Source organism: Cetorhinus maximus, chromosome 1, assembly GCF_964194155.1.
Source record: "Cetorhinus maximus chromosome 1, sCetMax3.hap1.1, whole genome shotgun sequence".
Lineage (NCBI taxonomy): Eukaryota > Metazoa > Chordata > Chondrichthyes > Lamniformes > Cetorhinidae > Cetorhinus > Cetorhinus maximus.
The window spans coordinates 117,739,554-118,027,911 of NC_135879.1; the positions used below are offsets into that span (position 1 = coordinate 117,739,554).

Genomic DNA, 288,358 nt, shown 5'->3' on the forward strand with positions numbered 1-288,358 from the left:
CAGGGTCATCCAGACCAGCTGCCCTTTTACTGGCCATACACCAGGTCCCAGTGAAGGGATACAGAGGGGAGAGTTCTGTGGAAGTGGAAGCCACCGGCTGGATAGGGGAGAGCATAAGTGATCACCCAGAAACTCTGCACCTTTCATAATGATAACCTCACAAGGGGTGGTTGGAAACTTAGGCCCGAATTTTCACGGAGTCAGAAGGGCTCTGCACCATAGCCAAATGGATGGATGGAGCATGGGGAGCGTATGGAGGTGAGGGTTGAGGGTTTGAGGGCTGTTTTTAGTTTTTTTTGACAGCTGGGATGAGGTCTTGGATTAGGGGAGTGGGCCTTTTAAACAGCCAACGTTGGCAGCTGGCTGCTCCTATGACTGCCTCTGAACTCTTTCCCAGGGTGGCAAGTCCGACTCTCATTAATACCTGCCCTGGCAAAATGAAAATCCAAAGACCTGAGGCACTTTCTCCCAAGTCAGGTTTGCGGAGTCAGGAATTTTCCTGACTCTGTGCTCTTGGCTTGGGAGCACAAATTCAGCCCTCAGCCACCTAGAGACCATCCCATATACTCAGGCAGTTAGCAGAAGGAGGTCATTCAGTCCATTGTGTTGGAGCCAGCTCTCTGGAAGAGCAACTCCCCTACTCTCATTCTTTGTCCCTTCCTCACAGCCCTGAAGTTTTTCCCCTTCAGGTGTTTAATCAATTCCCTATTAAAAGCCAGGATTAATTCTGCCTTCACCACACTCTGAAAGCTAGTATGCAGGTACTGCAGGTAATAAGGAAGGCAAATGGAATTTTGGCATTTATTGCTAAAGGAATAGAATATAAAAATAGGGAAGTGTTGTTGCAACTGTACAAGGCATTTGTGAGACCGCACCTGGAGCACTGTGCAGTTTTGGCCCCCTTACTTGAGGAAGGATGTAGTTGCACTGGAGGCGGTACAGAGGAGGTTCACTAGATTGATTCCAGAGATGTGGGGCTTGTCTTATGAGGAGAGATTGAGCAGTTTAGGCCTTTACTCGCTAGAGTTTAGAAGGATGAGAGGAGATCTAATTGAGGTACATAAGATGGTAAAAGGGATAGACAAAGTAGACGTGGAGCGGACGTTTCCCCTTGTGGGGCATTCTAGAACAAGAGGCCATAGTTTTAGGCTAAGGGTGGTAGATTTAAATCAGAGATGAGGAGGAATTACTTTTCTCAAAGGCTCGTGAATCTGTGGAATTCACTACCTCAGGGTGCAGTGGATGCTGGGACGCTGAATAAATTTAAGGAGGAGATAGACAGATTTTTAATTAGTAACGGGTTGAAAGGTTATGGGGAGAGGGCAGGAAATTGGAGTTGAGGCCGAAATTAGATCAGCCATGATCGTACTGAATGACAGGGCAGGCTCAAGGGGCTGAATTGCCTACTCCTGCTCCTAGTTCTTATGTTCTTATGTTCTCTCAGGCAGTGCATTCCAGGTTCTAACTACTCATTGCACAAAAATATAATTCCTTATTATACTATTGGTTCTTTTATCATTCACCTTAAAAGGTGTCCTCTGGTTCTTGGCCCTCTTGCTGATGAGAAGGTTCTACCTACCTAATCTTTCTAGTCCCCTCATGATTTTGAACACCTTGGTGAAATCTCCTCTTCTCTACAGATAACAACCCCAGTTTCTCCAACCTACATGTACAACTGAAGTTCTTCATTCCTGGAACCAGTCTCATAAATCTTTTTTGTGCCATCTCTAATTCTTCACAGTCTTCACATTCTTCCTAAAATATGGGTCCAGAATTGGACACATTAGCTGGATTTCTGCTTAATTCTGGTTATTCTGATGGATTCCCCCTGAGGTTATAGCAGGAACGCACCTGAATGGCTACAGATACTCTGATCCCTTGTATTTAGCTGAACTCAGGTGAGGAAATGGGTTCAATTGCTCCTAGAGGAAGCCTTGCACTTTGGTAGCAATGTGAGATGTTCTTCGCTTTGGTGGCAATCGGAAAGTCCTGCACTTTGGTAACAATGGGAACAGTCTTGAACTTTGATTACAATGCAATAAATCTTGTGTTTTGGTTGCAAAGTAGGCAGAGCTGTGCTTTGGTTCTAATATGATAAGTCCTACACATTGTTTGCAATGGGAGTAGACTTGCAATTTCAATGCAATGGGAGAAATCTTCTGCTTTGGTACAATGGGAGAAGTCTCGGATTTTGGTAGGACTCAAGGATGGCCATGAATTTTGGTAGTCAAAGTTCTGGGGAGAAATATCAACGATGAATTTCTTCTGGAGATTGTCCCAATTGTCTGTTGTAGCTGCAATGAAAAAGTCACAGACACTCCAGAAAATCTTCATAAATGCCATTACAACAGACAAGTGAGAATCCCTGAGGAAGTAACTTGCCATCAAGTCGATGTCCAGGCTTTTGTGAGAGGCTGAGGCTTTCAAGTAAAAGTTTTAATGAAGTAGGGGAGGGGTCATGTGATGGGAAAGGAGTAAGATGTGGCTGAAGACAGCTCCCACGATTTCTGTAATATATCCCTATAAAAGTTACTCATATTGGGTTAAAAGGTTCAGCTTTTTTGACTATCAGTGTTTTGTGACACTAACAGTGTTCAGTGACACTCAACATACACTTGAAATATCGAAACACAGAGACAAATGTAATCAGAATGAAACCAGGCCTGTTGCTTTATCCGCTATGGTGTCTGATACTACATCTGGTAACAACATGGTGGTTTCCTGCACCGAACTTAATTCTGTCAGCACACTTGTTGACTTACAGAGCACTATTCTAGCTGAATTTGCTGGACTCCATTCGGTACTGCGTTCCCCTGTTGCTAATCTCCAAGCCTCTGTTGCCTCCTTCAATCGAAGGCTGCGGGATGTTGAACAATCAGCTACTGGCTTGAGTGACAGAACTGCAGCTCTGGAGACCTGCTGTACCCATCTGGAAGCCCAGAATATGAAATTGCTGATGAAGGTGGGCGACCTGGAGAATCGCAGTCAAAGACAAAATTTAAGGATTTTCTCAGTGCCTGAGTGTGTGGAACAGGGATACTCTACAATTCTTACTGAGGCAATTCTTTTGGAGGTTTTCAGCAAGGAGAGTTTCGATTCGCCGCTGGTAGTGGATCGAGCCCATTGCTCTTTGGCGTCACGTCCGCAGCATGGTGAGCCCCCAAGGCCGTTAATACTAAGACTGCACCACTATAGAGTGAAGGAGCAAATTGTTCGTCTGTCTAGAGAAAAGGGTCAACTATACTTTCATGGAAGCAAGATATTCATCTACCCTGACCTCAGCGTGGATCTAGCCTGGCGTCATGAAGAATACAAACCTGTTAAAGCCCAACTTCATGAAGCCGGACTGAAATATGGCCTTCGCCACCTTGCTTCCCTGTATGTAACTTTTAACAGCGTGAATAAGATTTTCAACACACCACTAGAACCTTCAGCCTTTTTCAAGGGCACAATTATATCTTCTCTTAGTAAGTTATATCGTGACTTCACCCAAGACAAAACGGTACACAGTGCTTAATTAGATAACTATGTGTGATGGTTCTGTTACACGATAAGTTTTGTCAATTATACCAATCTCTTTGTACCTTATGTCCAAACTGCATTAATCGTGGAAAGTTTTACATAAACCCTATGAGTGTTTATTTTTTACCTTTTACCACATTTGCAATTGAATTCTTTGAGAGTTGTATCTCTCTTTATATTCTCCCTCTCTTGTGTATTGTATTACAAAACTGTTGCTTTTGGACAGATTCTGCACCTTGTTAGCATATGCTGAGCTTTACAATACTTTTGTTCGGGATATTTGATTGTATATTGCTTTCATGTGGGCTGTTTATTCAAGACACACTGGTAAGATAGGTATGTATAGTACTTTAGGTGTGAGGGGTAGTGTTCACCTCATTTGGGGAGGTGATGTAAGCTTTTCTTTCCTTCTTCCCCTTCTTCTACTTTTTCTCCCTTCTCTTCATTTCTCCCTTTTTGTTGTTCTTTTCCAAATATACATACGTGCTTTCCTCTTGGTCAGTTTTTAACATTCTTCAGATGGATGAACTCTGTTTCAAAAATATTTAATCCTTTATTTCTAATGGTCAACCTATGGGGACCATATGCTTTGATACACTTTTATTATCATAATGTCCACTAATTTTAAGGCCTCACAGGGTGGTTGTCCAATGCATTTTATCACCTGGAATGTGAAAGGTCTAAATCGCCCAGTTAAAAGAAATGAAGTTCTCTCTCATTGACATCATTTGAAAGTGGACATTGCATTCCAGCAGGAAACTCACTTACGTACATCTGACCACTTTCGAATGCGGAAGGGATGGATTGGGCAGATGTTTCATTCTAATTTTCATAGTAAAGTGAGAGGTGATGAATTCTAATCCATAAAGGCATTCCCTTTGTTCACTCTCAGGTTATAGCTAATGGCCGCTATGTTATAGTAAAAGGCCGACTTTTTAACTGCCCATTGATCCTAGCTAATGTATATGCACCAAACTGGGATGATCACCGTTTCATTTCAAATTTCTTATTTTCCATACCTGATTAGACTCACATCACTTACTTCTTGGAGGAGACTTTAACTGTGTTCTTAACCCAAATTTAGATCTACAAAATCTGTTCCAATACCAAAATCAGCCTCAGCCATCAGGTCTTTTCTGGATACACATGGATTGGTAGATTCATGGCGTTTCCTACACCCATCAGCAAGACAATACTCCTTTTTCTCTCCAGTTCACCACACCTATTCATGTATTGACTATTTTTTCCTTGACAAGAGCCTGCTCCCATTTATTCAATCCTGTGCAGACAATAGTTTTGTGATCTCTGGTCATGCCCCCTTACTTTTAGCAATACCATTCCATGACCAGCCTGTTTCCCATCCACCTTGATTCTCTTCTTCTGGCGGACCTGGATTTTCCTAAATTAATTTCCTTGCAAACAGATACTTTTATAGAGCCTAATACTACTCCAGGTATTTCCTTTACTACTGTTTGGGAGAGTATGAAGGATAAATAGCTCCATATACTGCTCAACTTAAACACAATACCTCAAAAATTGTCCCAATTGATTGACCAAATTCTCTTAATGGACCAACAGTATGCTATTGCACCCACCCCAGTATTATACAAACAGTGTCTGGCTCTACAGGCTGCATTTGACCTTCTTTCTGCTAAACAAACAGAAATGCTTATACTTAGATCAGATGTACATTTTATGAGCATGGTGAAAGAACTAGTAGGCTCCTGGCTCACCAGCTTCACCAGTCTGCTTCCTCTCAACTAATTACTGAAATCACCATTCAAACAGGGCCAGCCACCACCGATCATCAAGAGATCAGTGATCAATTCAAACTTTTTTATTCCACTCTTTATACCTCAGACTCCTTTTCAGATCCTAGTTTATTTCACAATTTTTTGGATAATATTGACATGCCATCTCTAATGTCTGACTCTATGAATGCGTTAGAAGTGCCCCTTTCCCAAGATGAACTATTAAATGCAATTAAATCCTTGCAAAGTAACAAGGCACCAGGGCCTGATGGATTTCCAATAGAATTTTATAAAAAATTCTTATCACAACTTTCTCCACTATTACTGTCTCTGTGCATGAGGCATCTTTGTCTATTCTTTTAAAGAGGGATAAGGATCCTCTGCATTGCAGTTCATACCAGCCCATTTCCCTTTTAAATGTGAATGTCAAGATACTAGCTAAAGTCTTAGCCCACCGCCTTGAACCTGTCCCTCCATCTATTATCTTTTCTGGCCATACAGGCAAGCAGTCCTTCTACAATTTAAGGCATCTTTTCAATATTATTTATACACATTCAACTACTCCTCTCCCCGAGGTTCTTATAACTATGGATGCAGAAAAGGCTTTTGATGGAGTGGAATGGAACTATCTTTTTTCACTCTTCAAAAATTTGGATTTGGACCCATTTCTATAAAATGGATAAAATTGTTGTATTCCTCACTTCAGTACGGACAAATAATATCCACTCTAAACTCTTTGACCTCCATCAAGGTACCTGATGGGCTGTTCCCTGTCTCCCCAGCTTTTTGTTATTGCTATTGAGCCCCTGGCAATTTCACTGCGGACCTGTGGAATATATGGGGTGTTATATGGGGTGGAGTTGAGCAGAAACTCTCCCTATATGCTGATGACCTGCTTTTTTACATTTCTGATCCTGCCTCATCTCTCCCACATATTTTTTCTATTCTTGAGCAATTTGCTCATATTTCAGGTTTTAAAATTAATTTGCAAAAGAATGAAATTATTGATTCTACTGCAAAGAGTTACCTTCTTCCCTCCCCTTCAAGATCTCAATAAACAGCTTTAAATATTTAGGAATTTTAATTACTCGATCCCTTGGAGACCTGTTTAAGCTCAACTTTGACCCTTTGTTGGAACGCACAAAGCACATTTGTCTAGCTTACCCCTTTCTTTAGTTGGTCATATAAATTCTGTAAAGATGAATATTTTGCCAAAATTTCTATACTTATGCCAGTGCACTCCATTGTTTATCCCCAAGCGTTTTTTTGTTACAATAGACCAACTAATTTCTTAGTTTATTTGAAATAAGAAAATACCCAGAATTCATAAAGTTTTTATACAAAGACCCAGGCACTTAGGTGGTTTGGCACTGCCAATTTTTTAGTTTTATTATTGGTTTGCTAATATTTGTAATATTTCTTTTTGGCTTCATTTGGACTCAGCTAGTTCAGTGTGGGTGCAATCGGAGGCAGCCTCCTGACAATCCACATCTCTGCCTGTTCTGTTGTGCTCCTCCATTCCTTTCTCAATCAGACACTTTTCTTCAAACTCTATCGTTAGACAGTCACTTAAGATTTGGACCCAGTTTAGAACACACTTTGGGCTGCAATCTCTCTCTTTATGCAGCCCTATTGTTGCAAACCATTTATTTCCGCCTTCATTAGGAGATTCTACCTTTCAAGTCTGGCAACGAGAGGCATCAAAACCCTTGTTAACTTATGCATTGATAATATTTTGCTTCTTTTGATGCTCTCTCTAAGAAATATGATCTGCCCCACACACACTTCTTTCGCTACTTACAAATTAGAGATTTTGCACGCAAAAACATCACTCAGTTTACTTTATCGTCCCCTAAATTACCGATAGATATTAAATTAGAGTTAAATCCTTTTGTTAGGGAGTTCATTTCCAAATTGTATTCTCTAATTTTCTCACTACACTGCCCTTCGCTTTCTACCTTAATAACTCTTTGGGAGCAAGATTTTGACTCAGACTTATCAGAAGATAACTGGAAGTCTATTCTCTCTCATTCTTCATCTGCATGTGCAAGTCATGGGTTACATACGTGAGAACATACATATGAATTAGGAGCAGGAGTAGGCCACTTGGCCCCTCAAACCTGCTCTGCCATTCAATAAGGTCATGGCTGACCTGAACGTAACCTCAACCCTACATTCCTGCTTACCCTGATAACCTTTCGCCCCCTTGTTAAATCAAGAATCTATCTAACTCTGCCTTAAAAATATTCAAAGGTTTATGAGGAAGAGAGATCCAAAGACTCACAACCCTCTGAGAGAAAAAAATTCTCCTCATCTCTGTCTTGAATGATTGACCCCTTATTTTTAAACAGTGACCCCTAGTTCTAGATTCTCCCACAAGAGGAAACATCCTCTCCACATCCACCTTATCAAGACCCCTCAGGATCTTAAAGGTTTCAATCAAGTCACCTCTTACTCTTCTAAATTCCAGTGGATACAAGCCTAACCTATCCAGCCTTTCCTCATGAGACAACACACCCATTCCTGGTATTAGTCTAGTAAACCTTCTCTGAACTGCTTCTAACACATTTACGCCTTTCTTTAGATAAGTAGACCAGTACTGTACACAATACTCCAGATGGGGTCTCACCAATACCCTGTACAACTGAAGCATAACCTCCCTACTTTTGTAATCAATTTCCCTCATAATAAATAATAACATTCTATTAGCTTTCCTCATTGCCTGCTGTACCTGCGTACTAACCTTTTGTGATTCATGCACTAGGACACCCAGATTTAAAGTTTACAATTTAAAATCTTACATCGTAGCCATCTATCCAAAGTGAAATTATCTAAGATTTATTCAAATTTTGATCCAGCCTGTGATAAATGTCATACTGCCCCAGCCTCTCTAATTCTTATGTACAGGTTGTGTCCTAAATTGGCTTTGTGGTTTTGGGCGTAAATTTTTACATCACTGTCACATATTTTTAGTAGCAACATTAAACCTTCTCCTATTACAGCACTCTTTGGAGTGGAGCCAAATGGCCTCCCTCTTACAAAAATTCAGACTGATGCACTCACCTTTTCAGCATTATTGACTAGGCACATTATTCTATTAAATTGGAAAGAGTTTGCCCCGCCCTCTTTTACTAATTGGATATGTGATCTTATGCAGAATCTTAGGCTTGAGAAAATGAAGTATACTATCAGAGGCTCCACTGGTGGATTTTATGTAGTTTAGCAACCTTTCTTTGATTATTTTGAGGAACTATAGCTCTCTGGTTTCATATAACTGACCCTAATTAGGTTGTATGTGTGAAACTATATCTGACCTATGATTGTTGTTGATTTTCTTATTATTAATTTTTGGGGGCTGGGGAGGGTTTTGTTTTTCTTTGCTCTCTGTTTTACTTCCTCCTATTTCTCTTTTCCTTTCCCTTTTCTTTCTCTTTCTATTCCAAATGTAAGTGTATTAAATTATTGCTGTGCTGTAAGCTTTTTTTTTGCACTGTTACTCATTATGATTGTTGTTAAAACTTAATAACAGAAATAAAAAATAAATTAATGAAGTGGTTTAAAGACTAAAAGGCTTGGGGGACTACGGCGAGAGCTTGGGGCAGCAGAGAGAGCAGGCCAGTGGTGGACAGGGCGGTTCCCCAAACTGCCTGTAACGAGGGGCAGAGTGACCAGCATGCCAGGGAGAGCAGCTGAGCAAGCGACGTCACCAACTGGTTTGCAGGTGCAAACCAGCACTGGCACTGGCTGACGGGCACAAAGCTATGATGTCAGCAGTGGGAGAAACTGTGCATGTGTCGGCGGAACATTGTGAGTCGAGTGTACATGCGCGATTGTTCCTGGTGCCTGTCAGGTATTACAGTGAAAAGACAATCCAGTGGATAAATTACATCATGTGCTTGAGAAATATGTAATTTTTTGATTTAAAATGGTTTAAATTTATTATTTTAGGCATTAGAAATTTAAGTCACTGAGGCAAAATAAAGCATAAAAAGTATTTTTATAAAGGATGTTGAGTGTTATGTAGCAGCCCAGTGGCCAGATCATGGTTTGTACTCCAATGTGGGTTTAAAAAGATCCCACGGCTCTTGTTGAAAAAAGCAGGGAGTTCTTTTGGTATCCAGTCCACCATTTACACTTCAACCAATGTCACTAAAACTGGTTATCTGGTCATTTATCTCATTGCTATTTGTAGGACCTTGCTGTGTGCAAACCATGTTTCCCTACATTACAATAATGATCACAAAAGTACTTTGTTGCCTATGAAGTGCTTTGGGCATTCTGAGGTCATGAAAGGTACAACAACAAAATGTTTTTTAAGTTGTTGTTACGAAAGCTTCTATTTAAATACATGCATTGTTTCTTTTCTTAAATGTACCCATCAATTTGGATTTGTATCTTTTAATGCTTTTATTAACATTTTTATTTTAAGGCCTTAACCTGAGTCTCTTCTAAACAATTCAGTTTGGGCTTGATATTTTGCGCAGAGCTGTGGCTCTGTTAATTGAAGCCAGACCCTGAACATTTAGCACATGCAGTTGTCACAGTTCCCAGAATATATCAGTACCACATAGTTAGTGTCAGTACGAGAATATTTTAGAAAATTAAAGCATTAGAGCACAATTTTGAAATGACTTATTCAGTTATATTGAGACCCTTCTAAAAAAAAGTAATGATATCTGTTTGAGGAAGGGAAAACAGAAAAACAAACAAGCAGAAACCATGGCCTGAATTTTTCTCGTTTCGGGCGGGCTGGGTGGGAGCGGGCGGGGGCAGGGGCAGTCATGGAGCCGCCCGCCACCCGCGATCAGCTCTGGACCACCATTTTATGCGGGCAGGCCACTTAAGGCCCACCCCGCGTAATACATGAGCGGTAGCGCTCAGCACTACCTGTGCGGGCGGGGAGAGGAGGGAGAGTTGGGGCCAGCGCTCTTTGCACGCTTCAATTTCCCTGAGGCACAGAGCTTTTGAAATAAATAAATAAAATCAATAAAAATTTAATGAAACATGTCCCGTCATGTGACTGTGTCACATGAGATGAGACATGTTTTTATTTTTAAGAAAAACTTTTCATTTAATTCATAAAAGCTTTAGGAAACCTCATCCCACTTGTGGATGAGTTTTCTTAAAAAACATAAAGGTAGCTTGGCCTTTTCGCCTGCCCGCCAACTATTAGGTTGGACAGGCAGCGTAAATTTGAAATTAATTACTTCCTTAATGGCCTTAATAGGCCTTCTAAATATTGGTGGGCACACAGCCAACCCCGGCGTGCGCCCACCGAACTAAACATTACAAGACAGCGCAATGATGTCAGGACGCACGCCTGACGTCATCGCACATCATTTTATGCGCCAGCATGTCGGGCCCACCCCCACATGCTGACTGAAAAATCCTGGCCCATGAATATGCCAAACAGTTCATTATGCACTTCAAAATGGAAATTTCCAATGAGATTATCTATATTATGAATGCTTTAATATTCATGATGTTTCCATTGAAGCTTTTAGTCCAAGTTTGTAATTTTCAATGTAATGTTTCGAGATATAATGAAAGTACATATGAAACTGCAGGAGATTTGCTATCCTTTACTAACAGAATTGGAATGTAGTATATGTTAGCATTCAGTGTAAGTATGCCACTAAACATCATTAAAGGCTTCCTTCTGTTATTACCAGGTCAAATGCACTAGCCAATACCATGTAAAATTCAAGGTCAGAAATGATTCATTTTGGTAGTGAAGCAATTTAGCTTTGACAATTAACATTGTTTGGACCATGTAGTTATCAAAGTGCAGTGGTGATAAATTAATCACCATGCCCATGACTACTTTATAATTGACTATCACCATTGGCTGGAAAAGGGATGTCACCAGCTTGTGAAAGAAAGATTTGACAAGGCAAAAATATATGAAGATCTAACGTAACAAGCTATGTCTATTTCATGATACAAGTACAACGTTGGAAAGTCTTTGTTTTTCCGGAGTACTGTAAAAATCATGTTAACTTCTTTATCTGTATATTAAGTGAATTCATAGTGTTCTGTGTGTTTCAAGTGGTAATAAAATATGCTCTTTAATGTTCAGAGTAACTCACAATTGAAAAAATATTTGATTTACAATCAGGGAAATAGAAATTTGAAACATTGTTAGGGTTATTTTGTTTGTATTCCCAATTTCAGCTGCAGGCATGTATACAGCCAAACAATAATGCATGAGGATATTGAAAATCATCTAAAAGCATTTTAATGCAATAAAGCCAGCATTCATTTTTATTATCTGAGACAAATTGGATGTCTCTGCAGTTTGCAATTTAATGCAAATGAAAAATCCAATGTTGTGGTAATACGCATCACGTCCAGGGTAGAAACTGGATTGAGCAACTCATGTTTTTCAAACAAGGGAAGGGCACTGTAGGTCAGAAGCTGCTGCGCAAAAGGACCATGTGAGATTCATCCTCTTGTATCATCAGGAGGCAACCAATGCACTGAGGACACCAGTCACACTCCAGAAGGTAGTGCAATCATGAAAGGAATGAAATTCGGTTGGCAGTGTCACCGGCACTTGGCTCAAGTAAGGGAGGAGCGGGGTAGATTGGGAGGATGGGGAGTGGTGGCTGGCAGTGGCTGGCAGTTTCAATATGCCCATCCTGGCACCACATGCACTTTTATGGCAGCTTCACTTTAAGGCTACTGTTTAGTAGTTTTAGGCCCAAGAAATGGCACATATGGTTCAGGGCAATCTAATAAGGGAAAGGGATCTGAAGCCCATGTTGGGCCCTGGATTTACTTAGGGAAGAGTTTTCCGGTCGGAGAGCAGGGGTGGGGCACGGTCGCCGATGTGTTAAATGACGTGTGGTGACGTCGGGTGGGTGTCCCGACGTCACCACCACGCGACATTTAGATTCTCAGTTCAGCAGGCGCGCAGCCGAGTGGGCTGCGCGCCCGCCGAACTGCCAAAAGCGTATTAAGGCCTCTTAAAAACTAATTAAAACAGTTAAATGAGTTGCCCATCCAACCTTAAGGTTGGCGGGTGGATGAATAGGCCAGGTGACCTTTGCATTTTTCATGAAACTTCATCCATGGGCGGGATGAGGTTTCATGAAGTGTTTTAAAATTCAATAAAAATTATTTTAAAAATTCATTGACATGCCCCAGCTCATGTGACACTGTCACGTGAGGGGACACATTTTAAAAGTTTTTTTTGTCCTTTATTTAAATTTTAAAACCATTTCTGTGCTGTTTCGCACGCATGCGCAAAAGAGCACAGGCCCCGACTCAGGGAATCCCCCCGCCAACCGCACAGGGAGCGCTCAGCACTTCCAGGTGTGCGTCACACTGGGTGGGCCTTAATTGGCTCGCCCACATAAAATGGCGGTGCAGACCCGATTGGGGGTGCCGATCGTGTTCGCTCTTACTCCCACCCGCCCCCGCACAACCCCCCTGATGGGGGGAAAATTCAGCCCTTAGGAAATAAGCCTAATGCTAGTTTCATGAATGCAATCCAGGCACCCAAACCAATTTTGCTCGAGGCACACTCCTGGCATGGATAATGGACTCCTCTAAACCTGTTTCTCACCTGTAAAACAGGTGTTGCACAGTCCAATTTTCAAATTCCTACATTGAAATATAAGCTAGGAAATTTAACATCAACCTCAGATGGAAGCAAATTTGGTAGATAAATCTCTCTGACCTTCAGTTCATGGTAGTCTGTGGCCCAAAGCAAACATTTTTGTGGTAACAGCAAGCTGCAGATACCAAATAGCTGTCAGGGCACTAACTTAAACCAACTTTTATATTAAGTCAAAAGCAAAATACTGCAGATGCTGTAAATCTGAAATATAAACAGAAGCACTCAGCAGGCCAGGCAGTGAGATGAGAGAAATAGAATTTAATAAGAGGCAAACGAGCTGAAGCATTGGGCAGGATGTTACGTCTGTCGAGCGGGCACGCACCCAACCTGATCGGGTGTAAAATCTTGTGCAATGACGTCAGGCGAGCGTCCCGACATCATCGCGCACTCTCGCGATCTTTCAGTCGGCGTGCACCCGCGAGAGTCGGCAGCATACCTGCCGACAATTAAAAGAGCTAGTCAGGCCCTTAAAATATTAATTAAGTTGTATTTTTCACTGCCCGCTCAACTGTTCGGTTGGCGGGCGGGCGAATCGGCCAGGCGGCCTTCGCATATTTTACGAAACCTCATCCACGGGCGGGATGAGATTTCCAACGGTAAGTAAAAAACTCAAAAAAAAAATTTCCACTTCATTTTAAACATGTTCTTCTTCATGTGACTGAGTCACACATGGGGACATGTTTATATCAGTTATTAAAGTTTTATTTTCCTTTGTCCAAATCTTCAGCTCCGAGTCAGCTCTGTGCCCTCAGGGAGCTGTCAGCGCGTGCTCCCCCGTGCATGCGCAAACTCCAGTGCTCGCACTCCACCCACCCCCACCCCGGCAGCGCTGAGCCTTTCAGCGCACATTTCACACTGCCTGGCTACTAACTGGCCATCCAGAGTGAAATCGCGTTCAGGGCCTGACTGCGGGCGGTGGTCTGTTTCATGGCCACTCCTGGGCCCGCCTGCCGTGCAGCCTGATGAAGGGAAAATCCTGCCCTTTAACTCTGTTCCCTCACCATGGATGCTATCTGATCCACTGAGCACTTACAGCATTTTCTGTTTTTATTTGTGATACTGAACCACAGGAAGGTAGGGTGGGGAGTGGTGGAGGGGTCCTTTGGAGGGCCTCTAACTAATTGGCAGTGGACCAGAGTGTGTTTTGTAGAGGATTCCTGCTTCCCCTGAACCCCCCAAAAAATAAAAGCTCAAAAATTTCTGGGTCAGCAGCAGTCCTTAAAGTAGTGAAGATCATTTATTATGTAAAGGAGCACAAAATAAAATAATTCAATACAGAAAAGCAGAATGAGGCTTCCTGGAAACAGCTCAGGTGAGGGTCAGCCTAACTGTTTCGAACTATTGCATATAAAGCCATTCCAATGCATGTTAAGGTAAATCATTATAATTCCAGGGACCACAGGCTTGACCGAATTCATGGTGAAAGTGTTGGGTTGCACCTTCTAGGAACCTCTGTTGCCGACTTCAGTGGAGTTTCAATGGTGGGTCCTAGGCTGTACACAGGGCCGCCACAATAGTAGGGGACTTAGAAAGTATGGTGCTGCTGTAAACTCTGGCACAGAAATTCTTTACACATGGTCTGTCAGCTATTTTTGTAAGGGGTGGTCAAGATTAACAAACTAAAATTCAGAGTTCCAGGTCAAAAGCCAGATGTGGACCACAAATTGGCCCCAACTCTGAAGATGCTCCTCATTTATATGGCTGCTCCCAGCCTGAGAATCTTCTTTCCCTAAGCATGCCTCCTATGCTACCAGGAACACATTTTTGAGGTAGACAAAGATTTGACCTCAAAGAATACCCTTGAAAACATGCTGCTGAGAATGGACCTACTATATTTCTGCTCTGACCAAAGTCAGCAGAGCTTACATAGCACTCTGTATAGTTTTCTGTTGGGTGTGAGCCTGTTAGGTCTACACAAACTTTGGGCTCTGCTGCATATGAAAATCAGTTGAATAAATATTTTGTAACAGATTTTAAAGTAAATACCTCATAAATTAAGGAATTTCAGATAAAGAAACGGTCATCCAACCCACAAAGCCTGCCCCATTCAGAATCATTGTATGCCAATTCTATCATGGAATCCTCCCACCACATCTATCGCTATTTGTTTTATAAAAGAATAAGGGTATCATTTGAACCTAAACTGCTGTGCAAGAAATTAATGTTTTCAGGTTGGTCACTCATACCCCCCCCACACCCCCCTCCTCCATTCTTGAAACCTCTGAGTTTTCTAACTGTTGGCACAATCTAGGTTCTCTCTCAAATTTCGTTTGTGTTTTCAATAAACTGTTATTTCTATAGCCAGGACCACATTTCTTATGATCTGAAATTTATACCATAATGTGTGCCATCGAAACAGTCTACCACAGGATTATAAATGACCCTTTCACAATTGTGTGGAGTGCCAACCATACATTCCTGTCTACTTCAATAGTTAGAAAGCAGCATGGTGTCAGAGCATATTATTCAGGCTATAATTTGTGTTCAATTTATTTACCAGGTCTATGATCACACAGACACAAAAAGAATACAGAAAGCAATCAGCCCAATAATGCCCAACTTACAGGATATTTGGAATGGTTCCAAATATCTTTCAGCTGAATTTGATGAATATAGAATGGATACTTCTTCACTCCATACTGTTATATTTCAATGCAGGTTCAAGTAGGGGAATTCCAGAAAGAGGAAAGCCAGGAATTCATGTAGTCTTCCAAACAGACTTTGACACTCCAAATCCGAGCAGCTACCTACATTAGGTATCTTATTAATTAAATTTAACTATCAGACGGAATGTTAGGGTTGATTGATTTTGATATGTGAAGTATATATATATTGTTAGGACAGATAGACTTTATAAGATGGGTATGTTTTAAACTGCCTCTTTTAATTTAAGTAGAACAGAATGCCCTGGAATGTGGGATGGCGTGAAGTTATCCTGAAATCTGCTCGGGGATAGGCTCATGTGATTGGGTTCCCCTAGGGGACAGGGGATCCATGTCAAGTCCTTTTAAAAGTCAGGTGCGAGTTTCAACACCAGAACAAAAAGGAGAAGGCAGCTGTTCTGCTTGCAGACTTGGAGACTCACAGAGGCAGTCAGATTGAAGCTAGTTTCTGCTATGCCAGGCAGAAGAAAAGTCTGTTTTTGGGTTAATTACCAAGGGAATGCTGGTGAGGACAGAATCCTTGTTTGAAGGAATGAGTTTGTTACAGCGAGTGGAAGACTAAAGCATCACCAGCCTTGCTGCTGGCAGTCCATTCAAGTATGCTCAGAAGATTGAGTGAAAGGGATTGTTTAAAAAGATACTGGAAGATTCACCCTGGCAGGGCAGGGAGAGGACAGCCTGAATTGCCAAGAGACATTTGAGACTTTAAATACAAGATTGTGTATCTGCTGACAATTTAAAAAATATATATTATTCATTCATGTGATATGGGCTTCTCTGGCTGGGCCAGCATTTATTGCCCATCCCTAGTTGCCCTTGAGAAGGTGGTGGTGATCTGCCTTCTTGAACTGCTGCAGTCCAGGTAGTGTAGGTACACCCACAGTGCTGTTAGGGAGGGAGTTTCAGGATTTTGACCCAGCAACATTGAAGGAACTATTATATATTTCCAAGTCAGGATGGTGAGTGGCTTGGAGGGGAACTTCCAGGTGGTGGTGTTCCCATCTATCTGCTGCCCTTGTTCTTCTAGGTGGGTGGTGGTCGTGGGTTTGGAAGGTACTGTCGAAGGAGCCTTGGTGAATTCCTGCAGTGCATCTTTGTAGATGGTACATATTGCTGCTACTGTGCGTCAGTGGTGGAGGGAGTGAATGTTTGTGGATGTGCTGCCAATCAAGCAGGCTGCTTTGTCCTGGATGGTGTCAAGCTTCATGAGTGTTGTGGGAGCCGCACTCATCCAGGCAAGTGGGGAGTATTCCATCACACGTCTGACTCCGGACGGGCTTTGAGGAGTCAGGAGAAGGTTACTTGTCACACTATTCCTAGTTTCTAACTAGGAATAGTCAGAAAATGTGCTGCAACTTATAAACTAGGCATGGGGTTTTAGTTATGTTAAGAAGTCACTAGAAAATACCTTTTCTGTAGTTTAGTACATTATTGCCTGCTAAATAATGCTTATACAATGTTGATTTTAGATTTTTTTACAGAAAAAGTCTTAAATGTGAAATCTTGTGTGATTCTTTGAATTGGTCACTGGGAAATTCATATCTCTTCTATTGTTGATATACTAAATAATAGAAAGAGATATAATATAGAGACTTTATAGTTTGAAGTCATACAGCATTCCCCTTCCATTCCACTCAATGGGCGGAATCGTCCCAGATTTACACTAAGTAGAGTAGTGGGCGGGTAAAATTATGTTTTACCTGCCGGCTGCAACGGTGGGTTTTCATGCTGTATCGTCCCAAACCCACCACATTATTTATGCATTCCTGGGAAACATGCCATTTCCATGGCGGGCAGGCTCCGATTCTTCTGCTACGCCTTCACCTCACCACTTCATCACACCAGGCACCACATTTAAAGTACAGCCACGCTCAGTGCTTCCAGCCCAGGACTGCAGTAAAGAAGAAAGGCAAGAAGACTGCAGCCCTCAAGCGCCTTTTGGATGCTGGCTGTGATGTCCCCTACCCCCACTCTGGCCGCAGGAGGGGCAGCAACATTAACACTACAGTTTTGTAGGCAATGGTAGTGGTGATCAGTGCCAATGCTGCACAGAAGAGGTTGGCCATCCAATGCAGATAGAGGGTGAATGATCTCATCCGTGCTGCCAGGGTAAGACAACCATCTCATCACTCTAAACTCACACACTGAAGCCCATCAAACATTCACTGGCATCTCACTCACTGCCAGCTCAAGGGACATCATCACTCACTCTCTCACACCCTCACATCTCCATCTGGCCTCATCTCCTCTGGAAACTGCCTCCTCAGCCCTCAGCATCTTGAGGCCACTTGCGCAGATGAACATAAGCCCCCCAAACACACCCAGGGATACCCTCCTTCCCCAGTACAGCCCTCGTCCTGCAGCCTCTTCCCTTGCATGAGGCCACTTCTCCCCCTTCGCCAAGCAAGCCCTAGCCCTGCAGCCATTGAAATGTCACCCACACATGGCTGGTCTGGGAGGTAGAGACCTGCCCTGAGCCCCTTTAAAAGTGATGTGGTGCTGTCTGTGAAGCCTGGTGTTGTTGACTGCGAGTGCTGACTGAAGCAAGGTAGGCAAACAGAACTTGAAGTCCCGGGTGAAGTGCAGCTCGCCAGGTGCATGTCGCTTATGTGCTGTTATGAAACATGTCAGCATATTTTCTTGCCAATGTGGGTGGACAATCCAGCAGGGGGGAGGGGGATGATTCCGGCAGGCTGGCCTAATAATGATATGCTGATATTACAGTGAAGTTCCTGACATCTGATGGCAGAGAACATGGCCCACCATTGGCGGGCTGAGTGGACGATCGCAAACTGGTTTCATGCATCGCAAAACTGATCGCACCATATTGTCTGCTCACGCCAACGAACATGCCCAACGCTGGTGGGCACAGAAAATCCTGACCAATGTCATTTAGGCCTATGGTCACTTTATGAAAAGCTTGCTTTCTTCAATCTTACTTGTACCTTGTTATTTTAATGACTTGCACTATGTCTCTCCTCACTCTTCTTTGCTTCAGAGAAATAAGTTTACTCCCTTCATATCATAGTCCCACAAAGCCTATAGGATAGCAAAAAATAATTCTACCACCTTAGTATAAAATATGATGCCAAAATGAGTTTACAAAAGCAGCAACTTTGGAAGCTGCAAAGTTATAAGCTAAAACTGGATTAATGAACTATTGGTTATATCCTGAATTATAAGAAGGGGACTGGGGTGTAGTGGGGAGTTTTGAGAGCTTTGGAATTCCCTCCCTAAACCTCCCTGCCTCTCTACCTCACTTTCCTCACTTTCCACTCTTTAAAACCTACCTCTTCGATCAAGCTTTTTGGTCATCTGCTCTAAGATCTCCTTATGTGGCTCAGTATCATATTTTGTTTTATAATACCCCATGAAGAGTTGAGTTATTGTATCACATTAAAGGCAGTGTATAAATCCAAGTTGTTGTTGTTGTTGTTGAAGTATTTAAGATACATTCAATGCTTTCCAAAACATCATCTTGTGTCCAAAACAAAACACAATGTTATCTTTAATGACAATAATATATCATTGCATCATTGAATGATGATTATTTCTTTAAATGTTTTTACAAAGCTTAATCAAAACTTTAAATAAAAACATAAAAATATTGTTACAGCAGAATTCTTCCACAAACACCTACGTGGGGTGCATTGAATGAAACTTGTCAAATGAGGTATTTTAGATATTGACCCTTAAAAATATTCCAATATAGGCCTTTTATTTTCAACAGGGAGAAAAAGCAGAACAAAAATATCTACCTAAAATTACACTTAGAGGTGCTCATTCCCAGAATAATTTACTAATGGATACTGTGACTGATTTAGCAGTTTTAATATTGCAATAAACACCTCAAGGTAAGAAAAGCACTCTGATCAGACAGTTGCTTTCTTTTCATCCATTCTTTATTCTGGGCTAAAATCCTCTGCATCACTGACAATAGCTTTTGCAGTCGGTATTGACCTTTAGCTTTTTTGTCCAGTATTACTCTTTAACTTCCTAGCTCTTAATGATACTGTTTTTGTAAGAACTCTTATCATGTTATTTCCCTTGCTTTGGTGTTGTTTGCCTTTCAATGTTTACCTTGCTAAATATGGTTCAGTGCATTTCAAAAACAGTGCTTACCCATGTCAAATGCAATGGGTTCCTCAGAATCAGATTGCAAAATTCTGAAGCTTTTTAACTGGCACAGGTTCAATAATATGCCATACAGGCAGAATTTCATCTTGAAGAGAGACCCAAGAAAAATAATAATAGATGTATGTCTTCAATTATTTTATGTAAAATAGAACATCAAACTTTTCCATTAATATGAATGTTTCATTTATTTTTAGTTTTCATTTGCTTGGAGACAAAAATGAGTCAAATAGCCTATTATACACCACTGAACAAGTCATTGTTGAAATGAAAGCCGAATGTGGTGTATCCAATCCCTTACCAGAAGCAGACATTGCCTGAGTTTTATTGGTGTTGACAAGACTAAAAGAGGTCATATTGGAGCCTATTTCAGTCTAATATTAGATTATATAAAAAACGTTAAGGGCAGAATTTTGTCTTTGGTGGGCGAGTGGGCCCCACCGGCTCGGCGGCGGGCGGGCAGCCGACCCTCGCCGCCGAAACAGGGCCCGTCACCATTTTGAGTAGGCGGGCCAATTAAGGGCCCAGCGGCCTGCCCAACAGGAAGTGCTTCCTGTGTTGGGAGGAGGGAATCCCCAGCTGTCAAAGCGCGCGAAAGAGCGCACTACTCCCTGAGACTAAGTGCTGTCTCAGGGAGATTAGTGACAGGTTAAAAAACTCTAAAAATAGAAAAATAAAAACATAATTAACATGTCCTCCTCATGTGACAATGTCATACGAGATGGGACATGTTAATAAGAAACACTGAAACTTTATTAAAGTTTTTAAACATGAACCTGAAACCTCATCCCGCCAGTGGATGAGGTTTCATGTATTAACAGAAGCCCGCCGGGGCTCCTGGCCTGCCCGCCAGCCTTAAGGTTGGACGGGCAGGGTCTTTAATGATCTTTATTATCCTGTCAATGGCCTCAATTGGCCATTGGCAGGTCGGCGGGCGGACAGCTGATTTCAGTGTCCGCCCACCTTTCTAAAAATTTAAATGGACCGGGATGACGTTGGGGGTTCCTCCTGACTTCATCCCGCGTCATTTTCCCGTCAGCGAGCGGGACCCGCCCCCAAATCGCCGACGGGAAAATTCTGGCCTATGTTCTCTCTCTTTCTCTCCTCCCCTTCCTCGCTATACACATGACAAAACAAATGATAGTATCAAAGAATTATATAAAATCTAGACCACAGACACAGGCTTTCATATCTGAGTCAGGAAGTTATGGGTTCAAGTCCCACTCCAGGACCTGAACACAAAAATAAAGGCTGGCACTTTAGTGCAGGACTGAGAAAATGCTGCACTGTTGAAGATGAAACATTAAACTGAGGTCTTGTCTGCCCTCCCAGGTGGACATTAAAGAATCAATGGTCCTATTTTAAAGAAGAGCTATCCTTGGTATCTTCGCAGATATTTACCCCTCAATCAATATCACAAAACGGATTATCTGGTCTTTATCACATTGCTGATTGTTGGAACTTGCTGCATACAGATTGGCAGCCGTGTTTCCTACATTACAATAGTGACTACATTTCAGAAATATTTCATTGGCTGTAAAGCACTTTAGGGCATCTTGACATCATGAAAGACACTATATACATTCACATTTATACTTTCACTCATTCCAACTTGTCTACATTGGTGTTTATATTCCAAAATAACCTTTTCCCACTTTAATTACACCTCATCACCTGCCCACACATTCCTCCATTTCGTTCTTGCTCATGTATGCACCAAGTCTTCCCTTAAATATGTCAATGTAATCTGCCTCAATCGATCCCTGTACATAAATTATGATTCTCACCACTTTCTGCAACTAGTTTAATCCTGTCCATACTGAAAAAAGTTTGTTATATTTTGTTATTCCTCACATCATTTCTTTTATGATTATCATAATTATCATATGGCTGATGCTGATTAGTAAATAGCAATCAATAAGAAAATACCCTGAGCCTGTCCCTTAAAAGATACTGGACAGATATTTTTGACTAAAACAGCTAACCATGCAATTACTTCCCTAAACTGTACAAGCATTTATAATTGTCAACATAGTTGTCACATAGCTGTCACAGAGTGTTTGCTGTGCTGTGGTGCCCATGATGACTTCTGTCTAGTGATCATCAGTATAAAATGCAATAGTGCTGTGTCTGTTTCTGAAGCATACGCTGGGGACCTAAGTGTCCAACATGATGGGTGGTGCTTGTGCTTCACTCCCACACCAGAAGTGCCAGCTACCATTTTGGAATGGGATAGTGTAGTGTTCCAGGACACGCATTGTTATATTGCAGAAAACCAGGTGGTGAAGGATAGAGCTGGAGCCCATCTTATACACTTTTATAATCATTTATTTACAGAGTTCCACATTACAAATATGCAGCTCTTCACCCAGCTATTTATAGAAACAGTTAATTCCCACCAATTAAATAAAATTAATATACAATGAAAAGATTACCTTCTCTCTTTCAATAAAAATTAGAGTTTAGATGTACAATCCAAAATTTCAAAGCAACTTGAGGACCTCCACATTCTGCACAAAATATTACATTGTGAGATGTCCCTCCTCTAGGACCCCTAACAATTTCATTTAGCAAGAATTTCTTTTTTTAAACAAACAGACAGTTCATGACTTGCATCCACCTATTTAATTTTAGAGATTTTGGGCTTGACTTTCATGCCTCTGTCCATGTCTGAATGGAGGTGAGTGGGCTTTAAAAATAGCCTGCAGGACCCAGTTTTAATATTCCCATCCCCATTCCCATTGCTGGCAATTTTTAGCGGCGTGGGAAAGAGGACGGATCACGAGTCCGTACATAGCACGCCCATCCTTGCCGGCTCCATTGCGGGATAGGTATTTCAGGCCCCCTGCTATTTTGATGGAGTCAGGCTGACTTCTGAAGGAGACATGATTCACGCCATCTCAGAGAAATTGTGAACCATGGGGGAACCCTAGTCTGGAACCTGTTGGCAAGTAGGTTCAAAAGATATTGACAACTTCATATGTCATAATGTAAAGCTGTGTGATAAGTTATAATATGTTTTTAATACAATGATTAAAAGGTAAGTGACTATAAATTGATCAGCAATCTGAAAGTGGAAAAGTTTTTAGATGCATTAGAACTCATTATCCAATATGTAAAGTGCTCTTCTGCCTTGAACAGTATTGATTTTCAGATTTGACTTTGCCAATGGTGCCCAATGATTTAATCTTTAATTTGAATGTAGCTCAGACAGCTGTTCCCCTGCTTTTAAGTTTGAAAAGATTGTTGAGGTCAAAGGTTTTATTGTACTCAGCTCTCGGATTTGTTTATACAGCTGTGCAATGGAATCCTATTATGAATGCTTGGCTAAAATTCAAACCCCACTAATGTGTTCAGCTCAGCAGGGGTTGTTGATACAGTCATTCAATAGAATCTTCTTATGCATGTGTAGCTGTGCTCCAAACCCTACTAATGGATCCAGCTCCCTAAAGATTGTTCATACAGCTGTCAAGGGGACTGTAAGTTTGTTTATTTTGACAGTTTTATATCACTTAATAGCATTACGTTTTCTTCAAGTTGTTTTTGAATGAGTGTTTATCTTGACAGTTTCAGAGCATCTCAAAGGCTTCCCATGTACTGAATTGGACCAATATCCTAATGGGTCTTTTAACCTGCCCATCTCAGCCTCTGTCTCTGCCTCAGGCTTGCTTCCAGAGGTGACGACCCCAACTCTAGCCCACCCCTGCCACCCCACAATGAAAATAGCATGGCAGGCATTGTTAAGCAGGAGATAGGGTTTCAGCATCAGGAAATGGCCTGACTTGTGATTCCAGTCTCAAGGATCTAAATCTGGGTCTTCATTTCCCGCCAGCATTTGTTTCAAGCCAGCAAGATCAATTTTGCTTTGAGTCCAAAGACAGCAGTGCTTTCTCAGTGAGAGTCTTTACTGAACTGATCTAAAATGGCAGCCTACAGAGTGAATGCCTCATGGCAGAGGTCACATGACTACAGCAAGCCAGCTATGACATGTAGTACTGTTGCATTTCAAAACCCAAACATTCCCATTTTCATAACAAACAAAAACCCAAACAAATCCATAACCTTTTCTCACTCATACTTTTCATAGAGTGTATATTAGAGTGTATAAAGGGATGGTAGCATAATGGTAATGTTATCGGACTTGTAATCCAGAGGGTCTGGCAGCATTTGTGGAAACAGGGACAGAGTAAACCTTTCAAATCCATATGAGAGTCATACGGACTTGAAATGTTAACTCTATTCCTTTTTCCACAGATGTTGCGAGACTTGCTGAGTTCTTCCAGCATTTTCTGGTTTTATTTCAGATTTCCAGCATCTGCACTATTTTAATTTTATTATAGTAATCCAGAGGCCTGGACTAATTCTAAGGGGACATGAGTTCAAATTGCACCATGACAGCTGAGGTAAGTTAAATTTGATGAACTAATAAATATGGCATAAATGCTAGTCTCATTAATAATGACCATGAAACTACCAGATATTCATAAAAAAACATCTGGTTCACCATGATCCTTCAGGGCAGGAAATCTACCGCCCTCATCCACTGCAATAGGGTTGATTCTTAACTGTTCTCTGAAATGAACTAGCAGGTCACTCAGTTGTATCAAATCACTACAGGGAAAAAAACAATTGTGGGTGTATTTAAACCACATGGACTACAGCGGTTCAAGAAGGTGCCACCACCTTCTGAAAGTCAATTATGGATGAGCAGTAAATACTGCCCTTGCAAGCACATTCACATCACAGGAAAAAAATAACAAAAACCCACAACAAACCATTATTAACACGTCAGTCAGCAGGTATGTTCTGCCGAAGGGCCATGAAGGCTCGAAACGTTAACTGATTTCTTCTCCGCCGATGCTGCCAGACCTGCTGAGTTTTTCCAGGTAATTCTGTTTTTGTTTTGGATTTCCAGCATCCGCGGTAGCTTTTACCTTTTTGTTTTTATGCTATCTTTTGTATTGTACAGAATTGCATTTAAAATATTTGGCAATTAGAATACTATTTCCCGTGCCTCCACAAGAGCAAGCGTTTCAGCAGCCAAAGTACTTTTAACAGACCTTTTTATTTTCTTAGATTCCCAAGCTAAGGGACAATGTTATTGTGAAACTAGTTACACTAGAATAAGGGAGGCAGTGGCATAATGGTATTGTCATTGGGCTAGTGTTCCAGAGACCCAGGGTATTGCTGGAGGTCCCAGGTTCAAATCCCACCAAAGCAGATTGTGAAAGTTGAATTCAATAAAAAATCTGGAATTAAAAGTCTGATGATGGCCATGAAACCATTGCTAATTCTCATAAAAAAATCATCTAGTTTTCTAATGTCCTTTAGGGGAGGAAATCTGCCATCCTTACCTGGCCTGGCCTACATGTGACCCCAGACCAACAGCAATATGATTGATTCTTAAATGCCCTCTGAACAAGGGCAATTAGGGATGGGCAATAAATGCTGGCCTAGACATCATGCCTACACCTCATGAATGAAAAAAGAATAACCATCAGGAGGAATAACATGGGAAGAAGCTTTGTTAAAAATGACTAGCTTTGGGTCATCTGAGGTTGGTAATTTGAGTACACGTTTATTCATTTGGATTTCTAGACCACCATCTTAGACTCTTGTTTTATTTTGCATAATGGTGGCTATTGCATTAAACTAATGCAAGCTCTCAGCAAGAACTTGTTGGATACTTGGTGAAAATTGGAAGACCAAAATCTAAGCCAGCTATTTCTCTACTCTCATTCAGCTTTGTCTCTCGCTATAGATGAATTAGTAATGCTTCAATTACAACTGCTGGGGAATTGAAAATACAGTATGAAGCTTCAAAAATATCCCTCCATTTCTTAGAGCATAATTACAGTGACACTGCTAAACTAAGGCACAGTTTTCTTACTGATTAAAAAGAAAAAAAAAGTTGATAAAATTACGGTTTTTCTGAATCCAGATATGACTAGTAGTTTCACAAATGCTCTATAATAAAGTATTCTTAAAACATAAGAGGAACATGTCATGGTAATAGAAAATAATTGCATACTTAATCTGCATTTATTAGCACAAAATGCAAGGAAGGATTTTCCGCTATTAGTATGATTCAGGACTTTTTTACCTTACCAGAGCTAAAGCAGAGCAGTGAACTGACTGCCTGAATTGCAAGCATTATTTATAACTGCATATGCAGCTTTAGCCTGGGGCAGGAAGTGACCCTAATGCAAGACATGGAAAGTTTCGCTAGTGAGTCCATTCAATAAAGTTTCGTCATGGCCTGAATTTTCAACTTGGGGGGCAGGCACGATCAGCGGGCCAGGGAGCGGCAGGGAAACAGACCGCCGACCGCGATCAGCCCCTGACCGTGATATCACAGAGGAATGCGTGCATTGAAGTCAGCGCGGGCACAGGGGAGCATCGAATAAAAGCACCCTGAAGGCAGAGAGCTGCCTCAGGGAGCTGAAGAATTTCAACACAAAAAATAAAGATTTGAAAAACCGGGAAAAAAATGCCCATGGGCAGAATTTTCCCATTGGCGTGCGGGGGCGGGCCCCGCAAATCCGCACATAAAATGATGCGCAGTGATGTTGGGCGAGCGTCCCAATGTCACTGCGTGCCATCGCAATATTTCGCTGGGCGCCTGTGCAATGAACTCCGCTGCCACCTGCCATTAATTAACGGCCACCTAAGGCCCTTGACTCACCAATCGATGCCAATTTTTCGGCGCTCATGCAATCTTTGGGTCGGCGCATGGGCACAATGGGCAGGCGGGTGGGACACATTTGTATAAGCCTCATCCACGGGTGGGATATGACGGCTCACTGAGGTTGCGAGTGTGCTCTCTCAAGTATTGAATTTTCAAAGTTACTGAAACTTGCCTGTGTGATCTGCAATACTTCAAAACGCATCTCAGCTTGTTGTCTGGACTCACAACCTTCAGGTCAGCACTCTGCAGTAAGGAATCTTTTTTGGCCCTGCCGGTTTCTGGAAGCCTTTACATATTCTGGGAATGGGAGCTGAACTCTCCACTGAAGGCACCTCCTCTGAGGAGGAAGGGAGGGCTAGAAGGGGGAGGAGGCCAGGAGCACATTCAGCCTCCAGGGGAGCCACCTTTTGGAGCACAAGAGCAGGCATAGGGGGCGCAGAGCCAAGAGGTAGTCCAGGGAGGAAGGGGCCGCAGAAGATGCCACCATCCTGCTGCCAGGGTATACAGGCGGCGAAGCAGCTACCTTAATATGAATGAGGTGCAGTGTCGGAGGAGGTTCCGTCTCTCAAGGGAGATAGTCAACTATATTTATCAGATGATAGGGCCTGAGATCTCCGCGAACTGTGTGGGTGGACACCCCATGCTAGTAGCTCTGAATGTCACAGCTGCCCTCAACTTCTATGCCTCTGGCTCCTTCCAGGGTCGGTGTGTGATCTTTGCGGTGTCTCCCAATCAGCTGTCCACACTTGTGTCAAGCAGGTTACAGATGCTCTGTTCAGATGGGCATTGACCTTCATCCACTTCCGCTGGGACCAAGCAAGCCAGACACAGCGAGCCAGAGGCTTCGCGGCCATTGCTGGCTTGCCCCACGTCCAGGGTGCAATAGACTGTACACATGTGGCCATCAAGGCGCCAGCAAGTGAGCCCGTTGCCTTCGAGGCCAGCACAGGCTCCACGGGCCAGAGGACGACCACCAAGGTCATCGAGGTCAACAGGACAGCAGGGTCAGCAGGCTGTCTCAGATGCCATCCCCAACAAGGGGGCAGCACCAAGATGTAACACCTGGAAATGTAAACATAAGGCACCTTAGGCACACCAGGTTTATCATTGGTGCTTTTGTGCTGGCCCGCAATGAGGTCTTTATGAGTTGGTGTGATTTTTAACACCTTTGTCATTTTGTTTTCTTAAGCTCCTTTGGTTGTAATATTAAATTCAGACATGTCACCGTGGCTGAGGGTGCCTCTTTTCTTCTGCATGTGTATGGCTTCCAAAAATGTTATGAGTGATTTGCGGGACATTCAGCTTTATTAACAAGGCCCTTAGTTAATGTTCCTAACCTAGCAGATTTTGCACTTAGGTATCGATTATGGAGCCTACAGCCCAGGCTTGTCCTGGAGGTCCATCTGTGGTGTGCTAGCTGGAGGTTTGTTGAATTAAAGCATCCTGGGTGTCCCTGCCTCCCTGCAGTATGCCCGGGTCAGCGTCTACCCCCTCAGAATTTCCCTGTGCATGTCCATCCTCGGACTCACTGCTGGACGCATCGTGTGCAGCCGCAGCCACTGTGTCAACGTCTTCATCATCCACAGCGTCCCCCCTTTCCAGCGCAAGATTGTGGAGAGCACAGCATGCAACCACTATCACCGATACACCATCTGGGGGGGGTACTGGAGTGCTCCACCTGAACAGTCCAGCATCTGAATTGCATCTTGAGAAGACCGATGGCTCTCTCCACCACTGCCCTTGTGGAGGCGTAGCTCCTATTGCACCTCTGCTCAGCTTCTGCCCTTGGGTGGCGGAGAGGCATCATGATCCACCTTCTGAGGGGATAGCCCTTGTCACCCAGCAGCCACTCATCCAGCCGGGCTGGAGCACTGAAGAGCCCTGGCATCTGGGATTGACTGAGGATGTAGGCATTGTGGGAGCTGCCTGGGTACCTTGCACAGACTTGTAAAATCAGCATCCTGTGATCACACACGATCTCCATGTTCATGGAGTGGAAGCCCTTCCTGTTGACAAAGGCACCGGACTCACCTGCTGGTGCCTTGATGGCCACATGTGTGCAGTCTATTGCACCCTGGACACGGGGGAAGCCAGCAATGGCCGCAAAGCCTTTGTCTCGCTGTGTCTGGCTTGTCTGGTCCCAGCGGAAGTGGATGAAGGTCAATGCATGCCTGAACAGAGCATCTGTAACCTGCTTGACACAAGTATGGACAGCTGATTGGGAGACTCCGCAAAGATCACACACCGACCCTGGAAGGAGCCAGAGGCATAGAAGTTGAGGGCAGCTGTGCTCTTTAGAGCCACTGGCATGGGGTGTCCACCCACACAGTTCGCGGAGATCTCAGGCCCAATCATCTGACAGATATAGTTGACTATCTCCCTTGAGAGATGGAACCTCCTTCGGCACTGCACCTCAGACATATTGAGGTAGCTGCTTCACCGCCTGTATACCCTGGCAGCAGGATAATGGCATCTTATGCGGCCCCTTCCGCCTTGGACCACCTCTTGGCCCTACACCCTTTGTGCCTGTGCCTGTCCTCCCATAGGTCGCTCCCCTGGAGGCTGAATGTGCACTCCTGGCCTCCTCCCCCTTCTAGTCCTCCCTCCTCCTCAGAGGAGGTGCCTCCAGTGGACAATTCAGCCCCCATTCCCAGGCTAAGGGAAGGCTTCCTGGCACCTGCAGGCCCAAAAAAGATTCCTCACTGCAGAGTGCTGACCTGAAGGCTGTGAGTCCAGACCAAGCAGCTGGTCTGCGTTTTGAACTATTGCAGATCACACAGGCAAGTTTCAGTAACTTTGAAAAAACAATATTTGACAGAGCACACTCACGACCCCACTAACCCCTCTTATCCTGCCCGTGGATGAGGTTTATACAAATGTATCCTACCCGTCTGCCCGTGGAGCCCGTTCGCCAACCTGAAGATTGTACAGGTACCAAAAGATTGCCGTCAATTGGCACCTCAAGGGCCTTATGTGGCCCGTTAATTAATGGCGGGTGCGCATTGGAGATCAATGCGCGCCCGCCCAACGAAATATTGCGAAGGCGCACAGTGACATTGGGACACTCGCCCAACATCACCGAGCGTCATTTTATGCAAGGCTGTGTGGGGCCCGCCCCCACACGCCAACGGAAAAATTATGGCCCTGTTGTGTAAACAACAGGGGAGGAGATAAGGGATTGTCTTTGACCTTGTAGTTTATACAGCTCAGAAGATTATAAGACCAAGAGAAAGAGGTACGAAAGACCAGGCGATCCAGCTGTTAACTGAACCCATGCTTGAGGCCCAGGTTTATGATAGTGTGACTGGGATACTATAAAAAAGGACAACATCGAAGCGTGGTTACTGCAGCCAGATAAAGAAGGAGAGGGACTGGTCACCTCCAGATTCAGGCCTACAATCAACACTGGTAATGGCCAGCCGTGTGGGTGATTGTAATTATCAGTCGAACCCTAAAGGGGTTTGTACTGAGGATTTGTTGGTTTAATAAACTAACTAGTTTAAGATTGAGCCAAAATCTGTTTGTCATGTATATTTTGTCCTCATAATTCTGCGATCCAAGAATCACTGTAAGGAGGAAAGGAACAGAACCCGTTACAGGGAAAAAGAAAAATAAGGATATGTTGATAAGTTTAGGGGTGGGGGGGAGGCAACTTCATGAAGATGCGGATGCTGAGAAGGATGTGTAGAATGATGAGAATGTACAAGATCAGGAACCAGTACTGTTGTGAATGGTGGCCGGGTTGGTACTATTGATAGCATTGATCAGCAGACACTTCTTAGGTGGAAACTTTTAGTTTATTTACAAAGGCACTAAGCAGCAACTAAACATGTGCTTTCACTTCAAATCCTATCTCTACACTAGTAACTTCTAACTACAGAGGTAGCCCACGCTACTCTCCTATTGGGTACTAAAGATCATGGGATCTTCCTTAACAAGCATTATTCTTAAAGGTATATTACACAGTAAATAAAACCATAATTACCAAATCCCTCCCCCTTCCCCCTTTACTCAGATATACATTTTATATTTACAAATACAATTTTCTCAAGACAACAAAATATTTACACTGGTAAGTAATTTACAAGTTCAGCTTTTCAGGTGGTTTCCTAATGCGTGTAGAACATCTCAGCTCTATAACTTCAGATGCTTTGTCAGGAACCTCCTTTTCAGTAGTTGCCTGAATATCAGGTGCTTTGGTGGGCATCTGCATCCTCAACTCTTCCAGGAACATCATTCTTGTCTGTACTGGGTTGAATACTCTCAACAGGAAACACAGACCCAGTCGTGAACACTGGTGGGATCAACTCTTGGTGATTTGCTTCTCTCTTCCTTAGATGATCCACATGTCCCTGTATGACTCAGCCTTCCACCTCTACGTGGTAAAATAGAGGTCCAGACACTGCACTTATTTCACCCGGTAACTACTTTGGTCCTTCTCCAAAGTTCTTCACGTATACCGTCTCTCCCACAGTAAATTTCCTTTCATGACTATGCCAGTTGTGTGTAGTTTTCTGGCTTCCCTGACTCCTTTCCACCATCCCCTGTAAATTTGGCAATATTAAGCTCAATCTCATCCTGAGACGGCGTTTATTCAATAATAAAGCAGGTGTGACACCTGTTGTTATGTGAGGGGTGGTCCTGTAATGAAAAGAACGGGTGCCAGCTTGGGTGCTAAGGAATCTCCAGTTAGCTTCTTCATGCCTGCCTTGAATGTTTGAAATGCCCTTTCGGCCATTTGAGGAAGGTGGTACGGCAAAGTTTTTACATGAGTGATACTATTGAGGCTAATAAACTGTTGAAACTCAGCACTCATAAATGCCTTGCCATCATTGGAAATGACTACTTCTGGTAGTCCGTTAATGGCAAAGCTTTGGCATAGCTTCTCAATTGTAGCAGAAGACGTTGGTGACTTCACCTCATATATGTCCATCCATTTTGAGTGGGCATTGACAATGAGCAGAAATGTTGTCCCATGAGAGGTCCCACATAGTCAATGTGTAACTACACCCATGGTCTTCCTGGCCACTCCCAGAGGTGTAATGGAGCTGTGGAAGGCAACTTATGCAGTTGCTGAAATTGCATACAATTCTTCACTAAACTCTCTATTTCACCATCTATATAGTCTTCATTCGGGAATTTCCTGGATGTGCGCTGTATAGGTCAAATATTGGTTCTGTCTTTCCAACTTTTAGATTAAACAACAAGTAAATATCTGAATTTGTTGTTTCAGGCTCTTCTATATTGTAGATCTCAATGGGTTTTTTCTTCTGTTTAAAAGTCTGCTTGAATCTTTCCTTGCACTGTCTCATCATATGTCTGTTTCAGTGACAATAATAACATTTAATTTTTTTAAACTGCCAATCATTAAAAGACTGCTTATTTCCACCCCTATTAAAATTATTCTTTGTTTTCGCTGCTAAGTCATTTTTTTTTTTCATTTTCTAGCTAGCGGGGGCTTTTTTCCGCCTTGCGGTACAGCCTTGCATTTTTGTGTCCTTTTTGGCTGGTGTTTCCCACCCAATGTGGAGGACAGCACCGTTTTGCATGCCATGTATGGCTCTTGAATCTCTTACTGCGTTTTCCATGGCCAGTGTTATCTCTAGCACCTTCTAGAAATCCACATTCACTCTGGACAATAATCTCTTCTGAAATGTGTCCTCATTCACACTGCACATTAAACAATCTCTGAGCATGTCATTTAAAGATGTAACAAATGCCCAATGTTCCATTAACTTCTTCAAACTTGCCACATGGCATGCAACTGCCTCCCCTGGGGCTCTATTTCTTGAGTTAAACTTAAACCTTTGCACTGTTAATGAGGACTTTGGTTGATAATGTCCTTCGCGAGGTTCACCAACTCATCAAAATGTTTTGAATCTGGGGAACTGGGTGCCGTCAAACTTCAACTCAAGCCATAGGTTTTATTCCCACATGTACTTAAGAGAATCGCTTGCCTCTTCTCTTCCCCGTAATCTCGTTTGCTTGGAAAAATAAGGCAATGAGACCAATCATCTGTGGCTGGATTGAAAGGATCAATTCTTCCGAATTTCAGCATTCTGAGAGGGAATTACTTCTTTGATTCGAACGGAATTCTGCTTACAATTATTGGGTGAGGTACAGTGCCGATTTCATTTCACTTTATTTCTTCTGTTAAACTTGTTTTATCCTCATCGTCAGTTTATTGTGAGTGGTGACTGAGTTGGTACTGTTGATAGAGTTGATCAGCAGACACTTCTTAGGTGGAAACTTTTAATTTATTTACAAGGGTGCTCAGCAGCAACTACAAGTGTGCTTTCACTTCAAACTCTATCTGTACACTACTAACTTCTAACTACAGAAGTAGTCCACATTACTCTCCTATTGGGTTCTAAAGATCATGATATCTTCCTTAACAAGCATTATTCTTAAAGGTATATTACACACTAAATAAAATCATAATTACCACAAGTACATCATGGGGCCAACTGAAGGTTGTGGAAACATCGAAGGAAGTAGCTGAGAAGAGATTGAAATAGTTTGGTCATATGTTGTGGGGAGAGAATGAACATGTGAGGCGAGTAATGGTGATAGGACTGCCAGGAAGAAGGAGAAAAGGAAGGCCTAAGACAAGGTGGAAGGATGTGGTAATAAGAGAGTTAAACACAGTGGGATTGAAAGAGGAATGAGTTACTGACAAAAGGAGATGGAGAAGGGTGATAAAACAACATTGCCGTGATCCCAAGTAAAATGGGAGAAGCTATTGTGACACTTTCTTTTAATTATCTCCATTCCCATAAATTTGACTCCCAGACAATTTCTGCTCCCATCACTGGAATGCTTGCTACACCTGTCTGAATCTGCATCATTTACTATGTCAATGAATTGTACCTCAGAAAATTAGGTGTCAACAGTCTGCTTTCCTTTCAGTTTGCCTAAAACAATTATTCTGGAAATAACATCAATGTTGGAAAATCGAGGTTCATAGAGTATGAGAGGTGCACACCTGAGGTATGCAGTGAGGTGAGCATGCTGTGATGAAAGCAGTAAGACAGAGCATGTGAAAGCAAGTTCTATGAATTTCAAAAGGCTGCCCAATCTGCTGTTTTCATGAGAAACCCTGTATGGGATGACTTATCACTCTCAAGGATGACTTAAATATGCAATTACAAAAAGAAAACAGACCACAGGTGCTATGTTAAATGCTTAGGTTGAACCTGGAAGATATAAATCACACAAATAGGTTTTATTGCAAGGTCACGGAAGCTATTTAATTTCATAAACCAGAAGACTTGGAAATTCCTGAACAGGAATTGGAGGAGGTGGTGCTGTAGTGGTACTGTCACTACACTAGTAATCCAGAGACCCTGGGTAATGTTCTGGGAAGCTGGGTTCAAATCCCAGATGGCAGATGGTGGAATTTGAATTCAATAAAAATCTGGAATTAACGGTCAAATGATGACCATGAAACCATTGCTAATTGTTGTAAAAACCCATTTGGTTCACTAATGTCTTTTAGGGACGGGTATCTGCTGTCCTCACTTGGTCTAGCCTACATGTGATTCCAGACCCACAGCAATGTGGCTGACTCTTAAAAATGCCCCCTGAACAAGGGCAATTAGGGATGGGCGATAAATGCTGGCCCAGCCAGCAATGCCCACATCCCATGAATGAATTAAAAAAATAGTCACTGCAAAGGATCCAAAGATGCTCAGAAATCTGCTGATCAATTTCATGAATGTAAGACTTGCTCTTTTGAAATAATAAGCAATCCAAATGGACAGGGGTTTATACATCCTATTACTATTACTCACTATTAATCTCTAATGCTAAGTTAGCTGTGTGTTGACTGGACTGGAGGAGTTGACACCTTTGCATGTTGAAGTAACAGGATTGGATGATAAATGACAACTTTTTCTTATTTAGTTTGTACTTTGATGAGTGATTTTCTGCTTCTGTAGGTGCTGTGTCAACGCAAACACATGCCATCTGTCACTGAGGCGTTTTTTCACAACGAAAATTTCTAGGTTACCACTGACAGCAAAGAGCGTTATATCAACATAATTTTATGCCTTCCACTAAAAACATTAATGCACGCAATGTTGGAGCCAAGATAACATGCTTCAGCAAAATCACCCACTTATCATCAATGGTGGAATCTCATTCTCGAATTCAGTAGAAGAGAAAACATCACTGGGACATAATTTATCCAATCAAAACAATATCCAGTAAAATCACTGTTCATTGGCTGAAACAAATGCTACAAAATTAGGACTGTAGCCAATTAATATATTTTGTATGCTCTCAACTATGGACAGTTGTTATGACGTGGCAGGTGATGTGCGCCAGGTGGACCAAATCCACAAGGGAAACTTGGCCACATTATCATAACTGTTTTGCAATTTATTATGAGAAAATTTGTGCACTGAATTCAGAAGTAATGAGTCCACTAACATCTTCAGAGATTTTAAAAACTAAATTAAAACATTTATTATCAAAAGAAAAGATTTCAAACACATATATAAGATTACAGTTACTTAATACTATAACAACTTCCAAAATTCCTAATTAACCTGACTCCCAAATGCACACCCCTCTTTAAGGCAACAGTCCAAAATAGATTTTAAATTTAAAAAGCAAGCCAGCAAGTTAACCACAGCACCCACTCAACAGCGGAATTCCAAAGGCTTTCCTCCACCTTTTGTTACTGGATACAAAAGACTTCTGCTGAAGTGGCTGGAGGCTTCCCCAAGGCTGTTTTCTATGGTCCTTTCAGATCTTAGATGGCCTCACAACATCACCTTCCTTCCGTCTTTATATATGTTTCTCTCTCTTTAATTTGTAAATTCCATTGTTCTATATGTGTTTGGAAATGTATTTTTCCCATAAAATTAAAATCTTTCATGTTGCCAATATGGTCAGTCCCTTTTGGGAAAAATAAACTTAATAGCCTTGCCCTCCCCCTCCCACGGCACCTTCCCATGCAACCGCAGAAGGTGCAACACCTGCCCCATTACTTCCCCCCTCCTCACCGTTCAAGGGCCCAAACACTCCTTTCTAGTGAAGCAGCACTTCACTTACACTTCCCTCAATTTAGTCTACTGCATTCGCTGCTCTCAATGCAGTCCCCTCTACATTGGAGAGACCAAACGCAGACTGGGTGACCGCTTTGCGGAACACCTTCGGTCTGTCCGCAAGCATGACCCAGACCTCCCTGTCACTTGCCATTTCAACACACCACTCTGCTCTCATGCCCACATGTCCATCCTTAGCCTGCTGCAATGTTCCAGTGAAGCTCAACACAAACTGGAGGAACAGCACCTCATCTTCCGACTAGGCACTTTACAGCCTGCCGGACTTAATATTGAGTTCAACAATTTCAGGTCATGAACTCTCTCCTCCATCCCCACCCCCTTTCTGATCCCCCTTTTTCCAGTAATTTATAATTTAAAAAAAAACATTTTTCTTTCCCCACCTATTTTAAAATTTATTTCGATCTATCGTTTTATCTCCATCTTTTAGCCCATTTCGATCCCTTCCCCCCACCCCACCCATACTAGGGCCATCTGCCACTTGCTTGTCCTGCTTGCTACCCTTAATGTCCCCATTAGCACATTCCTTAGATAATATCACCACCGTCAACACCCCCTTGTCCTTTTGTCTATGACATCTTTGGCAATCTCTTCTTTGACTCCAGCTATCACTGGCCCTCTATCCAGCTCTACCTGTCCCACCCCCTCTACCAGTTTATATTTCACCTCATTTCTCTATTTCCTTAGTTCTGATGAAGAGTCATACGGACTCGAAATGTTAACTGTGTTCCTCTCCGGAGATGCTGTCAGACCTGCTGAGTTTTTCCAGCTATTTCTGTTGTTGCCCTATTAATTGTTAGATGTAAACATCCTACCATCCCTTTGAAACCCAAACAAATCCTTCACTTGTCTAAAAATGCAAATTTCCTTCACACTCTACATGCTAAGACCTCATCCCTGTTTACTCATTAGCATTTCAAATGGCTTTTACCCCTAACCTCTTTTGATAATCTCAAACTTGCAGCCTACTGGACTCTAATTTAAATCACACAGACAGAACCACCTACACTCACACTCATAAACCTACTTCACAATAAACCACAATAATTTTATGAAACTTATTATAGTTTCATGACACAGTCAGTTGATGGATGAACAATAGAAATTCTCACTACGTGTACAAGAGGGACAGAAAGAGAACAACTGACAGAAAAAAGGTGATTTTTGTGGAAACAGATCATAACATTTTAAAGAACTGTAGTTCGGTTGTGAAACTTGGTTAATGCATATCTTGTTAAAAGCAATCCTTGCTTTTCTGGCAAGGATGTGTTCAGTAAGTGGAAGGCATTCAAAGGCAAAATTTTGAGAGTGCAGAGTTTGCATGTTCCTGTCAGGATTAAAGGCAAAGTTAACAGGCATAGGGAACCTTGGTTTTCAAGGGATATTGGCAATCTGGTTAAAAAGAAGAGAGAGGTGTATAGCAGGTATAGGCAACAAGAAGCAAATGAGGTACTTGTAGAGTATAGAAAATGTAAGAAAATACTAAAAAAGGAAATCAGGAAGGCAAAAAGAAGACATGAGGTTGCTTTGGCAGATAATGTGAAGGTAAACCCGAAGGGTTTCTACAAGTATATTAAGAGTAAAAGTATAGTAAGGGACACAATTGGTCCCCTTGAAGATCAAAGTGGCCGTCTATGTGTGGAACCTCACGAGATGGGGGAGATCTTAAACAGTTTTTTTGCATCAGTATTTACTCAGGAAATTGGCATAGTGTATTAGGAAGGGAAACAAGCAGTAGTTTCATGGAACATATAGAGATTAAAGAGGAGGAGGTGCTTGCTGCCTTACAGCGAATAAAGGTAGATAAATCCCCCGGGCCTGACATGATATTCCCCGGACCTTGAGGGAGACTAGTGTAGAAATTGCAGGGGCCCTGGCAGAAATATTTAAAATGTCCTTAGCCACGGGTGAGGTGCCGGAGGATTGGAGGGTAGCTCATGTTGTTCCGTTGTTTAAAAAAGGCTCCAAAAGTAAACCAGGTAATTACAGGCCAGTGAGCCTGACGTCAGTAGTAGGTAAATTATTGGAAGGTGTTCTGAGAGATCGGCTATATAATTATTTGGACAGCCAAGGGCTGATTAAGGATAGTCAGCATGGCTTTGTGCGTGGTAGGTCGTGTTTAACGAACCTTGTAGAGTTTTTCGAGGAGGTTACCAAGAAAGTTGATGAAGGAAAGGCTGTGGATGTTGTCTACATGGACTTTAGTAAGGCCTTTGACAAGGTCCCACATGGGAGGTTAATTCAGAAGGTTCAGACACTTGGTATCCATGGAGAGGTTGTAAACTGGATTCGAAATTGGCTGTGTGAGAGAAGACAGAGAGTGGTAGTGGATGATTGCTTCTCAGACTGGAGGTCTGTGACTAGTGGTGTGCCTCAGGGATCTGTACTGGGACCATTGTTGTTTGTTGTCTATATCAATGATTTGGATGATAATGTAGTGAATTGGATCAGCAAGTTTGCTGATGACACTAAGATTGGAGGCGTTGTGGACAGCGACGAAGGCTTTCAAAGCTTGCGGAGAGATCTGGACCAACTGGAAAAATGGGCCAGAAAATGGCAGATGGAATTTAATGCGGAAAAGTGTGAGGTGTTACATTTTGGAAGGTCAAACCAAGGTAGGACATACACAGTAAATGGTAGGGCACTGAGGAGTGCGGAGGAACAAAGGGATCTGGGAGTTCAGATACATAATTCCCTGAAAGTGGCGTCACAGGTAGACAAGGTTGTAAAGAAAGCTTTTGGCATACTGGCCTTCATAAATCAAAGTATTGAGTATAGGAGTTGGGATGTTATGGTGAGGTTGTATAAGACATTGGTGAGGCCAACTTTGGAGTATTGTGTGCAGTTCTGGTCGCCTAACTACAGGAAGGATATCAGTAAGATTGAGAGAGTGCAGAGAAGATTTACTAGGATGTTGCCGGGTCTTAAGGAGTTGAGTTACAGGGAAAGATTAAACAGGTTAGGACTTTATTCCTTGGAGCGTAGAAGAATGAGGGGAGATTTGATAGAAGTTTACAAAATTGTGAGGGGTATAGACAGAGTAAATGCGAGTAGGCTCTTTCCACTTAGATTAGGAGAAATAAACACGAGAGGACATGGCTTTTGGGTGAAAGGGGAAAGGTTTAGGGGGAACATTAGGGGGAACTTCTTCACTCAGAAAGTGGTGAGAGTGTGGAACGAGCTACCATCTGACGTGGTAAATGCGGGCTCACTCTTAAGTTTTAAGAATTAATTAGATAGATACATGGATGGGAGAGGTCTGGAGGGTTATGGACTAGGTGCAGGTCAATGGGACTAGCGGAATAATATTTCGGCACAGACTAGAAGTGCCAAATGGCCTGTTTTCTGTGCTGTAGTGTTCTATGATTCTATGGTTCTATATGAAACGTATTTTATTAATATATCAGCAATTAGTTTAATCTCGACATTCAGGTGAATAATTATTCTATATAAATAATTCCTGTTCTTCACTTAAATGAAGTGTAAAATTAAAACAAGATCCATCCCAAGGTCTACAAAATATTCTAGAGATGCAGACACCCTAAGACATAGTAACCCCTTAAATATTATCATCTATGATTGCACACACATGTGATTCAGCTACTGGAGTTAACAATCAAAGGAGTCAAATGGAGATTGTTTCTAGGCTATAACAAGGAAAATCTTGCATAACTGTTTTGTGAAGAAATAACTATAGGGAAAATCAATGCAGGAGAAATTGGGCTGTGTTGCATCAGGTGCACCGGGGACAGATTTGAGCATTTGGCATTTAAAACTCATTCTTTTACTGAAGTTTTGGCAGCCACATTATTGTCAGGGCATTTTTAGGATGGCCACTTGAATGGAGTGCTGAGCCATTTGAAATCGAGAAGAGTCCTTACCTGTAGGATGACCGCATTTGAAAATTCACAGGTTCCTAGGTTTGCCTGGTGATTTGTGGTGACAGACAGGCAGGCTATATCAGTGATATTTAAAGAGATCCTCAGCTGCACTCAGTCTCTCATTAGCTGTATTAGGCCGCTAGTGGGCTTGGAGAACTTATTTTTGGGTTCCATGTTTGAGGTATTTATGTGGGAAAATCCTGAAAGTGACGTCGTCACTTTGTATAGGGACTTCAGTGGATTACTGAGGTAAAATGGATGTGTTGCTGGGCTTGCCTTTGGAACTAGAGAATGAGTAGCAGGAAGCAACTGCTGGCACAAAAGGCCAAAGGAGGACAGGGCCTAGGAGGCGTTACAGCACATTTCCACAACAGGATCTCCTACCTTAACCGTGAGTGGGGTGCAATATGTTTGTCACCTCTGCTTTAGCAGGAAGGCTATGAATGAGTTCTCTTGTTGCCACAACATTTGCAATGCAGCAGCACAGCACACACCACACTGCCTGTAGCTGTTAAAGTGACTATGGCCCTCAATTTCTATAAGACAGATCATTTCAGGCTGCAACTGGCAACATCAGAAGTGCACTGCAGCATAAGACAGGTGTACTCTTCCGCGACAGGAACAATTTCAGTATCTTCCCCATGGAGACTGCTGAGTAACAGGAAAGAGTTTTGCAATGCGCCTGAATTGCTGACTTCTCAAAAGTCAAGAGAATAATTGGTTGCACAGACTGGATAATACAAGGCTGTGCTCTGTTTACTGGCAGTTGTCAAGACATCTTTGTCCTGCTCCAGTACTCAATTTCTCCTCTCTCTTCGACCCATACAAATGGTTCAGAGGCTGATTACTTCGGATGGTGGTTACTTCCTGAACACCTAGCTTATGACATTGCCAGAAACCAAGAACAAATGCAGAACAATTCGACAATCAAAGAGACACAGCTACAAGCACTCTCTTGGAGCAAACCCACTGGTGTTCTGAAACAGAGATTTGGCTGCCTGGGAGGTCTTGGGTGGTCCACTAGTACTTTCCCAACAGGATTTGAGAGTCAACCTGGTCTTCTGCATTCCTCATAACTTCACCCAAATGAGGGAGCAGTCCTTGGAGCCACTTCATGAAGAAATGGAGCAACAAAATAAAGAGAAAGACCAGGCAGGCGAGGAATAGAGAAGAGAAAAGGTCAGCAATACTGCTGGCTGCTACAGCTCTGCGTCAACACTAACTGATTTTTAAAATTCATTCATGGGTGTGGGCTTCTCTGGCTAGACCAGCATTTATTGCCCATCCTTAATTGCCCTTGAGAAGGTGGTGGTGAGCTGCCTTCTTGAACTGCTGCAGTCCATGTGGTGTAGGTACACCCACAGTGCTGTTAGGGAGGGAGTTCCAGGATCTTGACCCAAATGAATGGTTCTGTTGAATCATCCCACTACCACCATCTCCCCTCCCCCGCAACGCAATAATATTTGCTCCAATCTTCACAACGAATTCTTTATACCCAATTGATTCATGCCCCAATCATGAACTTGAACATCATTGCAAAGAAAGTGTAACGCAGCAGCAAACTGGTTGATTGTGGTTTATTTGAAACTGATTACAGTGATACTTGAGAACAGAAATCATGCCTGTGCAAATGCCTAGTTCCTGTCTTCTGTGCTTGGTTGCCTAATCTGGTACTCCTCCAGAGTCTTTCCATAGTGGCAATGACATGGGATTTGGAAAACTGCTGAACTTCCATTGACTGCACCTCAGATGAGCATGCATGGTGACCCTGTGGAGCTCTAGCCAATGGTGCAAATGCCACTGTCACGGGGTTATGTCTCAGCTCACACATGTGCTCTAATGTTGCATGGTGTACCTGTTGCTCATGTCATTGTGTACAGATTTTCAACATATTACCGATTTTGTGCTGTGATCACTTCCTTGTACTGCATTTATTTAGTAAGTGAATTTGCACTGCAATTGAATAATAACTAGAATGAATGATGCATTATTGTACACAGTCAACTATTCATTCACACTTGTTCAATCAAATTATTTGAATTATGAAATTGATTTTCACATTGTTGTCATTTATCTTCCTTATTTGAAATTATTTGATAATTCATTGTTTAGGTGCAAAAATGACATTATCAGGTTTAGACTGTTTTAATACAGTGCTGTTTACTGTCTTTTATTAATTGCATACAAAATCACAGGAGGTAGCCATTGGGGGAACATTATCAAAATACTTCTATTGCAAAGTTAAGTTGCTTCAGGGCACTTATCTGCTACAAAAATGCTTTCTTTAAATAATACTGTAAACATTGATAAACTATTGTGATTGATGCAGATCTTCTCTTCACATAAGACACAATTATAAAAACTTAAGTTCTAACTTAGAATTATGAGCAATAGGTCCACCAAAATTGTCATTCTACTATTAATTATCTGCAAATAAAAATAATGATCAGTTTTGCCAAAATTATTTCAAGATGTTAATTAAAAGTGGAATAGTATTTTTTAGTGCAATGTATAATGGAGTATAATGTGGGAAAATGTGAAGTTGTTCACTTTGGCAGGAAGAATAAAAAGGCAGAGTATTACTTAAATGGAGAATGATTGCAGAATTCCGAGGTGCAGAGGAATCTAGGTGTTTTTGTTCATGAGTCACAAAAAGTTAGTATGCAAATACAGCATGTAATCAAGAAGGCTAATGGAATGCTATCCTTTATTACAAGGGGAATTGAACAGAAAAGTAATGATACTATGCTTCAGTTATACAAGGCATTGGTGAGACCACATCTCGAATACTGTGCGCAGTTTTGGTCTCCTTATTTAAAGAAGGATGTAAATGCATTGGAGGCGGTTCAGAGGAGGTTTACTAGATTGATACCTGGAATGAGCGGGTTGTCTTGTGAGTACAGGTTGGACAGGCTGGGCTTGTTTTCACTGGAGTTTAGAAGAGTGAGGGGTGACTTGATTGAAGTATATAAGATCCTGAATGGCCTTGACAAGGTGGACATGGAAAGGATGTCTCTTCTTATGGGTGAGTCCAGAACGAGGGGGCACTGTTTTTAAATTAGAGCTCACCTTTATAGGACAGAGATTAGGTGAAATTTTCTCTCTCAGAGGGTTGTGCAACTTTGGAACTCACTGCCTCAGAAGGCGGTGGATGCGGGGTCATTGAATATTTTTAAGGAAGATGTAGATAGATTCTTGTTAGGCAAGGGAATCAAAGGTTATCTGGGATAGATGGGAATGTGGAACTTGAAACACAGACAGATCAGCCATGATCTTATTGAATGGCAGGGAAGGCTCTAGGGGCCGAATGGCCTACTTCTGTTCTTATTTCGAATGTTCATATGTAAAAGCTCCTATTTTTAATGTTTTAAAATTGATGAATTAACCTGCCTCTTATTTTGGTATCATTTTCAAACTTGGGGACATTGCTTATAACATCTTTATCCAAAGCATTAATATATATTGAAATAGTAAGGTTTCCAAAACTGATCCTGTGGTAGCCCACTCATAACCTTTTGCTTTCTGAAAAATTTTCATTTCCTCAGCTTCCTGTTCCCAAATCTTCTTTCTATCTAACACCATGGGCTGGATTTCCCTGTTAGCTTCGGGAGACAAATGTTGGGACTGGTGGCACAATCTTCTGGAAGGCAACCTGCTGGTTGGCCGCTCTGTGTTTCTCATCCTATTAAGGAAGGTGGGCTGGCTCCCAATGCTGCACATCCAATCAGAAGGCCAGAGGCTCTGGAGCCTCAGCAATCCCACCAAGAGAAATGGGTGCTGCTCAGGCAGGTCAAGACACCTCTCCTCAGGGGCACCTCACCATGGTGGCACTCTTGCTGGCCAACACAGAAGGACTGCACTGATGATGCCTGAAGATGGTAGGGACATCAGAATGGAGGGGAAACCCCTCTGCAGGTCTATTCAAGTACAGGACAAGGGACATTCAACTCCAACTCAGTTGAACCTCCGGCCTCAGCACATAGATATATTGGGGTTCTTTGAAGGAGTAACTTGCACCACGGACAAATGGGAGCCTGTAGACGCACTGTACTTGGATTTCCAAAAGGCATTTGATAAGGTGCCACGTCAAAGGTTATTGCAGAAAATAAAAGCTCATGGTGTAGGGGGTAACATACTAACATGGATAGAAGATTGGCTGGCAGCAAACAGAGAGTATGCATAAATGGGTCATTTTCTGATTGGCAGAATGTAATGAGTGGAGTGCCGAAGGGGTCTGTGCTGGGGCCTCAATTATTACAATTTGTATCAATGACTTAGCTGAGGGGAGCGAAGGCATGGTGGCTAAATTTGGAGATTACACAAAGATAGGTAGGAAAAGATAGGTATGTTGTGAAGAGAACATAAGAATTAGCAGATGGATATAGGTAGGTTGAGTGAGTGGGCAAAAATCTGGCAAATGAAGTATAATGTGGGAAAATGTGAAGTTGTTCACTTTGGCAGGAAGACTAAAAAAGCAGAGTATTACTTAAATGGAGAACAACTGCAGAATTCTGAGGTGCAGAGGGATCTAGGTGTTCCAGTGCATGAATCACAAAAAGTTAGTATGCAGGTGCAAAAAGTAATTAAGAAGGCGAATGGAATGCTATCCTTTATTATGAGGAATTGAACAGATAAGTAAGGATGTATGTTTCAGTTATACAGTGCATTGGTAAGACAACATCTCAAATACTGTGCAGTTTTGGTCTCCTTATTTACGGAAGGATGTAAAGGCTTTGGAGGCGGATCAAAGGAGGTTTACTAGATTGATACCTGGAATGAGTGAGTTGTCTTATGAGAAAAGGTTGGACAGGCTGAAATTGTTTCCACTGGAGCTTAGAAGAGTGAGAGGTGATTTGATTGAAGTATACAAGGTCCTGAATGGTCTTGACAAGGTGGACGTGGAGATGATGTTTCCTCTTCTGGGTGAGTCCCGAACTAGGGGGCAATATTTTAAAGTTAGAGGGTACCCTTTTCAGATAGAGATGAGGAGAAATTTTTCTCTCAAAGAACTCTCTGCCTCAGAAGGCGGTGGAGGCGGGGTCATTGAATATTTTTAAGGTATTTGAGGTAGATGGATTCTTGTTAGACAAGGGAATCAAAGATTATTGGGGTTAAATGGGAATGTGGAGTTAGAAATACAAACAGATCAGCCATGATCTTATTGAATGGTGGAGCAGGCTGGAGGGGCTGAATGGCCTACTGCTGCTCCTATTTCATATGTTCCTATGTTTGTACGGTGGGGGTGTGATGATTGTGCCGACATCAGTAAAATACTGGTGCTGGCTCAAAATGGCCCCTAAGTGGGTTCTTCTTTGGACTAATTGCCTGCCTGCCTCCATGCAACAGGCAGCTAATCTGATTCCCAGCCTGCCCCAGGAAAGTACCCAGGAGGTGGGAATGCATTGGGAAGCTATCTTGACAGCAATCGGGGTAAACCAGCTCCATAATTCACACCCTATTGTGTGACTCCTAACCTGAGACTTTCGTTGCAGATATGATATAATTTTATAAACTTTCTGAAAATCCAATATAATATTTACTTCTGCGTCAGCTTTGGCTCAGTTGGTAGCACTCTCACACCTGAGTCAGAAGTTTGTGGGTTCAAGACCTGTTCAAGGATGTAAGCACAAAAATCAAGGGTGACATTCCAGTGCAATACTAAGAGAGTGCTGCACTGTTGGAGATGCCATTTTTTGGATGAGATGTTATTCTCTGTGCCCTCTCACAGTGGTCATAAAAGAACCCATGGTACACTTTTGATGATGAGCAGGAGAGTTATCTCTGTATCCTGGCCAATATTTATCCCTCAAACAACATTACTAAAACAGATTATCTGGCCATTATCAGGTTGCTGTTGGTGGGAGTTGCTGCACACTAATTGGCTGCTATGTTATCTTTGTTTTATGTGAGTATCACTGCCAAGGCCAGCATTTGCTCTTGAGAAAACAGTGAATACACTTCAAAAGTACCTCATTGGCTGTAAAGACCTTTGAGATACCCGGTTGTCATTACATGTGCTATATAAATGCAAGCCTTTCTTTTTGTCTTTTTTTTGCCCATACTGTCAGTAATGTGTTCAAGAAACTCCAGAAAATTAGGAAAACATGGCCTCCCTCTTATGAATCGGTACAAATGCCCCTTTATGTATTTCAGAGTGCTTACAAGGCCTTTATATTATCATTTCAAACTTTCCTATAAAATAATGTTAAACTTAGAATCATAGAAAGTTTACGGCACAGAAAGAGGCCACTCGGCCCATCATGTCTGCACCAGCCAAAAAACGAGCCACCAAGCTTAATCCCACTTTCCAGCATTTGATCTGTAGCCCTGCAGGTTATGGCACTTGAGGTGCATATCCAGACACCTTTTAAATGAGTTGAGAGGTTCTGCCTCCATTCTCCTTTCAGGCAGTGAGTTCCAGACCCTCGCAACCCTCTGGGTGAAAACATTTTTCCTCATCTCCCCTCTAACTTTCTACAAATCACTTTAAATCTACGCCCTCTAGTCATTGACCTCTCTGTTAAAGTATACAGGCCCCTCGGAATTTTGTACACCTCAAACAAATCTCCCCTCAGTCCCCCTGTGTTCCAAAGAGAACAACCCCAGCCTATCCATTCTTTCCTCATAGCTGCAAGTTTCCAGTCCTGGCAATATCCTCATTAATCTCCTCTGTAGCCTCTCTAATGCAATTACATCTTTTCCGTAATGAGGTGACCAGTATTGCACACAGTACTTAAGTTGTGGCCTAACTAATGTTTTATACAGTTCCAGCATAACCTCCCTGCTCTTATATTTTATGCCTCGGCTAATAAATGAAAGGATTCTATATGCCTTGTTAACTGCCTAATCAACTTGTTCTGCTACCTTCATGGATCTGTGGACATTCACTCTAAGGTCTCTCACTTCCTCTACACCTCCCATTTATTGTGTAATCCTTTGCCTTGTATGACATCCCCAAAAACATCACCTCATACTTCTCTGGGTTGAATTCCATTTGCTACTTTTTTTCCCACCTGACCAGTCCATTGATATCTTGTTGCAGCCTACAGCAATCCTCATCGCCATCTACTACACGGCCAATTTTATATTGTCTTAGACTTAGTGTCTATTTTTCACATATAATCTTTTGTAAATTATGGAATTATGTTAGCCATTATCCTGGCCTCTAGAACCCATCATTTTAAGAATATACACAAAAATAAACAGCTCAATTTGGTTAAATTGAATTTGCAGTGTGACCCTTAAAATACATTTGACGTTACACCTCCAGCCAGAGCTCATTTAAAGAAAATAGGATTACTTTGTCTAAATTTTTAGGATGTAGATTGTTTTAATGGGCCACTCAGTTTATGTTTCACTAGTGACTGATTTTATTTTGCTTACAGCAAATTTCTTGTCTGTTAAACAAAATTGTAAAATGAATCATGAAGCTTTAACTTCAGTCCAGATTGGATTGTTACAAACAATGTTACAAGCAAATAAAATAATATTCCCTGCAATTGCTAATGGATAAACAAAAAATAAAAATCTAATTACTGTCTCTCTGACAATCTGTCATTCTCTTCCAGTTTTGGGGTGGAATTTTCCGTGCCCGCTGGGATTAGGCGTCATGGTAGGCGTGAGCGGACAATATGATGTTAGGCCCAAAAATCGGCTTCACAGCGTCAAGAAGTTAGTTTGCAATCGTCCGCTCCACCCGCCAATGGCGGGCTGCGGTTCCCGTCGTTGGACATCGGGAACTTCATTGTAATACATATGCATATCATTATAAGCCCAGCTTGCCGGAATCATCCCCCCATGTCGGATCATCCGAGCATGTCAGCGTCATTGCATGCTGATGTGTTTCACAACAGCATTTATAAGGTGTGCACTTGGTGAGCTGCACTTTGAGGGGAACTTGGAGGTAAATGCAATTGTGCAGCGCTCGTGAGGGTTGCCTGTTGGACCTGAAGGTTGAGGTGCCATGCATTCAAGCGAGGACACAGGCAAGTTGCATTTTCTTGGCTGGCTGACTGTGCGGTGCTTGGGCAAGGGGCAAGAGCTGTACTGTGGTTGAGATGAGTTGGGTTGTGGGGAGGAAAGGGCTAGACTGCTAGAAGGTAGTGCACAAGCATGTGTGAGGTGGGGGGAGGGAAGCAGCCATGCATTAGGGAAACCTTGTATAAAGTGACCATTTCTCCGCAGCTGAGACAGTTCAGGCAATGCCACATTGACATGCTTGGAGTTGGGCCACTAGCTTACCTGCCCACTCAATCAATGCAGAGGCATGAAAGTGCCACCAAATGCTCCAGAGCTTTTCAGCCCTGCAAACTAATGAGCATTTTAGTGGACTGCAGAACAATTGGATGACTGGGCATGTTATAAAATCTCCTTGCTAAAGCTGGCCATGGAGTAGTCACTGGTGGAGTCACTCACAGCCCTTTGCAATGTCATCATCCCGGTTTGGACCAGTCTCCCCCATGGTTCAACTAACAATGCAGGCTTGCAGTGCGGGTTAGGAGAATGTCTGCGCCTGAGCTGAGAGCACAGTATGCAGCCCAATGAGCAAATCTGCCGCCAATCGGTCAGGTGGAGTGGGGCAGAGGTGGGTGGAGTTTCGGGCAGCTATGCAGCACACTAATCTCTGGCCATCCAAGTGGTGGCCAGCACTCTCACGGGAAGCATTAAGGGGCCGTCAGACTTAACCAAGAGAAGTTCTTAATACACTCAAGCTAACCCATGCATCTCTCTCTTTCATCCTGCAGGAGGAGTACATCAGGAGCTTGGAGCCTGGTGAACTAGCTGTATGCCTCATGGCTTACTGAGAATGGAGAAGAAAGCGATGGAGGTGCAGCACCCTAAGGAAGAAGGGGCAGCTGGGGCTCCCATACATAGCACTGAAGAGCCACAGCTGGTCAGTGCCTAGCTAGACCCAGGGTTTATAGATGGTGCTTGTCATTCCTGCAGATGACCGGGAACCAGTGTCATTGAAGACTGCGCACGTCCAGGGAACTGGTCAGTCAGATATGCCACCTGCTGTAGGATTTGGCGCCACGAGGACATGGAGGGCATCCACTGCTAGTGGCCATTAAAGTGACTGTGGTGCTCAATTTTTATGCCAGTGGTTCCTTTCAGGGCTCCACAGGTGACATCTATGGGATATCACAAGCTTCCACCCAGAGATGGGCATCCATGAGGTCACAGACGCCATCTTCACAAAGCCACGCAACCTCGTGCATTTCACCAGGGAGCAGGAAATCCAGGATGCAAGAGCACTGGGATTTGTGCAGGTCTCAGGTTTTCTACAGGTGCATGGTGACATCGATGGCACTCACGTGGCATTCAGATCTCTGTGGCAACAGTCAACTACAACAACCACAAGGGCATTTTTTTTTCTATTCATGGGATTTGGCCACTGCTGCTGCTTAGGGCCAGCAGCATTTATTGCCCTCGTTCAGAGGGCATTTTAAGGGTCACATGTAGGCCAGACCAGGCAAGAATGGCAGATTTCCTTCCTAAAATCTCCCTAAAGGGACATTAGTGAAGCAGATTTGTACAACAATTGGCAATGCTTTCATGGCCATCATCAGACTTTTAATTCCATATTTTTTTTTTACTGAATTCAAATTTCATCATCTGCCATGGTGGGATTTGAACCTGGGTCCCCAGAGCATTACCATGGGTCTCAGGACTACTAGTCCAGTGACAATACCACTACACCACCACCTCTACTCACTGAATGTGTAGCTGGTGTGCAACCACCACTAGCGCATCCTAGTCTGCAGGTCTGCGCATGGTTCCCAGGGACTGTCCACAACTCCTACTTTCTCAGTTGGTCACAGATCCCTGCAGCCTTCCAGGGTCCACAGAGGCTGAAGGATTGGCTCCTCGGGGACAAGGGCTACCCACAGAGAACGTGGCTGATGACACCCATGCGGCAGTCTTAGAGTGCAGCAGAGAGAAGGTACAATGAAGCTCATGTTGCAACTCGCACCTTTTGGTAGAGCAAACCATCCGGATGTTGAAAATGTGGTTCCGATGCCTGGACCAGTCTGGTGGAGCCCTGCAATACAGTCCACAGAGGGTGTTACATATCATCATCGCCTGCTATGCCCTTCACAGCCTGGCGCTGCAATGGCAGAGGTTGGGGGAGCTGGTTGATTAGGGGATGGAGGAGCTGTACAGCTCTTCTGATGAGGAGGACGTTGATGAGGATGACGCTGAGGAAGCCCTCAAAGGCAAGGATGATGGCAATGAGGCCATTGCACTGGCCAGATGAGCAGGCGTTCTTGGGAGGCCCTCATAGCTGCTAGTCTGGTGGAGGATAATGACAACATGCAGTGAGGAGACACCATAGATCCTCACATTCTATCTGTGAATGTTTGACTCCTGTCTGGCTGTTGGCAGAGCACATACCCTCTGTGATAAGGCTTCTGTCATGGAGATGCAACAGATGCCCGTAGTCCCTATGTTCCAGGAGGATAATGATGACATGCAGTGGAGACACTACATAGATCCTCACGTAACTTATGTGAATGTCTGACTCCTGTCTGGCTGATGGCACCTCGCTTGTGCTCTGTGAACAGGGTCATCTCATGAAGATCCACTGGGGAAACTTCAACTTCTCCTGATCCTATGGCATCCTTTGTGAACTGAGCCCTTCAGGACCACACTGTCACTGGACACAGATACTGATGGGATGGATGGGCCAGCCGCACCTCAAAGGTGCTGGGAGTGCACAGAGAGAATGACGGAACTCTGTGTCGCTAGCCCAGGACATCCTGGCAGCAACGATAAGCCCCATCAAAGTTCAGGCATGACTGATATGACCAGTGTCAGTGAAGGCGCACCATCAGTGTGCTGGGAAGGTTTCACAAAGCACAGGGAAGAGGCCCTGGACTGAGGCACCTGCCTTTATCTTTTGCAGGGACCGAGGTTTCACATCTGAGTGACATGAACACTGCTCATCAGAACAAGGAGTCATAGGCTGGGAGACAATCTTGGGAGTTTATTAAAAAAGTGAACATTATGGACAAGCGATTAACTCCAGTGCCCAGGCTGTGCAACCACGTCTTCTTAACGTGCTGCTACATCTTGGTGCTTCCCCGACATCCACAGCGGAGGTGGAGGCAGCCTGCTGACTGCTACACCCTGTCTGTGATTAACTTGATGGGTGTCCTCTGGAGGGCCAAGACCTGGAGCGCCCTGGCCTGCTTTTGAGGTCCTGCTGTGTGGCAGTGACACCCTCCTTGGCCTATGGAGCTGGATTTGCTGGGGTCACAGGAAGAGGGGATTCGGATGGGCTGGACACTCTCTGAGTCACCTGGGTGGATAATCCTGGGGTGTGCACCTGCTGATCCTCCTACCTATGGGTGCCCGAGGGCCCTTGGCTAACTTCTTGAGGAGTAAGGGAAGCTGGACTGAGATCATACTGCCCCACACCCCTCTCACGTTGAAACTATTGGGGGCCAACTACGGCATCAGTGATGGTATTCAGCCTGCGCAGCAATTCAGGACTGATGTCCTGGACCAAGGTCTCCGTGGAACCATCCTACCAGTGTTGATCTCGGTGCGTTGGCATGCCGGCGCTATCACCTCAGACTGAAGGAGGACAGACTCCTCCATCGTCCCTTGCAATCTGAGGAGTGCAGCGGACATCCCTTCCTGATGTTCCCGAGCTTGCCTTCGCAGCTCCAGCAACTGAGGTATAACTGAGTCCAGAGGCTTCTCATCTGACTCGGACTCAGCAGATTTCTGCTTTCCAGCAGTCCTCCGAGTGCTGGAAATCTGGGATGCCCCTGCCTCTGCCTGCTGTGAATCAGACAGTGCAATGCGCTCAATGTGCTCACCAGATTGTGGCCCCAAGGTTACGTTAAAGCTTGGTCCCTCCAAGGTGTGTGTCTCTACGCCGATGGAGGGTGTGGGTGAGCGCTGTGGCAGGTCATCATTGAAGGTTTCAGCAGATTCCTCTTCTGAGCTGCTAGGTTGTGGACTCCCTCAGCTGTTTCCCAGATATGCCTGCAAAAGCAAGGAGAGATAATTAGTGCATGGCAGTGTTCTATGAAACAGGACACATCACTCACAGGATGGTTGTCTGATGGATACACTGCTAGATGCTCACTTGGTTGAACACTGCTGACCTCACTGTCAACACAGGAACGGTCCAGATCCTCACCAGCCAGCTGATGACTCTATTTTCAAAGTTCATGAGGACCTTGATTTCAGGCATTCCTCCACCGGTCTGCGATATCTCCCTTTTGTTTTGTGTCAGATGTCCTGCATGAATACAGATGAAGACGCCTGCCAGGCCAGATGATAAGTATGCCTGGCACGTGTGGGTGGTGAGTGGTGCCATGGACGGAATGAGGACAATGAAGGTGTGTGTATGAGAGAGTGAATGTTGATGTCCCTTTAACTGGCAGTAAGTGAGTTCCCTGTGGATGTGTGATGGGTTTGTGAGTGTGTGAGTTGAGAATGATGAGAAAAGTGACTTTCCCTGGCGGAATGAAGGAGATCGTACATCCTCTTTCGATGCAGGGTGGCTGTCCTCTTTTGCTGGGCATTGGTGCTGACCACCACTGCCACCACCTCCCAAGCTGGATTGGTGATGTTGTTGCCCATCCTGCAGCCACATGGGGGTCAGAGGACATCACAGCGGGCCTCCACGGCATCCAAAACGCATTCCAGGGACGCATCACTGATTCGGGGGGAGGGTGCTGCAGTACCCTTGCCTCTCAGGGCCATGCCTTCTGTGCAGCAGCACTGAACTGGAAGCACTGAGAGGTGTGCATGCGGCTGCACTTTAAATATGGTGCCCGGCATGTAGAAATGGTGAGGTGATGGCTTGGCGGGTAAATCGGAGGCCACCTACCAGCGAAATGGCGTGATTAATGAGGCGAGATTGGGACGATACGACGTGAAAAGCCATCAATCTGACAATAACATAATAAATATTTATCATTAATTTCTCCTCCACATACTCCATGTTTTGGCTATTTAGTTCAATGTCTTTGTTGATTTCTGGTCTACATTGATTGAATGTTTGATGTTGAATCTGTTAAGGCTCTTAGGTCTCTTTCAGCTTCAACATTAGTAATTTCTCTGCTACCTCTTTTGATTGCGTTCAGAGGTAACTGAATATGACAGCTGAGAAGTGGGGTGATGGTTGTGAGGATCTTCCTAGATGGATGAATCAAGAGGGACCAAATGTCTAAATTGTATTTATGTTGCGAAAATTGTAGGGGAGGGTTGGGGTGTCAGTTATACATTTCGTGTAGTGCTCCTGGGGATGCAGCGGTGAGTAACTTTGAGGGTGGGGTTGAGGGGGAGCTGTACAGCATAGGTTGGTGCTGCAATGAATACATTGGGAGGTTAGTGTTTTCACATTTTTTTTATTCCATGGGATGTGGGTGTCACTGCTAGATCAGCATTTATTGCCCATCCCTAATTGCCCTTGTTTAGAGGCAGTTAAGTGTCAACCACATTGCTGTGGGTCTGGAGTCATATGTAGGCCAGACCAGGTAAGGAAGCCAGATTTCCTTCCCTAAAGGGCATTAATGAACCAGATGTGTTTTTACAACAATCAGCAATGGTTTCATGGTCATCATTAGACTTTTAATTGCAGATATTTCTTGAATTCAAATTTCACCATGTGCCAAGGTGGTATTTGAACCTGGGATCAAACCCAGGTCCTAAGACCCTGGATCTCTGGAATACCAGTCCAGTGACAATAGCACTTGCCACCACCTCCTCAGGCATTTTTAAAATTTATTTGTTCATAGGAAGTGGGCATCACTGGCTAGGCCAGCATTTATCGCCCATCCCAAATTTCCCTTGGTGTCCTGTGGTGAGCTGTCTTCTTGAACTGCTGCAGTCCATGTGGTGTAGGTACATCCACAGTGCTGTTAGGAAGGGGGTTCCAGGATTTTGACCCAGCAACAGTGAAGGAACAGTAATATATTTCCAAGTCAGGATGGTGTGTGGCTTGAAGTGGAACTTGCAGGTGGTGGTGCATGTGTCTGCTGCCCTTGTCTTTCTAGCTGGTAGAGGTCGCGGGTTTATAAGATGCTGTTGAAGGAGACTCGGTGAATTGCTATAGTGCATCTTGTAGGTTGAAAGAACAACAATTAAAGTCACAGATTAAACTACAAGAACAACATAATTTAATCTGTCATGCTGGCTAACTCCTTAATGTGTGATATCTGACCTTCCAACATCCCAGGTCGGGTGACCCCATATGTAGTACAGAGTGTACCTTACAGTATCTTATCCGAGTACCGTATCTAGTATCTAACACTCAAGCCCACACACACAATCAGCTATCATCATGACATCCCTCCTTTATCAAATCAAAACATGTCCATGATTTTTTTCTGCTTGGTGTATGTAGCTTAAACTCCATTCCATACTAAGCATACTGCAATAAATTTTGCAAACAAACTTAACAAACCAGCTCTGAAGAAGAGTCACACACATTTGAAATGTTAACTTTATTTCTCTTGCCACAGATGCTGTCAGACCTGGTGAGTTTTTCCAGCATTTTCTTTTTTTATTTAACAAATCATTATTGCTCTGAAGGAGGGTCATATGGACTCAAAATGTTAACTCTGTTTCTCTTTCCACAAATGCTGGTAGGCCTGTTGAGTTTTTCCAGCATTTTCTGTTTTTGTTTCATTATTTATCTACTCACAGCAAATGAATTTACGAATGCATCACAATGCAATACGGTTTAAGTCTTTTGTTCAGTATTTCACTTTCTGAAACTGTTATTTCTCCTTCATTATTTAACTGTGGCATCCCTTACAATAAACATCAGTATGTAATTTGATGCTCCTCAATGATCCAATCCAAATGCTTTCTCATGAATTACAAACATCACAAACAAGAACTTCAAAACCACAAGTGCAGTGTTCGGCCCTTGGCAGGGCAGGAGGCATCTTTTCCATATTGCCTCAAGTTGTCACATCTGAAACACTCTCTCGCAGACTTTTGCTGTTTACATTTACACGTATCTGGATTCCGTTGTGCCGCTCAGTTAACCTCAACTTTTGTTGTGCCAGTGGCAGATGTGGGACCAAGTTTCATGCTGTGAAATAGTCCATCCACTGCTTCTAATGCAGCCACTATTTTCAAAGTGCCACCCAACATTAAATCACCTCCTCTTTCCAGCAGCTTAAGCCTCAACTTATCTAACTTGCAATGTTGGACCACCTGATCCATTATCTGGTTATTCAGATCTGTCACAATGGATCACAATGTCACAACTGCATCCATCCAACACCTGCCTCCCATTGAGCCACAAATTGGATGACTGTTTCCCCTTTTTGTCTCATCTGATGGAAAACATGCCTTTGGAATGTGGCATTTGGTGTCACCACATAATGGTCCTTCAAAACTTTCACTGCATGTTCATAATCTGCCTTTTTTCCCAGTCAGATAAACTCTTGAAAGTCTCCCTCACCGAAGCACCCACATTGAACAACATTAAGGCCCTTCACTCTGCTCTCTGCGCCACTGTCACCCTGTCCAAAAACAGACCACGAATGTCAGCTTACGCTTCAAACTCCTCCAGTCTGGTTCTCCATTTCACGCTGATGGTACTGGCATCATTGTGGATTGGCACCCCTTCCACAAACATTCACTCCCTCCACCACCGCGCATATTGTCGGCAGTGTGTGCCATCTCCAAGATGCACTGCAGGAACTCACTAAGACTCCTTAGACAGCACCTTCAAACCCATGACTACTACCATCTAGAAGGACAAGGGCAGCAGATTCATGGGAACACCGTCACCCCCCAAGTCACACACCATCCTGACTTGAAAATATATCACAGTTCTTTCACTGTCACTGGGTCAAAGTCCTGGAGCTCCCTCATAAACAACACTGTGGGTGTACCTACACCACATGGACTGCAGCGGTTCAAGAAGGCAGCTCACCATCACTTTCTCAAGGGCAATTAGGGATGGGCAATAAATGTTGGCCTCGGCAGCAATGCCCACATCCCATGAATGAATAAAAAAAAACCCGTTGGATCAAACGGCTCGGTTCCCCAGACTGCAGACATATCAGCTCTGACAAATGTCATGACACAATCCTAAATATCTCCATATTTATCCTCATTGCCAATGTCATATCTCAGGCTGACAGAACAACGCTCAAAGTCATAGATTTAACTGCAAGAACAACATCATTTAATCTGTCATGTTGGTTAACTCCCTAACATGTGCTTTCTGATCTTCAACCCACCCCACCAACTAGGTTAGGTGACCCCATATGTAGAACAGAGTGTACCTTACAGTATCTTATCCAAGAACCGTATAGTATCTAATACAGCCAATTCCCGCTATTCACAAGGGTTCTGTTCCCGTGAGATCTCTCAAAGGGTGAAATCACGAACAGAGAACACAGTTTATGATGGGACTAAATTAGATATGTTCCAGCCATTCCCAAATTTCACATATTTACAATAATGGATTCAATAAAACTGTACTTTTTCTGTTAAATTGAAGACAATTTTACTGAAGAAATTGTCAACACAAGAAAACAAAAGCAATTTAAAACTCTTCAGTTACAGAATACAGTAATACAATTTACAAATCACAATAGTACATTACTGTACAATACATTGGAGACAATTTTACTGAAGAACTTGTTTGTCAACACAAGAAAACAGGAACAATTTAAAACTTGTCAATTACAGAATACAGTACGTACCTGTAGTACAATTTACAAATCACAGTACTGTACATTACTGTACTGTGTAGTACTGTACTGTACAGGTACCGTACTTTACTTGAGAGTGGATGTAGATAGAGTGGGTGACATGGCGGATGAAGGTGTTGATGTGGATGATTTGAATGAGAAGAACAATGTTATTGTTGACTGTTTCGCCTTTGGTTTTTCAATTTTGTAAAGCTCTCTGTAAGGAGCAATAGCTGTGCCAATCACTGTAGAAAAGGCGATGCTTCTTTCCATGCTTGTATCATAGCCTGTTTGTTCAAATCTTTGGCTGACCTTATGAGATCTGCTATCATCTTGGTTGTGAACTGAGCCTTTTTAGGTTCTTCTTCCTGCTCCTGCTCCTGCTTAGGCTCATTTAATCTGATCAGTTCAACCAATTCCCCCATTGAGAGTTCCTCTTGATGAGATTGAAGCAACTCATCCACTTCAGCTGTGGTCATGTCTTCAAATTCCTCCCCTCCAGCTTGTTTTGCCAAGTCGACAATCCTGGCCACTTTAGTATCCACATTGGGGAAATCTGTGAAATCGCTCACAGCCTCAGGCCAAACTTCTTTCCAGTAGGTATTTATGATTGAAGCTGTAACTTCATCCCGTGTGTCCTTAATTATGCCTGCTGCTAAGAGGATATTGAATTCCTTCCAGTAATCACGGACTGTGGTTGAAGGGTCTGCTTCCGGAAGATGAAAGATGTGGCTGAAACTTCGTCGGGTGTAGTAAGCCTCGAATGAGGCCATGACCCCCTGGTCCATTGGTTAGATAAGTGGGGTCGTATTTGGGGGTAAATATGAAATGTCAACATCTGGATGGTTCTTGGCATGTGAATGTGGATGCCCAGGTGCATTATTGAGGATTCGTAGGACTTTGAAAGACAAGATTTTTTCCCACAGATAAATGTGGACCTCTGGCAGAAAGCAATTGGTAAACCAGTCTTCAAAGACTGCTGCTGTAACCCAGGCATTGCTGTTAGCCTTCCAAAAGACTGGCAGATGACATTTATTTTTCCCTTAGAAAGCTCAAGGGTTTTCTGGCCTATAAACCAGCATTGGTTTGCATTTAAAGCCAGTGACATTGGTTTGCATTTAAAGCCAGTGACATTGGCACATTGCTGCCTTAAACCCAGGAGCTGTCTTTTCTTCTTTTGAAATGTAAGTCCTACTTGGCATCTTCTTCCAGAACAGGCCAGTTTTGACTGCATTGAAGACCTGCTCTGCCTGGTAGCCTCTCTCCTCAATATATCCCTGCAGCACCTTTGGAAACTCTCCTGCAGCTGGATGGTCAGCAGAAGCAGCCTCCCCCACCAACTTCACATTATGCAGCCTGAAACTATTTTTAAAACGAGTGAACCATCCTGTGTTGGCTTACATTTCTTTGGAAATAGAAGGAGAGGCACCTTCTGCATCACCTTCATCGTCACCAGCACTATCCTCTTTACTACTTTCTATGTTCTAGTACAATTCGAGGGCTTTGTTTCAAATGATTGGGTCATTAGCTGGAGTCCTCCTATGATCCTGGTGCTCTCTTCACTCATTGAATAACTCCTCCATTTCCTCTAAATGTGGATCTCTCCTACTCACAGACGTTAACTTGGCAGTATGACTATCAGAAACACTAACACTGGCCCTTACTTTTTGTTCAGACTGCCTAATGTACCTGATTGTAGATTAATTCACAGAACATTCCTTGGCCAGCATGGAAGCACTTGCACCATTTTGCTATCTAGGATTGTGACTTTTTGTTCAAGTGTTGTCACCTTCCTGGAACGTTTTCTGCTTGGCTCTGACTCACACATTTTTAGTAAAGTGCTGTACTGTCTTTTAACTGTAACTTGTAACCCACGTGCATGGGGAGACTGCACATGCGCAGTGAAGGGATGTTTGCAGTGCACACTTTCTTCCAGGAAAAGAGGACAAACAGCATTTTTTTATGGTTTCTGAAGAATTTTATAAAGTAAGTTCTTTATTAACCTTTCAGGATCATGTGCAGAAACTTGAAATGTTCGCTTTTGTCAGAAGCATATCTTTTAAGATTGAATTTTTCTCTTAAAAACTGGAAGAACATGACCTGAACTGGACAGGCGGACACTAGCCTGGGATCTAGTTTCACTTTTGAAATGGAGACAGCAAGTCTAAGGCTATACCTGGTTTTTAAAAGGAGTTTTGTGACTGGAAGAGTCGTTTGCATTAATTCATGGAAAGTTGTACAACCAGGCAGTCACATGGGAGAGAGGGAAAAAACCTGGACTGTTGCCTGGTTGCTTGAGGTCAGAGAGAGAGAACACATAGTAATTATGGTTTTATTTAGTGTGTAATGTACCTTTAAGAATAATACGTGTTAAGGAAGATCGCATGATCTGTAGTAACCTATAGTAGAGTAGCGTGGGCTATCTCAGCAGTCATTGTAGAGTCAGAATTAGAGTTGAAAGTACATGTATAGTTGGTGCTGAGTATGGTGTAAATATACTTAATGTTTCCACCCAAGAAGTTCTGCAGATCAGGTCTATCACTCATAACACAACTCAGCTACAACAAACTGGTGACAAGGATAAAATAGGATTGAACAGAAGAAATCAACTTAGAAAGAAATTGGCACTGTACCACACCCAGTGATTGTAAGTAGCAAGCTCTGTTAGAATTGAAGAAGTTACCTCCTCTCAAAATGCCACAATTTGGGAGAATTGATCCTTTTGAACCTGCCACAGATGACTAGTCTCATATAGAACGCCTCATATTCTTTTTTCAAGTGAACGAGATTACGGGAGAAGAGAAGAGGCGAACAATCCTCTTGTGTGCTTGTGGAAGCAAAACCTACAGCTTGATTCGAAGTCTGATGGCACCCAGTGCCCCAGATTCAAAGAATTTTGATGAATTGGTAGACCTCATGAAGGGTCACTTTAAACCAAAGCCCTCAGTCACAATGCAGAGGTTCAGGATTAATTCGCAAAATAGAGCCACGGGTGAGACAATTGCATGCTACATGGCAAATTTGAAGCAGTTAACGGAACATTGTGAGTTTGGCACAACTCTGAATGACATGCTCAGAGGTTGTTTAGTGTGTGGTGTGAAAGAGGACACTATTCAGAAAAGATTATTGTTTGAAGTGAGTCTGGATTTCAAGAAGGCGCTGGAGATAGCGCTGGCCATGGAAAGTGCATTAAGAGATTCAAAAGCAATATAGGGTGTGCAAAATGGTGCCATCCTCCACAGCAGGCAGGAAACCTCAGGCGCGAAAAAGTGAGACTGCTAAGAAATGGGAAAGAGTCCCCATTAGCCGAAGAATAAAGAAAAATAACTTAGCAGCGAAATCGAATAATAATTTTAATAGAGGTGGAAATAAGCAGTCTTTTAGCGATTGACAGTTTAAAAAAATCGAATGCTACTATTGTCATAGAAATGGACATGTGATGCGGCATGGCAAGGAAAGATCCCAGCAAGCTTGTAAACAAAAGAAGAAGCCCAGTGAAATCTACAATGTAGAAGAGCCTGAAACAACAAATTCAGACATTAACTCATTGTTTAATCTGAAAGTTGGAAAGATAGAACCAATAATTGTCACAGTGAAAGTAAATGGCAAACCTGTTAGAATGGAAGTGGACACGGGAGCTTCCACTACAGCAATTGGGGAACATACCTTCAGATATTTGAATATAGGTGAACACTAATTAAGTTTAGAAGAAACAGACGCCAAGCTAAGAACATATACGGGTGAAGACATTCAAGTAAAAAGCATAAGCAGAGTAGCTGTCCATTATGGAAGCCAATCAGCAAAACTACCCTTGATGGTGGTAGCAGATGAAGGGCCAAGCCTCCTGGGATGAAACTGGTTAATAGAGTTTAAGTTAGAATGGTCTGAAATTTTCCAGTTGAGAGCAAGTGGGCTACCAGAGCTACTTAGAAAGCATGCCTCCATCTTCAAGGATGAATTGGGGAAAATCCAGGGCCTGCAGGCCAAGGTTCATGTGGATCCGGAAGCAACCCCTCGCTTCATGAAGGCGAGACCGGTGCCATATGCCCTGCGAGAGAAAGGTGACATTGATCTGAAAAGACTAGAGAAATTGGGCATTATACAACCTGTTCAGTTCTCTGAATGGGCAGCACCCATAGTCCCCGTCTGAATTTGTGGAGACTACAAACTGATGGTTCATAAAGTAACTAAGCTACACAGGCACCCCATTCCAAAAATTGAAAAGGCCTGTATGCCAAGCTGGCAGGAGGGACAATGTACACAAAGTTTGACATGAGTCAGTAGAGTTGGAAAATGCCTCCCAGGAATTTGTCACAATTAATACTCACAAAGGGTTGTACCAATATACCTCCACTTGTGCCATCTTTCAGAGAACAATGGAAAGCTTACTACAGGGACTGCCCAAGGTTGTAGTCAATCTAGACGATGTATTGGTGACAGGATTCACTGAGAAAGAGTATTTGGCAAACTTAGAAGAAGTCTTAAAATGTTTCTTGCAAGCTGGAGTGTGTTTAAAAAAAGAAAAGTGCACATTCCAAGTGAGAGAGGTAATCTATTTGGGTCACTGGGTAGATTCACAGGGCCTCCACCCGGTTGAGGAGAAAGTGAGAGCCATTAGAGAGGCACCTGCGCCAAAGAATGCCTCAGAGCTCAAATCATTCCTAGGAATGATCAACTATTATGGGCGGTTCTTACTCAATTTGTCTACAGTGCTGGCCCCCTGCATTCTCTACTCAAAAAGAGCCAATGTTGGTCCTGGGAGGTGCCCCAGAAAGGAGCTTTCATAAAGGTGAAACAATTGTTGCACTTATCCAACCTATTAGTGCATTATGACCAGATGAAAGAATTGGTGCTGATATGTGGCGCATCTCCCTACGGAGTGGGAGCAGTGCTCTCTCATTGGATGGACAACGACACATAACAGCCATTAGGTTATGTTTCAAGAACGCTCACCACAGAGGAAAAGGGATACTCGCAGATAGAAAAAGAAGGCTTGTCCATCATCTTTGGTGTCAAGAAATTTCACCAGTACGTACACGGCTGCCATTTTACAATTGTTTCAGGCCACAAACCATTGCTAGGATTGTTTAGTGAGGACAAGGCTATACCACCCATAGCCTCAGCAAGAATACAATGATGGGCTTTAATTCTGGCAGCATACGAATACACTTTCATACATAGGCCTGGCAATCAAATAACAAATGCCGATGCCCTTTGTTGTTTGCCTTTACAAGAAAATAAGCAGCACGTCCCAGTTCCACAGGAACTTGTTTTACTGTTAAATTTCTTAGATTCCTCGCTGGTATGTGCTTGACAGATCAGAGACAGGACAAGTCAGGACCCAGCCCTATCTCAGATACGAGAACAAGTGCTACATGGTTGGTGACAAAATGAAACCGTACTTCAACAGAAGACATGAAATAACCAGCCAGGATGGCATCTTATTGGGGGGAGCATGAGTGATAGTTCCTCCAAAGGGAAGGGAGCCACTTTTAATTGAATTACACAGTGCCCATCCAGAAATTTCCCTAATAAAGACCATAGCACACAGTTATCTATGGTGGCCTGGGATGGACAGAGAAATAGAGAGTTTAGTAAAGCACCGTGTGCAATGTCAGCAATTGCAAAAGTTGCCAGTGACAGCTCCATTACACCCATGGGAGTGATCAGGTAGACCCTGGGTCTACACATTGACTATGTCGGACCTTTCCTGGGAACCATGTTTCTACTCATTGTCAATGCCCATTCAAAATGGTTGGACGTATATGAGGTGAAGTCACCAACGTCGACCACTACAATTGAGTGAATTGCCATTTGTGGAGTACCCGAAGTAGTAATTTCCAATAATGTCAGGGTATTTCATGGTGCTGAGTTTCAATGGTTTATCAGTCTCACCTGAAAACTGAACTGTACCACCCTTCCTCAAATGGACTGGCCAAAAGGATGGTTCAAATGTTCAGGCCAGTCATGAAAAAGCTAACTGGTGAGTCCTTGGCAACCAAGCTATCATGCTTTCTTTTTCATTACAGGACTACCCCTCACACAACAACAGGTGTCACACCTGTGGAGTTATTTGAAACGTCGTCTTAGGACGGGATTGAGCTTAATAATGCCAAGTTTAGAGGGGAAGGTGGGAAGAAGCCAGCGAAGCCAGAAAACCAGACACAACTGGCATAGTCATGAGAGGAAATTTACCGTGGGAGAGATAGTATACATAAAGAACTTTGAAGAAGGACCAAAGTGGTTACCGGGTGAAATAAGTGTGGTGACTGGACCTCTATCTTACCATATAGAGGTAGAAGACCAGATTATCTGTAAACGTGTGGACCATTTAAGGAAGAGAAAGACAAATCATCAAGATATGGTTCCACCAGTGATCCTGACCCGGTCTGCGTTTCCTGTTGAGGATACTCAACCCAGGACAGGCATGTCTGATGTTCCTGTAAGAGTTGAGGATATAGAACTGCAAATGCACACCGAAGCACCGGATATTCAGGCAACTCCGGAAAAGGAGGTTCCTGACAAAGAGTCTGCAGTTGTGGAGCTGCGATATTCCACATGTACCAGGAAACCATCTGAAAGACTTGAACTTGTAAGTTCCTTACCCAGTGTAAATATTATGTGTCTTGAAAAATATGTACTTGTAAATATAATATTTATAGCTGAGTCAAAGGGGGAGGAATGTAGTAATTATGATTGTATTTAGTGTGTAATGTACCTTTAAGAATAATACTTGTTAAGGGAGATCACATGATCTGTAGTAACTAATAGGAGAGTAGCGCGGGCTACCTCAGCAGTCAGTGTAGAGTTAGAGTTGGGGTTGAAAGCACACGTGTAGTCGCTGCTGAGTATGTTACAAATAAACTTAATGTTTCCTCCCAAGAGTGTTTGCAGATCAACTCTATCACTAATAACACAACTCGGCCACCCTACAACAGAACAGTAGTTTGATTTGGAAGCTGTTGTGGGCAGTTTGGTTGGAGATTGCAGAGATAGCAGATCAAACTGAAGCTGAAGGCTCCCTCTCTCTCCTCCTTTGCTTAAAGTGTGTATAGCTATCAACTGTAGCCAGGACCCGCCTGAGTGCAACTAGTCTGCAATTGGACACTGCTGAACAAGGCTAGTGAGAACTCCTAGGCGTCCACCAGGACCAGTGGCTCGTCATCACATGACAGAACTCCAAGTCGACAGTGTTGAGACCCTATGGCCTTTATCCTTTATTTTTAAAACATCCTTAAAAGCCAACTCTGCAGAGAGACATTATCTACTTGTCCTTTGTTTGTCTGTGTGCATGTTTTGGGGAACTATTTAGGAAGAAATCAATAGTTACACTGTAATTGTTTGTTAAGTAGTGCTTCCAACTTCTTAAAATAACTTTTGTTTTCAGAATAAATTAATCATTCTCCATTTTTGAAAGAAGCCTAGTCATAGCCTCTTCTTCAAGGTACTAGTAATATGGATACCCAATTGGCCACTTCGGGATAAAATTAAACTTAAAAATTAATGGTAAGGTCTGCGGAGTATTGGGGCTTGATAACTCATGCACTCCTCCCATTCCGGTCGTAGCACTTCTGTAAATGCTGTTTAGTTTGTGCTACAGTATTCCAAGGGTTGGAGGACAGGGGAGGAGCGAATCTTTGAGTTTCAATGTTTCTCTGTGTGCAGTGACATCTGTGCTTTAGGAGGGTTCCAAGTCACGGGATTTCCCACCCGTTATGCGGGTGTGTACTGTTTAATTGTCACTGTGAATTTGTGGCTTTGACAGGCTGCACTAGCTTGAAGACCTGCAAAAAGAGGCAAGTTTGTGTCTCTCAAGTGCCTGTAATAGTTGCATGTGTTTTTGTTTTTTGATTTGACTTTTTAAATTGATAGCATCTGCATTGTTGCATTTTTAATTGCAGATGAGCGAAGTTTTGGATGGCGAACCGCGGTTGGATATGCTGTTACGAAAGTATAATAATTTTAAGAATATTTTTCTGGTTTGTTGTGAAGTAGGTTTATGCGTGTGAGTGTAGATTGTTCTGTCTGTGTGATTTAATTTCGTTTGGAGTCAGGTAGACTGCAAGCTTGAAATTATCAAAAGAATCTAGGAAATGTACTTGAAATGTTCATGAGTAAACATGGCTGGGATCTTAGCATGTAAGCTATGAAGGGAATTTGCATTTTCAGACATGTGAAGGGATTGTTTGGATTTCAAAGGGATCTTAGTCTGTTTACAACCAGCTAGACAAGTAAAGCTAAGGAGTGTGTTTATTTTTCCCAAAGGTTACTGACAATATTGACATGAAGGTTTTTATATTATGGGAAAGGTACAGTTCCAAAGACATATGGAACAATGGAATTTACATATTAAAGAGAGAGAAGCATATAAAAAGGAGAATGAAAGGCTATGTTGAGGACCATGTAACATCTAGCAGGAGTGTGTGAAACAGCCTTCGGGAAGCCTCCATCCATTTATGCATTAGTCTGCTATTTCCAGTAACTAAAGTTGGAGAAATGTATTTGGAATTCCACTGTCAAGTGGGTACTGTGTTAACTTGCTGTTTTAAAAAAAAATCTAAAATCTTTTTTTGGAGTGTTGCCTTAAAGGGGGTGTGTAACTGGGAGTCAGGTTAATTCAGAATTTTAGGATTTGTTGTAGCAAGTAACTGTAGTCTTGTGTATGTGTTTGAAATCTTTTAATTTAATATTTTAAATCCCTAAAAGTCTTAGTGGACTCATTACTTCTGAATTCAGTGCACACATCTTCTTGTAATAAATACAAATTGCAAAACAGTTGTGTCATCGTGACCAAGTTTCCCCTGTGGAGTTGGTCCACCTGGCACACATCATCTGCCACATCACAACATACATAAATAGATTTGCGTGGGTAAACAAAATCATAATGGAAGGGAATGCAAATGGCGGGAGTTGACTGTACTTAAGTCCAGACACACAATCAGCTATTATCATGACATGTGCAATCCCTGGGCTATGCATCTGTGAATATATGGCTGGGGGAAAGGTGTACATGATGTTCTTTTACCTGGGAGGTACAGCAGTCATTAGGTTTGGGGGTTTGGAGCACCTTGGGGGGGAAAGCAGCAGTAAATTGTGGGTGTCAGTGTGCAGGGTTTGTACGGCATCAGGGAGGTTTGCAGTGCCCCCGAGTGGGGTTGGGGTGGTTGGAAATTTGGGGATGTCAGTCTGCAGGGGTTGCAGTGTCTTGGTGGGTGGTATGGGGGGCACAATGCAGTACCTGAGGTTGTTGGGGGGGGGGGGATGGGTGCGGGTGGTTTGCAGTTCTCCGGGGTGGGGATAGGGACTTTACAGTGCTGTGGTTAGGGGGTTTTGCTGTGCTGAGGGGGTGGGGTTTGCAATGCTGGGGTAGGTATGGGACTTACAGTGCTCTGGAGGTTTTGGGGGTGGGGGGTGTATTGCAGCGCTGGGTGCGTAGGGGGTTTGCAATGCTCTGGGGTGAGGGTAGAGGTTTTGCAGTACTGGGGCAGGAGTAGGGGTTTTGAGTGCTGTCGGGGGTGGGGTAGAGGTTTTGCAGTACCATGGGGGGTAGGGGGTTTTCAGTGTTGGGGGATGGGGTAGGGGGTTTGCAGTGCTCTGTGGGGGTGGGGGTAGAGTGTTTGCAGCTTTGTGGGGAGTGGGAGATGGGTTAGGGGGTTTACAGAGCTGGCGGAGGGGTCTGTAGTGCCCTGGAGGTAGGAGCCGCTTCAGTGTCCGCGGCGTCAGCTCGCTCTCTCTGCGCTTTGGAACGTTGCGGGGGCGGCTCGCGCGCTCTGACGGTTGGTTGCCACGGTAACGGAACAGGCGGCGGAAGATGGAGCCGGATTCGCTGCACCGGCAGCTCTCGGTCACCATCGCTCACATCGTGCAGCGGCTCCGCGGCTCTAAGCTGCACTCAGAGTTGGAGCGGGAAGCTAGGGTGAGTCCGGGCCCGGCGGGGAGGGGGACCGGTTGGGGGGAGGGGGACCGGTTGGGGGGAGGGGAACCGGTTGGGGGGAGGGGAACCGGTTGGGGGCGGGGGTCGGGGAATCGACATTGAGGAACCTGATCCGCGGCCGAGCCCCAGTCCAGGCCTGGGCTGTCCTGGCTCTGGGTGCACTCGTGATGGAAAGAGAAATAAATGGCAAATCGATGAGCTGCACATTGTAACTGGAGCACAATTTCACTGCAGGGAGGGCAGGAGCTGCACAGCAACAGCCAGCACCCACAGGTCGAGGTTTGGGTTGATGCTGGGAAACCCTCATTCCCCCATCCACTCTGCTCTCCTTCACTACCTGATACACCTGCTGTCTGCTTCCAGCATAACCTGCAATAGTCGTGGTTTGCTCACCCAGGACCAGAGAGGGTTTTGGAGAAGGGCCTGTGTTTGCTTCTGATGGAGAAACAACCGACTTTGGTGACTGCTTTCTCTCTCTCTCCAGCTACCATGCCCTAAGAAGGTGTTGGTGACCATGGACCTCCATGTTAATGTTATTTTGGAGGTGTGGATTATCTTCGTTGGTGGTACATTCATCCAGTTTGCAACACCCCTTAGAAAAATCATTCTTTGTCTACCTCGATCTCTTTTCCCATAGATCCCATCAGCATCAGACTTTCTAAATCATGATTTCTTGCTTCATGCCCAAGAAATTCCAACTGTCCCTTTCTGATCTTGGTCAGCAGAGTTCTTTTGTGATTTTATCAGCACCTCTTAATTGGCAGTGTGACTTGTCCAAGATATGGTGACTGCTTTACATTTTTAAAATCCTCTGGTCGCTTCACTTACAGGCTTGGATGGCTGGTGACCTCTCAGTAAACTGCTTTTGTTTTGGGTTAAATGATGGCCCCATTCCTGCCAGTTTGTTTTCATTGTTTGTTTAGGCTTTTTGAGTCTGAAGCTTTACAAAGGGTGGTTTCAAATGCTTTTGATTTATTGCTGAACCAAACCAAAATCAGAACACCAACTTCTGTTAGCATCAAAAATCTGATATTTTTTTCAAATTAAATTAAAGGGCACATAGATTTAAATTTGACGTGCTTCCTCCCACCCAGAGCCTCACCGTCCAACAAAAAGCTTTGGACACCCTCTACTTTAGTGCTGTGCTGGTGTCACCTGCATGTGAATTGCAACTCTTTGCATAATCGATTAATTTCAAGTAAATTTGTTGGATTAACTAAAAAGGCTGCTAGAAATATATTTTTAAAACTGAGTCTTTGTACTACATGGCATTTGCAAATCTGGCAAGTTTACTTTGTGTTGATGTCTGCTGTGGCAGACTTGTGTTTTGTAAGGGACAACACCAGGACTGATGTCAGGTCATATAAGGACAGCTATAGAAAGCAATACAAGTCAATAGGTTTATGTGAAGATCAAAGTACTGTGATTGTTTTAAGTGATTGTATCTCTAAACTATATGATATCTGTTTTTTATAATGTATATATTTATAGTTCGTTTAATTTTTCGCCAAGTTTTCCACCAAATTTTGATTGAGCTGTGATTTTGGAGATGTTTGCTTCTTGTCCTCTGCTTTCTCTTTTACAAATACTACCTTTCCCATGCAGAAACCTGTAATTTCAAATTTTCAATCAGTGACAGGAGATGTCAGTAGGTTCTTCAAACCCTAGTATTGGCCTGCATGCTGTTCAAGAATTGACCATGTTAGACAATGGCACTGCCAGAAATCCCAGATTTGAAGGCTCATGTAGACAATTACTTCATTTCAAATGCTGGATACTCTGGTGTTAGCATGTTGCACCATTGACGAAAGGGCATTTGCGCAGGACATGTTGAATAGCTTGACTGAAAATTCCCGGCTTGGCTTGCCTGCCTTGGGAGAAAGTGCCTGCAAAGGCAGGATCTTCAGTACTGGGGACTAGTGCGGGCTGGAGTCGGGCCAGCAGACCCAGGAAGAAGTGCAGAGGCAGCCATAGGGGCTGCCAGGTGCTGTTTAAAAGGCCCGCCTTGGTGCCATGAGATATTGTCCCAGTGAAAATAAAAACACAAAAACCCTCAATCCTTCACCGCTTACATCCCTTCACTCTCCAAACACTCCCCATACCCCATCCATGCCACTTCGTGTCCCCCACCCACCCTCTTTTTTTCTTCCTCATGCCCCCTGCCCTTCCATCCATCCCTACATTCCCTCATGCCCCCTATGCCAAGCTCTGCCCTTCCACCCATCCCTATGTCACCTCATGCCCCCTATGCCCCTCTACCCACCACCTGTGACCCCTCATGCCAAGCAATGGCACTTCCATGCCTATTGATCCACTGTACACTTCCTAGGAACAATGAACCCCATAGTGTATAATGGAATGTGTAGAATAAAAGCTTTTGAAAAAAGTTATTGTTGATAACTTTGTCTTATGTTTGAAAAAAGATCTGGACTGCAAGCTAATAGAAGTGTCAATCATCCAGGCCCTTTGAAGTTTCAAAAACTACAAACCTTTGAAACTAATTAACTTGTGTCAACAAACATTGTAAAATTGACTGCAGAGATCAAAGAACTGAGCTGTCAATCAAACAATGTTTCATCTGGGGCGCAGGTGTTCTGTTAGTCTAATAGATGCCTGGGCTCTCGGCTGAGTGTACATAATGAAGCTGATATCTCATTCTTTGGCTTGGTGTCAAAAGTTGACTGATATTGTTCTTCCTTGGATTATTTTACTACATTATAGACGTTTTATAAAAACACATTGTTGTAATATCTGGTTCCTAAATAACATAATCTTGGAGATTTTATGACTTGCAAACTTTGGGATACAACTAATTCACGTCTAAGTGATACTTCTGTGGTATTAGGTTTGCTAGAATGTGATTATTTTGGTGTAATTTGTAAAAATAGGAGCCAGAAGAATTTGTGAGCTATTTTTTCTGTATTGAATACTTGAAGTAAAATGATTTATTTGCTGTCAGAAATTGAATTTATACTGCACACTTTGGGATTTGAAACCAGTGTAAGACCAGCTCTTGGAGGAACCTTGAACCACAAGGCTTTAATGCACTTAAATAATGGTTGAGATTTACATTGATGCTTATCCAAAGTACTTGCATCAGTTCAAGAGTGGCAGCATGAATGCCACCTACATCTTGATTTCCACTTTTGCAAATTCTGCTCTGCCGTAATGATTGGAGAAATTTTCTAAAAACTAACTTCAAAGGAAGGTATTGTGCTGTCATATATATATTTTAAATTATTGCTGCATTTGTATAGCTCTAAATGAAATTCATTTTTTTGCATATGGCTGAAGGCCAGAGACGGAATTATTTAATGGCTGTTTTGTGTTGAGTGGCACACACTTGAAAAATTGGGGTGAAATAGTTCCAGTTAAGATTTAGTTTTGTCACACATTGCATGAGTGTTATTTCTTAATTCATGTGAACAACAATACGTGTATCAAATTAGCATTCATTTTCCAGTTCTTCTCCCCCAAATTGTTTGTAGTTTGATCTCCTCTTTTAAAATCACATGTGTATGGTCTCATATATATCTAGTTGTTGACAGATTTTTCAGAGAAGTCCAGGAGGTTTACATTTGAAAACATTGCTTTCAATGTATGCAAATTTTGATAACCTTAGGGAGGATCTCTATGGAGTTCCTCAGTAAGTGATTGAAATATTGGCATTTATGCTTTCTCAAACACTGCCAAGGCTGAGTTAACAGTGATCTGATGATAACTGAGTGACTTCAGACTTGTGATTTATGGAATCGCAAGAACTTTTCAATAATGTTCCAGCATACAGGGCTAATGTTATTTGGAGTAAAGAATACTCCTTAATGTTAACAAAATGAAGCATGTTTCACTCACTTTCCCCAGCAGGGAAAACTACCCAACATTTCTCCATACTGTAACTGCTTATTTTGACTTATTTTATTGCAGTACTGCATGTTTTTATTTTACAATTAATTGTCAGGCTTTGCTGTTCTTAGTGCACATTCTAGATTAATGTACCGTTATCCATTCATTACCAGAGGATTTTCATGAGTATGAAACACCATTAGTGTGTAAGCCATGGCTCAGTTGGTAGCACTCTTGCCTCTGTGTAAGAAGATTGTGTGTTCAAGTCCTCCTCCAAAAGCTTGGGCTGGGATTTTCTGCTCCCTCCTGCGGTGAGCGGTAGCGGAAAATATCGCAAGAAGGCCAAAAATCAGTTTTACATCATTGTAAAACCAGCTTGTGATTGGCGCTGCAGCCTTCAATGGCAGGACACGTTTCCTGCTGTGACACATTGGGAATGTAATTCCAATAGATTTGCGCCTCATCATAAGGACTGCTCGCTGGAATCAACCCCCCACACTGGATCATCAAGGAATGCCGGCGTGCAATTAGAATGGCGTGTTTCACAGCGATATATAAGTGACGTGCACCTGGCAACCTGCACTTCACGTGTGACTTGGAGGTTCGTTCGCCTACCTTGCATCGCGCAACACTCACAGTAATCAGCGCCAGGCTCGTAGGTAGCAGCACATCGCTTTCAGGGGGGTTATCACAGGCAACTCTCTACCTACCAGACCAGTGGTAAGGCAGGGGTAAAAACAAAAAGCTAAAAGCTACTGCGGATGCTGGAAATCCAAAACAAAAACAGAATTACCTGGAAAAACTCAGCAGGTAAGGCAGGGGTGTCTTTCAATGGGTTGCAGGGTTAGGGCTGCACTGGGGAAAGGGGGAAACTGGCCCTAGGCATGTGAATGTGCTGTAGGGGAAGGGCTCTACTGGGGGTGGGGTGAGGAAGAGTTAGTGCCCTCAGTGCCAGGATGGGGAGAGAGTATGTTACAGAATGACATAAGCCACTTGAGGCCTGAATGGGAGATGCGCTGAGTGAGGAAGCGCTTCAGTTTATATTGTTGAGCTGGTAAACACTGTCCTTGTCCCAGTCCAGGGATGGGGAGGGCATGTTAGTCCAGTCTCAGTTGTGCCTTGCATGTTATGGGCAGGGTGTTGTCGTAAAATCACGTGCCTGGGTCTGTGAGGTTTCTGGCATCATACTGGGCCGCAGATGGCATGCTCAGTCAGGGCAGGCAACTGCAGCCTACAGAAGGGGAGAAGGTATTGTGAGGGCATCCGAAGGTGAAGGTCGGGTATATGTTTAACTGTGCAAATGGCCTCAAGATGGATAGGGGCGAGGTCCACACGGGGCATAGACACATCCACCTCAAAGTGTTCAGGGGCTAACAAATGGATATCCACCACAGTCACGTTGGGATCAAGGAATACAGTGGGAGGATTGAGAGATCTTGGACGGAGGGAAACTTGAACATTAAGCTCCTCTGGGACGATGGGAGGGGTTTCCACACTCTCACAGGGAGGGTCCAAGCTGGTCTGGCAGTGAGAGCTCAGCACCACCATCTTCTAACCTGCAGCGATGTTGCAGTACAAAATTAAAATGAGGAGAAAGCCTGCTGGTGAGGGCTCTGAGGGTCGATTGGAGGGCAGCTTCATACACTGGGGGCCCGATTAGAGGGGCACCCAACTGAACTGTGCATTCCCAAATGAGGAGAGAGGCACAACTGAGACATGTTAGGAGTATTTCAATGAAAATGCAGAGAATCAGGAAAGTGAAGCAATGAAGCACATCCATGCAAGACTAATCCAGATAGGTGGCACTAATCGATCTCCTTGTACTGACCTCTTGTTCGCAGTGTGGAAATTCCCCAGAGCAGTAACGAACTCCACAACAATTGGGCGACTGGATGAACTTCAGATGCGTGTTAGAATTGTGGTGCTGGCTGGCTCACATAAGAGAAGCCTCAGGCCTCCCTCATATAATCTCATTCCCTTGATAAACATTTTCCCTCATGTTTATTCCAAAGAGTGTAGTATTAGAGTGCAGTGAATGAAGATCCCATTGCCTTGGCTGAAAGCAGGCCACCCAAATGCCTGGCCAAAGCAATCTCATAGCAGTCGGTCATGTAAAGGGTGGAGTGGGGGGTGGTGGAAGGAGCACCTTGAAATGCACCCTGTGTTGGCTAGGATTTCAGGGGAGAATAGTTGCCAAAACTGGAACAAAGCCCTTGAACCCACATTCATTGACAAATCATTGACAGAAATAAGACCTTCGGAGGCTAATGCTGACTTATGTCACAATAAGTTAGTATGCAGGTACAGTAAGTAATTAAGAAGGCTAATGGAATGCTATCCTTTGTTACAAGAGGGATTGAACATAAAATTAAGGATGTTATGCTTCAGTTATACAGGGCATTGGTGAGATCGCACCTCGAATACTCCGTGCAGTTTTGGTCTCCTTATTTAAGCAAGGATGTAAATGCATTGGAGGCAATTCAAAGGAGGTTTTCTAGATACCTGGAATGAGTGTGTTGTCTTATGAGGAAAGGTTGGACAGACTGGGCTTGCTTCCACTGGAGTTTAGAAAAGTAAAGGGCGATTTGATTGAAGTACACAAGATCCTGAATGGGTGAGTCCGGAACTAGGGGGGCCACTGTTTTAAAATTAGGGGTTGCCCTTTTAGGACAGAAATGAGGAGAATTTTTTTCTGAGGATTGTGCAACTTTGGAATTGTCTGCCTCAGAAGGTGGTGGAGGCAGGGACATTGAATATTTTTAAAGCAGAGGTAGATAGATTCTTGTTCGACAAGGGAATCAAAGGTTATCAGAGTTGGATGAGAATGTGGAAATCAAAACACAAGAAGATCAGCCTTGAGCTTATTGAATGGTGGAGCAGGCTTGAGGGGCCAAATGGTCTACTCCTGTTCCTATTTCTTATGCCTGGTTTTCATTGATGCTGCAGAGAGGAGACCATCAGGAAGATGGAGCCTGGTGTTATTGCTACCTGCATAATCGCATACAGGCAGGAGAGAAGAAGGAGAAGATTGCGACAGAGGCACCTGGCTCGCCAAAGGGAGGAGCAAAACCCTCAAGACCAAGGGGCAGCAGGGCACCCACTGGACGCAGAGGATGAGGCTCACAGAAACGTGCATTGGAGGCTTGCAAGACCAAGGGTCTACACAACTTGCAGTTTTAATCCGCAGATGAGCGAGCAACAGGATTGTTGATGCCTCCGCATGTCCAGGGATCTGGTGACACATTTGCCACATTCTGCAGGAATTGGCGCCATAGGAACTGGGAGGGCATCCATTGCCAGCGGCCCTGAAAGTAACAGCTGTACTATGCCACTGGCTTCTTCCAGGGCTCCACTAGGGAGCTCAGCAGGATCTGTCAAGCGTCCACGCACAAATCCATACATGAGGTAACAGATGCCCTTTTTGCCGATAATTACTTAAACTTTGACAGAGATCAAGCAAGCCAGATGTCAAACCACTGGTCTTTGCTGAGATTTCTGGGTTCCCACAGATGTAGGGTGTCATCAACTGCACTCGTGTGACTGTAAAAGCTCCCTGGCAGCAGGCACTCCATTACATAAACCAGAAAGACTATCACTCGCTCAATGTACAGCTGCTCTGCAACCATAAGAAAGTGATCATGCAGGTTTGCACCAGATAACCAGGAAACGTCCACCATTCCTACATCTTGAGTAGATCGCAGATCCTAGACGTCTTTGAGGGACTACACAGGATACAGGCTGGCTCCTCGGTGACAAAAGGTACCCTCAAAGGACGTTTTGCAGGTATGCATCTATTCAGAGATGACTGAATCATAAGAACATAAGAACTAGGAGCAGGAGTAGGCAATTCAGCCCCTCGAGCCTGCCCCGCCATTCAGTACGATCATGGCTGATCTAATTTCGGCCTCAACTCCAATTTCCTGCCCTCTCCCCATAACCTTTCAACCCATTACTAATTAAAAATCTGTCTATCTACTCCTTAAATTTATTCAGCATCCCGGCATCCACTGCTCTCTGAGGTAGTGAATTCCACAGATTCACGACCCGTTGAGAAAAGTAATTCCTCCTCATCTCTGATTTAAATCTACCATCCCTTAGCCTAAAACTATGGCCTCTCATTCTAGAATGTCCCACAAGGGGAATCATCCGCTCCACGTCTACTTTGTCTAACCCCTTTAGCATCTTATATACCTCAATTAGATCTCCTCTCATCCTTCTAAACTCTAGCGAGTATAGGCCTAAACTGCTCAATCTCTCCTCATAAGACAAGCCCCGCATCTCTGGAATCAATCTAGTGAACCTCCTCTGAACCGCCTCCAGTGCAACTACATCCTTCCTCAAGTAAGGGGGCCAAAACTGCACAGTGCTCCAGGTGCGGTCGCACCAATGCCTTGTACAGTTGCAACAACACTTCCCTATTTTTATACTCTAATTCCTTTAGCAATAAATGCCAAAATTCCATTTGCCTTCCTTATTACCTGCTGTACCTGCATACTAGCTTTCAGCGATTCATGCACGAGGACATCCAGATCCCTCTGCACTGAAGCATTCTGAAGTTTCTCTCCATTTAAATAAATCGCCTTTTTATTCTTCTGACCAAAACGGATAACCTCACACTTTTCCACGTTAAACCCCATCTGCCAAATTTTGGCCCATTCACCTAACCTCTGTGACACCTTCTTCTCTATCACATTAAGATCTGGCACCCTCAGTTAGGGATGCTGGCCTGCTTTTATCCTCACCTTACCATGCATTTAGACTGTCATGAAGCTGTTAATGTATATAATATTATTGGAAAATATTTTTCTTTTAAAATAGAGGTTTAGCCTGTGGGTGTGTCTTAATTGGATTAAAGTCAGCTAGTCTGGGTGCTTTGATGAGTACTAGTTTTGATATGTAAGTGAGATAGTGTGCACTTGCATTTTTTGAAAAGGACATTCAAGAAGTGCGGTGAAAAATGACACCCTATCTAGTAGCTGTCAAGCAATATGTTTATATTACTAATTTATAGTACCAATTTTAAGGGGTTTCATTGTTAAAAGGTGGAGTTCAAAGAGGCTGGTGATACAATGAGAATTTACATTCAATCAGTGGTAGGTATAACTTCAGTTGTGTGTGTGCAGGGCAGAGGCAATGAGAGATGAAAAGGCAGCTGTAAGCATCCAACTGGCTCCACAGGAACCAAAGTGATAAGAACCTTGTTTTGAATTCGTAAGGTGAAAATACTTTGACTGGTGTCTGGCTAAGTCTATGGGCTGCTGTTGCCTTAACGGAGATTAGTTTGGGAATTTGTTAAAAGTTATGATAGTAGTAATCTGTAGCCAGGTGTTTTTATATTTTAACCTGTGTAAATTAATAAAATGTTTAATTTAGTTTAATGTAAAACCTTGAGAACCGGTGGTCTGATTCCTGAATTTAGAGTTGCATCTCAAACATAACACTTAAAATTATAGATTATGACAGTTGTTTAAAGTTTCCCACTGAGATTTTTAAATAACTCAGCTTTACCAACTGCATTGGTCATAACTTAGACCACCTGAGGATGACGACGTTCAACCACTTGCATGCCAGACATTGAAATGCCTCATCTTTAAGACACACATTGTACCCTCATGGCCAGCCCTGGCCCTTGCGAACTTATAAATGCTGAGACACCATGAAGCCCTTAGGTGACGAGTCATTGCTAATAAAGAGCACACTTCAGCTTCGGTATATCCTTGCTACTATCCCATTACTCCCCTCACCAAGGTTCTATACAACTCCAACATGACCTCCCTACTTTTGTAATCTATGCCTCGATTGATAAAGGCAAGTGTCCCATATGCCTTTTTCACCACCCCACTAACATGCCCCTCTGCCTTCAGAGATCTATGGACACACACGCCAAGGTCCCTTTGTTCCTCAGAACTTCCTAGTGCTATGCCGTTCATTGAATACTTCCTTGTCAACTTACTCCTTCTAAAGTGTATCACCTCACACTTTTCAGGGTTAAATTCCATCTGCCACTTATCTGCCCATTTGACCATCCTTCTATATCTTCCTGTAGCCCAAGACACTCAATCTCACTGTTTACCACCCGGCCAATCTTTGTGTCATCTGCTTACTTACTAATCCTACCCCCCACATAGTCATCTATGTCATTTATATAAATGACAAATAATAGGGGACCGAGCATAGATCCCTGTGGTACGCCACTAGACACTGGCTTCCAGTCACTAAAGCATCCTTCTGTCATCACCCTCTGTCTCCTACAACTCAGCCAATTTTGAATCCACCTTATCAAATTACCCTGTATCCCATGTGCATTTGCCTTCTTTATAAGTCTCCCATGTGGGACCTTGTCAAAGGCTTTGCTGAAAGCCATATAAACTACATCACCTCACTACCCTCAGCTACACAGCTGGTGACCTCCTCAAAAAATTCAATCAAATTTGTTAGGCATGACCTCCCTCTGACAAAGCCATGCTGACTATCCCTGATCAAATCTTGCCTCTCCAAGTGGAGATAGATACTCTCCTTCAGAACTTTCTCCAATAGTTTCCCTACCACTGACGTGAGACTCACTGGCCTGTAGTTCCCTGGCTTATCTCTACAACCCTTCTTAAATAGCGGAACCACGTTAGCTGTTCTCCAGTCCTCTGGCACCTCCCCCGTGGCCAGAGAGGAATTAAAAATTTGGATCAGAGCCCCTGCGATCTCCTCCCTTGCCTCCCTCAGCAGTCTGGGACACAAATCATCTGGACCTGGAGATTTGTCCACTTTTAAGCCTGCCAACACCACCTATACCTTGTCACTCCCTATATCAATTTGCTTAAGAACCTCGCAGTCTCTCTCCCAGAGTTTGATACCTTCATCCTCATTCTCTTGGGTGAAGACGGATGTGAATTATTCATTCAACACTCTAGCGATGTCCTCTGGCTCCACCCATAGATTTCCCCCTTGGTCCCTTATGGGCCCTACTCTTTCCCTGGTTATCCTCTTCCCATTGATATACTTATGGAATATCTTGGGATTTTCCCTACTTTTACCAGCCAGAGCTTTCTCATATCCCCTCTTTGCTCTCCTAATTGCTTTCTTAAGCTCCACCCTGCACTTTCTGTACTCCACTAATGTCTCTGCTGATTTGCTTCCCTTGTACCTGCTAAAAGCCCCTCTTTTCCTACTCATCGTAACCTGAATATCTCTGGTCATCCATGGTTCTCTGGGCTTGTTACACCTTCCTATCACCCGAGAGGGAACATGTTGAGCCTGTACCCTCCCCATTTCCTTTTTGAACACCCCCCACTGCTCCTCTGTAGATTTCCCCACAAGTAGCTGTTCCCAGTCTACCTTGGCCAGATCCTGCCTTATTTTACTAAAATCCACTTTCCCCCAATCCAAAACATTTTTTTGCAACTTGTCTATCTCTTTGTCCATAACAAACTTAAACTGTATCATGTTGTGGTCACTATCGCTAAAATGCTTGCCCAGCACCACCTCAGCCACCATTCCCCAGAATTAGGTCCAGCACTGTGCCGTCCCTTGTTGGACCCTCTTCATATTGACCTAAAAAGTTCTCCTGTACACATTTCAAGAAATCCACTCCATCCAAGCCCTTAACACTGTGTCTATCCCAATTAATGTTTGGAAAGTTGAAATCACCTAATATAATTACCCTATTGTTATTGTTTTTACATACCTCCACAAATTGTGCACATATTTGCTCCTCAATTTCCCGCTGACTATCTGGGGGTCAAAAATAAACACCTAATAATGTGGTTGCCCCTTTTTTATTCCTAAACTCTACTCACAAAGCTTCATTCGATGTCCCCTCCAAGATATCATCTCTTCTTACTGCAGTAACTGACTCCTTAACTAATAATGCAACGCCTCCTCCTCTTTTACCCCCTCCCCTGTCTTGCCTGAAGATTCTATATCCCGGAATGTTGTGCTGCCAATCCTGCCCTTCCCTCAACCACATCTCAGTGGTGGCTACTATATCACAATTCCATGTGTCAATCCTCATCCTTAACTCATCCGTTTTACCTGGAAAACTCCTGGCATTAAAGTAGAGGCCATCCAGCCTTGCCTTACTCCCTTGAAACTTAATGCAGCTGTACTCCCTCTGACTTGATTGTTTTACTGTATTATGATGTGTCCCTATTCTGCTAACATTCTGTGTCCCCTCCCCCTGCCAAATTAGTTTAAACTCCTCCCAACAGTACTAGCAAACCCACCCGCATGGATGTTAGTCCCGCTCTGGTTCAGATGTAGACCGTCCCACTTGTACAGGTCCCACCTTCCCCAGAAACGGTCCCAGTGATCCAGGAATCTAAAACCCTCCTGCACCAACTCTTAAGCCATGTATTCATCTGCGCTATTCTCCTATTTCTGAGCTCGCTAGCACGTGGCACTGGAAGTAATCCAGATATTACAACCAGAGAGGTCTTGCTTTTTAGTCTACTGCCTAACTCCCTGAACTCTTGATGCAAGACCTCATCCCTCTTTCTACCTATGTCATTGGTATCAACGTGTACCATGACCTCTGCCTTATCACCCTCCCCCTTCAGGATGCCCTGCAGCCGTTCAGTGATATCTCGGACCCTGGGATCAGGGAGGCAACATACCATCCTGGAGGCACGTTGACGGCCTCAGTAGTCCCTCTGTTCGCCTGACTATATAATCCCCTATTACCATTGCTCTTCCTCCCCTCCTGTACAGACAGGCTGCTTGTGGTGCCAGAAGCTTGGCTCTGTCCGCACTACCTGGAGGAACCAGCGCCCTCATCAACCTCCAAAATGGAATACCGATTTGCGAGCAGGACCCCAAGGGACTTCTGAACTACCTGCCTGTTTCTCTTGGACTGCCTGGTGGTCACCCATTCCCTTCCTTCCTCAAGTCCCTTCATCTTCGGTGTGACCACCTTTCTAAACATGCTATCCACAATGCTCTCAGACTCGCGGATGCTCCACAATGTCCCCAGCTGCCGTTCCAGCTCTGAAACCCAAGCTTCCAGGAGCTGCAGCTGGACACACTTCCAGCACACATGCTGGTCCCGGGCACTGGAAATGTCCCCAGCCTCCCATGTGGAGCACGAGGAGCACACCATGGCTTTGAGCGCTCCTACCATGACTTATCATTTTAAATGAAACCTTTTAAGTCAATTACTCTAGGGCCTTTCTTTCCTGATCCTCGTTACTGTAGAATATACAAACTATAAACCACAAAAAGACCTTAAACTATAAGCAGTTAAAGTAGTAAATACCTTTCCCACTACTTACCAGTGATTCCTTTCCCTTGTAGCCCCTACTGCTGCAGCAGGGCAAGACCCACACTCTGAAGATTGAAGAAGTTGGATAGCAAGGAAAAAATGCAAAGAGCACCTCGTCCCCTATGCACCGAATTCCCACTTTGCACCAAATTGCCAATACCCACTCTGGCTGTGCCCCACTCAGGATGTGCTCTCTTCCCTGTTCGTGTGCAAGCCAGACTGTAGTGTGCTTCTAGATTGTCCCTTTCTTAAATAGAGCTGAGTGGCTCAGTTCATAGCACCCTCGCCTTTGAATCAGAGGGTTGTGGGTTCGTGTCCCACTCCCGGAAACCAAGAACTGTGATTGTACTCGATAGAGTTGCAATCTGTGACTGTTGATAACTCGAAAGAATTTTTTCAGGCCGTAATCAGGCTTCAGGTGATTGACAGTTAACTGTCACATAGTCAGCTGAGTCAGCTACCTTACCAACCTTTTACCTAGACTACTGAACTTACAAAAATTAAAGAGAAATTAAAGAGAAAGACTTACCAGTTCAATTCCCACTTTGCACCAAATTACGAATATGCACTCTGGATGTGCCCCACTCAGGATGTGCTCTCTCCCCTGTTTGTGTGCAAGCACACTGTAGATGTACACTCGGAAAGTCGGAAATGCAGTTGGCAGACAGGAGCGTGCACGAGCTCTGAGTATGGGCTCATAGCATGAAAACCCTGCCGGATGACAGGGAGGATATGGAGTTGCACGATATATGATCCTTGTCCATACATAAACACACCTCTCCTTGTACACTACACCTTCACTTTTCAAGAATGCAGACGAGCTAGAACACTTCTGCCTCAATCTTACACAGCCAAGAATAAACATGACATGATCCTGCAAATCATGTGAATGAGGTTCCTTCCACAAGCAAACCTTAAGACATCACTGATGTTGAGAATGATCTGAAGAAGGGGTATGCACAGTGGTGATATGGAAGTATACTACTTAGATGAGAGGCCCGTGGTAGCGACAACTGCGATAAGTGGGGGAGGAGTCATGGTATCACACCTGATTGACAGCAATACAGCTCATCATAAAAAGGAGACATACATTAGAGGAGATGTGAAATGGGTGCGATTCTATTTACATTTGTGCACATTAGATACATATTATGAACACCCATGACACCGTTGTGCTCCTAAATTTTTTTAATTTTCCTTGCCTGGGTGCTTTCCTGACATCCACTGTGGAGGTGGAGGCAGCCTTGTTGTCTGTAACAACTGTGGCGGGTGTCCTCTGGAGGGCCAAGACCTGGAGGGCTGTGGCTTGCTTTGGGTGTCCTGTTGTGTGGCAGGTGCACTGTCCTTGGCCTGTGGAGCTGAATGTGATAGGGACACAGTAATACTGGATAGGGATTGGCCGGACAGTCCCAGAGTCACATGGGTAATGGCCCCGGGGTGTCCAGCTGCTGGTCTGCCTCCCTATGCGTCCCCAACGGCCCCTGGCCGACTCCTTGAGGAGAAGGGGCAGCTGGAGTGAGATCTAGGTGCCCAGCCCGCTTCTTGCGTAGCCACTGATGGATTCCACCGATGGAGTGCTGCTTCTGCAACAGTGCAGGAAGCTACAGACCAGTTAGCTTAACATCTGTCATAGGGAAAGTATTAGAAGCTATTATTAAAGATGTTATAGCAGGGTACTTAGAAAAATTCAAGATAATCAGCCACTGTCAATATGGTTTTGTGAAAGGGAAATAATGTTTGACCAATTCTTTGGAGTTCTTTGAAGGAGTCACATGTGCTGTGGATAATGGGGAACCGGTGGATGTACTTAGATTTCCAGAAGGCATTTGATAAGGTGCCACATCAAAGGTTATTGCGGAAAATAAAAGCTCATGGCGTAGGGGGTAACATATTAGCATGGGCAGAAGATTAGCTAGCTAACAGGAAGCAGAGGGTAGCCATAAATGGGTCTTTTTCTGGTTGGCAGGATGTAACGAGTAGCGTGCTATAGGGATCAGTGGTGGGGCCTCAAATTTTTGCAATTTATATAAATGACTTGGAGATAGACACCAAAGGAATGGTTGCTAAATTTGCTGATGACACAAAGATAAGTAGGAAAGTAAGTTGTGAAGAGGATGTAAGGAGGCTATAAAGTGACATAGGTTAAGTGAGTGGGCAAAGATTTGGCAAATGGAGTATAATGTGGGCAAATGTGAAATCATTCATTTTGGCCGGAAGAATAACAAAGAAGCATATTACTTAAATCGTGAGAGGTTGCAGAACTCTGAGATTCAGAGGGATCCAGGTGTCTTGATGCAAGTAATTAGGAAAGTTAATAGAATGTTATCATTTATTTTGAGAGGAATTGATTACAGAAGTAGAGAGGTTATGCTTCAGCTATACGGGGCACTGGTGCGATCACATCTGGAGTACACTGTACGTATTGATTTTCTTGTTTAAGGAAGGATGTAAATGCGTTAGAAGCAGTTCAGAGAACTTTTACGAGACTGATACCAGGAATAGTTGCCTTATGAGGAAAGGTTGGACAGGTTAGGCTTGCATCCACTGGAATTTAGAAGAGTAGGAGGTGACTTGAATGAAACCTTTATGATCCTGAGGGTTCTTGACAGGGTGGATATGGAGAGGATGTTTCCTCTTGTGGGAAAATCTAGAACTAGGAGTCACTGTTTAAAAATAAGGGGTCACCCATTTAAGACAGAGATGAAAATATTTTTTTTTCTCTAAGGGTAATGAGTCTTTGGAGTTCCCTTCCACAAAAGGAAGCAGAGTCTTTGTTTTCAAGGCAGAGGTAGATAGATTCTTGATAAACAAGGGGGTGAAAAGTTATAGGGGGTAGGCAGGAATGTGGAGTGGAGGTTGCAATCAGATCAGCTATGATCTTACAGAATGGGGAGCAGGCTTGAGGGGCCAAGTGGCCTACTTCTCCTAATTTGTATGTTTATATGTATGTTCGTATGTCCTGGACCAAGGTCTCCATGATGGCTGCCATCCTACCAGTGTTGACCTCGATGCATTGGCATGCCGGTGCTATCACCTCAGACTGAAGTCGGACAGACTTCTCCATCATCCATTGCAATCTGAGCAATGCAGCTGACATCCATTGCAATCTGAGCAATGCAGCTGACATCCCTTCCTGATGGCCCTGTGATTGTTGCTGCAGTTCCAGCAACTGATTTAGGACCGAGTTCGGAGGCTTGTCATCTGACTCAGACTCCGCAGGTTCCTGCCTCCTACAGTCCTCCAAGTGTTGGTGATGTCAGGTGTCCCTGCCTCTGCCTGCTGTGGACCAGATTGTGTGCTATGCTTACTAGATTGTGACCCCAAGGCTGCTCTAGCACTAGGTCCCACCGAGGTGTGTTCTTCTGCGCTTCTAGAGGGTTTGGGTGAGTGCTGTGACGGGTCTTCAACAGTGCTGTACTCGGGTCCCCCATCAGAAGTGTCATCGGGGCTCGAGCTAAGGGCCTGGCTGGTTGAGGGCCTTGGGCGCTTGGCGGAGATGCCTATGAAAGAAAGTAGAGATAATTAGTGCATGGCAGGTGACTCTAAAACAGTATCGTTGTCTGAGGGATGAGCTGCTGCAAGATCCTCATGTGGGTGTTTGCCGCCGACCTCACTGTCACCACAGGCACAGTCCATGTCCTCTCCAGCCAGCTCGATGGCTCTGTTCTCAAAGGTAGTGAGGACCATGTGTTCTAGCGTTAAACCCCCTTCCAGGACCTCTCCCTGCGATTACGTGCGAGCTTATCCTGCATAAAGACAGATGGATAGTGTGAGCAGAGCGCACACCAGGGCAGATGATAAGGATGCCTGGCATGTGTGGGTGGTGAGTAGAGCTGCGGACAAGATGAGGACGCGAACTGCAGAGGATGTGAAGCCAGATCGAGATCTGAAGGTGTGTGTGAGAGTGAGTGGTGACGTCCCTTGAGCTGGCAGTGTGTGAGATCCCTGTGAATGTCTGATGGGCTTGAGTATGTGAGCTGAGAGTGATGAGATGATTGACTTACCCTGGTGGCACAGATGAGATCATTCATCCTCTTTCTGCGCTGACCTCTTCTGTGCTGCATTGGCACTGACCACCGCTGCCACCACTGCCTCCCAAGCCGGAGTGGTGAGGTTGGTAGACCTCTTCCAGCCATCATGGGAGTAGAGAACATTGTGGTGGGCTTTAACTGTATCCAGCAGGAGTTCCAGTGAGGTGTAACTGAATTTTGGAGCAGCATGCTTCTTCCCTTTGGGAGCAATGTCTTCCATGGAGCAGACCTGGGCTTCAGATGTTGAAAAAGTTGTGCATGGGTATCATTTAATTATGGCGCCTGGACTGAAGAGGCGGTGAGTTTAAGGCGGGGCGGGTGAATCAGAGGCCGCTTGCCACAATCTGGCGTGTTTCCCATGTGTGCATAATTAATGCGGCGGGAAGTGGATGATATGACGTGAAAACCTGCCATTGCGGCCGGCAGGTAAAGTGCTGTTTCACTCCTGCCATCTTACTTAGTGCACCAAGGGGAAAACCTTGCCCTTGAGGTCAAACTTTAGGCTGACACTTTAGAGTTGTACTGATGGATGCTGCACTTTTGAACTGCAAGAACAACTTGCATTTATATTACACCTTTAATGCAGAAAAAAAGCTCTAATGTGCTTCACAGGTGTAATCAGAAACGTACTGGATGGTGACTCAAAGAAAGGGAGGGGTATCAGGATGACAGACCAAAATCTTGATCGAAGAGATGCGTTTTTAAAGAGACTTAAAGAAGGTGAGGAGGGAGAGGAACTTAGCCAGGAAATTGCAGATTGAGGGCTGAGATGGCAAAAGTGCTTGAGTGTTGATGGTTAAGGTCAGCAGAGAAATATGATGTATTGCTCAACCTTGGCAAGCAGTGATTTGGTGAGCTACTTAATGGAGCTGCAGACAGGCAAATGTGACTAATGTAGTAGCCTTGAAGAAGCTAATAGATACTAATGAGTAATGTCAGAAGTGAGGATGTTCACTGATGATTGCGCAATGTTCAGCATCGTTTGCGACTCCTCAGATACCGAAGCAGTCCATATCCAAATGCTGCAAGATCTGGACAATATCCAGGCTTGGGCTGACAAGTGGCAAGTAACATCGTGCTACACAAGTGCCTGGCAATGACCATCTCCAACATGAGGGAATCTAACCCCATCGCCCCTTGACACTCAATGGCATTACCTTTGCCAAATTCCCCACTATCAACATCCTAGGGATTACCATTGACCAGAAACCTAACTGGACTAGCCATATGAATACTGTGGCTAAAGAGCAGGTCAGAGGCTAGGAATTCTGCGATGAGTAACTCACCTCCTGACTCCCCTAAGCCTGTCCACCATCTACAAGGCACAAGTCAGGAGGGTGATGGAATACTCTCCTCTTCCCTGGATGAGTGCAGCTCCAACAACATTCAAGAAGCTTGACACTATCCAGGACAAAGCAGCCTGCTTGATTGGCATCCCTTCCACAAACATTCACTCCCCCAACCACCGACAAATAGTGTGTACCATGTACAAGATGCACTGCAGACACTCACCAAGGCTCCTTAGGCAGCACCTTCCAAACCCACAACCACTACCATCTAAAAGGACAAGGGCAGGAGATACGTGGGAACACCACCACCCGGAAGTTCCCCTCCAAGTCACTCACCATCCTGACTTGGGAATATGTCGCTGGACCTCCCTCCCTAACAGCACTGTGGGTACACCTACACCATATGGACTGCGGTAGTTCAAGAAGGCAGCTCACCTCCACCTTCTCAAGGGCAATTAGGGATGGGCAATAAATGCTGATCTAGCCAGCGAAGCCTACAACCCGTAAATGAATTTTAAAAAAATGTGGTATATGAATTTCAGTGCCAGTTTGATGCTAGGTATGTAGGCCGTACATCCCAAATACTGGCGGATCGTATTAAACAACATGTCCCAGCCACTCTTTGCAACGGGCAAGGTACAGACCGTACCCAACCAGCCTGTGCTTGCAAAACTCAAAACACAGTGTTCAAAATGAGATGTGATTCTGCGATTGGACAATATTTGCGAAATAATCTTCAATGTCAGTCGGGCTTGCGGTGTGGTGCATTTGCGTGTACTGGAAGCTACATATATTAATACACAGGGCCCTGTTCTTTGCAAACAGAAAGAGCATGTACACACGTTGCGCCTGTTTCAGCTAAACAAAATAAGTGACAGCCATTCCTTGGTTCATTCCCCAGGGCAATAGGGCCAATCAGAGTCAAGCTGCCTGGTTTAAATTTTAAACAATGCTTGGCAGTTAACTGTTAGTGACCATCAACTGGTGCATTCCCCATGACAACACCTATACCAATCAGAGTCTACTTGCCAACCAATCAGCACTGTCTCCTCATACAGTATAAATTTGCTGTTTCCTCTGACATTGGCATTTTCTTGCGAATTGTCCTGGTAAGTGCAAGACGAAAAACTTCAACTAAAATGTTTCTTTTTTAAGCAATTTACAATTATTATTGGAGATTTTAAAGCATTTTTTACTTTTCCTTTCGGTCTCTTTTCTTGCGCTGCCTTCACGCTATCTTTATTTCCCTCTTTATTTTGCCTTTTGTACCTGATTTGACATTGAATTTATTATTTTAACTTCCTGGTTCAGAATCTGCATTGCCCACTAACAATTTTTAAATCTAGTTGTAGAGATATGCAGTTGCCCTGAATACACAGATCCTAGATGCCTTGTAGAGGGCACTGCATTACTTTACTGTCCTGCTGATAGCAACTTACCTTGCAAAACCCCGCTCACAGCAAAATCTTGCCCTTTGTTTTGGAAAAGTGTATATCAACATTCAGAGCCTGTGAAATGAGTCACTTATGGGATTAGTAAGCCAGACAAAGCAGTTTACATAATTTTCCTGCTGGTCTTAGTTACATTCAGTGCAATTCTGGCTTAAATAATACAACTTTTGGGACAGCAGGTTTTTGCCTCATTATTGTCCTGTCATTTGCATGCATCCACAACTTTGGGCAATGGGTGTAACTTTTGTTGGCAGTCCCTTCCATTTGAATTTAGCATGTATATTTGAATTGGTGTAACTCTGGTCTGTCTGATTTGCACCCCAAAAGTCACCCCTATGCATGAAACACAGTGGCATCGTAGTAATAAGAATATAAGAACATAAGAAATCAGAGCAGGAGTAAGCCATTCGGCCCCTCAAGCCTGCCCCGCCATTCAATAAGATTGTGGCTGATCTGCCCAAGGCCTCAACTCCTCTTTCGTGCCAGCTACTCCTAGCCCTCAACTCCCCGATATTTCAAAAATCTATCTACCTCTTCTTTAAATACTTTCAGTGATCTAGCCTCCACAACTCTCTGGGGTAGAGAATTCCAGACATTTACTATTCTTTGAGAGGAGAAATTGCTTTGCATCTCAGTTTTAAATGAGTGTCCCCTTATTCTGTAACTATGTCCCCAGTTCGAGATTCCCCTAATAGTGGAAACATCTTCTCAACATCTACCCTGTCAAGCCCCCTGAGAATCTTGTACATTTCAATAAGATCACCCCTCATTCTTCTAAACTCTAATGAATAAAGGCCTAACCTGTTTAGCCGTTCTTGATAAGCCAACCCCTTCAACCCAGGAATCAGCCTCGTGAATCTCTTTTGAACTGCCTCCAATGCCAGTATATCGTTTCTTAAATACGGGGACGAAAATTGTACACAGTGTTCCAGGTGCGGCCTCACCAACACTCTGTACAGTTGTAACACGACTTCCCTATTTTTAAACTCCAACCCCCTAGTAATACAGGCCAAAATTCAATTTGCCTTCTTAATTACTTGCTGCACCTGCATGATAACTTTTTGTGTTTCATGTACAAGAACACCTAGATCCCTCTGTGCTGTACTTCTTTGGAGCCTCTCTCCATTTAAATAATAGTCTATCTTTTGATTCTTCCTACCAAAATGCATGATCTCATACTTTCCTACATTAAACTCCGTCTGCCAAGTTTTTGCCCACTCACTCCTCTTGCAGATTCCTTATGTCCACATCACTACATGCCTTCCCACCTATTTATATATTGTCAGAAAATTTGGATACGTTGCACTCTGCCCCCTCCTCCAAGTCATTAATATAAATAGCCCTAGGACTGGTCCTTGTGGCACTCCACCAGTTACATCTTTCCAACCTGAAAAAGACTCATTAATCCCGACTCCCTCTCTTCTGTGTGTTAACCAATTCTCAATCCATGCTAATACATTCGCCCCAATACCGTGAGCTCCCATCTTGTGCAATAACCATCTTATCGAATGCCTTCTGGAAGTCCAAATACAGTACATCTACTGGTTCCCCTTTATAAACTCTGCTTGTTACATCCTCAAAAGAACTCGAGCAAATTTGTCATACATGATTTCCCTTTCACAAAACCATGTTGGCTCTGATTGTGTTAATCTTTTCCAAATGTCCTATTTCTTCCTTAATAATGGATTCTAGCATTTTCCCAATGACAGATGTTAGATTGACTGGCCTATAGTTTCCTGCTTTTTATCCCCCTTCCTCCTTGAACAGGGGTGTCACATCAGCGGTTTTCCAATCCGCTGGGACCCTCCCAGAATCCAGTGAATTCTGGAATATTTCAATCAATGCCTCCACTACCCCTGCAGCGACTTCCTTTAAAACCCTTGGATGCAGGCCATCAGGCCCTGGCGACTTGTCTGCTTTTAGTCCCATTAGTTTGTCAAATACTTTGCCCCTCGTGATAGAGACTGTTACAAGATCTTTCCTCCCATTCACTCCTTGCTTCTCTGATATCTTTGGGATGTTTATAGTCTCCTTCACCATGAAGACTGATGCAAAATATTGGTTTAAATTATCTGCCATTTCCCTGTTTCCCATTATCAATTCTCCAGTTGCATCATCCAAGGGTCTCATGCTCATTTTAGCCTCTCTCTTTCTTGTCATATACCAATAGAGGCTCTTGCTGTTTGTTTTATATCTTTTGCCAATTTACTTTCATAATCAATTTTCTCCCTCTTTATTAGCTTTTTAGTCATCCGCTGCTGGTTCCTAAAAAATACCCAATCCTCTGGCCTACTATTAGTTTTATCCGCTTTAATGTTAGTTGTTGATTGGATACTCTCCTTGACCACCTTTGCTAACCACGGGTGGTTCATCCTTCTCATTGAGTCCTTCTTTTTGACCGGGATAAATTTGTGCTGAGCGTTACGAAATATCTGCTTAAATGTTTGCCATGTCACTGGACTCGTGTTCCAGAGCCCAGGCTGATGCTCTAAGGGGTTCAAATCCCATCATGGCAGCTGATGGAATTTAAATTCAATTAATTAATAAACCTGGAATTAAAAGCTAATCGCAGTAATAGTGACCATGAAACCACAGTCGATTACCGTAAAAACCCATCTGGTCACTAATGCCCTTTAGGGAAGGAAACCTGGCTTAGATGTGACTCCAGACCCACAGCAATGTGGTTTGACTTTTTGCACACATGCAACAGTGTGTATTGCAACAACTCATTTAGGCTCCATCGACACTTCCAAACCTGTGACCTCTACCACCTAGAACGACGGGGCAGCAGATACATGGGAACACTTGTAAGTTCCCCTCCCCCCCAAGCAACATACCATCCTGACTTGGAACTATATCACCGTTCCTTCACTGTCTCTAGGTCAAAATCCTGGAATTCCCTCCCTAACAGCACTGTGGGTGTTCCTACACCACATGGACTGCAGAGGTTCAAGGAGGTGGCTCACCACCACCTTCTGAAAGGCAATTAGGGACGGGCAAAAAATGCTGGCCTGGCCAGCGATGCCGACATCCCATGAAAGAATAAAACAAAATTGCCCCAAATATATTGTAGAATTGGTAGCCCTGTATTTTTATATTTAAGTGTACCTATGTTTAATTTGCAGACATTAGTTTTAATTGCTTCACCTTTGGTAGCCATGCCTTCAGCTGCCTTGCCCCTAAGCTCTGAAATTCTCTCCCTAAACCTCTCCACCAATCTTAATCTAAGACGTTCCTTAAAATTTACCTCTTTGACCAAGTTTTTGTTGTAATAGCTGCTCCTGTGTCTCAGTGCCAAATTTTGTTTGTCAACGCTCCTGTGAAGTGTCTTGGAACGTTTTAGCACTTTATAGGAACTATATAATTACAAGTTGTTGTGAGCCCATTAGACCCAGTAACTGCACCAAACCTGTTTCTTTACGATACCAGTATTCGTTGTAGGGAGAAACACCATGAAAATTGCCAATAAATTTTTCATAATTCTTTGAAACAAGAAGGTAGAGGTTAGGAGAAGATTTTTTATGTAGTGTTTGCCCTTTCAGAAATGGTCATAGAAGCCAAACTTGTAATAGCTTTTTAAAAAAAAAGTTGATTGTTGTTAGAAAAAGTCAAATGTAACATGGTATTGGTTGGGCGGAGGCAGGGTGTTGGCAGGGAACGACAACAGAATGGGATTGCTCTCTCCGAGAGTCAGCACAGGTGCATTGGACTAATTGACCACCTTCTGTCCGGTGTAAAATTCTATGACTGTATGATGATGCTTAAGTTTTAAAGAATATTTTCCAGTTAAATTTGCTAAATGCCAATTTATAGCACATAACAGTGGAGCTGGAGCTTAACATTGCATTTGTCACGTTGGACATTCTGAATGTTATTCGTAACCATGGAAGAGTCAAAGTGAAAAATGCGGTATGCTGTATATTAAGGAGAGGGGCACTTATTTCCTCCAAGTCTCGTGGTTATACTTCCTTAACCATGACTGAGCTACAAATAGAAGGACTGTCTGGTTTGTTAATTTATATTTTGCTTCAAACTTTTTCACACTCTGTCTCTGTCTTCTTTGCAGACCTGCCTTCATAAATCAGAGGTTCGGATTGAATCTTTGAAGGAGGACCTGAAGGACTTCTTGCGAAAATCAGGTTAAAAAAATTCCACCTTCGCTTTTTGCCTTGCAAATCAAAACTCGTATTAAAGCCTAAACCGATATTTAATAAAATAAGAGTAGAAAAAAATAACATTATAAAGGAAATGTAATTACTGAACTTTATATGGACCTTTTGGTATATAGTTTGTAGTGCTTATCATTATAAGTATAGATGATAGTTTTGAAGTTGCATGTAGGGTTTTGCTGCTGTTCTTCATATTATTAACTGTATTGTTATAATTTGTGATAAGCCACCCTGCTGGTACAGTACTGCCATTTTCTTTGAAGTCTAGGTAGGCTCTGAAATATGCCTCAAAATTTACAAAAATATGTCCTCTCCTCTTAATTACAACAGTTCTCAGTCTCTTGGTTCCACTGCAATGTTGTGTTTTCTGGAGTTATAAAAAAAATTCTGCTTTGTATTCTTGTCTTGCTCAGTTTGTAAAGGGACCACTCAAGATGATGAGATATTTTTCTAGAGTTTATCAAGCCATCTATAAAATACAAATCATATACTTAGGCCTGTATTTCTGTCTCAGGCTCACGAACCGCAAGTTAGACCCTTTTGCGATTTCCGAAACACGAGCCCGCCTCCCAACCCAATTCCTGCTATACTTTTGTCTCTGAGAGATGCGGGCAGATGGTTTGGGTTTTGTGAGCCGTCATGCAGTGCAGGAGGAATGTGGGTGCAGAGGCAGGCTGGTTAGAAGGCCTGCCTTGGTCCTTGGGGACAGCAGTTCAGCTCCCAACTTCATTATTATGCCCTCTAAACCTCACCCCTTAGTCCCTCACACCCTCATGCCCACTCCATGCCACCTCATACTCCCAGTCCCCTCAAAGCCCCCTTATATATCCATGCCTCCCATTTATCCGCCAAAGCCACTGAGCCAGTAACCACTATGGGTAGAACTCAGGCTGCTTTGAAGTGAGTATAAATAAATTTCTAACAATCTCATAAAGCTGTCATTCAACATATTTCATACTGAAAAAAACTTTTAATTCATAAATCCGTTCAGAAAAAATATAGATCTGCTCAAGTTGTCAGTCTTTTGTAAAACCAAACATCTATTTCACTTACCACATCAAAGACAGATTATCCTTTAGTAACTTCTTAAAACTGTCAATCAATCTGTAAACATAGCCCGTTGCTGAGATAAGTGTTCATTAGCTTTTGAAACACAATCAAGCATTCTTAATGGGCTCAGCTGTCAAATAAATCTTGGGAAATGTAAACAATGAAGTCCATTGATTTGGAAACTAGATGGCCTTTTTCCCCCTAAGCCTATACTAGATACCTTGTCAATCAAAGCAGTCCCAAGAGCAGGTAGCTGTTTTTTCTCTAATTAAAAGCTGCTCTAGGTTTTTAGTCAATTTAAAAGGCGTCTGGGCATTTACATCACTTAAGATTGTTACATGAGAGATCTCAAGCGGTGTTTTCTGCAGTTTTGTTTGTGTAGGCGCACGTTTCCTAGTGAGAAAGGTACTCTAATGCATCTCAAAGCTAAACAATGCTCGCCAACGTAATGGACAACTTATCTCTTCAGGAAACAGTCCTATGATGAATCACTACAGTTAAAACATATCTACATTATAATATATCATCTAATAGTGACATCTGAGTGGGTCAAAAAATTTAACACTTAACTGTCAAAGCATTCCTGATTCTTCAGCAGACTTCTCGCCAGCAGTCACAAACTCTCCAATAAGGCAGGTTTTTTTGGGTTTCCAAAACCTGTGCCAGCACATGAAAATAGTGGGAGTGGAGTGCATGGGGGGTGCAGGAAGTGGTTTGGGGTGTTCGAAATTCAAAGTTCCTATAGGGCTCACAGGAGGGCGTTTTTCACAATGGCAACCTCAACCTCAGAAGACTTGTGTCACAATCCAAGGCCCTCCGATTAAAATTGCCACATAAAAATACTGCAGAGACAGAAAGGCACTGCAAGTTTGAAATCAATGCAAAAATTTCTAAGCTTTTCTCATTTCCCACCCCATTCCTGTCTCCACCTCCAGTAAAAAATCCGGCCCATAGTGTCTTAAGTTATATAATTTCAAATATGTAATGCTTCAAGTCATCACATAAATCTTGGACAAGCTGACAATAGACATAAAGTATTCATTTGCTGTATAATGAACCTTTTCTTTTAAAATTATCGATGGAAAGACTTAAGCAGCTGACCTACTCCACTGCGTTGAGCTTTGGTTGAGGCCATTGCCACCAATAATAGGACAAAAGAAGATGGAGAAGAATGTACAAAAGGTTAAAGTTGGAGGAATGAAGATTCAGTTGTCGGATTTGAAGGGGTTACAGAAAGGGAGGGGCTAAAGGATTTAAACATGAGGATGGGAATTTTAAATCTGAGGCATTGAAGCCAGGAACCAAGATAAGCAAGGGTAATTGGTGAGATGTACAATGCGCTAGATTTTACGCTCCCCCAAATACAGGATTAGAAGGTGGCGAGCTTGTTAAATCCAGTGGGCAACCTCCCCGCCGCCTCCTCGTCCGTTCCTGCCCCATTGCAGTTATACCAGTGGCAGGGGTGCTTCAGGTGGCCTGCCCAGCAGTGGGCCAATTGAGGCGCTTAAGTGGGAAATTGATGCCCACTTAAGGGAATCATTTTGCTACTGCTGGGATAGAACCTGCAGCAGGAGAAGCCCAAACCAAACAGCCAGCTCGGCAGGTTTCCTTGCGTGGGTTGGTGGTGGTTGGAGGTGGATTCCACCTTGACAAGCACCCTAGGTCCATCGCACCCGCCCCCCCAAGTTTTGAACCCCCCCCCCCCCCCCGCAACCCCAAGGTTGCTCCTGCCTCTCTGCCGATGTCCTCTCAAACTTCAGCTGCTTGGCACCTGGTGAGACCCCCAAAAATATACACAAATCTGATTCAACGCTGCATGCCCCTGTCCCGAAGTGCTGGAGAGCTGATGACCTCTGATTGGCAAGTGTCTAAGGTGGGGAAAGGCAGTCGTCTTGCCTCCAGCCTAGTGGCTGCGGGGTAGCAGGTGTTCCCCTCTGCGGGCTCATCCCTCCCACCCTTCTAACTTTTTACTTGGGGGTGTGGGAACCTGGTGCCTTTGTGCAGTTCAGCTCATTATGAGAGTGGGGTATGAGCCACAAAGTTTTGGATAAGCTGAATTTATTAAGCGTAGAGGATGGTAGGTTAACCAGTTAAATTTGGAGATGATTGGCTAAGTTGCGACAGTGGCGGTGTTTTTACGGAAGTGGAAGTAGGTGATCTTTTTAATAGAAAGACAGCTTGGGGCTAGATAGGAAGCTAAGGAACAAACTGTCTGGTTCAGTGTGAGACAGTACCAGGGAGGGGGATGGATTTGGTGGTGAGGATACTTAGTTGTGATAGGGCCAAAGACAATGGGCTAAATTTTTGCCCCCCCCCCCCCCCCCCCTGCCCCCAGCCCCCCCAGGGCTGGGTGTGGAGGGAGGCTGGGGGTAAAAATAGCTCCCTTGGCCAGGGTGGCAATTCCCCGGCTCCATCCTACCTCTGGGCCATTTTTGTGGTGGGTAACCAATCCGGCTTTATAAGAACCACTTGTGTCCAATTAAAGGAGACTGACTAGAATTTTTTAGTCGGCCTCCAGGTTCCCGCAGGCAGAGGGGGCAGTTTAAGTGTCTGGTGATGGCCTAGAGCCCCACGTGTCTGCCTGGGTGAAGAAGCAGCCTCAGGCAACCCTGTAGATGGGTTCCACCAAATTACAATGGTGCCTGACTGCAAAAAACAATTTTCAATGTAGATTTGAAAAGATTGAAGAGAGGGCACCTCCACCTTGAAGCACCCGTTCTCTTTCTTGCCATCCATCATAGCCTGCTGTACTTTTCAGGCTGTAGTGCCTCTGGCCTTCCAGCTTTGAGAGCCCACTCACCATCTTTAGTTGGACGGCAAGCTTGTCTCCAGGCTAGTTAAGGGGTGCCGCCATGAAAATCACAATGAGTGTCTGCTTTTTCCGGAGGTTAGAGTTCGGTACCTGGAAACAGTCCTGACCTCTATGGCAAAGGATCTCTCGCAATAGCCTCTCTTCCTTCCCGTACATCATTACCTCTGGAGTCCCTCACAAATATACTCCTGGCCCCCTCCTCTTCCTCATTTACACGCTACCCTTTGACAACACAATCTGCAGAAACCAGATTTGCTTCCATCTGTTTGCTGATGAAGTCTGGCTCTTTTTCCCTATTACCTCTCTCAACTCCTCCATTGCTTTTGTTCATGCTTCTCAATCTTTTAAACGAGTGAGCCTTTAACTTAGTGGTTTGGATTCCCACTCCTGAGTTAGAAGACCCTGACAACTTTCAGTGAGCTCCAGGTTCTGAATTGGGTTAATACCCAGTGGGAAACTTGAGTCCATCCACTACTTCATGTTATTCAGGTACTAAAACAACCATCACGTTTTAAATACTCAAACACTTTTTTTAAAAGAAAAAGTTCATTTCTTTGAGTTTCCTTTTGTAACTTTAATTTTCCTTTTGTAACTTTTGAGACTTTAATCTTAGAGCCTAATAGTTCTTATCTAGATTTTACATGTATTAATATCCTTTTGAAGGTAGAAAGGGAAAACTTGTTACTTCTAAATTATTTCAGATTGGTTTTACCAACACAATTTGTTTGTTTTACAGGTTGGGAAAAGAAGTTGCAGAATGCTGTCTACCGTGAGCTCAATGTGTAGGTGTTTTAAAGATGTGCATTTCTATAACAAGTGTGGGAAAGCTTTGCATATGTAAGCTTTCCTCCTTTTATTCTTGTATGCTTTAAATGTTTTGCAAAGAAATTTTGAACAAAAATAACACTTTTAAATTTCTAGTTTGTGGGTTTAATTTTCAATTTGCAGTGCAGCCCTGGTATCCATGGTCAAAAGAGCAGGTGGGAATCAGCTCCAAAGTTTACAAAACACTACATTTGAGTTGGGAGATGTGTGAAACTAACCTTGGCATGACATGTTATTGATATTTTATCTTTCCCTTCAAGGAGGCCCCTGGTGTTGATTCAACATTGCGCCTCAGCAAAGTATTTGAAAACTGAGACTCAGCTGAGTGGCAAATCCAGCCTTTTTAAAAAAAAACTTGGCTGGTGTATGTTTGGATTGTTCTACAGTGCTGTTAAAATGAATAAACTTAAAACTAAAACATTACAGAAACACTTGGAACTATTTCAAATAATATTTTTGCACAATAAATTATGGCAATGAAATTAATTGCTTTTTGTAGCATTAGAAACGATAGCAATTCTGGATTAAGTATCTTCTGCACACTGCAGTATAGCCTAAATTTGATTTGTTCTAAACAAACTATGCTTGTATGCACATGACGATGTTGGTAGCAGAGCAATTAGGAGATGCAACACATGGTCTCAAACCCCTGTGTGATATAAAGTCTGGATCTGTGGTATTATGCCAATTTTTTGTTGTTTTTCCAAGCAATTTGAAGCACCTGCACTGTTGGTTAGTTAGTCTAATTTGCAGATGACACAAAACTTGGAAATGTTGTGAACCATGAGGAGGATACTAATAGACTTCAAGAGGACATAGATAGGCTGGTGGAATGGGTGGACACATGGCAGATGAATTTTAGTGTAGAGAAATGTGAAGTGATACATTTTGGTAGGAAGAATCAAGAAAGGCAATATAAAATAAAGGGCACAATTCTAAAGGGAAATTAAGAACCTGGGGGGGCCTATGTGCACAAATCGTTGAAGACGACAGGGCAAGCTGAGAAAGTAGTCAAAAAGGCATACAAGATCTTGGGCTTTATAAATACAGCCAGAGTACAAAAACAAGGAAGTTATGATGAACCTTAATGAAAAAACTGGTTTGGCCTGAACTGAAGTATTGTGTGCAATTCTGGGCACCACACTTCATGAAGAATGTGAAGGCTTTAGAGAGGTGCAGAAAAGATTTATGAAAACACTACCAGGATGAGGGACTTTAGTTATCTGGATAGATTGTAGAAGCTGTGGTTGTTCTCCTTACAGAAGAGAATATTGAGAGGTATTGAACATCATGAGAAAAAGATTAAAACATGGATTATTTGGAAAAATCACAACATATTCACCTAGCATTACTGTTTAGATAGGCTTACTGCACATGATGTCATCTTTGGCAAGCCTGTTCTGGTGGTTGTTGTTACAGATCACCTGGATTGGCCTTCAGCCCCCTAATTTTATTATTGTACATTATTCTCCTACAGTGTGGAAAGATGCTTAATGAAGAAGAAAGACAGATTACCTGTTTTGTAGGGCTTTCATACTTCTTGCAACTTCCACACACAATCTTACTCATCTATCCCATCAGACCCTGTAGCTGTATAAAGTTTGGGATTAAAGTCTTCCCAGGTCTGGCATAGTGTATAAGGAAGGAAGGGAAACAAGCAGTAGTGTCATGGAACATATAGAGATTAAAGAGGTGGAGGTGCTTGCTGCCTTACAGCGAATAAAGGTAGATAAATCCCCTGGGCCTGACATGATATTCCCTCGGACCTTGAGGGAGACTAGTGTAGAAATTGCAGGGGCCCTGGCAGAAATATTTAAAATGTCCTTAGCCACGGGTGAGGTGCCGGAGGATTGGAGGGTAGCTCATGTTGTTCCGTTGTTTAAAAAAGGCTCCAAAAGTAAACCAGGTAATTACAGGCCAGTGAGCCTGACGTCAGTAGTTGATAAATTATTGGAAGGTGTTCTGAGAGATCGGATATACAATTATTTGGACAGCCAAGGGCTGATTAAGGATAGTCAGCATAGCTTTGTGCGTGGTAGGTCATGTTTAACGAACCTTGTAGAGTTTTTCGAGGAGGTTACCAAGAAAGTAGATGAAGGAAAGGCTGTGGATGTTGTCTACATGGACTTTAGTAAGGCCTTTGACAAGGTCCTACATGGGAGGTTAGTTCAGAAGGTTCAGACACTTGGTATCCATGGAGAAGTTGTAAACTGGATTCGAAATTGGCTGTGTGGGAGAAGACAGAGAGTAGTAGTGGATGATTGCTTCTCAGACTGGAGGTCTGTGACTAGTGGTGTGCCTCAGGGATCTGTGCTGGGACCATTGTTGTTTGTTGTCTATATCAATGATTTGGATGATAATGTGGTAAATTGGATCAGCAAGTTTGCTGATGACACTAAGATTGGAGGCGTTGTGGACAGCGAGGAAGGCTTTCAAAGCTTGCAGAGGGATCTGGACCAACTGGAAAATGGGCCAGAAAATGGCAGATGGAATTTAATGCAGAAAAGTGTGAGGTGTTGCATTTTGGAAGGACAAACCAAGGTAGGACATACACAGTAAATGGTAGGGCACTGAGGAGTGCGGAGGAACAAAGGGATCTGGGAGTTCAGATACATAATTCCCTGAAAGTGGCGTCACAGGTAGACAAGGTTGTAAAGAAAGCTTTTGGCATACTGGCCTTCATAAATCAAAGTATTGAGTATAGGAGTTGGGATGTTATGGTGAGGTTGTATAAGACATTGGTGAGGCCAACTTTGAAGTATTGTGTGCAGTTCTGGTCGCCTAACTACAGGAAGGATATCAGTAAGATTGAGAGAGTGCAGAGAAGATTTACTAGGATGTTGCCGGGTCTTAAGGAGTTGAGTTACAGGGAAAGATTAAACAGGTTAGGACTTTATTCCTTGGAGCGTAGAAGGATGAGGGGAGATTTGATAGAAGTTTACAAAATTATGAGGGGTATAGACAGAGTAAATGCGAGTAGGCTCTACTTAGATTAGGAGAGATAAACACGAGAGGACATGGCTTTAGGGTGAAAGGGGAAAGGTTTAGGGGGAACATTAGGGGGAACTTCTTCACTCAGAGAGTGGTGAGAGTGTGGAACGAGCTGCCATCTGACGTGGGAAATGCGGGCCCACTCTTAAGTTTTAAGAATAAATTGGATAGATACATGGATGGTAGAGGTCTGGAGGGTTATGGACTGGGTGCAGGTCAATGGGATTAGCGGAATAATATTTCGGCGCAGACTAGAAGGGCCGAATGGCCTGTTTTCTGTGCTGTAGTGTTCTATGGTTCTATGGTTCTAAAGGATTAATAGCTTTCAGTCAAAACAAGCTGGCGTAGTGATACAACTTCTAGAACTTTATACAACATAGGTACAGATCATATTCAACATCACCCATTTGCAATATCATGGTTAAAATTTGCTGTGCATGCTAAACATGTAGTTTCCGAAAATCAACAGACTTTACTCCTGTGGTGTATGGAGGATGCACACCATTTGAAGAATGGTACAAGGTAGTCAACATTTGAATATTTACTTTGTAGCTTTCTACTATTTTGGCCTTTTAACCTATTCCACTTATTTATGTATGAAATTCTCTGCCATGGACAGTTTTATGCAATTTTTGTTAGCCTGTATCCTAAATTGAAACATTGTAGGGGATTATTTACAAAAATGTAATTTGAACTTTTGCTTTTAATTAATTTTTCTGTCTACTTAAGTTATTTTCTTTGTTAGGGCTAAGTACAGTGTCATTTTCATGTAGCTGACAATATAACTGTTGAACCGATCACAAAAAATCAAGGCTGAACAGCATGTGTGGTTTTATTCATTGCTCCCTTCTTCATCAGCTTTTTGGAGGCAACTTTCCCTTGATTGGCTGGCTGAGATAGAAACTTGCAACATGCTGACTAATGAGGTTGAAGATAGTCGAGCGTAGGGTGACATTGTGATAATACATGGATTTGTAGCAGTATTCTCCATAGCCATCTCCATTTATTGTTTTAATTATGTTTGTAACTCCTGAGACTGTCATTGCGTAATTGCTTCAATTGTTGAGACTGACTCTTACCCTAATTGCAAATCATTTCCATGTGCAGCCTTCCCCAACCTGGTCATCCAGCTGCCCCACCTGAGCACACCAAGGAGGGATTGATGTACATGAGACGTGCACAGGTTGGTACAAACTAGGTAGTTGCTATTTGACATCAGCTTAGTGCACTATCTTCTAGGTTTTACTATACTCTAGAAATTAATTGAGGTGGATAACTTCAAAATTGTAGATTTTCTAAGCTACCGATTTAGAAATGAGCATACTTAATAAAAAAAACCTGTCTTCTATGCTCAGGGACCACCTGAGCATACTTACACGTTTTTCACCACTGTACACCCAAACCAATTTTACTTGTACTTTGCAATGCCATATTGCATCAGATTGAAATTCAGCATATGAAAGCATCTGTTTTTCCCCATATGTTTAGTGTGGTTTGTTCATCATAAAGCAAGGCATTTTCTTGTGTGACTCCCTCAAAGATGGTAACATTTAAAATAAAAAAATTCCTAGCCATGACAACAGTTTGTTACTCCAAAAAGTATACATTTTGATACTTCTGAAAGCAGAGGGTAGGGTAACACTCATTGCATTAACATGTGATGATTCTAAAACCATGTTCGCTGACTTTGCTTTTTTCCTCTGTCTAATTTCTACCCATCTACTATTATGACACAGCTGATGGTGAATGCTGAGTTGTTCAAATCCCAGAAGGAAACTTGAAACAACTGTCATAACCAATTCTTGCAATTTGTATGTTTGGAGATGCAGGCTTTGAATTCATTTTTAATAAGACCACCGAGTCTCAAGAGGTTTTTATAAAACTAAATTAAATATTTATTAATTAAAAGGTTGTAAGCACATACAGATGTCTACAAATTACTACGATAATAACTTCTGGAAAAAAAAACCCCCAAATTAATCTGACTCTCAGTTACACCTCTATTAAGGCAACATAGATTTAAACAGATCCCTGGCAAAGCACACCCTGGACAGCCGCATTCAAAATGCATTTCTTTCAGCTCTGGGTCCTTGCAGACAGCCGCTTGAGGCTTACAGGTTGTAAGCTTTAGATCTTAGAATCCCTCTTCCTTTACCAACAACCTTCTCTTCCTTTATACATATTTTCCCCTTTGAATGCAAATTCTCATTGTATCACTAGGTTTTTTGAACTTTATCTCTTCTAACAATAAAACCCTTTCATAACACCAATTTTTTTAGTAAGGTTTGGAAAAAGTAAACACATTGTTTGGCTTCTTCTGGCTAGGTGTAATATATCATATTCTTTTGAATGGTTTATTTAAAAAAACAAATTGCCCCCTTTACATTTCACCTTGTAACTTCCATATGTTTAGCTAATTAACATTTCAAACCTACTTCTCTTCTATACATCAAAGCCTTTAGACCATCTGGCTTTAATCCAATTAAGGCACACACATACACACACACATAGACACAGACACCACTAGAAATCTATTTTAAAATAATTTCCAATAACATTATAGACATTATTTTATCTTGTGGACACTACAATATTCTTTGTTGTTTGTTCCTCTTGGTTTTCTATGTACCTTATCTCTTCTCTCTGCTGCTATGTCCTGGTGCCCTTGCCATGTGAAATTAGGTAAGCAGTCCCCAGTCCCCCCATAGTACTCATTAATGTCCCTATGAGGACATTGGTCCCAGCCCAGATCAGGTGCAGCCCATCTGGCTTGTACAGGTCGCTCCTGCCCCAGAACTGGCTCCAGTGTCTAAGGAATCTGAAGCTCTCTCTTCTGCACCACTTCTCTAGCCGCACATTCATCTGTGCTAGTCCATGTTTCTGTGCTTACTAGCATGTGACATTAGGACTAAGATGAGATTACCACCTTTAAGACTCCGTTCCTTAAACTTTTTCCTAGCACCCAACATGCTGTCTGTAAGACTTCAACTGTTTTCCTACCTGTGTCATTGGTTTCAACATGGCCCATGACTTTTGGCTGTTCCCTTCCTCCTTGCAGGATGTCCTGTACCTGTTCAGTGATATCCTTACCTTGTCACCAGATAGGCACACATCATTTGTGACTCAGGTCTGTGGCTGCAGAAACAAATGTCTATACTCCTGACTATTGAATCCCCTATTACAACAACATTTCACACTTTTTTATACCCCCCTGTGTGGCCGGGCCTCCCATGATACTGTGGATTTGCTTTTGACTGCAGTCCCCTAAGGCGTCAACACCCTCACTGATATTCAACACTGAATATCCTTGGGTTGCAAGTGCTGCACTCCTGGGCGGTTCTTGCAGTGTCTGCCTGGTGGTCCCCCCTCTCCAGAACTCTCTGTAGCTGCAGGGTGACCACTTCCCAAAATATGCTATCCATGAAACTGTCAGCTTCTTGTAAACTTTCCTACTTTTATATTCCAATCCCTTTGCAATAAACGGCAGCATTCCATTTGCCTTCCAGATCATTTTCTGTACCTGCATACTAATTTATTGTGATTCATGCACCAGGACACCTAGATCCCTCTGTACACCTGGATCCCTCTGTACACCGAGTTCTGCAATCTCTCTCCCTTTAAATTGTATACTGCTTTTCGATTCTCCCTGCGAAAGTGGACAAAGTTCAGATTTTCCCACATTATACTCCATATGTCAAATTTTTGCCCACTCACTTAACTGGTCTGTATCCTTTTGCAGATTCTGTACCTCCCCTTCACAGCTTACTTTCTTCCCTATCTTGGAGTCATCGACAAATTTAGCAACCATACATTTGGTCCCTTCATCCAAATGATTGATATAAATTGCAAATAGTTGAGGCCCCAGCACTGATCCTTGTGGCACTCCACTTGTTACAGCTTGCCAACCTGAAACAGACCCATTTATCCCTGCTCTCTGCTTCTTGGTAGCACTCACTGTACCTCCCAAAGTTGTCCTTTTTGTTAAAAAAACACCTCTGATCATGAGGGTTGCAGGTATGGCCAGCATTTGTTTCCCATTCCTAATTTCACTGAGAAGGTGTGTTTGATCTTTTTGATTTGCTGCGTTGTAGCAGTTTTATACAACTGAGTGGCTTGCTAAGGCAGTTTAGTGTTATTCAAGTTGGCGTGGGACTGGAGTCACATACAGTTTAGACTGGGTTAAATCAACAGATTTCCTTCCCTAAAGGACATTGAAAAAAACAAACTACATTTTTGTGATGACTTTCACAATCTCAGGACATCCAAAGTGCTTCATAGCCAATGAGGTATCATTTGAAGTGTAGTCACTATTGTAATGTAGGGAATTGTAACAGACAACTTGTGTATAGCAATATCCCCTAAGCAGCAATAAGGTAATTGACCAGCAAAACTGTTTTAGCTGAGTTGGCGAGAGAGAAATGTTGGCAAAAGCAGCATATCCTCAATACTGCACTGGAGTGTTTGTTGGTATTATGCGCTGAAGTCTGTGGAGTGAGGCTTGAACGCACAACTTACTGACTCAGATAGGAGTGCTATCACTATTAGTAAACGTTTGATTTTTTTATGACATTCAGAGTTTTATGATTGCTTTTATTGACACCAACTTTTTATTTCTGGATTAAAAAAAAACATAATTGGATTTTTCCCAGATAGACGTTGAGTACTTTTGAAGATGGGCATTGTTTAATGAAATCAATGAAAGAGGGCTTAGGAGCGAAAATTAAGCAAACAGGAAATGAGAGGGGAGTAAGAGGTTTCATGGCTATGATGTGTTTGGTGAGGACTGTAAAGGAGATGAATGAGAACTGAAGTGTGGAGGGGCTTAATTGCAAGGAGTGAGAAGACCTCTGGATGCCACAGAGAGGCAAGAGAACTAAGCAGATTGCTCCAGTTTTAATACAGAATCCACCAGTTACTCTCAATCTTATCCAGATAAGGATGTCATGGAAGGAGATCAGGGGGAGTAGTTGATGAAGAGAGTTGGAGTTGTTCATGCTCTCTGGGATGATTTTGGAGCCCAGTGTAAAAGTAGACAGCTATTGTACAAAAATGCAGCATTCAAAGTTAACTTAAAAAGCATTCGATTCTTTAGAAGTATTATTTGGGATCCATTTAGAAGAAAGTTGCATACATAAATGGTGTGCAGTCTCAGTTTAAAAAAAAGCCTTGAAGTGCCAACTCTGAGATGGAGGTACTCAAAACAAGGTGAGAAAAAGATTGCCTCATTTTTTGATTGATGAGCAATGAGTTATGTCTTTATAAAAGAGCAGGAAGCTTTTCTTTAACAATTACCATTGTAACACTGATGCTATGTTGCTGAATTGTTTTGAAGATTAGTTTAATAGCTATACAACCCAATTATAGTAAAATCTTTGTTAGTTGGCATTCTCTGGGAATGGGTGGCGCTATTTAATCAAAATGCCGGTTAATGGAGCGTTACATTACTCTGAACACAGAAAAGTTGTGATCTATCTTTGAGAGTTTGAGAAGAGAGGGGAAGCAGCTGGGCCATCAAGGGCCCTAGCGGAGCAGGGCATCACAGTAAAGCCACAACTGAAGTCCAAGCTGACACCACAACTGATAGCATAACCTTCAGACTGGCTTTTAAAACAAAATTGATCTGTCAGTTTTACTGACAGTTGCTCTTAGTGGTAACTGCTGCTTCCAGTTTTCAGGCAGCTTTGTGGGTTTCTGGCGGCTTTTAAAAAAAATCAGAACCAAACAGGTCACCACCATGACTGAAGACCAAGCTGACAGCACAACTGAAGACCTACCCCAATATTGGGGTTTCGGAAACTTCTGATCCCGCCAGCAGTGGGCTACGCTTGGTGGTCGGGGAACTTAATTTGGCATGAAGCCAAAAATCAGTTTCCGGATGGCGGGATGAATTTTAGCAATTATTTCTTCGGACTGTAAAGGCGAGCTGAACTTCCCAACGAGCAATGTCGGAAAGCCTATTTGCGTGCATTAGCATGTCATGCATGCTCATTAAAGGGCCAGCTTGCTAGAATTAAGTTCTCCCGCTAAATTAAGTTCCCTGTCAGCGGGGAATTAGGACGTTCACTTCTATGACTGCTCATAAGTGGTGTGCACCTGGTGAGGTAGACTTCTTCCATTATCACTGGTGAGTTGCGCTGCATTGTCCTCCTGGGGAGCATCTGTAAATGCCAGGCTATGTTTGAGACCGGGTGGTAGCAGTGCAAGTTGCGTGGAGGATGACCAGGGGAGGGAGAAAGGGTTAGCGGGGAAGAGTGGAGCAGTGGCCAGGTAAAGGTGGAAGGTATAGTGCAGGCAGTCCATGTGCCCTTTAAATATGGCCCCCAGATCTTCGACCCCATGAGGTAACGATGGGGACAACTTCCTGCTTGCCCCCACCGCGAGAATTGGTGAGCTTGGTGCAGCTACACATTTAATGAGCTGAACAGCGCAAGATCACGTGTGGTCAGCAGTCCCACCACCACCACCCACAATGGAAATCACTCATACTTCCGCATCACCTCCAAACTTAGACTCCGGAATGGAAGATTCTGGCCTTAGTTTCCAGACTGTCTTTTAAAAAAAAATTGAGCTGTCAGAAATTAAGGATAATAGAGCATTTTGGTTGGTACAGTGCCGGATAACACACAGTTTACTGTAGTTCCCTAGATTATCCTCCCTCACTGCCTAAATAAAGGCCTTGAAGCAGGTTAGTTCAGTTATTATAATAGTATGTTATATGTAATGGTTTATTTTTTTTCTTGAAGATGCAAAAAGTAACATTCCATAGTTTTGCTTTTGGATTAGTGTCCCATAATAGCTATTTTATTTATTATCTCTAACCAATTAAGAGAAAACAAATTATAAAGATGTGCAATAATACTGATGTTAACAATGAAGTATTATATTAAATGATAAATAAGGAAATATTTATAGGGATTCATAAAGCTGTATGTAGTGTATGCATATGCATGTAATATTCATGAGCATGTCTCCTGAGATCTTAACCTCCTTTTTTGCAGGTGAACTGGGAAAAGCGTGTTCTGAAAAGTTTAAATAGTATGTGTGCAGAGCTGGCTATCCCTTTAGCAAAAAAGGTATAGAAGAACCAGATTGCTTTCCTCTTTAAAATGAACCTTTTATGGTTAATTGAAATATGGGGCAGAATTTTGCTGTCGGCGTGTGGGGGGTGGACCCGACATGCCGAGGCGTAAAATGACATGCGATGACGTCGGGCGTGTGTCCTGATGTCACCGCGTGGCATCACGATATTTCGGAGGGTGCGTGCTATGACTTCTGAGGTGCGCCCGCCATTAATTAACGTGTGCTACGGGCAGGCGGGTAGGACACATTTTAAAAAACCTCATCCACAGGCATGATAAGAGGGGTGAGTGGGCTCGCGAATGCAAGCTGTTAGCACTTTACTTTTTAAACTTACTGCTACTTGCTTGAGTGAACAGGACAACTTCAATTCTCTTCAGAGCTGCTTTGACAGAAAAAACAGGCTTCAGTTCAGGACTCTGGAGGAAACACAGAAACACAGGGGTCTTGCAGATTTCAGGGAGCCCCCCCTTACCCTGGGAATGGGGATTGCGCTCTCCACTGGATGCACCTCTGAGGAGGAAGAGAGGGCCAGAAGGGGGAGGAGGCCAGGAGTCCATATTCAGCCGCCAGGGGAGCCACCTTTGGGAGGACAGGCACAGGGCCAACAGGAAGTGCAAGGCAGAAGGGGCCACAGAAGACGCCACTATCCTGCTGCCAGGGTTTACAGGCAGCGATGCAGCTACCTCAATATGTCTGAGGTGCAGTGCCGAAGGAGGCCCCATCTCTCAAGGGAGACAGTGACCTCCATCTGTCAGATGATCGGCCCTGAGGTCAGCTCCAACTGGGTGGGTGCACACCCCATGCCAGTGGCTCTGAAGGTCACGGTTGCCCTCAACTTCTATGCCTCCGGCTCTTTCCAGGGGTCAGTGGGTGACCTTTGTGGAGTTTCCCAGTCAGCTGTCCACAGTTGCATCAACCTGGTGACAGACCAACGTGCATTGACTTTCATTCACTACCACTCGGACGAGGCCAGCCAGGTGGAGCCAGAGGCTTTGCAGCCATTGCTGGGATCCCCCGTGTCCAGGGTGCAATCGACTGCACACGTGGCCAACAAGGCGCCGGCGGGTGAGCCGGGTGCCTTCGTCAGCAGAAAGGGCTTCCACTCCATGAATGTGCAGATAATCTGTGACTCTGTAAGTCTGTGCAAGGTACCCAGGCAGCTCCCGTGATGCCTACATCCTAAGACACTCCCAGGTGCCGAGGCTCTTCAGTGCTCCAGCCTGACTGGATGGATGGCTGCTGGGTGACAAGGGCTATCTCCTCAGAAGGTGGCTCATGACGCCCCTCTGCCATCCAAGAATAGAGGCCAAGCAGTGGTACAATAGGAGCCATGCCTTCACAAGGAACGTGGTATAGAGAACCATCCGTCTTCTCAAAATGCGCTTCCAATGCCCGGACTGTTCAGGGGGCGCACTCCAATACCCCCCAGACCATCTGTCACTGATGGTGGTTGCGTGTTGCACTCTCCACAATTTGGCGCTGGAAAGGGGGGATGCAGTGGGGGAAGAAGGTGTAGGCACAGATGCTCTGGTTGCAGACGACGAGTCCAGTAGTGAGGATGAGCATGCTCAGGAGAACACTGAGGGGATAGACGCTGACCCGGGCAACCTCCAGGGAGGCAGGGACATCTGGGAGGCTTTGATCCAACACTCCTTCAGCTGGCCTACCAAAGATGAACCTCCAACACATGCCAGGGCTGCAGGCTCCATACTCGATACCTGAGAGCAACATTTGCCTGGTTAGGAACATTAACTATGTGCCTTGTCAGTAAAGTTCAATGATAAACAAGTCACTCATAACATCTTGGGTTCCCCTTCACCTGCAGAACTAATGAAGCACCCAGAGGCTTGTTGAGAACCAAAACATTTAATGATTAGATACTTGCATACAGAAATGAAAGTCCATTAAAAGGTGTTGAGCAGCACACCTACTGAAAAACAACTGAAACAGAGGGCAAAAGAAAACCACCAGTGATAAACCAATTATGTGCCTAAGGTGATTTACGTTTATGTTTGCAGGTGCGACGTCTAGGTGCTCCCCCCTCATTGGCACTGGCATTTGAGACAGCCTGCTCACTCTGCTGCCCTGTTGGCCTTTATGACCTCGGCGGGCGTCCTCTGGCCCCGACTGGGAGGGAGCAACCAGTGGCATGGCTAGCATCTCCCCAGTTGCCGCACCCTCATCAGATGCCGGGGCAGAGGGGCTGCTGCTCTCATCCGGAGTGCCCTGAGAAGAGCCCGCAGAGATGACAGGCAGCTCGTGTGCCAACGTGAGGTTTGGACCTCCCTGGTCACCATTGCTAGATGGACTCCTAGCTGGGATACTGGGTGCCCAATGCATCTCCCACACTGACACCTGAGGTCAATGCTGCTGTGAGGGCTTGCATGTCCGAGCGCATCCCCTGGAAGCCCTGATTGTTTTCCTGGAGGAGACTCTCCATGAGAGTCGCCTCTCCTCTCCTTGGAGGAGACATTGTGCTCGGCCATGAGGGACATTGCACTGCTCATTTTCTGCATGGACTCCTCCATCACGGAGACCATGGCATGCGTTCTCTCATGTATCTCCACCAGATCCTCCTGCACACCCTGCTGGACTTCCAGCATCTGCTGCCTCAGGAACGACTCCAGAGGCACATCATCAGCCTCCAACTGAGCACGTTCCTGGTCCCCAGCAGTCCTCTGACTGCTGGCGCTCTGGACACTCTCTGCCTTCGCCTGCACCTTAAGTGAATGCGAAGTGCCCTCACCACTGTGCACCGAGACACTAGCTGACGATCTTAGCCCCACTGAGATGCTGGTATCTGCGCTGGTGCTTGCCTGGCTGAAAGGGTGTGACGCTGGTTATATTTTTTGGGCCCTCAGGGGTCAGTGGCGGTCCCTCTGCCTCCTGAGTGTGGGCGTGCTCCGGAGAGGCTGAAAGGAAAAACAAGGACATTTGATTAGTAGAAGTCGTTACAATGTTAAAGTGCATGCCTGGCACCCGGATCAGGATGCGCTCTTCCTCCCATTATCAATGGACAACCCATGTTGGCTGCTAAAATCAATATACAGTCAACAGTGGAATGTTTGCATTGACAGACATTGTGACCTCAGTGCACGGCACTCTTACGTCCCAGTGGCACCCCAACCTCACTGCGGCCAGTTGACCTGGGCGCATGGCGCCTCTCCAGTTCAAGAGCTTCCTGCTCGTATCTAGTCAGTATGAGAAGGTGCGCCTGTCCTCGGCCAGTCCGCAACTGTTCGGCATTATTGTGTGCGGCCTTCCCCTGAAAGGAGAGAGGAGCATGGATTAGTCCACCCTGTACCTGCATTGCCATTTTAGCTTTGCCACCCCCAACTGAGCGAAACATTGCAGGGGTCATCCGATTCGTGACCCTGGAGCCGTCATACTCTCATTCCAAGCAGCCAGGGTTGACCCCCTTGCCCAGATTCTGCCTCCATCACATTTGTCACTCACACTCTAAGACTCTCCAAATCCACGAGTATTACTACCTAGAAGGACAAGGGCAGCAGATAGATGGGTACATCGCCACCTGGAAGTTCCCCTCCAAGTCACTCAGCATCCTGACTTTGAAATGCTTCGCAGCTCCACCACTGTGCCTTGGTCCAAATCCTGGCACTCACCCCCAAACAGCACTGTGGGTGTACCTGCACCACATGCAGCAGATACTGAAGGCAGCTCACCACCATCCTCTTAGAGGCAACTAGGGATGGGCAATAAATGCTCATCCACCCAGCGAAGGCCACATGCCGTGAATGAATGAATGCAAAAACAAAATTCTGAGTTGTGGGGAGGGGGCAACCTAACTGCTGTGCTAAGTGACCCATGCCAACACGGTACTCACCCTTCCCGATCGCAAGAGGTCATTAAACCGCTTGCAGCACTGCACCCAGGTGCATCTAACCACATCTGGCTGACCCTTTCTGCCACCTCCTCCTAGGCACGTTTTGTCATCTGGGGTGGCCACCTCCTCCTGTCCCTTGGCACAAGGATGTTGCGGCGTGCTGCCAGCTCCTCAAGGAGGGCAGCGAGGCACTCATCTGAAAATTTCGGGGCACACTGCTCTGCCGACCTGCCCTCACGCCTGGCCTGCTCCCCGAGAACGCTCAGACAACCTTCTGTGCGACATCGGTGGCAGCCTTTGGAAGGCTGCCTGCGCCATTTTTGAATAGGCCGCCGGGTCACCATTGGGCCCGGCGGACATTGGACTCCCGCCGCTGCCTGCCCGTTCCTGCTGTTCTTGGGAGCTGTGATTCATGCTGGGCAGGCCTTAATTGATCCGCCTGGGTAAAATGACGGTGGGGAGCCAATCGTGGACCGTGTTGGGCTCCGCGCCTGCTCCCAACCAGCCCGCTTGCAATAAGTAAAATCCTGGTCATGGAAACATAAAGCTTGAAGCCACTGAATAATAATCTATTCAATCATATTCTTTCCCCATACAGCGGTCAGCAGATGAGCAGAAGGAGCTTTTGAACAAATGGAATGAAATGGGGACCGATGAACCAGGTATATAATAACAAATATTTGAATGACATGAAGCATTTAAGGACTATTGCGACATAGGAACTGGTTCACCTGACATTTTGCCATATTCTGAATTGACAAGTGTGCTTACAGCTGCTTCGTCCACTGAGACTGCTGGTTAATGGATGCATTTTATATGATTTAATTTTGATTTTGTAGTTAAATGATTTCTTCAGATTTGAAATTTTTGTGTATTGGGGGCAAGGTGGCAATATGGTTTTTCAGCTTCAGAACCAGTCTAACATGACCAAATTTCAAGATGTCATAAATACATGTTGAGTCCTGTGTAACTGATGCAAAGTTAAATTGTTTCTTTCCTTTACATGCTGTGTGTAGTGTGAACACTGCTATCAAAGCTGTTATCCTTAAATATTCTGTAGAGGTGGCTATATTAGCAGGACTATAATTTAAATACTGTTGTCTGAGGGAACTACTCATACTGTTGTTACCTCTCAGTAGGAGTGTCCTGATGTTAGGCCTCTTCCCAATTAATTGATTTGTAGTGACCTTATTCACTGAAGTGTATGTTGCTTTTTCGTCTGTGCTAATTATTGAAACCACTGGATCAAAATTCTTGGGCATCGTTTTTTCCTAGATTTGAGCCACTTTCGACCTGTCTATGCCCCTAAAGATTTTCTAGAGGTAAGATTTCCTACCTGATCAGACAATTATCCACAGTTAAAAATTCAGAATTGTGAATTTGTTTGCTATTTTGAGTATGATATCATTAACTTCTGCATTATTGCTTTTTCAATGTTTGATCTAAAACTTTAGCAAATAATATTGGTGTTAAAAACTGAGAGTAAACAAGTTTAGTTTTCAGGGTAGAAATTTCACTATTTGCTTTTTGACATCTCTTTGTTAAATTGTCAGCCATCTGTGGTAGTGAATAAATAGAAAACACTCATGTGCAACACTCAGAGGCTGAAAATTTGCAGCATTTCTAATGCTGTCCAGCAGCGGGAGGTTTTGGAAAATGGATGCTGGGCGGCAGATGCACAATAGTTACATCGGTGGTGCGGGAAAATGTGCATGTGCCTGAGGACGGAGTGGAAACTGAGTTCCTGTTCCTGTTTAAAGGCAGGAGTTACAGTGATCTAAATGTGTTTCCCCATCAGATAGGGTGGCCCTCGCACTGGCTAGACGAGGCAGGTGTGCTCGGGAGGCCATCATGGCTGCTAGATTTGTGGAGGATGATGACGACGTGCATTGAGGTGACCCCATAGTTCCTCACATCACATTTGTGAACGCTTGACTCCAGTCTGGCTTATGACAGCGCGAACCTGCTCTGTGAAAATGCTCCTGTCATGCAGACATGGTAGAGGCCGTAATAGTTGCTTGATTGCAGGAGAAAGATGACGACATGCAGTGAGGACACTCCATAAATCTTCAGCCTCTGAGAATGCCTGATTCCTGTCTTGCCAAGGGCAGCTCGTTTGCGCTCTGTGATCAGGGTCATGTCATAGAGACGCAGTCATGAAACTTTAGAAGCATCTGCTGCTTTGTCTGCCCTCAGCACCTGAGCCCTTCAGGAGCTGGAGCACAGTATCAGTGGTCACAGATGCTGAAGGTTTGGGGGCCAGTCCCTTCCTAAAGGTGCTGAGATCACACCGAGAGAATGAGAGAACTCTGTAGCACCGGCCCACTACATTCTGGCAGCAATGACGAGCACCACCGAGGTGCAGGCATCAGTAATGTCTCCAGGGAGTGTGAGGCCAGACCATCACTTTGGTCAGAAGGCTGCACAGAGCACAGAAAAGAGGCCCTGGATTGAGACACCTGCCTTTATCTTGTGCAGAAAGGTTTCACATCTGAGTGACAAGAACACTGCTCATTAGAACAAGGAGCCATAGGCAGGGAGACATTCTTGGAAGTTTATTGACAATCGTGAACATTATGTACAAGTGATTAGCACCCGTGCCCATACTGTGCAACTAATTCTTCTTAATTTTCCTAATCCTGCCACTGCTACGTCTTGGTGCTCTCCGGACATCCACAGCGGAGGTGGAGGCAGCCTGCTGACTGCGACGCCCTGTCTGTGATGATTTTGGCGGCCGTCCTCTGGAGGGCCGAGACTTGGAGGGCCCCGGCTTGCATTCAGAGTCTTGCTGTGTGGCAGTGGCACCCTCCGCAGCCTGTGGAGCTAGACCTGCTGAGGTCACAGGAAGAGGGGAGTCGGATGGGCTGGACATTCTCGGAGTCACCTGGATGGATGGGCCCAGAGTGCGCACCTGCGAATCCTTCTCCCTATGGGTGCCTGAGGGCCCTAGGCTGACTCCTTGAGGAGCAGGGGTAGCTAACTTGACTTCAAGCTGCCTGGCACACTTCTCGCGTACACACTGTTCGAGGCCAACAATGGCATCAGTGATGGAGTTGATCCCGTGCTGCAGTGCAGAAGCGAAGTCCTGGACCAAGGTCTCCATGGCAGTCCCCATCCTACCAGCGTTGACCTCAGTGCATTGGCATGCCAGCACTATCACCTCCGACTGAAGGCGGATAGACTCCTCCATTGTGCCGTGCAATCTGAGGAGTGCAGCGGACATCTCTTCCTGATGTTCCCAAGCTTACCTTTGCAGCTCCAGTAGCTGTGACATGACCGAGTCCAGAGGCTTGTCATCTGACTTGGACTCAGCAATGTTCTGGCTTCTAGCAGTCTTCCGCATTCCAGAAACCTGGGAAGTCCCTACTGGAAGTGGATCAGACAGTGCAATGTGCTCACCAGATTGTGATCCCTAGGCTACTCTAAAGCTAGGTCCCATCAAGGTGTGTGTCTCTGCGCTGGTGGGGGGTTTGGGTGAGCGCTGTGACGGGACTTCAGGGAGGATGCCTCCAGATTCCTCTGCAGATGTTTCTTTGTGGCTTGATTGGAGGCCCTGGGTCATGGACTCTGTTGGCTGTTTGGCAGATGTGCCTGCGAAAGCAAGGAGAGATAATTAGTGCATGGCAGTTGTCTGTGAAAGAGAACACATCACTCACGGCATGGTTGCCTGATCCATGTTGCACTGCTGGATCCTCACTTGGTAGAACAGTGCCAACCTCACCGTCAGCGCAGAACCGGTCTAGAGCCTCGCTGGCCAGCTGGATGATCCTGTTTTCAAAGTCCCTGAGGACCTTAATTCTGGAATTCTGCCACTGGTCTGCGACCTCACTCTCTTGCTGTGTGCCGGCTTGTCCTGCATGGATAGAAATGGAGAATGTGTAAGTAGGATGCCTGCCAGGCCAGATGACAAGTATGCCTGGCCTGTGTGGGTGTTGAGTGGTCCCATGGACAGGATGAGGACAATGACAGTGAGTGTGAGAGAGTGAATGGTGATGCCCCTTGAACCGGCGGGCCCTTGTGAGCGTGTGAGTTGAGTGATGAGATGAGTGACTTACCCTGGCGGAATGGAGGAGACCATTCAACATATTGCGGCACTGGGTGGCTGTCCTCTTTTGCAGGGCGTTGGCACTGACCATTGCTGCCACTGCCTCCCAAGCTGGGTTACTGCTGTTGCTGCCCATCCTGCGGCCAGAGCGGTAGTAGAGGACATCCTGGCGGGCCTCCACAGCATCCAAAAGTCACTCGAGAGACACATCGCTGAACCTGGGGGCTGCAGTCTTCTTCAGTTTCAGGGCCATGTCTTCTGTGCAGCAGTGGTGAGCTCGAGGCACTGAGATGTGTGCTTGCAGCTGGACTTTAAACATGGTGCCCGGCATGATGCAGCGGCAGAGTGATGGCAGGTGGGGGGGTGGGGGGTGGGGTGGGGGGGGTGGGGGGGTGGGTGGGGTGGTGGGGGGGTGGGGGGGTGGGTGGGGGGGCCGGGGGGGGGGGGGGGGGGGGGCCGGGGAGGGGGGGGCCCGCCCACCCACCTTTTGAGGCCCTTAATGGCCCATTAATGGCCATTTAACTGCCTCATCTTGCCCCTGCAGCTATTTTACACATTGCAGGGGGAGGCCCATGCCAGGTGGGTAGCCTGGCAGCTTTTACTGGGCGAGCTTGTGTCAGGCAAGGGGTAGGAGACCTCCTTTGGGGGACCCTGTGCCCATCGGTGGCACCTTCCCCGCAAGGTCATGGCCTCCCCTTTAACCCTCCCCCCCGAGGTTCTCAAACCTGGCCCCCTCACCCCCCTTCGCTGTAGCCTGCCAGCTAGGCCCTGCCAATACCCCAGACTTATCTATAGTGCGGCCTCTATTAGCTCTTCTTCAGGGACTGCCTATACTCCCAGCAGTGGTCACTGCTCGAACCCGGCACTGCTGGGACTAGAGGGCTGCTGGCCATTCTGATTAGCCAGCACCTTTCTAAGGCAGGACTTCCTCCCCAGATGGGGGCAGGTGTTTAGCCTTTGGCCAAGTAGCACCCCACTGAGCATTAAATGGATGCGGGACAGCCGGTGTCGGTGAGATAGCATTCCCCGTCGACTCTTCGGATGGAGGGGGCGGGAAACTCCACCATCCGAAAAATCTTCCCCATGAGCTTTGATGACTGGCAATTGCAATATGTCAGCCCTACAAATTTGTATCCCTTCTAGATTTACATACAGCTCCAGAAGAATTATTTAGAAGTACTATGTGATATTTCTGTGCTTCCAAACAAACTTTGTTTTCTTCAAATATACTATTAAATCTGCCGTGGCATTACTCAGTGACTTGCAGTTAATTTCCTGGAAGAGGGGGTGGTTCTTGGGTTTAGAGGTGGTGGAACAATGAGTATTTACAGTAAAATAATTCGAAAAGTAAGAGATCTCTCAAGAAGATAGTGAAGTGTGTTTTTTGATTACTTTTTGGAAGAAATATTTTTCTTACCATCTAGATAGATAAATGTGTATTTTTGGATAAGCAAATAAATTTCTGCATTTCGTAAGAAAAATCAACTTTTTCATCTTTATCGTCCATCTATTTAGCATGTAGTTATTTGTGGTAAAGACCAAAAAATACGGAAAACATCATTTTACACTTTTCTTTCTTCATTAAAAAAAGGAAAGTCTAAATATCTCTTCGATGTATTTAGTCAACCTTTCTATAAACAATTTTTAGTTGAGCTCCCTCTGAACTTGAATAATTGTGATTAGTAGGCAATTTTCACGTTAATTGCTCACTCTTCCACTTTAGTGCAGCAAGAAGCAGTTATTGGAAGAAAATAAATGCAAGGATTGAATATGTATGTAAAAATATATAAAAACAATGATATTTTTTATCCTTAAGACATTATTGGTCTTTCAGGTACTAATTAATCTTCGCAATCCAAATTATGACGGTGGTGATCCAACTGGTCTGCGCGGCAGCTGGGGTTTAATCAACATTCCTTTGCCAATAAAAGACCTTTCTGAGCTGGTAAGTGGAATTCTACCTAGAAAAACTAACTGGTGAACTAGTCGGCAATTTCTGCTTTGCCAGTACGGAAAGAAAATAGAAAAATAGTCTGCTGCCAGTTTTGGTCCACCAATGAATAAACCACAGTTCAAGACGATGGAAGTGGAAAATACTCTTATGCTAAGAAGTTTTGCAATAAGTCACGATCTTTCCCACTCTTCCCTCCTCCTCAGCCCACCCCCAAATTTGCAGTATTTGTTAGATTATTTCTTCAGTTCACTTTATCCTCTTCCAGTAGTAAAATTCTGATATATTACTGATGTATTAAACAAAAATGACGAAAGAGGCACCAGACCCTAATGTTGCACATCCTAGAATGCTGTGGGTAGTCAGATAGGAGATAGTTGCAATATCTTGAATACCGATTTATATGAAATCTGTGTGAGAAGACTAGCAGGTTGCCAATGTAACCAGTCTTTTCAAAAATGGATAAAACAGCTAAACAGAACTGGCTTGGAATTATAAAAGACCAGCTGTGTCTAACCAATACAGTTTCTTGAGGAAGCAATATTGTATTGATTAAGGAAATGGAATAGATGTTTTGTATATGGATTTTCAAAAGGCATTTGATAATGTGCTGCATGGAAGGCTTGTTAATAAATTAAGGCACATGTTATTACAGAGACTGGGTCAGTATGGGTAAGACGTTGATTTAAAGGACTGCACACAGAGGGTAGGGGTAAATAAATTTTTATTTTGAATTGAAGTGATGTAAATAGTGGTGACTCTTGGGTCAGTGTTAGAGTTATTGCTGTTAAATAATTAATTAGTTGCATTGGCTGTAGGGACGCTATTAAATTTTGCAGATGGCACAAAAAGTAGGGAGCATGATTAGCTGTGACCTCAGGAGGGCAAAGGCTGGCAGATTTATAAGGGCCCTTAAAGCAGTTTTTTCTTGCAGATTTTAAAAACTAGTGTTAGATTTTATATTTGTCTCTGCTCCTAATATTGAGTCAATCTGGACAGAATTGGCAAACTCAGTGTAAAAGATTGGCGGGATTTTAAATAGACGTGAATTACACATGAAACCACATGTATGTTTTCTGTGATCTTTTACATTGGTTAATGATTCAACTAATTTGGATCAGGCCCTGCCCGCAAAACTGGTCATGGTCCCCTATCCCCCAAGTCGAATTGCAAGATGCTGGTTCGAGAAGGTTCTTCAAATGATGCACATTTCTTAGGCACAGAGGCACTGTGTGAGATGTTTTCATATCAAAAAATATTTCTTTACTAAGAAACTGACTTGTGTACATCAATGAAACTGTTAAATGGTTCAGCATTTTTTTTAGTAATTTTCAGTGATTTTACATCAGGTTATTCACAGGTGGAGGACTGGACACCTTAGTAGAAATGCTAATTTTTGCTGAATAAACCCTTTTTCAGTTGTATTTATAAAATTGCACCAGGTTACCACTATTCAACACATAAAGGAATGCATTTTAATGGAAATGGGGAAAAAGCCTGTTCGGCTTGTAGGAGATCCTAGGTTTGTGATTATTGAAATGTGTATTACTGGAAACAAACTATAACATAACGAGTGCAATTTTGAACGCATTTCCCTACAATTTCCTGATTACATCCAAAGTGGAAACTGTACCCCTGAAGTTGTTCAGTTGGTTTTCATTTATCCTTGCCATCAAAAATTAGGAGGAAAATTAGAGCCTGGAAGCCAGTGAGAAGTTTGGGGGGAAAAAAAATCAGTTTTTATTTCTAACATCATTCAACTGCAAGAATATAGGAATATAAGTGAGAATAACAAGGTATAATTCAGCTAAATGATAACTCATGATTATTTACACAGTTCAGACACTCCTTTTTTGGTCCCAATGGCAGTTCCAGAAGTAATATAAGTTTTCTGATCACAAAATACTATCAGGCTAGTATTTCAAACTGTTCACTGCTAAAATTAACGTTTAAAATAGAACATCATCACCATAGTATTGTGAAGTACAAATATTTTTAAAAATCTGACAGAAATAGTTGTTAAAACGTAAATTTGCATTATGTGCAAAGAATTATTTATTGAGATTATCGTATGCCGTGTTTCCATCTGTACTAACATAGCTTTAGTAATTACCAAGACACCAAAATACATTCTAAAATTATGGATGTAACCTGCATACATCCCTGGACTTGATTTTTGCTGAGGGAAAAAATGCAAGTTTTAGGAAATTGTTTTTTTTCCAATTCACCACCCCAACAGATTCTGGAATTTATTAGTAGAAATTAGAAGGAACTGATTGTAACAGTAATAGAATAGGGAGTGAAGTAGGGAAGGGTGATGCAGCTAATGATTTACAGAATGGATCCCTTGTACAAGTGGCTGGGCAAATGGCAAACTAATTTAATATTTGCAATTGAAATTTATTACAGACTGATGTAAAATATTTTGGGTGAAATTATGAGTGGCTTAAATATACAGTGGAAGGAGTAGAATTAACAAAGGTACAGTTATGAAGGGACCTGAGATCGATTAAAAGCAGAATTGGGGAAAGGTCTTGAAAAGAAATGATAGAGTGGAAAAGGGGAATTCTTTAAAATGAATCCTATTCTATTAAACTAAATTAATGTGACGTTTTGTAATGTTGCTTTTGGACAATTAGATTTTACAGCTTCAAAATTGGTAGTTACCATAATTATTGGCCCTCTTGCTAGTGGAATTATTATTCGTCAAATTTTTGTTATTCAGCTTTCTTATTATTTGAACAACACACTTGTTTTGGATCTGTTCAGCAAGTGTTAATGTGTTTTGGTTTGGTGATGCTTTTCTCTAGTGTACCTCTTATGTTTATCCTGTTTATCTTGTTCCTGTGTGCATCATTTCCCAGCAAGAGAGAAGGCAGGTGACCTGTTCCTTGGCCTATTCCTGGCCTGAATTTTTGCTTTCACATCAGGGAAAACTCATGGCTCCACAAACACAACTCCTGAAAAACTGCCCCAAATGTTAAGATTTTGGTTCCTGGTTGGTGGGTGGGGGGCGCTAGGGATGGTGTTAACAGAAGTCAGATCCGCTGCCCCCGGAAACAGTGCGGAGGCAGCCACAGGGGTTGCCGGGTGCAGGAGTGAGCAGTGTGAAAGGCCTGCCTCAGTGCTGTGGGACTTGGAAGGAAATGAATAAAATAAAAAACAGCTCTCTAGTCCTGAACCTCCCCACTACCCTCATGCCCCCCACCCACCCCATGTCCATTTATAGCTCCCATGACAACTTAGTGTCAACTAATGGCAACCCATGCATGCCCACCCACCACCCTTTTCCCCTCGCATCCTCCATGCCAACTCACCCAATGTCCACCATGGGCAGAACTCAGGACCAATGCTAAGATGGGGAGGCGATGGTATAGTGGTATTATCGCTGGACTAGTAATTCAGAGACCCAGGGTAATGCTTTGGGGACCCGGGTTCAAATCCCGCCACGGCAGATGATGGAATTTCAATTGAAATTGAATTCAATAAAAATCTGGAATTAAAATGATGACCATGGAACCATTGTCAATTGTTGTAAAAACCTATCTGATTCACTAACGTCCTTTTGGGGAAGGAAATCTGTTGTCCTTACCCGGTCTGGCCTACATGTGACTCCAGACCCACAGCAATGTGGTTGATTCTTAAATGCCCTCTGAAATGGCTTAGTTGCAACAAAAGTGACCAAAAAAGAATGAAACTGGACAGACCACCTGGCATTGACCTAGGCACCAGAAACGACAAAGGCAATCTCAGCTCTGTCGACCCTGCAGAGTCCTCCCTACAAACATCTGGGGGCTAGTGCCAAAATTGGGAGAGCTGTCTCACAAGCACAAGCAACAGCATGACATAGTATCCCTCACGGAATCATACCTTACAGATAATGTCCCAAACACCACTATCACCATCTCTGGATACGTCCTGCCCACTGGCAGGACAGACCCAGCAGAAGTGGCGGCACAGTGTTATACAATCAGGAGGGAGTTGCCCTGGGAGTCCTCAACATCGACTCCGGACCCCATGAAGTCTCATGGCAGCAGGACAAACATGGGCAAGGAAGCCTCCTGCTGATTACCATGTATCACCCTGCCTCAGCTGACGAATCAGTGCTCCTCCATGTTAAACACCACTTGGAGGAAGCACTGAGGGTGGCAAGGGCGCAGAATGTTCCCTGGGTGGGGGACTTCAATGTCCATCACCAAGAGTGGCTCGGTAGCACCACTACTGACCAAGCTGGCCGAGTCCTAAATGATACGGCTGCTAGACTGGGTCTGCGGCAAGTGGTGAAGGAACCAACAAGAGGAAAAACATAGTTGACCTCGTCCTCACCAACCTGCATGCCATAGATGCATCCGTCCATGACAGTATCTGTAAGAGTGACCCGCACAGTCATTGTGGAGATGAAGTCCCGCCTTCACTTTGAGGATGCCCTCTATCGTGTTGTGTGGCACTACCACTGTGCTAAATGGGATAGATTTTGAACAGATCTAGCAACTCGAGGTGCTGTGGGCAGCAGCTGATTGTACTCGATCACAATCTGTAACCTCAGGGCCTGGCATTTCCCCCTTTTCCACCATTACCACCAAGCCAGGGGATCAACCCTGGTTCAATGAAGAGTGCAGGAGGGCATGCCAGGAGTAGCACCAGGCACACCTAAAAATGAGATGTCAGCCTGGTGAAGCTATAATACAGGACTACTTGCATGCCAAACAGCATAAGGAGCAAGTGATAAACAGGGCTAAGTGATCCGACAACCAACGGATCAGATCTAAGCTCTGCAGCCCTGCTGCATGCCACCTTGAATGGTGGTGGTCAATTAAACAACTCACTGGAGGAGGAAGCTCCACAAATATCCTCATCAATGATGGAGGAGCCCAGCACATCAGTGCAAAAGATAAGGCTGAAGCATTTGCAACAATTTTCAGTCAGAAGTGCTGTGTGGATAATCCATTTTGGCCTCCTCTGGAGGTGCCCAGCAACCTAGATGCCAGTCTTCAGCCAATTCGATTCACTCCACATGATATCAAGAAATGGCTGAAGGCATTGGACACTGCAAAAGCTATGGGTCCTGACAATATTCCGGCAATAGTACTGAAGACTTGTGCTCCATAACTTGCCGCTCCGGTAGCCAAGCTATTCCAGTGCAGCTGCAACACTGGCATCTACCCGGCTATGTGGAAAAATACCCAGGTATGTCTTGTAAACAAACAGCAAGACAAATCCAACCAGCCAATTACCGCCCTATCAGTCTACTTGCGATCATCAGTAAAGTAATGAAGGGGTATCAACAGTGCTATCAAGTGGCACTTGCTTAGCAATAACCTGCTCACTGACGCCCAGTTTGGGTTCTGCCAAGGCCACTTAGCTCCTGATCTGATTACAGCCTTGGTTCAAACATGGACAAAAGAGCTGCACTCCCAAGGTGAGGTGAGAGTGACTGCCCTTGACATCAAGGCAGCATTTGACCGAGTGTGGCATCAAGGAGCCCTAGCAAAACTGGAGTCATTGGGAATCAGGGGTAAACTCTCTGCTGGTTGAAGTCATACCTAGCACAAAGGAAGATGTTTGTGGTTGTTGGAGGTCAGTCATCTCAGCTCCAGGACATCACTACAGGAGTTCCTCAGGGTAGTGTCCTCGGTCCAACCATCTTCAACTGCTTCATCAATGACCTTCCTTCCATCATAAGATCAGAAGTGGGGATGCTCGCTGATGATTGCACCATGTTTAGCACCATTCACAACTCCTCAGATACTGAAGCAGTCCACGTCCAAATGCAGCAAGACCTGGACAATATCCGGGCTCGAGCTGACAAGTGGCAAGTAACATTTGCGCTACACAAGTATCAGGCAATGATCATCTCCAACAAGAGAGAATCCAACCAATTAAGCCCCTTAATGTTCAATGGCATTACCGTCACTGAATCCTCCACTATCAACATCCTGGGGGTTATCATTGACCAGAAACTTAACTGGACTAGCCATATAAATACTGTGGCCACAAGAGCAGGTCAGAGGCTAGGAATCCTGCGATAGGTAACTCACCTGCTGACTCCCCAAAGCCTGTCCACCATCTACAAGGCAAAGGTCAGGAGTGTGATGGAATACTTCCCATTTGCCTGGATGAGTGCAGCTCCTACAACACTCAGGAAGCTTGACACCATCCAGGACAAAGCAGCCCACTTGATTGGCACCACATCCACAAACATTCACTCCCTCCACCACCGACGCACAGTAGCAGCAGTGTATATCATCTACAAGATGCACTGCAGGAATTCACCAAAGCTCCTTCAACAGCATCTTCCAAACCCATGACCACGACCATCTAGAAGGACAAGGCCATCAGATAGATAGGAACACCGCCACCTGGAAGTTCCTCTCCAAGTCACTCACTACCCTGACTTGGAAATGTATCGTCGTTCTTTCATTGTCGCTGGGTCAAAACCCTGGAACTCCCTTCCCAACAGCACTGTGGGTGAATCTACACCACATGGACTGCAGCGGTTCAAGAAGGCAGCTCACTGCCACCTTCTCAAGGGCAACTAGGGATGGGCAATAAATGCTGGCCCAGCCAGCGAAGCCCACACCCCGTGAATGAATTTAAAGCAAAGTGTCTATTGATGACTTCACTGCTTAAAAAACACTCTAATTGATAGAGAACCCATTTATTCAAACATTTAACTCATATTTAAATTCAATCAAGTACTTAATCCCTTGTAAAACAAGCATTTTTATTCATAGCCCCCCCCCATCAAAGACTTTATAACCATTTGGAACTGTCAACGAAACTGAATTGACAAACACCCCACTGTGATAATGAATAGGTTGTGAAATCAGCCATGCAACCAGAATTCTATACTGATAACCCTCAGGCCTATGTGAACAGACAGAGTAAAATAGCAAACACTGACTTTTTTCAAACTTTTGTTTAAATTTAAAGCGAACAAGATTTAAATTCATTGATAGCTTAACAGTTCCAAGGGAATTTAATTACTTCACAGCTTGATAGTTACAATAAGTTTATCCACATTGTATATACATTCATGTCCATTTGTAACAATCCCACAGGGGATTTGACCGCTCCCAAAGGGTATCCTACCTCTCCTAAGATCTCTGGTAAGATTAGACTTTCTCCCGAAAAGTGTAAGCCCACAAGTCATGTTTTGGACATCCCACTGATGAAAGTTGGATCTTTTTGAATGCAGCTGCACTTCTACATTTGCAGCTGCCTCCGTGAACCATGGATGTGTAAACAACAACCCACCCCTGTTTTCCCCCTGGCAAAAATTCGGGGATGGGATTTCTGGAATCGGGGTTCCTGTGCCAGTTTGGCTAACCCGGATGCACACTCTGTCCCCGCGAAAATTCAGGCCCCAGTGTAGCTCTTGAATTGTTGTGAGCTAACTTAGAATCTTATTCATCCACCCATTCCTCTGTTAACTTGCTTTCCCTTGGATCTTCTTTTGGCATGTTTGATGTCAGGAATTTGTTGTTTGTGGAGTTCTGGAACAGAACTGTGTCCAACCACTCTGTGATGCAGTATGTTGGAGCATAAAAACACTGTGATGCCTTAAATTTGCTTCTTAACGCACTTGATACCATTATGTTCTGGAAAGCTTTTTATTGAAACAAAGTCTTCTTCAATGCATACAAACTTTTTGATTAAATTTTCCTCTTTTATTATGCAAAGAGAGATCTGTTTACTGAACTCGGTTTAAACTATGAACAACTTGGTGTTGATGACTCGATGCAGATCCCGAATGGTGAGCACTTTTTAATGTTTAATGTTTTTAGAGCAATAAGGAATTCTTTATATTTGGACGTTTTTTCACAAAAGAATTTATAGCTGGGATAACTGACCATTCAAACCAACCTTATTTTCTCCTGTAAAATACATATTCTATGGCTACAATCACTAAATAGTTTTATTTGCATTGTCAAGATTAGGAACTAATTTTGTAGGGAATCCTATGCACAAAGCCATGCCATAATAGCTTGTGAAATAGTGTTGTGTAGCGCCAAAATAAATGTCCATTGCATAAACAGAAAAAATACTTTTTAAATGGTGCAATATTTTTCATAGATTTTTACATGTCTGTTATCAACTGATTTCTCCCTCCTTCCCATATAATTTTCTGGAGTGAGGCCGACGGTGTAAGGTCTCACGAGTTAGTGCTACAACATTGCAATCCTGGTTATATGGTTGGCACTTGCTGCTTTGTGCAAAATTTATGCCCTTTTTATTGTTTACTTTATCAACGCCATCACCTGCAAGTTCCCCTCCCAAGCCATGCAACATCCTGACTTGGAACTATGTCGCCAGCCTTTCACTGTTGCTGGGTCAAAATCCTGGAGCTCCTTTCCTAACAGCACTGTGGATGTACCTACACCATGGGGACAGCAGCATTTCAAGAAGGCGGCTCACCTCCAAATTCTCAGGTCAATTAGGGATGGGCAATAAATGCTGGTGTAGCCAGTGATGCCCACATCCTGTGAACAAATAAATAAAAAGTAATTTTGTTAAATGCCACAGTATTCTAGTGCTGATCTGCTGATTTTTTTTGACTTTGATGGAATTATGTAATATAATATAAATGCAATTGAGTCCATCACAATCTTTAAAAAAAACTCCTTTACTTCAAATATTGAACTGCTGTTTGTTTCTTGCAGCAATTATGGTTTTAGAAATAGGCATGGAGTAAATGATAAATTTGTATAAAACGTTGGCAAGGATACAATTAGAGCATTGTGTGCAGTTTTTTGGTGCACCATTTTAGAGAAGGTATTATAGCCATAAGGTGTGTACAGAATTGATTCAGTAAGACAATGGGAGGGATTTTCTGGCCTTGCCCACCGCAGGGATCATCCAGTCCTGCCAAAAGTCAGTGGACTTTGGTTGCCCCGCTGCATCCCCTGCGGCACATCCTGCATGGTGGGGCCAGAAAATCCCGGCCAATGACTTGGGTGGAAAACTCTAGCCATGAGTAAGACCTTGGGCAGAATTTTACCATTGGCGAGCAGGGGGCGTGGCCCACTCACTGACACGGGATGACGTCAGGCGGAACCCCCGACGTCACCCCACCCCATTTAAATTTTCAGGAAGGTGGGGGCGCAACAAAATCAGCTGCGAACCTGCCGACCTGTCAATGGCCACTTGAGTTTGGCGGGTCGGCCAGGAGCCCCAGCGGCAACTAGAAAAAACATGAAACCTCATCCAGCGGCGGGATGAGGTTTCATGTCGGGTTTTAAAAATTGTAATAAAGTTATTCTGTAAATTATGAACATGTCCCAACTCATGTGACATTGTCACGTGAGGGGACATGCAAGGGATTTTTCTTTTCTCTATTTTTAATATTTTTAAAAGTCGAGGCAATCTCCCTGAGGTTGCACTTAGCCTCAGGGAGATGAGTGCGCTCTTTCGTGCGCATGCACGAAAGAGCGCACTCTCGATTTTAGGGATTCCCCCCGCCCTCACAAGGAGCGCATAGCACTTCCTGGCGGATGTCATGCTGGGCAGGCCTTAATTGGCCCCCCCCATGTAAAATGGTGGTGTGGCCCCGATTGCTGGCAACGATTGGCTCCGTGCCCGCCTGACAAATGGGAAATTCTGCCCCTTGAGCTATTGGATCCATTGTAGAATGGAGATTTAATTGAAGTGTTTTTTCCCAAATGAAGGATGAATAGGAAAAAAACTAATTTCTATAGTGGGGACTCAGTAATGAGGGGCCATCAATTTAAGATTAGTACCAAGAACAGCAGTAGGAGAGATTTATTTGCATAGACGGCTTTTGGAGCATGGCATACTTTAGAAAGAAGAGCAGTGGGATGGATTTTGGATTGCACTAGCAAAGAGGTGGCACAGACATGATGGACTAAATGTTCTCCTATGTTGTAAACTTCTATCATTCCAAATGCAGTAATTTCTGTCAGCGTTTCCTGATTTGTAAAATTTTGCTAAATGGCCTGGAGGCTTTATAGAAAATGTGGAATTATTTTCTGTTTCTGAATATTACAATACTTTAATTGCACATTGTCTCTTACAGAGCTGTTTGAAAGCGAGTATATACGTCATGGACAAAGAGGTAAGAACCTACTGGAATCAAACCAGAAGTGCACAGTTGACCTGATTTTCTTTTTTATATGCTGAGTCCCTGGTGCTAATAGGGTTTTCAAGAGATGTGAGCAGCTCTGTTGATTGCCTTGAAAAGGAGTGACATAGGTGGCTTTTAGTTATCCGGGCTCATACTTGAGCCGATTACAGGACCCTGGGCAAAAGTCTGGGAGCAGATACTTTGTCCTCTCATTTAGATAATTAATTATGTATGGTGTAAGGAGGCTTAATCAAGAGTAAGTAGTAAAATGGTGCATATAAAAAAGATTTGACTCTAGGGAATACCAAAGTTTCTTGAAGCACTCAATGGGCTGGATTTTAAGCTCCCCCGCTGGTGGGTTTTAAGGCAGTGGCGGGGGGCAGTGGGTTCGTAAAATCCAGTGGGTAGCCTTCCCGTGGCCTACCTGCTCGCCCCCACCTGAAATTTTACAGGTGGGCGGGGGAGGCACCAGATAATGGCCACTTAAGGGCCTCATCCTTACCGGCAGGGGAAGGCCCACGCGATGCTGGAAGCCCGGCAGCTTTAGCTGAGTGGGCTAATGTTGGGCAAGTGGGGGTGATTTCCTTTGTGGGTCGCCTGGACTCATCGGAGGCAATGCCTCTACCCCCAGATCATTCTTTCCCCTTTACCCTCCCCCCATGCCTCTCGAACCAGACCCCCACCCCCTTCAGCCCCCCTCGCTGGGGCCTGCCAGCCTGGCCCTGGCGATACCCCGGATTTACCTCCGAGTCTGGGCTCCTGTTCGTTGGGACTGCCTGTAGTCTCAGCAGTAGCCACCTCTCCTGCCTGGCACCATTGAGACTACAGAGCTCTAGCTATTCGATGGGCTGCAGTTCTTTAAAGTGAGACTTCCTTCCGAGATAGGGTTGGAAGTCTTTCCTTAAAGCAATTAACGCTGCTGTCAGCATTAAATTGATGCAGGGCATCATTTTTTAGCCGAGTTGGGGTGACGGAGACTGAAGAGCCCTGTAATATCCAGCCCGATGTTATTTACAGTGAAGAAGTTGCTAGTGGACTATTTTCTTCCCAGCTGGGGTGTAGGGAGCTAGAGGCACGTTACTTATTTGTGGTGTTTGAGGCTTTTCACACATTTCCACAACACATTTTCATTTCATCAGTAGGTCCTGTTAATGTCAACCAAATTTATCTGCATTCAGTAATATGGTTTCTTCGAGTTCTCGCCATCTGATGTTGCTCTTGGGGGAAAATAATCTCCATTAATCTTATCTTTCCATTGGTGGCCTAGGTCACCGCTCCCGTGCTTGTTAGCCACTTGTGCTGTTCATTGTTACTGGAGTTACTGGGTAATGGTTAAGGCATTATACTGCCCTACTTTTCTATTCCTCTCATTTCTTTATTTGTTATCATGTATGCAGTGGAAGCTGTGGCTCAATTGGTAGATGTCTTGCCTCTGAGTCATAAGATTTTGGGTTCAAGTCCTGTTCCACGGAATTGAGCACAAAAGTCAAGGAGTGCCGCCCTTTCAGAGGTGCTGTCTTCCTCTTGGGTGAATGTAAAACATGCCATGATGTTATTTCAAAAAAGAGCAGGAGAATTATCTCCTGTGTCCTAGAAAATATTCATCCTTGAATCAATATCATTAAAACAGACTATCTGGCCATTATCACATTGCTGTTCATGAGAGTTTGCTGTGCACAACACTTCAAAAGTACTCTATTGGCTGTAAAACACTTTGAGACATCCTGTAGTTGTGTAAAACACTATATAAGTTCTTACTTTTAATATCTTATTACTTATGCATATTATGTCAAGATTTTTATTTGAAAACTGGTGTAACAACCCAATGAATGTTAAATTGAGAGTCTTTAATGTGAGCTTGTCATGTGAAATTACATTGGTAATTGCAACCTATTGGCGCAGCACTCTTAATGATGCAAATATGCAACCTTTTATAATATATAAACTATTTAGCTTTTGGGAGAGGGAGATGAGAAAAATAATTTTCCCCAAATCACATGCACTGAATTATCTAAAGGCAGAAGCAGCATGCACTAAACCTGCTCTTTGTAACTTTTGATGACTTCTGTATCACCCATTCATTACCAAGTAGTGTGGAATTGACTCCTTATTTAAGCTAAGGTGCCTCATTTTCTCATTATAAATGCATCAGATATAGCTACTTGTCTATAATACATGATATTAATTCTAATTATATTTCTGTTGAATAAAATTAAATACTGTATGATTACAGATCATTTTCTGTTTTGCATATAACCTGTATCTTCAGTTTTTGACAAAACCTAATGTTGAAATGTTGTAAACCTGTTTGGCAGGTTGTAAGGGAAAAACATACTTTTGCTCTTGGACTCAATCTCAAACCACTCACATCAGTGGATTTCCTGCAATAGTTAATTCTCTGTGACGCTGGAGAGATGTGACTGAACTACCACAAGGTCATAACCGCAGCATCATATGAAGCATTGCTACCATTGAAGTCCGAGCTTTATGTTTGCACCAGAAACATATGTGCTGCAATTTCACTTTGAAATTTTTGTATTGAAGTCTACACAAAATGTTATTTTTGGGAGAGGGAGATGAGAAAAATAATTTTCACTAGCATTTTCTGATTTTATTTCACTAGCCAATCCCCTTGTTTCTGAATGCTACCTCTTTAAACTATGTCCTTTACCAGCATGCATCCAATTTGAGTTCCTGAATCAGGGTTGCTAGAGTGTGCATTTGTCTGTGGGAGATATTGACATGAATGTCGGAATGCCACCATCAGCCAGTAGAGTCAAATCTTGAGAGGCACCTATCCTTGTTACAGTTCCTTCTGGCTGCAATCAATATTTCCAAAAGATGTGAAAAATAAACAGCCTGCATGGAGTAGGACATATTAGAGTAACAACATTTTTTGTTGGTATAAAGACAAAAAGTAGAATATAAATGTACTCCTCGGGGGTGTTTTAAAAAAAATTATATGTAACTCTTAAAATAAATTTTAACATCTGTTTGCTTTGCCTGTAGACCAATTATTACATAAAACGTGTATATATTACCTTCAAGAGTTGTATAAAGGAGAAAGTGGTTGTCTAAACTAATAAAAACATACAATATAAATGTTTACAGATATTATTTGAAGGATAATGCACATAGAACAACCAACATATATTCCATTCTAACTATACTGTGAGTATAGAAGTTGTCTTTCAAGCAAATGTGGTCACAGCCAGCCTTGTTCCAATTCCTTATTTTGTATTTCCTTTGCGCTTCCCTTCATTAGAAAATATTCTTAATACCCTCAACATGACTTTTGATGTTAGTTCAGTTTGTCATGCATAACTAATTTTTTGTTTGCCTGTAGTTTTGTCTGAACAAGATAGTGCTGCAGCTCAGCAGTACATTCGACAGGGTTGCCCCACAGGACTGCGTGCGGATATGTGGGCTCTTATTCTGAATATTGACAATCAACTGGAGGTAACAAAGCACTAATTATGCTTACTTTTATGAATCTATGTTATTAATTCATACAGACAGACAAGCTTTTGTTCCGGCATGAATTTGATATTTGCATGACATTGCTTGGTGCCATTGCACTTTGAAATCATGCCTTTCAGCTTACATCTCAAGATGCACTGGAAAATTTTGCAGTTATATTGACATTTTGTAAAATCATAATTTAGATTGTCACAGCATAGAAACAGGGTCTTCACCCCATAAAGTCTGCACTGGTGTTTTGCGCTACATGATCCACTTACTCCAAACACACTTGTCATTTCATGTTCCTCTTTTTGAAGCAACTGATTTCCTTTTAAAATAATTTATGGACCGCGCTTCAACATGTTTTTATGGACCCTGTTTCAAATAAAGACATTTAAGGTGGGACTTCCTTCTGAGATGGGGTGGAAGTCTTGTCTTAAAGCAATTAACGCAGCCCCCAGTGTTCAATTGCTGCAGGGTAGCTGTTGGGATTTTGAGTGACATTTTAGCCAGGGGGGGCGCGGGTGGTGGGTGGGGGGGGGGGGGTTGGTGGTGTTGTTGTGGGGGTTGTGGTGGAGAGAATCAAGGCACTCTGAGAAATCCAGCCATAGGAGAGAACAGAAAAAAAATCAATTAGGAGGACAAAGAGAAACTATGGAATTAAATTATCAAGGAACGTAAAACAAAATAATAAAATATTTATAGGCACATCAATTAAAAAGGAAGGAAGGCTGTGACGGGAGTAGGACCATTAATAGACAGGGTAATACCATAATTAACATGGAGAAATGGCAGAAACATTGAATAATTTCTTTGTATTTATGAGATCCAAAAAACAGGTAGAGATAACATTGAATGATGAGAGAAGTGCATTAAAAATTTAAAAAAGGGGATGCACTGAATAAACTAAACTGAAAAAAGATAAAACAGTTGGTCTTAATTCTTTGTATGATAGAATTTAAATGTCATCCCTCTTTTTACTGATCAGTGGAAACAATCATTATTTATCTCATCATAACCCTTCAGAATCTTGAAGACCTCTACCAGATTAACCCATAATTTCCTACGGTCTAGTTTAACAAAAAAATGTAATTTCAAATCTGCCTTCGTAACAATAATCGCTTTCCCCTGGTAATGTCCTCGTATATCCACCCCATATATTTTCTCTGGTTTTCTATTCGTCATGTAATGGGGTGTCCAAAACTGTATGCAATACTTCAAATCCAGCCTTACACAGATCTTATGCAATATTAACATCTTACTTTTGTATTCTGTGCCTCTAAATGCAAAGTGAAGGACTGCATTTGCTGTTTTTAATGATCTGTTTACTGCTACTGCCACTTTTTTAATGACCTGCGTCTATACATCAAGATGGTGGTGTGATGGTAATGTTGTTGGACAGAAGACCTGAATCTCGGACATGAGTTCTAATCCCACTGCGGAAGTAGGTGGAATTTGAATTCAATTAATAAATCTGGAATATAAAGCTAGTCTCAGTAATGGCGACCATGCAGCTGTCATCAATTGTTGTAAAAACTCATCAGGTTCACTGTATTTTCGAGAAGGAAATCTGTTGTCCTTGCCTGGTCTGGCCTACATGTGACTCCAGGCCCACAGCAATGTGGTTGATTCTTAATTGCCCTTTGAAATGGCTTAGTAAGCCACTCAGTTCAAGGGCAATCAGGAATGGGCAACAAATACTGGCCAAGCCAGTGGCACCCACATGAAAGATTAAAGAAAAGTCTATTAGTACTTGAAGAGAGGTCCCAAGATTCTAGGAACAGTGGAAAAGAAAGCTACTGGAACACAAGGATAGGCTTGGGACTTAGAATCAATGAGAGGGGTGTATCTGGGAGCATTTAGAAGGGTGGCTGGAGTCCTTGGGCATTTGTGGTGGCTCTGGGATCAGGGTGTGCCAGAAGCATTGTCCAGAGATTTGTGAGCACTGGTAAAGGGGGTGTGGGAGGGGAACGGTGATCCCTGCATCCCTTACCCAAGAAAGCGGTCATAGGATTCTGCAGGAATGGGAAGAGGACTTTGAAACATTGTGAAGGCTGCTGTCTGGTATTGAAGCTTATTGCGAACTGGCCATATAAGGGTGAGGATAAGGGACCAGCAGCGTGTTGGAGAAAGAGGGCTGAGGAGATTAGGTACCAAATTGTCACTCCCTTGTTTCAAACCCTCTAACACATAACCCCACCGCACCTATCACCACCATGTTCCCATCTAACTACTGTAAGACCATAAGATGTAGAAGAAGAAGTATGCATTTTGGCCCTTCAAGTTTGCTCTGCCGTTCAATGAGATCATGGCTGGTCTGGTAATCCTCAACTCCACTTTCCTGCCTTTTCCCCATAACCCTTGATTCCCATACTGATTAAAAATCTGTCTATCTCCATCTTGAATATACTTAACACCCCAGCCTCTACAGCCCTCTGTGGCAAAGAATTCCACAGATTCACCACCCCCTGAGAGAAGAAATTCCTCCTCATCTCTGTCTTAAATGGGTGACCGTTTACTCCGAGATTATGCCCTCCAGTCCTAGACTCTCCCACAAGGAGAAACAACCTCTCAGCATCTACTGTCAAGCCCCCTAAGAACCTGATATGTTTCAATAAGGTTGCCTCTCATTCTTCTAAACTCCAATGAGCACATGCCCAACCTACTTAACCTCTCCTCATAAGAAAATCCCTTCATACCTGGGATCAACCTAATGAACCTTCTCTGAACTGCTTCCAATGCCAGATGCACTGCAGGAATTCACCAAGGCTCCTTGGACAGCACCTTTCAAACCCACGACCACTACCGTCTAGAAGGACAAGGGCAGCGGATAGATGGGAACATCACCACCTGGAAGTTCCCCTCCAAGCCAACACCCATCCTGACTTGGAAATATATCACCGTTCCTTCATTGTTGCTGGATCAAAATCCTGGAACTCCCTCCCTAACAGCACTGTGTACCTACACCATATGAACTGCAGTGGTTCAAGAAATCAGCTCAGCAGCACCTTCTCAAGGGCAAATAGGGATGGGCAATAAATGCTGGCCCTGCCAGCGAAGCCCACATCCCATGAATTAATTTTTAAAAAGTATATCTTTCCTTAGATAAGGGGACCAAAACTGTTCATAGTATTCTAGGTGTGGCCTAAATAGTGTCTTGTATAGTTTTAGCAGGACTTCCCTATTTTTATAATCCATTCCCTTTGAAATAAAGGCCAACATTCCATTTGCCTTCCCTATTGCCTGCTGAACTTTTATGCTAGCTTTGTGTGATTCATGCATGAGGACACCCAAATCCCTCTGTGCTGCAGCTTTTTGCAGTCTTTCTCCATTTAAATAATATTCAGCTCCTGTATTCTTCCTGCCGAAGTGCAGAACCTCACACTTTCCCACATTATACTCCATCTGCCAAGTTTTCGCCCACTCACTTAACATGTCTATATCCCTCTGTAGACTCTGTGTCATCCTTACTGTTTGCCTTCCCACCTATTTTTGTATCATCCACATTCACTTCCCTCATCCAAGTCATTAATATATATTGTAAATAATTGTGGCCCCAGTACTGATCCCTGTGGCACTCCACTAGTTACAGGTTGCCATCCTGAAAATGCCCTGCTTATCTGTCTGTTTTCTATTAGTTAGCCAATCCTCTATCCATGCTAATATACCACCCCCAACACCATGGGCTCTTATCTTATTAAGTAGCCTTATGTGCGGTACCTTATTGAACACTTTTTGGAAATCCAAATATGTTACATTTACTGGTTCCCCTTTATCTATCCTGCTTATTCTAATAAATTTGTCAGGCATGATTTGCCCTTCATGAAGCCATGCTAATTCTGCTTGATTATGTTATGCATTCCTAAATGCTCTGCTATTGCATCCTTTATAATAGACTCTAACATTTTCCCAATGACGGATGTTAAGCTAATTGCCTATTTACTAAACTAACCTGTGTTTTGTCTCCCTCCCTCCCTTTTTGAATAAGGGTGTTATATTGGCAGTTTTCCAATCCTCTGGAACTTTTTCAGAATCTAAAGATTCTTGGAAGATTACTACCAGTGCATGCACTATCTCTGTAGCTACTTCCTTTAATATCCTAGGATGCAACCCATCAGGTCCAGGTGACTTATTGGCCTTTAGCTCCATTATTTCCCCTAGTACTTTTTCTCTAGTGATAGTTATTTATTTCCTCCACTGCACCCTTTTGGCCCTTGGTCATTTAGTATCTTTGGAATGCCGTGAAGACTGATGCAAAGTATTTATTCAACTCCTCTGCCATTTCCTGGTTCCCCATTATTATTTCCCCAGCCTCATTCTCTAAGGGGCCTATGTTCACTTTGGCCTCTCTCTTTATATATTTAAAGAAGCTGTTACTGTCTGTTTTTTATATTACTTGCTAGCTTACCCTCAAAGTTTATTTCCTCCCTCTTTACTTTGTTTTGGTCATCTTTTGTAGGTTTTTCAAAACTTTCCCAATCCTCTGGCTTACCACTAATCTTTGCTGCATTGTTTGCTTTTTTCTTTCAGTTTGATACTATCCTTAACTTCTTTGGTTAACCATGGTTGGTTTATACCCTTTCTAGAATCCTTTTTCCTCAATGGGATGTATCTTTGTTGTGAGTCATGAACTATTTTCTTAAATGTCCACCATTGTTCACCAACCGTCTTTTCTGCTGAATTCCTTTCTCAGTCCACTCCAGCCAGCACTGCCCTCATTCTTTTGTAATTACCCTTATTTAAGTTTAGCACAGTTGTTTCCGACCAAAGTTTCTCAGTCTCAAACTGAATGCTAAATTCGACCCTGTTATGATCACTGTTTCCTAGGGGATCTTTTACACTGAGATCATTTATTAAACCTGCCTCATTACAAATTACCAGATCTAAAATAGCCTGATCCCTCATTGGATCCACAGCATATTGTTCGAGGAAACTGTCCCGAAAACGCTGTATGAATTCTTGCTCGTGGCTACCACTTCCAATTTGACTTTCCCAATCTACATGAAGATTAAAGTCAACCATGATTAATGTACTGCCTTTTTAACATACCCTCATTGTCTCCTGATTTATCCTTTGTGCTATAGTATAGTTACTGTTAGGGGGCCTATAGACTACTCCCACCCGTGTCATCTTCCCCTTGTTATTTCTTACCTCCACCCATGTGGATTCTACATCTTCCGATCCAGGATAATTTCTTGCTATCGTACTTATTCCATCTCATACTAAAAAAGCTACCCTACCACACTTTCCTTCCTCCCTGTCCTTTCGAAAAGTCACATACCCCTGAATATTTTTATGATTTCTTACCCCCTTTGACCCGCTTTGCTGCAGGTTTTTTGTTTGTACACTCTGTCCCTTCCTGTTACACTCTGCATATCAATCCTTAAATAGCCACCCTGCAATGCTGCCATATCCTTTTGCTTTGTAAGCCTACGTATCCCCTCTCCAGAACACCCCCCCGCCCCATTTAGTTTAAAGCTCTCTCTACAGCCCTAGCTATTCGATTCCCCAGGACATTGGTCCCAGCACAGTTCAAGTGAAGCTCGTCCCACCAGAACAGCTCCCTTTTACCCCAGTATGGGTGCCAGTGCCCCATGAACTGAAACCTATTCCTCCCACACCAATATTTGAGCCACACATTGAATTCCTTGACTTTATTTACCCTATGCCAGTTTGCCCGTGGTTTAGGTAGTAATCTGGAGGTTATTACCTTGGAGGTTCTGCTTTTTAATTTAGCCCCTAACTGTTCAAATTCTTTCAGGAGAACCTCCTTTCTAGTCCTATCAATGTCATTGGTACCAAGGTGGACAAAGACAACTGGATCCCTCCCCTCCCACTCCAATTTCCTCTCCAGCCCTGAGGAGATGTCCTTAACCCTAACACTGGGGAAGCAACACAGCCTTCAGGACTCATGCTCACGGCTGCAGAGGACAGTATCTATCCCTCTAATTAGACTGTCCACTACCACTAGTACATTCCCATTTTCTCCCCCCTCTTGAATGGCTTCCTATACCATGGTGCCATGGTCAGCTCGCTCATCGTCACTGCAGTCTCCGATCTCGTCCGTACAGCTTACAAGACCCCCGTAACTGTTGGACAGTTGCAGGGGCTGCGGCTCCTCGAATGCTACCCCTGGGTCCCCACATCTGCCTCACCTGCAGTCACATCCTCATAGACCACATCTGAATTACCTAATCTGAGGGGTGTGACCACCTACTGGAGCAAAGTGGCCAGCTAACTTCCTCTCTCCCTGATATAGCACAGTGTCTGCAGCTCGGACTCTAGCTCCTCAACTCGGATCCGAAGTTTCTCGAGCTGCAAACACTTGATACAGATGTGTTTGCTCTGGATCACCTTGGTGTCCAACAGCCCTCACATGGTGCAGCAACAACATGTCACCCCTCCTGCCATCACAATCATATTTTATTTAATTAAGTACTCTAGTATCCCTGCTCTTTACACTTGAAGAATCCCTGCTCTTTATGCTTTATTGTAATTACTTTTTTTATACCAGTGTCGATCTTTTACTTCACAAGCTATTTTTAAGAAAAAGAGAGAAAAAAAGATTAGAGACCTAAATACAAACTAAAGACCTTTCTTTTAATTGAAAGACTAGAAATACTCGCCAATCCTACTCACCAATCAGCTTCTTTCCCTGCACTCGTGTCACGCTGTGGTTTGTGACGCCACTCCGCTGCTGGTCTCACATGAACCCTCTTGCTCTTTTTAAAATGAACTCTCTGTGCTTTTTTCAAAATGAACTCTCCGCACCCTTCCCGCTCTTTTTAAAATGAACTCTCTGTGCTCTTTTAAAACGAACTCTCTGCGCTCTTTTTAAAACGAACTCTTCCCGCTCTTTTTAAAATGAACTCTCTGCGCTCTTTTTAAAATGAACTCTCCCCGCTCTTTTTTAAAATCAAGTCTCCTTGTGGGGTAGGATTAGTAAGTTTGTGGATGACACAAAGGTTGGCTGGGTGGTTAATAGTGAGGTTCAGTGTCTTGGGCTACAGGAACATATAGACGGGATGGTCAAATGGGCAGATAAGTGGCAGATGGAATTTAACCCTGAAAAGTGTGAGGTGATACACTTTGGAAGGAGTAATTTGACAAGGAAGTATTCAATGAACGGCATGACACTAGGAAGTTCTGAGGAACAAAGGGACCTTGGCATCTGTGTCCATAGATCTCTGAAGGCGGAGGGGCATGTTAGCGGGGTGGTGAAAAAGGCATACGGGACACTTGCCTTTATCAATTGAGGCATAGATTACAAAAGTAGGGAGGTCAGGTTGGAGTTGTATAGAACCTTGGTGAGGCCACAGCTGGAGTACTGTGTGTAGTTCTGGTCGCCACATTATAGGAAGGATGTGATTGCACTGGAGGGGGTGCAGAGGAGATTCACCAGGATGTTGCCTGGGATGAAACATTTAAGTTATGAAGAGAGGTTGGATAGACTTGGGTTGTTTTCATTGGAGCAGAGAAGACTGAGGGGTGAACTGATCGCGGTGTACAAGATTATGAGGGGCGTGGATAGGGAGCAACTGTTCCCCTTAGTTGAAGGGTCAGTCATAAGGGGGCATAAGATCAAGGTGAGGGGCAGGAGGCTTGTGAGGGATGTGAGGAAAAACTTTTTTACCCAGAGGATGGTGATGGTCTGGAATGCACTGCTTGGGAGGGTGGTGGAGGCGGGTTGCCTCACATCCTTTAAAAAGTACCTGGATGAGCACTTGGCACGTCATAACCTTCAAGGCTATGGGCCAAGTGCTGGTAAATGGATTAGGTAGGTAGGTCAGGTTTTCTCACGTGTCGGTGCAGACTCGATGGGCTGAAGGGCCTCTTCTGCACTGTGTGATTCTGTGATTCTCCTCACCCTCCCTGCTCTTTTTTAAAATGAAGTTTCCTTGCTGTCCCCGCTGTTTTTAAAATGAAGACTCACTCTCCCCGCTCTTAAAATGAAGTCTCCTCACTGTCCCCACTCTTTTTAAAATGAAATCACCTCGCTCTCCCCGCTGTTTTTTAAAATTAAGTCTCCTCGCTGCCCCTGCTCTTCTTTAAATGAAGTCTCCTTGCTCTTTTTGAAATGAAGTCTTCTCACTCTCCCCACTCTTTTTTTATAATGAAGCCTCCTCGCTCTCCCCGTTTTTTTCAAATGAAGTCCTCCCGCTCTTTGTAAAATGAAGTCTCCTCGTTCTTTTTAAAATGAAGTCTCCTTGCTCTCTGTGCTCTTTGTAAAATGAAGTCTCCTTGCTCTTCGTGCTCTTTTTTAAAATGAAGTCTCCTCGCTAATCTCGCTCTTTTTAATAACTTCTTCTCCCAGCCCGTCTGTAACTCATTTTCTACTTGCAGATCACTAATCCCACTGCTTTCCTCATTGTCAACAGCTTTCTGATTTTTTAAAAACATATTTGCTTTTAAAGCATTTAAAAATAAAATTTCTACTTCCTATAATGTAGGGCTGAGTGTGCATTTCCTTGATGGTACCCCCCACCCCCATAAAAGGAAATTATCAGTGAGTTTGTCAACTTATACAATCCTTAATAAAGATACCTTTCTATAAACAAACAAAAGCTATTTCAGAAAATGCTCAAAAGTTTATCATTTACTCATATTTCACAGGATTTAATGCTGGGGATAGGGGTCTCACCTACTCATTGGAGAGCTAGTGGGAGTTTCGTATTGCTTTTTTCTGGGATGCCTCATGCTATTTCATTCCAATCAAGCACTTACCTGTGCAGCATAAGGCCTCCTGTCCTATTACAGCAGAAGTCCCGCCAGCAGCTCTCCAGTATTTGGCAGCCCCAATGGGAGCGGTGGCTATTGCCGGTACTGAAGCGGGGCCTTCACCAGGCATCGCCAATGGAGAGAGGTGAGTATGAGCAGAATGGGAGCCACAGGTGAGTGGCAGGGGAGTTGGAAGCAAGGGCATGGGATGGCTTCCTGCGGGTCCCCGTCGAATTCCTGATACTTGGTCAGGGATAAGGTACCCCTGAGCAAGGGACTCCCATCCTGGCATGCCGCTGAAAAATCCAACAGGGTTTGCTTTTGGGCCTCCCTGGCGAGTCCCCTGCCCACTGCCAGTTGAATATCAGCAGTGGTGGGATAAGGCCCTTAAGGGCCTGAATTGACTTCCAGGTGGGAAGGCCATTCAATAGCTTTCGTGTCTCGGAATTGATTGGAGGGAAGTGGGAGGGTGGTGGGATCTCTACTTTGCACCCTCCTGCGCAATCACCCACCCCACTCCCAAACTTGCTTGGCATTGCATAAGATTTTGCCCTTTGAATCCAGGAATGATGTCCTTCTGATTAAAAGAAAAATTCATAAAATTTTGGGATAGGCTTTCAGAAAAGCATACAAAAGTTAACTAGCACCATGTTAATCGAGAATACTTATTTTGGAGCATTGCTCAGAGATTTTGTAGGTACTTAATCCTGTATACAATTGTGCTCCATTTATGCTGCAGTATACTTAAGAAGGAAGGAATATGCAGATTATGAAACACAGCCACTGAACAGTCTTGCTTTTATCCTGACAACTTAATTCACAATGGTCTGGGTTTTGCGATAAAAATAATGGTGTGACTATCAACGCTCACTTAATAAAGAGTAACTTGGACAGCAACTTCTGCCAACCACAAGCGCAGTTAAATTAGGTAGTTGCTGTACGAGTTGTCCTGTTGCTCCATAAGTTTCGCAGTAGTATTATCTTGCCAAGAGACTGCATTGAAATACATGGGCCAGAAATTTCCCCCCAATGGTGTGGTTGTGTGGGGGTGGGCGGCTGCACAGAGGTGCCTCAGGGAGATTTGTTTAAGTTTTAAACATCTAAATAAAAGAATTAAAAACTTTTAAAACATGTCCCCTCATGTGACAGTGTCACATGAGCTGGGAAATGTCAATGAATTTTTAAAATAATTTTTATTTAATTTAAAAACACTTCATGAAACCTCACCTGCCCATGGATGAGGTTTTTGAAAAATGCAAAGGCCGCCTGGCCTATTCACCCGCCTGCCAACCTTAAGGTTGTACGGGCAGCTCGCTTAACTGTTCAAATTAGTTTTTAACAGGCCTTAATAGGCCTTTGACAGTTTGGCGGGTGCACAGCCAACTTGGCTGTGCTCCCACAGAACTGAAAATCTAAATGACGCGCGGTGACGTCGGGACGCCTGCCTGACGGCACCGCGTGTTATTTTACATGTCGGCGAGTGGACCCCGCCCCCACTCACTGACCGGAACATTTTTCCCAAAGAATTCAAATGTGAATATGTGCTACTTTTGTGATAGGTACACACACAACTTGCCAGGAAAAGTTGGGGCTTATCCATTCCAGTACAAGTAAATATCTAAGACTTAATTATTGCTGAACAGCGTCTTTGGCTTTGAAAATTAACTATTAAAAGTGTGGCAACTCATTCCTTTAGATTTTAATTATTGTAGGAAATTTAAAAATAATTTAAAATTTAAATAATTTATTTTTAAACATTTTCTTTCTGTCTCTTTAATCATATATTTCCTGCCCTCTCTTTATTTCACTTTCTGTACATAACTTGGCATTGAATTAACTACTCTAATTTACACTTTCTGATTCAGAGTTTGCACAGCTCAGTAAAGATTCTTCATTGTGATTGGCTAAGGAGATACTCAGTTGCTTGCCCTATTCACAGAGGTCCCAGGCCCACTGAAGAAAGGGCTGCACTGAAATGGGTTTCTAATCACCATAAGTTTCCGTGCAAAAACACATGGAAAGTCTGTGAGTAAGTGTAATGAAGGCCTTTTTTGTTCATCATTAAATGCAAAACCTGTAAGAGTTGACTGTTATCATCAAAGAGTATAACCCATCTGGTCCTATTCCCAGGAGCACCTGCCTGCATTTTGATCTCCTGAAAAATAAATGTTTGACCAAACGTTGGAAAGAATAAAAGAAGTTTAAACAAATTCAAGGTTACATTAATGCCTTTTTTGTTCATATTTAAAGATTGTTGACAAGGCACATTTTTAAAGTGACTTCATTGTAGCTTTTATTTTCTGTTGGATTTTCAGGCAATCTGACTACAGCTACAAACCCAGAAATGAAATGATCTAAGCATTAAATACCATGCCTTTTAATTGTATTAAATATTCAGGAACAAGATAAAATTGAATTTTGATTTGTTTTACTTGGCATTCTTTGTTCATTTGATTTCTGGTACTAAAGAATGTTTTCAAATTAAGAAAGTGAACATTGAAATTGCTTGTAGAAGTCCATGCAAAGAGTATAGATGTTCCAAAATACTATTGTAGTAGTTAGTTGAGCATAAATTAGCATTTTCAAACCATGCAACATTTTGTAAAATGAATAAGAATTAATTTGATAAAAACAGTAAATGCTGGAAATACTCAGGTTAGGCAACATCTGTGGAGAGAGAAACTGAATTAATGGGCTGGATTTTCATTGAGTCAAGATCACTTGAGAGTTCTTTAAAATGGCCGGACCCGATTCAGGGATTTGCGACCCCATTCCCGGAATTTCCTATTTTCGGGAGTGCCTATGGGCTGGTTTGGGTCAATAGCTTGCACTGTACACATCCAACCTTGCCGGCTGAAGTTGCAGGGATAGGCATGCCCTAGTCCTCCATGATTTTCATGCAGTCAGGCCAGGTTTTTAATAAGCCATGATTGACAGCACCTCAAAGCTGTTGCAAACCATAGTCTATATGAGGGGATCGTTTAAAAGGCAAGTTCACAAGGTCCTCCTCATGTCCCCCATGTCAAGGTATATCCCTCACCTATCCCCCTATGCCAACCTATGCCCCTCCACCCTCCCCCTCCCATGGCCCCTCATGCCAGCTATTACTACAGGCAATGAAAATGCCAACCATTCAAACCCTTTGAAGTTTCAGTAGCTGAAACTGCAAGTTCTAAAAGCTCTTAACCTTGTGTAAATAAACATTGGAATTGCCAGCAGTGATCAGAGAGCCAGAGCTGTCAATCAAGCAATTTTTTCTTAGGGCTCAGGTGTTTTAGTATTCTAATGGTTGTCTGGGCTCTAAGCCAAGAATGTATAATGGGGCTTGGCTGAGAGTCCAGAAATCCATTAGCCTTGAAACACCTGATTGACTGACCGCTCTGGTTCTCTGCTTTTTGCCTTGCACACGCATCGGAACAATTCGCAAGAAAATGCCAATATCAGGGAAAACAACAAATTTATACTGTATGAGAAGAGAGTGCTGACTGGTTGGCAATTGGACTCTAAGGCAAAGCCTCTACCAATCAGAGTCTAGTTGCCAACCAGTCAGCATGCTGTTCTCAAACAGTATAAATTTGTATTTTCCTTGACATTGGCATTTTCTCCCAAATTGTCCTGATGAGGAAAGACAAAAAGTTTTGACAAAAATGTCGTTTTTTTTTTCAGTAACACTACAGAATTAATTGGAATTGCTTTAAGTGAGGGACCTAGAAATAGCCCACAAAAACACATTTTGCATGTAATAGAAGCCACATACCAGAATTATTGATAGCAGAAAATCCTTCATGGTGGCAATTTCCATGTATGAGCAATTCAGAAGAAAATTCATTATAATAAAATGTTGCTTGTTCAAGACCAAATGATGTTCCAAGGATAATTCTCTAACAGCTGTGAATTTTTTGCTGCTCTCCAATGCTTCTGACTGCTCATTTAAACATGTTTAACGTTGTAGTGAGCGGTATGTATGTACAATGTACATTAGAAGGTTACTGCACAAGCTAGTAGTAACTTTCTCCAGAGCATAGGGACACAACTGAATGCAACAACATATGTCGGGTGGCTTAGATGAAACAGGAAAGTGCTATTAAATAATGAAAATATAAAATCAAACTAATTTAGCAAAGTCTATATAAAGGCTCTGTAACATTGGGCCTAAACTTACTGTGAGCGTCCTTTGTTAGATTTGGCCTTGCTCATACACTTGCAATAAAAGTTGAGATTCAAATGGCACAGCGCCCTCTACAGGGCAAATGGGCCCTTTGTGCACAGGATAAGCAACTGTTTATCTCCATGACTAAATTGAAGAATTATCAATGAGCAATGCAGAGTCTGAACCAGAAAATATAAATTAGGATAATGAACTCGATGTCAATTTAGGTACAGAAAGTTTAAAAAAAGGGAGGTGGGGGGAGGTTTGATTTTGGAGAGGGAAGAAGGAGACAAAGAGAAAGTAACTTCTTTTTCCAATCTCCAAAATTAATTAAAAGCTTAGGGAATAAGATTCCACACTTGTAAAAAATAATTTTCAGTGCCAGAGAGATTGTTTGGAAACAACTAAAACTTATCACATTGGTGCTTAGACTTGAATGGGTAATCCTTAAAATATTTTAATGAGTTTAGTCCCTATGCACCATGTCAGTACAGGAACTTCACACCATTCAATGTGTTGGAGTGATGAGCCAGATAGCCAAATGCTGTTTTTGCAAAGCTGTTAGAGATGTGTTGCCTCTAACAGCAACTTGGCTCGCGATAAGTTGCTGTTGAGTGAAAAGGGAAGGTGGTTAAGCGTTCTGTTTTCGAAGGTAGTCATTGCCTAGCACATGTAGCATGAATGTCACTTGCCACTTATCAGCCAAATCTAAATGCTGTCGAGGCCTTGTTGTATGCAGGCACTGATTGCTTCATTATCTGCTTTTCTAAATGGAACTAAATACTGTGAAATTGACAGTGAACATCCCCACATCTGACTTTGATGGAGGGAATATCATTGATGAAGCAGCTGAAGGTGGTTGGGCCTAAGACCCTGCCCTGAAGAATTCCTGCAGTGATGTCCTGGGGCTGAGGTGATTGGTGTTCACCAACCATAACCACCTTCCTTTGTGCTGGGTATGACTCCAGCCAGTGAAGAGTTTTCTCCCTGATTCTCATTGACTTCAACTTTACTAGGACTCCTTAATGCCGCACTCAGTCAAATGCTGCCTTGTTGTCAAGGACAGTCACTCTCACCTCATGTGAAATTCAGCTCTTTTGTCCATGTTTGGATCTAGGTTATAATAACACTGGAATTAAGTTCCCCTGGCTGAACTCAAATGGAACATTTAAATGAACTGGTTATTGCTGAGTAAGTGCTGCTTGCTAGCACTGTTGACGACACCTTCCATCACTTTGGTGGTAATTGAGAGTAGGATGATGGGCAGATAATTTTCTGGAACAGCTTTTGTGGGAAGGGAATACCTGGGCAATTTTTCACTTTATCAGGTAGATGCTGGTGTTGTTAGGTGTATTGGAAAAGCTTGGCTAGAGGTGTGGCTAGTTCTGGAGCACAAGTCTTCAGTGCTACAATTGGGTTCTTGTTAGAGCGCATAACCTTTGCTGTATCCATTGTGCTCAACTGTTTTTGTAGAATGAATCGAATTACCTGAAGACTGACATCTGTGGTGGTGGGGTCCTCAGGAGGAGACTGAACTGAATCATGCATTTGGCTGAAGATGATTGCAAACGCTTCAGCCTTGCCTTCTGCACCCATGAGTTTGGCTTTGCTATGATTGAGGATGGGGATATATGTGGAGTCTTCTCCTGCCATCAGTTGTTTGGTTGTCCGTCATTATTCAGGACTGGATGTGGCAAGACTGCAAACCTTTGATCTGATTTGTCAGTTAGGTGATCGCTTAGCTCTATAGCATGCTGTCTGTGAGCACTGTTAGCCTCAATGTTATTTTCATTGTCAATTCTAGCTATTGTATAACCTGCTTATAAAAACAATAATTGTGGCCAAACAACTTGTATTTATATAGTACCTTTAATGTGGAAAAAGAGATCAACATGCTTCAAAGAGGCATAAGAAAAAAAATCAACCCATAGGAGAGATTAGATTCAAAATTTAAAAAATATGGCCAGCTTTTCTTTTGCATCCATTCAGAAAGCACATTTGTTGTTTTTTCTGCAGTTAGTTACAAGCACCATAATTTTAGCTCATTCACCTTTTAATTTGTGATTTAATTGGTGTGGGTTTTCATTTCATTCGTCTCGATGAGATTCAAAGAATGAAAGAACAACAAATTCTCAAAGTGCATCCCAGATCCTTTCTCAGTATACTGGGTGGAATTTTCCCAGAATTGCACTAAGTGCGGTAGCCACCTACCCACTAACAAAAATGGGTTTTCACGCCGTATTGTCCCGAGCCCGCCTCATTATTCATTCCCGGGAAACACGCAGTTTCCATGACGGGTGGGCTCTCATTCGCCTGTTCGCCATCACCCCACTGTTGCATCACACCAGTTGCCAACTTTAAAAGGCAGCTGCCAGCAAAGCACTCATCGCCACCAGCTCACCACCGCTGCCTGGGAGACATGACCAACAAAGCAAAAAGGACTGCAGCCCCTGCTTCAACGACAGGTCCCTCGAGCGTTTGCTGGATACCGTGGAGGCCCGATGGGATATGCTCTACCCCTGCTCTGGCCGCAGGATGGGCAACAAAGTTACCAGCCCGCCTTGGGAGGCGGTGGCAGTGGTGGTCAGACAAGTACCCTGCAGAGGAGGACAGCCACCCATTGCCACAAAAGAATGAATGATCTTCATTCTGCCAGGGTATGTAACTCTTTTCATCACACCCAACTCTCACACTCTCAAACCCATCACACATCCACAGGGCCCTCACTTGTTGCCAGTGGAAGGTACATAACCATTCACTCTTTCACACACACCTTCATTGCCCTCATATTGTCCATAGGACCAATCACCATCCACACAGGCCAGGCATACTTATCGTCTGGCCCGGCAGGTGTCCTGATAGACTCTCCCCATCTCTGTCCATGCAGGACAAACTGGCACATAACAGGAGGGAAAAGTTGAAGACAGGTGGAGGAATGCCAGAGATCAAAGTTCTCACAGAATTTGAAAACAGAGCCATCAAGCTGATGGGCGAGGACCGGGACCAGCCCTGTGCTGACGGTGAGGTTGGCGATGCTCTACCAAGTGAGGATCCAGCAGCGCAACATCCATCAGGCAACCATGTCGTGAGTGATGTGCCCTTTCACAGGCCACTGGCATACACTAATTATCTTCCCTTGCTTTCGCAGCCACACCTACCAAACAGTCGACAGGGTCCATGGGGCTCCAATCAAGTCCGAAAGACACCTCTGAAGAGGAATCTGAAGGCACCCTGCCTGAAGTCCCATCACAGCGCTCACCCACACCCTACACCAGCGCAGAGACACACACCTCGGTGTGACCTAGCTTTACAGTAGCCACGGGATCACAACCTGGTGAGCACATCACTTGCTGTGGGTCAGAAAGTGCGGAGGCAGGGACTTGCCAGGCCCCTGGCACTTGGAGGACTGCTGGAGCCCAGAACGTTGCTGAGTCCGAGTCAGATGACGAGCCTCTGGACTCGGTCATGTCACAGTTGCTGGAGCTGCAAAGGCAAGCTAGGGAACATCAGGAAGGGATGTCCGCTGCACTCCTCAGATTGCAAGGCACGATGGAGGAGTCCATCCGTCTTCAGGCTGAGTTGATAGCGCCGGCATTGCAACGCACCGAGGTCAACACTGGCAGGATGACGGCCGCCATGGAGACCTTGGTCCAGGACATGACTCCTACACAACTGCACGGGCTTAACTCCATCGCTGATGTTATTGTTGACCTCCAACAGTGTGTATGCAAGAGGGGTGCTGGGCAGCTCAATCTCACTCCAGCTACTCCTTCCGCTCACGGGGCCAGCCAGGAACCCTCGGGCACCCATAGGGAGGAGGATCAGGTGCACACTCTGGGGCCATCCACCCAAGTGAATCTGGGAGTGACCAGCCCATCCGAATCCCCTCTTCCTGTGACACCGCAGCTCCAGCATCACAGGCCGAGGAGGGTGCCACTGTCACACAGCAGGACCCCGAAAGCAGGCCGGAGTCCACCAAGCCTTGGCCTTCCAGAGGACGCCACCAAAGTCACCACAGACAGAGCGTCACAGTCAGCAGGCTGTCTCCACCCCTGCTGTGGATGTCCGGGGAGCACCAAGACGTAGCGGCAGTGTTAGGAAAGTTAGGTAAAAGTAGTTGCACAGCCTGGGCATGGGTGTTGATCACTTGTACATACTGTTCAGTATTGTCAATAAACTCCTAAGAATGTCTCCCTGCCTGTGGCTCCTTGTTCTGATAAGCAGTGTTCTTGTCACTCAGATGTGAAACCTTTTTGAACAAGATAAAAGGCAGGTGTCTCCGTCCAGGGTCTCTTCCCTGTGCTCTGTGCAGCCTTCAGACCACAGTGATGGTCCAGCCTCACACCCCCTGGAAATACTACTGATGCCTGCACCTCGGCGGGTGCTGGTCATTGCTGCCAGAATGTTGTGGGCAGGTGCCACAGAGTTCTCTCATTCTCTCTGTGTGCTCTCAACACCTTTAAAGTGGGGCTGGCCTCCATCACACCAGCATCTGCGACCAGTGATGCTGTGCACCAGCTCCTGAAGGGCTGAGGTGCTGAAGGCGGACACAGCAACAGATGTGTCTAAAGTTTCATGGCTGTGTCTCTGAGATGGCCCTGATCATGGAGCGCAAGCAAGCTGCCCTCAGCCAGACAGGAGTCAGACATTCTCAGAGGCTATGTGAAGATCTGTGGAGTGTCCTCACTACATGTTGTCATCATCCTCCTGCGATCGAGCGACTATTAGGGCCTCCACTGCATGTCCATGACAGAAGCATTCTCACAGAGGGCACTGGCGCTGCCATAAGCCAGACTGGAGTCAAATGTTCACAACAGCGATGTGAGGATCCAAGGGAACACCTCACTGCATGTTGTCGTCATCCTCCACAAATCTGGCAGCTATGAGAGCCTCCTGAGCACGCCTGCCTTGTCTACCCAGTGCGAGAGCCTCATCCCCGTCATCATCACCACCGAGGATCCCCTCACCCTCATCCCGGTTGGCGGCCTCCTCATCGGTGGAGATGTGCAGCTCCTCCATTTCCTCCTCAGCCAGCTTCTCACTCTGTTGCAGTGCCAGGTTGTAAAGGGTGCAGTGTACAAGACGATGCGTGACACCCTCTGCGGGCTGTATTGCAGGGCTCCACCAGACCGGTTCAGACACCGGAACCGCATCTTCAGCATCCCGATGGTCTGCTGCACCAAGTTGTGAACTGCTGCATGAGCCTCATTATAGCGTCGCTCAGCTGCAGCCTGAGGCCGCCACACTGGTGTCATCAGCTATGGCCTCTGCAGGTAGCCCTTGTCCCCAAGGAGCCAACCCTTTAGCCTCTGTGGACCCTGGAAGACTGTAGGGACCTGTGAGCAACTCAGGATGTAGGTGTCGTGCACACTCCCTGGAAACTGTGCGCACACCTGCAGGATGCGTTTCTGGTGGTTGCACACCAGCTGTACGTTCAGTGAGTGGAAGCCCTTGCAATTGATGAAGTCCACCAAGTGCAGCAACAGAGACCTGAGCGCCATATGAGTGCAGTCAATAGCACCCTGCACCTGTGGGAATCTTGAGATCAGGTGGAATCCAATGGCCCTTATATCCTGGCTGTCCCAGTCCCGGGCGAAATGCACAAGGTTGTGTGCCAGGGAGAAGATGGTAACCGTGACGTCATGGATGCATTTGTGGGTGATGGATTGTGAAACCCCATAGAGGTCACCTGAAGTGCCACTGGCATAGATATTGAGTGCCGTGGTCACTTTCACACAGCCCCTGCTGCCCCTTCTTCATGAGGTTGCTGCTCCTGCCTTTGCGCAGCCAGGAGCCTCAGTCGCCCTCTCCTCAGTCTTCTACAGTCTCTGTAGGCCATCAGGCATACAACTATGTCACCAGGATCCATGACCCTGACGTGGTCCTCCAGCAGCATGAAAGAGAGAGAGACATGGTTATCATGGTTGTACTTAGCACCTTTCCTGGTCCTCTCTTGCCGCCCTTTAACGCTTCCCGGAGAGTGCTGGCCACCTCTTGGATGACCAGAGATGAGTGTGCTGTATGGCTGCCCTGTCAACCTGCGACATGGGGGACACTGATCCAAACCGGGTGCTGAGATTGCAAGGGGCTGTGAGCACCTCCAGCAGTGACTGCTACAGGTCCAGCATTGGCCTGGAGATTGTATGCTGATTGTACAATGTCCAACTGCTCTGCGGTCCAATAAAGTGGTGGCGGATTCAAAGTCTGTGCTGGGGGATGATGGGGGTGGTAAGGTATGGAGCTCTTGGTGGCCCTTTGGTGCCTCCACGTTGCTTGCATGGGTGGGCAGGCTAGGAGCCCGACCTCAATCATATCACCGTGGCTGCGCCTGATCTGTCTCAGTTGTAGAGGCATGGTCAGTTTGTACAGTTGTCCCTAATGTGTGGCCACTTCCCTCACTCACCCTGCCCCCCCACTACGATTGCCCGTCTGTGGGATGCAGCGCCAGGGCAGCACTTGACCCCCACCGACAATGGTTGTCACCGAACTGGCCCCTTTCAAGGATGAAAATCTTCTATCTCCGACGGATGTGAAATAAGTTCACCTTTTATTCTTTGAGTTGGCCTATGCCAATTATAGTACAAAAAATTAGCAATATAAAAGTGGTGCAGTTTTTTTTGTTGTCACAAGCTCAATAATGGAAAAGAAATCCAGAATCTCATTAAAGTTGGTAGATTGCAATTTTCTTCTGTGGGTTTTTGATGGTTTAATTTCCTAGAATTGATTGAACTGAAATACTTTCTTTCTTGAAACTTACTTGACACTTAATTCACAGAGGGAGCTGAAGGTCTGTTTAAATCAAGGCATGGTTAAAGTAGAAAAATCTTCAATTTTTCTGTATTGATAAGTATTTCGTGATTTAAATTAAACTTGCTGTGATGGGGAAGAGAATTGAGTATAATTATGTCAGTTCACAGAAGTGACCAGATGGAATCCTTTTAAGGTGTTGTTGACAGTATACTTGTGCATTAGTAAAGATTGAGGTTTGGAGAGAGGTCAGTTAGTCTTTTGAAAATAATTTTTAGTATTTCTGTGTTTCCCCTTTTATGGCATGGCAGATGGTAAATGTCAAGCTGCTCAAATCCCAGAGGGAATCTTGAAACAGCTGCCAAAACGGTTTCTGCAATTTGTATTATATGAGGAACAGTTCTGAAATCAGGAAATGATTTCCCCTACTACTTGTGATGATTTTATAGTAAAGTAAATGTTTATTAAAAGAATAAAGGGGAAAAAAACACAATTACTTTTAAACACAAGAATGGCTTCACACAGTAAACAGTACTTTAAAACAATTCCTTAAATCTTATCTTAACTACCCCCTGAGCTAACCTTTCCCTTTTCTGTTCAGCAATTATCCTTATAGATTTTAAAATCTATAGAAGTCCAGTAATTTTACCACTCAGTGTTTTTCCCTTGGGGTATCCTCTGAGACTGACAGCAACTGGGTCTTCAGGTCTGGCCTTGTTCACACTATCTTCTGGGAGTTCTAACTAGCTACCGTGCTGACTTCTGGGAGAACTAAGAAGCCATGCGTGCTTGCACATGAACAGGAGAGAGAGCACATCCTGAGTGGGGCAGAGCCAGAGTGGGTATTCGGAATTTGGTGCAAAGCGGGAATTCAGTGCATAGGGGACGAGGTGCTTTTTGCATTTTCTCCTTGCTATCCAACTTCAATCTTCAGAGTGTGGGTCTTGCCCTGCTGCAGCAGTAGGGGCTACAAGGGAAAGGAATCACTGGTAAGTAATGGGTAAGGTATTTACTACTTTAATTGCTTATAGTTTAAGGTCTTTTTGTGGTTTATAGTTTGTATATTCTACAGTAACGAGGATCAGGAAAGAAGGGCCTTAGAGTAATTGACTTAAAAGGTTTTATTTAAAGGGATAAGTCAGGGCAGGAGTGCTCAAAGCCGTGGCGTGCTCCATGTGGGAAGCCGGGGACATTTCCAGTGCCCGGGACCAGCATGTGTGCAGGAAGTGCGTCCAGCTGCAACTCCTGGAAGCTTGGGTTTCAGAGCTGGAACGGCGGCTGGGGACACTGTGGAGCATCCACGAGTCTGAGAGCATCGTGGATATGTGGTCACACCAAAGATGAAGGGACTTGAGGAAGGAAGGGAATGGGTGACCACCAGGCAGTCCAAGAGAAACAGGCAGGTAGTTCAGGAGTCCTCTGGGGTCCCGCTCACAAATCGGTATTCCGTTTTGGAGGCTAATGAGGGCGCTGGTTTCTCCTGGGAGTGCAGACAGAGCCAAGCTTCTGGCACCACAAGCAGCCTGACTGTACAGGAGGGGAGGAAGGGAGGAAAAGCAATAGTAATAGGGGATTCTATAGTCAGGGGAACAGATAGGCGCTACTGAGACCGTCAACGTGACTCCAGGATGGTATGTTGCCTCCCTGGTGCCAGGGCCCGGGATATCACTGAACGGCTGCAGGGCATCCTGAAGGGGGAGGGTGATAAGGCAGAGGTCATGGTACACGTTGGTACCAATGACATAGTTAGAAAAAGGGATGAGGTCTTGCATCAAGAATTCAGGGAGTTAGGCAGTAGACCAAAAAGCAAGACCTCTCAGGTTGTAATATCTGGATTACTCCCAGTGCCACGTGCTAGCGAGCTCAGAAATAGGAGAATAGCGCAGATGAATACCTGGCTTAAGAGTTGGTGCAGGAGGGAGGGTTTTAGATTCCTGGATCACTGGGACCATTTCTGGGGAAGGTGGAACCTGTGCAAGTGGGACGATCTACATCTGAACCAGAGCGGGACTAACATCCTTACGGGCGGGTTTGCTAGTGCTGTTGGGAGGAATTTAAACTAATTTGGCAGGGGGAGGGGACACAGAATGTTAGCAGAATAGGGACACATCATAATACAGTAAAACAATCAAGTCAGAGGGAGTACAGCTGCATTAAGTTTCAAGGGAGTAAGGCAAGGCTGGATGGCCTCTACTTTAATGCCAGGAGTATTACAGGTAAAACGGATGAGTTAAGGATGAGGATTGACATGTGGAATTGTGATATGGTAGCCATCACTGAGACGTGGTTGAGGGAAGGGCAGGATTGGCAACTCAACATTCCGGGATATAGAATCTTCAGGCTAGACAGGGGAGGGGGTAAAAGAGGAGGAGGCGTTGCATTATTAGTTAAGGAGTCAGTTACTGCAGTAAGGAGAGATGATATCTTGGAAGGGGTATCGAATGAAGCTTTGTGGATATAGTTTAGGAATAAAAAAGGGGCAACCACATTATTAGGTGTTTATTATAGACCCCCAGATAGTCAGCGGGAAATTGAGGAGCAAATATGTGCACAATTTGTGGAGGTTTGTAAAAACAATAACAATAGGGCAATTATATTAGGTGATTTCAACTTTCCCAACATTAATTGGGATAGACACAGTGTTAAGGGCTTGGATGGAGTGGATTTCTTGAAATGTGTACAGGAGAACTTTTTAGGTCAATATGTAGAGGGTCCAACAAGGGACGGTGCATTGCTGGACCTAATTCTGGGGAATGAAGCTGGACAGGTGGCTGAGGTGGTGGTGGGCGAGCATTTTAGCGATAGCAACCACAACATGGTGCAGTTTAAGTTTGTTATGGACAAAGAAACAGACAAGTTGCAAAAAAATATTTTGGATTGGAGGAGAGTGGATTTTAGTAAAATAAGGCAGGATCTGGGCAAGGTAGACTGGAAAAAGTTACTTGTGGAGAAATCTACAGAGGAACAGTGGGGGGTGTTCAAAAAGGAAATGGGGAGGGTACAGGCTCAACATGTTCCCTCTCGGGTGATAGGAAGGTGTAACAAGCCCAGAGAACCATGGATGACCAGAGATATTCAGGTTATGATGAGAAGGAAAAGAGAGGCTTTTAGCAGGTACAAGGGAAGCAAATCAGCAGAGGCATTAGTGGAGTACAGACAGTGCAGGGTGGAGCTTAAGAAAGCAATTAGGAGAGCAAAGAGGGGATATGAGAAAGCTCTGGCTGGTAAAAGTAGGGAAAATCCCACGATATTCTATAAGTATATCAAGAGGATAACCAGGGAAAGAGTAGGGCCCATAAGGGACCTATGGGTGGAGCCAGAGGACATCGCTAGAGCGTTGAATGAATACTTCACATCCGTCTTCACCCAAGAGAATGAGGATGAAGGTATCGAACTCGGGGAGAGAGACTGCGAGGTTCTTAAGCAAATTGATATGGGGAGTGACAAGGTATTGGAGGTGTTGGCAGGCTTAAAAGTGGACAAATCTCCAGGTCCAGATGATTTGTGTCCCAGACTGCTGAGGGAGGCAAGGGAGGAGATCGCAGGGGCTCTGACCCAAATTTTTAATTCCTCTCTGGCCACGGGGGAGGTGCCAGAGGACTGGAGAACAGCTAACGTGGTTCCACTATTTAAGAAGGGTTGTAGAGATAAGCCAGGGAACTACAGGCCAGTGAGTCTCACGTCAGTGGTAGGGAAACTATTGGAGAAAGTTCTGAAGGAGAGTATCTGTCTCCACTTGGAGAGGCAAGGTTTGATCAGGGATAGTCAGCATGGCTTTGTCAGAGCTAGGTCATGCCTAACAAATTTGATTGAATTTTTTGAGGAGGTGACCAGGTGTGTAGATGAGGGTAGTGCAGTTGATGTAGTTTATATGGCTTTCAGCAAAGCCTTTGACAAGGTCCCACATGGGAGACTTATGAAGAAGGCAAATGCACATGGGATACAGGGTAATTTGATAAGGTGGATTGAAAATTTGCTTAGTTGTAGGAGACAGAGGGTGATGACAGAAGGATGCTTTAGTGACTGGAAGCCAGTGTCCAGTTTCGTACCACAGGGATCTATGCTCGGTCCCCTATTATTTGTCATTTATATAAACGACATAGATGTCTGTGGGGGAGGTAGGATTAGTAAGTTTGCGGATGACACAAAGATTGGCTGGGTGGTTAACAGTGTGGTTGACTGTCTTGGGCTACAGGAACATATGGACGGGATGGTCAGATGGGCAGATAAATGGCGGATGGAGTTTAACCCTGAAAAGTGTGAGGTGATACACTTGGAAGGAGTAATTTGACAAGGAAGTATTCAATGAACGGCATGACACTATGATGTTCTGAGGGACAAAGGGACCTTGGCATGTGTGTCCATAGATCTCTGAAGGCAGAGGGGCATGCTAGTGGGGTGGTGAAAAAGGCATATGGTGAAGTGTCATACGGACTCGGAACGTCAACTGTATCCCTCTCCGCAGATGCTGTCAGACCTGCTGAATTTTTCCAGGTATTTTTGTTTTTGTTCCCCAGAGCATTACCCTGGGTTTCTAGATCACTAGTCCAGCGACAATACCACTATGCCATCTCCTCCCCTATCGTCAGAAGAAAAATATTACAATTTCTTGTTTTCTTGACACCCCTTCTCTCTCTCTCTCCTAATAAGTTAACTGATGATTGTGTCAACATTGAAAAATAAATCTGTAGTGCATAAATGCTAACTTTAAAGACATTAATTTAGTTGCTGTAATGTTGTGGCAGCTTCTTTTTAAGAGTTTTTTTTAAATGGTTGCTTCCAATGAAGGTGATGTTGCATATTTATATTTACCAGTTCTACTTGCTGAAATTGAATTATTTTGTATTTTTAGCTTCCCGGTTTTCCGTTTTTAATTTATTCATGTTTGGTATTAATTTTGTTGATTAAATTCAGTGTTTGAACTCTTTTTTTTGTTGAAGCTCGTTGAATAATACTTCAGTTATAATATTCATCACAATATTGTCGACATTATTGATTAAAATTCTAAAAACGTAAAGCAGCAGTTTATTTAAAATGAATCATGTTCATAAATCAAGCTTGCAATAAATCATATTGTACATTTTCATATTCTCATTTAGAAATTTTACATCTTTGTTCCTTTTCACTTTACTGTAATTATGGTTATGTGGTGCTTAAATTTCTTTCTGAATGCTTCACTGAGCAAAACTTGTGAAGCAGCTTGCCAACTGCTTCAGTAACTGATTGCTTATTGTTTTCACATGAACTGATATTTAAACAAGACACCTCAGTGAATGACAAAATCAATATTTGTGATTACATTTGTGCACTTGATATCAAATAAATGACTCAAGTCACCAATTAGAAAGCATTTGTAATCAGGGTTTTGGAAATCATCAGAGGATTGCTACAGAGGCATATACATCTTTCAGTTATCAAACAATTTCTAAATCAGAGCAGCAATGGGCACAGTATTATAGAATGTCACAATATCTAGGTCAAGCGTTGGACCTGTCTATATACTTTTGTTTATGCATATCAAAAGTTGTGGGTACATATGCACCTCATGATTTCATTGGCATGGAAAGCTGACCACTGCAAATATTGAACTTTTGTCTTTACATGGCAGGTAGATATTTTTCAAATATTTAGGTGGACTATGGTGCCTTCTTGACACCTACTATGCACTGGCAAAGATTATCAATGAGGACATCAGTTTGATTATACTAATTCCACGTGCAGGATTTTGGTGCCAATTATGGGGGCTGGAACAGAGGTGGGGAGGCAGGAATTTCCCGATGCTGGCCTGCTTGCTATTTCCCTGCTACGGTCCCAATGCCTGTTCATTTTTCCGAAGGTTGAATTGTATGCAGAGTGGCTGCCCACCGCAAATGGTTTGTAGTTTGTTAAGACATTTAAGAGCCAATTAGGGCCATTCCTCAGAAATCAACTGGAATTTTCCAGTTAACCTTTGGACTTCTGTGGCGTCAGGAGCAGGGCAGATGCCTAGAGGTAGTCTCCAGGCGGGAGACTGGGGGCCCAGTGCTACAGGATCATTTTGAGGCCCCGCTGCCACCACACTAACTTGGCTGCAGCTGTGGTTTCCCTCCTCAGTGGTGGTCTGGTAGTTATGGCCATTTCTTTTCTTTGGTTTTATGAAAAGTGCTGAGACGGCACCTCAGGATGGAGGGCCTCCTGTTGGCCCTCCATCTTTGAGAACCCCAAGAATGACAAGTGGCCCCTCTGGCCACTAATTGGATAATCCGGCAAAAATTGCTCTCGGGTGACTAGTGTCAACACGGTGCAGGGTCAGGATCCGGATTTGTTCCTGATATCGGGGTCCCAACACTAAATGGAGAATCCTGGCTCAGATTTAACAACAGATCCAAATTTTGCACAACATCGTTTTCATCCTCTTCCTTTTGAACCTAGTTTTTTTTTAATCTTAATAATGGATATGTGTCTTGGTTCTTAAATTTGGCATTTGTCTGGAATTATGACTATTCAAAGGCTGGTTTTAACATGATATTGTTAAATAGCAATACTTGCAGAACAAAATTTGCATCGTTACCAGTGAAATTAGGATTATCCCTAACAACAACTCATTTTATATAATGCTTTTAATGTAGTAAATGGTCCAAAGATGCTTCACAGGAGTGTTATCAGATACAATTTGATGCTGAGCCACCTAAGGAGTCTTGTGGATGGGTGACCAAAAACTGGGTCAAACATGTGGGTTGTAAAACGTTCTATAGCACCATGTGGTCTTCAAATCATTTGGAGCTGTGTAATACAGGGATTTAGGATTTCATGGAGATTTAATGAGCCTGGCAGTGTGTCGTTAGTGATCGGAAGCAGTGTGAAAGTGAGTCACACTGAAGAAAAGATATGAATATGATGAATCTCTTTGTGATAAATTTCCTGATATAATCATGGAAGCAGCTGTGGTGAGCTTAGAAACTTCAGAAAATTGGGAGAGACGTATAATGGGCAACAGATTCAATATTGCCTCCGTTATATTACTATTCAAGGTCAAAGTTACCCAGCTGGCATAAAAAGCCCAGTGTAATTGACTTTTATATTTATTATGCTAGTTGATTTTCTGTGACTCTAACACCTGCATTTCTGGCAAATATTGTAGGAAAGGACCGCACCTCGGGAGTTCCCTTCCCTCCCAAATCACTCTTAGTATCCCATCATATCCCCTATACATTTTACCTTCTTAGTATCTACTCCACTCCCGACATAGAAACATGGAACTTAGGAGCAGGACTATGCCATTTGGCCTTTTGAGCCTGCTCTGCCATTTAACAAGATCATGGCTGATTTGGTTGTGGTCTCACCTCCGCTTTCCTGTCTTCCCCCATAACCCGTGACTCCCTTGTCTCGCAAATATTTATTTAACTCAGCCTTAAATAAATTCAGTGACCCAGCCTCCACTGCTTTTTGGGGAAGAGAATTCCACAGACTGACGACCCTCTGAGAGAAAAGAATTCCCCTAATCTCCATCTTAAAAAGACCTCTTATTCTTAAACTGTGTCCCCTCATTCTAGTTTTCTTCCAAATGAGAAAACATCCTCCGGTATCCACACCATCAAGTCCCCTCAGGATCTGATATGTTTCTGCACTTAGAGTGCTTAAGTTGGAGTTTGGTGAGTGAGGGACTTTCAGGGGTTAATTTATATTTAAAGTCTAGTCTTTCTTCAATTTAGCAAGGAATCAAAAGTTGCTCTTTGGGTTGGGGAAGGTGAGTTTTAGTCCAGCTTTAAAACAGGGGTTACACAGACTCTGCTTGCAGCTGCAGCTACTTAATTAGATAACTGGCTTAAACATGTTTCAGAAGCTAGATTCAGAGAGCATAAAATCAGGCCATCCACAGTGCTGCCTTGGGCTGCATTAGAGTGCATAAGTTGGAGTTTGGTGAGTGAGGCCATTCAGTGAACATGGAAGGAGGTGATCCTTTCATTTTCTATCTTTGCTCAGAAAGAAGAGCGGCAGCCTTGGTAAGTAGGACCTGGTGAGTACTTCTACTGTCCTAATATTCTCTCAACTGGAGAAAGTAAAAGTAAAGGGGGTAATTTAAGGGTAAGTCATGGCAGGGCAGCTCAGCCATGTGGAATGCTCCTCCTGTGCGATGTGTGAAGCCAGAGACACATCCAGTGTCCAGGGCGACCATGTGCACAGGAAGTATCTCCAGCTGCAGCTACTCAAAATCTGCATTTTGGAGCTGGAGCTGTCGACTGGAGTCACTGTGGAGCATCTGCAAGGATGAGATCTTTGTGGATAGCAGATACAGTGTGGTGGTCACAATGTGGGTAAAGAATGCACAGGCAGAAAGGGAATGGGTGACCGCCAGACAGATTAAAAGCACTAAGCAGGTAGAGCAGGAGTCCCCTGGGTCCATCTCTCTCTCTAACAGATTTTCCATTTTGCACACTGCTGGGATGGTTTCTCAGAGGAATGTAACAAGAGCCAAGTCTGTGGCACCCCGCATGGCTCAGCTGCACAGTGGGGGAGAATAAAAAATGGCAAAGCAATATCACAAGGGAAACAGATAGTCGTTTCTGCGACTGTAGGTGTGACACAAGGGATGGTATGTTGCCTCCCTGGTGCCAGGGTCAAGGATGTCACTTAGCAGCTGCAGGACATTGTGATATTGGTACCAAAGACATAGGTAAAAAGAAGGATGAGGTCCTGAAAGCTGAATATAGGGAGCTAGGAAATAAATTAAAAAGCAGGACCTCAAAGGTAGTAATCTCAGGATTACTCCCAGTGCCACATGCTAGCGAGCTCAGGAATAGGAGAATAGACCAGATGAAGTGATGGAGTGATGGTTTAGAAGGGAAGGATTTAGATTCCTGAGGCATTGGGACCAATTCTGGGGAAGATGGGGCCTGTACAAGCTAGACAGGTTGCACCCCAGCAGGACTGGGACCAATATCTGCGCAGGGGTGTTTGCTAGTACTTTGGCGGAGAGTTTAAACTCGTCTGGCAAGGGGTTGGGAACCTGAGTGTGGAGACACAAGTGAGGGAGACAAAGGTAGGAATGGAAGGCAGAAAAATAGAAAGCAAAGGTGGAAGGCAGAGGAAACAAAGGCTAGCAGCAAATGCTACAAAATACCACAAAAGCAAATACTACAAAAAAAGGTGTAAAAATGTTAAAAAGACAAGTCTAAAGGCACTGTATCTGAATGCACAGAGCACTCGCAATAAGGTAGATGAATTAATAGCGCAAATAGTTGTAAACGGTACAATGTGATTGCGATTACAGAGACATGGCTGCAGGGTGACCAAGACTGGGACTGAATATCCAAGGGTACTTGATAGTTAGGAAGGACAGGCAAAAAGGAAAAGGAGATGGGGTGGCATTGTTAGTTAAGGATGAAATCAGGGCAATAGTGAGAGAGGATATTGGCTCAGAAAAACTAGATGTAGAAACAGTCTGGGTGGAGCTAAGAAGCAACAAGGGATGGAAAACCTTAGTGGGTGTTGTTGAGAGGCCTCCAAACAGTGGCAGTAAGGTAGGGGACGGCATTAAACAGGAAATTCGAGATGCATGTAACAAGGGTGCTACAGTAATCATGGGTGGCTTTCATCTACGTATACACTGGGTAAAACAAATTAGCAATAATACTGTGGCGGATAAAACCCTGGAGTGTGTACGAGATGGTTTTTTAGACCAGTACATTGAGGAATCAAGTAGGGAACCAGCTATCCTAGATTTGGTATTGTGCAATGAGAAAGGATTTATTAATAATCTTGTTGTGTGGGGTCCTTTAGGGAATAGTGACCATAACATGATAGAATTCATTTGGATGGAAATTGAAGTAGTCTGATCCTAAACTAGGGTTCTAAATCTAAACAAAGAGAACTACGAAGGTAAGAGACATGAGTTGAGTAAGATAGATTGAGGAACTTCATTAAAAGGTGGGCAGGCAATGGCTAATATTTAAGGAACAAATGTACGCATTATTACAGTTATGCATTCCTGTCTGGCACAAAAATGCAACAGGAAAAGCAGCCCAACCATGGCTAACAAGAAATTAAGGATAGTATTAAATCCAAAGAGGAGTCATATAAAGTTGCTAGAAAAAGTAGAAGCCTGAGGATTGGGAGCAGTTTAGAATTTAGCAAACGAAGACCAAGAGATTGATTAAGAAGGGAAAAATAGATTATGAGAGTAAACTTGCAAGGAACATAAAAGCAGACTGTAAAAGCTTCTATAAGTATGTAAGAAGAAAAAGATTAAAGAAGACAAATGTAGGTTGCTTACAATCCGAAACAGGAGAATTTATAATAGAGAGAAAGGAAATGGCAGAACAATTAAACAACTACTTTAGTTCTGTCTTCACAGAGGAAGACACAAATAACTTCCCAGAAATACTAATGAACCAAGGTCTAGTAAGAAGGAGGAATTGACGGAAATTAGTATTACTAAAAAATAATGCTAGAGAAGTTAATGAGACTGAAAGATGACAAGGGGTCACAGTCTCTGGATGTGGGGTAGACAATTTAGGACTGAGAGGAGGAGAAACTTCTTCATTCAGAGGATGGTGAACCTGTGGAATTCTCTACCACAGAAGGCTGTGGAGGCCAAGTCACTGGATATATTTAAGAAGGAAATAGATAAATTTCTGGACTCTAAAGGTATCAAGGGGTATGGAGAGAGAGTGGGAGTATGGTGTTGAGATAGAGGATCAACCATGACCACATTGAATGGTGGAACAGGCCCAAAGGGCCGAATGACCTACTCCTGCTCCTATTTTCTAGGTTTCTATGTTTCTACTGATATCATCTCTCATTCTTCTAAACTCCCACGGGTAAAGAGCCAAACTATTCATCCTTTCTTCATAAGATAAGCCCTTCATCCCAGGAATGAGTTGAATGAGCCTTCTCTGAACCCCTACTTATGCGTTTATATGCTTTTCTAAAATAAGGAGACCAAGACTGTACACTACTCAAGATGTGTACTATTCAAAGCCTCTGCCATTTCCTTATTTTTTAAATTCTCCAGACTCACTCTCTAGAGGATCAACACTAGGAGTATAATCTTCAGCTCGGTGAGCGGGGGCGGGGCCCGCTCGCTGAGGCGTAAAATGATGCGGGGTGATGTCGGGCGTGTGTCCCGATGTCACCGTGTGTCATTTAGATTTTCAGTTCAGCGGGCGCGCAGCCAAGTCGGCTGCGCGCCCACCAAACTGTCAAAGGTCTATTAAGGCTATTTAACAATCAATTAAATCATTGACCTGAGCTGCTCATCCAACCTTAAGGTTGGCAGGCAGGCGAAGAGCCCAGGCAGCCTTTTCATTTTTCATGGAACCTCATCCACGGGCGGGATGAGGTTCCGTGAACATTTTTAAAGTGTTGGAAAAATTTTCATTAACGTCAATTGACATGTCCCAGCTTATTTGACGGTTTCACATGAGGGGACATGTCCTTAACATTTTTTTCACCCTTTGTTCAATGTTTTGTACGTGAAACTAATCTCCCTGAGGCACAGAGGTGCCTCAGGGAGATTTCTGTGCTCTTTCGCGCGCATGCACGAAAGGGCGCACTCCCCGACTCAGCCTACTCCCCCAGTCTGCACAGGGAGCGCTCAGCACTTCCGGGTGCACGTCCCGCTGGGTGGGCCTTAATTAGCCAGCCCATGTAAAATGGTGGCGTCCAGCCGATCGGGAGTGCTGATCAGCTGCGCGCCCGCCCCCGCACAATCCCCTGACGGGGAGAAAATTCTCCCCTAGGTTTACGATGTAATTTCCCCAGATTTGCACTAAGTGTGGTAGGGAGTGTGAAAAAAGAAGTTTTACCCGCTGGCCAAAATCGTGGCATTTCATGCCATATCATCCCAATCCTGCCTCATTAATCATGCATTCATGGGAAACACGTTGTTTTGCTGATGACAGCCTCTGATTCACCCGCCACAAGGTCACTTCGCTGCTTCCTGCAGGGCACCATATTTAAAGTGCAGCCTTGTGCACCCCTCTTAGTGGCTCCAGCCCAGGACTACTGCACAGAAGACATGGCCCCAAAAGGCAAGAAGACCACAGCCCCCTGATTCAGTGACGCATCCCTGGAACGCCCTTTGGTTGCCATGAATGCCTGCTGTGGTGCCCTCTAGCCCCGCTCTGGCAGCAGGAGGGGCAGCAACACCACCAATCTGGCTTGGGAGGTGGTGGCAGTGGTCGTCAGTGTCAACGCCCTGCAAAAGAGGACAGCCGCCCAGTGCCAAAAAAGGATGAATGATCTCTGTTCTGCCATAGTTAGTCACTCTTCACATCACTCTCAACTCTCACACTCTCAAACCCATCACACATCCACAGGGATCTCACTCTCTGCCAGTTCAAGGGGCATCACCTTTCACTTTCTCATGCACACCTTCATTGTCCTCATCCTGTCCATGGCATTACTCACCACCCACACATGCCAGTCGCTCTTATCATCTGGCCTGACAGGCGTCCTGCTTACACTTTCTCCATCTGTATTCATGCAGGACAAGCTGGCATACAGCAAAAGGGAGAGGTCGCAAACTGGTGGAGGAATGCCTGAAATCAAGGTCCCCACAGAGTTTGAAAATAGAGCCATCCAGCTGGCCCGCGAGGATCAGGACCGCTCCTGTGTTGACGCTGAGGTTGGCGGTGCTCTACCAAGTGAGGATCCAGCGGTGCAACATCCATCAGACAACCATCCTGTGAGTAATGTGTCCTGTTTCACAGAACACTGCCATGCACTAATTATCTCTCCTTGCTTTTGCAGGCACATCTGAGAAACAGCTGAGTGAGTCCACAACCCAGCACCTCAGAAGAGGAATCTGCTGAAACCCTCATTGAAGACATGCCACAGCGCTCACCCACATCCTGCACGAGTGCAGAGACACACTCCTCAGAGTGATCAAGCTTTAGAGTAGCCTCAGTGTCACAATCTGGTGAGCACATCATGCTGTCTGATCCACAGCAGGCGGAGGCAGGGACTTTTCAGGCTTCTGGCACTCGGAGGACTGCTTGGGACCAGAAATCTGCTGAGTCTGAGTCGGATGATGAGCCTCTGGACTCTTGCTGGAGCTGCAAAGGCAAGCTCAGGAACACCAGGAAGGGATGTCCGCTGCGCTCCTCAGGTTGCAAGGCACTATAGAGGAGTCCTTATTTCAGTCTGAGGTGATAGCGCCAGCATGTAAACGCACTGAGATCAACACTGGTAGGATGGTGGCCGCCATAGAGACCTTGGCCAGGACAACGGTCCTGCACTTCTGAGCCACCTGAACTCCATTGCTGACGCCAAAGTTGGCCTCCAGCAGTGTCAACTTGAGAGAGATGCAGGGTAGCTCGATCTCAGTCCAGCTTCTCCTTCTCCTCAAGGAGTCAACCAGGTGCCTTTGCGCACCCATAGGAAGGGGGACCAGCAGGTGTACACCCTAGGGTTGACCACCTAGGTGACTCGGGGAGTGTCTGGCCCATCTGAATCACCTCTTCCTGTGCCTCCAGCAAATCCAGCTCCACAGGCTGAGGAGGGTGCCACTGCCACACGGCAGAACCCTGAAAGCAGGCCGGGGCCATCCAGGTCTCGGCCCTCCAGATGACACTTGTTAAGGTCATCACAGAGAGGGCGTAGCAGTAAGCAGGCTGCCCCCAAGTCCGCTGTGGTTGTCGGGGGTGCACCAAGATGTAGCGGCAGGTTTAGGAAGGTTAAGAAGATGTAGTTGCACAGTCTGGGATGTTAATCATTTGTACATAATTTTACCTTTGTTAATAAACTCCCAAAAACGTCTCTTTGCCTATGGCTCCTTGTTCTGATGAACAGTGTTCATGCTGCTCAGATGTGAAAACTTGGGCCAGAATTTTCGGCTCAGTGAGCGGGGACGTGCGTCCTGATGTCACCGCGCGTCATTTAGATTTTCAGTTCGGTGGACGCCTGCCGAACTGTCAAAGGCCTATTAAGGCCATTTAAATATCAATTAAAGTAATAAACTGAGCTGCCTGTCCAACCTTGAGGTTGGTGGGCAGGCGAAGAGCCCAGGTGGCCTTCACATTTTTCATGGAACCTCATCCATGGGCGGGATGAGGTTTCATGAAGCATTTATAAATTAAATAAATTTTTTCATTTATGTTCCTTGACATGTCCCAGCTCATGTGACACTGTCACATGAGGGGGCATGTCTTAAAATATTTTATTTTCTTTATTTAAATTTTTAAACCTTAAACTAATCTCCCCGAGGCACCTCTTTTTCTGTGCTCTTTCATGCATACGAGTGAAAGAGCGCAGGCCCTAACTCAGGGAACACCCCGCCCCCCCCGCACAGGGAGCGCACAGTGCTTCCGAGTGTGCTTCACGCTGGGTGGGCCTTAATTGGCCCGCCCATCTAAAATGGCAGTGTGGCGCCGATCGGGTTTGCTCCCGCCCACCTCCACACAACCCCCCCAACGGAGGGGGAAAATTCTCCCCTTGGTTCCTGCACAAAACACAGACCGGTCTCTTATTTCATGGCCTCTTTCCTGTGCTTTGTGCAACCTTCCCAGTACACAGAAGGTATGCTTTCAGATACAGAACCTTTATCTCTGTGTTTTTACCATTTTTGCAATTTCTGGCCTTATCTACAAGTGCACACTTAATTTTGTAAGTTCTATCCCTTCCTGCCACTCTCTGGTTATCATTACCCTAATTGCCACCCTGCTGTGTATCTCGTCATTTCCCTTTGACTTAGCACATATAGCTGGTAGATTGGGTCTGCAGCATTTGATGAGAGAACCAACAAGAGGGAAAAACATGCTTGACCTCATCCACACCAATCAGCCTGCCACAGATGCATCTGTCCATGACAGCATCGGTAGGAGTGACCACCGGACAGTCCTTGTGGAGGCAAAGTCCCGTTTTCACATTGAGGATGCCCTCCATCGTATCGTGTGGCATTACCACCGTGCTAAATGGGATAGCTTTCAAACACGTCTAGCAACTCAAGACTGGGCAACCATGAGGCACTTTGGGCCATCAGCAACAGCAGAATTGTACTCAATCACAACCCGTAACCTCAGGCCCACTCTACCATCACCACAAAGACAGCACCTTCAAACCCACCATCAATGCCATCTAGAAGGACAAGGGCAGCAGACACATGGGAATACCGCCGCCTGGAAGTTTCTCTCCAAGCCACTCACCATGCTAACTTGGAAATATATCGTTGTTCCTTCGCTGTCGCTGGGTCAAAATCCTGGAACTCCCTCCTTAACAGAACTCCCTCCTTAACAAAACTATGGGTGTACTGACACCACATGGACTGCAGCAGTTCAAGAATGCAGCTTACCACTGCCTTCTTAAGTGCAATTAGGGATGGGCAATAAAGGTTGGCTTAGCCACTGACGCCCACATCCCATAAATGAATAAAAAAAACATGACGGAGGGTATCCTCAATGTGAAGACAAGTTTTGCCCTCACAAGGACTGTGCAATGGTCACTCCCACCAATACTGTCATGGACAGGTGCATCAGTGACAGGTAGTTTTGTGAGGACAAAGTCCGGTAGTTTTTCCCTCTTGTTGGTTTTCTCCACCTCCGCAGACCCAGTCTAGCGGCTATCACAGAATCACCGAATTTTAATGGCACTGAATGAGGCCATTCAGCCCATCGTGTCTGCACCGGCCCTCCAAATGAGCATTATGACCTAGTGTCATTGCCCCGCCTTTTCCCCATACCCTTGCACATCGTTTCTATTCAAATAATCATCTAATGCCCTCTTGAATGCCTCGATTGAACCTGCCACCACCACATTTCCAGGCAGTGCACTCCAGACCTGAACCACTCATTGGTTTTTTTCTTACCTCACATTTGCTTCTTTTGTAAATCACTTTAAATCCATGCCCCTCTCATTCTTGATCCTTTTACGAACGGGAACAGCTTCTCCCTATCTACTCTGTCCAGCGCCCCCCATGATTTTGAACATCTCTATCAAATCTCCTGTTAGTCTTCTCTCCAAGGAGAACAGTCCCAACCTCTCCAATCTATCATTGTAACTCAAGTTTCTCATCCCTGGAGCTATTCTTGTAAACCTCTTCTGCACTCTCTCCATTGTGTTCACATGCATCTTATAATGTGGCACCCAGAACTGTACACAATATTCCAGCTGAGGTCTAACGAGTGTCTTCTTTAAATTCAGCATAACCTCCTTGCTCTTGTACTTTATGCCTGTATTAATAAAGCCTAAAATACTATATGCTTTATTAACTGTTCTCTCCACCTGTCCTGCCACCTTCAATGATTTATGCACATGTACATCCAGGTCTTTCTGCTCTGCACCCATTTCAAAATTTCACCCTTTATTTTATATTGTCTGTCCATGTTCTTCCTACCAAAATGCATCACCTCACACTTCTCCGCATTGAACTTCATCTGCCACCTATCTGCCCACTCCTCCAACTTGTGTGTGTCCTTTTTGAAGTTCTGCACCGTCCTCCTTGCAGTCTACAACACTCCCAAGCTTATCATCCTCAAACTTTGAAATTGTCCCCTGCACACCAAGATCTAGAACATTAATCTGTATCAGGAAAAGCAAGGATCCCAATATCCTTTAGGACACAGCCAGCTCAGTCTGTAGTGGTACTATTGAGCCACTTTTGCTGATGGACATTGAAGTCCCCCAGCCAGAGTACATTCTGTGCCCTTGCCACCCTCAGTCTCCAAGTGGTGTTCAACAGGGAGGGGTACTGATTCATCAGCTGGGCAGTAGGTGGTAATCAGCAGGAGGTTTTCTTACCCATGTTTGACCTAATGCCATGAGGCTTCTTGGGGTCTGGACTCAATGTTGAGGACTCACAGGGCAACTGCCCCCGACTGTATATCACTATGCCGCCACCCCTGGTGGTCTGCCCTGTTGGTGGGACAGACCAACTGAGGTGGAAGCACAGTGGTGGTGGTGGTGGTCTGGAACACTGTCTATAAGATATGATTTGTTGAATATGCCAGGCTGTTTGACTGGCCTGTGAGACAGCTCACCCAATTTTGACACAAGCTCCCAGATGTTAGTATGGAGGAATTTGCAGAGTCGACAGGGCTGGGTGTGCCGTTGCCACAGCTCGATGCTGGGTAACCTGTCCAGTTTCATTCCTTTGCAAATTTTATTTAGCTGTTGTAATATAACTAAGTGGCTTGCTAGGCCATTTCAGAGGGCATTTAAGAGTCAAACCACATTACTGTGGTCTGGAATCACATGTAGACCAAATCTGGTAAGGATGGCAGTTTTCCTTCCCTAAAGGACATTAGTGAACCAGACGGGTTTTTATGACAATCAACGATTATTTCATGGTCACTATTACTGAGACTAGCTTTATTTTTAGATTTCTTTTAATTAATTGAATTTGAATTCCACCAGCTGCCTTGGCGAGATTTGAACCCATACCCCTAGAGCATTAGCCTCAGCCTCTGAGTTAAGTCATACTGTTTCATATTAAGAGTGTAATGTAAGAAATTGTGTGCACATGGCAGGTTTGACAGATATTACAAACATTATAGACAAGTTGCACAAAGTAAAAATTGTTCTTTATAGACCATGATTTATTTCGATTTCCTTCCTTATAAAAACAGCCACTGTATCAAACCCAGAAGAATGATGTTCCAGTACTGGCCATCACAGCAAGAATTACCTAAAGAAAATAGCTGAGCAAAAAAAATTTGAGCAGATACTTGTGAGGAGCCATCTGTCTTGTTTATATAACATATACAAGATGTTTTGAACTTTATATAAAACTTCTATATGTGTTTAGTGACTAAAGTATTGACTTTTTTTCTGCATTTACAGGATTCTTTATATTATGAACAGCTGAAATCGAATGTGATTCAACATGATCTTTTAGTTGACAACCTCATCTACAAGGTATGAAATAAGTCTTTTTTACCCCTCTTTCCACCAGTGGCATAGCTGGTTGATAAGGAAAGAAGAGATCTGGCACCTATGGCATTCTGCTCTTCTTCCTGGCTCCTGCACACTTGTGCCCGGTGACCAGCATGAGATCCCTCATTTAACCGAGCCTCTAATGCGCATGTAGTGTCAGTCTTTGAACTCGTGGCTGCAGGAGTATGTTCAAGTGACTGCACCTTCATTATCCCTCTATTCATCGTTCTGCACTGGCCGAGGCCGTTGACCTGAAATTAAAAAGGGTCACGGGATCACTTTTGGGTTTGACAGAGCAGAGAAATGGAAGTGTGCGCTGACAGCACCTGTAATTTCTCATTCAGAGTCCAGCCTGAAGGAGATGTGAGAGTAGAGAAGGAGGATTAGACATGCAGAAACCCAGCCACGCAATTCCTCTGAAGCCAACAGTGACCACAGTCCAGCCATTATGGACAGCACCATTTCCTCAAGTGGGAAAGGGATGTGCAGTCACTGTTCCTCAATCAGTGGCCACCTGCATCATCCTCTCATGCATGAAAGAGGGAAGTGCGTTGGTGAGAGTCTTGCAGTGTGTTTGGGTGATGTGACTGTTGTCTTGAACATCTTACTGAACACCTCTCCTCTGTCTCTTCCATCCTCACCTCAAATAATAAGTGTGAGCAGCTCATGGGCTTCTTTGTCATGACTGTAACCATCTAGAAGGACAAGGGCAGTAGACACAGGGGAAGTTCCTACCTGGAAGTTCCCCTACAAGTCACTCACCATCCTGACTTGGAAATATATTGCCGTTCCCTCACTGCCTTTGGGTCAAAGTCCTGGAACTCCCTCCCTAACAGCACTGTACCTACACCACGTGGACTGCAGCAATTCAAGAAGGCAGCTCACCACCATTTTCTCAAGTGCAATTAGGGATGTGTAATAAATGCTGGCCTAGCCAGCATTAAGAAAAAGATCGAGACCATCCTATGGTGCCTGTGCTATGTCCTTCCCTTCCACTAGCCCACCATACCCAAACTTCCCCTAAAATTCTCCCCTGCCTGAGCCCTGAACTCTCATCTTTCTCTTGTTTCTCTCCTATCTCTTCTGATTCTCTCACCTTGTCCACAAGATCCACCTCTTGCTCCCTCAACCCTATTCTCACCAAACAACTGTCCTTCCTTCCTTATTTTCGTGTTAGCCAATATTGTTAATGGTTCTCTCTCTTCAGGCATTGTCTCTCTGTCCTTTAAAGCTGCTGCCCTCTCCTCAAAACACCAACCCTTGACCCTACCACAATCCTTACAAACTACACCCCCTCTCAACCTCCCTTTCCTCTTCAAAGTTCTTGAATATGTTGTTGCCTCCTAAATCTGTTTATAACATTTCCAGAACTCCATTTTTGTATCTCCAGTCAGGTTTTTGCCCCTGCCACAGTATTGAAACAGCCCTTATCAAAAACACAAATGACAAACCTTAACCAAGTCTCCTCAACCTTCTCGACCTGCCTGCAGCCTTTGTATAATTGACCAAAACATTATCCTCCAATGCCTCCTCACTGTTATCCAGCTGTGTGGGTCTGCTCTCACCTAGTTCCATTCTTATCTATCTAATTGTAGCCAGAAGATCACTTGCAATAGCTTCTCTTCCTGCTCCTGAATCGTTCCCTCTGATGTCTCCTAAGATTTGATCCTTGGCCTCTTCTTGATTTTCATCTACACACTGTCCCTTGGTGACATCATCCAAAAACACAGTATTAGTTTACAGATGTACGCATGACATCACCACCAATGCTCCCGACTTGCATTGTAACATCCAACATTCAGTACTGAATAAGCAGAAATTTTCTCCAATTAAATATTGGGAATACTGAAGCCATTGTTTTCAGTTTCCACTTCCAACTTAGTCCCTAGCTACTGGCTCCATCCCTCCCCTTGTCAACCGTCAGAGACAAAACCAGATTGTTCGCAACCTTGGTGTCACATTTGACCTCGAGATGAGCTTTTGATCACATAAGTTGTGCCATCGCTAAGACTACTTATTTTCAGCACTGTAACCTTGCCCCGTCTCAGCTCATCTGCTGCTGAAACCTGTATTCTTGCCTTTGTTACATCTAAGCTTGACTATTCCAACATACTCCTGACTGGTCTCCCACATTCTACCCTCCATAAACTTGAGTTCATCCAAAATTCTGCTGTCCTGCATCTTAACTTGCATCAAATCCTGTTGACCTTTCATCCATGTGCTCGCTGACCTATATTGGCTTCCTCAATCAACATCTTGATTCTCAAATTCTCAGCCTTGTTTTCAAATCACTGCACGATCTTCCCCTCTCTATCTCTCTAATATTTTCCTGCCCCATGACCAGCCAAGATATTTGCGGCACTGGAAGCATTAGTAGTGCAGGTGGGCAGTAGCAGAGACACCATGGATACAATGCCAGGAGACCTTCAAAGACTGTCCTCAGAAAGGAGTAAGAGCTGGTGGCCAGAAAAGTCAACCCTGGAGTCTAGATCCAAGGACCAAACAGGAGTGCCACAAGAATTTACATGTGGTCATAGTCAGTGAATGCATCTTCCCATGACATCCCCTGCCCACCATGACACTCGCCTCTCATGCTGCTCAGTACACCACACCCCTATAACTCACCCAGCAGTGCTTTCTGACACTCAGGACCCATGCCTAACACCCAGATACTCCACTTCACCCTCATGCCTGTCAATGCTGACAGCCTTACACCCACCTCTCACTCCCTCCATCTACCTCCAGTTATTTAGTTTGGCAGGCCTATCACTCAAACACAGCGCTATACAACTATTGATATCCTGCCCTCTCTTTTGCAGGACTAGATAGTACACAATAAAAAGGGCCAGAGTAGAACTTGTGGAGCGTATTGATGTCTATATCTCCTGAGTCCTCAGAAGAAATGGCTCCCCACATCATGGGGCTGACTGCAACGGGACTTCATGGCATCTGATATCACTCAGAAAATTGAGGATGTTGGTGTGTTTTTGCCTTGTGCACTTTCTTAACTAAAAACAAAAAACTACTGCGGATGCTGGAAATCCAAAACAGAATTACCTGGAAAAACTCAGCAGGTCTGGCAGTATCGTCTCCACCGATGCTGCCAGACCTGCTGAGTTTTTCCAGGTAATTCTGTTTTTGTTTTGCACTTTCTTAACTCCTGGCTAACCCTCTCTGCTATCAGACATGAAGTGCAAGCTGCTGATGGTGTCATCATGGGCCTCTTGCTTCTCATCCACTCGCCTTGCCTCATACCTTCCTCTTTTGAGATCCTGCCTTCAGTCATCCACAAATTGCCACATGCCCAGCCATAGGAACACCAGGAGAAGGAAAGAAAGCAACAGGATAGCACTAATGAAGACACCCTGTCACTTGATCTGACAATCACAGCCGCTGGCTCAGATACTGGCACTGCATATAATTTATGAGACTGTCAGCATTGATAGGTGCAAGGGTCAGATGGAGTATTTGGATTTTAGGTGTGAGTTCTGAGTGCCAGAAAGTGCTACTGGGTGAATTATGGGGGTGCAGAGGAGTACTGTTGTAGAGGACTCAGATGAGAACCTTGACGGGGAGTCATACAGAAAAATGCTGAATGGGCATACACACTGAAATGCTGGCTGCAACAGTTAGCCTGCCACAGTGCCTCCTGTGAGTAGGGAGGAATTCAGCTCCAACTTGACAGAGAGGATGGCACAGAGCTTACCTTCTCCACAGCCTCTGTTTCATCTCCCTGCCGTTCTACAGACTCAAGTTGCTGCCACTGCTGCACACTCTACCTTTGAGGCAGCCTTTGTATGCACAAGTCACCTGCTTCTCTGGCCCCTCACTCCTGAGGAAGCAACAACACTATCTGGCAAATCCAGGGATTTACCAAAACACCTCCAAAAATACACAAGAATACTTCCAGACACTTTGCAATACAAAAATTCCAAAAAATTAACTTACCTGCAATCAGGATGCCTGGTCCTTTAAACAGTGCTCCTGCAGGGCTCATCTTAGAGCTTCACACTTGTTTTATTTTGAGTAAATAATGCTGATAATGCCTGGACATTCATTGGCCAAATTTGGGGCCTTGGTACCAAATCAGCAGGCTAGGCTGTTTGATGTTAGGACAGTACTGAATCAGAGCCTTATACCAGGGATCTTGCTATCCTGGCATAACGACATGCAGACCATGGAGGTGTGGTTTGAGGAGGCAACAAAATGTTATTTCCCTCGGTACACTCTCCCTCATCCATCCTCCTGACCCAGAGCAGGCATGTTTTAGCTTCACTGGCAAGTACCTTAGCTTCTTGCGGCATGGATAACTGCATTTTGACATGCAAAGTACAGAACCTCCCCAAATCCCACAATGCTTCAATATTGAAAGTTGTGGCAAGCATCTCTCACCTCTTTCACCAAGATGTGCACTCCTCTGCAGGAGTGGGGGAAAATGGTAGGACTGCACAAAGCCTCCGAAGCACTGCTACAAGCATGCTCCACACAAAATTTGACAGAATATCGCACACCTACATGGGGGATGTGCTCTTCAAAATGGGGTTTGGGGAGGGAATTCGAAATTGGATCCAACTGCTCTACACTAACATCAGTAGCGCAGTCTCAATCAATGGGTGGGAAACAGATAGCTTTCCGATTAAATCTAGAGTCAGGCAGGGCTGTCCTCTCTCGCCTGTCCTTTTCGTGTGTTGCATAGAACCTTTTGCCGAGTCCATCAGGAAGGATCCGGGCATAAGAGGAGTGACGATCCCAGGCAGTGGAGGCACTCAGGTAAAAGCCTCCCTGTACATGGACGACGTCGCCGTCTTCTGCTCGGATCCGCTGTCGGTGCGCAGACTGATGCACATCTGCGACCAGTTCGAACTGGCCTCGGGAGCCAAGGTAAATCGTGGGAAGAGCGAGGCCATGTTCTTTGGGAACTGGGCTGACCGATCCTTTGTCCCCTTCACTGTCAGGGCTGACGGCCTGAAGGTGCTGGGGATATGGTTCGGAGGGACCGGGGCATGCGTTAGAAACTGGAAGGAGCGAGTGGCTATGGTGAAAAGGAAACTGGGCATGTGGGAGCGACGCTCCCTCTCCATTGCGGGTAAGAACCTGGTCATCAGGTGTGAGGTACTCTCGCTGTTGTTGTACGTGGCGCAGGTCTGGCCCATTCCAGACTCCTGCGCGATGGCGATCACTCGAGCCATCTTCCGCTTTATCTGGAGGTCGAAAATGGATCGTGTCCGCAGGGACGCGATGTACAAGCCTCTAGATAAAGGGGGAAAAAACGTGCCCAACATCGCCCTCATACTGATGGCCACCTTTGTGTGTGGCTGCATCAAGCGGTGCGTAGACCCTCAGTACGCAAACACCAAGTGTCACTACGTGCTGATGTTCTACCTGTCCCCGGTGTTGCGAAGGATGGGTCTGGCCACGCTGCCGCGGAACGCTCCAAGTAGTTGGACCGTGCCGTACCACCTGTCCCTGGTGGAAAAATTTATGCAGAAAAACACCTTTGACCACAAGTCCATCAGGCAGTGGTCAGCACGTAACGTCCTAGAGGCCCTGAGGGAAAAGGAGAGGGTGGACCCTGTGGGATGGTTCCCCGAGCAGACTGTCAAAGTCATTTGGCAGAATGCCTCATCGCCAGAACTTTCCAACAAGCACCAAGACGTAGCTTGGCTGGTGGTGAGAAAGGCCCTCCCCGTCAGATCCTTCCTACACGCCAGGAGGCTCACCCCCTCTGCACGTTGCCCTCGAGGTGGCTGTGGTGGGGAAGAGACCGTTGTTCACCTCCTTGTGGATTGTGCCTTTGCAAAGAAAGTCTGGAGAGAGATGCAGTGGTTGCTGTCGAGGTTCATCCCGAGCAGTTCTGTGACACAGGACTCTGTGCTCTACGGGCTGTTCCCAGGGACACACACCGAGACAAACATCAACTGCAGCTGGAGGATCATCAACTCGGTGAAAGAGGCGCTTTGGTCTGCCCGAAACTTGTTGGTCTTCCAGCACAAAGAGTTGTCCCCGACCGATTGTTGCGGACTGGCACAATCCAAAGTCCAGGACTACGTGCTGAGGGACGCACTAAAGCTTGGGGCAGCTGCCGCAAAGGCGCAATGGGGAAGGGTCGCTGTCTAAGACCTTTCTACCACAGCGCACCGAGAGACTGGGAACTGTTTAGAGCCCCTCGGGCTGTACAGATCAAAATGAAAGGCTGCAAATGATTGTAATATTGTCTGTACTGATGCACCTGGTGATACATTTTGTAAAAGTTTAACCTGGATTGTACCCTTGTAATGTTGTTTTTGAAATGGTTTGGAATGTGATTGAAGATATTTTATGAATAAAGTATATTTTTACAAAAAAAAAAAAAAAATTTCTCGCCCATAATATTTTCATGCATGTAGGAAGATTCCAAAGGATGCTGCTGTATAATCCTTTTCCCCCTATGTTTCCAATCCGTTTTGCCAAATTAGGAATGCAGTTTATATAAGGCACAGTGATTTATAATTTTTTTCAGTTTTAAATCTGAAGATCAGAAATTTTTAATGGTTGATCACCAAATGTGGTGTTTCCTAGGTGCAGGACGCTAAATGGAAATTCAATTCTCTATCAGTGAATTGTAGGATTGAAGAGCCTGCAAAACGTATAAATAATGTACGACATTTGCTGCATGTTTCTGATCAAACTAAATGATGATTTTACTTATAATCTTCTTTTGAATCATCCTTGATCAGTGATGGATACCAGCTTCTGAATCTGTTCTGCAAAATCTGACATTTCTCCTTGTTAATTATCCAGTTAATTATCTTACTCAAATAATGAAAGTGGCACTGTATTCTGTATTGTGGGTATAAGGTTAATTTCAATGATATGTTCACCAAATATGTTTCTTTGCAGTAGTACTTTGTTCTTTGCTGCTGGGTTGTGTAAAATTCTGATTATTCCCAGCCCCGGCTGTGCATTCACCATACTCCCTGACCTTCTCCTCTCTGATGCTGAACGTTCAGTGCTAAGCAACGGACTCAGTTTCATACCCTTCTGCCCTCACTTCAATGAACTCCGGGCTCGGTATGATGCTGAACTCTTCTTCCGCCGCCTTTGTCTCCGTGCTCGTTTCTTTGGGCAGGAGTCCTCCCCCCGTTCAACGGATCCTTTCACCCGCCTCCAATATTCTCCCTCCACCTGGACCCCTCCCTCTTGACCTTTTCATTGAGAACTGTCGGCGTGACATCAGTCGTCTCAATTTCTCTGCTCCTCTCAACCACTCTAACCTGTCTCCTTCTGAACTTGCCGAACTCCGTTCCCTCAGGTCCAACCCTGACTTTGTCATCAAACCTGCTGACAAAGATGGTGGTGTTGTTGTCTGGCGTACTGACCTCTACCTCGCAGAGGCTGAGCGCCAACTTGCAGACACTTCCTCCTACCTCTCCCTGGACCATGACCCCACCACTGAACATCAAGCCATTGTTTCCAGGACTGTCACTGACCTCATCTCCTCTGGAGATCTTCCCTCCACAGCTTCCAACCTCGTATTCTCCCAAACTTGGATGGCCCGCTTCTACCTCCTGCCCAAAATCCACAAATAGGACTGTCCCGGCAGACCGGTCGGGTCAGCCTGTTCCTGCCCCACGGAACTCATTTCTTGCTATCTTGCCTCCATTCACCCTCCCCTTGTCCAGTCTCTCCCCACCTTCCGTGATTCCTCTGATTCTCCACATCATATCAACAATTTCCAGCTCCCTGGCCCCAACTGCCTGCTCTTCACCATGGATGTCCAATCCCTCTGCACCTCCATCCCCCACCGGGGTAGTCTGAGGGCTCTCCACTTCTTCCTTGAACAGAGGCCCGAACAATCCCCATCCACCGCCACTCTCCTCCATCTGGCTGAACTTGTTCTCTCACTGAACAATTTCTCCTTAAACTCGTCTCACTTCCTCCAAATAAAAGGTGTGGCCATGGGTACCTGCATGGACCCCAGTTATGCCTGTCTCTTTATGGGGTATGTGGAACATTCCTTGTTCCAGTCCTACTCAGGCTCCCACCCACAACTCTTTCTCCGGTACATCGATGACTGCTTCGGTGCCGCTTCATGCTCTCGTCTGAACCTGGAAAAATTTATTAATTTTGCTTCCAATTTCCACCCCTGCATTACTTTCACATGGTCCATCACTGACACTTCCCTTCCCTTCCTTGGCCTTTCTGTCTCAATTTCTGGTGAAAGACTATCCACCAATATTCATTACAAGCCCACCGACTCCCACAGCTACCTCGACTACAGCTCCTCACACCCTACTTCTTGTAAGGACTCCATCCCATTCTCTTAGCTCCTTCGCCTCTGTCGCATCTGTTCTGATGATGCCACTTTCCAAAACAGTTCTTCTGACATGTCTTCCTTCTTCCTTAACCAAGGTTTTCCACCCACAGTAGTTGACAGGGCCCTCAACCGTGTCCGACTCATCTCCCGCGCATCTGCCCTCACACCTTCCTCTCCCTCCCAGAACCATGATAGGGTCCCCCTTGTCTTCATTGTCCCACCAGCCTCCGCATTCAAAGGATCATCCTCCGCCATTTCCGCCAACTCCAGCATGATGCCACCACCAAACGCATCTTACCTTCACCCCGCCTGTCGGCATTCCGTAGGTGTTCCTTCCGGGACACCCTGGTCCACTCCTCCATCACCCCCTACACCTCAACCCTCTCCCACAGCACCTTCCCATGCAACTGCAGTAGGTGCAACACCTGCCCCTTTACTTCCCCCCTCCTCACTGTCCAAGGGCCCAAACACTCCTTTCAATTGCAGCAGCACTTCACTTGCACTTCCCTCAACTTAGTCTACTGCATTTGCTGCTCCCAAATCGGTCTCCTCTACAGTTGGAAACACCAAATGCAGACTGGGTGACCGCTTTGCGGAACACCTTCGGTCTGTCCACAAGCATGACCCAGATCTTCCTGTTGCTTGTCATTTCAACACACCACCCTGCTCTCATGTCCACATGTCCGTCCTTGGCCTGTTGCAATGTTCCAGTGAAGCTCAACGCAAACTGGAAGAACAGCACCTCATCTTCCGATTAGGCACTTTACGGCCTTCTGGACTTAACATTGAGTTCAACAACTTCAGATCATAACCTCTTTCCTCCATCCTCACCCCTTTTTATATCCCCTTTTTTCTAATAATTATTATATATATTTTTTACGTATATATTTTCTTTTCCCACCTATTTCTATTATTATTTTTACAACTTATTTCCATATTGTTTTATCCCCACCTTTTAGCCTTTTTCAATCCTCTCCCCCCACCCCACCCCCACTAGGGCCATCTGTCACTTGCTCATCCTGCTTTCTACCCTTATTGTCCCCATTAGCACATCCTTTAGCTAATATTACCACCGTCAACACCCCTTTGACCTTTTGTTTATGACATCTTTGGCAATCTCTCCTTTGCCCCCACCTATCACTGGCCCTCTATCCAACTTCACCTGTTCCACCCCCCTTAAACAGCTTATATTTCACCACATTTCTATTTCTCTTTAGTTCTAATGAAGAGTCACATGGACTCGAAACGTTAACTCTGTGTTCCTCTCCACAGATGCTGTCAGACCTGCTGAGATTTTTCAGAAGTTTTTGTTTTTGTTTCAGATTTCCAGCATCCGCAGTATTTTGCTTATATCTGATTATTAATTTGTTTTCCACCACAAATATTTCATTCTTTATTCAAAGCATTCAGCTGATTGATTTTTAATACTTTATTAAGCATATTTTTATATAATTAGACATTGCTTCTAATGAAATAATAAAATTCCTGAAAATCCACGGCATATTTCTACCGTAGCTGTCTGCTGACAGGTTGAATATTAGGTGGAGACCTAGCTTGGGCTACCACATCCTGGATCCAAAGTGGGACTCAGCATAGTGACAGTCAAAATACACCTGGTCAGACCTGAGGAGCACCCCTGTGTGGGAGCTTTGGCTATGGCCTTGACTCTTGAATAAAGAGGCAACAATTTTTAAAAATCGAATTAAAAGCACACTCCCACCTCTTTTCCCATAAGGCAACAACTATTATTTCCCCCAGGGCCTCTGATATATTCTCCCTCATCCCTCCTCCCCACCCAAGAGCAGATACGTTTTGGCATCGGTGGGCAAGTACCTTAGGGATGCTGCATTGTTAACTGCCATTTGGCATGTGAAGTAGAGAACCTCCCCCAACTCTGCAGTGGCTCAATGTTGGAAGTTCTGGCAGTCATCTCTCACCAAGATGTGCCTTCCCCATCCACCGACGCTCTGCAGATTTTTGACTCCACAGTACCTGTATTTTTAACATGTGTGAATGTAATGCCAAAAAATGCTAAGCGAATCTTCTGTATCTGTTGGGGCAGAATTCTACGCAATCGGGCAGGTGTACGCCCGACCCGATCAGACATGAAATCGCGCGAGATGACGTCGGGCGAGTGTTCCGAAGTCATCCTGGGCTCGCGCGATATTTCGGTCGGCGGGCGCTTGCAAAAGTCAGAAGTGCACCTGCCGACAACTAAGCCCATTAATGGAGCAATTGACTCCTATTTTTCATGGTCCAACCAACCTTATGGTTGGCAGATGGGCGAATCAGCCATGTGGCATTTGCATTTTTCATGAAACCTCGTCCAAGGGTGGGATGAGGCTTCCGTTATGAAATAAAATAAATATTTGTGGGCAGCATTTTATATTTTCAGGTGCCTGATTCTGATGCTTGGAGAAAGTGCCAGAGCAGAGTGGCATGCCTTCCACCTAGCCCACCTCCACACCTAGCAGCCTATTTACTCGTTCTGGGCTGGCGGGCTGGACTTTTAATCCAGCCCCATTTCCCACCCCTGGGACGAAAGTCAAAATTGCGGGCAGCCAATTTTAAAAGGTCGGGTTTGCAGAGCTGGGAATTCTTCCGTCTCTGCGCACCCAACCCAGGCGCAAAAATCTGGGCCTAAATTAGGAATTCATCCAGAGAAAAAGACAGCTGGGTACACTGTTTTGGTTGAGTTTAAAGCATAATGCTGAGGCAGTGGAATGGATGTTTCATACTGGATCTCATTTCTCTCTGCCAAATTTGTATGTGTTTGATGCCAAAAATTCTCTTCCTCAGTATGGACATTTCTCACCTTAATGACAGTGTAAGTTCATTCACTTTCTCTGTCCCCCACACAAAATAGAACATTTATAGAGCAATTGGAAAAAAAATGTGGCAAGGTTTTGTTATTTTTTGAAACATTTCCTTTTTTTTGTTCTAGGATGTGAAGCTAACAGCTAGCAATGATGACTACTACTTTGTTTTTGAAGATTATTTGTATCAGGTCAGTTAAAATATTTCTGGTGAAGCTAATACGTACAGAGGAATAGGATGCTTAATTTCATTGCAGCTCTTTTTAGAGGAAATTTGAATGTGAAGTTTTGAGAGGTTAAAAGATACAAATAAGAAAAAGAAAGTGTTGAGGTGCTGACTTTTTATGTCTAGGCCCTTTGCATAAGCTTTTCATATTCTTATTCTTTCAAGAATGTATTTTTTTTAAGTAAAATTTTTGTGGCTTTCATTGTACAGCAACTAGTTTGGGACGGATAGTTGCTTGGATGCTAATCGCAGACATCACAGATTTGTTACAGCGCCGAAGCAGGCCATTTGATCTATTGTGTCTGCACTGGATCTCCGAATGAGCAACTCATTGGTGCCTTCTCCCTGTAACCCTGGACATTCCTCCTTATCAGATAACAATCTTAATTCCTTTTTGAATGCTTCAATTGAACCTCCACCACACTTGGGCAGTGCATTCCAGACCGTAACCACTTGCTGCATGAAAAAGTTTGTCGCCATATCACTTTTTCTTCCTTTAATAATTACTTTAAATCTGTGGTATCTCATTATCAACCCTTTCATGAGGGGGAACAGTTTCTCCCCAGCTGTTCTGTCCAGACCCCTCAAAATTTGGAATGACAATCAAATCACCTCTCAGCCGCCTCTTCTCTAAGGAAAGCAGTCCTAACTTTTCCAATCTATCTTGTTATGATGTGGCAGGTGGTATTAGAAGCATAGAAAAGTTATGGTGCAGAAAGAGGCCATTCAGCCCATCGTGTCTGCACTGACAAGAAAGAGAAAAAAGAAGCTAGTCACTCATTTTAATCCCACTTTCCAGTACCTGGTCAGTAGCCTTGCAGGTTACAGCACTTCAGGTGCATATCCAGGTACCTTTGAAATGGGTTGAGCATTTCAGCCTCAACCACCAGCTTAGTTAGTGAATTCCAGATGTCCACCCCCCTCTAGGTGAAAAAGCTTTCCTCATGTCCTCTCTAATTCTTCTACCAATCACCTTAAATCTATGCCCCCGGTAATCGAGCCCTCAGCGAGCGGAAACAAGTATTTCCTGTGTACCCTATCTAGGCCCTTCATAAGTTTGTACACCTCAATTGGGTCACCCCTTAGCCTCCTCTGTTCTAAGGAAAACAACCCTAGCCTATCCAATCTTTCTTCAAAGCTGCAATTTGCAAGCCCTGCACTCTCTCCAGAGCAATTATGTCCTTCGTGTAATGTGGTGACCAGAACTGTACACAACATTCCAGCTGTGGCCTAACCAGCATTTTATACAGTTCCATCATTACATCCCTGCTTTTGTATTCAATACCTCGCCCAACAAAGGAAAGCATTCCATATGCTTTCTTCACCACCTTGTCCACTTGACCTGCGACCTTCAAGGACCCGTGGACATGTACCACTCCAAGGTCTCTCATTTCCTCAACCTCAGTGAAACTTCCTGTTCATTGAGTATTCCCTTGCTTTGTTTGCCCTCCCCAAATGCATTACCTCGCACTTTCCTGGATTGAATTCCATTTTCTGGCTTTTCTTAATTAACCTGCGTTTGTCCATGTGACTGTTAATTTTGTCTTGAATTATTGTGTCTAGAAGTTAACCCACCACCGAAGTTAAACTGACTGGCCTGTAGTTACTGGACTTAACTTTATACTCTTTTTTGGTGTAATGTTTGCAATCCTCCAGTCCTCCGGGACCATCTTTGAGTCTAAGGAAGACTGAAAAATTATGACCAGTGCCTCTGCAATTTCCACTGTCACTTCCCTCAGTATCCTTGGGTGCATCTCATCCGATCCTAGTTCCTTATCAACTTTAAGTACAGGGAACTTATCCAATACCACCTCCTTTTCAATTTTAAACCTTTCCAGTTTTCTGAATTATCCCTTTTACCAGGGCTTGGGTAGCATCTTCTTCCTTGGTAAAGCCAGATGCAAAGTATTAATTTAATACCTCAGCTATGCCCTCTGCCTCCATGTATAAATCTCCTTTTTGGTCCCTAATTAGCCCTACTCCTCCTTTTACCACCATTTTACTATTTATATGCCAATAGAAAACTTTGGAATTCCCTTTTTTGTTAGCTGCTAGTCTCTTTTAATACTCCCTCTTTGCTTCTCTTATTCTCTTCTTCACCTCCCCTCTGAACCTTCTATATTCAGCTTGGTTTTCAATTGTATTTTCTACTTGACACCTGTCATAAGCACACTTTTTCTTCTATATCTTAATTTCTATCTCCTTTGTTATCCAGGGAGCTCTGGATTTGTTTGCCCTATCTTTCTCTTTTGAGGAAATATACCTTGACCGTGTCCGAATTATCTCTTTTTTGAAGGTAGCCCATTAATCAGCTACTGTTTTTCCTACCAACCTTTGACTCCAATTAATTTGGCCCAGATCCATTCTCAGCTCATTGAAGTTGGCTTTCCCCCAGTTAATTTTTCTTATTTTGGAGTGTTCTTTGTCCTTCTCCATAGTCAGCCTAAATCTTATGACACAATGATCACTGTTCCTTGAATGTTCTCCTGCTGATATTGATCTACTTGGCCCACCTTATTTCCAAGAGCCAGGTCTAGCAGTGCCTCCTTACTTGTTGGACTGAAAACATACTGTTGAAGAAAATTTTCCTGAACACACTCTAGGAACTCTTGCCCCTCTCTACCCTTTACACTACTACTATCCCAGTCTATATTTGGATAATTCAAGCCACCATTATAAGTACTCTATAATTTTTACACAGCTATGTAATTTCCTAGCAAATTTGTTCCATTACATTCTTCCCAATAGTTGGTGCCCTATAGACTACATCGAGCAATGTAATCATATTCTTTTTGTTTCTTAGATCTAACCAAATAGGTTCTATCCTTGACCTCTCAAGGACATTCTCTTTCTCCAGCACTGCAATGCTCTCCTGAATCAATACCCCCACCCCTCCCCCTCTTACTTTCCTGAACAACTTGTATCCAGGGATATTTAATATCCAGTCCTGTCCTTCTTTGAGCCAGATCTTTGTTATAGCCACAACAACATATTTCCACATGGCAACCTGCACCTGTAACTCACCAATCTTATTTACCTTTTATTGTAGTCGGGCAGCTGTACATACTGTGTAGTTCTTGCCGATCTTTAGCTCAGGAGAGAACTCTGGACCAAACTCCTCTCCTAGTGGTTACAATTTAATTGTTTAACGAGTGTGCATTGGAGCACCTGCCTTGTTTTAAACATTTGACTCAAATTCAGGTAAACTTACAAACTGTCCAGAAAGCTCAATTGACCCCTTTGAGCACATCTTAAACCTGATTTGACACCAAACTGGAGTTGGATTCCATTTGAGGTCAAGTCAAAAACATGTGAGACTGTCTGCCATAGAGCTCTCAGTAGAGGGCGTGGACCAGTCTTGACATCTGCTCTTCACAACCAGGTCAAGCCCTCACTCTAGGTTCATACTGTAATTTTAAGCATTGCTACATTGTAGAATTATAAATCCAGACTTTATTGTCTAACGAAAACGATAGATGGATCCTCTGTTAATTGGCCCATTTGGAAAATTGTACCAGTGATGCAGTATTCTGGGATTTTAATATTTGTTGTGAGCTAGGAAGAGTTATAATTGAATCCGTTGTTCCAGATTTCTACCGGCTAAGGAAATGGTGGTCATAGATATCTAAAATTCTCATAAATATTAAATAATGACAAATGCAAGATTTTTATTAGAAATTATAACCAAACAAATCTGGGAAAAGTTATTCATATTTTGATGGACGTTCTAGCCTAGATTTTGCAAAGTTTAGCACAATCGATATTAGTATTGGCATTATAATTCAAAGGCCTGAGAGGTCTGTATAAGTGGTAGACCTTCCTCTCTGACTTCTGGGTGCAAGCCCCTGTCTCGAGAGAGTGCATACTTTGAGAAACATCAAGCTATTGCATGTGACCTGCCTCTGGAAATATGGTTGGGTTCAAGTCAGTCATTTTAGGTCTGCTCCATCTAGCTAAGGGAAGGGGGAGGAGGGAATTTTACCCTCATTAATTGTATTAAATTGCAAGCTATGGCATTTATGTATAACAGGAATTTGTCAGTTGATGTTAAAAAAAGCTTGAATCTTTTTGTTGCTTGAAAACATAATTTGTAACTTTTCTGATGTTTGATAATTATACATTATAGCCCATGATTTATCTTTTTTGACTTAGTTGGGATTTCTGCACCTAAATGTTTTATTATAAATGGATAATTGAACTGGAAATTTCCTATGTATCTGATGGTTCTGACCAAATGACAGGTACTAAAATCAAGTATATGGGAATCTGCTTTTGAGCTTGGATTAGGTTGAAAAGCAGAACTAAAAACATGATGCACTTCATACAATTTAAGGTGTTACAGTATGTAATTATGTTTGAAAAGGCAAAACTCTTCCGTGTACTGAAAATATTATTGGTCATCTCTTCATTAATAGTATGACTACAGTGGGTGTTTGTTCAGTGTGTGATTTTCTGTTGTGATGGGAAAAAAGGCTGACTTTTACCACAATCTGGGCAAATTCAATGCAAGTATGCACAGGCTTGGGCAGGGAACACAGAGAAATTGATTCATATCTTGCGAGATTAACCGTTCCTTCTGGCTTTAATACACTTCTTGTGCCAGTGCAACAAGTACAGGAATGCACATGATTGGACAGGAAGTGGGAAATATAGCATAGTGGTAGTTCGTAAAGGACTGCTGCCTATAATTAGAAGGGAAGGGATTTTTTTTATGGCCAAATAACTAACTTTATTAAAGGTATCAGATGAAATATTATCTGAAAGCAGAAATGCCGGGAAACTTCCTTCACTTTTTGATAAAAGAAGAGCTGATGGGCATCCTCCTATGAAAATAAGTAAGCTGCATAGCATAGCATAGCATAGCTTGACACCTTTGAGAAAATTAATTATGCAAATATCAGTATACCTACCATTATACAGCTTGCCACTGAATTTCTTTGGGGATGGTATTGGCACCTGCAGGGAATTCCTAGCAGATTGAAGCTAGATCTTTGTCTTAGTCCAACTTGTACTGAGACACCACTTGAACAAGTGATAATAAAACAAAAATGTTGAAATGTCGTAATTTACGAGAGCAAAGAAATTATGTTAACAGCTCTTAATTTTGTAAGAGCTGAGCTATCAAAAGATCTCCAATTTATTAGATCAAATTGATCTTGCTTAAATAGAGGTGCCATTACTCCAATTATGTGAAGATTCCAGAGAGAAAAGAAACACTGCCCGTTTACCTTATCTGAGTTAGGTGATGAAACTCTTCCAGGATATGTAGTAAATGAATTACATTGTATATGACATTCAAGAAGAATAGGAAGCTAGGTAAAAGTGGAGGGGTAGCACTGTTAATTAAATATTGCATTTGTGCAATAGTTAAAGATGACCTTGGTTCAGGAGATCAGGATATTGAATCAGTTTGAGTGGAGATGAGAAATAGGGGCAAGAAGTCAATGGTGGGAGTGGTCTACAGGCCCCCTAACAGTAACCACAATGTAGGACAAAGTATACAAGAAGAAATCTTGGACGCTTGTGAAAAGGACAGCAGTAATCACGGATGATTTTAATCTACATATAAACTGAAAACATCAGATTGGCAGTGTAGCCTGGATGAGGAGTTCATGGAATGTTTTCGAGACAGTTTCTTCGAGTAGCACGTTCTGGAACCAACCAAAGTGCAAGTTATATTGGACTTGGTATTGTGTAATGTGACAGGATTAATTAATGACCTCAGAGTAAAGGTATCCCTAGGTAGCAGCGACCACAATACGATTAAATTTTACATCCAGTTTGAAGGAGAAAAGAGTGGGTCTAAGACTAGTATTTTAAACTTAAATAAGGGCAACTATGTGGGCATGAGAGCTGAGCTAGCTGAAGTGAACTGGGATATTAGGCTAGAGGATAGATCAATAGAGGAGCAGTGGGAGACATTTAAGGGGATATTTCAGAATATTCAGAATAAGTACATTCCTTCTATAAAGAAATATTCTCTGGGGAGGCCCCCCATCTTTAGTCAATTAAAGTAGTTAAGGAAAGCATCAAACTTAAAGAAAAAGCATCTAACTGCACAAAGATGAGTGGCAGGTCAGACGATTGGCCAGAATGTAAAGAATGGCAGAGAATGACTAAAAGGATAATCAGGAGAAAGAATTTAGCGTATGAGAGGAAGCTAGCTAGAAATGTAAAAACAGTTAGCAAGAGCTTCTTCAGGTATTTAAAAAGGAAAAGGGTAAATAAAGTAAGTAATGGTCCTTTACAGAGTGAGAATAGGGAATTAATAGTAGATAACAAAGGAAATGGCGGATGAAATGAACAAATATTTTGCTTCTGCCTTCACTATGGATGATACAAAAAACATTCCAGTAATAGCTGTAAATCAAGGGATGGAAGGGAGAGGGGAACTTGGTGAAATTATAATCACTAGGAAAGCCTTTGTGAGCAAACTATTGGAGCTGCTTGCTGGCAAGTCTCTGGGTCCTGATTGACTTCATGGTCTTAAAAGAGGTGGCAAATGAGGTAGTAGATGTGCTGGTGTTAATTTTCCAAAACTCACTAGATTCCGGAAAGGTTTCATCAGACTGGAAATGAGCAAATATAACCCCCTATTCAAGAAGTGGGGGAAGCAGAAAGCAGGAAACTATAGGCCAGTTAGCCTGACGTTGGGAAGGTGCCAGAATCCATCATTAAGGAGGTTATAGCTGGGCACTTAGAAAAACTCAAGGTAATGGGGAAGAATCAGCATGGATTTGTGAAAGGGAAATCATGTTTAATTAATTTATTGGAGTTCTTTGATGGAGTAACTTGCGCCATGGATAAAGGCGAGCCTGTAGAAATACTGTATTTGGATTTCCAGAAGGCATTTGGTAAGGTGCCACATCAAAGGTCATTGCGGAAAATAAAAGCTCATGGTGTAGGGGTAACATATTAGCATGGAGAGAAAATTGGCTGGCTGGGAGAAAACAGAGAATATGCATAAATGGGTCATTTTCTGTTTGGCAGGTTGTAATGAGTGGAGTCCCGCAGGGGTCTATGCTGGGGCATCAACTTTTTACAATGAGGTTGGCGAAGGCATGGTAGCTAAATTTTTAGACGATACAAAGAAAGGTAGGAAAGTATGTTGTGAAGAGGACAAAAGGAGGTTGCAGATGGATATAGATAGGTTGAGTGAGTGGGCAAAAATCTGGCAGATGGAGTATAATGAGGAAAAATGTGAAGTTGTTCATTTTGGCAGGAAGAATAAAAAAGCAGAATATTATTTAAATGGAGAACGACTGCAGCATCCTGAGGTGCAGAGTGATCTAGGTCTTCTAGTGCATGAGTCACAAAAAAGTTAGTATGCAGGTATAACAAGTAATTAAGAAGGCTAATCGAATGCTATCCTTCATTATGAGAGGAATTGAACATAAAAGTAAGGATGTTATGCTTCAGTTGTACAAGGCATTGGTGAGACTACATCTCGAATACTGTGTGCAGTTTTGGTCTCCTTATTTAACGAAGGATGTTAATGCATTAGAGGCGGTTCAGAGGAGGTTTACTAGATTGATACCTGGAATGAGTGGGTTGTCTTATGAGAATAGGCTAGACAGGCTGGGCTTGTTTCCACTGGAGTTTAGAAGAATGAAGGATGACTTGATTGAAGTATATGAGATCCTGAATGGTCTTGACAAGGTGGACACTGAAATGATGTTTCCTCTTGTGGGTGAGTCCAGAACTAGGGGCCACAGCCTTAAAATTAGGGAGCATCCTTTTCGGACAGAGATGAGGAGCAATTTTTTCTCTGAGGGCTGTGTGACTTTGGAACACTGCCTCAGAAGGTGGAAGAGGCAGGGCCATTGTATATTTTTAAGATGGAGGTAGATAGATCCTTGTTAGACAAGGGAATCAAAGGTTATCGAGGGTAGATGGGAATCTGGAATTAGTGACACAAACAGATCAGCCATTATCTTATTGAATGGTGGAGCAGGTTCGAATGGCTGACTTCTGCTCCTATTTCATATGTTCATTTGTTCAATTAATGAGGAAAATTACATTGAAGATAGGTGGTCTTTTTTCTTCTCTACAATAAGAAATCAGTATTTCTGTCTCTGTAGTTTATTATTATCACAACATTCTAAGCTTACATGCTCCCATTTATTCCTAGGTGCTACTGTGCTTTTCTCGAGACACATTAGTGCTTGATCATTTCAGTTACAGCAGTGCTTCTCCCCCCAAATCATATATCAGAGGTAAGAAAATCTGCTTGCCATTGTTTTCTGTATTACACATGTATAATGGAGAATTCAATTAGGTTACGAAAGGAAGTGTCTCAGTATGCAGACTTTAATTGCTATCTATATACCAAAGTATATCCAAACAATAAGTAATGTTAAAATCATTTGAATCTCAATCAGGATCTTTCAAAGGCTGTTCAGCTGTTTGTATCAGAAATTGGTTTAATTTTTGCATGATGGAAAAGATTCCTATTTGTGACTAAGGACTGTAACTTTAAAAAAAATACTATGCTATACCATAGAAGCATATTTTCTATTCACATCCTTGCCGTTGTGTTTTTTGATAGGGAAGCTTGCATTAGAAGATTATACCGTTGTGTATCCTCCAAATGGTAAGTGTGATGGAAGGGATTTCTCTAATAGTAGATCTGATATTTACGATTACAATATATGGATTTTGTAGTTTCTCATTTTTCTTTGTTTCATGTGTATCTTTTTCTGTGGATATTGATGTTGAATTCAACATTTAAATTGGTGACTACTAGTCACTGCTTTTAATGGTTAGGGCATACCTAAGCAATATTTCACATTGCTGAATAGATGTCAGTTGTTTGATAATTCTTTATTACAGACATATCTAAACTGAAAATGACAGTTAATTCTAATATACTCACTTACTATATTTAATAAGATGGCCAAAAAGCAATTATAAAACAAAGATCTATTGTCTGTCATATTCAACTAAATATATTTGTTTTGCGCAGGGGTAATTCCATTTCATGGATTTGCAATGTACGGTAAGTAATCTTTCTCCTCTAAATGTAAAAAAAGTCACTAGAGGTTAGAATAGGTGTTTAACACACCGTTTGATTATTTGCAATTGACACTGTTTATGATTCGACCTTACTGCATTTCTTAATATGCTATAGGCTCAGTTTCTGTGCTTCATCTGTTGTCTCAGCTTCTCTACATATATTGTATTTTGGTTAAGGGGCCGACTATAATTGTTCTTTTCACCATCAGTGCCCTGTGGGAGTGACTTAATGTTGCATGTTCATGTTTATCAATTTTCATCATTTACAATCTTTGCAATTGTAGAGGGTGAGAACAAGCAGTATCTCAAATTAAAACGGTTTTTCCAAATTGTCAAGCACAAAGAATTCAATAGGGATCAACCTCCTAATTAATGCCAACATTCATTAAGAATGAATAGAAAATTACTTTTTCCATCTGAACGGTCATCAACTTAAAATGATCATTGAGAGTGGGGAGTGAGGTTAGGAGAAATTTCTTCGCAAAGGGCATTGCCAGATCATGGAAAGCTTTGCAGCAGGGAATGGTTGAGGCAGAAACTATCGTATTTGTCAAGGAAATATTAGGTAGATATGTGAAGCAAAAGAAAATATGGGGCTGTGGGGAAAATATGTGAAGCTAGAGAAAACAGCAATGGTATTAGTTTTGGAATGCTCTAGCAAAGAAGCAGAGCAAACTCAATAGGCTGAATAAGTTCCTGTGCTATCAACATCAGTGGTTCTGTGCTTCAAGGTACAGCAAAAGAAGGGCATTGTCACTGATCAAGTAGGGAAAGCAAATAGGACTCAATGATAAAACTTACAGCTCCACATGCAATTAGACAAGTCCTTTCACATCCCCTGGAAATGGTCATCTAACCTCCCATTACAAAGGCTAACCCTTCTAAATTGTTCACACATCTGGTTGGGTTATATTTCCCTCCAGCTATATTGATACATAGGTAGGGCTGAATTTTAATCTTCAAGGGGAAATGAGATTGGGCGAAGATAACAGGTTAATGACCCCCCCCCACCAAATCCCACAATTGACTAGGATGTGTTAATTTGCGTACATACAAATCCCTGTGGAAATGCACGTTGTCAATTTCTACATCGCCATTGCTCAGTTAAACCAATATTGACACACTGCTTTTAGTTTAATATTGGATTCATGGGTTTCAGGGCTTCCTGAAACTCATCAGTGAAACCAAGGCAAGTACACAATGGCAATTTAGGCGACTGAAATAATCTCAGGGCAAAGGGTCAATAAACACTCTGCTCACAGCTGCTTTCGTTTGCGAGTGGGAAAAGGTTTCTTCACAGTACTTTTGCGGAGAGGTGGTTTTGTATAATTTAGGATCAACCCAGGTTCAATGAAGAGTACAAGAGGGCATGCCAGGAGAAGCACCAGGCATAGCTAAAAATGAGATGTCAACCTGGTGAAGCTACAACACATCCAGTCGCGAATGGTAATGCACAATTAAACAACATACTGGAGGAGGAGGCTCCACAAATATCCCATCCTCAATGATGGGAGAGTCCAGCACATAAGTGCAGAAGACAAAGATGAAGCATTTGCAACCATCTGCAGCCAGAAGTGCCGAGTGGATGATCCATCTCAGCCTCCTCCGCAGAGATGTCAGTCTTCAGCCAATTCAATTCAGTCCACATGATATCAAGAAATGGCTGAGGGCACTGGATACTACAAAGGCTTTGGGTCCTGACAACAATCCAGCAATAGTACTGAAGACTCATAGATGTTTAGAGCACAGAAGGTGGCCATTCGGCCCATCGTGTCCACACCGGTCAACAAAGATCTGACTGCACTAATCCCGTTTTTCAGCGCTTGTTCCATATCCCTGGAGGTTATGGCAAGGCAAGTGAATATCTAAATACTCCTTAAATGTTATGAGAGTTTCTGACTCAACCACCCTTTCAGGCAGTGAGTCCCAGACTCCCACTGCCCTCTGGGTGAAAAACATTGTCCTCAACTCCCAGCAATACTCCAGTTATGGCCTAACCAGCGTTTTATACAGTTCCAGCATAACCTCCCTGCTCTTGTCTTCAATGCCTCAGCTAATAAAGGCAAGTATCCCATATGCCTTCTTAACCACCTTATCTACCTGCCCTGCTACCTTCAGGGATCTGTGGATATACACACCAAGGTCCTGCTGATCTTCAGTACTTTCCAGGTTCCTACCATTCATAGTGTAACCTCTTGCCTTGTTAGCTCTCCTCAAGTGCATTCCCTCACACTTTTCTGGGTTGAATTCCATTTGCCACTGCTCTGCCCACCTGACCAGTCCATTGATATCCTCCTGCAGTTTACAGCTATCCTCCTCACTATTTATCACCCTACCAATTTTCCACGAATTTCTTGATCATACCTACATTTAAGCCCAAATCATTTATGTACACGGCAAAAAACAAGGGCCCCACCACCAAGCCCTGCGGAGCCCCATTGGAAACAGACTTCCAGTCATACAAACATCCTCCAATCATACCATCACCCCTTGCTTCCTGCCTCTCAGCCTGTTTTGGATCCAACGTGTCACTTTGCCTGGATCCCATGGGCTCTTACTTTCTTGACCAGTCTGTCATATTGGACCATATCAAAAGCCATGCTAAAGTCCATGTAGACCACATCAAATGCATTATCCTCATCAACATTCCTGGTTACCTCCTCAAAAAATTGGATCAAATTTTTCAAACAGGACCTTCCCTTAAAAAATCCATGCTGACTATCCCTGATTAATCCGCCTCTCTCCAAATGCAGATATATCCTGTCCCCCAGAATTTTTTCTAGTAACTTCCCCACCACCGAGGTTAGACTAACTGGCCTGTAATTTCCTGGCCTATCCCTTCCTCCCTTTTTTAATAATGAGACAACATTAGCCGTCCACTGGCACTTCACCTGTGGCTAGAGAGGATTTGAAATTTACTGCCAGGGCTCCTGATATCACTTCCCTTGCCTCCCTCAACAGCCTGGGATACACCTCATCCGGGCCTGCAGATTTATCCACTTTTAAGGCCGCTAAACTCGTGAGTACCTCCTCTCTTTCTCTATGTTAATTTCCTCTAATATTTCACAGTCCTCCACCCTGATGTCTATATCTATGTCATCCTTTTCCATTGTGAAAACCGACCCAAAGTATTAATTGAGGACTGTACCCACATCTTCCGGGTCCACATACAGATTACCTCTATGGTCCTTAATTGACCATAATTATTCTCTTGCTCTTTATGTATTTAAAAAACCCTTTGGGTTTTACTTTGTTCTGCCCACCAATGCTTTCTCATGCACTCTCTTAGCTTTCCTAATTTCCTTTTTTAAGTCCCCCCGTGCACTTTTTATACTCCTCTAGGCACTCTGCCGTATTGAGCCCTTAGTATCTGCCATAAGCTTATCTGTTTTTCTTAATCCTAACCTTTATGTCCCTTGACATCCAGGGTTCTCCGGACTTGGTCATCCTCTTTGTCTTTATGGGAGCATATTTGCCCTGTACACTCACTATTTCTTCATTGAATGCCTCCCACTGCTCCAGAGCTTGCTGTGCCCTTTGGCGAGCTGTTCCAGTACAGCTACAACATTGGCATCTACCCAACATTGTGGAAAATTGCCCAGGTTTGTTCTGTCCACAAAAAGCAGGATAAATCAAATCTGGTCAATTTCCGACCCATCAGTCTACTGTCGATCATTAGCAAAGTAATGGAAAGTGTCATCAACAGTGCTATCAAGCAGTACTTAGTCAGCAGTAACCTGCTCATTGATGCTCAGTTTGGGTTCCACCAGGGACACTCAACTCTCAACCTCATTACAGCCTTGGTCCAAAGATGGACGTAAGAGCTACAGTTAGGAGGTGTGGTGAGAATGACTGCCTTTGACATCAAGGCAGCATTTGACTGAATGTGGCATCATGGAGCCCGAGCAAAACGGAAGTCAATGCGATTCCGGGGATAAATCTCCACTGTTTGGAGATATACCTAGCACAAAGGAAGATGGTTGTGGTTGTTGGAGGTCAGTCATCTCAGTCCCAGGATATTGCTGCAGGAGTTCCTCAGGGTAGTGTCCTACGCCCAACCAACTTAAGCTGCTTCATCAATGACCTTCTCTCCATCATAAGGTTGGAAGTGGGGATGTTCGCTGATGATTGCACAATGTTCAGCATCATTTGCAACTCCTCAGATACTGAGGTAGCCTGCATCCATATGCAGCAAGTTCTGGACAATATTCTGGCTTCTGCTATGCTGCATTCTACACAACTTTTCACAACAGCAAGGCTTGGATCTGCAGGAGGAATAAGGTGAACTCAAACCTTCCTCAGATTGCTCAGAGAGGGTGGAGGAGAAAGAAGAGGAGGAGGATGATGAGAGCAGTGCACTCCTAGCTGCTCCCGTTGCTGCTGAGGATGCCAGGGATGCTGTTATGAATATATGGTTCAAGGAGGGGTGGTGGTGGAACAGTCATAATTTTGATTGATAAAACAGCCACAGCTGTGAATATGGGTAATATCTAGAAAGAGCATCAAATGAGACTATATGGGTTGAACTGGGAAACAAAGAAGGGACAATCACATTTCTGGGATTATACTATAGACTCTCAAACAGTCAGAGTGAGAGAAAAGCAAATCTGTGAGCAAATTGCTGTAAATTGCATAAAGAAAAGGGCAGTAATAATAGAGAATTTCAACTACTGTAACATTAACTGGGATAGATTCAGTGTGAAAGGTACATAAGGCACAGAATTCTTAAAATATATCCAGGACAACTTCTTAGCAGTATGGAGCAAGTTCATCAAGGGCAGGGGCAATTCTGGACTTAGTTTTAGGGATTGAATTTGGACAGGTGGAAGGGTATCAGCAGGAGACCATTTTAGTGACAGTGATTATAATTCAATTAGATTTTATGTAGTTACTGAAAGGGATCAAGATAGATCAAGAGTAAAAGTTTTAAACTGAAAGAAGGCCAATTTTACAAAACTGAGATGTCATTTGTACAACATGTGCAGTCCGATTGCTCTGTGGTCCAATGAAATGGTGGTGGACTCGAAGTCTGCACCCCCCCACCCCTGGCACAGTCTTCGAGTCCACCATCACTATTGGATCGCAGAGCAGTTGGACTGCACATGTTGTACAATCCCCTCGCCAATGCTGGCCATGTAGCAGTTACTGCTAGAGGCGCTCACAGCCCCTTGCAATCTCAGCATCCTGGTTTGGACCAGTGTCCCCATGTCGCAGGTTGACAGGGCAGCCATGCAGCGCACTCATCTCTGGCCATCCAAGGGATGACCAGCACTCACCAGGAAGCATTAAGGGGTGGCCACACAGGGCCAGGAAAGGTGCTAAGTACAGCCATGATAACCACGTCTCTCTCTCTTTTTCATGCTGCAGGAGGACTACGTCAGGATCATGGATCCTGGTGACCTAGCTGTATGTCTGATGGCCTACAGAGACCATAGAAGAGGGAGGAGAGAGCGACTGAGGCATCAGGCTGTGCAAAGGCAGGAGAAGCAACCTCACGAAGAAGGGGCCGCAGGGTCTCCCGCACACGCTGCCCAGGAACGACAGTGAGTCATGGCTGGTCAGCGCCTAGCGACACCCAGGGTCAATAGACGCCGCCTGTCATTCCTGCGGATCACTGAGAACCAGTGTCGCCGACGACTGCGCGTGTTTAGGGACCTGGTGGCTCACATCTACCACTTACTGCAGGACTTGGCACCAAGTGGATATGGAGGGCATCCACTGGCAGTGGATGTGAAAGTGGCCGCTGCGCTCAATTTCTATGCCAGTGGCTCCTTTCAGGGTTTCCACTCGCTGAATGTGCAGCTGATACGGGACCATCAGAAACGCATCCTGCAGGTATGTGTACGGTTTCCAGGGAGTGTGACGACGCCTACATCCTGAGTCGCTCGCAGATCCCTGCAGTCTTCCAGGGTCCGCAGAGGCTGCAGGGTTGGCTCCTTGGGGTACAAGGGCTACCCGCAGAGGCCGTGGCTGATGACACCTGTGCGGCAGCCTGAGACTTCAGCAGAGCGACGCAATGATGAGGCTCATGCAGCTGCTCGCAACCTGGTGGAGCAAATGCTGAAGATGTGGATCCGGTGCCTGGACCGGTTTGGTGGAGCCCTGCAATATAGTATGCAGAGGGTGTCACGTATCATTGTTGTCTGCTGCCCCCTTTACAACCTGGCGCTGCAAGGGGGTGAAGTGCTGGCTGAGGAGGTGATGGAGGAGCTGCATGTCTCCTCCAATGAGGAAGACGCTGTCAGGGATGAGAGTGAAGGGGTATTAGGTGGTGACGACGACGGGGATGAGGCTCTCACACTGGCTAGATGAGGCAGGTGCACTCAGGAGGCCCTCATAGCTGCCAAATTTGTGGAGGATGATGACGACATGCAGTGAGGTGTTCCCATAGATCCTCACATCGCAGTTGTGAACGTTTGACTCCAGTCTGGCTTATCTCAGCGCCAATACTCTCTGAGAGAATGTTCAGGACACATGCAGGACACTCCATAGATCTTCACATGACCTCTGAGAATGTCTGACTCCTGTCTGGCTGAGGGCAGCTCGCTTGCACTCCATGACCTGGGCCTTCTCAGAGACGAAGCCATGAAACTTTAGATGCATCTGATGCTGCATCTTCAGCACCTCAGTCCTTCTGGTGCTGGTGCACAGCATCAGTGGTCGCAGATGCTGGTGTGATGGGGGCCAGCCCTACCTTAAAGGTGCTGAGAGCACATAGAGAGTATGAGAGAACTCTGTGGCACCTACCCACTACATTCTGGTAGCAATGACCAGCACCACCAAGGTGCAGGCATCAGTAATGTTGCCAGGGAATGTGAGGCTGGACCATCACTGTGGCCTGAAGACTGCACAGAGCACAGGAAAGAGGCCCTGGACTGAGACACCTGCCTTTTATCTTGTGCTGAAAGGTTTCACATCTGAGTGACAAGAACACTGCTCAATAGAACAAGGAGCCATAGGCAGGGGGACATTCTTGGGAGTTTATTGACAATAGTGAACATTATGTACAAGTGATTAACACCCGTGCCCAGACAGTGCAACTAATTCTCCTTAACTGTCCTAACTATTCTAAAGCTAGGTCCCACCAAGGTGTGTGTCTCTGTGCTGGTGAAGGGCGTGGGTGAGCGCTGTGATGGGACTTCAGGGAGGGTGCTTTCAGATTCCTCTTCGGAGGTCTCTTCGGAGCTTGCTTGGAGGCTCTGGGTCGTGAACTCCTGTCTTCTGCTTCCTAGACGTGCCTGCGAAAGCATGGGGAGATAATTAGTGCATGGCAGTGGCCTGTGAAAGAGGACACATCACTCACAGCATGGCTATCTCATGTATGTTGTACTGCTGGATCCTCGCTTGGTAGAGCAGCGCCGACCTCACTGTCAGCACAGGATCAGTCCCGGTCATCGCTGGCCAGCTGGATGGCTCTGCTTTCAAATTCTGAGAGAACTTTGAATTCTGGCATCCCTCCACCTGTCTGCGACCTTTCCCTCCTGTTGTGAGCCAGTTTGTCCTGCATGGATAGAGATGGGGAGAGTGTAACAGGACACCTACCAGGCCAGATGATAAGTATGTCTGGCCTGTGTGGGTGGTGAGTGGCCCCATGGACGGGATGAGGACAATGACGATGAGTGTGAAAGAGTGAATGGTGATGTCCTTTGCACTGGCAGCGAGTGAGGACCCTGTGGGTGTGTGATGGGGTTTGTGAGTGTGAGAGTTGGGAGTGACGAAAAGAGTGACTTACCCTGGCGGAATGGAGGAGATCATTCATCTTTTTGTGGCACTGGGTGGCTGTCCTCTTCTGAAGGGCATTGGTGCTGACCACTGCTGCCACCGCCTCCCAAGCTGGGTTGATAACATTGCTACCCATCCTGCAGCCAAAGCAGGGGTAGAGCACATCTCAGCGGGCCTCCGCGGCATCCAGCAGTTGCTCGAGGGACCTGTCATTGAAGCGGGCGGCCACAGTGTTTTTGCCTTTTCAGGCCATGTTTCCCAGGCAGCAGTGGTGAGCTGGTGGGGATGAGCACTTTGCTGGCAGGTGTCTTTTAAAGATGGCGGCCGGCATGGTGGAACAGCGGGGTGATGGCGAGTGGGCAAATGAGAGCCCGCCCACCACGGAAAGGGAAATGTTTCGCGGAAGTGAACATATAATGAGGCGGGCTCGGGAAGATACGGCATGAAAACCCACCATTTCATCGGCAGGTAGAACTCCATTTTACCCACCCGCCGTCGCACTTAGTGCAATTCTGGGAAAATTCAGCCCAAGGTATAAATACATACAGAGCAAGAGGATGACTAAGAAAAAATGGAGTGGATCAGTGCCCAAAAAGGTAATGTGTGTGGAGGTCGAAGACATGGGCAGGGTTCTTAATTAATACTTTGGGCCATAGTTTTGCAACTGAGGCGAGTAGCTCAAGTTGGGAAATTTCCTGACTTGACGGACCACCTCAGTAAAAAGTTATCCGACATGCTGAGTTTTCACTCCATAGATGGGGGCGGGGGGTCTTTGGCGCTGGGGTGAGATAGAATTGGGTCTGCCGATCCTGGAGGTAGATCGTACCCAGAAGGCAAACAGTAAAAAGTGGGAAATAAGAATATGGGTCCAAACTGGTCTTGGAAACCTTATAATGGAATAACAGTAAAACGGGTAAATAAGAGTATTGGTCCGAACTGTTTTTTTCTTCTGGGTAGGCAGAGGCAGGCCCTGATGACAAGGGGAAGGATCACATCTCGGACCAAATATAAAGGGCCACCCTGGACTCAGTCCCTGCTGTGAAGGTGGAAACTGGTTCCTGGGAAGAGACATCTCTCAGCAGTCAGGTCAATCAGAACTGTAAATTTTGGCCAACTGGTTAGTTACACTGGAAGAGATGGCTCACCATCCATAGGAAAATATTAAGATCAGTGCTGCCTATTGACCTTGTCTAATGAAGGATCACACAGCAGTAACTTAATGCTGGCAAAGCTTCACAACATCCAACCATGGAGATGGCTGCATCTTGGCGGGTTCAGCAGGTCCCAACAATCTGCATTAAGTGAGATTATCGTAATGCCTTAGGGGCTGATTTTTAGACACTGCATTCAGAAACTTTGTCCTTCCATTTATCCTTTCACCAACCATCTATCAGGGTATAAGCTACCAAATGTGCCTTGTCAGTGCACTTATGGCAGCACACTGTCATCACAGACTAATGTGACTCAGGGAGCAGCCCAGCACGGGACATGTGCACTCCGGAGCAAACCATGCCTTGTTGGCATGGCGTGTAGGCTCTGGAAGGAGCCGGCCGCATGGAAATTGAGGGTATCGATAACCTTGAGTGCAACAGGCAGGGCATGGGGATCGGTTGCTTGTACCACAAGATCTTTTTCCACCATGGCACAGATGCCTCTATTTCCCTTGACGTTCAGAAACTTTGCCTACACTGCCTTTCGCTCATATCAAGATAGCTTCTTCGGAGATGTACATCCTTTGCTCCGGGTAATATCTCCTCTTCCTCTTCCCCCTTGCTGCGCTCTGTGATGGCTCTGCCAACTTCTGGCCTGGTACCTGTTTGTGGGAAGGTGCCATGCCTATTTTATTCAACGATTCCTCCGCTACATACTCTTCACCCAGTGAGCCTGGCAGTCTGTCCTGTTTCCAACTTGACTGCCTAAGGCAAGGAACATTCCTGTGGGGCCAAATAGATATTCCCTTCCACTATCACAACCACCATCCCCCCCACCTCCCACCTCCCTTGTGGTCTGGCACCAACCTCTATCTTTGAAGTAAAGCTTCTGTGTTCAAAATTTAACTTTGCAGAGTTCTCCACAAGGGAAACACACCTAGGCCTTCAGAAGCATTTACAACTCCTCCATCAATTCATGACTTCCATTTTGCAATTTAAGGCAATTGCAGCAGTGAAAATTGTGTCCATTTAAACTCTCCACTAATTTTAAATGGATTATTAGATTCGTGATTCACGGCTGTGCGAATCACACCCTGCCCCCTTTCCCCTACCGGAGAAAGTGGTTTCGGCCTGAAATGGGAGCAGAGCTTCCACATCCTGGTCCCACCAATCATTTTTAACTTTAACTTTTTAAAGTTTTGGAGAACCTTCCTGACTCCGTGAAAATCTGGCGCTTTTTGTCTATTTTCTCAAAAGAGAGGGATAAAGCAAGCATTGTAATTGAAGAGGAGTGTAAAATATTTGATGGGATAAAGAGGAGAGGAAATATTAAGATGTTTAGCATCCCTGAAAATGGATAGATCATCACACCTGGATGAAATGTATCCGAGGGATCTAAGCTAAGCAAGGGAAGAAATAGCAAAAGCTCTGACCATCATTTTTCAATCCTCCCTGTATTACTGGCATGGTGCTGGAGAACTACTAAAGTTGTACCATTGTTTAAAAAGGGAGGAAATGTTAGACTTGTTGTGATATGATGTACACGTATTTTTAAGGGAGCATATCTTAAACTTCTGTTAATCACTACCACCGAGACAGATGTGATGTAGTAGTCCCATGACTTTGAACTCAGTCTGCAGCAGCAGTGGTCAAGGTCAGACAGGCACACACAGTCTTCCAGTTAACACTATGTATATAGTCTTATCATCAAATAAATAACTCATTATTGTTTCACCAATCCTTGTGATATGATTGGTACATATGCCATATAGAAGAAAGTAACAAGGTGGCAGCGTGGTTTTTGAAGACTTAACTGAGAAGTATACAAGCTTCAACCCTTTCAAGTGTCGCAGAAGAACTGGTGGGGAAGTATAACAGCCATCAAATACTAATTCACCACGTGTATGTGACCATAAGCCGTAGGAGCAGAAGTAGACCATTCGGCCCATCGAGTCTGCTGTGCCATTCAGAGAGATCATGGCTGATCTGATAATCCTCAACTCCATTTTCCTGCCTTTTCCCCATTTCCCTCGATTGCCTTAGTGTTTAAAAATCTATCTCAGCCTTGAATATACTTAACGACCCAGCCCTCTGCAGTAAAGAATTCCACAGATTGACTACCCTCTGAGAGAGGAAATTCCTCCTTATCTCTGTTTTAAATGGGCGCCCACTTACTCTTAGATTATGCCTTCTGGTCCTAGACTCTCCCACAAGGGGAAACAACCTCAGCATCTACCTTGTCAAGCCCCCTAAGAATCTTATGTTTCAATAAGGTCACCTCTCATTTTTCTAAATTCCAATGAGTTTAGGCCCAACCGACTTAACCTCTCCTCGTAAGAAAATCCCTCCATCTATGGGATCAACCTAGTGAACCTTCTCTGGACTGCCTCCAATGCCAGTATACTTTTCCTTAGATAAGGTGACCAAAACTGTTCACAGTATTCTAGGTGTGGTCTAACTAGTGCCTTATATAATTTTAGCAAGACTTCCCTATTTTTATATTCCATTCCCTTTGAAATAAAGGCCAGCATTCCTTTTGCCTTACCTATTACCTGCTAAACATGTATGCTAGCTTTTTGAAATTCATACACAAGGACCCCCAAATCCCTCTGTGCTGCACCTTTCTTCAGTCTTTTCTCCATTTAAATAATATTCAGCTCCACCATTCTTCCTGCCAAAGTGCATAACCTCACACTTTCCCACATTATATTTCATCTGTCACATTTTTGCCCACTCACTTAACCTGTGTATATTCCTCTGTAGACTCTTTGTATCATCCTCACCACTTGCCTTCCCACCTATTTTTGTGTCATCTGCAAACTTGGCAATAGTACATTCATTTCCCTCCAATATTGTAAATAATTGTGGCCCCAGCACTAGTTACAGGTTGTCAATCTGAAAATGCCCCCCGCATCCCAACTCTCTGTCCCCCAACACCATGGGGTCTTATCTTATTAAGTAGCCGTATGTGTGGTACCTTATCGAAAGCCTTTTGGAAATCCAAATATATTACATCTACTAGTACCCCTTTATCTATCCTGCTTGTTACCTCCTCAAAGAATTCTAATAAATTTGCCAGGCATGATTTCCCCTTCGTGAAGCCATACTGACTCTGCTGGATTAGATTATGCATTTCTAAATGCTCTGCTATTACATCCTTTATAATAGACTCCAACATTTTCCCAATGACAGATGTTAAGCTAACTGGCCTATAGTTACCTGTTTTTTTGTCTCCCTTTTTGAATAAGGGTGTTACATTGGCAGTTTTCCAATCCTCTGGGACTTTTCCAGAATCTAAGGACTCTTGGAAGATTACTACCAGTGCATCCACTATCTTTGCAGCTATTTCCTTTAACATCCTAGGATGCAACCCATCAGGCCCAGGTGACTTATCGGCCTTTAGCCCCATTAGCTTCCCTAGTACTTATCCTCTAGTGATAGTTATTTTATTTATTTCCCCCCCCCCCCCCCCCCCCCACTGTTTTGCCCCGCGATTATTTAGTATTTTTGGTATGCCATTAGTGTCTTCTACTGTGAAGACTGATGCAAAGTATTTATTCAACTCCTCTGCCACTTATTGGTTCCCCATTATTTTCCCAGCCTCATTCTCTAAGGGGCCTATAGTGACTTTGGCCTCTCTTCCTTTTTATATATTTAAAGAAGCTCTTACTATCTGTTTTTATATTACTTGCTAGTTTACCTTAAAAGTTTATTTTCTCCCTCATTTTTTTGGTCATCTTCTGTTGGTTTTTAAAACTTTCCCAATCCTCTGGCTTACCACTAATCTTTGCCATATTGTATGCTTTTTCTTTTACTTTGATACCATCCTTAACTTCCATGGTTGGCTTATCCCCTTCCTACAATCTTTCTTCCCCACTTGGATATATCTTTGTTGTGAGTCATAAACTATTTTCTTAAATGTCTGCCATTGTTCATCAACCGTCTTTTCTGCTAAACTCCTTTCCCAGTCCACTCCAGCCAACTCTGCCCTCATTTCTTTGTAATTACCCTTATTTAAGTTTAGCACACATGTTTCTGAACTAAGTTTCTTACTCTCAAACTGAATGCTAAATTCCACCATGTTATAGTCACTGTTTCCTAGGGGATCTTTTTCTCTGAGATAATTTATTAAACCTGCCTCATTACACATTAGCAGATCCAAAATAGTCTGATCCCTGGTTGGATCCACAATATATTGTTCTTGGAAACTGTCCCAAATACACTCTGAATTCTTGTTCGTGGCTACCTCTGCCAATTTGATTTTCCCAATCTACATGGAAATTAAAGTCACCCATGATTAATGTACTGCCTTTTTTACATACCATTATTATTTATTCTTTATTTATTTATTCTCTGTCTGACATCATAGCTACTGTTAGGGGGCCTATAGACTACTCCCGCCAGTGTCTCCTTCCCCTTGTTATTTCTTACCTCCACCCATATGGATTCCACATCTTCCGATCCAAGATCATTTCTTGCTGTCGTACTTATTCCATCTTGTACTAACAAAGCTATCCACCACCCTTTCCTTCCTGCCTGTCCTTTCGAGAAGTCACATACCCCTGAATATTTAGTTCCCATCTTTGATCTCCTTGTAACCATGTCTCCATAATGGCTATAAAATCATACCCATTAATCTCTATTTGTGCCGTTAATTCATTTATTTTGTTCTGAATACTATGTGCATTTAAGTAAAGAGCCATTAATTTTGCCTTTTTACCATTCTTTCCTCCTTTTTTTTACTGCTTTTTTTAAATGTCTGTATACTCTGTCCCTTCCTGTCACACTCTGGGTATCATTACCTAATTAGCTGCCCTGCAATGCCGCCATATCATTTTACTTTGTAAGCCTACTTATCCCCTCTCCAGAACCCTCCCCCCCCCCCCGGCCCCATTTAGTTTAAAGCCCTCTCTACAGCCCTAGTTATTCGATTCACCAGGACACTGGTCCCAGCATGGTTCAAGTGAAACCTGTCCCACCAGAACAGCTGTCTTCTACCCCAGCACCTGATGCCAGTGCCCCATGAACTGAAACGCACTCCTCCCACACCAATCTTTGAGCCATGCATTTAACTCCTTGACTTTATTTAACCTATGCCAGTTTGCCCATGGTTCAGGTAGTAATCCCAAGATTATTATCCTGGAGGTCCTGCTTTATAATTTAGCTCTTAACTGTTCAAATTCTTTCAGCAAAACCTCCTTTCTAGTCCTATCAGCATTGTTGGTACCAACATTGACGACGACAGCTGGATCCCTCCCTTCCAACTCCAACTTCCTCTCCTCCCCTGAGGAGATGTCCTTAACCCTTGCACTGGGCAGGCAACACAGCCTTCGGGACTCTCGTTCATGGTTGTAGAGAACAGTATCTATCCCCATATTATATTATCCCACACCACTACTATGTTCCTATTTCCTCCCCACACTTGTACCACGGTGCTGTGGTCAGTTCGTTCATCCTCCTTGCAGTCCCTGCTCTTGTCCACACAGCTTGCAAGAACCTCGTAACTGTTGGACAATTTCAGGGGCTGAGGCTCCTTGAACGCTACCCCCTGGGTCCCCACACCTGCCTCACCTGCAGTCACACTCTCCTGTCCCTGATCACAGATCAAATCCGACTTATCTAACCTGTGGGGTGTGATGGCCTCCTGGAGCAAAGTATCCAGATAACTTTCCCCATCCCTGATGTGATGCAATGTCTGCAGCTCAGACTCCAGCTCCTTAACTTGGATCCGAAGTTCCTTGAGCTGCAAACACTTACTACAGATGTGTTTGCTCAGGATCACCTTGGTATCCAGCAGCCCCCACATGCCGCAGCAGCAACACATCACCCGTCCTGCCATTGCTATCTTATTTAATTTAATTTATTAATTAATTACTCTAGTATCCCTGCTCTTTACACTTTATTGAATTTAATTATTAACACCAGTATCGATCTTATACTTAACAGGCTATTTTTAAGAAAGAGAAAATAAAAACCAGAGCTCTAAACACTAACTGTATACCTTAATTTTAATCTAAAGACTAGAAATACTCACCAATCCAACTCGCCAATCAGCTGCTCTCCTTGCTCTTTTTAAGTGAAGCCTCTCCGCTCTGTTTTAAATATAGTCCACGTGCTCACCCGTTCTCTGTTTTAAATAAAGTCCACGCTCATCCTCTCTGTTTTAAATTAAGTCCACACGCTTACCCACTCTGTTTTAAATTAAGTCCACATGCTCACCTGCTCTCTTTTAAATTAAGTCCACACGCTCACCCACTTGCTGTTTTAAATGAAGTCCATGCTCACCCACTCTGTTTTAAATGAAGTCCACAAACACTCTGCCTGTAAATGGCCCCGCTGCTTTTCTCACGCGCTCTGCCTGTAAATGACCCCACTGCTTTTCTCATGCGCTCTGGCTGCAGTACTGTAGGAATCCTACACACTTTTGTTCTGGGTCATCGAACCTCGCTCCAGCCAGCATGCACTAGGTCCTTGTAAGATTGTGCAACTTGGGAGAACGTCAGTAGTTTAAACTTTTCTGCTGCTTACTATCCCTTGCAGGAGGTTAGGGAGAAATTAAACTTTGGACACTGGGCTAGGGTAGAAGAGTCCATCCAGTAACAGCCCCCAACAGCTTGAATAAGATAGACGACATTGCTGTTGTGGGCACAAAGCATTGTGCAACAAGATAGGATTAATTTATAACCTAATTGAGAAGGCACCCCTAAGTAGCAGCGGTATGATTGAATTTTACATTCAGTTTGAGGGAGAGGAGGATGAGTCCAAGACTAGTATTTTAAACTTAAATAAGGGCAATTATGAGGGCATGAAAGCAGAGCTTAGTTAAAGTTAACTGGCAAAGGGATAGGTGATGCAATAACAGACATTTAAAGAGATATTTCAGAACACACCAAATAGATAAATTCCAGTGGGAAAGAAAAATTCCAAGGGGAGGATCCACCATCTGTGGTTAACTAAAAAAGTTAAAGACAGTATCAAACTTAAAGAAAAAGCGTGTCATTGCGCAAAGACAAGTGGCAAGTCAGAAGATTGGACAGAATATAAAGTACAGCAACGAATGACTAAAAGATTAGTAAGGAGGGAAAAATTAGAGTATGAGAGAAAGCTAGCTAGTAATGTAAAGACGGACATTAAGAGTTTCAATAAATATTTAAGTAAGAAAAGAGTTAACAAAGTGAGTGTTGGTCCTAAAGAAAATGAGTGTGGAATTAATAATGGAAACTAAGAAGATGGCAGATGAATTGAACAAGTATTTTGCATCAGTCTTCACTATAAAGGAGACAAGTAACATCTCAGAAATAGCTGTAAATCAGGAAATGGGAGGGAGGAACTCAAGAAAATTACAATCACTGGGGAAGTGGTATTGAACAAATTGTTGGAGCTGAGGGCTGACAAATCCCTGGGTCCTGATGGACTTCATCTGAGGGTCTTAAAAGAAGCAGCTAGTGAAATAGTCAAACATTGGTTTTAATTTTCCAAAATTCCCTAGATTTGGAGACGGTTCTATTGGATTGGAAAATAGTACATATAACTCCTTTATTCAAAAAGGGAGGGAGATAGAAAGCAGGAAACTACAGGCCAGTTAGCTTAACATCTATCGTCGGGAAAACGTTAGAAGCTATTATTAAAGATGTTATGGCAGGACACTTAGAAAAATTTAAGGCAATTAGGCAGAGTCAACATGGTTTTGTGAAAGTGAGATCATGTTTAACCAATTTATTGGAGTTCTTTGAAGAAGTCACATGCTGTGGGTAAAGGGGAACTGGTGAATGATTTCCAGAAGGCATTTGATAAGGTGCCATATCAAAGGTTATTGCAGAAAATAAAAGCTCACAATATGTAGGGGATAACATATTGGCATGGATAGAAGATTGGCTAGCTAACAGGAAACACAGAGTAGGTGTAAATGGGTATTTTTCTGGTTGGCAGGATGTAATGATGGTGTGTCACAAGGATCAGTATTGGGGCCTCAACGTTTTACAATTTATATAAATGACTTGGATGAAGGGACCGAAGGAATTGTGGCTAAATTTACTGATGACACAAAGATAGGTAGGAAAGTAAGTTGTGAAGAGTTAGGAGGCTACAAGGGAATCAAGAACTAGGGCTCACTGTTTAAAAGTAAGGGCCGCTCATTTAAGACAGACATGAGAAATTTTTTCTCTGTGGATCCTGTGTCTTTGTTTCTACTGCCTTTTGAGGAAGAGAGTTACAGAGCCTTTGAATAATTTTTAAGGCAGGGGTAGATAGATAGATTCTTAATGACCAAAGGGGTGAAAGGTTATTGGGGGTAGGCAGGAGGCTACAATCAAGTCAGCCATGACCTTGTTGAATAGAGGAGCAGACATGAGGGGCTGAGTGGCCGACTCCTCCTCATTCATATGTTCACATGGAACACAATTGAAATTTGCATTTCCTGATGGAAACTGCATGCAGAGAAGGTCTTGTGTTTAATATTCAGAAATGCAATATCAATGCTACACAGACAGCTTTTTCGAATCCATCTATTCTGACAGGCATCTGTCCTGACCTTAGCAAGCTAGAAGACGTCAGTGCAATACCCACTCTGCAAGACAAAAATGATCTGCAAGGTTTTGGGTTGTTTAATTTCCTTTCACCCTATGTACCTAACTTTGCCCAGAAAGCAGCCCTTGTGAGCTTCTGAAGAAAGAACTTTTTGTTTAGTGGGTGTATCACCAACACGTTTTTAATGACCTTAAGAAGTCATTAACCAAAGGACCGACAACTCCAGTTTTAACACCTGACTGAGGAACTACGCTTGAGGCTGATGCATCACAAAAGGGACTTCCACTTCCTCCAGAAGTGGAAGCGTATTGCTTTGCCTCACAGAGTTTGTCCACTGCCTATGCTTATTATTCGATATAGAACATGAAACTTTAGCACTCGTATTTGGAATCCAGTGGTTCAGCATTTATTTATTTAGAAAGTTGTTAGTTGTGGAAATCGACCATAAGCTGCTTGAAATGATTGGCAAAATCCCCTATCTTGTGCATCACCAAGATTACAGTGTCTACTGGTCAAAATACAAGGCTATGATTGTGACATATGCTACAAGTCGGGTAATTCCATGGACACATCCAACACCCTAAGTTGTTTACCAAATGAACAAAAACCGCGGACATCTCCCTAGCTGCGAGACCATAAGACGTAGGAGCAGAAGTAGGCCATTTGGCCTGTAGAGCCTGCTCTGCCATTCAATGATATCATGGCTGATCTGATAATCCTCAATTCCACTTTCCTGCCTCTCCTCATAACTCTTGACCCCCTTACTGATTAAAAATCTGTCTGTCTCCACCTTGAATATACTTAATGACCCAGCCTCTACAGCCCTCTGCAGTAAAGAATTCCACAGATTCACTATCCTCAGAGGGAATTTTTCCTCATCTCTGTATTAAATGCGCAACCCCTTACTCTGGTCCTAGACTGTCCCACAAGGGGAAATAACCTCTCAGCATCTACTCTGTCAAGTCCCCTAAGAATCTTCTATGTTTCAATAAGGTCGCCTTTCATTCTTCTAAACTCCAATGAGTACAGGCCCAACCTACTCAACCTCTCCTCAAAATCCCTCCATACCTGGGATCGACCTAGTGAACATTCTCTGGACTACCTCCAATGCCAATATATCTTTCCTTAGATAAGGGGACCAAAACTGTTCACAGTATTCTAGGTGTGGTCTAACTAGTGCCTTGTATAGTTTTAGCAAGACTTCCCCATTTTTATACTCCGTTCCTTTTGAAGTAAAGGCCAACATTCCATTTGCCTTCCCTATTACCTGCTGAACTTGTGCAAATTAGATCTCGTAGACATTGAAATAGAAGTTGTTCTACACGTTAACCTTATGCATTTTCAGTAATCTAAGTGTCAAGCATTACAGCAGGAGACGCCCAATGATCCTGTACTACAGCAGTTATGGATGACAGTGATTGGCATATGGCCAGGTTCCTTCCAGGACATTCCAGAAGCTTTTACAACCACTTTGGCCCTATAGAGATGAACTAGTGATATTGCAAGAAATCATATTTAAAGGCAATGCAAGTAGTCATTCCAGGATCCATGCAACCTGACATCCTCCAACAGTTGCAACAGGCACACATGGAAATTGATTGAAGCAGAAGATTGGGTAGCGGGATGGTCTATTGGCAAGGAATCCACTAAGACATTGAAATGGTCATGAGGGAATGTCAAACCTTCATGCCTAGCAAATAGAAAGAACCACCATTGTCTCACAAGGTACCCACACATCCATGGACCAGACTCGCAATTTACCTCTTTAGTGTCTTGGAGATGATTTGTTGGTTGTAATGAATTACTTTTCCAAATTTCCCATTATCCGACAGTTACATGACAGATCTAGTACAACATTTACATATTAAATTTGATATTCAGTCTGTTCGGGACACCACAAGAAGTTGTTTCTGACAACGGACCTCAATACACTGGATGACCCTTTAAGACGATGTGTGAGAAGTGGGGAGTCAACCATATCACTTCATCACCACTTTACGCCAGATCCAATGGACTGGCGGAGCATATGGTTCAAAATGTAAAATCGTTAATCATGAAGTGCCAAACAAAGCATGATCTACACATGGCCATGTTGCATCTTAGAACTCAGTGCGACTCTTCCCTCACCTGCAAAATTACTATTCAGCAGACAAGTGTGGACAACCCTTCCCAGTCATCACTCGTAGATACTCCCAGGCATATGAGATGCATTAATCGAAAAACTGGGGAAGATGAAAGGTGCCCATGACCAGCATGCAGGTAATGAATTACCCAACCTAAATGTTGGACAAAAAGTCCAAGTACAGCATCCAACTGATGGCATGTGGAATCTAGCAGCAATCAGCACATGCCCAAAACCAAGATCTTACCATGTACGAACTCCAAGTGACGTAGTACGATGAAACAGATGTCAAATCAGAACAATACCACAACCATAAACACCGACTAACCCTATTAAAGCCATTTCTAACTTCTGGATAACTATTGTAAAGACCCAGACCGACCTCCCCAGGGGACTCCCCTTACCCTCCAACTACACTTCTGCATGATCCAGTTGTAAAAATATTAACATCATTGGTGATTTCTCTAAAAAAAAGACAATTGAAAAGGATTTTTTACGTAACTGCTTCCAGTGTTAAAGTTGATTTTATTGAAGAGAAACGATGAAGAAATAGCAGAAGTTGACAGCTGACGTAAGAAACTATTGGTTTTTTCCCCTCAAACTTCCATTTTAGTTAATTGGCCTCATGGGAAAAACAGGACTGGGTGTGAGGGGTCATTCTGGAAACTATTGCAGTCTTGGATTTAATATTAGTGACTTTTCAGTACTCAAAGTTATAACATACATGGGTAGAGTTTCCATTAGATTGCACTAATATTTCCAGCATGGTTCACCCAAAAACGGCCATACCTGAGAAATAGCAGAATTTAAAACCCAAGCAATGTTCAGCCAGCTGGCCCTGTCCAAAAAGCTGCATTGTGCCCAGATCAAATTAATGGCCATGCAAGGGGACCCTTAAAATTAAGCTATTTTTAAGCACAAGGGCATTAAAAAAAATCACCATTTAAAAGCTTTTAAATATGAAAATGTATTTGACTTACCAAGAAACTGACTTCCATACATCAGTGAAACAAGAAATTAGTTCTGTATAGTCACTTAAAGACATTTTCAATTTAAAATCTGGCTACTCTCAGGGTTTGGACTAGGCACTCCTGTTAAAAATGCTTTTTCTTTGAAAAACCCATTTTCAGCTGTATTAATAAAAAATGCACCAGGCTACCACTGTATATCAAGGATGCTTTTAATGTAAAAATGAAAATAAATACATTATAAAACTCTGATCGAATTGGTTCACAGACAATATCATATTTGTGATTATACAAATAAGAAACTTGAAGCATAACTTCTTTTTTGAAATTGTAATTTTGAGCACAGTTTGTGCCTGGATTGCCAATTGCACTATTTTTAAAAAAAATTATGATGGTGTCTCATATACTAGGTTGAGGAAATAGTTAAGGATTGTTTTAAGTAAACTGGCTCTGGTCACTATAGGATCCAAGATATAATTTATGTCGTGCAATCTTGGATTTTACTTTGTATTGTTCCCTGCTTATTTGCAGTTGCTCCACTCTGTTTCCTCTACCATGAACCGTCCAAACTATACCAAGTTTTCAGAGAGATGTATGTGCGATATTTCTTCAGGCTTCATTGCATATCATCCCATTCCTCGGTAAGTTTTGTGAAGGCCTGAAAATTCAGCAAGAAAAAATTACTTATTTACTTAAAGGGTTATGCGTTCTTCCTGGAGGACATGATTTGCACAAGTCAAGATGGATAGTATCAAAATGTAACAGAAGGTAAACCTACTTAAGTAATGTATTATTTCTTTGTTCTCGTTTTTAAAAAAATAATAGCAGTGCCCACTGTTTGTGCTCAGCCCTTTATTTTCAGCAGGGATTAAATGAAATGAAGAGAGAAATAAAAATATTAGTGCCAAAACCACAGAATGATTATCTGGCCTTATGACTGATGGCAGCTGTCTAATCCATCTCAACTGAAGAACAATGACACACTGACCATCAGTTTCATTTCTAGTCTTGAATACTAAACTACTAATCTGCACAATATTGAGATTATCAAAATAAAGAAAATTACTAAATCCAAAACCCAAGAAGTCAAAAATGAAACCAGAAGGTCTCCTGATTACCACATTATTTCCTGATGCTTCAGCAATTAAATTCATCTATTCTGTTTTGCTGATCTAAATAGATGGTAATTTAATCTACATTGCTGTATGGGTGATTGAAATTAGCGTTTGAACTCCTTGTAACTTTACAAATATGCTCTAATTCAATTAACATATTAATTGCTGGATAAAACAGGATCAATGTACATCTAGTTTGCTTTGTATCATCCTAGTCATTATATATTACAACAACAATGGAGTTGCTGGATAATTGTGACTACCAATCTCTATCAGTTGGACAGGAAACTTTGAATTAAGAGTTCTCCAGCTGTCATGCTTAAAGTTAACAGCAGGACACCCTCTAGGTTTTATTTTGCAGGTTTCCCACCTGACAGCCAGTCAGATTAATAGGCTAGTTGCCTGTTGGGTGGGAAAGCCTGTGGCACAAGACAACGGAGGAGTGGAAAAAGAGGGAGGGAGAGATTACGGGAGAGGTGTTGGCGGATGGCAGGATCTGTGACAAGATAAACTACTTGATTCAAATGAAATGCTCAAGCTTCTCCTGGTCCAGAGTCAGTGTTATGAATACATTCACCTTCTTGCCCCCTTTTATTGGCCAGGTTTTCCGAGCCCTGGGAAACCTGGCCAGCGTTAACAATAAAAATTGCGATAAGATGGAAGCACATAACCTCAAAAAGAACTTGGTGACCCACCAACCACCTAAGAGCAAATTTGCCATCCAGCTGTCTCCATTAAAACTGGAACTGGACAGGTTGGTTTTAAAATGATAATTTCCCATCCACCACAAATCCACCCCAATGCTTCCACAGGATAATTCTGCATTTACCTGCATTTCAAGTGCATGTGTGTTTCCTTGCTCTACTGTTCTGGACATAATGAAACAGCTTGTTGTGGTCTACCTTTTCCAGTCCCTTTAGAATTCTAAAAAGAACAACATTCACATAATTTCTCAACCCACTCTTCCAGTGACAACATGCTTAATTTACATAATTCAATCCCTCCATCCCCTCTGTCATTCTGGTTGCCCGTTTCGGTATCCTTTCAGTGATTATAATATCCTTTTTTTTAATTGCAGCGACCAAAACTGTATGCAGTATTTTAAGCATAACCACACCAATGATTTATAAAGTGGCAGGATTACCTAATTTGTTTGACTCAGTATTGAACTTTTAATAGCTCACAATATCTGATATGCTCCACTTACTGCCAACGAATATTGTTGCGATAACTTCAATATATTATCGACCAATTAACTTGGGGCACAAAGACTTCTGATGCGTCATCCCATTCCCACCATCTGCTGTTACTTACCACTTGTTAGCCCAAGCCTGGATATTGTCCAGGTCTTGCTGCATTTGGAAGTGGACTGCTTCAGTATCTGAGAAGTCGCGAATGGTGCAACCAGCGAACATCCACACTTCTGACCTTATGATGGAAGGAAGGTCATTGATGAAGCAGCTGAAGATGCTTGGGCCTAGGACACTATCCTGCAGTGATGTCCTGGAGCTGAGATGACTGACCTTCAACAACCACAATCATCTCCCCTTATGCTAGGTGTGACTCCCAGCAGCAGAGGTTTTTCCCCCTGATTCCCATTGACTCCAGCTTTGCTAGGGGCTTCTTGATGCCACACTCTGTCAAATGTGGCCTTGATGTCAAGGGCAGTCACTCTCACCTCACCTCTGGAATTCAGCCCTTTTGTCCATGTTTCAACCAAGGCTCTAATGAAGTCAGGAGATGAGTGGCCCTGGCGGAACCCAAACTGGGCGTCAGAGAGCAGGTTATTGCTAAGCAAGTGCCGCTTGATAGCACTGTTGATGACTGCTTCCATCACTTTACTGATGATGTAGAGTAGACTGATGAGGTGATAATTGGCTGGGTTGGCTAGGTCCTGTTTTTTCTGTGCAGGATATACCTGGGAAATTTTATACATTGCTGGGTAGATGCCAATGTTGTAGATGTTTTGGAACAGCTTGGCTAGGGGCACGGCAAGTTCTGGAGCACAAGTCTTCAGTACTATTGCCAGAATGTTTTCAGGGCCCATAGCCTTTGCAGTATCCAGTGCCTTCAGCTGTTTCTTGATATCACATGGAGTGAATTGAATTGGTTGAAGACAGGCATCTGTGATGCTGGGGACCTCCGAAGGATGCAGAGATGGATCATCCACTCTGCATTTCTGGCTGAAGACTGTTGCCAATGCTTCAGGCTTATCTTTTGCACTGATGTGCTGGGCTCCACCATCATTGAGGTTAGGGATATTTATGGAGCCTCCTCCTCCTGTGAGTTGTTTAATTGTCCACCATTAATGACTGGATGTGGAAGGACTGCAGAGCTTAGATCTAATCTGTTGGCTGTGGAATTGCTTAGCTCTGTATATCATTTGCTGCTTATGCTGTTTGGCATGTAAGTAGTCCTGTGTTGTTGCTTCACCAGGTTGACACCCCTTTTTTAGGTATGCGTAGTGCTGCTCCTGGCATACCCTTCTGCACTCTTCATTGAACCAGGGTTGTTCCCCTGGCTTAGTGGTAATGGTAGAGTGGGGCATTTGCCCAGCCATGAGTTAAAGATTGTGGTCGAGTACAATTGTGCTGCTGCTGATGGCCTACAGCGCCTCATGGTTGCTCAGTCTGGAGTTGCTAGATGTGCTTGAAATCTATCCCATTTGGCATGGTGGTAGTGCCACACAACACGATAGAGAGTATCCTCAATGTGAAGATAGGACTTTATCTCCACAAGGACTGTGTAGTGGTCCATCCTACCGATCGTATCATGGACAGATGCATCTGCGGCAGGCAGATTGGTGAGGATGAGGTCAAGTATGATTTTCCCTCTTGTTGGTTCCCTCACCACCTGCCGCATACCCAGTCTGGCAACTATGTCCTTTAGGACTCAGCCAGCTTGGTCAGTTGCGGTGCTACCGAGCCACTCTTGGTGATAGACATTGAAGCTTCCCCACCCAGAGTACACTCTGCTCCCTTGCCACCCTCAGTTCTTCCTCCAAGTGGTGTTCAAAATGGAGGAGTACCAATTCATCTGCTGAGGCAGGAGGTAGTATGTGGTAAGCAGCAGGAGGTTTCCTTGTCCATGTCTGACCTGATGCCATGAGACTTCTTGGGATCCAGAGTTGATGTTGAGCGCACTCAGGGCAACTCCCTCCTGACTGTACACCACTGTGCCGCCACCTCTGCAGGATTTGTCCTGATGGTGGGACAGGACATACCCAGGGATGGTGATGGTGATGTCAGGGACAGTCATACTTACAGAATCATACTTTACAGACAATGTCAGGCTGTTGCTTGACTAGTCTGTGAAACAGCTCTCCCAATTGTGGCACAAGCCCCCAGGAGGATTTTACTGGGTTGACAGGGCTTAGGTTGATGCCAGGTGGTCTGTCCGGTTTCATCCCTTTTTGACTTTTTAGCGGATTAATACAACTGAGTGGCTTGCTTGGACATTTCAGAGGGCAGTTAAGAGTCAACCACATTGCTGTGGGTCTGGAGTCACATATGTAGACTAGATCAGGTAAAGATGGCAGATTTCTTTCCCGAAAGAGCATTAATGAACCAGATTTTTTTTTTACAACAACCGAAAATGGTTTCATGGTCAACATTGGAGTTTTAATTCCAGATTTGTTTTGAATTCAAATTTCACAATCTGCCATGGCGGGATTCAAACCTGGGTCTCCAGAGCATTACCCTGGGGATCATTTATAGAGCATATCAATATATATTTTGAACTGGAAAGCAATTTTATGTGATGTTAATATACTGTGATTTACAAAAAAAAACTGGTATGATGAAATGCTATTATGTAAAAACTTCTCAAACTACTATTTGAATTTTCACTTCTGCATTTACCCTCCACATTTTCCATGCTGTAGTCCATTTGATTATAAGGCTTTTAATCACAATTACATGACATAATTTTATTTCAAATAATATGTAAAATGATTGCATAAAATTTCACTGATGGGGACTTAACCAAATACTGACCAGGTCAAGCAAAAACAATAGTAGATCCATCAGTGAAAAGAAATGGTATGTTAACATTTTGAATACAACCTTTATAAGTTATAAATGTTGCTTGTGTGTTTCTGTATTGTTTTTGTTAGATTTCCAGCAATTGCATTTGTTTTTTCACAAAGAACAAAATTGTTTTAAACAGAGATAGTTGCTCTCTAGTAAGTTTTTCACTTTTGAAATGAATTACACCTGTAATTTATGTGCTTGCTCTAATTAGAAAATTAGAAAGAAAGAAAATGTATTGAATAGTGTGTTGCACAATAGGAGGCTGAAACCTATTTGACTTCATACCAGAATTGCTGGCTCTTGCTACCTTTCAAGTTTAGTTATTTTATAGAATTTACATTAATCATTTTGGTTAAATTTCTAGAATTCAGGCTTGTTAATAAACTAGAATGTCAGTTCTCTGGTGGTCATTGTAATCATCTGTTTTCTTTCACTGGATATTACAGACCCCAAATTAGATGGTCTCAGTCATTGGGCGATTTATTTTTGTCCCGATTTCTTTTTGTCATTCATTTTATTCTGATTCCTTGTCCCCAAGATGAGAAGCACAACAATAGCCTTGCTCAAAATCATAATCCTCACAGACTTGAAACAAGTAATGTTTTGTGAATAAGAAAACCATTGGTCTATGTAACCCAACCTTTGCAAATCTACCCGCTTAATTCTACTTATAGCTCTGCATTTACTTCTGTAGCAAGAATTCATCCCGACCCCTTAAAGAACTTTGTCATGGCTTTCTGTGTCATTGACCCCAACTGGTAGGTTGTTTCAGCTTTTTACCAAAAATAAACCTACCTAAATTTCCTATTTTCAATTGACACCATTAAATAATAGCCCAGAACTTCCAATCTCCACCCAGGAGGTATCCCAGAAGATACGCCAGAGGACCCTCTGGAAGTCCTCAAGCAAGAACTGCATGGCAATTGCCCTGCAAGTCCAAACTTCTGATGGGCAATTACCTTGCTCTGGGAACCACCCGATATTTGGATTTGAATTAGAGACTTCAGATGGTTCTGACTCTCAGCAGAATAGTTACCCAGGAAAAGTTAGGATTAAAACCACTTCTAACTCCTGGATAACTATAGTACTGACTCTCCCCCCACCCCTCCATCCCCCCTTTCATCACCTCCCCAAACCTATAGCTCAGATTGAATCAGACTGCAAAACCTTATTATTAGGCCTTCATTTCAAAAATTCATTTGAAAACACAGTAATGCTCTATGTAAAACAATTTTGCTCTTTGTTGTAGAAAAAATTGAAACTGCTGGAAATCTAACAAAAACAATCCATCGCCAAGGTGGTAAATTTCTAGCCGTGCAATATCACTCAACTCTTCCCCTTAATAAACCTTTATTCATGTATTTGTCATCTGTAGATTATTCAGTAGCCTATTTTCTGACCTGTCATCCTCCAATCTCCAAAACTCCATCTTATCAAAAACATAGATGCCAATATCCAGTCCTCCTCCAGCCTTGCATTTCCCCCATCCTCTCATTCCTCCATGGTACTCTATTCTTAAAACGCTTTGCACCTCCTCTCACATAGTTGAAAGAAAGCTTTGAAAAATCTTGAACAAGCATTTGGTCACTCCTCACTTGTCTCTCTCTTCCTATCTTGTTAATTTTTGAACTTAACCTTTGGATGTTTTGTATGTTAAGGTGCTAGATAAATGCAAGTTGTTATTTCAATAAGTATAAACAGAAGTTACACAAAGACCCACAAATAAAGAATAAGTTACTTGAATGATCAGTTAATTTGTTTTTGGCGATGTTGACTGATGGAAGAATGTTAGTTAAGAACTGGAAGAACTTCTTGCTTGTTTTTAAATTGTTCCACTGGATTAATGCTCTCCTTAATGATCTTTTCTGATAGAAAATTCTGTTTTTATTGTGATCACTTTGGATATCATAAGAATGCTGTTAATTGTCTATTCTTAGGGAATTGTGTCACTTTGCCTCGTGTTTGAGACACTCGTTCAGACCTACCTCCCTCAACTCTTTTACCATCTGCGTGAAATTGGAGCACAACCGTAAGTCCTTTCATTTTATGTTGAATGTTCTATTCATCGTGGTTAAATGTTTCCCAAATCTTCCAAAGAAACTTAGAAGAGTATTTCTAGCAATTAATCTCTTGCAAGGAAAAATTTGTTCAGATCCTTTTTTGGGCATAGGAACCATGATTACCCTGCGTCCAGTCCCATTGAGGCAAGCAGCATTCAAACTTCTTGCGATCTCCTCATCTAAATGATTTCAGTGTGCAACTCTGCATGGAACTGCTGCTGCCTGGCTGCTTACTCAACAGGACAGTGGGTGGGGGGATGGGGTTCAGAGGCAACCAGTGTGCCTAGCATGACACATGGCTGGCTTGCACCTCTTAAAGGCAGCCTGCCCTTCTTAAATGGGAAATGCACTCATTGTACATAAACTGTTGCAGGCTGTTTGTTGAAGATTTGGATCAAAGGAGAGAAACACACCAAGAGAAAAGACTTCCAGGTATACTAATGATAGTCCAAAAGGTGGAAAAGAGGAGATGCCATATTTTGACAGGGGATTAGGAGATCCTCAAAGCACACTGAGATGCAAATGGGAGCAGGTGGCCAGTTTCCAGAGTCTGGCCCCAAGAATCCGGCTAAAATGCTGGAAAACATTCAGTAACCTCACATGGGTGCTCGAGGTCAATGACTGCCTCTTTACATGACATCACTTACCCACTGCACCACCTACCTCTTACGCTGCTCAATGCACTACACCCCAATCACTCACCCATCAATAATATTTAGTAATTCAAAACTCGTACCTAACATTCAGATATTTCATCTCACACATATGCTTATGCTACCAGCCTCATACCCACCTCTTGCTGCTTCCGCATAGCTATTCAGCTATGACAGGGACACCAAACCAAAATATTGCTATGCACACATGGATATTCTTCCCTCTCTTGCAGGGCAAGTTGGCCAACTACCAACATTCCCTGTAATTTTGTTGGATGCAAGACTTAAATTTTTTTTTCCACAGCAACTTAAACTAGTTGCCCAAAGCCATGGGGAGCAGTACCAAACCGATGGGGGCATGTCTGCATACCTGGGCCCTCTGGGGGAGACAGTGCTCCACATCATAGAGCCACTGTGACTATGGCCGTTGCATCCAGCTTTGCTGAGAACATTCAGGATGGTGGTATGTTTCTGCCTATGGCCCTTATCAAATCCCACCTTGCCCTCATCCTGCTCTCTGGCATGATGTGCAAGCTGTTGATTTGCTTTCCACCCTGCCTCTTCTTCCCGACCCAAACTGCTTTCAGGTACAAAGAATTTCTGTCTAAGCAGCCACTGCACCCTCATGACTTAGGGTGACAGCCACACCTGACTTCTATTGAAGAAACATCTGACATTCACAGCCACCAACTCAGATACTGGCACTGCGCAAACTTTAGAAGCCAGTATAGAGTCAGGTTCTGCATGTGGTGAGTCATTGTATTCTAGTGGGCTGCAGCAGCCAGACCAGGAAAGGAAGCCACATCTGCAAGTTCACCGGAGACTCCTGCCAAAATCCCAGGTGTAAGTTTCAGATTGTTTGACATGGAGACAACATCAGTCACGCCTGCTACTGTAGTCATCCAAGTTCCACAAATGCACACTCTGGCAGACTTCTGTTTCCTCTAGTTACTCAAAAACAGACTAATCAACCTGTGCAAAGAAAATCGATTAGGTTAATGTTTTGGATGTAGGTACTTCATCAGAACCCAGACTGAATTAAATCCAAAATCTAGTCTGTTGCTAAATAGTACTCTGTCGGTACCTCCTCCCATTAGGCCATTGTGGAAACCAATCTTGGCAAAGGATGGAAAATACATCAGTGTAAATGTCTTTGGTTAGGTGTGTAAGTCCCAAGTACAGTTCATGCTCACTAGAGTACATCTCCCTTGTGTGGTTAAATATGGACATTGCAGTATTTCAATGCTAGGCAAACTACTGACGACCTTTGAGAGTTTGCCAGTTAATGTTGTTTTCTATTCAATCATACGGCATTGCTGGTTGACCCCAACATGGTCTTCACTCAATGGCCACACATGTATCAGGATAGTGATTAGAACAAGGAACCCCAGATGATCCTTGCTGTCCAACCTAGGAGCACTAAAGGCCAATAGAAGTGCACTGTAATTGTTGTGACTGAGATCAGCAAGCTCAGCTACACAGCAGGAAATAATCTGAACTTCAAACTTGGGACCTTTCAGGTCTGCATGACTTGCTGACAAAATTGTTGAACCACCAGGGACCTTTGTCATAACATTCATCAGATGTCGGATGAATATTCAGATCCATTTTTTCTATCCTGAAATGTTGGTCTGAACTCATGAGATTTTAAAAAATGGACAAAATTAAAATTGTACCCCCTCAATCCTGGTTTCTGTCCAATGCTAGTATAGCTCCTCTTACACGACCATCTGCACTCAACGTTTCTTCCATTTCTTTTTTCTAGACTTCGAATATCGTTCAAATGGATGGTACGGGCATTCTCTGGGTACCTAGCAACCGATCAGCTCTTGTTTCTTTGGGATAGGATTCTGGGATACAACTCACTAGAGATTCTTGCTGGTATGAGTACAAAGAAATTAGTATTCTTTTCATTGCATTTGTAATTCTCTATCAGAGTTCCTGCAATATGTTTTAATTCTGACTGACTGCCACTAGAGGGAGCTACAATCTTTACATGGCTCACTGTGTGCCCAAAGAGCAACACGTTTCTGCATGAGCACTTTAATTGATGAAAGGCCCGAATGTTTTGAAAAATGCTCATAGTTGGCCTATTATGAACCCCCCCTACCCCCGCATCAATTAATTATCCAGACTAGCACAGTACTGTTACTCGGTTGGTTTGCTAAACTTTGCTTGTATTTCTTCCTCCTCAAATCGACAAGCTAACTTTTTTAAGCATGGTGAGGTAAAAATTGGCTAGGGCCCATTCTTCAATGTAAAACTGGTGGCATGCCATCAGCATGCACCCAAATCCTGTCTTGGACCTCAGTTGCATTATTGAGGCTGGTGCCTGACATGCCTCCACAGGCAGCTTGACCTTTTTAAATTGATGAATATGTGGATAGTAACCTCACTATCAGCAGCCGTTAAGGTAAGCCCTGGGAAAGGAGATACTGTTGAGTCAGGGGAGCACTACTGCCTGACACCTACCCTGCTCTCATTGCATTCCAATTTCTACTTGAGGACCACTTTGACATTTTACAAAACAAAGTACTTTACAGATATAACAATGACCAAAGCAGTGCATGTTGATCATTTCAATATTAAAAAAAATCAGAGAGTATGAAAGTATTTAGTACGTGTACCAATTTTACTCCCCAGGGATGCAAACCAACATCAGAAATTAGCTGAGCAGCTCTGAACCATTGCTACTGTGCTGACTCAATTTCTTTTTGATTGACATGTATATGAAAATAGCTTTGATATTTATTTATGGTTGTACTATTGGTTACATTCAGGGACAACAAAATACACCAATCAGTAAGCTACCCAGGTATTTGGTTATACTGTCCTGGAGACCTGTTAACTCTGTTGAATACAGTTTGTTTTATTTCAGTGTTGGCAGCTGCTGTATTTGCTTTCAGAGCAGAAAACTTAATGGAGGCAACATCACTTGCTACAGCTGAAGTAAGGAGTTCTAACTTCATTTTGGAATTGGGTGCACTATACTTTCTTGGGGGAAGGGGGTAGAATCATTGGGGTGGGGGAGGAAGGAGGGGAACAGCTGTTGCTTTCTCAGCAGTGATTGTCAATCTCAGTCATGTGGTTGTGGAGATGTGCTAATTGGTGGCCAAGAGTCCAAAATTCAGATCTTCAGCACTCGTTTCTTGGGCACTTAGTATATTAGAGGTCCAAAATGGTGTTTGTGGTGTTTTGTGCCAGTTGTGCTGGAAGCCATATCGGCGAGGGTCTGAGTGACCAACGGAAGTATGAGCATTAGGTAGATCATAGCATCAATCAATGTGCAACGCTGCTTTGAAGTCAGCACCGCCATTTTGGAACTCAACACTTTAGCTAATGTTCTTCCATCTTGAATGCTTCGATTGAACTTGCCTCCACCACATGAACTTGCCTCCACCACACTGAGACAGTGCATTCCAGACCATAACCACTCGCTGTGTGCAAAAGTTCTCATACCGCTTTTGCTTCTTTTACCAATTGCTTTAAATCTGTGCCATCTGGTTCTCCATCCTCGCGCCAATGGGAATAGTTCCTCCCTATCTACCATGTCCAGGCCCCTCATGATTTTGAATACTTCTGTCAAATCTCCTCCCAGCCTTCTATTCACCAATCTATCTTCATAACTGAAGTTTCTCATCCCTGGAATCATTCTTGTAATCCTTTTCTGCACTCTAATGCTTTCACATCCATCCTAAAACGCAGTGCCCAGAACTGTATTCTGGAGCAGTACTCCAGCTGAGATTAATTAGTGCCTTATACAAGCTCAACATAACCTCTTTGCTCTTGTACTCTATGCCCCTATTAAAGCCCAGGATACAGTACACTTTATCAACTTGTTCTACCCCGCCCTTTATTGACTTATGCACCTATACACCCAGGCCCCTCTGCTCCTTCACCCCCTTTAGAGTTGTGCCCTTTATTTTATACTGTCTCTCATTGTTCTTCCTACCAAAATACGAACATATGAATCAGAAGGAGGAGTGGTACGCCACTTGGCACCTTGAGCCTGCTCTGCCATTCAATAGGACCTTGGCTGATCTGATTATAACCTCAATTCCACTTTCCTGCATACCCACCGATAACCTTTCACCCCCTTGCCTTTCTACCTCTGCCTTAGTAATATTCAAAAACTCTGCTTCTACCATCATTAGAGGAAGAGTATTCCAAAGACTCTCGACCCTCAGAAAAAAATTCTCCTATAAGACCACAAGATGTAGGAACAGAAGTTCATTTGGCCCATCAAATCTGCTCCACTATTCAATGAGATCATGGCTGATTTGATAATCCTCAATTCCACTTTCCTGCCTTTTCCTCAAAACCCTTGGTTCCCTTACTGATTAAAAATATGTATCTCAGCCTTGAATATACTTAATGACCCAGCCTCTACACCCCTCTGCAGTAGAGAATTCCACAGATTCACTACGCTCTGAGAGAAGAAATTCCTCCTCATCTCTGTCTTAAACAGGCAACCCATTGCTCTGAGATTATGCCCTCTGGCCCTAGAATCTCCCACAAGGGGAAACAACCTCTCAGCATCTAGCTGTCAAGCCCCCTAAGAATCTTATATGTTTCAATAAGGTTGCCTCTCATTCTTAACTCCAAAGAGTACAGGCCCAACCTACTCAACCTCTCCTCATAAAAAATCCTCCATCCCCAGGATCAACCTAGTGAGCCTTCTCTGGACTGCCTCCAATGCCTGTATACCTTTCCTTAGATAAGGGGACCAAAACTCTTCACAGTATTCTAGGTATTGCCTAACTAGTGCATTGTGTAGTTTTAGTAAGACTTTCCCATTTTTATACTCCGTTCCCTTTGAATAAAGGCCAACATACCATTCACCTTCCCTATTACCTGCTGAACTTGTATGCTAGCTTTTTGCAATTCATGCACGAGGACCCTCAAATCCCTCTGTGCTGTAGCTTTCTTCAGTCTTTCTCCATTTAAATAATATTCAGCTCCTCTACTCTTCCTGCCAAAGTGCATAACCTTGCATTTTCCCACATTATATTCCATCTGCCAAGTTTTTGCCCACTCACTTAACCTGTTTATATCCCTCTGTAGACTGTCATCCTCACCACTTGCCTTCCCACCTATTTTGTGTCATCTGCAAACTTGGCAATAGTACATTCACCTCCCTCATCTAGGTCATTCATATACATTGTAAATAATTGTGGCCCCAGCACAGATCCCTGTGGCACTCCACTAGTTACATGTTGCCATCCTTAAAATGCTCCTTTATACCAACTCTGCCTTCTATTAGTTAGCCAATCCTCCATCCATGCTAATATACTAACCCCCAACACCATGGGCTCTTATCTTATTAAGTAGCCTTATGTGTGGTACCTTATTGAACGCCTTTTGGAAATCCAAATATATTACATCTACTGGTTCCTTTTTATCTGTACTGCATGTTACCTCCTCAAAAAATTCTAATAAATTTGTCAGGCATGATTTCCCCTTCATGAAGCCATGCTGACTCTGCGTGAATGCCATCCCACAGGAACAGCTCCCTTCTACCCTTGTACCAGTGCCAGTGCCTCATGAACTGAAACCCATTCCTCCCACACCAATCTTTGAGCTATGCATTTAACTGCTTGACGACTTACCCTATGCCAGTTTGCACGTGGCTCAGGTAGTAATCCTGAGATTACAACATTGGAGGTTCTGCTTTTTAATTTAGCTCCTAACTGTTCAAATTATTTCAGCAGAACCTCCTTTCTATTCCTATCAATGTTGTTGGTACCAACGTGGATGAAGGTATCTGGATCCCTCCCCTCCCACTCCAAATTCCTCTCCAGCCTTGAGGAGATGTCCTTAACCCTGGTACCAGGCAGGCAACACAGACCTTCAGGACTCACACTCACGGCTGCAGAGAACAGTATCTATCCCCCTAATTATACTGTCCCCACTACTATGTTCCTATTTCCTCCCCACACTTGAATGGCTCCCTGACCACGGTGCTGTGATCAGTTTGGTCATCCTTCTTGCAGTCCCTGCTCTTGTCCACACAGCTTGCAAGAACCTCGTAACTGCTGGACAATTGCAGGGGCTGAGGCTCCTCGAATGCTGCTGCCTGGGTCCCCATACCTGCCTCACCTGCAGTCACACTCTCCTGTCCCTGATCACAGATCAAATTTGGATTACCTAATCTAAGGGGTATGACGGCCTCCTGGAGCAAAGTGACCAGGTAACTTTCCCCCTTCCAGATGTGGGACAATGTCTACAGCTCATACTCCAGATCCTCAACTTGGATCTGAAGTTCCTTGAGCTGCAAACACGTACTACAGATCTGTTCGCTCTGGGTCACCTTAGTGTCCAGCTCCCACATGCTGCAGCAGCAACAGATCACCCATCCTGTTATCACTATTGTATTTTATTTAATTAAGTAATTAATTACTCTCGTATCCCCACACTTTACACTTTATTGCAATTAATTTTTTTGACACTAGTATCGATCATATACTTAAGAAGCTATTTTTAAGAAAAAGAGAGAAAAAAAGACTAGAGACCTAAACACAAACTAAAGACCTTACTTTTACTTTAAAGACTAGAAATACTCGCCAATCAGCTGCTTTCCCTGCACGCACGTCACATTGTGGTTCGTGACGTCACACCGCCGCTGGTTTCACTGCAGGTAGGCCTCTCGATCCATGCCTTTTATCCTCTCCCACTCAGCTCTCACTCAAAATTTACTATTTTGAGCCGTAGGAATAGAATAAACCTTAATCACTTACCAGATACTCACCAATTGACCAGCTTCTTCTCCTGTAGCAGAGCAAGAATCAATTCCTGGAGGCTGAAAACGTTTAGGCAAAAGCAACCAAACACCTCTTTCCCTTCCTCTGCTTAACTCCCTGAAGTGTTCAACTCCTGCACTCTGTTGTAAGTCGCACCAAGTTGGCTACTTTTATATGCTCCTAACACAAAAAGCTTATCTGAGTCACTTAATGAGGATCCAGTTTTAGTTGGTTCTTAATTAGGCAGCTCTTTCACTGGAACCCTTGAAAAATCCCTGCTAAAGGCTGGCGCCTACAGAATTTAAACTGTAGATTTCAGGTTAATGCCAACTACAAACTAAATTAGGTTTGTACAAAATAAAACTTTAGACTTAGTTATGACACAGCCAATGGTAAACACTGAGTTATTCAAATCCCAGAGGGAAACTTGAAACAACTGCCACAACTTGTATAAATTTCAAGATGTGTGCCTTGAATTCAAAAGTAATAAGACCACCAAATCTTATAGGTTTTTACAGAACTAGATTAAACATTTATTAACAAGAGAAATTATTATTAAGCACATAGATATGTCTACAAATTACTACTAGAATAACTTCTAAATCCCCTACTTAATCTGACTCCCAGTTATGGTTTCGTCAAGGCAACAGTAAGACACACAAGTTTTAAAAGACCCAGGCAAAGAAACATGATACCCTGACATAAAAACAAAAAGCTAAAAGCTACTGCGGATGCTGGAAATCCAAAACAAAAACAGAATTACCTGGAAAAACTCAGCAGGTCTGGCAGCATCGGCGGAGAAGAAATCAGTTAACGTTTCGAGCCTTCATGGCCCTTTGGCAGAACTGAAGCATAGTTAGAAGAAGGGAGAAATATAAATTGGTTTAAGGGTGGGGTGGGGGGGGGGGGGGGGGGGGGTGGGAGAGAGACATTGAGGGTGGTGGTGATTGTGGAGGTGAGCAGATCACCACACCCTCAATGTCTCTCTCTCCACCCCCCCCCCCCCCCACCCCCCCCCCCCCCCACCTTAAACCAATTTATATTTCTCCCTTCTTCTAACTATGCTTCAGTTCTGCCGAAGGGCCATGAAGGCTCGAAACGTTAACTGATTTCTTCTCTGCCAGACCTGCTGAGTTTTTCCATGATACCCTGACAGTCCAATTCAAAGTGAGTTTCCTTAACTTCAGTTCAATGCAGACAGCAGCTTGAGACATAGATGCTGAAGGCTTTTCACACTTGTTAAATCTTAAAAATGTCTACCCTTACACACAGCCTTCACTCCTTTATACATATTTTCCTCTTTGAATGCAAATTCCCATTGTTTCACTACGTCTTTGGACTTCAGCTTTCTGTTAATAAAAATCTATCATAGTTCTAAGTTTTACCAGTAATCTTTGGGAAAAATAAATGTACTGTTTCTGAACTTCACCTGGCTAGGTGACACATTTCACCCCCTCTTTTGAAAACAATCTAGTCTGGTTTATTTAAATATGCAAATGTTCCCTTGAAGCCTATGTTTACCTACTTAACATTTGAAACCTAGCTCATCTTCTACCACATCAAAGCCTTCAGACCACCTGCCTTTAATCCAATTAACCCTCACACATACATATAGAGACACAGATATCACTATTTTACAATAAATTCCAATAACATTATGAGAATTATTATATCTTCCTGACAACTTTCTTACCCACAACTGCACATACTCAATCCTACATTAAACTGAGTTTGCTAGCTGAATTTATATGCTCCTCACTCAAAAGGCCTAGCTGAGTCACTTAATATTCTTTCGAGTTATCAACAGTCACAGATTGCAACTCTTTCGAGTTCAATCACAGTTCTTGGTTTTCCGGGAGTGGGACATGAACCCACAACCCTCTGATTCAAAGGCGAGGGTGCCTGAGTCACTTAATGAGGATCCCGTTTCAGCTGGTTCTTAATTAAGCTGCTCTTTCACTGGAACCCTTGAAAAATCCCTGCTTCCCACCTGGACTTTTCCCCTTTCCCTCCTGTGCCTCCCTGTCCTCTACCCCTCTCTCTCCTCTCCTCTCCTGCATTAAAGGGGGAGGTTATATCCACTTTTCTCCCCCTCTCCCTTCCCAAGGGAGGAACTCCATTTAAAAAAAAGAAAAATCCCTGCTTAAGGCTGGCAACTGTAGGATTTAAACTGTAGATTTCAGTTTAATGCCAGCTACAAACTCAATTAGATTTGTACAAAATAAAAATTTAGACTTTCTTACCCAACAATTGCACGTACTCAGCCCTCTCAATCTTCTCAACTCTATCTTAAATTGGCAAGAACTCTTCATCTCTATCTTAATGGGTGACCCCTTCTTTTTAAACAGTGCCCCAAGTTCTAGGTTCTCCCACAAGAGGAAACATCCTTTCCACCATCCACCCTGTCAAGAACCCTCAGGATCTTATATGTTTCAATCAAGTCGCCTCTTACTCTTCTAAAGCCCAGTAGATACAAACCTAGCCAGTCCAACCTTTCCTCATCAGACAACCTGTCCATTCCAAGTAATAGTCTTATAAACCTTCTCTAAACTGCTTCCAGCGCATTTATAAGGACACCCAATACTGTACGCAGTACTCCCGATGTGGTCTTACCAATGCCCTGTATAACTGAAGCATAACCTCCCGACTTTTGTATTCAATTCCCTTCACAATAAATGATAACATTCTATTGGTTTTCCTAATTATTTTGCTGTACCTGCATACTAACCTTTGCGATTCATACACTAGGACATCCAGATCCCTCTGCATCTCAGAGCTCTGCAATCTCTCATCATTTAGATAATATGCTTTTTTTTATTCTTCCTGCCAAAATGGACAATTTCGTATTTTCCCATATCATACTCCATTTGCCAGATCTTTACCCACTCAATTAACCTATTTATATCCCGTTTAGTCTCCATAGGTTCTCTTCAAAACTTACTTTCCTACCTATTTTTGTGCCATCAGCATCTTGCCAACCAGAAAATGAGCCATTTATGCCGACTCTGTTTCCTGTTATCTGTGCATGCCAATATGTTACCCCCTACACCATGAGCTTTTATTTTCTGCAATAACTTTTTTACGTGGCACCTTATCAAATGCCTTCTGGAAATCTAATTACAGTATATCCACTGGTTCCCCTTTATCCACGGCACATGTTACTTCTTCTGTTATGATATGGCAGGTGGTATTGCCAGGCTGACCAAATCCACAAGGGAAACTTAGCCACACTATCATAACGATTTCGCAATTTGTATTAATTACGAGAAGGCTTTTGCACTGAAGTCAGAAGTAATGAGTCCACTACTACCTTTAGAGATTTTAAAGATTAAATTAAAACATTTATTAACAAAAGAAGAAAAAACTTAAACACACACACAAGATTACAGGTATGCAGTTATAGCAGTTCCCAAAATTGCTAGTTAACCAGACTCCCAACTACGCAGCCCCTTTAAGAACATGAGAACATAAAAACAAAAGAAATAGGAACAGGAGTAGACCATTCAGCCCCTTGAGCCTGCTTCGCCATTCAATGAGATCATGGCTGATCTTATTGTGTTTCGATTTCCACGTTCCCATCTAACCCCGATAACCTTAGGTTCTTGTTGGGCAAGGGAATCAATTTACCTCTGCCTTAAAAATATTCAATGACCCTGCCTCCACCACCTTCTGAGACAGAGAATTCCAAAGTCGCACAACCCTCTGACAGAAAAAATTTCTCCTCATCTTTGTTCTAAAACGGCGACCCCTAATTTTAATACAGTGCCCCCTAGTTCTGAACTCACCCACAAGAGGAAACATTCTTTCCACGTCCACCTTGTCAAGGCCGTTCCGGATCTTGCGCACTTCAATCAAATCACACCTCACTCTTCTAAACTCCAGTGGAAACAAGCCCAGTCTGTCCAACCTTTCCTAAGGGCAATCCACTCATTCCAGGTATCAATCTAGTAAACCTCCTTTGAAACCGCCTCCAACGCATTTACATCTTTCTTTGAATAAGGAGACCAAAACTGTATACAGCATTGAGCCAATGCCCTGTATAACTGAAGCATAACATCCTTACTTTTATGTTCAATCCCTCTCTTAAGAGAGAATAACATTCCATTAGCCTTTTCTAAGGCAAGAGTCCAATAGATTCCAAATTTATAAAGTTATCCAGCAGTTTTACCACAAGCATCCACTGTACAATGGACTTCCAAAGGCTTTTAACCCAACTTTGGTTACTAGAACAGCAAACTTCTGTAGGGTGGCTAGAGGCTTTTTCCCTGAGTTTGTTTCATATAGTCACCTTTCAAGATCTCACATGGCCACATCTCACACAGCCTTCCATCCTTCTTTAAATATTTTTTTATCCCTTTTGATTTGTGAATCCCTATGGGCGGGATTTTCCACACCTGTCCGCCACCACAATCTTCCGGTCCTGCCGCAACATGGCCGGAAAAATCCCAGCCATTGTTTCCACTTGCCTTTAGAAGTTACTTACCCAGAATATAAAATCTTTCATGTTCTCATTATAGCCAGCACTTTTGAGAAAAATCAACATAATAACTTTGCCTTATTTATCTTGCCAGTTGTAAATATTTTCAATGTCCCTTTGAAAATCAAACACTTCTCCATTCACCTAAAAATGCAAATTTCTTTCACACTGTATCTGCTGACCTTATCCTATCTCTACTCATTTCCGTTTCAAATGCCTGTCTTACACCTCACTTCTTTGATAATTTAAATCTTGCAGTCTAATTGTCTCTAGTTTAGTTAAATTAGCCCCCCACACACAACCATACATACACAGAGAACCATACACACACAGACACACACACACCTAAGCCTGCTTTAAAGTATCCCACAATAATAATAGGAAAAATATGATAGTCCAGTTACACTTCAAAGAACTCCGATAAATTGGTTAAACATGATTTCCCTTTCACAAAACCATGTTGACTCTGCCTGATTACCTTGAATGTATCTAAGTGTCCTGCTATAACATCAATAATAATTATTATTAATGTTTTCTCTATGACATGTTAAGTTAACTGGCCTGTAGTCTCCTGCTTTCTGCCTCCCTATCTTTTTGAATAAAGAAGTTACATTTGCTATTTTCCAATCTAATGGAACCCAGCCCGAATCTAGGAAATTTTGGAAAATTAAAACCAACTATCTCACTAGTCACTTCTTTTAAGACCCTAGGATCACAGCTCACAGCTTCATCAATTTTGCTCAGTACCATTTCCCTGGTGAGTGTAATTTTCTCGAGTTTCTCCCTCCCTTCCATTTCCTGATTTACAGCTATTTCTGGGATGTTACTTATTTCGTCAATAAGGAAGACCAATGCAAAATACCTGTTCAATTCATCTGCCATCTCCTTATTTTCTATTATTAATTCCCCAGATTCACTTTCTGTAAGACCAATGCTCACTTTGTTAACTCTTTTCTTTTTAAAATATCTATAGAAGACTTGTGCTCCACAACTTGCCGTGCCCCAGTCAAGCTGTTCCAGTTCAGCTACAACACTGGCATCTACCCCGCTATGTGGAAAATTGCCCAGGTATGTCCTGTACACAAAAATCAGGACAAATCCAACCCGATCAATTACCGCCTCATCAGTCTACTCTCTTCCATCAGTAAAGTAATGGAAGGGGTCATTAACAGTGCTATCAAGCTGCACTTGTTCAGCAATAACCTGCTCATTGGCACCCTGTTTGGGTTCCGGCAGGGTCACTCAGGTCCTGACCTCATTATAGCCTTGGTTCAAACATGGAAAAAAGAGCTGAATCCCCGAGGTGAGGTGAGAGTGACTGCGCTTGACATCAAGGCAGCATTTGACCGAATGTGGCATCAAGGAGCTCTAGCAAAACTGGAGTTAATCGGAATCAGGGGGAAAACTCTCCGCTGGTTGGAGTCATACCTAGCACAAAGGAAGAGGCTGTGGTTGTTGGAGGTCAGTTATCTCAGCTCCAGGACATCACTGCAGGAGTTCCTCAGGGTAGTGTCCCCGGCCGAACCATTTTCAACTGCTTCATCAATGACCTTGCTTACATCATGAGGTCAGAAGTGGGGATGTTCGCTGATGATTGCACAACATTCAGCACCATTCGCGACTCCTCAGATACTGAAGCAGTCCATGTCCAAATGCAGCAAGACCTGGACAATATCCAGGCTTGGGCTGACAAATGGCAAGTAACATTTGCGCCACACAAGTGTCAGGCAATGACCATCTCCAACAAGAGAGAATCCAACCATCACCCCTTGATATTCAATGGCATTACCATCACTGAATCCCTTGCTATCAATATCCTGGGGTTACCATTGATCAGAAACTGAACTGGACTAGCCATATAAATACTGTGGCTACAAGAGCAGGTCAGAGGTTAGGAATAGTGCGACGAGTAACTCACCTCCTGACTCCCCAAAGCGTGTCCACCATCTATAAGGCACAAATCAGGAGTGTGATGGAGTACTACCCACTTGCCTGCATGATTGCAACACTCAGGAAGCTTGACACCGTCCAGGACAAAGCAGCCCATTTGATTGGCACCACATCCACAAACATTCACTCCCTCCACCACTGACGCACATTAGCAGCAGTGTGTACCATCCAAAAGATGCACTGCAGGGATTCACCAAGGCTCCTTCGACAGCACCTTCCAAACCCACGACCACTACCATTTAGAAGGATAAGGGCAGCAGATAGATGGGAACACCACCACCTGGAAGTTCCTCTCCAAGTCACTCATCACCCTGACTTGAAAATATATCGACGTTCCTTCACTGTCACTGCATCAAAATCCTGAAACTCCCTTCCTAATAGCACTGTGGGTGTAATTACACCACATGGACTGCAGCAGTTCAAGAAGGCAGCTCACCACCTTCTCAAGGGCAACTAGGGATGGACAATAAATGCTGGCCTGGCCAGCGAAGCTCATATCCCGCGGATGAATTAAAAAAAAGCTCTTACTATCTGCCTCTATATTTCTAGCTAGCTTTCTCTAGTACTCTAAATTTTTCCTCCTTCTTAATCTTTTAGTTATTCTTTGCTGTTTTTATATTATGTCCAATCTTCCGACCTGCCACCCATCTTTGCACAATTATATGCTTTTTCCTTAAGTTTGATACTATCTTTAACTTTTTTAGTTAACCACGGATGATGGGTCCTCCTCTTGGAATTTTTTTTTCTCGTTGGAATGCATCTATTCTGTGTATTCTGAAATACTCCCTTAAATGTCTGCCACTGCATCGTTATTGACCTATAACTTAACCTAATTTGCCAGTTCACTTTCGCTAGCTCTACTTTAATGCCCTCATAATTGCCATTATTTAAGTTTAAAATACTAGTCTTAGACCCACTCTTCTTTCCCTCAAACTGAATGTAAAATTCAATCATATTCTCATCTCTGCCACTTAGGGGCACCTTCTCTATGAGGTCATTAATTAATCCTATTATTGATCCTAAATGCATCACCTCACATTTCTCTGCATCGAACATTATCTGCCACCTTTCTGCTCATTCCACCAATGTGTTTATGTCCTTTTGAAGTTCTAACTGTCCTCCTCACAGTTTACAATGCTTCTTATTTTTGTATCATCTGCAAATTTTGAAATTATTCCCTGTATTCCAAGGTTGAGATCATTAATGTATATCCGGAAAGCAAATATCCCAATACCAACCCCTGGGGAACTCCACTATAAACCTTCCTCCAGCCCAAGAAACATCTGTTAATCATTATTCTTTGTTTCCTGTCACCCAGTCAATTTTGTATCCATGTTGCTACTGTCCCTTTTTACCCTTATCGACACCCCCTTGTTACTGCTTAGAATTTCAATCAAGTTAGTTAGACATGATCATCTGACAACAAATCCATGCTGACTGTCCTTGATTAATCTGTGCTTTTCTAAATGACGATTTATTCTGTGTCTCAAAATTTTTTCCAATAATTTGCCCATCACTGATGTTAGACCAGTTGTATTTATTCGGTCTAATAATTCCTTTTTAAATAACAGTACAATGTTAGTAATCCTGTCCCAAGCCTTTAGCCAGAGACACCAGAGAGGATTGAATGTTGATGGTAAGAGCCTCCGCTATTTCTTCCAATACTTCAGTTAGCCTGAGATACATTTCATACGGGCCTCGTGATTTATTCACTTTCAAGGATGCTAAACCCCTCTCTCACTATGTTTATCCCATTCAATATCTCACACATCTCCTCCTTAACTACCATGTCTACATCGTCACTGTATTTTCTGAAAACAGAGTTAAATTATGTATTAAGAACCATGGTTACGTTTTCTTCCTCCACACACAAGTTACCTTGTTGGTCTCTTATTGGCCTTTCTCTTTCCTTAGTTATCCTCTTGCTCTTTATGGTTTTTATAAAACGTCTTTCGGGATTTCCTTGATTTTATTTGCCAATATTTTTTCATATCCTCCTCATTGTTTCCTAATTTCCTTTTTATTTTCACCCCTGTGCTTTCTATACTCCTGGAGACATTTTGCAGTATTGCGCTCTCAGATCTGACATAGGCCTTTCTTCCCTTACTGTATGCTCTTAGACATACGGGGGTTGGGGTTCTAGATTTAGAAGTCCCACCCTTTTCCCTTTGTTCTGAACCTTCACTATCTCTTGAATACCTCCCATTGCTCTTACACTGATTCTTAATGTAGCTCTTTCCTGGTAATTTTTTCTAAATCAAATTTCAGCTTAGTAAATGGGCTTTCCCCCAATTTAAAAGTTTTACTCTTGGCCTATCTTTGTCCTTTTCCATAATTGCATTAAATCCAACTGAATGTTCACTTCCTCAAAAATGCTCTCACTGATACCTCTGTCACCTGCCCAAATTAATTCCTCAAAGCTAAGTCGAGAACTGCCCCTTCTCTTGTTGGGTTTGCCACATACTGGCAAAAAGCTTCCAAATGCATTTTAAGAATTCTGGTTCCTCTATATCTTTCATACTCATTTCATGCCAGTTAGTATGGGGGTAGCTGAAATCCCCTAGTATTTCTGCCTTGTAGTTTCTGCATTTCTCTGTAATTTTCCTACATATTTGCCCTTCTGTCTCCCTCTAGTTGTTTGGTGCTCTAGAGTATACTCCCAGAAGTAAGATTGCCCACTTTTTGTTCCTCAGTTCAGCTCATTTGATCTGATTTGATTATCTTTCTAGCAAACTATCTCTTCTCCCCTCCTTTATTATCCCTATCTCATCTGAAAACCTTGTAACCAGGAATGTTCTTGCCTTCCTTTAAGCCATATTTCAGTCATAGCTATGATAGCACACCTCCAAATATGCTGTTTTATATCTGTCTTATTCACGACACTCCTTGCATTGAAGTATGTACCACTAATAACTGAACAACTCCTTTCTATATTTTCTAGCCTTTGTTTTCTCTGCTTTCCATTCTCAATTTCTAATTTTCTGCTTTCTCTCCCTTCAGAATCTACTTCAGGTTCCCATCCCTGCCAAGCTGGTTAAAACCTTCTCTAAAAGCACTAGCAAACCTCCCTGCAAGATATATTCGCAGCACTGTGAGGTGCATCTTGTCTGGCTTTACAGGCTCCATCTTCCCCAGAACCAGTTCTCAATGCTTCAAAAATCTAAAGCCCTCCTTCCTTCATCATTTGTCCAGCCCACATATTCATCATCATTATCCTCCTATTTCTATACTCACTAGTGCATGGCACCAGGAGTAATCCAGGGATCACTACCTTTAAAGCCCTACTTTTTAATTTCTTTCCTAGCTCCTTAAAATCTGCCTGGAGGAACTCATTCCTCTTTCTATCTCTATCATTGTTCTCAATATGGACCATCACCTCTGACTGTTCAGTTCTCCCTTCTCAAAATGTTCTGCAGCTGCTCAGTGACATCCTTGACCCTGGCACCAGGGCGACAACAAGTCATCCTGGAAATCACATCTTTGACCGCAGAAATACCCCTCTGTTCCCTTAACTATTGAATCCCCAATCATTGTTGCTTTTCTGACCTTCCTCAGGTTCTGTCCCGCATTCAGACCTGTCCTCAGAAACTTTACGGAAGGATTTCAGGGTTAAGGATTATAGACTCATATGTTTACAGCACAGAAGGAGGCCATTCGGCCCATCGTGTCCATGCCGGTCAACAAATATCTGACTACATTAATCCCATTTTCCAGCACTTGGCCCATAGCCCTGGAAGTTATGGCAACACAAGTGAATATTTAAATACTTCTTAAATGTAATGAGAGTTTCTGACTCAACCACCCTTTCAGGCTGTGAGTTCCAGACTCCCACCACCCTCTGGATGAAAATATTTCTCCTCAACTCCCCTCTTAGCCTTCAACCTGTTACCTTAAATCTGTGCCCCCTGGTTATTGACCCCTCTACTAATGGAAAAAGTGCCTTTCTATCCACCCTATCTGTGTCCCTCATAATCTTATACACCTCTATACAGTCCCCTCTCAACCTTCACTGTTCCAAGGAAAACAACCCCAGCCTATCCAAACTTTCCTCATAGCTCAGACCCTCCAGCCCAGGCAGCATTTTGGTAAATCTCCTCGGCACCCTCTCGAATGCAATCACATCCTTCCTATAATGTGGTGACCAGAACAGCACGTAGTTCTCCAGTTGTGGCCTAACCAGCATTTTATAGAGTTCCAGCATAACCTCCCTGCTCTTGTATTCTATGCCTTGGCTAATAAAGGCAAGTATCCCATATGCCTTCTTAACTACCTTATCTACCTGCCCTGCTACCTTCAGGGATCTGTGGATATGCACACCAAGGCCCCTCTGATCTTCAGTACTTTCCAGGGTCCTACCATTCATAGTGTAACCCCTTGCCTTGTTAGCCTTCCCCAAATGCATTACCTCACACTTTTCTGGGTTGAATTCCATTTGCCACTGCTCTGCCCACCTGACCAGTCCATTGATATCCTCCTACAGTTTATGTCTATCCTCCTCACTATTTACCACCCTACCAATTTTCGTGTCATCCGTGAACCTCTTGATCATATCCCCTACATTTAGGTCCAAATCATTTATGTACACGGCAAACAGCAAGGGCCCCAGCACCGAGCCCTGCGGAGTCCCACTGGAAACAGACTTCCAGTCACACAAACGTTCTCAAGTTATACCATCACCCTCTGCTTCCTGCCTCTCAGCCAATTTTGGACCAACGTGCCACTTTGCCTTGGATCCCATGTGCTCTTACTTTCTTGACCAGTCTGCCATGAGGGACCTTATCAAAAGCCTTGTTAAAGCCCACGTAGACCACATCAAATGCATTACCCTCATCAACACTCCTGGTTACCTTTTCAAAAAATTTGATCAAATTTGTCAAACACAACCTTCCCTTAACAAATGCATGCTGACTATCCCTGATTAATCCATGTCTCTCCAAGTGCAGATATATTCTGTCCCTCAGAATTCTTTCTAGTAACTTCCCCACCACTGAGGTTAGACTAACTGGCCTGTAATTTCCTGGTCTATCTCTTCCTCCCTTTTTTGATAATGAGACAACATTAGCCGTCCACTGGCACCTCACCTGTGGCTAGAGAGGATTTGAAAATTACTGCCAGGGCCCCTTATATCTCTTCCCTTGCCTCCCTCAACAGCCTGGAATACATCTCATCTGGGCCTGCAGATTTATCCACTTTTAAGGCCGCTAAACCCGCTAGTACCTCCTCTCTCTCTATGTTAATTTCCTCTAATATTTCACGGTCTTCCACCCTGAAGTTAATATTTGCGTCGCCCTTTTCCATTGTAAAGACCAATGCAAAGTATTCATTGAGGACTGTCTTCCGGGTCCACACACAGATTACCACTATGGTCCCTAATTGGCCCTACTCTTTCCCTAGTTATTCTCTTGCTCTTTATATATTAAAAAAACCCCTTTGGGTTTTCCCTTATTCTACCCACCAATGCTTTCTCATGCACTCTCTTAGCTTTTCTAATTTCCTTTTCAAGCTCCCCCTGCACTTTTTATATTCCTCTAGGGACTCTGCTGTAGTGAGCCCTCAGTATCTGCTATAAGCTTTTCTTTTTTTCTTAATCCTCACCTTTATGTCCTTTGACATCCAGGGTTCTCCGGACATAGGGCCCCCCTTTGTCTTTACGGGAACATATTTGCCCTATATTCTCGCTATTTCCTCCTTCAATGCACTCCCACTGTTTTATCTGCAAGTAGTTTCTCCCAGCCCACTCGGGCCAAATCGTATCTCACCTTAGTAAAATTAGCCTTTCCTCACTTTAGAACTTTTATTCCCGGCCCAACCTTATCCTTTTCCATAACTACCCTAAATCTTACTGTGTTATGGTCACTATTTCCAAAATGCTCCTCTACTGATACACCTTCCAACTGCCCAGGCTCGTTTCCGAATATTAGGTCCAGAACTGCCCCCTCCCTTGTTGGGCTTTCTATGTACTGGCTAAAAAAAGTTCTCCTGGATGCAACTTAAGAATTTTACTCCCTCCCTACCTTGCACACTAAAACTGTCTCAGTTAACATTTGGGTAGTTAAAATCCCCTACAATTATTGCCTTTTTATTCTTACACTTCTCTGAAATTTGATTACATATTTGATCCTCTATCTCTCCCTGACTGTTTGGGGGCCTATAGTACACACCCAACAGCATGTTTGCCCCTTTTGTGTTTTTTACTTCTATCCATCTGGCCTCATTTGTTGATCCTTCCAGGATATCATCCCTCCTCACTGCTATAATTGATTCCTTGATCAATATTGTACTCCCCCCTGCCCCCGCTCTTCTATCCCCCTCTCTATCTCATCTGAATACCCTATAACCAGGAATGCTGAGCTGCCAATCCTGCCCTTTTAGCCAAGTCTTGGACACAGCTATGATATCATACTCCCACATGTGTATCTGTGCCCTCAGCTCATCTGCCTTATTCCTCAAGCTCTTTGCATTAAGATATATTCCATTTAGCCTTTTAAACTCACTTCTTTCTTATCTAGCCTATGTTTCCTTTGCCTTCCAGGTTCACTTACTAGCGTTTTAACTTCTAATTCCATCTCAGCTTCTCTGCCCTCTGAAGTACTTTTCAGGATCCCATCCCCCTGCCAATTTGGTTTAAATCCAACAGCATTAGCAAACACCTCCACGAGGATGTTGTTCCCATTCCTGTTCAGATGTAACCCGTCCATATCACGCGTAGTATCTCAACTGATCATGTTTTCAGCCTGCTAACTGTTCTTAAGCTATAAATGTTCCTGTATTTGCTGTTAAGGATGTTAATTTTCATGTTCATTGCTGTTCATACAGTATCTTCTATTTAATGGGTCAGTGTCAGAGTAGTTGTGAGGAGAAAGTTGAAAGCTCAAATGATGAATTGCAGTGTTGTTGAACTCATCAGTAAGACGTGCACCACAGACATTATCGGGATGAGAGGTTGAGGCATTGATAGTTTACAAATTTACTATGATATAATTTTTATACCATTGACTTTGTCCTGAAAGTTTGACACAAGTTCAGATTTTCATGCATAGAGTCATAGAGGTCTACAGCACAAAAAAAAAGGCCCTTTGGCCCATCAAGTCTGCGCCGGTCAAACAAGTACGTAACTATTCGCATCCCATTTTCCGGCACGAGGCCTATAGCCTTGGGTTACGTTATACAGTATAACGCTTTGTTCGGATCTGACCGATATTAATGGAATCAAAGGAGACAACTGATTATAAATGTTACTTTATTATATTTACACAACTACAAACAATAATCTCACGTCCTTCTGCCTGTCGGGGACCCCGTGGCGATGGCTGATCGAGAGATATCTTCAATTTCCTTGGCACTGGTCACGAACCCAGACCACAGATGAAGTCCGAATTCGATTGGAAGGTCCCTGTCTTAATAGTATGGTACAAACAACGGACTTATCTTGTTTGCTAAATTCTTTCCCGAGTTAGTCATGGCCATCTGGTGTTTGCAAGCATTAGACAGATCATGCTATATCAACCCATGAGCATCATTCTAAGACCGTGGCAATCCTCAAATTCCCACACCTTGTATGCCATGGCATCGCAAATACATATCCAAATGCTACTTAAATGTTATGAGGGTATCTGCCTCAACCACACTTTCAGGCAGTGAGTTCCAGATTCCCATCACCCTCTGGGTGAAAAAATTCTTCCTCACATCCCCTTTCAACCTCTTGCCCCTTACCTTAAATCTGTGCCTCCTGGTTATTGAGCCCTCCACCAAGGGGAAAAGTTCCTTCCTGTCTACCCTATCTATGCCCCTCATAATTTCATACACCTCAATCATGCCCCCCCTCAATCTCCTCTGCTCCAGGGAAAATAACCCCAGTCTATCCAATCTCTCCTCATAACTAAAACTCTCCAGCCCAGGCAACATCCTGGTAAATCTCCCCTGCACTCTCTCTAGTGCAATTACACCCTTCCTATAATCCGGATTCCAGAACTGCAGGCAATACTCTAGCTGTGGCCTAACCAGCGTTTTATACAGTTCCAGCATAACCTCCCTGCTCTTATATTCTATGCCTTGGCTAATAAAGACAAGTGCCCCATATGCCTTCTTAACCACCTTACCTACCTGTTCCGCTACCTTAAAGGACCAGTGGACATGCACAACAAGGTCCCTCTGATCCTCGGTACTTCCCAGGGTCCTACCATTCATCATGTATTTCCATGCCTTGTTTGTCCTGCCTAAGTGCATCACCTCACACTTATCCAGATTAAATTCCATTTGCCACTGATCAGTCCATCTGACCAGCCCGTCTATATCCTCCTGTAATCTAAGGCTATTCTCCTCACTGTTTACCGCCCCACCAATTTCCATGTCATTTGCGAACTTACTGATCAACCCTCCTACAATCAAATCTAAATCGTTTATATATACCACAAACAGCAAGGGGCCCAACACTGATCCCTGTGGACCCCCACTGGACACAGGCATCCAGCCACAAAAATACCCCTCTACCATCACCCTCTGCTTCCTGCCACTCAGCCAATTCTGGATCCAATTTGCCAAATTGCCTTGGATCCCATGGGCTCTTACCTTCGTTATCAGTCTCCCATGCGGGACCTTATCAAAAGCCTTGCTGAAGTCCAAGTAGACTACGTCAAATGCATTGACCTCATCTACACACCTGGTCACCTCTTCGAAAAATTCAATCAAATTGATCAGACATGACCTCCCCTTAACAAAACCATGCTGACTGTCCTTGATTAATCCCTGCCTCTCTAAGTGTAGATTAATTCTGTCCCTCAGAATTGCTTCCAATAGTATCCCCACCACTGAGGTTAGACTGACTGGCCTGTAGTTCCCTGGTTTATCCCTTCCTCCCTTCTTGAAGCAAAATACTCTGATCTGATGAAAAGTCACAGACTCAAAACATTAACTCTCCATAGATGCTGACAGACCTGCTGAGTATTTCCAGCATTTTCTGATTTTATTTAAAATGTTAATTTTGTACAAGAATCTTAATATTAATGACAGTTTTAGCACGTGTATGAGGCCATGAAACCTACATGGAAAAGCATCAATTTGTTGCTTATCTGATTTCTAAGAATATGGTTTGCAGCAGGGAGTTTATAGCAGAAGTAGTATTAGTAGCCATCTGTCCGTCTTGGGGGACGATGGACTGCGCCTGGGTTGTATGTCACTTCTTGATTGAACATCGTCTGTTCTGGCTGTAGAGGCTGATTTGTGAGTGGCAGCCCCTTCTGCAACTGGCATGGATGAATAGTGTTGGCCCGAGGTCGACTGATGTTTTTTCCTCGCACTGGGCTCTCTGTTCTGCCATATGGTTGTTTCTTTTGTCCTCTGCTTTTTCTACACCCTTCCTAACTGCTTGTCTCCAGGCACTCCGGTCAGCAGCAAGCACTTCCCATGCATCGACTCCTGTCCCGTCAACTTGAAGTCTCACTTGCCGACATCCTTGCATCGCAGACTTGGGTGACCTGTTGGTCTTGTGCTGATAGCATGTTTGCCATAGAGCATGTCTTTGGGGATGGAGCCAATCCATACAGACATATGAATTGGGAGCAGGAGTAGGCCACTCGGCCCCTCAAGCCTGCTCTGCCAGTCAATAAGATCACAGCTGATCTGATTTTAACCTCATATTCCTGCCTACCCCTGATAACCTTTTCCCCCCCTTGCTTATCAAGAATCTATCTACCTCTGCCTTAAAGATATTCACCACCTCAGCCACCTTTTGAGGAAGAGAATTCCAAAGTGTCTCAACCCCCTGAGAGAATTTTTTTTCCCTCATCTCTGACCTAAATGGGTGACCCCTTATTTTGAAACAATGACCCCCAAGTTCTAGATTCTCCCACAAGAGGAAATATCCTTTCCACATTTACCCTGTCAAGTCCCCTCAGGATCTTATATGTTTCAATCAAGGCACCGCTTACTCTACTCCAGTGGATACAAGCCTAGCCGGTCCAGCCTTTCCTCATAAGATAACCTGCCCATTCCAGGTATTAATCCAGTAAATATTCTCTGAACTGCTTCTAATGCATTTACATCTTTCCTTAAATAAGGAGACCAATACTGTACACGGTACTTCAGATGTGGTCTTACCAGTGCCCTGTATAACTGAAGCATAACCTCCCTACTCTTGTTTATTGCAAGGGGAATTGAATACAATAACATTCTATTAGCTTTGCTAATTATTTGCTGCACTTACACACTTATCTTTTGCAATTCATGTACTAGGACATCCAGATTCCTTTGCATCTCAGAGCTCTGCAATCTCTCACCGTTTAGATAATATGCTTGTTTTTTAATTCATCCTTCCAAAATGGACAACCTCACATTTTCGTACATTTTACTCCATTTGCCAGCTCTTTGCCCATTCACCTAACTTATCTATATCCTTTTGTAGTCTCCTTACGTCCTCTTCACAACTTACTTTCCTACCTACCTTTGTGTCATCAGCAAATTTAGCAACCATACTATCGGTCACTTCATCCAAATCATTTATATAAATTGTAAAGAGTTGAGGCCCCAGCACTGATTCCTGTGACACACCACTCCTCAGATCCTGCCAACCAGAAAATGAGCCATTTATGCTGACTCTGTTTCCTGTTAGCTAGCCAATCTTCTATCCATGCCAATGTGTAACCCCCTATACCATGAGCTTTTATTTTCCGCAATAACCTTCGATGAGGCACCTTATCAAATGCCTTCTGAAAATCTAAGTACAGCACATCCACCAATTTCCCCCTTCATCCACAGCACCTGTTACTTCTTCAAAGGACTCCAATAAATTGGTTAAATGTGATTTTCCTTTCACAAAACCATGTTGCCTCTGCCTTATTACCTTGAATTTATCTCAGTGCCCTGTTAAAACGTTTTTAATAATAGCTTCTAAAATTTTCCCTATGACAGATGTTAAGCTAACTGGTCTATAGTTTCCTGTTTTCTGCCTTCCTCCCTTTTTGAATAAAGGAGTTGCATTAGCTATTTTCAAATCTATTGGAAACCTTCCACGAATCTAGTGAATTTGGAAAGTTAAAACCAATGCATCAACTATCTTATTGGCCACTTCTTTTCAGACCCTAGGATGAAATACATCAGGACCTTGTTCCAACCATTTGATTAATATCACTTCCCTGGTGATTGTGAGTTCCTCCCTCCCTTCTAATTCCTGATTTACAGCTATTCCTAGGAAGTTACTTAGTGAAGACCGATGCAAAATACCTGTTCAATTCATCTGTCATCTCCTTATTTTCCATTATTAATTCCCCAGACTTACTTTCTATAGGACCAACACACACTTTGTTAACTCTTCTTTTCTAAATATCTATAGAAACTCTTACTGTCTGTTTTTACATTTCTAGCTAGCTTTCCCTCGTGGTCTAATTTTTCCCTCCTTATTAATCTTTTAGTCATTCATTGCTTTTTTCATATTCTGTCCAATCTTCTGACCTACCACCCATCTTTGCACAATTATATGTTTTTTCTTTAAGTCTGATACCAACTTTAACCTTTTTAGTTAACCACAGATGGTGGGTCCTCCCCTTAGAATTTTTCTTTCTTGTTGGCAAACATGCTGAGAATCCCTGCACATTGATGTACTTTTGTATTTGCCCATCTGCCCTGCCAGGATATGCCCAATATTTGTCTGAGGCAGTGGACTGCTGCCTTTCTTGACTTGTGTAAATTGTCATGGCTTCACTGCTGTAAAGGAGGGTGTTGAGAACACAAGCACAGCACATAAGGAGCTTTCTACTTTTGATTCTAAGGATATTATTTGCAGCAGGGACTTTGTGTATTTTTAATCAGCCCGTTTGTTCTTTTTACAGGCTGTACTGGCTGATCTTTCCACGCTGAAGGTCATGCCTCTTCTACAGCTTTTCCTGTTTGCAACTTCTAGTTGAACAATACTTTGCCTGCAGAGATCAGAAGTCAATATATAATCATCTTACCAATCCTTCACCGTAACATAACAGTATGATGATGAGCCATTTAGTGCCTACATAGAAAGTGAAAGAAAATGTATGCATGTGGATCATGGACTGCCTTCTATTTATATTGAAAAGTGAAAATTAATGATGATAAGAATCACATATGATGACCAGTGTATAGCTTGACACAGCAACAGACATGCCTGGTGTATAATTGAGAATAACATAATTGCTTGTAAAAAAAAATAAATTAATTCAATTAAAATTAATTTTCCAGTTTCTTTTTAAATATATATATATATCGAATGATAGTTTAGAACAGAAAGCATTTTACATCAGTTGGCCAGTGTTTATACTGGTAGAGTCCTGAATATTTGCTATGCTGTTATCATATATTCTTGCTATTTCATAATGGGTTAGCTCCTCCTATAATTGATCATTCTATGTTGCTAAACAAATAATGTCTTAAAATGTAATTTATATTTATTCTTTTATGTGAGTAAAAGCCAACATGGGAATAATTTAATGTTTTAAAAGAGCTGGCATGTACTACAAATGTGGCTTGACTAAAGCAGTTTTAATTAAAAAGAAAATAGCTGCAATACCCTTGGATTCTATTATTGAAAAATGTTTAGTTTATAAATCATTTTTCATATGAATTTTTATAAAGAATTTCACAGGAAAAGCAAAATACCACAACACGAGCACACCTTTAGATACCAAATTCAAACATTTTTCATTGTGTTTACATTCCACTTTATGAATTGATATCTTTTGTTTCCTAAAAAGACTATGGGCAGAATTTTATGCCTGACGCATGGGTGGCGGAGCCCGCACGTCAGTGCTTAAAATGCCGCGCACTGACATGCGGGCTCTGCCACCCGTGCGTCAAGCATAAAATTCTGCCCATAGTCTTTTTAAGAAACAAAAGATATCACGATAATTAGGTGGGTGGGCGCACTATGAAGCGCACCGCGCATCCGCCATTAATTAAAGGGCTTGTTAAGGCCCTTAACTCGGCAATTGAAGCCGATTTTGAGGCTTCAACTCGGCGCACGGGCCCAACAGGCAGCCGGGTAACTGGTTTTTTAACAAACCTCATCCACGGGCGGGATATGTGGGCTCAGAGGGGTTGTTCATGTTTTTTCTGAAGTATTTAATGCAGAAAGTGTTTTAAATTTGCCCGTGTGATTGTTAGCAGTTCAGATCGATTTCCAATAGCTTTTTCTGTATTTTGAAGCTTCAGCTCAGCAGTCTGCAGACAGTAATCTTCATCGGGCCTGCAGCTTTCCGGAGGCCTCCATTTAGCCTGGGTAGGGGCTCTGACCTCTCCACTGGAGGCACCTCCTCTGAGGAGGGAGGGATAGAATAAGGAGGAGGCCAGGAGTGGACAATCAGCCTCCAGGGGAGTCACCTTTGGGAGGCCAGGCGCAGGCACAAGGGGCGCAGGGCCAAGAGGTTGTCCAAGGTGGAAGGGGCCGCAGAAGATGCCACTATCCTGCTGCCAGGGTATAGAGGCGGCGAAGCAGCAATCTCAATATGACTGAAGTGCAGTGCCGAAGGAGGCTCCGTCTGTCAAGGGAGACAGTCAACTATATCTGTCAGATGATTGGCCCTGAGATCTCCCCTAACTATGGGTGGACACCCCATGCCAGCGGCTCTGAAGGTCACAGTTGCCCTCCACTTCTATGCATCTGGCTCCTTCCAGGGCTCAGTGGGTGATCTTTGCAGTGTCTCCCAATCAGCTGTACACACTTGTGTCAAGCAGGTTACAGACGCTCTGTTCAAATGGGCATTGACCTTCATCCACTTCAGCTGTGGCCAGGCACAGCTAGCCAGAGGTTTTGCGGCGATTGCTGGCTTCCCCCGCGTCCAGGGTGCTATAGACTGCACACATGTGGCCATCAAGGCGCCAGCAGGTGAGCCCGGTGCCTTCGTCAACAGGAAGGGCTTCCACTCCATGAACATGCAGATAGTGTGTGATCACAGGATGCAGATTCTGCAAGTCTGTGCAAGGTTCCCAAGCAGCTCCCACGACACCTACATCCTCAGACACTCCCAGGTGCTGGCGTTCTTCAGTGCACCGGCTTGGCTGGGTGGTTGGCTGCTGGGTGACAAGGGCTATCCCCTCAGAAGGTAGCTCATGACCCCTCTCCGCCATCCAAGAACAGAAGCTGAGGAGCGCTATAATAGGAGCCATGGCACCACAAGGGCTGTGGTGGAGAGAGCCATCGGTCTTCTCAAGATGCGCTTCCATTGCCTGAACTGCTCAGGGGGCGCACTCCAGTACCCCCCAGATTGGTTGGCGATGGCGATCAGCTGCCTGCCCACCACCGAATCGATCGGGCCCGCCCACCTGCCTGTCAAGCGCAAAATTAAGCCCTATGTCTTTGGGAGCCATTGTGATAGTTGGAGAATGTTGTTATGTATGGCTGTTCAGGTGGGTAGACGGACTTGCATAGGTAAACAGGTGTCTTGTGCTACATTGTCCTCTATATTGGATAATTGTGCCAAGAAGATCTCTAGAAAGCGGTTGCAGGGTATTGGTGTGTAGATGTCACTTGGTGGCACTATTGAGGAGGCCTTCAATCACTTTAGCTATAATTGAAAGAGCAGTAATTGGCTATGTTATATCTATTTTGTATTTTTAATGGCATGAAAGCCTTTCCTGTTCATGACAGTGAGAGATTGTTATATGGGCTTTGGGTGCCACATGTGTCCCATAAATTCTAGCTTCACCTGTCAGTCTGGAGAACCTAATGGTTATCTAACTCGGGCAGAATTTTCTCGAATCCGGTGTGACAGGCTGGGAGGGTATAGGCTGGAAACCTGGCAGGGGACTGCAACAGGACGAAAGCCTGACATGTTCCTGCCGTTGTTAAGGTTTTCTGGAGGTGACTGGGCTGCTGGGTGGAGATCATGCTTATTGGTGACAAGCGGCAATTGACCCAGTTAAAGAGCAAATGAACACGTATTTCCTTTTTTGAAGCTTTCAAATTTTTCCAGGGACAGACAACTTATATTGTATAACACCTTTAATGTAAGAAAAATCCCAAGGAACTTCGTAAGAGCATTATGAAACAAAATATGACACTGAGCCATATAAGGAGATATTAGGTCAGATGACCAAAAGCTTGGTCAAACAGATAGGTTTAAAGGAGCGTCATAAAGGAGGAAAGCGAGGTATAGAGGCAGAGAAGGAATTCCAGAGCTTGGGGCCTAGGCAACTGAAGGCACAAACGCAATGGCAGAGCAATTATGATTGGGAATGCACAAGAGGGTTCAATTGGAGGAGTGCAAATATCTCAGAGTTGTGTAGTTGGGGGAAATTATAGAGATAGGGAGGGGCAAGGCGATATAGGAATTTGAAAACAAGAATGAAAATTTTAAAATCAAGATGTTGCTTGACTGGGCGCCAATGAAAGTCAGCAGGCACAGTGGTGATAGGGGAACAGGACTTGCTGCAAGTTAAGACAAGGGCAGGAGAGTTTTGGTTGACCTCAAGTTTACGGAGAGTAGAATTTGGGAGACCAGCCAGGAGTGTGTTCAAACAATCAAGTCCAGATGTAACACAGGCATGGATGAGGGTTTCAGCAGCAAATGAGCTGATAGAGGGGTGAAGCTGAGTGATGCTATGGAGATGGAAAGCAGCAGGTTATTGTTGCTGCAGTTGGCAGCCATTGTGAGCACCAGTGTTGCCGTATAGGGTGAGAGTGAACAAAGTGAACATGTGACAAGCTGGAGGCTGGGCAAACTTGGCAAACACATCCAAGGCATAAAGGTAGATGTGTCTCTCCAAGTCGTATATTATGTACGCAGAGTAAGAGGAGTGAGAGAACTTAAGAGGTGAGTGCTGCACGTTACAATGGACCTCGTCTCTAACAGTCACCACCCTTTTCAGGCCTCTCACTCTCTGCTTGTGCTCCCTTACATCAGAGTGTTGTCTCCCCTTCAAACATGATGCCTGCTTCTCAGGTGCCTGGACACCACCTGCTCCCTGTTGTTGACCAGCTCCCACACCTGCTAACCATTAATTGGATGGCCCTGACAAAATGCCCTTTCATCTTCTGCTGCTCACAGTTCCTACTTTGAGTCCTGAAGTTGGGACCTCCTCACTGGTGACAAGATTCCACCTTTCATTTCTTTGGTTCCATTGGAAAATAATTGAACGGTGCAGCCTGTCTGAAGAGAGGATGAATGACCTTTCTAATACATTATTGAGATGTCTGAATCATGCCTGGCAAAGAAATCAAAAGCAGTGATTATTTTGACTGATGACCCACATGCTTTGGGGAAAAACCTATCTATTGGGGTGATGGTCTCTATAAGAACTAGGTTGCTCTGAAAGGGAATTTCTGGTAAAGCACTTGGCTTTGAGTAAATGATCAAGTGACCAGGTTGCCTAGATAACAACCAATAAAATAGCAAAAGATCAACAAGAAGTTTATTATCAGGGGAGTAGATTGTGAGTGTGATTTTGTTTCAAGAAGAATTTAGTTTTTAGTTTAGAAGAAGCTTGGTGCAGGAAACATGTATTTCAAGCAGGATTCAGTGAACTTCTGTGTGTTGGCTAAAAGAGTATAAAACTTGTTAACTGAAGGACCTCTAACAGTGAATTGCATTTCTGGGACATGCAAACTGAGAAGAGAGAGAGTTTTAGATGCAACACTCTTGAGTTAAAGAATAATACAACCAGGAGAGTTCTGACCTGAAGTGGCTGCTAGTGATATCTGTGTTGAATGGGGAGTTGACAACTGTGGAATGTTTCGAGGAGATTTGAAGGGATGACCTTGCCAGAAGTAAGCTGCAGGTCCAAGAAATCCCAAAACTTATTTGAATCTTTGAAACAATCCTCAGACCAAGTAGTTAAACTTCTAATATCTGTTAAGTATCTGACCTGAGTTTTTTGGAGGTGTAAGTCAAATGGATATGGAAATATGATTTAAGAAGTTCAGTTTAAGAGAATAAGTCACTGTGTTCATTGTACTTTGAATATCTTTAACGTAACCAACTATTTAAGGTAGAGTGTAGTTATTAGTATACACAATCTTTGATTTTGGTGTAGTGAAATTCTTTTGTTTTAAACCGTGAATCTTATGGCTTCGTTGTTTTGGTAAATACTAGTTTTTCATTAGTTCACTTTCAATATGAATATATAGTAATGGAATACATGATTAATACACCACATCATGTACTAAAATATGACTGAGTTCCTAATCTGCTTCGGTGGACTTTTGGCTATCAAAATGTTTCTGAAGAGTACAATAACAAATAATCATTGCTATAATAATGCTTTAACTGAGTTATAATATGCATGACATGCTTCCATCCAGATACATTTGATAGACTTGATCTAGTAGATCAATAAAGTGGACGGAATCGTCCGGTCCAATTGGCGTTGGGTGTCATGGTAGGCAACGGGGGTGGGGTGCCAATTCAGCGTGAGGGGCAGAAATCGGTTTCACGCCGGCACGAAAGCACAGCAGGATCATCCGATGGTGTCTGCCGTGGTGGAACACGAATCTTGCTGGAGGACGGCATGAACCTGAATAGCATCATGCAAAGTAAGGCCCGACCGGAATCGGCCCCCACGCCTGATTTACCAGCCAGCCCAGAACACATCTGGACAGGTGTGACAGGCAGAAATCAGGACTTACCGTTAGGGCTTGCTCAGAGCGCGGACATCCGAGGAGAAGATGATGCTGGAGCCCTACAACATGTGCATCACATGCTGAGTGGGTTCCCACAGACATGGCTCCACTGCGAAGCAGCTCACGGAAGGTGGGAGGTCTCCGTTGATGCTTCAGGTCTATTTTGGAACATGATGGTCTTGGCCATGGGCTGCTACAGATGATCAGTGAAGTGGGGGGAGAGGAAGATATACGGGGGGGTTGAGGTTGGGAGGGGGGAAACAAAGGTGTCGGGTTGAGGTTGGGAGGGGGGAGGAGAGACTATGGGGAGGAGGGTGTAATGGGGAGAATGCAGCAAGTGAGGCGGTTGGTGTAAGGGGGGAGGAAGATGTAAGGGAGGGAGTTCGGAGGGGGGTAGATGTCTGGGGGAAAGGGAGTTCAGAGGGCGGAAGGTATCCTGGGGAAAGAGGGAGTTCGGAGGAGGGAAGGTATCCTGGGGAAAGAGGGAGTTCGGAGGGGGGAAGGTGTTTGGGGGTAAGAGGGAGTATGGATTAGAGCGGGTGTAAGGAGGTAGATCTCCAGGTGAATGTGCAAGGGATGGGTCTGTGGAGTCAATGACTGCCTCCTGGGCAGTGGACTGAGGGTAGGTGTTGTAGGAGGGAATGGTCAGTATGAAAGGGGGTAGAGGGGGCCGGTAGGGCGAGAGGGTGAGGGTGCATTGGTAGCGGTAGAAGGACAGTGAGGGTGGTTGGGGAGTCAGAGTCAGACACGGACCTGAGGAAGTGGGGCTGAGAAAGAGGAGGTCAGGGAGGTCAATGTGGATGGGGATGGGATTCTCAGGAAGTTAGGGACCGTGCACGTTCACCTGGACATCTTGGAAAGACAAGGGTTCGGTTTGGTAGCTGACGGTGGGGAGGTGGAAGGTGATGCCAGGGGAGTAGTTAGTGACGGGGGGAAGGGACATGGTTGACTGGGGGAGGGGAAGGGGGACTAACAATATACTTCACTACTACCATGTTGTCGAAATCGAAAGTGAGCGGAGCCTCGTGTTAGAAGGGCACAGGTGACTATAAGACGTAGGAGCAGAAGACGGCCATTTGGCCATTGAGTCTGCTCCGCCGTTCAATGAGATCATTGCTGATCTGATAATCCTCAACTTCACTTCCTGCCTTTTCTCCATAACCCTTGATTCCCTTACTGATTAAGATCTGTCTATCTCAGCCTTGGATATACTTAACGGCCCAGCTTCTACAGCCCTCTACGGTAAAGAATTCTACAGATTCACTACCCTCTGAGAGAAGAAATTCCTCCTCATCTCTGTTTTAAACGGGCACCCCCTTACTCTGAGATTATGCCCTCTGGTCCTAGACTCTCCCACAAGAGGAAACAGCCTCTCAGCATCTACCCTATCAAGCCCCCTAAGAATCTTATATGTTTCAATAAGGTCAACTCTCATTCTTCTGAACTCCAGTGAGTACAGGCCCAACCTACTCAACCACTCCTCATAATAAAACCCCTCCAGACCCCGGATCAAACAAAGTGAACCTTCTCTGGACTGTCTCCAATGCCTATAAATCTTTCTTCAGATAATGGGACTAAAACTGTTCACAGTATTCTAGGTGTGGTCTAACTAGTGCCTTGTATAGTTTTAGCAAGACTTCTCTATTTTTATACTCCATTCCCTTTGAAATAAAGGCCAACATTCCATACACCTTCCCTATTACCTGTCGAACTTGTATGCTAGCTTTTTGTGATTCATGCACAAGGATCCCCAAATCCCTCTGCGCTGTAGCTTTCTGAGGCTGAATTTTCACCTCAGTGCGCAGACACGTGCCCAACACGCATGAGTGAAATAACACGTGATATTTCGGTTGGCAGGCATGTGCGCAGGAGTCGGCAACGTGCCCGCCGACCATATTAAACCGATCAATAAATTAATTAAACTGAATTTTCCCCCATCCGTCCAACCTTATGGTTGGCGGGCGGGCAAAAAGGCCAAGCCTTTGGATTTTTGAGAACACCTCATCCATGGTTTCCTCATGTGTCATGTGACAGAGTTACAAGAGGGGACATGTTTTCCTTTCTTTTCCTTTTAAAAACTTTATCATGTGAAAAATCTTCAGCTCCCTGAGGCAGCTCTGTGCCTTCAGGGAGCTTTCAGTGAGCACACCCGCTCCACCCCCCAGCACACAATTCATGCTGGCTGGCTGTTAATTGGCTATCCAGCGTGAAATTGCGGTCAGGGCCGATGGTGGGCAGCGGGATGTTGTATGGCCGCTCCTGGGCATTCCCGCCTTGCCCGCCCGACAAGGGGAAAATCCTGCCCCTGCAGTCTTTCTCCATTTCAATAATATTCAACTCCTCTAGTCTTTCTGCCAAAGCGCACAACCTTACATTTTCCCACATTGTATTGCATCTGCCAATTTTCCCCCACTCACTTGTGGCCCCAGCACTGATCCCTGTGGCACTCCACTCGGTACAGGTTGCCATCCTGAAAATGCCCCCTTATCCCAACTCTCTGCCTTCTATTAGTTAGCCAATCCTTCACCCATGCTAATATACTACCCCCAACACCATGGGCTCTTATCTTATTAAGTAGTCTTATGTGTGGTACCTTATCGAACGCCTTTTTGAAATCCAAATATATTACATGTTGTTTTAGCAAGACTTCCCTGTTTTTGCCTATTATATTGCAAGTGCTGCATGGGAGTGCAATCAGTGGGTGGGCAGAGATGCAGGTCAGCTCAGATGGAGAACTGAAAGAGAACCCCAGCAGGCATCACTGACAATGCTCGAGATAGTAAGATGAGTGTGACCGATGAACTGCATGGGAGAGTGCTTGCACCAGGCTCTGAAAGGCTCTGCCATACACGCACTTCTCCCTCCAGAAACACTCGTGGTCTGGCTGCATGCAGCTGAACTGCTAGTGGGGAGCGATGCAGTGGGAGAACTTGTGAAGCCAGTCAATGAAGCTGAAAGACAACATTATACATTACTCAGTGAAAGTGAATATATTTTTAGATTATAAAGTGATCATCCTTGCAACCACTTGTGATCAGAATTTCTTAACTTTTCTAGGCCTACCACTTCTTCTAGATGCTGCCCTGACATCTGCAGCAGGGGTGGAGACAGCCTGTGCAATGTTGGCCCTGTTGCCTCTGATGACTTCGGTATGGGTCCTCTGGGGAGTTGAGGCCTTGAGGGCCCCAGCTTGATTTTGCTGTCCTCCTGTGGGCCAGCTGTTCCCTCTGTGGTGACAGGACGAGGTTGAAGGGGTCACAGGGAAAGGGGACTTGGAGGGATGACCCAGGGGTGACCAGCTGCCACTCCTCCTCGTTTCAGGTTTCCGAGGGCCCAGGCCTGATTCCTTGAGGGGAAGGAGCACCTGGGAAGGACACCGAGGTGGCCCGTTTCCCTCTCGCATTGCCACTGCAAGAACTCATGCACAGTTCCCATGATGAAGTGCAGGTCTGCGCTCATCTCTGTGTTCTGCTGAACCAGAGTCTCCATGCCATCCACCATCCCCCTGGAGACCTCCATACACGCACATCTGGGTACCACTTCATCAGAGAGCAGGTGGACGCACTCCTCCAACCCACATTCCACTCTCGTGAGGGCTTCCAACAGTTCTGCATGATGTTCCCCCACTTTCTGCTGACTCACCATGATGAATTGGAAGGCCGAATCCAGAGACTCATCATTTGACTCAGACCTCACTGATGCCTCTTCCCCAGCAGTCCTCCGTGTGCTTAGGAGCTGGGCCGAACCTGCCTCCTCCTGTTGTGGACGTATGTCCATATGGTGACCACCAGATTGTGAACCCAAGCCTGCTCCTAGATCTAGGTCCCACCAAGGTGTGTTTCTCTGAGCTGTGGAGGGTATGGGTAAGCGCTGTGACAGGTCTTCCAGGCTGCTTATTTCCAGCTCTTCAATGAAGGAGGTATCCTTTAGGCTGGAGGTGAGGACCTGGATGGAGCTGAGGGACAGGCTGGCTGAGGGCATCCGTTGCTTGGCAGAGCTCCCTCTGTAAACCAGAGATAATTAGTGCATGGCAGCAGAGTCCAAAGCAGGAGAGAGAGCACTCACATTTGCATTGAGAGAGGGATGATGTGGTGCAGGACCCACTCATGTGGGTGTTTGCTGCTGACCTCACCGTTGCCACAGGCACGGTCCACATCCTCACCAGTCAGCGCGATGGCATACTCCTCAAAGTGAGTGAGGGGTCTAATATTGGCTATTCCACCCCCGGTCTGGGACCTCTCCTTGCTGATGTGAGCCAGCTTCTCCTGCCTGAAACAGATGGAGAGGGTGTGAGAGGATGTATGGCACTGCATGGAATGTTTGTGTGGTGAGCAGAGCCATGGATGGGATGAGGACACGAGCTCCAAAGGATATCAGCTTGATGGAGATGTGAGGGTGTGTGAGAGTGTTAGTGGCGTTGTCCCTTGAGGTGTGAGATCCCTGTGGATGTGTGACGGGTTTGGGAGTTTGTAAATTTAGAGTGATGAGGTGGCTGACTTACCCTGGTGGAACGGATGAGAGCATTCATCCTCTTCATGCACTGGATGGCTGATCTTCTCTGTGTTCGTGTGGCGCTGACCACCACTGCCACTGCCTCCCAGACTCCACTGGTGACTCTGGTAGACTTCCTGCGGCCAGAGCAGGTATAGAGGACAATGCAGCGGCCTTCCATTGCATCCAGTAGGCTTCCCAGAGAGGGCGTCACTAAATTTGGGGGATGCTGTCAACTTTGCTTTCAGGGAGCCATCTGTTGCCTGGAGCTGTTCTGGTCTGAAGAAATGGGGCAGAATTTTCAGGTCGGCGTGCAGGGGTGGGCCTGACGCACTGACGTGTAAAATGATGCACAATGACATCGGGCGTGCGCCCAACAACACCGCGCACTATCACAATATTTCGATAGGCGGGTGGTATGAGTTCTGAGGTGCGCCCACCACTAATTAACAAGTCAGTTAAGGCCCTTGAGACAGCAATTGAGAACGATTTTTCGCAGCCCGTGTGATTTTCAGTGCATCGCATGGGTGCAACGGGCAGGCAGGTAGGCCACATTTTTAAAAACATCATCCACGGGTGGGATAAGAGGGGTGAGTGGGCTCGCTAATGCGAATTGTTAGAACTTTAGTTTATTACTTACTGCTACTTGCTTGTGTGAACAGGACAACTTCAATTCTCTTCAGAGCTGCTTTGATAGAAAGAACAGGTTTCAGTTCAGGACACTGGAGGAATCATAACACTTGGGGCCTTCCAAGTGTATCAGACAGCCTTCCCTTACACTGGGATTGGGGATTTTGGAGCCCACTGGAGGCACCTCTTCTGAGGAGGAAGAGAGGGCCAGAAGTGGGAGGAGGCCAGGCGTCCATATTCAGCCTCCAGGGGAGCCACCTGTTGGCAAGACAGGCACAGGTACAAGGGGCGCAGTGCCAACAGGAAGTCCAAAGCGGAAGAGCCCGCATAGGACGCCACTATCCTGCTGCCAGGGTTTACAGGCGGCGAAGCAGCTACCTCAATATGCCTGAGGTCCAGTGCCGAAGGAGGCTCCATCTCTCAAGAGAGACAGTGACTTCCATCTGTCAGATGAATGGCCCTGAGATCAACTCCAACTGGGTGGGCGAACACCCCATGCCAGTAGTGCTGAAGGTCACGGTTGCCCTCAACTTCTATGCTTCCAGCTCTTTCCAGAGGTCGGTGAGTGATCTCTGCGGAGTCTCCCAATCAGCTGCCCACAGTTGTGTCAAGCTGGTGACAGACGCTTTGTTCAGGCGTGCATTGACTTTCATTCACTACCGCTCGGATGAGGCCAGCCAGGCAGAGCAAGCCAGGGGCTTCGCGGCCATTGCTGGCTTCCCCCGTGTCCAGGGTGCAAATAGACAGTACACATGTGGCCATCAAGGCGCCAGCAGGTGAGCCCGGTGCCTTCGTCAACAGGAAGGGCTTCCATGAACATGCAGATAGTGTATGACCACAGGATGCTGATTCTACAAGTCTGTGCAAGGTACCCTGACAGCTCCCATGACGCATACATCTAGGTGCCGGGGCTCTTCAGTGCTCCAACCCGGCTTGATGGATGGCTGCTGGGTGGCAAGGGCTATCTCCTCCGAAGGCAGCTCATGACGCCTCTCCGCCATCCAAGAACAGAGGCCGAGCAGCGGTACAATAGGAGCCACGTCTCCACAAGGGCTTTGGTAGAGAGAACCATTGGTCTTCTCAAGATGCACTTCCGATGCCTGGACCGTTCAGGGGGCGCACTCCAATACTCCCCCAGATGGTGTGTCACTGATAGTGGTTGCATGCTGCACTCTCCACAATCTAGCGCTGGAAAGGGGGGATGCAGTGGAGGAAGAAGATGTGGATGCAGATGCTCTGGCTGCAGATGATGAGTCCAATAGTGAGTCCAAGGATGTGCACGGTCAGGAGAATGCTGAGGGGATAGATGCTGACCTGGGCAACCTCCAAGGATGCAGGGACACCGGGGAGGTTTTGATCCAACGCTCCTTCAGCTAGCCTGCCAAAGATGAACCACCAACACATGTCAGGGCTGCAGGCTCCATACTCGATACCTGAGAGCAACATTTACATGGTCAGCAACATGAACTATGTGCCTTGTCAATAAAACTTAATGACAAACAAGTCATTCATAACATCATGGGTTCCCTTTCACCTGCAGAACTAATGAAGCACCCAGAGGCTTGTTGAGAACCAAAACGTTTGATGATTGCCAACTTGCATACAGAAATCAAAGTACGTTAAAAGGTGTTGAACGGCACACCTTCTTAAAAACAACTTAAAAGTGGGGCATAGAAAACCACTAGTGATAAGCCTGTGGTGTGACTAAGGTGATTTACACTTACGCTTGCGGGTGCTACGTCTAGGTGCTCCCTCTCACCGGCACTGGCATTGGAGGCAGCCTGCTCACTCTGCTGTTCTGTTGGCCTTGATGACCTTGTCAGGCATCCTCTGGCTCGTGCAGCCTGTGCTGGCCAGTGGCATGGCTGGCATCTCCCCAGTTGCCGCAGCCTCATCAGATGCCATGGTCACTGGCAGAGGGGCGAAGGAGCTGCTGCCCTCATCCAGAGCGCCCTAAGAGGAGCCTGCAGAGACAACAGGCAACTCGTGCGCCAATGTGAGGTTTCTTTGGATCACCTGCTCACCATTGATCGGCACCTAGCTGGGATACTGGGTGCCCAATCTATCTCCCACATTGACACTGTCCACCTGAGGTCAATGCCGCTGTGAGGGTTTGCAGGTCAGAGCACATCCCCAAGAAGCCCTGATTGTTCTGCTGGAGGAGCTTCTCTATGAGAGTCGCCATTCTCTCCATGGAGGAGGCATTGCGCTCGGCCATGAGGGTCACTGCATTGCTCATGCTCCGCATAGACTCCTCCATCACGGAGACCATGGCATGCATTCCCTCATGTATCTCCGCCAGATTCTCCCGCACACCCTGCTGGACTTCCAGCATCTGATGCCTCAGCGACGACTCCAGAGGCACATCATCAGCCACTGACTGAGCATGTTCCCGGTCCCCAGCAGTCCTCCGACTGCCTGGGCACTCTCTGTCTCTGCCTGCACCTCAAGCAAGTGTGAAGTGCCCTCACCGCTGTGCACCGAGAAACTAGCCGATGATCTTATCCCCACCGAGGTGCTGGTATCTGCACTGGTGCCTGCCTGGCTGAAAGGGTGTGACGCTGGTGTGTTTATATTTTATGGGCCCTCAGGGGTCAGTGGCGGTCCCTCTGCCTCCTGAATGTGGGCGTGCTCCGGAGAGGCTGAAAGGAAAAACAAGGACATTTGGTTAGTAGAAGTTGATACACTGTTAATGTGCATGCCTGGCACCCGGATCAGGATGCGCTCTTCCTCCCATTATCAATGGGCAACCCATGTTGGAGGCTGAAATCAATATACAGTCAACAGTGGAATGTTTGCGTTGACAGACATTGTGACCTCAGTGCACAGTCTTACCTCCCAGTGGCACCCAAACTTCTCTGCGGCCACTTGATCTGGGCACATGGTGCATCTTCAGCTCCAGTCTGCCTGCTTATATCTGGTGATGATGAAAATGTGGGGCTGCCCTCTGCCAGTCTGCAGCCTCTCTGCATTATTGTGTGTGGTCTTCTCCTGAAAGGAGAGAGGAGCATTGATTAGTCCACCCTGTACCTTCATTGCCATTGGAGCCTTGCCACCCCCACCTGAGTGAAACCTCGCAGGGTTCAGCCGATTCATGACCCTGGAGCCGCCATACACCCACTCCAAGCAGCCAGGGCTGACCCCCTTGCCCAGATGTTGCCTCTGTCACATTTGCCACTCACACTCTAAAACCTTCCAAATCCACGAACACTACCACCTAGAAGGACAAGGGCAGCAGGTAGATGCGAACTCCGCTACCTGGACATTCCCCTGCCAAGTCACTCAGCACCCTGACTTTGAAATGTTTGAGTGCTCCACCACTGTCGCTCGGTCAAAATCCTGGAGCTCGCCCCCAAACAGCGCTGTGGGTGTTCCTGCACCACATACAGTGGATCAGAAGACAGCTCAGCACCACCCTCTCAGGGGCAACTAGGGATGGGCAATAAACGCTGGCCCACCCAGCAAAGGCCACATCCCATGAACAAATGAATATAAAAACAAAATTTTGTTTTTGGGGGGGTTGGCAGGGGTGTGGGGGGGTAGGGGGTGGCAGGGGGGGGCAACCTAACTGCTATGCTAAGTGACCCAAGCCAACACAGTACTCACACTTCCCGACTGCAAGAGGTCATTAAACTGCGTGCGGCACTGCCAGAGAGATTCCGTCCTTGACACCCCCGGAACACCTTCTCTCTCCAGGACTGTAATGCCATCTTTAATCACTACTGGCACTCCCCCCACTTTTTGTCCTTTCTTGTCTCTCCTAAATACCTTGTACCCAGGAATATTTGATGCCCAGTCCTGCCCTCCTTTGAGCCAGGTTTCCGTTATAGCAATAATATCACAGTTCCATTTGTCAACCTGTGCCTGTAGTTCACCAATCTTATTGACTACACACCGTGCATTCACATACATACACATTCATCCTGATTTAGGCTTTTTAACTTTCCCCCTTGCTCTGACCCCATCTAATGCCTTACTATGGCCTACTCTAGTTCTATCAAACTCTCCAAGTATTCTATTTACCTTGATACTACTTTCTGATATATCCTCCTTATCAGTTAATACTTCTTTACTTCCCACTGCCAGTTTTTCTCCTCTCCTCTCTGAATTTTCCCTCAGGTTCCCATCCCCCTGCCAATCTAGTTTAAACCCTCCCCAACAGCACTAGCAAACCTCCCCACGAGAATACTAGTCCCAGTCCTGTTAAGGTGTAACCCGTCCTTTATGTACAGATCACGCCAGCCCCAGAACCGGTCCCAATGCCTCAGAAATCTAAAGCCCTCCCTGTTACTGCATTTCTCCAGCCAGATATTGAACTGCTCAATCTGCCTATTCTTCTGCTCACTAGCACTTGGCACTGGGAGTAATCCTGAGTTTATTGCTCTTCAGGTCCTGCTTTTCAATTTCCTTCCTAGCTCCCTAAAATCTGCTTTCAGGACATCATCCCTTTTTCTGCCTATGTCATTGGTCCCAATGTAGACCACGATCTTTGGCTGCTCACCATCCCCCAAAAGAATGTCTTGCAGCCATTCTGTGACATCCTTGACCCTGGCACCAGGAAGGCAACATACCATCCTGGAGTCATGTCTACAGCCGCAAAAATGCATGTGTGCTCCTCTAACTATGGAGTCCCCTACCACTATAACACTTCCACTCTTCCACATCCCCTCCTTTGCAGCTGAGCCACCTGTGGTGCCACAAACTTGGCTCTTGCTACAGTCTTCTGAAGAACCATCTCGGTTACCAGTATCTAAAATGGAAAAGCGGTTAGAGAGTGAGATGGCCTCAGTGGATTCCTGCACTTCCTGCCTGTTTCTCTTAGATACCCTGCAGGTTAACCATTCCCTCTCTGCCTGTGCACTTCTTAGCTGCGGTGTGACAACCTCTCTAAATGTGCTATTCACGTAATCCTCCGCCTTGCACCACAGTGACTCCAGCCGCCGCTCACATTCTGCAACCCAGAGCTCAAGTTTCAGCAGCTGGTGACACCTCCTGCAGATGAAGTCATCAAGGGCACTTTGTGCCTGCACAACTTCCCACGTCCAGCAGGACGCACATTCCACATGGCTGAGCTGCACTGACATACCTTAAACTTTATATAAAGTGTTTATTCACCTATCATTCACCAATCGATGTCTCCTCTCCCTCTTGAGCTCTTCATGAAGTATCTCTGCTCTCTCCCTATTGTGCCTTTTAATGAAGTTTCACTGCTCTCTCCCTCTCGTTCTCTTTATGAAGTCTCACTGCTCTCTCCCTCTCATGCCACTTTATGAAGTCTCGCTCTTTTTAGAATGAAGTCGCCCTGCTTTCCGTGCACTTTTTAAAATGAAGTTTCCTTGGTCTCCGTGCTCTTTTTAAAATGAAATCTCCCCTCTCTGTGCACTCTTTCAAAAATGAAGTCTCCTCGCTCTCTGCACTCTTTTTAAGATGAAGTCTCCTCGCTCTCCGTGTTCTTTTTTTGTATTAAATTTGTAATTTAACTGCTTAATATAACTACAAATAATTATTGAGTGACATTTCTAAACTTGAAACCTAAGTAGTTAAATAAAACACACTAAAGATGGCAGGGCAAGTGATGTGTTGCAGCTGTAGCATGTGGATAATTTTGGACACCAGTACAATCTAAGTAACCACATCTGCAGTAATGTCTGCAGCTCAAGGAATTTCGGCTCAGAGTTGATGAGTTGGAGTCCAAGCTTTGGACACTGTGATGCATCAGGGAGGGTGAAAGTTACCTGGACACTTTGCTCCAGGAGGCAGTTACACTTCTTAGGCTAGGTACTTCAGGTTTGGTCCATGGTCAGGGACAGGACAGTGTGACTGCAAGTGAGACAGGTATGGGGATCCAGAAGGTAGCAGTGAAGGAGCCTTAGCACGCACAATGGTCCAACAGGTTCGATGTTCTTGCAGCTTGTGTGGACAAGTTCAGGGACAGCAGGGGGGATGAGGAAACTGACCACAGCACTGTGGTGAGCAGGGAGCCGTTCAAGTTGCGGGTGTTAAAAGGAACATGGTGGTAGCAGGGACAGTATAGTTAGGGAGATGCACACTGTTTTCTGCAGCCAAGAGTACGATGGCTGTGTTGCCTACCTAGTGCCACAGTTAAGGACATCTCATCGGGGCTGCAGAGGAATTTGGAGTGGAAGGGGACGGATCCGGTTGTTGTGGTCCATGTAGGTACCAATGACATAGGAAGGGTTAAGAAAGAGGTTCAGGGAGTATGACCAGATGGAGCTAAATGAAAAGGCAGAACCACAGAGGTAATAACCTATGGATTACTGCCTGAACCATGAGCAAATTGGCTTAGGGTAAATAAGATCAGAGCTGAATGTGTGTTCAAAGATTGATGTGGGGAAAGTATGCTTCGATTTATGAGGCACTAGCAGCAGTACTGGGGATAAAGGGAGCTGTACCATTGGTATGACCTTCAGTTGAACCATCTTGGGATCAGTGTCCTGGTGAATTGCATAACTAGAACTGTAGAGAAGGCTTTAAATTAAATGGTGGGGGGAGAGGATTGATGGTGAGGAGAGATTTGGAAAGCTAAAGAGGAAGGATAAGACAATAATGCAGGATTGTGATAGAGATAATTAAAACCAGAGTGTGACAGGAAGGCACAGAGCATACAAACATAAAAGCAGAAAATAAGGTCAGAGTAGAAAAAAATGGTCAAAAGACAGAATTAAAAACTCTTCATCTGAATGCTCGCAGCATTTGGAACAAGAAAGATGAATTGATAGTGCAAATAGAAATAAATGAATATGATATGATGGCCATTACAGAGATGTGGCTACAAAGTGACCAAGGCTGGGACCTGAATATTCAAGGTATTTGACATTTCAGAAGGACAGGAAGAAAGAAAAAGGAAGTGATGTAGTTCTGTTAATAAAGGATGAGAACAGGACCATAATGAGAAATGATCTTGGCTTGGAAGATCAAGATGTAGAATCAGTTTGGGTGGAGATTAGAAATAGCAAAGGAAAGAAGTCACTGGTGGGAGTAGTTTATAGGTCCCCTAACGGTACCTATACTATAGGACTGAGTATAAATCAAGAGATAATGGGAGCTTGTAAGAATGGCATTGTAATTATCATGGGTGATCTTAATCTTCATTCAGATTGGAGGAATCAAATTTGCAAAGGTAGCCTGGAGGATGAGTTCATCAAGTGTATTTGGAACAGTTTCTTAGAACAATACATTCTGGAGCAACCAGGGAGCAGGTTTTATTAGATCTGATAATGTGTAATGAGACAGGATTAATTAATGACCTCATAGTAAAGGATCCTCTAGGCAACAGTGATCATAACATGATAGAATTTTACATTCCATTTGAGAGTGTGAAATGTGGGTGTAAAACTAGTGTCTTAAATTTAAATAGCTAACTAATATAAGTGCTGCGGAGTAAGGAAGACACTTGCCATCGGATCCTATTATAAAGAGAAGGATAGGGAAAAAGAAGGGGCAGGAGAAAGAGAGGGAGGCTGTAAGAGATAGAGGTGAAGTCAGTGTAAGGTAAAGATGATGAAAAAGGGAAAGTAAAAGCTAAGGGGGAAATAGCATTTTAAACAATCCAAACTCCACATTCCACATCGGCAGTTAGTCATTAGACAGCCAATTGGTAAGTCCGTGCTCGATGAGTTTTCTTTTTGTTCTTACGTCTTCAGCTTTCGTCATCTGCCCTGCTTCAGGACCAGCGACACCTTGATGAAGCAGGGTTTGCCATTGTGCGTGGTCCAGTGCACTCTCTTCCCAGCCTTTGAGATCAATACTAATCTTCTTCAAGAAGGCTTTCAGGGTATCTTTGAAATGTTTCCACTGGCCACCCTGTCATCTTTGACCAGCCACAAGCTGGGAGTGGAGAGTGTACTTTGGAAGGCGAGTGTTCAGTGTTCTGATACAGTGGCCTGTCCAGTGTAGTTGCTACATTAGAATGGTTGCCTCTACATATGCACATACAAACATACCAATTAGGAGCATGAGTAGGCCATTCGGCCCCTCGAGCATGCTCCACCATTTGATAATATCATGGCTAATCTGGTCTTGGTGCAACTCTACTTTCCTGTCCATCCCCTATATCCTTTTTCTCCCTTGTTAATTAAGAATCTATCTAACTCAGTTCTAGGCCAGGATTTTCCATACTCGCCAGCATTGGGCGTGTTCGGTGATGTGAGCAGACAATATGACGCGATCAGTTTCACGATGGTGTGAAACCAGTTTGCGATCGTCTGCTCAGCCTGCCGATGGCGGGCCGGATTTCCCACCATCAGACGTCGGGAACCTCATGGTAATACATCTGCATATCATTATTAGGCCAGCCCACCGGAAACATCCCCCACCCACTGGATTATCTGCCCACACCGGCGGGAAAGCATGCCGACGTGTTTCACAACAGCATATAAAAGGCATGCGCTTGGCGGGCTGCACTTCGAGGGGAACTTGTCAGTAACGTTGTGCAGCACCCACAAGGGTCGCCTGTTGGACTTCAAGCTTGAGGTTGGTGGGGCTGGGGGTGGGCAAGGGCAGCCCTGCGGTTGAATATAGTGCACAAGCATTCGGGGTTGGGGGGTAGGATGGGCGAGGGAAGCAGCCACGCGTTAGGGACACCTTATATAAAGTGACCATTCCTCTGCAACTGAGACAGTTCAGGCACAGCCATTGATGTGATTAGAGTTGGACCTCTAGCTTATCTGCCCACTCAAGCAACGCAGAGGTATCAAAGTGCCACCATGTGCTCCAGAGCTTTTCACCCTTTGGGCACAAACTGAGCATTTTAGTGGACTGTAGAACAGCTGGATGATGGGCATGTTGTATAATCACCTTGCTAAAGCTGGCCATGGAGCAGTCACTGGTGGAGGTGCTCACAGCCCCTTGTAATGTCATCATCCCGGTTTGGACCAGTCTCCACAATGGTTCAAGCTAACAGTACAGCCTTACAGTGTGGGTTGGGAGAATGCTTGCACCTGAGCTGAGAGCACAGCATGCAGTCCAATGGGCAAAGCTGCTGCCAATTGGTCGGGTGGAGTGCGACAGAAGTGGGTGGGGTTTTGGGCAGCCATGCAGTGCACTAATCTCTGGCCATCCAAGTAGGGGCCAGCACTCTCTGGGATGTGTTAAGGGGCCTTCACACTTAACCAGGACAGGTTCTTAGTACACCCATGCTAACCACGTGTTTCTCTCATTCATCCTACAGGAGAAGTACATCAGGATCATGGAGCCGAGTGAACTACCTGTGTGTCTCGTGACGTACAGAGGGTGAAGATGACAGAGGAGAGAGTGACTGAGGCACTTGGCTGCGCAGAGGCAGGAACAGCACCCTCTGGAAGAAGGGGCGGCTGGGGCTCCCACACATGCCGCCGAATAGCCGCAGGGAGCCATTGCTGGTCGGCGCTTTGCGACACCCAGGGTCTACTGACGCCACCTTTCGTTCCTGCAGATGACCGAGAACCAGTGTTGTTGAAGACTGTGCATGTCTAGGGAACTGGTCGGTCACATTGGCCAGCTACTGTAGGATTTGGCACCTCGGGCACATGGAGGGCATCCATTCATAGTGGCCATGAAAGTGACCACGGCGCTCAATTTCTACACCAGTGGTTCCTTTCAGGGCTCCACAGGTGACCTCTGTGGGATATCACAAGCCTCCACCCACAAATGCATCCATGAGGTCTTGGATGCCATCTTCGTGAGAGCACACAACTTTGTGCATTTCACCAGGGACAAGGACAGCCAGGATGCAAGAGCAATTGGATTCGTCCAGATCTCGGGTTTCCTACAGGTGCAGGGTGCCATCGACTGCTCTCAGGTCAGGTCTCTGTCACAACACGCGGTCAATTACATCAGCCGCTAGAAATTACATTCACTGAATGTACAGCTGGTGTGCAACCACCAGAAACACATCCTGCAGGTCTGCGCACGGTTTCTAGGGAGTGTGTACGACTCCTACATTCTCAGTCGGTCACAGATCCCTGACGTATTCCACAGAAGCTGCAGGGTTGGCTCCTCGGGGACAAGGGCTACCTGCAGAGGTCGTGGCTGATGACACTTTTGCGGCAGCCTCAGACTGCAGCAGAGGCTCATGCTGCAACTCGCAACTTGGTGAAGCAAACCATCAGGATGGTGAAAATGAGGTTCCGGTGCCTGGACTGGTCCGGTGGGTCCCTGCAGTATAGTCCACAGAGGGTGTCACGCATCGTCATTGCCTGCTGTGCCCTTTACAACCTGGCGCTAAAAGGGGAGAAGAGCTGGCTGAGGAGGAGCTGGAGGTCTCCTCAGATGAGGAGGATGCCGACGGGAATGAGGGTGAAGAGGTGCTCGAAGCTGGCAATGACGGGGATGAGGCCCTCGCACTGGCCAGATGATGCAGGTGCGCTTGGGAGGCCCTCATCGCAGCTCGATTCATGGAGGATGATGAGGATATGCAGTGAGGAGACACCATCGATCCTCACATTGCATCTGTGAATGTTTGACTCCAGTCTGGCTTATGGCAATGCAACCTCTGTGATAATGTTCCTGTCATGGAGAGGCAGTGGAGACCCTAATAGTTGCTCAATTGCAGGAGCATGATGACGACACTCCATAGATATTCACACAGCGTCTGAGAATGTCTGACTCCTGTCTGGCTGAGGGCAACTCGCTTGTGTCGGAACTTTTGTTCGGCTGGGGCTAAAAACGACCGTGTGTTTTGCAGGGGGAGGAGTGAAGACCAATGCAGAGAACTGGGGAGAAGGGGTGTGTGTGTTGCCTAAGATCTTGCCACCCCTTCCTCACTCTACCCGTGTCTGAGTCCAGGTAGTTGGTGCTGTCTGGTGAAGACATCACCCACACCCTACGGGACGAACAGCCACGCTCCACTCCACCGAGTGACACCCACCCACCCTGCACCCTTTACATCCTGTGTCTCCCTGTCCTTTTCCCTCTCTCTTTCCTTCCCTCTCTACCTCTACCGCCAGGAGGGAGAAGTTATGCCATCTTCCCTGCCCTCTCCCCCCCTGGGGCCATACTGTCTGGACTTGCCAGGAAGAGCTCAGGGTGGGTGTGTCCCAGCCCCTATGGCTGCAACAGGGTCACCGGCAGCCGAGCCCTCCAGGGCAGCTGTGGAGGTGGCACTATCACCAGTGGCTGGGCTCCCCAAGAAGACCTATGTGGGAGTGGCTGCTGCTGTGGCCCCACCCCCCCCACCCCTGCTCTCGAGGCCCCGTTCCGCCTCTTAACAAAGACCCTGGGGATAAAGAGCTACACTCACCCCGAGATAAGCATAGAAGTATGTGTGAAGGCTTTGGCTGGGGTTGCCGGCCCCTTGGCCATTGTCACGGCCTCAATTACATATGGGAATGTGGTGTTCTTCCTGCGGTCCGAGCGAAGCGGTGCACCTGGCCCTGGCTAAGGGGGCTCACCATGGGCGTGACCTGTCTGGCGGTGGACCCTTTAGAGGCCACCGTGGAGAGGCTCGTGTTATCCAATGTCCCGCCCTTTGTTCCCGGTGAGCTCCTCCTCCCCCTCCTTCACCAGCTGGGGGTGGTCAGGACCCGGGTGGTGCTGATCTCGCTTGGCTGCAGGGAGCCCAGTCTCTGCCAGTTCTTTGTTCACCTGGCCCGGGAGGAGTGCACAGAAGTTTGACATCATTTTTGTGGGGGATGCCTACCGGGTATTTTGGACGGTAGATGGCGTGCGGTGGCACACCTGCAAGGAGGTGGGGCACGTTAGGAAGAACTGCTTCACCTCCAAGGCCGCAAGCACCACCCAAGCGGCTATGGCTGGCACCGCCGCACCTCCCCCCACCACCACTCCATCTGCTCCCTCGCAGGCTGCTAATGTTATCTCGGCTGCCGGCGAGGTGGGGAGAAAGAATCCACCCCGTAAGAAGGTGCAGAGGTGGCCCCCGAAACTCTCTGAACACCCCAAAAACACCCTGATCCCAAGACCCTGGCTCGGGGAAAAACAACATCCGGCCCTGGCTCATACTCCCGGGCCTGTGGGCACCTCAGTGCCAAGTGCTGGGTGTCATCCCTGTGCTGTTTCCCGGGTCCGGTGGCAATGGGGTGCACGACCCCGAGCTGGTGGTCTTAGCAAACTGGGTGGACCTGCCAAAACTCCCCAGGGCAGAAGGTCCAGGGGGGTTGGAGGAGGCAGCGGAAGCCTTGCAGATGGAGGCCACCCCAGCCTTACCCGGAAGAGGCACCACTCCTCGGAGGGGGAGGACCTCGCCACTTGTGAGATCGGAGGTGTCTCCTCCCCCAATGAAAAGGTATTGGTGTCTCCGTCCCGCTAGTCCTCGCTCTGCCCTCTGGTGGCAGCCCAAATCCCCGACCCATCGCTGCAGTCCCCTGAGCAGGGCCCCTCAGGGGTTGGTGAGGGTATTGCCCTTGTGGTGGCACCCAGCCCGACCCACCTTGTACCCCTGAGATGCCATCAGGCCCGCCAGGGGATTGTGGCAGTCCATTCATGGCCCCAAACCCTGGGTCATCGGGGGTCAGTGGTGAGGAAGGCCTCCCCGCTCCCTCCCAACCATTAGCGCTGGGCGCCTCCGTCCTAGTTCCCAAGCTTTTTTTGGACTCACCGGGCGACCCAGTGCCTGAGAGGAAGTGGGGCTCTGAGCCGCAGTCGCCCTTTGGCCCATATCCCCAAGAGGAGACCAGAGAGGACCCCTCTGCCCTTGATCCTGGGGGTGCCCCGACTGGCAGCTCCAAACCAGTCCCCGTAATCAATGCGGGGGAGGGGTTGGAAGCTGGAGGCCACGACCTGGAGGAGGTCGGGGTTTTGATGGTGAGCACCGGAGACGATTTGGAGTTGTTGTCGTGTGAGGCGGTGGATCCCCTGGTGCCCCCCACCGATTCCCCACTCATCCCTTTACGGGAGCTCCAGGATTTTTTAGTGAGTATTCGCGGTCGCTGAGACAGGGTCCAGTCGGCCCTGGACCGGTGACATTCTTTTCCTCTTGTGTTCTGGTCCATCCGCGAGGCCCTCAAGGCCCCTGGGCTGGACTGGAACGCCAAGAGGAGGGTCCATAAGTTTCTCGCTGGACTCCTGAAGGAGAGGAAGGATTAAAATAGTCCTCTCCTTCTCACACTAGGCATGGTGATTGTCACACAAACTTCTGACAATGAAGACTACCACAGCCAGCCTCAACATCCACAGCAGCAGGGACGCACAGCGCAGGTCCCAGAACTTCTCGGTCCTCAGGGATGGGGAGTATGCAGTGTGCTTCCTGCAGGAAACCCATACTGTTCCGGGAGAAAAGCTATGTGGCGATGGGGGCGTCTACATGAACCACCCAGCCTCCAATTCTGGCGGGGTGGCTATCTTGTTAGCCCCACATTTTCAGCTGGGGATCTTCGGGGTCAGGGAGCCGGTGCCAGGCCAGTTGCTGCATCTTACTGTGCGCCTGGGGGGTGCGGCGCTTCACTTTGTGAATGTGTGCGCTTCCCTGGGCACAGCAGCAACAAGCGAGCTTCTTTGAGGAAGTGTCCACTGATCTCAGCTCCGTCAGCGCGGGCGAGTGCATCGTCCTCAGTCGGGATTTCAACAGTACCTCGAGGCCAGGGTCCGTCACGGTGCCCAGCACTGCTCGGCAGGTGTGGGTAAGTTGCGGGACCTGGTCGGGTCCTTTGACTTGGTGGACGCCTGGTGACATCTCCATCCTGACTCCAGTGTTTTCGTGTCACCTGGAGTTGGAGTGTCCAGACTCGGCCGCCTTTACATTTCCAAGGTGTTTGTGTCCTGCGTTCTGTCGGTTTCTGTGCAGTGGGTGCTGTGCATGGACCACCGTCTGGTGTGGGCGCAGCTCGGTCCGTTCTGCGCATGGATGGGGTCCGCGTACTGGCACTTTAACAACCGGCTGCTGGAGGACGAGTGGTTCCTGGACTCGTTCTGTCATTTCTGGGCCGACTGGAGACAGAATTAGGGAGGTTTCCCCTCCTTGAGGCTAGGCTCACGTCCGAGTTTTCTGTCAGGAGTACGCGAGGGGGTCGACAAAGAGGCGGAAATCCAGGGTCGAGGAGTTGGAGAAGGAGGTGCTCAATCTGGAGGCACTTCTCCATCAGCCCGATGCAGAACCGACCCTGTGGCTGAGTTACGATGAGAAGAAGGGCGCGCTGCGGGACCTGCAACTCCTCAGGTCCTGTGTCGTGTACATGAGGTCACGGATCCGGTTCCTCCAGGACCTGGACCGTGGTTCCCCCTTCTTCTACTCTCTGGAGAAAAGGCACGGGGTCCGTCAGCAGCTCCTTACGCTACTGGCCATCAATGGATCCCTTGTCTTAGATCGGGAGGGCATCAGGGCCATTGTCTGAGACTATTAAACTGCCCTGTTCTCTCTGGATCCGTCCAGCGAGGATGCTCGCAGAGTTTTGTAGGAGGATCTGCAGCAGGTCGGCCCGGAGGGTGCCGGAAAGCTTGACTCCCCTATAAGTCTGGGGGAGCTGACCGGTGCCCTCGACAGCCTCTCTAAGGGCAAGTCCCCAGGGCAGAGTATCACGACCGGGGAGATGCCCCTCTCATGGCACAGTGCTGTGATTGCCCTGCTGCCTAAGAAGAGAGATCTCCACCAACTTAAGAACTGGTGCCCGGTCTCCCTCCTCAGCACGGATTACAATCAAGATCTTAGCTAGGGCAATGTCTTCTTGACTTGGCACCGTGCTGGAGGACCACATGATCCACCCTGACCAGTCCTAAATGGTCCCGGGCCACACTAATTTTGATCATAGCCATCTGGTAGGGACACTATCCACTTTTCCCAGAGGGCTGGTCTGTCAAGCGCTTTCCTGTCTCTTGACCAGGAGAAGGCATTTGACAGGGTGGATCACGAATATTTATTCGGGACTCTGCGAGCATTCGGCTTCGGGATGCATTTCATCACCCGGATCCGACTTCTGTACACTGCCGCAGAGTGTCTAGTTAAGGTTAACGGGTCCCTGATGGTGTCCCTTTGCTTTGGGAGAGGAATGCGTCAGGGCTGCCCCCTGTTTGGCCAATTGTTTTCTATCTGCATGGAGCCTTTCCTGCGCCTCTTGCGGAGGAGGTTGTCGGGATTGCTTCTGCGCAGGTCGGGCATCAGTGTGCTCCTCTCGGCTTATGCTGATGACGTGCTCCTCAAGTTCACCAACCTGGCTGACCTGCGGAGGATGTATGAGTGCCAGGAGGTCTGTTCTGCCGTGTCCTCTGCCAGGATCAACTGGGATAAATGTTCTAGACTCCTGGTTGGTCCATGGTAGATGGACCCCCTACCCGAGGAGCTCAGGCCTTTCACCTGGAGCAGGACTAGCCTCCTCTGCCTGGGGGTCCACCTCTGCCCTGCTGAGGAACTGGCAGGAACTGGAGGCCAAAGTCACCACTCACCTGCGGCACTGGACAGGACTGCTCCGAGTGCTGTCTTACCGGGGTTGAGTTCTGGTCATAAACCAGCTGATTGCCGCCATGTTGTGGTACCGGTTGGTCACTTTGACCCCTTGCCCCTGACTTTGTCACAAAAATCCAGAGAATGCTCATCGACTTCTTCTGGGACAAAAGGCTGCACTGGGTCGCTGCTGAGGTTCTGAGTCTCCCGCTTGTGGAGGGCGGTCAGGTGCTGGTGTGCCTACGCACCCAGGTGGCGACTTTCTGCCTTCAGGTCCTGCAGCTATACCTTTACATTGAGCCCCCTCCAAGATGGTGTGCCCTGGCAGGTGCACAGCCTGAATTATGATGTGCAGCTCCTGTTTATAGACCTGAGGGGCCTTCGTGGCTCCTTGCAGGCGTTGCCCATCTTTTACCAGGACCTGATCAAAGTTTGGAACATGGTTGCCTCACGATGCAGCTCTCCGCCGTCAGGAGTAGCGGCTATCGTCAGGGAGCCGCTGCTCAGGAATCTGCACCTCCAGAATTTTCAGTGGCTGGCAGAGAGGAGGGCTGTGGCTGCTGGGGTGACCAGGATCGGGGACGTGCTGGGTGGCGGAGGAGTGGGCTGAATGATTCCCCAGGAGTTGGTGCAACGGTGGGCGTCCGGCTTGCAGCCAATGCCATCCAAAACGTTGGTCTTCCGTCCGAGCGTACCCCTGTTCGGAGGAAATTCCGCATTGGCCCCAAGCCTTGGGAGCCGGTGCCCCGCAACCTGAGTCACCTCGCGGAAATACCCTCCATGGCCTTTAGCACGGGGTATCCTGTATGGGCTGCTGCTTTATGCCCTTCAGTTCCTTGCCCTCGCCTGCCGCTTGGACACGCCCTGGCGTGCCTTGTTGCCGTCCAGCGGCAGAGGTCCCCAGTGGGGGGGCCCTCTACGGAGGTGTCCTCTTCTTTTCCATCGGGGACCTGGGGTGGAGGGTGTTTTATGCAGCAGTCCCATACAATCATAGGATGTGTTGTTTCACAGATTCTCAAGATGCCTGCATCTTTTGCGGCCTTGTGGAGTCAATGGACCATGTTTATATAGGGTGTATTAGGCTGCACTCCCTTTTAAGTTTCTTGAAAAACCTTTTACTGTTGTTTTGTTTGCACTTCAGCTCCTCGCTCCTGATCTACAGCACCCTGGCCAGGAGGGAGGAGTACCTGCTCATGAACCTGCTCCTGGGCCTGGCCAAGTTGGCCATTAACAGGTCCAGGCAGCGGGCAATCAAGGGGATCGTCCGATCCGACTGTCTGCCCCTCTTCCGTGGCTATGTTCGCAGCCGGGTGTCCCTGGAAAGGGAGCACGCGGTGTCTGCCGGCACCACCTAGACCTTCTGTGCTCGGTGGGCACCGCGGGGACTGGGGTGTTTTATCGACCCTTTTAATCACATTTTGACTTAATGTTGGTAAGTTTCCTTTTCATTTTGTCTTTTGTTTTTGCAGTTTCCCTTTAAGGGGCTACCTTTTACTTTGTCCCTTGATTCGTTAATTTAGTTTATTTGTTTTGTAACAAAAAGAGTTACACCTTCTTAACTTTCCTAACCCTGCCACTACACCTTGGTGCTCCCCAGACATCCACAGCGGAGATGGAGGCAGCCTGCTAACCGCTACGCCCTATCTGTGATGACCGAGGCGGGCGTTCTCTGGAGGGCCAAAACCTGGATGGCTCCAGCCTGCTTTCGGGGTTCTGCTGTGTGGCAGGAGCTAGAGCTCCTGTGGAGCTGGAGCTACTGAGGTCACAGGAAGAGGACATTTAGATGGGCCGGACACTCCCGGAATCACCTGAATGGATGTCCGCGATGGGGTGGGGGGGTGGGACACCTGCTGATCCTCCTCCTTATGGGTACCCAAGGGCCCCAGGCTGACTCCTTGAGGGGAAGAGGTAGCTGGGGTGAGATCGAGCTGCCCAGCACCTCTCTCACATACACACTGTTAGAGGCCAACTATGGCATCAGCAATGGAGCTAAGCCCGCGTAGCAGTGCAGGAGCAACATCCTGGCCCATGGTCTCCATGGCAGCCACTATACTACCAGTGTTGACCTCAGTGCGTTGGCATACCGGTGCTATCACCTAAGCCTGAAGGCGAACGGACTCCTCCATCGTGCCTTGCAATCTGAGGAGTGCAGCGGACATCTCTTCCTGATGTTCCCAAGGTTGCTTTTGCAGCTCCGGCAACTGTGACATGGCTGAGTCCAGAGGCTTGTCAACTGACTCGAACTCAGCAAATTTCTGGCCTCCAGTGGTCCTCTGAGTGCCGGACACTTGGGAAGTCCCTGCTGCCAGCTGCTGTGGATCAGACAGTGCGATGCGCTCACCAGATTGTGATCCCGAGTCTATTCTAAAGATAGGTCCCAACAAGGTATGTGTCTCTGTGCTGATGGAGAGCGCAGCTGCCAACACCTGCCGCTGCCCATCCTGTGGCCAGAGCGGGGGTAGAGGAACTCATGGCGGGCCTCCATGGCATCCAAAAGGCATTCCAGTGATGCGTTGCTGAACCTGAGGGCTGTAGTCTTTTTGTCTTTTGTGGACATCTTCCCTGCAGCAGCCGTGGGCTGGAAACACTGAGATGTGTTCGCATGGCAGGACTTTAAATGCGGCGCTTGGCACGGTGAAGCAGCAAGGTGATGGTTTGGCGGGCACATGAGAGCATGCTCGCCATGGATACAGCGCGAAAACCCGCCATCACGGCCGGCGGGTACTTGCCTGCTCCTGCACTTAATGCAAATCTGGGATGATTCCGCCCCTAGTGTCTCTGATAAGAGACCAAAAATCTGTCTATCCCATCCTTCAATGTATTCAACAAAGGGGCATCCACAACCCTCTTGGATAGAGAATTCCAAAGATTCACAACTCTTTGGTCTGGGAGCTTCGCTTCATGCCAGATTTGCCAAAAAAGTATAGGCTCTGCACAACTAAGTCCCTGTTGAGCTTATACACCTCAGCTGGGCAAACATCCTGGCGATCAGCCTTGTTGTTTTTGGCTTGTGCAATGGCTCAGCGAATTGTGTCCAGGGACGGTGGGTCGGTGATGGGTTTGTTCACTGGGTGCTGGCGTACAGAGTCAAAATCCATATCCAAGACCATCAAGTCTCAGTTGAGAAGAGCCTTAACATGCTCTCTCCACCTGGTCCTGATGGGGTCACTGTCTGTCAGCAGGGTGGACATGTCAGCAGCTAATACTGGTGTGGGGCCGGATGGACGGGGACCAGAGACAGCTTTTGTGACCTGCTAGAAACATCTTAAGTCATGCTTTTCAGGGTATCTCTTGCCATATCTCTTTGCCTTTCTCTTGCCACCAATAATTCTTGGTCTCTTGGATCACTGTCTGGGCTTCAGCCTTGGATTGTTAGTAGGAGGCTTTTAAAGAGATGCATTTGGTGTCACTTTGCCATAAGTGGAAGGCAGCTCTCCCCTGATTTAGTACATTTACAATTGTGGTGTCATTGTTATCGAACCAGCCTTAGAGGCAGTGACTGGTGGAGCCCAGTGTTTCAACACAGGCTAAAATGATGCCGGCCTAGAGATCAGTTCCAGATGGCCACACCAGATGCAGCAGCTTTGATGAGAGTATGAGCCTGGATTGGAGGGCTTGCTAGAAGGCCTCACAGGTCGTCTTTTCTTGGAGGGAGCTCATGTTGACTCTCCCATGAGCAGCCTTCACCTGCCTGTGTTGACGTCGGGCGGCCTGAAAGTTCATGATCAACCTAACTGGATGATAGTCAGTCCAGCAGTGTCATGCTTCGCTCTTGTGACACAGACATCTATTCGGTCATTGGCAAAATGCTAGAATCCACTATTAAGGAAGTAGTAGCAGGACCAATAGAAAATCATAATGCAATCAGGACATGGACGATTACGTAATCGATGAGTTGCCATTGTTGGGAACGGGTGTGGTGCCAGGTAGTCTAGTACCTATCACATTTGTGTAACACGTTGTTAGTTATTAGAAGGTCATGCTTAGCACATTTACTCAAAAGTAAGATGCCGTTGGAGTTCGAGCATTTTACCCTCTCTTTCCTAAATGTCCCCTTCCAGACCAAGTAATCATGCCCAATTCTGACATTGAAATCTCCAAGTAAAATGAGTTTGCCATCTTTTGCGATACCATGAAAGGCGCTGTCTAGTTCCACGTAGAGCAGTTCCTTGGTAGTCTCCTCAGAGTCCACACTGGGTGTACACACTGATCACAGCTGTGACACATCCATGCGAAAGACAAAGGCAGAAGGATATCAAACATTCACTTAGACCCATCAGTTGTCCCAGCAGCCAGTTGACAAAGTCGTTCTGGATGGCAAAGTAAACTCCATGGATGCGCTTCTCATGGGGCTCTGTCTTTCCAGAAGAAGGCGTAGCCACCGCCCATCTCCTTCAGCATCACTTCCCTGGGGCACTTCGTGTCACTGAGGACAGCAATGTCGAACTTGAGGTTTGCAAGTTCACTTGTGATGATGGCGGTTCATCCTTGGAAACACAGATTGTCCTCATTGTCCTTTAGGAAGCGAACATTCCAGGTCACAAAGACTAGGGTTTGTTTGCGACCCTTTCTGGGATTTTTGGTAATCTCATTCATTTGACCGCAGAAGAGTGATGCAGTTGTCCAATCAGTAAGGGGTAAGACAGCCTTTTTTAGGGCACATTTTCTAGCTTCTTCCCCATGTTGGGTGAGCAGAGGGGATCCTAAAAAGGTCTTCTTAGTCACACTATCCACTGTCAAGAAGCACTCCTCTCTTATCTAGGCGCTTAGCATCCATCAGTATGCTGGCTGCACATGTGCATATTTAAGGCTATGGACTTCCGGTTACACTAGTCCTATCCCCATCACATCTCATCTGTCACCACCGGGCTTTTTTACAAAAGGGAGAGAAGAGAAAAGAATAGAGAGGAACAAAAAGGAAAGGAACAGTGGCAAGGGACTGTACATGGTCTCTTTTAATGTGGGGAGGCTGTTGCGTCTGCAGCTACCACACATGGGAGCTTGGTAGGAGGCAGCTTGAACCCATGGTCATGAGATCTGGGATGACTGTTGAGTCAACTTCCTGCTGTAGCCTTCATCTGCCATCACAACAGCTGAGAATTAGGAATTCTTCCACCTGATCTTCCATTGAGGACTTGAATTCTTTTGGGTCCTGTTTGGTGCAGAGTTTCTCCCCAGGCCTGTTCGTCCCACCAGGGCACTAGCCTCCAGACGTCATAGCCCTGGGGTTTACTGGCCCACACAAGCTCCTCCACCATGATAAGGTAATGATCCATGGAGGGGCTTAAACTTAAATAAATTACAAAGGCATGAGGCCAGAGTTAGCTAAAGTGGGCTGAGAAAATAGGTTAAAGATTAAGATAGTAAAGAAGCAGTGGCAAACATTCAAGGAGATAATTCATAACCCTCAATAAAGATATATTCCATTGAGAAAGGAAGACTCCATAAGAAGGATGCATCATCTGTGGCTAACTAAGGGAGTTAGGATGGTATCAAATTGAAAGATAAGGCTTACATTGTTGCAAAGATTACCGGTAGGCCAAAAGATTGGTAAATGTTTAGAAACCAGCAAAGGAGACTTAAAAAAGAGGGAAAAATTAGAGAATGAGAGAAAGCTAGCAAGAACTAAAAAGCCAGACAGTAAAAAGTTTTGATAAATATATAAAAGGGAAAAGAGTAGCTAAGATGAGCATTGGTTGCTTAGATGATGACGCTAGGGAATTAATAATGGGAAACAAAAAAATGGCAGAGACTTTGAACAAGTATTTTGCATTTGTCTTCACAGCAGAAAGCACAAAAAGTATCTCAAGAACATTAGAAAATAATGAGGCAAAAGGGAGTTAAAACAATCACTATTACTTAGAGAAAAAGTTTAAAAAGAGAACTAGAAAAAACTAATGGTACTAAAGACTGACAAGTCCCCTGGATCTGATGGTCTGCATCCTCGTGTCTTAAAAGAAGTGGTGTCAGGGATAGTGGATGCATTAGTGGAACAGCACCACTGGAAGTTCCCCTCCAAGCCACTCACCATCCTGACTTGGAAATATATCACCGTTCCTTCTCTGTCGCCGGGTCAAGATCCTGGAACTTCCTCCCTAACAGCACTATGGGTGTACCTATACCACATGGATTGCAGCGGTTCAAGAAGCCAGCTCACCACTATCTTCTCAAGGGCAATTAGGGGTGGGCAATAAATGCTGGTCTAGCCAACGAAGCCTACATCCCTTGAATGAATAAAAAAAAATGTCAAAACTTCCTAGATCCTGGAAAGGATCCACTGGATTAGAAAACCACAAATGTAACATCTTTATTCAAGAAAGGAGGGAGACAGAAAGCAGCAAAACTATATGCCAGTCAGCCTAACACCTGTCATTGGGAAAATGGTAGAATCTATTATTAAGAAAGTAGTAGCAGGACATTTAGAAAATTATAATACAATCAGGCAGAGTCAACGTGGATTTTTGAAAGGGAAATTATGTTTGACAAATTTATTAGCGTTTTTTGAGGATGTAACAAGCAGAATGGATAAAGGGGAACCAGTAGATATAGAGTATTTAGATTTTCAAAAGGCTTTTGATAAGGTGCCACACAAATGGTTACAGCACAAGATAAGAGCTCATGGTGTTGGGGTTGATATATTATGTATAGAGGATTGGCTAAACAACAGGAGACAGAGAGTCGAGATAAATGGGTCACTTTCAACTTGGCAAACTGTAACTAGTGGAGTGCCGCAGAGAGCTCAACTATTTACGATCTATATTAATGATTTGGATGAACGGGCTGACTGTATTGCAGCCAAATTTGTTCATGATACTAAATTAGGTCAGAAAGGTGAGGAGGATACAAAGTACCTACAAAGTGATATGGATAGCTTAAATGAGTGTGCAAAAATTTGACATATGTGAGATTGTCCATTTCGGTGGGAAGAATAGAAAAACAGAATATTATTTAAATGGAGAGAGACTGCAGAACTCTGTGCTACAGAGGGACCTGGGTGTCCTGGTACATGAATCACAAAATATTAGCATGCAGGTACAGCAAGTAATTAAGAAGGCAAATGGAATGATGGCCTTTATTGCAAGGGGGATGGAGTATAAAAGTAGGGAAGTCTTGCTATAACTGTACAGGTCAAAAGTAAGGCCACACCTAGAATATTGCGTGCAGTTTTGGTCTCTTTACTTAAGGAGGGATTTACTTACATTGAAAGCAGTTTAGAGAAAGTTTACTAGGCTGATTCCTAGGATGAAGGGGTTGTCTTATGAAGAAAGGTTGAGCAGGTTGGACCTATACTCATTGGAGGCTAGAAGAATAAGGTGATCTTATTCAAACATAGAAGATTCTGAAGGGGCTTGACAGGGTAGATGCTGAGAGGATGTTTCCCCTCCTGGGGAAATTTAAAACTTGGGGACACAGTTTAAAAATAAGATGTCTCCCATTTAAGACTGAGATGAGGATGAATTTCTTCTCTCAGAGGTTGTTAGTCTTTGGAATTCTCTTCCACAGAGAGCAGTAGAGGCTGGGTCATTGAATATATTCAAGGCTGTGTTAGACAGATTTTTGATCAATTAGGGCATCAAAGGTTATGGGGGACAGGCAGGGAAGTTAAGGCCACAATCAGATCAACCATGATATTATTGACTGGCGAAGCAGGCCCGAGGGACAATTGGCCTATTCCTGCTCCTATTTTTTATGTTCTTATAAATAGTGAACAGACATTTTAATATCATATTACTTTCAAGAGTTGACAGTCCAGGAACACCACAGGGATCTGTACTTGGGCCCATAAATCTTTAAATAAGTGCAATGAAGCATCTTTCCAAGTATACAGATATTCCTTTATGCATGCTGTAGTAAACAATTAGTTAACAAAAATACAAAGGCCGCTGGCAGCAGGCGTAATAGGGGGGCGTGCACGAACAATATGGCGCGATCGGTTTCACGAAATGGCAGGAAGGCACGTCGCGATCTTCTGCTCAACCCACCAATGGCAGGAAAGCACACCGATGTGTTTCACAACAGCACACACGACGTTCACTAGGCAGCCTTCACTTTGGGGGAACTGAGGTGAGTGAACAGCATTGTTTTCCACAGCTCACCAGGGTTGCCTATTGCTTTGCAGGCTTCAGGGGCGCCGGGCGGCCTGGGTGGAGTGCCGCCCTGTCTCGGAGGCGACTGTTTTCAGAGGGGTGGTGTCCGAGGTCAACTGCTGCCCTGCCGTGGAGGCAACTGCTGTCGGGGGCGGGAAGGCCGGGGGCAACTACTGCCCAGCCTCAGAGGTGACTGTTGTTGTTGTCGGGGGAGGTGGGGGCAACTGCTGCCCTGGTGTTGGGTCCCACATACAAGCAATTGAGGTGGAGGTAGGCGAGGGAAATGGCCACGCAGTAGGGACACCTGTATAAACTGACCATTTCTCTGCAACTGAGACAGTTCAGGCGCAGCCACAGTGATATGATTGGGGTCAGGCTCCCAGCCTGCCTGCCCATGCAAGCAAAGCGGAGGCACCAAAGTTCCACCAAGCGCTCCAGACCTTACCCCACCTGGCCCTCCCTCCGGCCTAGACTGCAAGTCCGCGACCACTTTACTGGACCGCAGAGCAGTTGGGCTGCACACGTACAATCTCCTCACCAATGCTGGCCATGTAGCAGTCATTGCTGGAGGTGCTCACAGCCCCTTGCAATCTCAGCATCCTGGTTAGAAGCTGTCTCCCCCATGTCGCAGGCTGACAGGGCAGCCATGCAGCGCACTTATCTGTGGCCATCCAGTGGGTGACCAGCACTCTCTGGGAAGCATTAAGGGGCTGTCACAAACAGCCAGGAAAGGTGCTAAGTTCACCCATGCTAACCAGGTCTCTCTTTCATGCTGCAGGAAGACCACATCAGGACCATGGAGTCTCGTGACCTAGCTGCATGCCTGATGGCCTACAGAGAGCGAAGAAGACGGAGGAGAGAGCAACTGAGGCACCTGGCTATGCAATGGCAGGAGCAGCAACCTCATGATGAAGGGGCTGCTGGGGCTCCCGCACACGCTGCCCAGGAACGACAGCGGGTCATGGCTGGTCAGTGCCTAGTGACACCCAGGATCTTTAGATGCCGCCTGCCATTCCTGCAGATGACTGAGAACCAGTGTCGCCGACGACTGCGCATGGCGCATGTCTAGAGACCTGATGGCTCACATCTGCCACTTACTGCAAGACTCGGCGCCAAGGGGACATGAAGGGCGTCCACTGCCAGTGGCTGTGAAAATGACGACAGCAATCAATTTTTATGCCAGTGGCTCCTTTCAGGGCCCAACAGGTGACCTCTGTGGGATATCACAAGACGCCACCCACAAATGCATCCATAATCTTCTTGAGGGCACACAACTTTGTGCATTTCTCCCGGGATCAGGACAGTCAGGATGCAAGGGCCATTGGATTCGCCCGGATTTCAGGATTCCCACAGGGTGCAGGGTGCAATTGACTGCACTCATGTGGTGCTCAGGTCTCTGTCACTGCACATGGTGGACTACATCAACCACAAGGGATTCCACTCACTGAATGTGCAGCTGGTATGTGACCACCAGAAACGCATCCTGCAGTTGTGCGCACGATTTCCAGGGAGTGTGCACAACGCCTATATCCTCAGTTGGTCACAGATCCCTGGAGTCTTCCAAGGTCCACAGAAGCTGCAGGGATGGCTCCTCGGGGACAACGGCTACCCGCAATGGCCATGGCTGATGACACCTGTATGGCAGCCTCAGACTGCAGCAGAGTGACAGTATAATGAAGCTCATGCTGCAGCGCGCAACTTGGTGGAGCAGACGATGAAGATGAGGTTCCAATGCCTGGCCCGGTCTGGTGGAGAGGGCAATACAGTCTGCAGAAGGTGTCACGCATCGTCGTTGTCTGCTGTGCCCTTTACAACCTGGCGCTGCAATGGGGTGAGGAGCTGGCTGAGGAGGAGATGGAGGAGCTGCGTGTCTACTCCGATGAGGAGAATGCTGATGGGGATGAGGCTGAGGAGGTGCTCAGAGGCAACAATGGCAGGGATGAGGCCCTTGCACTGGCTAGATGAGGCAGGCATGCTCAGGAGGCACTCATAGCTGCTAGATTTGTGGAGGATGATGACAACATGCAGTGAGGTGATTCCATAGATCCTCGCAGCGCATTTGTGAATGTGTGACTCCAGTCTGACTTATGACAGTGCGAATACCCTTTGAGATAATGCTCCTGTCATGGAGATGCAGTGGAGGCCCTAATAGTCGCCCGTTTGCAGGAGGATGATGACGACATGCAGTGAGGACACTCCATAGATCTTCACATAACCTCTGAGAATGTCTGATTCCTGTCTGGCCAAGAACAGCTCGCTTACGCTCTGTGATCAGTGTCATATCATAGAGATGCAGCCGTGAAACTTTAGAAGAATCTGATGCTTTGTCTACCTTCAGCACCTGAGCCTTTCAGGAGCTGGAGCACAGCATCAGTGGTCACAGATGCTGAGGAGATGGGGGCCAGCCCCTCCATAAAGGTGCTGAGAGTACACCGAGAGAATGAGAGAACTCTGTGGCACCTGCCCACTACATTCTGGCAGCAATGACCAGTACCGCTGAGGTGCAGGCATCAGTAATGTCTCCAGGGAGTGGGAGGCTGGTCCATCAGTTTGGTCTGAAGGCGGCACAAAGCACAGGGAAGAGGCCCTGGACTGAGATACCTGCCTTTATCTTGTGCAAAAATGTTTAATATCTGAGTGACAAGAGCACTGCTCATCAGAACAAGGAGCCATAGGCAGGGAGACATTCTTAGGAGTTTATTGACAATAGTGAACATTATGTACAAGTGATCAACACCCATCCCCAGACTGTGCAACTAACTCTCCTTAACTGTCCTCACCCTGCCTCTACATCTTGGTGCTCCCCAGACATCTACAGCGGAGGTGGAGGCAGCCTGCTGACTGCGATGCCTTGTCTGTGATGACTTTGGCGGGCGTCCTCTGGACGGCCGAGACTTGGAGAGCCCTGGCCTGCTTTCGGGTTCCTTTTGTGTGGCAGTGGCGCCCTCCTTGACCTGTGGAGTAGGAGCTGCTGAGGCCACAGGAAGAGGAGATTCGGATGGGCTGATCACTCCTGGAGTCACCTGAATGGATGGCCCCGGAGGGGGACACCTGCTGACCCTCCTCCCTATGGGTGCTTGCAGGCCCCAAGCTGACTCCTCGAGGGGAAGGGGTAGCTGAATTGAGACCGAGCTGCCCTGCAATCATCTCGCATACACAATGTTGGAGGCTAACTATGACATCAGCGATGGAGTTGAGCCCACGCAGCAGTACAGGAGCGACATCCTGGACCAAAGTCTCCCTGGCGGCCGTCAACCTACCAGTGTTGACGTCAGCCGTTGGCATGCTGGTGCCATCATGTCAGCCTGAAGGCAGACGGACTCCTCCATTGTGCCTTGCAATCTGAGGAGTGCAGCGGACATCCCTTCCTGCTGTTCCCAAGCTTGCCTTTGCAGCTCCAGCAACTGTGACATGACCGAGTCCAGGGGCTCGTCATCTGACTCGCTCTCAGAAAATTCCTGGCCTCCAGCTGTCCTCCAAATGCTGTACACCTGGGAAGTCCCTGCCGCCATCTGCTGTGGATCAGACAGTGCGATGTGTTCACCAGATTATGATCCCGTGACTATTCTAAAGCTAGATCCCACTGGGGTGTCTGTCTCTGTGCTGGTGGAGGGTGTGGGTGAGTGCTGTGATGGAACTTCGAGGAGAGTGACTTCATATTTCCCTTCGGAGGTTTCTTTGGGGCTTGATTGGAGGCCCTGAGTCATGGACTCTGTCGGCTGTTTGGCAGATGTACCTGCGAAAGCAAGGGGAGATAATTAGTGGATGGCAGTGGCCTGTGAAACAGAACACATCACTCATGGCATGGTTCTCTGATGAATGTTGCACTGCTGGATCCTCACTTGGTAGAGCTGCACCGACCTCACTGTCAGCACAGGACTGGTCCAGATTCTTGCCAGCCAGCTGGATGGCTCTGTTTTCAAAGTCTGTGAGGACCTTGATTTCGGGCATTCCGCCACTGGTCTGAAACTTCTCTCTCTTGTTGTGTGCCAGCTTGTTCTGCATGGATAGAGATGGAGAAAGTGTAAGCAGGACACCTGCTGGGCCAGATGATAAATGTGCCTGGCCTGTGCAGGTGGTGAGTGGTCCCATGGGTGGGCTGAGGACAATGAAGGTGTGTGTGAAGGTGGGTGATGTCCCTTGAACTGGCAGTGAGGGCCCTGTGGATGTATGCTGGGTTTGTGAGTATGTGAGTTGAGAGTGATGAAAAGAGTGACTTACCCTGGCGGAACAAAGGAGATCATTCATCCTTTTGCGGCACTGGATGGCTGTCCTCTTCAGAAGGGCGATGGTGCTTACCGCCGCTGCCACCACCTCCCAAGCCGGATCGGTCATGTTGCTGCACATCCTACGGCCAGAGCCGGGGTACAGGACATCCTGGCGGGCCTCCACAGCATTCAGAAGTCACTCAAGGGACCCGTCATTAAACTGGGGAGCTGTGGTCATTTTTCCTTTGCTGGCCATGTCTCCCAGGCAACGGTGGTGAGCTGGTAGTGCTGCATGGTGTGCTGGCAGCTGCCTTTTTAACATGGCGGCCAGTGTGATGCAATGGCGGGAGGGCGAATGAGAGCCCGCCCGCCATGAAAAAAGCGTGTTTCCCAGGAATGCATAAATAATGAGGCGGGTTTGGGATAATACGGTGTGAAAATCCACCATCGCGGCCGGTGTGTAAAACGTCGTTTTACCCGCCCGCTACTGCACTTATTGCAAATCTGGAAAAATTCCGCCCATAGTCACAAAGCAGTTAAACTCTCCAATCCAATCATCTTGCTAAATGCAGCAACACTTCCAGTTAAAATCTCACATTGATGATATATTCCTCTGAAACTAAAGAGTTAAATTATTTTTCAGTCAGGAGAATTTAAGGAATTTGATCCTGAAGGAGTTTCAAGTACAAGTCATAAGCCTCAGTTTCTGAAGCGTTCCAATGCCATGTCGTCACTGCATAGCTACGCCTGCCAAGAACAATTCTTTCACAATGGCTGTTTTTCTGAATTTACTGTGCAAAGATGGTTGAATGTCTTGTGCATTCTGCTCATCACAACTCTTACAACAAAGCTTATAAGGAACTGTTTCAGAATGGGATCATTGTCATTGCTTCATATTCTTCCAATCTTCACAGGCAAGTGGAAATTTCTATCATCCCATGGAGGGGGAAAATAAATCACCTAATGGAGAATGGGCCTTCCAACATGTAGCCTGTGCTTTGGCCCATGAGCCACTTTTAACCAGTCCTCAAATTACTGATGATTCTTCTCACCTTAAGCACGTACAGCCAATTTCAATGAAGGTTGACCATTAGCACTTTAAACCACCCAAGCCTGGAAGACTAGAAAGGGCTGATTCTGAACTGGCAGATTTAGGCCAAATAGGGAACAATCCTTTTATAAACAATGCATTCCTGGGATGTGGTCTTGCTGGCAGGGCCAGCATTTACTCCCCATCCATAGTTGCCCTTGAGAAAGTGATAGCCTTGTTGAATCACTGCAGCCTCTGCGCTGAAGGTGCTCCCACAATGCTACTGGGTCAATGAAGCGACAATCAAAGAATGGTGATATATGTCAAGTCACGATGATATGTGACTTTGAGGGGAACTTGGAGGTTACAGTGTTTCCGTGCACCTGCTGCCCTTGTCCTTGTGGTGACAGATCACAGGTTTGAGAAATACTGTTGAAGAACACCAGTTTTCACTATTCTGGCAACTTGCCTAGGAAATTTAATGAACTAAAGCCAGAGCTTCCCAGTTTCAAGCTTAAAAGAAAAGATGGATGAGGGTGGGCAGGGAATTGGATTTGGATTTTTTGTAAGTATTGGGGTTTTGCACCCCTATTACATACATGGGAATCTTGCTTTTCTTGGGTATAGTGGTTTGAACTTACATACATGTGGGCGTTTGGATTTTCTGTATGTTGGCTCACATATCTGCAAAGTCATTGCAGGTCCACTCAGTGGTTTCTGCAGATATTCTCGTCGCCCACCTTCAAAAGGTTGATATTAGAAATTCTGCCTTAGATATTCTCTTGTGTTCAGATCATCAGACTCTCTCATTAGCAAACCAGTACCTCATGATCGGGAGTTTACTTTCACTATCCAGTATCAAGATTTATGATAGTGTAACCCAGAGAAAGATGTAACAATGAGGTTGCCTATGTTATTTAAAATAGATATCATGATGCACACATATATCCAAAGGATGCTTCTCTGTTTTCCAACAGACAGACAAATTGACAGTTTATTAAAGGGAGATTAGATATGAATTTGTTAAGCCGTTTTATTTTGTAGTCAGTAAGTTAAGGTATAGAGCAACAATTATAAGGTTTCAATTCATTTTAGTTAAACTTCTATTTAAAGTTCCTGCCCAACATAAAGAAAATAATAAACAATACCGTAGTGCATTCTGAACTCACATCTTTGTGTAGTTTCTCTCCTATCTCCCCCTATGCCCACTCTGAGCTCACCTTGTCCATGAGTCCCATCTCATGCTCTTTTGACCCTATCCCCACGAAACTGATGATCAACCAATTTCCCTTCTGGGTCCTCAACGAGCCTGATTGATAATCTTAAATTGGTTGTTAGTACGACTCTTAGCACATTCTAAATTAACAACCAATTTAAGATTATCAGTCAGGCTCGCAATGTGGCTCACTTATGTTTGTTAAAAGCTACATATATTCATACGTAGGGACCTGTCCTCTGCAGGCAAAAGGAACATGCCCAGGCATTGCACCTTTTTTTAATTAAACAAAAGTGTGCAGGACAATAGTTCCCTGGTGCATTTTCCGTGGCAATGCCTCGATCAATCAGATTCGACTTGCCAACCAGTCAGCACCCTTTTCTCATGCAGTATAAATTGTTGCTGTGTTTGAAATTTAGCATTCTTGCATCTGTCCTGATGAGTGCAAAATGAAAAGCTTCGTCAGCATATCTCTTGTTTCTGCACAGCTACTAACTGAAATCTGACCTCTGTTCAAAATTGTTGTTAGCCTCTGACCTGCTTCTCATAGTAGCTTCTATTATTGGAGTCAAACAATGTCTTTGTTATTTTTTGTGACCACAAAAGTCAGGACAGGAGGTTTGACAATTCAACCCCTGACTTCTTCCCTGTCCCAGAGTTGGCCATCAGCGCTGCCAATTATGCTTACTAACCTCCTCACCCTGCCCCGATCCTTGGTGAACTTTGTGAGTGATCTCCCTGCAAAATTCCAGGCACATTTTAATAAATATTACACAATTCACTTCTATAATAAAATGTTTGAAAATTCAAAATGAAGACAATTTGATATCCCTGACCTGGGGGAATCTAAAAGGAAATCTGTGCCATTGTATTAACATTTTAATAAGATGTTCTTCCTCCATTATAGTCTATATAAGTCTTTATTCTGAATGCATCTCTACTTTTTTTTTCTGTCTCTATCATCAATCTTAACTTTTGGCTAAACACAATTGTGATAGTTTTTTTCATTATTTCTTATGTTTTGCTCAATGTTGTTTGCAGGAGAGAGTAGTGGTTCAGTAAAAGCCCTTTTTTAGAAGTTTTTTTTTGGAATAAAACATTCAACACATTAGCTGATATTCCTGTGAGCAATATTTGAATTAAATTCTAGTAATTTCCTCTGCAGCCTCTAGTTGCTGCCAGTTTCAGGTTTTAACACTTGCTTCAGATGTTATGAATCCATCCTAATGACTGATATCCAGTTTGCTACAATAATACAACATATAAAAGTGTGAAACTTGTTCCAACCTCAGCAACGGTCTTGTCCTTTGAAATGTTATTCTGATGACGAAACACAGAAACGCGTCAAAAGACATTCTACCTTTCATCAGAAAATGTCTCAAGTTGAAGCTATCGGGGGGTGCTGGCATAGTCACTGGACTGGACTAGTATTCCAGAGACACAGGGTTGTGTTCTGGGGACCCGGTTTCAAATCTCCCCCTGGCAGATGGTGAAATTTGAATTTGAATTGAATTGAATCCAATAAAAATCCAGAATTAAAAGTCTAATGAGGACCATGAAACATTGCTGATTGTTGTAAAAACCCATCTGAAACCTGCCATCCTTGCCTGGCCTCCAGAGCCACAGTAATGTGGTTGACCTTTGAATGCCCTTTCAATGAAGGATGAGCAACAAAATACTGGTGATGCCCATCCCATGAACGAATTAAAAAAAAGCTCAAGTAGCTTGGGAACAAACAAAAACAGAATTACCTGGAAAAACTCAGCAGGTCTGGCAGCATCGGCGGAGAAGAAAAGAGTTGACGTTTCGAGTCCTCATGACCCTTCAGCAGAACTGAGTAAAGTTAGGAGAGGGGTGAAATATAAGCTGGTTTAAAGTGGGGGGTGGGGTGGGGGGAGAGAAGTTGGGTGGGGGGGGGGGGTGGGTGGTAGTAGGGACAAGCAAGCAGTGATAGGAGCAGATAATCAAAAGATGTCACAGTCAAAGGAACAAAGATGTGTTAAGGATGTTGATATTATCTAAGAGAATGTGCTAATTAAGAATGGATGGCAGGACACTCAAGGTACAGCTCTAATGGGGGTGGGGTGGAAAGACTGACAGGGCATTACAGGTATAGATTTAAAAATAATGGAAATAGGTGGGAAAAGAAAAATTTATATAAATTATTGGAAAAAACAAAAGGGAGGGGGAAGAAACGGAAAGGGGGTGGGGATGGGGGAGGGAGTTCAATATCTAAAGTTGTTGAATTCAATATTCAGTCCGGAAGGCTGTAAAGTGCCTTGTCGGAAGATGAGGTGCTGTTCCTCCAGTTTGCGTTGGGCTTCACTGGAACAATGCAGCAAGCCAAGGACAGACATGTGGGTAAGAGAGCCGGGTGGAGTGTTAATATTTCACCCCTCTCCTAACTTTACTCAGTTCTGCTGAAGGGTCATGAGGACTCGAAACGTCAACTCTTTTCTTCTCCGCCAATGCTGCCAGACCTGCTGAGTTTTTTCAGGTAATTCTGTTTTTGTTTTGGATTTCCAGCATCCGCAGTAGTTTTTTGTTTTTATCTTTGGGAACGAACATGCTGTTTATGAGGCCTAAACTTTACATTTTGGACCAAGAAAGAGTTAATCCAGGACCTGGACAAAGAACAATGTAGGAGGCACAGTTAGATAGATAATCTGGAGATTCAGTTGATTTATCTCCTGAAAAGAGGGAGGAACTTTTGATTGGAGATAAAATGATTTGATTGAGATCCTAATTGAGCTCATTGTTACATGCTCACTGAAAGACATGAACTTGTTGGGCAGACTAGTATTACCATCATTCAAACTGTCTGGGTGTACAAAAGGTGGCCAGGAGGAAGAAGCCTTCAGTTTACTTAATTTTGCAGATACTGCTGCCACCTCTGATTTCTATGTAATCGGTAGTGAAAGACCATATTCAACAAAAGTAGAATTGTTGTCTTATTGGATACACTGATTAAAAAAATCAGGGGAACTATGGACTGGATTTTCTGGCCCCTCTGTGGGGGCCCACCATGGGGGATGTGGTGGGCCAGCTAAAAGTCCATTAATGTTTGGTGGGACTGGAAGATCCCAGCATCGGGCAGGGCTGGAAAATCCTGGCCTGTGTCTTTCACTTATTGGGGTCTTTTTCACAATTTATGAAGTTGATTTTTTGAGCACATTCAGAATTGTGTAGACCATGGAGCAGCTGGTTATCAAAGAATAGAAGTTTTGCTGAAGAAAGAGTCATATCTAAGCTTTTCGTCTTGCACATATCAGTACACTTTGCAAGAATACTAATTTAAAGGGAAAACAATAATTTATATTGTATGTGAAGATTGGCTAGCAAGTGGACCATGATTGGTGTTGCCATGGAGAATGCACCAGTGATCGTGACTGACAGTTAACAGTTAAGCATTGTTTGAATTGTAGTGTGCTAAGAATTGAAGATTGTCAGTTGAACTCGCAGTGTGGTGCATTTGCATGTACTGGAATCTACATATATTAATACACAGCGCCCTGTTCTTTGCAGACAGAAATAATATGTATACACAGATTTTTATAGTTTAAGAGTGAGTGCGTGCAGTTGTTGAGTAAGAAAGTCTAAATATTTATTTTGTACAAACCTAATTGAGTTTGTAGCTGGCATTAAACTGAAATCTACAGTTTAAATCCTGTAGTTGCCAGCCTTAAGCAGGATTTTTTTCAAAGGTTCCAGTGAAAGAGCAGCTTAATTAAGAACCAGCTGAAACAGGATCCTCATTAAGTGACTCAGCTAGGCCTTTTGTGTTCGGAACATATATAAGTAACCAGCTTAGTGTGATTTAGCGCTTCAGTGCAATTTACAATCGAGTGCTGGAGTTGAGTGCATCAGAGATTGACTTACAATAGAGTGCTGGAGTTGAGTGCTTCAGGGAGTTAAGTGGAGGAAAGGAAAGAGGTGTTTGGTTGCTTTTGCCTAAACTTTTTCAGCCTCCAGGAATTGATTCTTGCTCTGCTACAGGAGAAGAAGCTGGTCAATTGGTGAGTATCTGGTTAGTGATTAAGGCTTATTCTATTCCTAAGGCTCAAAATAGTAATATTTTGAGTGAGAGATCATCGGGAGAGGATAAAAGGCATGGATCGAGAGGCCTACCTGCAGTGAGACCAGCGGCGGAGTGATGTCAAGAACTACAACGTGACGCAACTGAAGGGAAAGCAGCTGATCGGCGAGTATTTCTAGCCTTTAAAGTAAAAATGAGGACTTTAGTTTGTGTTTAGGTCTCTAGTCTTTTTTTCTCTCTTTTTCTTAAAAATAGCTTCTTAAGTATAAGATTGATACTAGCGTCAAAAAAATTAATTATAATAAAGTGTAAAGAGCGGGGGATACTAGAGTAATTAATTAAGTGATGGCAGGATGGGTGATGTGTTGCTGCTGCAACATTTGGGAGCTCCTGGAAACCAAAGTGATCCAGAGTGCATACATCTGTAGTAAGTCTTTGCAGCTTGAGGAACTTTGGATCTGAGTTAAGGGGCTGGAGTCCGCAGACATTGAGGGAGGTGAAAAGTTACCTGGACACTTTGCTCCAGGAGGCAGTCACACCCCTCAGATTAGGTAATTCAAATTTGGTCTGTGATCAGGGACAAGAGGGCATGACTGCAGGTGAGGCAGGTGTGGAGACCCAGGGGGTAGCATTTGAGGAGCCACAGCCCCTGCAATTGTCCAACAGTTACGTGATTCTTGCAAGCTGTGTGGACGAGAGTGGGGACTGCAGGGAGGGTGAGCGAACTGACTATGGCACCGTGGTTCAGGGTGGGGGGAGGAAATAAGAAAGTGGTACTGGTAGGGGACAGTATAATTAGGGCAATAGATACTGTTCTTTGCAGTCTTGAGCGTGTGTCCCGGAGACTGTGTTGCCTGCCCGGTGCCAGGGTTAAGAACGTCTCCTTAGGGCTGGAGAGGAACTTGGAGTCAGAGGGGAGGGATCCAGCTGTCGTCATCTACATTGGTACCAATGACATTGTTGGACTAGAAAGGAGGTTCTGCTGAAAGAATTTGAACCATTAGGAGCTAAATTAAAAAGCAGAACCTCCAAGGTTGTAATCTCGGGGTTCCTAGCTGAGCCACAGACAAAGTGGCATAGGGTAAATAAAGTCAAGGAGTTAAATGCGTGGCTCAGAGATTGGTATGGGAGGAATGGGTTTCAGTTCATTAGGCACTGGCACCTGTAGTGGGGTCGAAGGGAGCTGTTCCGGGATGGGCTTCACTTGAACCATGCTAGGACCCGTGTCCTGGTGAATCGAATAACTAGGGCTGTAGAGAGGGCTTTAAACTAAATAGAGAGGGGACGGGTTCTGGAGTGAGAATATGTAGGCATACAAAGTAAAAAGATATGGCAGCCTTGCAGGGCAGCTACTTAGGTAATGATACCCAGAGTGTGACAGGAAGGGACAGAGTGTACAAACATTAAAAACAGCAGCAAATAGGGTCAAAGGGGGAAAAATGGTAAAAAGGCAAAATTAATGGCTCTTTACTTAAATGCACATAGTATTCTGAATAAAATAAATTAATTAATGGCACAAATAGACATTAATGGGTATAATCTTATAGCCATTACGGAGACATTGTTACAAGGAGATCAAAGATGGGAACTAAATATTCAGGGGTATGCGACTTTTTGAAAGGACAGGCAGGAATGAAAGGGTGGTGGGATAGCTTTGTTAATACTAGATGGCATAAGTACGATAGCAAGAAATGATCTTGGATCGGAAGATGTGGAATCCATATGGGTGGAGGTAAGAAATAACAAGGGGAAGAGGATACTGGTGGGAGTAGTCTATAGGCCCCCTAACAGTAGTTATACTGTAGGACAGGAGATAATAAGGGCATGTCCAAAAGGCAATACATTAATCATGGGTGACTTTAATCTTCATGTAGATTAGGAAAATCAAACTAGCAGAGGTAGTCATGAGCTAGAATTCATAGGACAGAATATTTAGCTTGGCGGGTGCATGCCCAACCCGCTTGAGCGTTAAATAAACTGTGTTCACATCGGCCAAGTGTGCCGACGTCAATGCGCACTGTCACGATATCTCGCTAGGTGGGCACGCGATGGAGACAGAGGCGCATCTGCCATTAATTAAGTGGCCAGTTAAGGCCCTTGAGACACCAATTGTCTCTGACTTTACGTAGCTCGTGCAATTTTTAGGCCGTCACACGGACAAAACGGGCAGGTGGACAGGCGACAATTTGTAAAACCGCATCCACGGGTGGGATAAGATGGGTCAGTGGCCTTGTCAAAGTGATTAGTGAGGAGTTCAGGATACCACTTGCTGCTGGTTGCTTCAGTGAACAGAACAGTTTCATTTCGCTTCAGAGCTGCAGTCATATATTTTAGAGGCTTCAGTTCAGGACTCATCTGTTGTTTTCCAGGCCCCCGGAGGATTCACACCACGTTGGGCCTTCCAGGTATCAGACAGCCTTCCCTTACCCTAATAATGTAGATTGTGGTCTCCGCTGGAGGCACCTCCTCTGAGGAGGGAGAGAGGGCCAGAGGGGGAGGAGGTCAGATGTCCCTATTCAGCCTCCAGGGGAGACACTTGTGGGAGGACAGGCGCAGGCACAAGGGGGACAGGGTCAACTGGAAGTCCAAAGCAGAAGGAGCCGCAGAAGACACCACTATCCTGCTGACAGGGTTTACATGCGGCGATGCAGCTACCTCAATATGACTGAGGTGTAGTGCCAACGGAGGATCCGCCTCTCAAGGGAGACCGTGACCTCCACCTGTCAAAGAATCGGCCCTGAGATCAGCTCCGACTGTGTGGGTGGACACCCCATGACAGTGGTGCTGAAGGTCACGGTAGCCCTCAATTTCTATGCCTCTGGCTCTTTCCAGGAGTCAGTGGGGGATCTTTGTGGAGTCTCCCAATCAGCTGTCCATAGTTGCGTCAAACTGGTGACAGACGCTCTGTTCAAGCGTGCACTGACTTTTCGTTAATTACCATATGGACGAGGCCAGCCTCAAGGCTGAGCGGGCCAGAGGCTTCGCAGTGATTGCTGGGTTCCCCCATGCCCAGTGTGCAATCGATTGCACACATGTGGCCATCAAGGCGCCAGCTGGTGAGCTGGGAGCCTTAGTCAACAGGAAGCGATTCCACTCCATGAACGTGCGTGATCACAAGTAGCAGATTCTACAAGTCTGTGCAAGATCTGTGCAATGACGCTTTCATCCTGAGGCACTCCCAGGTGCCGAGGCTCTTCAGTGCTCCAGCCCGACTGGATGGATGGCTGCTGGGTGACAAGGGCTATCCACTCAAAAGGGGACCCACTGGAGGAAGAAAATCTTGACGGAGCTGCCCAAGCAGCAGATGATGAGTCCATTAGTGAGTCCGAGGATGAGCATGGTGAGGAGAACGCTGAGGGCATAGTCGCTGACCTGGGCAACCTCCAGGGAGGCAGGGACACCCGGGATGCTTTGATCCAACGCTCCTTCAGCTAGTCTACCAAATAAGAACCACTACCACATGCCAGGGCTGCAGGCTCCATATTTGATCCCTGACAGGACCAGTTCCTTGGTTAACAACATAAACTATGTGCCTTTGCAATAAAATTTCAGGAGACACACGTCCATCATAACATCATGGCCTACCCTGCACCTACAGAACAAATGAAGCATACAAAGGCCAGTTGCACAAAATAACATCAATTACTTGTGAATGTGAAACATTGCAGAAATTAACATGAACTGGTGTTTTCCATCACACCATTAAAAAAAAGAAAAGAAAAATAGGGGAACCAAATATCACCCGTGTTGTATTTAAGGTGCTTTAAATTTTCACTTGCGGGTGCAACATCTAGGTGCTCCCCCCTCGCTGGCACCGGCATTGGAGACAGCCTGGTCACTCTGCTGTCTTGTTGGCCTTGATGACCCTGGTGGGCATCCTCTGGCCTGTGGAGCCTGTGCTGGCTCGGCCTGGGAGGGTGCAGTGAGTGCCATGGCTGGCATCTCCCCAGTCGCTGCAGCCTCATCAGATGCTACGGTCACTGGCAGAGGGGCGGAGGAGCTGCTGCCATCACCTGGAGCGCCCTGAGAGGAGCCTGCAGGGACAACTGGCAGCGCATGTACCAACGTCAGGTCGCTTTGGACCTTCCTGCTCACCATTGATGAACGGGCACCTAGCTGGGATACTGCGTACCCAATCCATCTCCCACACTGACCAGCTACATCGTTGCCGGTGTGAGGGCTTGCAGGTCAAAGCGCATCCCCAGGAACCCCTGATTGAGTCCCTGGCGGAGCCTCTCCATGAGAGTCACCAATCTCTCCATCGAGGAAGCAGTACGCTGGGCCATGAGGGTCAGTG

At 44.6% G+C, this 288,358-nt stretch overlaps 1 protein-coding gene across 4 annotated transcripts; it reads left to right on the forward strand.

Moving 5' to 3' along the window:
- The first annotated feature begins 65,775 nt into the window (after nt 1–65,775).
- Nucleotides 65,776–239,649, forward strand: tbc1d19 (TBC1 domain family, member 19). Of its 4 annotated transcripts, none has more exons than XM_078553375.1 (21): nt 65,776–65,932; nt 89,881–89,953; nt 94,582–94,627; nt 98,769–98,844; nt 104,660–104,734; nt 109,184–109,247; nt 109,861–109,907; nt 114,465–114,575; nt 122,265–122,337; nt 124,618–124,656; nt 128,012–128,124; nt 165,500–165,574; nt 176,833–176,895; nt 185,062–185,146; nt 185,479–185,523; nt 185,896–185,928; nt 206,966–207,075; nt 213,518–213,609; nt 216,059–216,174; nt 217,172–217,242; nt 239,283–239,649. In XM_078553375.1, exons 1-21 carry the CDS (start codon nt 65,828–65,830, stop codon nt 239,355–239,357), a joined length of 1,587 nt encoding a protein of 528 aa, XP_078409501.1. In that variant the 5' UTR covers nt 65,776–65,827; the 3' UTR covers nt 239,358–239,649. The 4 variants fall into 4 exon arrangements, with proteins under 4 accessions (XP_078409501.1, XP_078409681.1, XP_078409589.1 ...); XM_078553639.1 differs by having other exon boundaries at nt 65,782–65,932; nt 94,582–94,682; XM_078553555.1 differs by lacking the exon at nt 217,172–217,242.
- Nucleotides 239,650–288,358: the final 48,709 nt, after the last annotated feature.

Bases quoted from the DNA above. Each gene is read 5' to 3' on its own strand.
- tbc1d19 (XM_078553375.1), top strand. From the start codon at position 65,828: ATGGAGCCGGATTCGCTGCACCGGCAGCTCTCGGTCACCATCGCTCAC. The intron at 104,735-109,183 runs GTATAGAAGAAC...TTCCCCATACAG, and splicing joins CTATCCCTTTAGCAAAAAAG to CGGTCAGCAGATGAGCAGAA. The intron at 207,076-213,517 runs GTAAGTTTTGTG...GTCTATTCTTAG, and splicing joins GCATATCATCCCATTCCTCG to GGAATTGTGTCACTTTGCCT.